This window comes from Anopheles ziemanni, chromosome 2, assembly GCF_943734765.1.
Source record: "Anopheles ziemanni chromosome 2, idAnoZiCoDA_A2_x.2, whole genome shotgun sequence".
Taxonomy (NCBI): Eukaryota; Metazoa; Arthropoda; class Insecta; order Diptera; family Culicidae; genus Anopheles; species Anopheles ziemanni.
This window is the reverse complement of record NC_080705.1, coordinates 86,818,351-87,106,708: the sequence shown is the minus strand read 5'-3', so window position 1 is coordinate 87,106,708 and position 288,358 is coordinate 86,818,351. Positions and strand designations below refer to the sequence as shown.

General features: G+C 43.5%; 16 protein-coding genes across 16 annotated transcripts; 12 read left to right on the top strand and 4 right to left on the bottom strand.

The window, feature by feature from the left end:
• Positions 1-2,650: 2,650 nt before the first annotated feature.
• LOC131294640 (thiamine transporter 1-like) lies at positions 2,651-13,750 on the bottom strand. The gene is made up of 6 exons (XM_058322684.1): positions 13,542-13,750; positions 8,760-8,847; positions 7,868-8,081; positions 5,540-5,725; positions 4,983-5,490; positions 2,651-2,924 (listed from the first exon to the last, which is right to left on the bottom strand). Exons 1-6 carry the CDS (start codon positions 13,748-13,750, stop codon positions 2,651-2,653), a joined length of 1,479 nt encoding a protein of 492 aa, XP_058178667.1.
• A 13,051-nt stretch (positions 13,751-26,801) lies between these two features.
• On the bottom strand, positions 26,802-38,703 carry LOC131294639 (uncharacterized). The gene is made up of 2 exons (XM_058322683.1): positions 37,642-38,703; positions 26,802-26,861 (listed from the first exon to the last, which is right to left on the bottom strand). Exons 1-2 carry the CDS (start codon positions 38,701-38,703, stop codon positions 26,802-26,804), a joined length of 1,122 nt encoding a protein of 373 aa, XP_058178666.1.
• A 34,498-nt stretch (positions 38,704-73,201) lies between these two features.
• Positions 73,202-157,713, top strand: LOC131283053 (uncharacterized). Its single transcript, XM_058312612.1, has 20 exons — positions 73,202-73,400; positions 76,521-76,655; positions 79,861-79,943; positions 80,024-80,199; positions 87,330-87,458; positions 88,111-88,221; positions 91,050-91,237; positions 103,746-103,793; positions 108,844-109,022; positions 111,138-111,224; positions 113,573-113,859; positions 113,986-114,175; positions 122,709-122,779; positions 123,553-123,680; positions 142,710-142,806; positions 142,926-143,120; positions 143,202-143,353; positions 143,435-143,625; positions 156,658-156,869; positions 157,489-157,713. The coding sequence occupies exons 1-20, from the start codon at positions 73,264-73,266 to the stop codon at positions 157,711-157,713; spliced, it is 3,021 nt and encodes a 1,006-aa protein (XP_058168595.1). The 5' UTR covers positions 73,202-73,263.
• An 8,600-nt stretch (positions 157,714-166,313) lies between these two features.
• On the top strand, positions 166,314-167,674 carry LOC131294636 (dnaJ homolog subfamily C member 22). Its single transcript, XM_058322681.1, has 3 exons — positions 166,314-166,848; positions 166,917-167,121; positions 167,197-167,674. Exons 1-3 carry the CDS (start codon positions 166,314-166,316, stop codon positions 167,672-167,674), a joined length of 1,218 nt encoding a protein of 405 aa, XP_058178664.1.
• A 1,249-nt stretch (positions 167,675-168,923) lies between these two features.
• Positions 168,924-170,735, top strand: LOC131294635 (apyrase-like). The gene is made up of 3 exons (XM_058322680.1): positions 168,924-169,298; positions 169,368-170,220; positions 170,281-170,735. Exons 1-3 carry the CDS (start codon positions 168,924-168,926, stop codon positions 170,733-170,735), a joined length of 1,683 nt encoding a protein of 560 aa, XP_058178663.1.
• Positions 170,736-174,592: 3,857 nt separating this feature from the next.
• Positions 174,593-176,419, top strand: LOC131294634 (apyrase-like). The gene is made up of 3 exons (XM_058322679.1): positions 174,593-174,964; positions 175,048-175,903; positions 175,968-176,419. The coding sequence occupies exons 1-3, from the start codon at positions 174,593-174,595 to the stop codon at positions 176,417-176,419; spliced, it is 1,680 nt and encodes a 559-aa protein (XP_058178662.1).
• A 1,109-nt stretch (positions 176,420-177,528) lies between these two features.
• LOC131294633 (chymotrypsin-2-like) lies at positions 177,529-178,436 on the top strand. Its single transcript, XM_058322678.1, has 3 exons — positions 177,529-177,580; positions 177,643-178,214; positions 178,287-178,436. Exons 1-3 carry the CDS (start codon positions 177,529-177,531, stop codon positions 178,434-178,436), a joined length of 774 nt encoding a protein of 257 aa, XP_058178661.1.
• Positions 178,437-179,953: 1,517 nt separating this feature from the next.
• On the top strand, positions 179,954-180,852 carry LOC131292194 (chymotrypsin-2-like). Its single transcript, XM_058320789.1, has 3 exons — positions 179,954-180,011; positions 180,066-180,628; positions 180,703-180,852. Exons 1-3 carry the CDS (start codon positions 179,954-179,956, stop codon positions 180,850-180,852), a joined length of 771 nt encoding a protein of 256 aa, XP_058176772.1.
• A 2,733-nt stretch (positions 180,853-183,585) lies between these two features.
• On the top strand, positions 183,586-184,477 carry LOC131285749 (chymotrypsin-2-like). The gene is made up of 3 exons (XM_058314609.1): positions 183,586-183,643; positions 183,698-184,260; positions 184,328-184,477. The coding sequence occupies exons 1-3, from the start codon at positions 183,586-183,588 to the stop codon at positions 184,475-184,477; spliced, it is 771 nt and encodes a 256-aa protein (XP_058170592.1).
• Positions 184,478-187,084: 2,607 nt separating this feature from the next.
• Positions 187,085-187,999, top strand: LOC131294632 (chymotrypsin-1-like). The gene is made up of 3 exons (XM_058322677.1): positions 187,085-187,142; positions 187,207-187,775; positions 187,850-187,999. The coding sequence occupies exons 1-3, from the start codon at positions 187,085-187,087 to the stop codon at positions 187,997-187,999; spliced, it is 777 nt and encodes a 258-aa protein (XP_058178660.1).
• A 2,735-nt stretch (positions 188,000-190,734) lies between these two features.
• On the top strand, positions 190,735-191,633 carry LOC131281832 (chymotrypsin-2-like). Its single transcript, XM_058311191.1, has 3 exons — positions 190,735-190,792; positions 190,847-191,409; positions 191,484-191,633. The coding sequence occupies exons 1-3, from the start codon at positions 190,735-190,737 to the stop codon at positions 191,631-191,633; spliced, it is 771 nt and encodes a 256-aa protein (XP_058167174.1).
• A 1,056-nt stretch (positions 191,634-192,689) lies between these two features.
• Positions 192,690-193,587, top strand: LOC131287066 (chymotrypsin-2-like). The gene is made up of 3 exons (XM_058316086.1): positions 192,690-192,747; positions 192,802-193,364; positions 193,438-193,587. The coding sequence occupies exons 1-3, from the start codon at positions 192,690-192,692 to the stop codon at positions 193,585-193,587; spliced, it is 771 nt and encodes a 256-aa protein (XP_058172069.1).
• A 139-nt stretch (positions 193,588-193,726) lies between these two features.
• On the bottom strand, positions 193,727-202,782 carry LOC131282573 (E3 ubiquitin-protein ligase listerin). Its single transcript, XM_058312077.1, has 13 exons — positions 202,750-202,782; positions 201,988-202,586; positions 200,548-201,904; positions 198,056-199,174; positions 197,713-197,988; positions 197,397-197,623; positions 197,112-197,295; positions 196,846-197,029; positions 196,693-196,775; positions 196,127-196,603; positions 195,937-196,051; positions 194,085-194,488; positions 193,727-194,020 (listed from the first exon to the last, which is right to left on the bottom strand). Exons 1-13 carry the CDS (start codon positions 202,780-202,782, stop codon positions 193,793-193,795), a joined length of 5,286 nt encoding a protein of 1,761 aa, XP_058168060.1. The 3' UTR covers positions 193,727-193,792.
• An 851-nt stretch (positions 202,783-203,633) lies between these two features.
• On the top strand, positions 203,634-206,077 carry LOC131283021 (uncharacterized). The gene is made up of 3 exons (XM_058312579.1): positions 203,634-203,826; positions 203,914-204,481; positions 204,557-206,077. Exons 1-3 carry the CDS (start codon positions 203,695-203,697, stop codon positions 206,008-206,010), a joined length of 2,154 nt encoding a protein of 717 aa, XP_058168562.1. The 5' UTR covers positions 203,634-203,694; the 3' UTR covers positions 206,011-206,077.
• LOC131283022 (UPF0389 protein CG9231) lies at positions 206,014-207,146 on the bottom strand. The gene is made up of 3 exons (XM_058312580.1): positions 207,024-207,146; positions 206,523-206,810; positions 206,014-206,453 (listed from the first exon to the last, which is right to left on the bottom strand). Exons 2-3 carry the CDS (start codon positions 206,807-206,809, stop codon positions 206,231-206,233), a joined length of 510 nt encoding a protein of 169 aa, XP_058168563.1. The 5' UTR covers position 206,810; positions 207,024-207,146; the 3' UTR covers positions 206,014-206,230.
• Positions 207,147-208,991: 1,845 nt separating this feature from the next.
• On the top strand, positions 208,992-222,891 carry LOC131294631 (uncharacterized). Its single transcript, XM_058322676.1, has 4 exons — positions 208,992-208,997; positions 222,356-222,463; positions 222,527-222,601; positions 222,694-222,891. The coding sequence occupies exons 1-4, from the start codon at positions 208,992-208,994 to the stop codon at positions 222,889-222,891; spliced, it is 387 nt and encodes a 128-aa protein (XP_058178659.1).
• The last annotated feature ends 65,467 nt before the right edge of the window (positions 222,892-288,358 follow it).

Here is a 288,358-nt window from a genome sequence, read left to right as displayed (position 1 = left end):
AATAAATCACTGGCAAAATTTGAGTGTTATACTAGCCTTGGCTTCAATAGATATTTATACTGAAATATTAAATTAAATAAATTATTTTTACTACATGTTTCTTTTCACTTTTTCAACATATTTTGAAATGATATTTACATTTACATTTTTTTGTGAAAGATTTTGTTGCTTTCTTTTAACTACGGACTGGCAAATGTTCTTAACGCTATCACGGAATAGAACTGTAAAAATTGTGATAAGTTTATCTTGATTGAAAAAGCATTCAGATTCTTCCCATCAGTGGAACTCTGTAAATAGTCTCATACATTCAAAACTGATCGCTATTTGAGACACGAAATAATCTATTTGATCTGTTCGTTTGCTCGCAACGACACGTCCCAAAACATTTCAAGTAGGAATCGGGTTGATAAGCTTTTAGCCTATCTCATGTATCCGCTTAAGGGAATCGCAAAGCTGTCTTTTATTTATCGAACTTGGCGCACCGAAGCTTGACGGGTGTTTTATTGATGGGGGTTTTCACCTTCGGTGTCCGTGGATCACTTTGCAGCGGTCGTCTTACCAACCTGGGACTACGGTGGAACATTGGTTTTTCAAGTGCAAGATCAAAGCCATTTCATAATTGCCCTCTTTGCGGGACGTTTGAGAGCAAGTTCATATTGTTTGTTTGTCGGCTCGAGGTTCGGGTGGAAGTAAGTGTATAGCGCGCGCTGCCACAGACAGGTGAAGAATCATCGCAAACTCGTGCATTATTTACAACCCCTTGCAAATGCTTACCCTTTCACGAGGAAGCTAGGGTTTTTGTTTGCTTGCAGGCGAAAGGGTTGGGAAAAACTTTGTTTCATCAACATCCTGCTGAGTAATGCCAGGCGCTGCGTAACATCGTCGGACTCGATTTGCGCTCGAGATAATAAATGATCCGCTCCGATGTCGATGTGCCGTTACGAATTTCCATCGCACAAAATGCGCTCCCGCTTCTCGGTGCTGGTTTTCCCATCGCAGCACTCCCAGCGGTGTGTTATTGTTTTCCTATGCAGGCGATAGCTAACGATGATTCATTGCACTAATCATTATCCTGCGCAACGTTGAAATGTAATGTTTTAAGAAACAGTTTGATGCTTTTACCAGGGGAGAAAACGTTTCCTTCCGTTGGTACCGGATCTGTTGGGCTTCCAATGGAGGGAGGTGTATTATGTGGTTTGGGAGGAAAAAGCTTTTAGAAGTGAATGCAATATCATTAATATTGCTGACATTTATTTAACCTAATTTCTTATGCTATGGCTGCATCTGTCTCCCTTTGTCCAACTCTTTCACCCGTCCTTGCTGACTCCTTTCTGTACCGATGTCTTTTCTTCGCCCAGCTTAAATGTATGCTACACCCCCCAAAAACCGTGCCGATACACGCCCGCGACCAAGTGTATGTGTGTTTGTGTGTGAGACTCCGGGTGGGAACAGGAAGCCCAACACGACACGCCCGGAAGATGGAGAAAAATGGATGGGTAAGCTTAGTGGAACCACTGGGTGTGTGGGTGTATGTGTTTTTCCGATTCCCGATCGCCTGTTTCCCACGGTTTCCCACCGGAAGCCCCGGACACGACGTGGTGCATTGGGTGATGCAGCGAAAAGTTCCGGTACGGGAAATACTTCTGCTTCGTGCCCCGAACGAAGATTCGCTGGGTTTCGTCTCGTCGCTGCCATTGATCGATGCCGCATGGTTCCTTGGTGGAGGGATGTGCAAGTGTCTACTCTTTCCCTCTCCTTCCGCCCCGAGATGGTGTGAGGATCGGATGAAAAATAATGTTGTGTATATGATGGTTTAGCAGCGTCCAAAATGTGGACCCCAATGAAGGGGCGTGTGATGGGGGAAAGAGAGGAGGTGGGCAATACAATGGCAAAGAGATGGCAGGGAAATGCCACCGGGAGGGCAATGGCGGCGGAAGCACGACCGGAAGGTCGATGATAAATGCGACCCAAAAGCTATCCATTGCCGTTTCATTTTATTTTCCGCTTCCTACCGGACGACGAACGAGGGAAAGAGAGGGAGGGAGGGGGGGGGGACTGGTGTGGTCGGTGCGGGACACTTCCGTGGCGTCAGCTTTCATCCCGTTGGCTGTAGCTAGATGCAGCATCCTTCCCTGCCCAAGTCCTGTCCGGGAGAAGCTGCACCAGTTCTGAAAGCTTCCCTCAAGTCCGCTTGCGTTGTGGATGACTTTCTCGGTGGTGGTATTGTTTTTCTTCTTCCTCGCCGTCTCCTATTCTGCACCCTTGAATGCTTTTTCGTCAATTTGACCCGTTTCGGAAAGCCGGATGCCCGGAGACCGCATCGTAGGGCGCCGTTTTTTGTCGCGACGTTTGGAGTTTGTGTTTTTGCGCTGGACACTTGAGGTATCTTCTTCATCTTTTTCCTTGAGTCGCTTTCCCTCGCTCTCGATCACTCGGCATGCATCGTTGACGTACGTCAGTCCGTCGAAAATGATGGAGCTTTCCGCCATAGTCTAGCTGCAGGAAGATGAACCGGTGTGAGAGAGAGAAAAGTGAGGTTAGTCGGATCCTTTTTCCACTAAATGGCGAAGTTATGTTTCGAGTGTTTTTGGCTTTTGCTTTTTTTTCTCCGTCGAATCAAACCCAATACCAACCTATGTCCCGACCTCGGTCACGCCGTCGTCATGTCTCCCGCTTGACCCTCACTCGCCGCCCCTGATAGCAACCTCCGGACGCCGGTGACGATGGCGGCAATTAGGTAGATTACCGATAGCACCAGAAAGTAGCCACCGTACACTTTGAACTGCTCCCGGGGATCCAGCATCAGGCCGCGCTCGGAGATCGTGGCCAGGGTGAGGAGTGCCTGCACGCCGATCGCCACGAACGTGTTGATGCCGAAAATCAACCCAAAGCTGTCCTCCTCCAGGTACTTCGCTACGATGGCGCTGCGAGAAACGGAACGAGATGTCGAGAAGGATTACGCCGGGGGAAAACGTGTATCGGACTCGATATGCCAAGCTGTTCATGTGAGCCGTCGAAACGGACACGACTTTTCCCCGATGCTCACCCCACCCGCGGGTGGTGGACGGTTGTCGTTTATGTTTCCGGGACGATTTTAATTGATTTCTGAGCCAGAGGTTCTACCGATTGGCCAACAGAAAGTCGACTCGAGCTACTGGTGTTTATTTGTTCGATCTGGTGACGGTGACGGATAGTTGATCATTTGACTGCTGTTATAGCAGTTCCCTTCTTGTACAAGGGAAGCGGTACGTGTTCGTGCTCGAGCCAATTTGTACACGATTGATTGATGCCATTAGGCAAAAGTTTATCGATGACTGCTTGTTGTCATATGTAGAGGAGAGAAGGATAAAGCTAGGAAAGCAGACGAAGTTCTAATTCAGCGTTTGAATAGAAATGTCAGTAGATAATTGATTTACTAACTTTACTTTTGTTAAGTGTGCTTAGCCGGAAAAATCGGTGTTTACGCATGAAAAAAGTTGGTTCGGTTCAGCAGAGATAAAAAAGGCTAATATGAATATTACCAACAATTAAAACTGCTGTATACCTCATTATCAACACTATTGATTAAAAGTGTTCATGCTCTTGTTTTTTATTCAATAGTTTTCCGGAGAAATGATGGTGCAAAACAATTCAATTAATTTACAATTTAAATGAGTTTCTTTTGGATTTCAATGGTTTGTTTTAAAACGTTCTCATTCAATAATGAGTAAAATAAATTGGACATTGTTGTACAGCCAACAAATATCCTTTGAAGTATAACAGTGAGGTATAAAATAATCTAGAACTTTTTAACTGTAACCAAATAGCAAAGACTTTTTTAAGTAACTTTGTATCGTTGAAATATAATAATCTGGGAGAAATAATACTTGATATTTTATTGCAAATATTTTCCCAAACAAAAAGAAGATAAAGTAGCACTTTTGATCTCTATTATTGCTCTTAAGATCAATTTATGCTACCGGTAAAATACTACATACAAGACAAAGTTATTTTTATTATTTTTGCTAAACTGGTGATAATATTGAAAACTTTTTTAAATAATAAGAGTGAATAATTCACTTGAAATAGAAACATGAATAATTTTACCCAAAATTGCTTTTTTTTGTAATTTGCTATGTACCCAAGGAATTCCATATCTAATTCTTTTGTCTTAATACTGGGAACTCTTATTGAAGTTTCCACTTTGTTGAATCAAACCATGTGTTTTCAATCTTTGGCCAGCATTTAGTACCCGCTCCTAAGCCTCTTCTTTGTCTGTCGAGAGTCTTAAGCGTACTTACTACCGCTTTCAATTATGCCAGTCCTGTTGGCATTCGGTGATGAACGAGAATTGCTTTCCTTTTTCCCACCCAACTTAGAATCGCCTCGAGTTGAGCGAGAGGAGGAAATGCTCGTGGGTCAGGGGACCGCAAACGCATTAATTTATGACAACCATTGCCCATGGTAGGAAACTTGTTCATTTGTTTCCATATTTCTCATTTTCCCTCACTTGAACCGACGATGAATTGACTTTTGGACTAAGGACGTATGGTTATTTTTTTGTTTTGGGAGGTGAAGCTGAAGGCGAAGCAATTTGCATGTGACTTGTGCCGTGAATTAAAGCGTCCTGAAAGCTCGTGAATCATCGCAGCCGGCTGGCCGGTGGTGGAGTAACTTTTACGTTTTGACGCTCACAAGCGAAAGGAAGCAGTTTGGCCGATGGTTTGTAAGAGAGCGAGATTCCTGAAACTAGGGAAGAGGACTTTGGGTTGTTTTTCTCGTTTCACCTTTCAGGCAAGTGGTTTTGCATCGATCCAGAAGGCAATGGTAGTTTTTTAGCTTTCGGGACGGCTGGAAAGTGTAAGTTTTATGACGCCCGAAATGGGTTCACCCATGGCACGTTTGACCTAGAGGTTGATGCAGGAAAAAGGTTCCCCCTTTTTTGTTTTCCAAATCGGGCCGGTATAATCGAAGACCTGTCGAGCGGCATTTTTCCCACCTACCTGGCCATGGTGATCATGAACAGATACAGCGCGCCAAACAGTATGTAAAGCACGTACGCCACCCAGATGTTGGTGGCGAAGCCGGAGTACAGCACGAGCCCACCCTGCAGCCCGGAGCAGACCGTCAGTATCCAGAGGGCCCACTGCTCGAAGATGCGGTTCGCGACATACCCGGCCACCATCGCGCTGCCCGCTCCGAGCAGCGTGAGCAGCGCCTCCGCCCCACCGTTGAACAGCGTGCCCTGGTCCTGGTCGATCTCGTGCCACAGCAGCTGCACGTACACCTGCACCTGGATGAAACCGGCCATCGCCAGCGCCCACCAGAGGCTCCACTGGACGACCGGTATCTGGCGGTAGGCGGCGATCAGATGGTGCCACAGCAGGCGTACCGCACGCTTCGCGGAAAAGCTCACCACCACCGGTTTGACCACGTCACCGCCTTTGTCCGCATCCGTCTGCTCTCGCGTTGCTTCGGGGGAGGTTTCGGCTGGAAGTGGAAAATCGCTGGCTGCGGTCAACAAGAGCATAAAGGCATGAGTCGCCCCTGTGGAAGTTACCTGGTCCGGGTGTGGAAGATCCAGACTCGCCGTTTCCAACCGTGGACCCATCGGACTGACGGTTTTCCAGCTGCTGCTGATGTTGCTGCTGCCCTGCTTTCTGCTCGTCATCGCTGCTGGCGTAGAAGTAAACACTCGTCCTCACCGGTGGCAACACAAATGACCACAGCAAGGAAAATGTTTGCGCTGCAGAATGAAAGAAAAACCGAAGGAAAGTCGTGAAAATGGGCGCATTCCGTCGGATGCATTCAGCGCAGCAGTAGAAGCAGCGATTCAAAACACTGACCAAAAAAGGGAGGAATAATGGAAAACCCCATGCGAACCGAACACTTTTCCCACCGTGCATTCCCGGGGCGCGTGGTGTGGACAATGAAATGGAAATGAAATACTTGGCAAACGAAGTGTAGCGCGCTGGCATCAGGAGTGCAACAAGCGATTGCAGGATTGCTGCTCGGATGCACGCGCCGGAAACACACTTTATCACGTTCATCACCGGCAGGCCTTTGGTGGTCGTTGTTGGTCGGACAGGCCTGTTGCCTTGCCTTCCGTAGGTGGAGCTTTGTTTTCCAGTGTTTGCAGGCACTTTTCCGAGCGCCCTTGTTTGATGCTCTCGCTCCTTTTTGGCATTCTACGTGAGGGCTCTTGGTTTCCTTCATACACCCCGATCATAATGTCTGGTTCATTGGATGGGGGATTGGTACGTGTTTGTAGGATGAGTGGGAATTACAATCGAACAACCTCGGATGGTGCTGCTTGCCTCTTTCCTTTTTTAACGAACAACAATGCTTGACCTTTTTAATTATTTTTGCACTTAAACCTCTTCCGGCATTTCCCTTGTAGTTTGTAACCGTTGGAGAAAGCTTGAATTAAAGGTATTTTCAAGGTTCCTTTTTGAAACATAACACAACCATAGACATTAAAGTACATATAATTTACTTAAAGAATTGAAAAAGTTAAAATTAAACAATCGTTCAACGACCGTAAAGGATTCATTGTGACCTAACGCTCATTTGCACAGCCCCGAAGGGATGATGGTCTTGATTTTCATCCTCCCCCCAATATGTGGCAAATCAATCGTTCACCAGACCGGAACCGGATGCGAACCGGCGCTGCTGGCCGGACCCTCTACTGCGCCCTAGGCGGCAGTAGGTTAATCTTTGATGAGGACATCAAAGTGACAGCGGCGGATGTCGGACCATCTTAGAGTTGATTGATGGGCCATCGGTTAGCTAACCGAGGAGCATGGGTTCGTGACATTGAAGCAAAGGGGATCTGCAAGGGTGTCGCGGGGTTCAATCGATCAATCAAGTAAAGAATTGTAGTAATTGTGATGTGATCACACTTGGAATGCTGCGCTAGTAACAGTGAGGTGGTTGGTAGGTATTCTTGACCGCGAGTAGGATAAGGTAGGAGTAAAAGGTAGAAATGAAAATTGGAAGGTGGTTGAAGGTGCATATTTTTCTGGCTGCCTCAATTGCGAAGGGTTTGGTTCGAATATGCTTGCATGGGAAATTTGATTTACATCCTCTATGAATATAGCAGTTTTGTTTACTATTCAGACCATTTGTGGCTTAATATCTGTTACCGTTTCATATAGTTGAGTTGTACGCTAAGCATTTTCAGTTTGCTCGCTTATTCAATAGTTATAATTTAATTTTTATCAGACATCTGGCTTATCATGTTCTTTTGTACAACTATTAGCTTAATGAAATTGTGTTTTGATTGTTTTATATCAAAGTATTGAAATAATAATATTGAAATGAAACGAAGATAATGAAAATGCTTGAGTAGCTTACATGTTTTTTCAGATAGATTTATCCGTAGCTTCGACATTTCCAAAAGCTCGTTCCAAACGTAGAAATTTTTGCTATGTTCTACAGCGTTGCTAATGCACCTGATTTGCATAAGTTGTAGTAAACTTAACTTGTTAAAAATTAAGTAATTTTCAGACACAAAATTTGTATGAACCAGGCTCGTGATTTTACAGATTGGAAAAAGGCACCCTACTAGTTTCAATTTGATATTTGATTTGAATTTCTCGACATGTTTTGTGGAGCTTTTGCAACATTTAAGGTCTGTAACAACAAGAAGCTTCTGCTTCTAATTATTTTCATGTAAGCAGGCGCAAATAGATACAATATGGGTGTTGTTATGATAATTGAAAAGAAAACATACGCTAACACATTTTAATGGGGACGACAAAAACATTCCTAACAGTACTTGTTTCTGGTGTGTCGCATTCTGTATGCTTCACATTCCAGCATAGCGTTCATTTGGTTACACTGGGGAATAGACACCGCTGTACGGCCCGCTTTTTTTGTTACCTACCGCCAAACGTAATGTAATTCAGGTCGCGCACGTTCATCGCACCGGTGGAGACCAGCACCTGGGAGATAACGCCGGACAGAAAGCGGCCGAGCTGGGTGGCGGCCCGGGTGTTGCCCGTCACCTGTTGATACTTTTCCCGGCTGATCTTGGCGTAGATGTACGTATAGTACGCGACTTCCGAGGCCATGTACGTACCGTACAGCACTTGCACGACCTGTTGCGACCGGGGAACGGAGAACGGAAAAAGAAAAATCGTGTGCATCAGATGAAATCGACAAAGCGAGGAGAAGAAGCCGAAGAAAGCGCGGGGATAGGGGATGCAATTCATCGTGAGTGTGGTTGGTGGGGTTGGGTTGGGCGAGGGGGTTGCCGACGCTGTGGTTTTATGTGCACGCGCTACAAGGGGTTAATGTAGCGAAACGAATCGTTCAATGGATCGGTCGTTGAGCGCGGAAAGCAAAGGAAGGAACGCTGGGTGAAAGCCATGGGAGAGACTTGTACGCTGGCACAAATATCCTTTTTGATAAGAAACGGTGGCCGGAGAGGGAGTGCGAAAGCAGTGTTCACTTTCTTCAATGGCGCCGAAGGGCGATGGTGGAGATAAAACAGTTTATGGCACAATTTATGTCCGCTTGTTTACGCTGCGTGCAGTCGAAGAGGAGTCGTACCGTGTGGAGCCTTGGTTCTAGGGGTCTCTTCGACGTTACTTATCGGCGGTCGGTAATGAAGCGGTTGCTAACGGCGGTCTGTGGGGTCCGTAACAGTGCATCATCAATGTCACTCTGTCGGCTGATGTCGGTCGGTAAGTAGGTTGATGAAGGCTGACAGACACGCAACGAACGAAAGCACACACAAAAAAAGGAAGCAGTGTGGAAATGCTTGGGAAACCAACCTGCAGTGCAGCGAGCGACTCCGTCCATAGCAGCAGTGACCAGATGACAATACCGACGCAGGCGGAAAATATAATTATCGATTTGTATCTGATGGGGCCCGGGTCCGACAGCCGCGTGCGTGGTCATTAGTTTGAGGCAGCAAAGCCATCCGCACAATCGAGTACATCGTTTGTCGAGTGCCCGGAAACATGGATCCAAAGGAAAAGCGAACCGGAAAGTACGTTAGCAGAGGCGAAAGTACACGCGAGACCCGTAAGTCCGGAATTCAGTCATGGAGGTTCAGTGTGCAACAAAAAAACCAACGCGTCGACGAGCGAACGGTAATGAAACGTTAATGTGATAAAATGGACGCCCCGTTTCGGTCCGGCACAGTCAGTTCTGACACGGTTTTGCCGCAGAAAGTGGTAGGGAACGAGAATAAATTGTGGCGCGAAAGCTGAAGCGAATATTGTTCACCGACAAGGCAAGGTCGGCCAGCTGTCCATGACTGGGTGTTAATGGACTGGTTGCCAGTTTATTTCGGCCGCGCTTTATCTCTCTAGGTCCGGGCAGCATCTCAAAGAAGGAGCAGAATAAACAGAGGCGAAGAAAATGTGACCAGTTTTGAGCTGGTTCTGGAGTAGTACGTGAAGTAATTGGTTCGTAAGGAACTGAGGGAGGTTCTCTGCTAATTAGTGTTACCATTAATAACGTTTAAATGTTCCTAGGTAAATAAGCATTGGCTAACTTTTTATACGGTTGAATGTATTGCCAAGTTATTTGAATTTGATTCATAGGCGTTGTTATCTCGGAAAATAACTGAATAGTCGTTTTTAGTAGATGCTTTCATTGGTTTCGAATTTCCATCTATATTTCACCAAATTCTATCATGGATTTCATCAATTTTCTATCTAACCTCCATCAAGCCTCCATCAACTAAAAAAAGTACTATTTCTACAACCTCTTCTCACAAAGTCTTGACTGCAACTGCCCTATTTCTTTGCTAACCTTTTCCATGTCGGTTTACGAAGCCTTCTTTGATTATATTTTCTATTCTTTTCTGGCAGCGCTAACAGGCGTGATTATGGGTTTTGATCACGAAAAATTTAGTAGATCACAAGAGATCGTATCGTACTACTTAACAACTACTATGGAATTTATTCTTCGTGTTAAAAAATTTGGATTAAATATCTGTACATTAAATATGTTTTGCTACACCAAACCCATCGGAAGTTTTACACCACCAAATGAAGGAAATTAATTTTAGATGCGCCACCATGCATCGCCTAGGACATTAAGGGAGTTTAACTCTCCACGTGCGGCATTGTTGCACCAATTTTAAGCAGACTACAGCATTCCTGGTGGATAAATTTTTAATTTACCGCCAGTGGGGATTTTGCAAACATTTTGCAGCAGTCGGTGGCTAGAGGGACAAACATGGTTGGGATGTTGGTTTTTTGAATAATAATCCTGCTGTGTACACTTTGGAGTTTACTAGTTCTTGCGAAACATTTGTTATGAACTAGTTGAACAGATACCTCTCTCTCTCTTGGAAGTCACGCTTGATTTTTCGTGTGAAAAACGGAGAGAAAGATCCTCCAAACGGTGAAAAGAAATATTCGGATCAACTGTTCCGGAATGCAATTTTCACGCTGTTTCGAAATCGGGGTTTTGCTTTTGCTGAATGGTTCAAATTACATTAAAATTCCTCGCTCGAAGGGTAAACACACACACACACATCAACCCATTGAAAATGTCAACAGAAATAATGGAGATGCGTTTTTGTGGAAAAAAGTCCTGCACACACGAAGGATGTGGCGGTCGGCGCAATGTTAGAGCGTTTCTCAGGGTGGTCACGTCTTTCGGATAAAATGCTGTCCCTTTTCCCGTTCCAAGTTTAAGAAATGTCCGGTAACACTCCAGAGTGTCGGGGGGGGGGGGGGGGGGGGGGGGGAGCAAATAGTATGCCCCCTAACCTGTCAGCCGATGAATTACTCTTTCCAAGACCCATTTCAGACCCATTCAGGACGCGCGCGCGTGGACGTTCTGACGGGTCACAAAACGATGGAGGTCGGGGCTTTCGCATTTAATTCAAGCTGTCACCCAGTAATTGCCGTTGTCGGTAGCCGGTTCTCACGGAAGAGCAAGGTCGTACTCTCGGATGATGAGCGGTTGTATCGAGGATTCGGTGCCAAAAAAAACCAAACGCTTCCTTCTGCTTCGTTGGGCGGGCGAAGGTTTGGGGAACGCTCATCTTAAATATCATAGCTAATCATTATCAAAAGCACTCAGTGAATGTGTTTCCACTTAAGTTCTGGATGGAGTCCCCAGAAACCCCGCGACCGTTTTTTTTGTTCCCCTGACTGTCTGGTGGTAAGTGCTCTCGAAAGCTGTAGCCCATCGAGCCTGGAGCGCGAGTTGAGCGGAAAGTTCTGAGTGTATAATTAAATAACCTAAATAAGTTCCCCTACATTATACACTCTTCGTGAGGTTCGCAACAAAGGCTGCAAGGGGTTTTCGTACGGGGGCCGGGAACCGTCGGCGCGCATCCTTAACTGATTTCGCTCGGACAAAATTGGGATGTCGCTTGAACGGAATTTCTTATTCGGCGCGTGTTTGCATTGCACTTTTCCTCGCTGTGGACGCGCCGGACGAGTGGATTGGACAGAAATAAACGATACTCCTGTCACTCGGAGGGAAAATCAATTTATACTAGCTTCTGAAGAGCTATAGACTCTTCGGTGGTGCCTGGTTTGGGGAGGTCCTGAAGGGCCGGGGAGGAATTCTTCTGCACTATTATTTCCTTAACAACCGAAAAACCCTACCATGGGAAGGACTGGCTTGTTGATGCCACCATGCCTCACAAAGATGGAATCGGACACGAACGGGAAATTTCACCGAGCGACGCGATGACTTTGGCAGAGATAAGTGTTGAAAACGATTTACGCCAAATCTCGTTCGCTCGGGCGTCTTTTTTTCACAATTTATTTCACCCGAACTGTTTTCTTAGGATCCTTGCAACCCGAACTTTGTTTACGTTGAGGTTCGCAGGAATTATTTAAAGAGTTTATGACTTGAAGTGTGTACCGTCGCTGACGGAATGGTTTTCATCCGCCCTTTCGTTTTTAGCGAAGAACTTGAGTTTTTCCTCCATCAACCGGAGAATGTTTTCCCCCTTTTTCTGTCTTATGTTTTGATTTTTCCTCGACTTTCTTTAGGAATTTTCCGTACCGGGGGGGTGTAGGATGTTAAGATTTCGCTCGCTCCACTTTCTCCGCTTCTGGTTTATGACGGTCACCGTCCGGGTAGCCGGCATCGGATTGCACAAGGGTACGCCGTGGGTGAAAAGTTGTCAGTTTAATTTGGCAGTTTAAGTGCTGTTTTGAAAACTGCTCGCAACTATAACGTCGAACGCCAGGCAAGGGTAGGTGTGGTAGGGAATTGTTTGGCACCGCTCTACTCGGATCATAGCAGGAAAAACGTCTTGCATTGGTGGTGGCTGTGCCGTTTTCACTCACAAATTATTGTGAATGTATGTGTGTTTGTGTGTGTGTGTGTGGGGTGGAATAGGGGGGAAATTTAACTATTTAAACTTCTGACGCGCATCCGTTTGATGGTTTGGATACATTTCGATCGCATCTGGAGCAAGGGGAGGGGGAACTGCAATTTGCATGGATGGAAAGTTGCATCCGTGTTTGGGCAATAAACAAGTTGGCAAAATTGTTTTCATGTGTAATCCAAACGTATTTTGTTTTAAATCCAACTGGAAATAATTATTTCAAAGTCAGGAACTCTTTCTCGTTGTTTTTCTTGCCAGTTTTGGTACCAGATTCGCTGGAGTATACTTCAAGCTATTGCAATTCGCAAGTCAAAGTTTTTAGAGACATAGTAAATGCTCACTTCAAATCAACAGAATTGACTGGTCTCCAATACAACATGAAATATTGTAGCTGTTTGATTTTAAACTTTGAACTTTGAAAAACTACCATAATCCTAATTGACACTCAGATATTGTTTTTCAAAACCACTCCTAGTGATGGTCAACTGACAATTGTTGGCGCACAATGCGTAAACGTATTTGATAACTAAACAACAATACAAAATAATCTCTAGCTGTCACTCTATCCCTATCTCTTTCTCTCAGCAAATGTTAATGTTTACTTCGACTATAATTTATTTGAAACACTTCGTAGTTTAGAAAGCGCTTTCCTTTATTTTATCCGTAAATTAAAATAATAGCGTCGCAAAAGCCAAATGAACTTCTGCTGGTGAATCGTTTTTGTTTTTCAAGAAACCTTTCTTTTCAGTTTTCTCCTGCGGTGGCTTTATGGCATTCACTTTCGTTCTGCTAACTTTGGAAGCTTCAATGAATGATGTGATTTTATACACAGCCTCGTGCAACAGTTCAACGAAGATTGCAAAATACCATCTGAACCCGACAAGGCAATGGGTTAATCTTCACGTGTGAAAAACTTCTGGTTGCGGAACTTCTAGGCGTAACAAAAGGGTTGATTTTAAAGATCTCCAACACACTCGTGGGTTTTTAGTCTAGTCCTTTTTTTGATTCGGAAACAAAACGAACAATGCACAAGAAACGACTTCGCAAAACCAGGTCACGGCCGTAAAACGAGGCTTGGAGCACTTTTCCCAATCACTTCCGCAGAGGGTCATAATTTCTCGCGCCCCAGATGGGACCACATTTCATTCGGTGTGTCGTATGTTTTTTTTGCTATTTCGTGTTTTCCCGGGCACCCTCTGCCGAGGGACTTCCCCAAAACCCCCCTCCCCGTCGAGAGTGCTACCTCAGGATGTCCGTGAGCAGAAACATAAACACCAGCAGCGCTAGGTGACTGTACGTGCCGATCGGGTAGACGTCCCGGTTCAGCTGCTCCGGCTCGATGTCGCGCCACTCGCCGGAAAGAAACTCCGTCACGAACGGCTCCGATGGGCGCAGCTCGCGGAAGAACCCGAAGACGCACAGCAGCAAGGACACCCTCAACCACTGCTGCATCGTGCCGGCCCCGCGTTAGTGTTTGTCTTCACTGGAAGTGCACCAACGGAGTGCAACGAATGTGCAACACGCCGGTGATAAATTTCAAACTTGGTTTAACCACTCTTTACTCCTAATTCTTGCCATTGGCTGCAGTTTGTTTCACTATCCTTGAACGACTTTTTATGTGGTTTGCAGCACTCAAACACTATCAGAAACAGTTTAGTGTGGCAGGAAATATTTTAAACGACGATAGTTGGTTAAAACGACTCGCGAAACGTTTCTTTCATTGTCAGATTGGCCGCACCATTTTGGAAGGTTCTGTTCCTTCCCCGATGCCAGTTGATTTTCGACTGACCTGGGTTGTCAAGCGTTGCATCTAATCTACCATCATTTTTCTTATCTATCTAATGAACGATTGCAAGAAGAATCCGCCATGTAGGCGCTAGACTAATGTCTACCGTGTGATACCCCAGGAGGAACGAGGAGGGGGGCAAAACGTTTAAATAATATTTGACGGGGGTATTTAATTCCAGCTGAGCGAAACCGTTCCCCCCAAAACCCTGGCCGCGATGGGAAACCCAATTGCTTCACGAGCTAATTGTAGCTCAAGGTGGTGATATCATGTGAAGCGCGCTTACCTTCCCACCATTACCGTGATTACTTTATACGCTGTTTTCTTTAGCTAGAGAAACGTGTCGTTCGCCTGTCTGTTCGCAACGACTGATGTTCGCCGGTAAGTGGCACGGTCTCCAGCCAGATTTTTCTTGGTGTTTTACCTACGCTGATGATTAATTGATGGCAGAAGATAAAAGATAACGGAGATATACTTCTATAAATCTTCTATTGTTTCAAACAATTAAATTTGCAACATATTCCGTGACGAAGCTCATTTTGCTTTTTTTTTTTAATGCTATGTTTGGCGACAGGAAAAGATTTGACAGCTGAGTATTGATTACACAATGATTAAAGTAATTTGCAATTTAATCTTATCAAGCTTATCTGGATTTAATTTTGATTTAAAAACTGCTCTGATTGAATCCTTTTTTATGCATGATAAGCTTGCCTTAATGATTGCAACAGTTCGATACACTGGTAAAGGTTTAATGAAAAAAAGATGGGCGCATTGTTGGGGGTGTGTCATGGACCGTGTGGTCGATATATCGTTCGGCTGTTGTATCACAATAGTCAAATTTGAACTTTTCATAAGAATTGGTGATACAATTCAGTCAGAAACAAAAACAATGACTAAACAAGTAAAATCAACATATTTTATTTTTATCTTAATAATTGGATTTTTTGCGTTAATTATTTACAAGTTTTTCATTTAAATTATTGTTGATAAATTATATCGTCTGGTACATTAATTTCTTTTCTGGTTGAAAGTTCCGTTGCTTCTTTCAAATGTTGTATGCAACCGCGAAAGCTCCCTTGCGTGAAAGAGCTTTCGGTACATACCGCTTGCACGCAAGTCAATGCTTTAGTAACCGTCATCTGTTTCGGAGTTTGAATTGTGAAAGTACGCTTTATCGGCAAACTATGACTTTTTTAGGTGTTTAAAAAAATGATCATGTTTAAGCTATAAAATATTATAGCCTCTTATATAGCGTAATAGTGATTACTGCTTAAATAAATTCAACAATACAGAAAACAAAAATCATAAACAAAAGGAACAACGCAAACAGATCAAAACAAATACCAATAATGTATGTTTCTTTCATCATGTGAATTGCATCAAAAACACTATTTGCGTCATAAACTTTAAAGCAATTAAAAGGTCATTACCCAATTGGTAATAAAGCTACGACATTTTATTGCTGTGCGTTTTGCAAGCATATTTTGCGACTCGTGCGAATTGTTATCCATCTTCCAATAATCCGGTCCATCTCAATTCCCGCTCCGGCTAAGCTTGGGGACAGACGAGTCTCAGCATGGGGCCGATTAAGCGCAGTGTGTATGTTTATGTTGTTTCTTCCTTCTTAAACCTGTGTGTATCCGCTGATCAGGTTGGTTGGTTGCGCATTTACGGCCTAAGTCGACTAATGACTCGCCAAGAAGCTTTAATCGGTGGGCGTCCATCAACCCGGAGTTCGTATGCGAAAGATCATGTGCTCGGACGATTTAATGAACCGAAGGCGGACGGCGTGCAGGACCCACGAAACGGTGCCAATTTTCGATTTATGAATTTTAATTAATCACCCGCCTTGGCTCACACGAATAGCATGTCTTGGCCCTGCGGACACCAAACAAGCGTGAGACTTAATTTATCGCGCTGGGAGGCAGGTGGCTGGCCGGTGGTCGGAGCAGGAGGAAGGAATTAAAAAGTTAACAGACAAAACGATGCAAAACCTTTCGCCACATGCAGCACGACGGTGCGATCGGTACGCAAAAAGACGACGGGCGAGTGAAACGGGTTCCAGCCAGTTTGATCCGCCAGAATTCACCGACCCACCAGCGTCTTGGAGAAAGGCCAACAGTGATGATGGAGTTGACGGGGGGAGGGGGCGAAGAACCAGATAAGAACGGGACGGGGGCACGGGGACGGATGTGGTTTGATAAATTGGTGATCGGCGATTCGCGTTGCCGATCGCGTCGCCGAGGAGACCAGCGGAACGATGTTTTGCCCGCATTATGAATTTATTAGCGTCCCTCGCCTTTCTGGAGCGAAAACCAACCGGCATGTTTGATGGATAGGTGACGACTTTAACATCGGCTGCGTGGACCAGTCCCCAGGCCTGACGACGACGGCGAAACCTGATGATTGGCGCAACGACATTAGATGACAGCTGGGGGCGCAAAGAAGCGGAGGCTTTTCAATTGATTTCAATTTACGACATCGGTTAACTCGATTGCATGCAAATTGATGCCGGGCGAGTTTAGTCGCCTTTGCCGAGAGGTTGTTTTTATACGTCTCGCACTTCTAGTCCTAATTATTGTATTGGTTTTTTCTATTATCTCAGCTGGCCCACCACCCCACCCCCGAGACGATAACGAGCGGGCGGAACCGACTGAGCTCGTTTCGCTGCGGGATTATGAATATTTAAATGTTTAACTAGCTCTAAGGCGACCCGCGCCGAGCATGATCGTTGGTCATAAATTACTATTTAAATGACAAAACCGTTTAAGAGCTACCCTTGATCGGGTGGCAAGAATTAGACAGAAGAATAGGATAATTACTCTTATCGCCGCACCCGCATTTGTTTAGAATATGGCTGTGACCTTGCTGCTTGTGGAGTCTTATGTAAGAGTATTGTTTTAGATTATTTCCTTTTTTTAAACAACCGAAGATCAAGTCTTCAGCAAGGAATGTATAAAACATCGTTAATCTAATCATTATCAGATACAGTTGTTAAGTTTAAACTAATAAACAATTTTGCTTCATTTTCTTTATGACCACATCCACGTAAGAATAATCCTTGAAACCTTGTAATAAATTGGGGTTGGATAAGATTCATATTCATATTTTATACAAATACAGAGTATCCAAAATATTGAGCAACAGCTAACTTGGTCGTTTTGATCAGAAAGTGGCTACATAAAAAGTTTCAAGTGCTGATCAATAATAATTAATGTTTCGAAGATGATACCAAGATAATTCACTACACACTAAATTGTTATTTCACTACACACTAATTCTGGCTTAATAAAAACGACTGTACTTTAATAAGTTTGAAGCATTTCTCATTGATGGCTAACAATACAAAAAGATGGCAAATTCAGGGAGCTCTTGTTTGAATCGTATTTTGTTTAGCAAGATTATTTGCATTCACTAATTTACTTTTGTTTTCTTTTTCGTTACAGAGATAAGAACTTTAAAAGGTTCGGACAAGCACGCAGATGTTCAGGTGTCTTAGAACTGATATCGCTCGACACTCCACTATGATACGTTTAAGCTTCATGCTTGTGGTAACATGTTTCCGTCGCGGGTAAATATACTTCGAAACAAGTGATAGCGAGTTGCAACTCCGTGTTCGGTACGGTGTCCTTCTGAGCTGTGACTGCGACTGTGCGTGCACTGGTCCCGGGTCTTTGCGTCGGCCAAAACCCGAAGGGTACAATTAAGGTGCAATTTTGCAACCAACGAACGACATAGTTTTGACAGCTTTGAGGTCATACAGTCGACGGGGTAAACCCCGTCCGGGGGCAAGGATCAAATGAGGAGCTCGACGATGGAGGACCTGTACGAAGATGAAGCCCTCGGGGGACCACCTTCGCCCGAACCGGACGGTGGCCAACCGCCGCGCCACTTCAACGGCGGCAGCGGAAAGAGCGTTTCCTTGCGCATCCTGTCCATGCCCTCGTCGCCTCTACCGGCCGCCTCCTCACCCGGCCGAACACTGCACTCTCCGGGCCACACCATGCCATCCTCGCCGGTATCGGCCGTCTCCCTGTCCGTGGCCACCGGGTCGGATACGCGCCGGCGTTCCGCTCGGGAGCGGGCGAGCCGGAAATGTCCTCCCAAGCTTAACAACGTTCCGGCCAGCGGAACCACCGACGCTATCAACAGTGCATCCTCGGTTGGGGTCAACGCAGGTGGGGACTGCCTTGAGGTAGGCACACCAAGCGCCTCCGCTACCCCCGTCGTCGTCCCGAAGAAGTCTCGGGTAGACTTTGTCCGGTTCGACTCGACCGAAATCCACTACACCGAGAACGAGGAGGTGCGGAAGAAAATTTCCGACGAAATCAAGAGGTAAGTAGCGTGGGAGGAGGGTGCCTTTTAAAAAGGTATCATCATTTCTTGCAAAATATTTACTCTTCACATTGGACAAACATTAGCGAACGTCAACGCCATTCCGGCGTATGGGAAAGGTTCGGGTTTTGCCCACAAAAATGGATCACCCCTCGTACGCCGTGTGTTGTCTTAAGCACGATCATCGCGACACCGAGCAAACTTTGCTTCACACTCGGCCACTCGTGCTGGCCGTGTGGGCAGACACTTCAAACGCATGATGCTAATTATCAACATAATGGTAATGAGCGTGTAATGTTCGCTCGTTGAGCGATAACAAAAAAAGAGCGAGGTGGGTGGTTTTCTGCGTTGAAAACCTGACTCGCCAATACCCAAGTAACGCAAGATAAATGCAATTGAATTTTAACAAGCCAAAGTAGTTTGTTTTGTGTACTTCAAATTACGCCGAAAGAAATCGCGAAAGTTTTGGATTGCGTCAGACTGGGAGAAAAATTAACGATTGCTAATGAGATTTTGTAAATTATATTTGCTCAAGAATAATGGACCACCCGATTTAATATCGTTGACACATACTTTGCTCAAAATCCGTTGTTTGATTTGATAAAATATGCTCAACATTAAGATCAACTCATTTTAGTTGGTCTTATGATTATTTTTTTAAGACGACCAACAGTTTTGGTTTTGCTTTAATGCAGGGGGAGCCTAGAGAAATGCATCGTATTTAACGAATAAAATAGAGAATTAAGATTGTTTAAAAATGTCTCCTATAAACAACTCATTCGATCGTAAACTTCCCACTTCACCAACGGCCAACACTAGTCATCAACTGCAGCTACGAAGTGCGAGAACAACCGACGAATGTCGGTATACAAAATATGCGTGTGACAGAAATATCATTCCAAATTTAGCATTTTTAACAGGCCAGTGTATATTTTTGTGCCCCCTCCTTGCGGTGCATGTACGGTTTGCATTCCGCGTACGCCGGCTGCTCGGGAGCTTGACTCCCAGGCTCGACGTGACCGTTTGAACCATGAACTTCCCATGGCGACCTGCAGTTGAAAAAGGTGCTGCCTTAAAGAACAAAGCGTAACTCCAACGTAACGGCCGGGACTGTAAAACGGGTTGATTTTACATTCACGTGACCTTTCGGGGCCAAAATCGATGTACACCTCGTGCTCACCCCCCCGGGAGGCGATGGCACCCAAAGGCGTACCATCCATGTGGTGGACTATTTTGTTTTCAACCTGAAAGCAACCAGCATGTGCCGCAAAACCGTTTCGGAGAACTTTATGTTGAGAAAATTCGTCCGAAAAGACGGGCTATCTTTGGAAGTAAATATTTAAAACGTTCTAACCCTAAACACACCAACCCCCCGCTATAAACACGCCTACATGGATGCAGTAAGATCGTGTACAACTTTGCTATTCACGGTTCAGGTGGTTTGAACGGTTCGTTCCGTACGTTTGTAACTCGCCCCCGTGAGCAGCGAATGACGTCACTTGGCAAAACATTCGCCGTCTCGGAGGGAAGCGGGGGATCGGTGGACGTTGGATCTGGTGCAATCCGGAATGGTGCGGGAGAGCCCGAGCACATGGCGATGGTTTTAAAAATAGCTCCAGAGGAGAAACGAACCGCCGGTTACCATAAAGAGCGCAAAAAGGAAAGCAAACAACGGAAAAGAGTACAGCTGAGCGATGGAACGTGTCGGCCGAAAGGGAATAGGGAACGCATTTGGAAAGAAAACAAGCGAGATACAATGGGAGAAAAAACAAGACTAATGCAACACGTGAAGAAGAAACGCACGTGGAATGAGAATCACATACGGTGTAGGGAAACCGTTGGCAAAGATGCACCCGAAAAGGGAAAACACGCGCACAAAAACGCGATCGACCAACGGGTGGAGTGGAAAATCACGTCGTGCTGTGGAGTGTACGGAAGAAAAATCCCCCCGGTCGGGTTCGGAAATGAGGGCGCCCGGTGTTTCTCAGTTCGAGTTTCGCTCGAAGATATATTTTCGCTCTCGGAGTTCGCGTTGGGGAAATTGACTTCGAACAGTGAGTTATCACAAACGTTGCTCGCCAAGCCAGCATCCAGCTTGGTGAGGATATTTTTGAATACTTCTCACTGCGTGAGCCACATCGGGCAGAAGGAAAATATTCGTAGAAGGGAAAACTACAAAGTTGGAGCCAAAAGCAGAATGGATTTGGTGTCCTGTGACATTCACCCCAACCGCAGGTGAGCTGCATACTGGATGAGCCGTGAGAAAAGTGGTGGGAAATTTAAGATACCTCGGAGACGACGACAAGCCATCGAGAGAGATATTGTGAGAGAATTTTATCATTCTTCCCCTTTTGGGGAATGTTCGAAAATGTCGGCGTTCGTGTTTTCGAATCGCTCCGCTCGGCTCTCACTTTCTTTCAGTGAGCGCGATTTTATATATCGCGCAAGGTGCAGAACCGCCGTGTGTGAGGGCGATCGCTTGAACCCGCCGTCGTGTGGCCGCGTTTCGCACACTGTGCACGGTGGGCTCCGACCGGCCGAAGTCCTGCGTCGCGCGCGAGGCCTCGACCGGCCGTATATCGGATGGAGGCTCCCAGTTGCGACCAGAAGCTCGCCAGTGTCGGACCGGCTGCCAGAGCAGACTGTGTGTGTGTCGTAGTTGTTGTTGTTGTTGTTGTTGGCGTAAGGCGAGCGTGCGTGCGTGCGTGCGTGCGTGCATGTGTACGTGTGTTTATCGGTGCGTACGTGCACAATAGAATGCACTGCAAGCTCGAACTGGACGGTAACAGCAGGCCCATCTAGCTCCTAACCCTCGTCGGGTTCCTACTTTCCCTTTCTAGTACCTTTACCAGCTTCCCCCACTTTCCTTGCCCGACCATCGTTTAATTCTTGCACTCCTTTTTAAACCCCGCCGTTCCGCTCAAACACTCACATACTGTCGCTTCCCGCTCGATACGATCGGCACGATCGTCACCGCAGCGTCACTAGAGTCAGCAGAGGTCAGTGTTTTGTTTGTTAGCTCCCCCAGATCAGTATCCACATCCGCTGCAATGCCGGATCGCACCGCTCCAGATCGCGTCCAGATGTTTATCGTATGCGAACAAAGCGCGCGTCCCCGATGATGCCATCGCTGCAGCTGCGGTTCGCTTAGTGTAACGGGGAACTGTCAGTGCTGCGTCAGTGACAAGCGATACCGAGCGATCGGACGCCCGTTGTTTTGCGATTGTTTTCGCGTCGCCGTCTCCGGTGGAATCTTACCAACCGCATCCCTTCCCCTGCCCCTTTCACCGTTCCCCATAGAACCCCTCCCTAGCCGTCGCGGCAAACGTGTTATTTTGCGAGTTCCGCTACTAAACCGCCGATTTATCCAAACGTCAGTGGTGTCGTGCTGCTCCTGTCGCGCCGGGCCGCATGCACTGTCCGAGTGCATCTTAGTGCACCGCCGAGCCGCAGGGTGCGTGTGTGTGTGATTTGCAAAATCGCCCAGTTTTGGATGCGTTCGCGTTAAAAAAAATATATTTAGAAGGAAGAGAAGTAGTGCGCCGTTTCGATCACTGTTTGTTTATTTTGTGCCTTTCGTTGCGAGTTTTTACCCCCCCGCTGCGGAGGTTGTGTGCGTGTGTGGTTTTTGTTTGGCTGGGCGAAATTTAAATAAAAAAAAATGAAAAAATAAAAAAAAAGTAGAAGGAAGCACTACTAGCGCCGAAGAAAAAGAAGCAAGCTTAACGAAACAAGTTTGCGGCGTTACGTAGCGCACCCTGCAAAAGGGTTGACCGTTAAGTAGAAGAGGAGGAATAAGAGAAGATAGTGTCGAAGGGCAAAAAAAAAAATAGCGAAAAGTCGTCCACCCGCCCGCCAGTGGAATGCAAATTTCCCTCGTCTCACGGTCGTCCATGCCCAAGCGTACCTTTCTATCCACTGTGCACGGTTTCTTCACGATCACGGCGTGCTATCCGTCGGTGGGGGGTGCTTCTTGTAGCAGGGGCAGGTGTGCGTACGCGGTGCGTGAGCCGGCGTTTCGTACGTGCGTGCGTGGGGCCGCGTATGTGTGTTCAACATCTTCGTCATCATCACCTCCACCACCACCGCCACGACCGTCACCATCGTCGCCGGTGCACTGGAAGAAAGCAAACCCGGTCTAGGGAGCTGAGAACGACATTTTCAACGCGACGCGAGAAAGAAAGCACAAGTCAAACAAACCGTCAACGTAAGTGGAAAAAGTGGTTTCTTCAATGTCAACTCGTGTGCATTTAGGTGTGTTTGTACCTTTGGTACGGCTGTGGGCGATCGAGCGTGAAATATCTACGCCGACCGGTAATGGTTTTGTCAACCGGTAATTCCCACCCATCGATCGGGGGCATGTAATTACGGACAAACATACACACAAGCAGGGGGGAACCTTCAGCGTCAGCAGAAGTAAAAATAAAACAAAAACCCCTGGCGATGAATTTGCACAATGAGCAATCGACGCGATCGCGATCGGATAGGCAAGAATGTCTTATAAGACCGAAACACTGTCGAAGGAGGGTGGGGGATCACATCATTCGCGTCACTCGACGCCCCCTTTTTTCTTTTCTTCACAACCAACATGGCAGACAACAATGGCTGAAGGAGGGGTTTGGGTTGTTTTGGAATGCATGCCTGCAAAAAAAAAAAAAACAACTCACCAACGGAAGACGGCCTGTCTGGCCAGTTCCCGAGGCTTCGGTTTCATCCGGTTTGGGCGAACCTACACGGTACCCAAACGGGTGCATCGTCGAGGAAAGAAACACTACTGAAACAGATGTACGAAAGAAACGCAACAACATCTCCTGCTTGGACAACAAGCAGTGCGGTTTCGCACGGAGAAGTTGGCGCGTGAAGAAACTCGATCACTCCGCGTCTGCGGTTGGCCGGAGGAGTAGTGGTTGGTTGGCGTTGAGGTGGAACGTGCAGAGGGCGTGAGACTGACCTTCAACTTCAACAGGCACTTCGTCCATGGTTGGCACGATTACTCATGCCCTTCCAGCTGCTCCAACAGCATGTGGAAGGGCCTACTGATCTTCGAAGACATTTTCGTACTTCGCTCCCGATCGTAGAGTGCCATCTTCCGATGTGAACGCGACGTTCGTGTGACTCCAGGGGTGTCAAATTCAAAATCAATGGCCTTTTAAATTACCAAATAATAAGATGTAAAACATTGAACATTTTTTGTTTTTTAAATTTTTGATATTTTGAAGAATGAAATGTAAAGAAATCGAGTTTGGGAACCGCTGGTCTAGGTTAAGTATAGCCAGTTGTCGATTTTTTTCAAAGATTTGCTTGAAAGCGGAATGCAAAGACAAGCAGTTTTGATAACCCTCGTTCACACCGACGTGGACGAACGGTCCAGGGGTTTTGGTTTGAACGTTATCATGTCGATGCTTAATATGTTAGTCGATTACAAAAACCACACACTTATGGAAGACGGTGTGGAGTCTAAGATGTTGTTTTGTATAAAGGTTATGGTTGATGAATTGCAATGTTACTGTTTTACATTTTCCCCATAATATGCAGTGGTGAACCCGTCTATACAATTGATCATTGGTTTCCGTTGTGTACTGAATACTCGTCATGCATTTGCAATGTACTAAAGTACACCGAGGCAATGCTTGTGCTTGCGAATTACGAAAAGGCTACCGTCTCAAGCACGCGCTTTAGCATTTTGTGATCATCATCATTGCGATTTCATGCTGGGTGTACTTTGCTGACCTGGTTTTCGCGTATTATTTTTATCATCTTGTTTACCGAGTGTCGCGAAGAGCATAAAGTGTGCACTTTTGGCCGATAGGATGATGCTGCAGAGAATGTGATGACGTGGGTCAAAGATGTGCCCTGGGGGGTGATGTTCTTTAAGCACTTCGTATGACCAGTTTGAGATTTACCAGTTTGCACTGAACAATCATCAACTTAGAAACCACATGTCAACCAAAAAAGCACCTTAAAAATACTCGTAGTATGCCTGAATATTGTTAAATATAAATAAAACATGAGAAGCAAATCTATGTTGCGCGTAGATTTGTGTTGAAACGTGGAAATGTTAGTCATGGTACGATCTAGGAGGAAACGAGTGTTGATCCATGCATTTGATCTTTATTGTAAGAATGGCATACATGAATGAAAAACATAATAAGGAATAAAACTAACCAGTGTCCATCCGATAACGGGATTGTATTTTAAAATGCTTATTATCAACTTGCAGAGTGTGACTTGACGTGATTTTTCTATAATCAGAAACAAACATGCCAATTATGGTATCGTCAACCCTCATTGGCACGGGTATTTCTATGTCTCAAAAATACTCTTGGGAGCACCTCTTGGGAGCTCCTCTTGGGAGGATTCATCTTCAATGTCAATAAAACATAACCTTTTGTACGGCGGTTATCATCCGGAATTCCCCGGGATGATAAGCCGATCGGTTGGACGATGCACGCGAGTAGCAATTTAGCACAACCAAGAACGATCAGTTGAAAGCGAAACACGAATCGAGAAAGACGTTTCAGCGAAAATGGTGCCCAGGCAAGCCTATGGAGTTTTATTTTTTCTCATATGGTAAGAAAAAGTGTGAAATGAAACTGCTTCTATAAACATGGTTCGAATTGCTTTCTTAGTAATGCAGAAATTTCTCTGTTTTATTTAGCATCACAACGGTAGTTCAGAGCCAGGTGTATCAGGTATATGAGACATCTAGGAATTCTGGAAACTTCAAGATCGAAAATGTTGTCGATGGAGATTTGAGGAATGCCCTTGCGAGCTTCAGAAATCCCTGGACTGTCAAATCACTGGACTTGAGCGGCAATGTGCTGAGTATAATAGATGCTCGTGAATTCACGCGTTTTACCAATCTGCAAGAGTTGAAGCTGGCTTCGAATGTCATAACCGGAGAAGTGGATGTGAGCAGCCTAACTCGACTAGTAACGCTCGATGTGAGCAATAACTATATCAGTCGTGTGGCAGTGGGCTCTTCATTAAAGGATTTATACGCCGACAGCAATAACATTACAAGTGTATCCTGTGCAGGTTCGCAGCAAGGGAAGAAATTCTTCTTGGCTAGCAACAAATTCAACAATTTATTTGATCTTTCGGATGGCTGCCGGCGAGGGTTAGAAGTGTTAAATTTGGAGTTGAACGACATCGACGCAATCGATTTTGATCATCTGCAAGAATCGAGAGATACATTGGTAACCTTGAACCTAGGTTTAAATTTTATCTACGATGTGAAGGGCTCCAATATTGCCATGTTTCCACAACTGAGAAAGTTGGATTTGCAAAACAACAAGATCGCATTCATGAGTCTCGCTCTAAGTGTAGCAAAAAATGCGGAAATCAATCTGAGCAACAATAAGCTGGTGTTGATCGACGAAAAGTTCAATGTTCCCGCAAATAAAATTGATTTGAGGAATAACGAATTCCAGTGTCAAACGTTGCACAAGTATCTAACCCGAACCAAATCGGTTCTATCGCTTGTGGATGCGAAATGTGATAATAAACAAGAAAAAGGTATCTGCTGTGAGAACCTCAGCGCCCCCTTTGCAGATCGCTTAATCGCTCTGAAACGCCAAGAAAACTCATTGTTTACCCCATCAAACGGCGCCGAGGACCAGAAGCGGTGTGAAAAAGAGAATGCGGTAAGATCGCAAAGACTTGCGGCCATCCTAAAGAAGTACAATACGCAAGTTGATTTGGCTGCCCAACAAAGGCGTGAACAAGCAAGGTTGAATGTGACCAAACAGGAGCTCGAGAATAAATTGAAAGATAAAATGCATATTATCCGTGGGCTTGAGAACCTGTTGAAAAGGGAAGCCCAAACTTTGGAGCTCAAGTACAACGAAAATACTCTGCAGATGACCGATGAGATTGTGGAATTTTTTGAAAATAGGAACACCGAAGAGCAAAATAAGCAGAGGCAGGCAATTAAAGATCTAGAGAGCTACCAGAAAATGATCGAACAACAGCTTGAGGAAAAGGAACGATTAGATAAACTGAACGAAGATGCAGATATTGCCCTGCAAAAAGTCAACAGCACTTTGGCGGAATTGAAGACCAAACAGGAAACGTTAACCAAAACTCTAACAACAATGAATGCGGGAAAGTAGCATGAAACGTGCAGCAAAGAAATGTTGAAATCTGAGTAAATAAAACAGAACTCATAGGAGCAAAAACCAAGTTGAATTTACTGTATTATAAAACGTTCTCTCGTTTTTCAATTTCATTTGACTGATGATTGCATACGATTGTGTCTATATAAATCAGCACACTCGCTGATAATACAACAACAAGAACTGTGGAGAACAAATGGGAAGAAGATTTCTAAGTTGGAAGCAATGATTGCATTGGAAGCAAAACACACACTGACCCATGGCATTAAGATTCGTTCAGCTCCTTATCTGGTGGGATTCCCCTCGTTGTGGCAGTTGTCGGTAGCTTGGGTAGCACGAATAAGTTGGGAAGGACGGGAAATTTCGGACTGAGTCGTGAGCGTTACGCCTCGAAGTGTCTGATTATGATAATAGGCGGACATGATACATCCTGCATAGAGCGTATTTTGCCGGATGGAATAAGAACTAATTCGGTAAGAAGATAGTAGACAGATCATTTAGATTGAGGGGAAATCCGAAAATATAATGAAATTAGTTGTTAAAAAAAACGTGTGAACGAATTAAGGTGATAAATAACGTAACGAAACTATTACAACCTATTGAAGTTGACAAACCAATTCACCAATTCACCAAACTGTTATGAACAGTACTGTTTTCACCTGCCCCGTGTCTTTTTAACCGATTGTTTCACAAATACACACGCTCCGTTATTTCGCAGCAAAACGGAACATAAGGTAACTGTTTGCTCTGGAACGGATTACCCGGCACCCGTAACGGCAGCAACATGCAGCTGCATTATTAATGTAACAAGCAGTCCCAATCGATACTGGATGGGTTCACGGTTACAGACATACAGCTAGCTGCAGTTGTTGTTATTGAAGCAGCAGCAAATAATGCAAACCGATATGCACGTACAGTGGGTATGCTGACGAGAAACGAGTCCTTTTTCTTCAACTCCTAAAATGGATACGGCTTCTTTGGCTTGTTTCTTACCGTACTTTAATTTGTGGTTAAGTCGAGTTTCAAAAATCGTTTGTTAAGGAAAGATGGTTTTTGGATTACGCGATAAATCGGTTTAATTTACGTATGGATATTTATTTATTGCAATTAGTTGGTCAAATCAGATGTTGTTGTTATTCTGCGCAGAAATTGACAATTATTTAACTAAAAGGAGAGAAACTGTCTTGATTGAAGTTATTTACTCTTCAACTCTTTACTCTTCAACAATTAACAATATGTCAATAACAATATGTCATAAAACAATATGTCAATAATATATCGATTGCCCGTAACACTAGTTTAAGCACTTAATGCTAGTTTAGACATGTGGAAAGTCCTGAACATGTTATGTTTTAATTAGTAATTCTAGTAAGGTCTAAATTTACGTGTGCTAATATTGGTTGGGAAAAAGTCCTGGGTCTTTTCATTAAAAATGGATAACAAATATCTGTATAATGCTGGTCATAAATTAATTTACATAATATAAGTATTCATAAAATTTTCATAACCATTTTAGCTTTCGCAAAATATATCGAGTGAAGTTTTCATTGCTGCAAAATATCTAATCCTTACCAATAAGCAAGGATCAACAAAATGATACCAATTCAAGATGAACGTTGTTTATCAAGTAATGGAAGTAAGAACATAAGGTTATAGCGTATATGGATAAGGCATGTTGGTTGCGGTACAGACCGCATTGGTCTGCTTTTAATCCCAAAACAAATGGTTCCAAAAGACAATTCAACCGGTGGGGTTAACACGGTAGGCAAAAGGAAACTGTCAAGTGAAAACTGATTGAATAAAACGAGGCTTAACATAAAATTTTAAACAGAACGCCCCCTAAATCCAAGCATTCAACAAGTAGGGCTTTTCGGCTGATTTAATATGCAAGAAGCGACGCCAGCGTACAAACCATCCTGACGCCGATATGGTTATTTTTCAGCCTTTCTTTTCCCCGCCATGGCATTCGCGTTGATATCGGTCATTCCCGGGTAGAATAAAAAAAAAGAATAAATAAAACTCTCACAAGGTCAAGTGATGTCGAAGTCGTGCTCGGTGTATTAAGAACAGAGAAGCGCCTGTGTTCGGCATCGAATAATTTTTACTTAAGATTCCGAGCATGAGGTACGCCCGATGAAAGCATTCGGTGCGCGCGTGTTGCCCATATGGATATGCGCCCTGTAAAGTGGAGGCTCACGAAGAAAGATGTTGTTTTCATTCAGAGCATATCCTACGGAGTCAGCATATTCCAGCCCGTCGGTATGTTTGTTCGGAAAGCGAGAGTACGGAATGGGAATGTGTCGCATTTCGGTGCCGTCTGTTACGGCAGCAGAGCTAAGGAGCGGGACAGGGCAGGGCAGATGAGATCGAGCGTCCAGCGTCACCAGTCGCCAGAATTGAACGTTTGCCAGAACATGCAAATCGAGCCGCCTTTAGCATCCATCATAACCGCATCCGGTACCGCGTTCGCCAACCGGGGGCCAACGGGTGGCCTTTGGAGTACGCACATATTTATGCCACCCCCGGAGGAGATGACAGCGGACAAATACATCTGTATGCCGCAGCACGACGAATCAACAAGCCAATCCATCCTGGTCGAGTTCGGAGGGAACGATGTGTGTGCTGGTTCAGTCCATTTGCGACATTGTGGACTGCATCCAGCCGCGTGCCCGGCACTGTGCGCTATTCAGAGGACATTCGCCGTCGTGTGTTATTTTGCAGAAGTCCGTTGAGAAGGTGGAAGTGGGACGGCAATAGGAGGCGCCATTAATCGCGTGGCGCTTGTCCAAAAAATTGAAAGTGAAAAATAGAGGATGGACGTTTTGCATCGTTCGTCCGGTGTCCCGGTCGTGGGACTCTGCTCTGCCCGGTGGCCAAGTCAGCTGACGGTGAAAGTGCGGTACATTTACCGGTCAACCGGTGCTACCGCCGAGCGAAATACGTTTCCGGAACCGGTTGATTGATCGTCGAGTCGTTGGATAACTGATTGCCCGTTCCGAAGCGACGATCTGTTTGACAGGTGATACTCGATCGATCGGGCGAAGTGATGAAGTGTCATCGAAGCCTGGGAAGAAAAGGGACTCAGCTGATTTGAGCTAGTCCCTGTCCAGAAGCCATTGGCATCCTATCGATTAGCTGTTAGGATTTGGAAGGCTCGATGGGTCATCGAATGATTTATTGGGTCTCATTCGTCTGTCAGAAGGTCGGAATCACGATGAGAGGAGTTCAGGAGACAGATTCGTTTGGTATTAATGGCGTTTTATTAAATGTAGGTAATATTCTACGTATAATAAATTTTCTTTCATTAAACTATATAGAATTTTTATTTATCTGTAGAATCTCATAAAAATTTGACATTTTAGATAAATTATGTTGATAGGGTTTTGATGTTCCTGCTCTCTCAAGAAAGTGTATTATTTTGAAGAAAAGTATCCTTGGATTAATAACATAAACCATCATCATCGATGTCATTGTCATGGTTACCGTATTTAATATTTTTGTGATCAGCAAATCCTAGCTTCTATTCTGGTTGGCAAGTCGAATGGTTACAAACAATCGTTTAGATTTTCGCAACACATTTAACAATTTTCAAATAGCTTCTTTGACCTCCAGTGCATGGCCTTTTGCCTGAAGACCTTTGCCAACCAGAATGCTGCACTATGTCTCACGATAGTCGCCGTTAGATATTCTTATTTGCAGAGATTCGCACGGAGACGCACTGCTCGGTAGGAATAAAATATGCAAATCGATTTCGCTTTCCAAAAGCGTACCACTGGCTACGATCCGGCCCTCTCCTTTTGCCGCCTCATTACACCTTCCACCGACGGTGGTGGTGACCTCCGCCAAGGACCGCCGCATTTCGCACTGGCGCTAACGAAATGTGGATTTATGGTAATGCATTCATTAATCCTGCGTAATAATGCGCACCATCGTTACGTTATAAATTCCCTTATCCACTGCCCCGAGATATGGGTCCGTGGAGAGGCATTCTTCTTCGGCATCGCGTCGTCTCGCCGGTCGGTGGCGGGGTGAGAACTGAGCCAGCAATTCACTGGGTCACTGGCTTCGGTTAAGTCCGCCCGCAGAAACGACACAAAGAAGTCGCCGTTTAGACAACTTGGGCCCCAGCCCGAGACGGGTGTCGGGTCCCTTCAGAACGCAACTTGCAGATAGGGTATTCGGTGCGATAGGTAGAGTGTTATGTTGCTTAAAACCTCAATCGTAGATTAGCACTAAGCGCGAGTGGCGGCACAACACTTACCCACCGAAAACCAATCGTTAGGGGATAAATGACACATAAATTAGTACGCCCGTGTCGTATCTCGGGGGCACTTAGTTGAAAGCAAAAATCCGATCGAGATCTGGTGTCGAAAACTTAAACGGTTGCATGCGACACTGGAGGGACAACGTTTCAGGGAAATGCTGTCGCACAATGTTCTCCAAAGCCATGAACCATGGCTCGTTTGCTCTTCTGTCATCCGCACGGTGGGGATTTAAATTTATTTACGCAACATATTGAACATAGACACTGCTTCCAACTCTACGGTCTCTGGGACCAAAAGAATGCTGTTGGATAAGGGAAAATATGTTCTTGATTTTTCGGGCCCATACTAACCCCTCGTTAGCAAATGATTCGTGTAAATTCGTTCCCTCCGTTCAGCATGGACCACAGCAGCCATCTTTGTAAGGCCGCTCCATAATGGATTGACGAAGAAAATCGAATGTTAATGGCACCACCGGTTCTTTCTCGGTGAAGACAAGGCTCAGTGTTTCCGTTTGACATGCGGGAGCTGCAATTATCTCTAAAATACGACGTTGTCTATGTCCCAGATGTCGAAATTCAGACTCGAACACTCGGTGTGATAGATAAATCTGTACTTGGCAGCAATGTGGCGTTGCTTGAAATGAATGTCAGTAATTCGAATTCCAAAACGTGCCATGGGAAGGCGATACGATTTTCCGGTCGAATCAGAATTGTATCTATTGTAAAGCATGCGATTAAATATTCATTTCCGATCGAAACGACGAAACGGGGTTTATTCTTTATGGCAAATCTTTGAATTACCATTTCATTCCTTGAAAGTATGTCAAAAGTTCGTGTTTAATGTCAAGTTAAAAGATTTGCAAATTAAATTTTCGGAACCTAATAATGGCAAGAAGAAATAAGACGAAAAAATCATTTTTGTTGCTTTAGAGTTATTGTTTGAATTTTATCTCTCACTCAATGTTAAACTCAACAATATTTTCAAATATCAGCACTAAAAAATGACGATGGGAATAATAGTAGTTAATAATCCTTTTTTTACTCTCTTTCCAGGTATGTCATCATTTTTTTCTTAAAGCATCAGGTGAGCTTCTCGTTTCACAAATACTATAAGGGGATAAATTTACCTGCATTTTAGTGAACAAATATTTAATAAATGACACAAAGTTAAGAACTTCTTACTCTTGCACTGAGAGCAAAAAATTGGGCCCCGTTAATTTGCTTGAAGCAATCGAATAAATACGAGCTGGATTAATTTATTCGTATCGAATTTTCATATAAAAATCACGCTACAAACACAGAGCAGGCAAATCTGCATAAACACTGTAAGGCCGGAATCGTTTGGAAGCGTTATGGGAATGCTTCGGTGAACATTTTTATTTTCAATTTATCAAAAAATCAATCGTTCAGCATCGCTGATTTTAATGCTTCTTCCCGATACCACCCCGATGCGATGGATCGGCCATTCCGCGGTGGGAAGTGGAGCGTTGAATCGATCTGGTTTTCCGTTCACTTGAGCTTCTAATTTGCGTTTAATTTAATATTCCATTCGTAGAAATTTCTCGCAAAATTTCCGCTCGCCGCGGCGCATAACTTATTCGTTCGACCCGGTTTTGCGTTTCCGGGGTTCCGGGAGGGTCCTGGAGGCAGTCTATTTCCTGAAGCCATCGAGCCGTATCCGTCAGCAGCAAAGGAAACATCCTTTTTATGTTTTTCGTCTTTGGCAGAGAAGTATGCGCCCGCACCCCCACCAGCCTACGGCTCGTTTTGATGAGTTTTGTCCGTGTTCGTACTTTCCATTAATGCGGTGCAAGTTTAATGAGGAATGGTCAATTGATTGGTTCGTTTCGGGGGGGATTCTTTGGAGTTGGAGTTCGCGAGCTTTGAAGGCATTTTATCTTTAAAAGCGAAGTTTTGATGATTTCTTTGCAGGATAGGCATCGAGTTTTAACTGAAGACTTTCTTGAATAATATAATGCTTTCATAGCATTAGATGAATAAATAAGCATCTTTTAAAATATTTATGTTCCAGGAGTGATTTAGATAGCCGACTGCTTTGTATAAGAATGAAACAAGAAAGAAGAATTATTTCACGAAAATAAAATGTCTTCGTAGGTGCTTAATGAAACAGCGAAAGCGTACCACAATAAAAGCCTGCAAATCCTCGGCCAAACACTCACGATATCACGAGCAACATTGTGGTCAGCTTTGTCAGTACCAACCGCGGACCTATAGCGCGGCATAAATATAGACTGCCCCATTGCTCGAGCCCCACACACATTGCCCAAGAGAGCTGGCTTTTCCAGTTGGTAGGATGAAAAAGTGAGCCGGTTTTTTTCTTCATTACCCGTAAAATCGGACAGGAAGGCACGTGTACCGTACCTTAACGAACGTTGCATCGAAAGTATCTGCACGGCTTTTCCAGCTGGGGGGGGCTTAGCCGGACTCCAGATATAAGGGATTAAGTGGTGGTGCGGCTACGTGCTTGCGGTCGCAGCGTGTAAGTAACTTTAGAACAAAGATGAAGAAATAGTATCGCACTACCCCAAGGGAAGGGCCAACCCAATGTGGTTGGGTTTATCAGCAGAGCACGGTTCAGGTTGCGGGTTTGTTGCCACTGTCCGGGATTTAATGTCCATCTGCTCTCGCCACGGGGAAACCTGCGGTAAGGATGACGATAATCCGCTTCTCGAGATATATGATCGTCCAATGTTCGGGTTAAAGGACTAGTGTGAGGCTTGAAATTGGAGCAACGGTAACCGGTCCTATACCACATGCACATTGTATGTATCCGACGGTTGATGCTGAAGGGTAGAAAACAGAAGAAAAACAAAGCAAGGATTAATTATTTTTTAGCTTTAGAACTTTTTATGCTGCATTATGGTGCACAAAACAGCACGTAAAATACATCAAGCTTGTAAACAAAAAAATATGTGAAGCAAACTGTTGAATTAGTGAGGTAAGAAAATTCCGGATGATTACCACAATTTTGTGTTTTTTGCTGCAAGATCTACAGCAACTGTTAGTTCCACTTGAAATGGCAACCATTCCTTGGAAAGCGAGCCAAAGTGGAAAGGATTCCGCAATTCAAGAAAAAGAGCTTCCGCAGACTGCAACGCTTGACTTGTTGCATCTTCGCAGAGTACTCTGCGCCATTCTTTCCAGCTTCTGCTGTCGAGTGTGTTGTTCAAGGAGGCGGAGGAAGCGAAGGAAGGGGTAGACAACAACCGGTTACGAGCGAGCAAAGCGGAAAATAAAAACAGAACTTTTCCCTCGATTGCCATCCGGTGCACACGTTCACACAACACCTCGTTTTTTGCTCGTTCGCATTGCTCACTTTATGGCTCCCTAATCGAGCCCGGAGCTTCCTAGGCCGGCCAAGGGCGTTTTTGAAGGAGTTAAAGCAACGTTTCCGGAAAACGAACTCACGCGGTTTAAGATCTTGTGAAGCGTGTTTATGTTTGATTTTAAGCACTTTTGATTTACCTATCTGTGTACAATATTGTACGATCACGAAGCATTATTATTCGTTAGACAAAGATGCTTGGTTGCCGGGTGATCCATGGTTCGCTCACAATATTTACTCCATACGTCATCCTGGGTCGACTGTTTGGCGCCGAGTGGGCAAAGAAAAGCTCGGGGCACTTTAGATGGTCATTACAGATAGCCGTCCCGTTATCCTGCCTCGGGAGTCTATCGGGCCGATCAATAAAACCTGTAAATCACACCCACACGCCATTCCGCCATCCGGTGCTGGGCATTGGCCGGGCTGGGCTTAATTCAAACATGTCCGGAACATGGCTCGCTTTAACCTTCAGACCCGTTTGGAAAAACGTTTGCTTTCACACGTCCTCGCCCTCGCGCGGATGGCAGGAGTCGATCAATAATTCAATGGAAAAATCCAAAGAGTAAACAGAAGCTCAGTCATCGACCGGTTCCCGAATGTCCGCCCGGGCTGAAGCCACTTGAGCCTTGGGCAGGTACTCGAACGGTTCGGTTTGGTGGGGTCAATCGTGTGGCCACACGATACCCTATACGGAGGTTTATGCCAGCATATAGTCCTGCAAGTTCGAAACGCTCTATGTCCCGTTGTCTTTGGTATCGAGTGTTCACTCCCGCTCCAAGGAGTGTCTCAGGTTCGAGTAGAAACATTGATCGCTATCTTTTATTCATGATCCTCTAGCTTCATTCAATTTCCGTCAACAGCGAGGATGAATGTTTCGGTGGCGAGGAGTGTCTTCCGTGGATAGCTACTCCCGGTCATAACACGCAACTTTCGGACTCTTCGGAAGGAAGTCTGAACAATGGAGGCGCCCAATATGGTCGTTAGCAATCGAAAGTGGCGCTGCGGACTGGACGTCGTTCGGCGATGGAATGGACACTAGCGGAATATCGCTATGATGAATCACAACACTTTATTAGGCACGCCGTAAGCGTTGGCTTAGGTGCAGAAGCCACATGCCTGCGGACACTAGAACGAGGGCGTTTTGTTTGGTGGAAGGAAATGTCCTTGTGAGGAAAATAAACGAAAATTAACGTAGTTGGGATGTATGCTTACCAAGTGTAAGTTAATGGGCTTATACAAATTTTCACTCGAAAATATTCATTGAGAGATATTGTTTGTTGGGAAATCTGTATTTGAAGATTGTTTTACTAATTATTCTATCGATATTACATGTTAGTATTTTTTATTATTTTAACATTAATAACATTAAGTAAACAAGGTTTTTGTTATTAGTTTATTTTAGTATAATCGTTATGGCTGTGATTTTTTTGTTTTTTAAATAATCTGCGCATTGTACCGCAGCATGATAACGGCTCGCGTGTCGTCAACCTCATCGATTATGGTCCATTCGTAGACGTTTTCGTGTTTCCGGAGGCCACTTTCGACGTTTGCACGATGCACGATGGTCCATAACGTTAAGCGGACGTGAATTAAGCAAATGGTATAAATTAGCCACCGAGGATATGCCAGGAGCCTGGGGTGACAATGGTCATGTCACCGTTAATTATCCCAGTTTTTGGCAACAAAAAAGGGATGAATCGCCCAAGATTAATTGCTACTAGCTGCGGGGGACATTGGTTCGAAAAAAAAACTATTGTGCTTTAAGTAGGGAGTAAATAGTAAACGGAGGGTGAATGCAGGAAAATTGTCCGTTTTTCTGAGATTAGGAGTAATTTAGATGAATACTGACACTAACACGAGTGTTGCATAATTTATTTCATTCGATAGTCAGTTCCTGCTGAAACTTTGATTTGCTTTATATTTTGGTGATTGTTATTTCCACATACTAGTTAAACGTTCATGCTTCCAAGCTGCCTTAATAACTATTGATTTGAAGAAGATATCAATACTACATTTTGGTTTCGTTCTCGTTATAATAACATGGCTGCCGAAAATAGATTTCATTTCAGGAATTCTAAATTCAGGAATTTTTTGTTGATCTGAAACTGCAATCTGGTTCTTAAATCAGTCTTTTGAACCCTTGAATACATGCTGGGACTATCAATGCATATTTTAATTATTTTGATGGTGTATATTCATATATTCAGCGTAACAGGTACGCTTCTTGTGCGATTTAATATGCAAGACGAGGCGTTGTCTTGCCTAACCGCTGTGTTCGTGCAATGCGTTTTCGTTGTTTTCTTTCTTTCATGCATCTAAACTTGTTGATATCCATCCTCCGTTCGCTAAAGATGTCCCACACAAGGTCAGAAGGACACGCCCAGTGTTGGATGTATGTTCAATGTTCAAAATTATAAAAGTACAGTGTACGTACTCAATCGTTTAGAAATTATCTTTCGTTGAACATGAATGATACGGTAAGAATGTGACGTTTCTCAAGAATTGTGTGAGACTTTTGAAGTGGGCATTCAATTTTCAGAGAGGATCAGACAAATTTTCCTTTGTGTTTTTTTCTTCCCATCGCTTGCCACAGTCGGAAGCCAACTGGTTCTTTCAAAAAGCATGAGACCGGACTTATACATGTCCATGCCACAATTACAACAAACTAACCGAATCCAACCGATCCCCTACCGACTTTGGTTCAGTCCATTTGCCATATTTTGGATCGCGCCCAAAACACATGTTGGAATCTTGTATTCACACTAGACGGCACATGGAGCACACCTGTTGTGAAGTTGTTCGGAAGAAGCAAAAGTGGGGAAAGGATATTGGTTGGAAGTGTGGCGTGTACAAAAGAAACAAATAAGTGAGTGACACTTTGTAGAACAGATTTTTGGCATCTTCGGCTATTAGGCTGGCAGACAAATTGATGCCAATAGAGGGGATATTTCCGGAAAGGGGACCGATGACACTTGTTGAAAGACACTTGCTACGTTGAACATGTTACGGACTACGATTAATTTGCGGTAATTTAAGAAGCAGTGAGGTGATTTTTATAGTCATATTTTAATTTTGGTAAATATTTTACATGATGGCTTTCTCTTCGTTGGATGACATTGTAACATCGTTAGTTTTGCGTAAATATTTAGATAAAGTTACTTTTTTAATCAACATCGCTTGCAACGCTACGATTTCCCTCTCTAACTCTTTAATTTGGATTCTCTTGTTTTCGAGTTCAGTTAAACGGTCCCTTGCCTGATCATTTTTCGATTTGTTTCTTTCCTTTAGAAACGAGATTGAGTGTGACCAATATTCTGCAAGCTTCATGGAAGTGTTGTTGAATTTAGTTACGTTTGTTGTTTCGAACTTATTCACAATATTTCTATGCAATGCGTTTATCTCCGATACTGTTGCGTGCAACAACAAAACATCATTGCACTGTTCTTGATAACTTGCACTTGATGTGCCTTTAGTTTCGTTTTGAAACAAACTTACATCCACCTCGCATTTACGGGATTCTTTGTTTATTTCTAGAAGTCTTTCCAAATACGGAGTTCCCGCGTTTTGTCGGCAGCAAATGCCTCCGATCTCTTCGTACGGTGTAGCGCAATTTTCATCTCGATCTTTGATGGCAGTTTTAGACAGGGCCGATGTAAGTGTCCGCAAATTTTCACAATCCCAATCATTAGAAGCGAGTGAAATGCGTATCTGGTTGTTCTTGACCCTTGGTGTAATCATCACCAACGAATTATGATCGAGTGAAAGCGATTCAAGCTTATTCAGGTGGTATGCCGTATTGTCAAGATTTACCAAATTGTTGTGCGATAGATCGAACACTCTCAGCATCGGCAGGTCCATCGAAGTATCGACGGTGAACAGTTGGTTGTTGTTCAGTAGTAAGATTTGCAGACGTTCTAGCTGCAAAAATGGCTCGGACTCTATTTCTTGCAATTGGTTGTGCGAAAGGTAAAGCTCGACCAGCCCTGGAAACTGTTGGACCCAACGAGTTTGTTGAATGTTGTTGGACGTCAGATCGAGTACCCTCAACATTCGGCTGAATCCGGTCACGATTCCGATTAGATTGTGTGATGCATTCAGATATTGGACTCTCTGTGACAAGGCCACCTCCTCAAGCTTGTTGTAACTCACGTCGATGTCAAGAAGGCTTGGAATCAGAGCCAATCTGAAGAAGTTAACTTTATTGTTGGAAATGTTAACGTACTTGAGTTCGGTTGTCAACTGAAAAGTCCCATCTTCGATTCGTTCCAAATTGTTACCAGCAACTGTGAGTGTCTTCAGTTTGCGCGTTTGCTGGAATAAGGTTGGCGGTAGGGCAGCAAGTCGATTTTCGGCAAGAGATATATGCTCCACCGAATGAAGACCATCGAACACATCATCATCCAGAGCTTCGATATTATTTTTGCCGAGGTACAACCGTTTGATCCTGGTACCGTTACGCAAAGCTTCCGACTTAACGGTTTTAGTTTGTAGATTTTCCAGATGCAGTATTTCTACGTTTGGAAACGAGTGTAACAGTTGCTTTGGAATCCATTTCATTGTTGATGACGAAAAAGCGATCCTTTTCTTGCCAGTAAGCTGCGTCTTATTGCTTCCAAAATAGTATTCAAAATCTCTCGAGATAATGAACGCATGGCTAAACACACAATCCTCGATTTTTGTACCTCTATCGCAAGGTATTGGCATTTGAGAAAGAGAAGACTTATGCTCAATTGATGCTGGAGTCACTTTATCATCCTCATTGCTTTGACTCGCGATTGATTCACACCGGAGGAGAATGCTGTTTAAATAAATAAACATTTTTATGTTGTTCAAATTCGAACTTAATTGCGAATTCTTACCAGCTTATCACAGCCCAACAAACGAAGGTGACAGAGCACATCGTTGCCATATTTATTTTGTTGATTCAACTATTGACACTTTTTCCGTTTGGGTTGTGCGTTATTGGGACCATGTCTGGTTCCAGTGGAAGTCCCGGAAACAATGATAACGTGGGTTTTTCAAATTGCCAGTCCACAGAGATTGTGGTGTGTAAGGTGAGGTTAAGGTTTCAAACCGGCTAGGGATTGATAGATTAGGAGCAAAGCGTGTAAGTCGAACATAGAATCAATGGAGATAATTTGACGCAAAACCCCCAGAACGAACCGTTTCTTATCAGTGTGTTTGAACATAGTTGTTCGAAGCGGCAATATATGTTTACCATTTTTTTTAGCCCCAAATCAACGTTCTGCCCTTTCCGGATGACCTAAAGTTTTGTAATCGAACCTCTTCAGTGACTTGTTCCTGTTATGGCACACAATCACGGTTTAAAATTAGTTCCAAATGCGACGTGATCACTGAAAGACGAAACACCATGTCGCGGTTAAACACATCGCTTATTTGTGCTTTTCTGGTTTAGTAAGAGCATGCTTAAAATCATGGTACATTACGAATAACAAACAATTCTTTTCAGCACCGTTGCCGCTGTGCGAGGTACGATGCCACAAGTGATACAACTAGCCAACCAGTTCAAGCTGCAAGATGTGACGGATGACAATTTAAAGCATGTTCTCGACAGCATCGGACCGTTGCGGGCAGTTGTACAGGAGCTAGACTTGAGTGGTAATGCATTGAACAATTTCAATGCCGATGATCTGGCAGGCTTCGAGAGTCTACAAATTTTAGATCTATCGAGCAACTTTATCACGGGGATCGTTAACTTGAGCTCCCTATCCACGGTTCAGCATCTGGACTTGAGCAACAATTTTGTGTCGGAGCTTTTCGTAGGACCGTCCATCGAGAGCCTTCTGGCCCCAAACAATCGTATTTCGAAACTAATCTGTATCGGTGGAGCTCCAAAGAAAATCATTCTAGCCAACAATAGAATATCCGCGTTGTCAGATCTGACTTCCAAGTGTCGAAATGGGGTCTCTAACTTGGATCTTTCACTGAACGAAATCACCATGGTAGACTTCAGCGAACTGTTGCAAAGTCATAGTACTTTATCTACGTTAAATTTAGAGTATAATTTCATCGTGGACGTTATCAACAGTGAGAATTACACGTTTCCAAACCTGGAACTATTGGATGTTTCCTCGAACAAGCTCGTTTACCTTGGGGTAGCCTTCCAGGTTGCAGAAAATGTTCGGAAGTTCGATGCCAGCTTCAACGAGATAGTGCTTATAAGCCACAAGCTGCTATTCGACAGAAACCTTTTGCAGTTAGATTTACGAGGCAACCGCTTCGATTGTGAAACGTTACGAAAGTTTTTCAGAACGAACGAGTTTTTGTACCAGCTTAGTGCTTCAGGTCTCACCAGTGAAAGCTGTGCAAATGGTCTGGAGTCTGTTGGGCTGTACTGCTGCGAACTGATGCCCGTACCTTTCGCTGGCCAGCTGATAGAGGCAAAGCGGAAAAAAGTTTCGTGGGATAGCCATAGCGATTGTGAAAAAGAAGCACTAGCTAGGCACACAAAGAAGGAGTCCGTCCTGGAAAAATATCGAAAAGGTATGGACGAGGAAAGCCAGCTTGCCCGAGAAGGGCTGCTCCTTGCGAGACAAAAGGCTGAACTTCAGCAAACCGTCATGGAAAAACAGAAAATAACCTTAGAGCTGGAAACTCTGCTACGGAACGCTGTTGAGGAGCAGAGTGTTCCAGTTGAATCCTCTGACACATTGGAGATAGTGAATGATGTCGTGCATGTGTTTGAAAAATCTTACGAGGAGAACAGTGAGCGGCTTCATGACGCAGAGAAAGAACTGGAAAAATATGAGCAATACATTCGAAAATTAAAGCAGCAAAAACTACGATTGCAATCCAAATTAGCGTATTTTTCAGAGACCTACGGCATATGGATGTAATGGAGGAGATTTATTCACTGTAAGACTCTGCTAAGATGCGTTGGTGGTTATAATAAGTACATCTAAGACCTAGAAAAACTAAAGCAAACATAAAAATATATTACTACTTCCGTTTTCTAAACAACATACATTCAACAATCAGTTTTCCATCCGCTCACCCTTTACTCGACAAGAACACGATGCGGCAACGAGATGAGGATAATGAGCTTTCCGAAGCGTACAATCCTGCATGCTTCACGCTTAACTCCACGGGAAAAACTCTCATTGAGGGGAAAAACTCTCAGACTCATCCTCAGTGAATTGCGGTTTGCGATCGCAAGAATGTGGAATAATTTTTAGCTTTGTGTGTTAGAAAATTGCACGGACCGTTTGAATCCGTCGATTTTAAGCCCTGATAGATGCGCACAATGAAAACATCATTTGGCGTATTGGATCAGCTCTTTTCTATAGTATACAGTTCTTCAAAAGTTTCCTTGTCACATGTAGGGTTTTTTCCCGCTCCGCTGCACGGCAAACTATACAATATCCCGGTGCAGCTGTTATTCCTCGAATCGTCTGCTCCCGTGAGTTGCAATGTTTTTCTCGTGATCGCATGCAACAAGCGCCCGTCGCAAGCTGGAAAATGGCATAAAAAGGTCGACGCGGAACCGGGAACAGTTTTCCGCAAATCCGAGGATAGAATAGACGCTATCGCATGACTTGTTGCATCGTGCAGATGATTCAGCATCGTGATTCGTTCGGCACTAAAAGAGAGAGCGCTCTGCGTTGAGGGAAGAGCTAAGGCTTCCAGTTTTCTATAATGATGTTGTGAAATCTGCAAGCTCATTCTGGTCTAGGGGTTTTATCTTCTTTTAAGACTTTTGCTTGGGATTTGCGGAAAATATTCGCCTGTACCCATCGGTGTGTCGAGAAACGTATAAATAAATTATGAAACTTTGAATTGACTTTTATAACATAAGAGAGGAAATAAAAATACGATCAAATATCCGCAGAACACATGGCGATGCAGTATGACAGTGTGAAAATAAACGAAAAAAACAAGTTAACTCGCTAACCAATAAAGTATTTTGCCCACTGCCAAACAACGTTTAGTCTAACATACATTGGTTTATCCCATTCTTTAGTCTTCAAGCTTGATATCATCAGATTTCACACACCTTCGTCCTCGCGCGGTAGAAGAAAACGATCAATAATTCAATAGAAAAATAGAAGAGCAAAGAGTAAACAGAAGCTCAGTCATCGACCGGTTCCCGAATGTCCGCCCGAGCCGAAGCCACTTGAGCCTTGGGCAGGTACTCGAACGGTTCGGTTTGCTGGGGTCAATCGTGTGGCCACTAAAGTGAGGCGATACCCTATACGGAGGTTTATGCCAGCATATAGTCCTGCAAGTTCGAAACGCGCTGTTTACCGTTGTCTTTGGTATCGAGAGTTCACTCCCGCTCCAAGGAGTGTCTCTAGTTCGAGTAGAAACATTGATCGCTATCTTTTATTCATGATCCTCTAGCTTCATTCAATTTCCGTCAACGGTGAGGATGAATGTTTGGTGGCGAGGAGTGTCTTCCGTGGATAGCTACTCCCGGTTATAACACGCAACTTTCGGACTCTTCGGAAGGAAGTCTGAACAATGGAGGCGCCCAATATGGTCGTTAGCAATCGAAAGTGGCGCTGCGGACTGGACGTCGTTCGGCGATGGAATGGACACTAGCGGATATCGCTATGATGAATCACAACACTTTATTAGGCACGCCGTAAGCGTTGGCTTAGGTGCAGAAGCCACATGCCTGCGGACACTAGAATGAGGGCGTTTTGTTTGGTTCAGACTACCGCCTGAAGTCAAATGTCCTTGTGAGGAAAATAAATCATACCTTGGGGGCTCGCCAGACAAATGTTCATTATTAATCGTTAAATGTAAGTTATAAAACAGTCGCACAAGAAGATGGTTGAAAGCTTTGCTTTGCTTTTACTGAGCTTTTTATTGGTAATGGCTTAGATTTATTTCAGTACAGTTTTCTACAATGCATGCGTTTTCAGTCCCGTTCCGTTTTGAATACATTACCGAACCATTTTGTCACGACCTGTTTTCTATTACACGAGCAAAATTAGTTGAAAACACTTTGATTATTTACCTTGCATTTACATAACAAAACTGGTTTGTTGTCACGGTTATAATTATCTTACACCGCAATTTTGTTTCACAATTACCTGGGTCTAATTGCTGACATAGTTCGAACACCGGTCTTGTGGAACAGGGTGAGCGGGGTTAACTCGTTCGGTCCGGTGGTGTAAAACTGTAGTAATTAACTGCTGCTTATTATTTTCTTACCATATGGCATTGGCCTCCTTGCCTCGCTGAAGCTCTAAACAGAACCGTTTAAAGTTGGCGATTGAACAAAACACATGATTGTGTTGTTGTGAGGTACGATTGATAATGGTTTTGTATTTTAATTTCATGGAGTGTCGTATTTTATCAATTTTCCTTTCGTATCGTAATGATTTCCCAACCATCGTTAGATGGTTTTTTTTCCTCTGGACCAGAATAGATTCTTTTTATGCGAGTCAGCACAACCGCCATTTCTTTGTCATCTACGCTGAGTTATTATTCCCAACCATCCTCGAGTGGGAAATGGGGACGGATTTGACCCGAACCACCGCATTGTACCGCAGCATGATAACGGCTCGCGTGCCGCTCCCCATCACTTATGGTCCATTCGTAGACGTTTTTGGTCACTTTCGACGTTTGCACGATGCACGATGGTCCATAACGTTAAGCGGACGTGAATTAAGCAAATGGTATAAATTAGCCACCGAGCCTCTCGGGGGATATGGCAGGAGAGCCTGGGGTGACAATGGTCATGTCACCGTTAATTATCCCAGTTTTTGGCAACAAAAAAGGGATGAATCGCCCAAGATTAATTGCTACTAGCTGCGGGGGACATTGCAGTGTCGTGAAGGGCAAAGCCGTGTTGTGGTTTTAGTAGGGAGTCAATAGTAAACGAAGCGTGAGAACCGAAATACTTTGCCGTACTTCTTAGGCTGGGTGGTATTTGGATGGAAATTGATAGTAAACCGAGTGTTGCATAATTTATGTCGTTAAATAGTCAGTTCCCGTTCCCGAGATGAAGCGAGCTTACCAACATTTGGGGTGCCCATTTTTGTGAAAATTTACCCTTGTTTGTGTTCAAGGCTTACTTTGATGAAAAGATTCTAAAATAAATATGTTGACCTACTTGAAATGTATTCTATTATTTCCATGAAAAATACACTACTCCGTTGCAATGTGTGTCGATTAATTTCAACCTTAACTTTCGATGAAAATGTTTCCCACCCTGATCGGGCATCGATCGACACGCGCACACACAATAAAGCGACCGAACGGCGCAAAGTTAAGGCGTTTCCGCGCCCTTCACGAGCGCTTATCAGACGAGGGTGGAAGAGAATAAATCTTTCACGCCTCCAACATCGCCGGGATCCCGGGAAAAACTTCCTCCCAAACCGCTGGCACCAACCCATAACAATGCCAAAAAGTTAAACGGGTTGTCCCGGCAAAAGCCGAAACCAGAGACCCGAATTTTCCGATGGATGTGGTGTTGCGTTTCGAGTAGCAATAAATACACACTTTATGGGCATCGCTGTGAGCTTTGTGAGCTCTGGATTTCGGTGCCGTTCTGACCCTGGTGAACGGAGGGTGGAAGATTTTCGTACTTCTGTAGTTCGCTCACGGACTCGGGCCCCCCGGCTTCAGGTGCAATTAATCGACGGAAAATCCTTTCATCCGCCATGACTTTCCGGGCGGTGCGACGTGCCGTGCCTTCGTAAAGCGGGACACAGCGCGTGTCGATGGAAGAGTAGCTTTGATTCGTAAGCAATACGGAGCGGAAGGTATAAATGTAAGAAACTGTATTGCTTTCCAATGTGGAGGAAACTTTGCCGAGACGAATCGCTGAATAATTGCAGAAATATTGGAAATCTGTTCAATGGTTGTTTGCTTAACGTTGCGAACTATGCTCGATCAATTATTTCCGCTTCGTTGACAATAATTAATGGAAGTAGTCCTAAAGTTGTAGGACTTTATAACGTTTCTATTACATTTAGTCCAAAATCAAATTGAAACTTTATGAAAGATATATTTTCATTATTGCTGGAAATAAAATCTCTTGTACACTCGAGATATATATTTTGTATCTTTATTAAAAATTTAAATATTTCTGATCTATAAGCTCCTCTGTTCAAACTCGAGAAATATTGATTGGTCCATGTCAACTTCAACTTCATGTTCGCGAGTTCATTTGCAAGAGTGACATAATTCGCTAGTCCCAGTTCCCTTTCGTTGATTTCTTTTTCATCCGTTACGATTTAGCCTCATGTTGGTATGTCGATGATTGAGACATAAATATTGCTGCCAACTTTATTTTTCATTTTCCTATCCACTTTTCAAACTGAGCGGTCCTTTTTTTTGTCGAAACGAACTCGAGGTGGTTGATATAGGTAGAATTTATTAGACAACCGGTTACCGTTTCTTTCCACGCGACAGCGTACGGCGGTTCGGTTTCACTTTCGATTGATGCCACATCGAAGCGATTTTCCGGGGAAAAAAGGCGGGGGAAAGTGGTGGGTGTGGTGTGGTGTGGCACGTTTTACGCACGGGAAAATTTTCGCTCGAAAATACGTGCGCGAAACTCTGTGGGTTTCCAATCGACCTTGCAAGCGCCAGGTGGGCTGGAAAATGGAACCGAGAGACGAAGAATAGATCTGGGAGGTAGATTTTGCTGGAAAAATGGCAATAAACGATGGCAGAGAAAATTTATGTTGTCAACAGTGTTGTTGAAGTCAGGTGGCGGCGTGCCGCACGAAGTTGGCCAATTTACTGCGGAAAGCACGATCCATCAGCGATGTTCAAAGGGGGTTTTTCGTGTCCCAAGCGGTTCGGGAAGCGTTCGAAAAGTCATACTTCGGCGGGGGATGTAAAGCTTTGGCATATGGGTTGCATGTGAACGAGAGGGAGAGCGTTTTTGGGTTTTGAGATGAGTGCAAAAAAGTGGTTGCCAAATTCACCCTTCGCTCTAGCGGGCGTTGATGGAAAAGCAGCGACGAAGACATTCGTTTGATGAGGTTTTCCAAATGGGTTTTCTTTTTGCTGGGGGGCGTCCCCAGAACCGCGAAACTGTGACGAATGTGGTGTCGAGCTAGAGTGGTTTTCCTGTAAAAGCATTAAAATCCTGCAAGTTGCCTACAGCACCGTGAAGCTTATGGGAGTGGGGTTGAAAAGTTACCAAGACTTCCCGGTTGCACTGGGCTGGGGTTTTCCCAGCTGCCAGCCGAGGCGTTACGAGGGTTTGACTGTTTTTGATGGAATTGTATGTAGGCAAAGTTATTCTATTAAAATGGGAATTTCCTTGAATTGCGCGACGAAAGAAAGGGCGTCGCTGTTGACAGGCGCTATGAAAACAACGTTGTCGCCATTTTTAATGGGAGTTTGATGTAATGCCTCTCAACAATTGGTGCTCGTGGAATTAGTTTTAATAAAAAGTTGTACGAAATTCCCCTCAAAGCTATCGTGTGGATGTATGATTTATTTCTCTGGCCTTGGATTTCGGATAGTTAAAAACAATATCAAAAGACCTTGCGAATCCATGTGAACCGGCATCGGTTCGCTTTCCCGATGGTCGCCCCGAAACATCGGGTCAAGGCACTTGGCCCATTGAAGCGCTGTAAATTCTATTTACCCTCCAGCGTCATCCCGCCGCCGACCAGTCTAATATGCATAAATACGTAATTAATCAACCTTCCTTCGCGTTTTTGCATTTAAATAATTTATTACACCATTATCAGCCGGTCCATTTGCATTTTGGGGGTAGCGAGAGTTTTTCCGGCCTCAGACTCTGTCTGTGGAAAAGTGTCGCCCGTGGACCCGTGGATGATGTCTACAGTTTTCATAGCGATACATACATACACACACACATATTCACTGACGTAGGTCCAAAACGGAGGCTCCCGAGCTCGGCTCTGGTATCAACAGTTTCGCGTCTCCGGATGTGCCTTCGATTACTGCTATTGGTTTACTATTTTCCCCGAGCCCCGCTTTTCCGGCCCATGGTGGAAGGCGCTGAACCCGAACGTTCCTTTTTGTCAATTAGAGGAAAGATTTATTATCATCCGCGTGCTCGAGCGGCGGCGCGGGTGGTCGGAACAGTTTTACGGTGTAATGTCCTGGGACGTATTTGCGTAACCATACCAATAAATCATAACCTGTTAACCTTTCGTAGCTGTTGTTGTTGTTGTGCTTTGGGGGGGTTGTGGGAGAATCTTTTGGGTTTGTTTTTTGTCCTTTTTGTAGTTTTATGTGAGGAAAATGCAACTTTTCTGGAGTTTAAGCGAGAAGGTTTAACAGTTTTCCCGAACAGTCTAGCATAAGGCCAGCGATATTTTATGTTTTGCAAAATAATCAATGATCCTTCGCAAGGTTTTAAAAAAGTAAACAAAACGTAGATAAATCTTGTTGCAAAAATCTCAAGCTTGGTATAAAATACGGCACAAATAGTTTCCGGAAGCATCCCGTTGAGGGGTTTCCACGGATTCCACGCCATGTGCGCCACTCCACGCATCGAACACGGGCTCATGCTCATCGTCCTCGTCATAGCTCTGATTGGAAACAATTTATCAAGAGCTTCCCCAAAAAAAAAAAGCGTGCCATCATCCAGTGCCACTCGAGCCCCTCCAGAGGTTCGCATCGATATCCGCTTCCGGTGATTCGTACCACTCATCCCGTATCATTTCCCTCGTTCGTCACGCTACGGCAGGTCTATAAATACTCCCATTTAGACGTGACACGGCACACGGCCAAGCGCGCCGCAGTGGCCCACAGTGTTGATGAATGTTCCCGGCCCAACCTGGGCGTGAGTCATGGAAAACCCGTCCCAGCACGAATCAACAATCGTCACAATGGCGACGAGCGCACACAACGAGCGAGGATGGCAGCAAAAATGCGCAGCCATTCGACAACGGACGGACCTGTTTCATATGGTGCTTGTTGAAGCACCTACTTTTGCAGTATCCTTTTCCCCGGTCCACACACGTGTCCCAAGGTGGGTGTGTGTGTGTGTGTTCGAAAAAAAGTGGGTAGAGAAAGGGCAAAAAATAGAACAACTCCCGGGGTCATCCATCATTTTTCCGGCATTTCGGTTCCCTTTTTTTTTTTTCGTTGCTTCCCTTTTTTCGGGTACGTCGCTATCATTATCGGTGCGGCCTTAATCATCGACGTCATCGTTCTCATCAGCGTCGTCATAATCTTTTTTAGCGGGCCCGAATTATCAGCCTGGTCATATCCGTCGTCGCGTGGTCGTAAACCGACGTTATTGTGGCGCACATATGCTCGGCACGTGCTCGACACCCGTGTAACCCGTCGTGGCGATCGAGCGCATCTTCAAGATTGATGAGCCACTGTTGCGGAACGGTGAACCGATAAGTTAGTGGGTTAACGCGTGCGCCTTTATTTGTGAGGAGATAACATGAACATACGTTTCGTACATTTCAATCCACATTAATTAGTTTTTCACAATGCAGCAGAATGTGTTTCTTTTTAAATGCTAAACTCTCAAACTGAAGAACTTTTTTAATTTGAGAACCTGTCATAAATTAAATCTTTTATATCATGTGCAGCTATCATTTGGTATTACTTGATCAAGTTATTTAAAAGTACACTATCAATCAATAAAAGTTTATTATACCGACATAAAGCTTAAAAATTTTAGCATTTCTGTTCTTGGTCTACAATATTAAGCCATGTCTTAGCTATATTTTGAAGAACAAATTCGATGGTGAGTGTTTGTTGTTATCATTCAAGTCAAAAATACCTTCTTTTGTATGGTGAAACTAGTTTTTAAAACTTTGTTTATAAAAAAAGGTCTTGTGTTGAAAAATGTTTGAAAATAATGTCTACACTATAGTTTATGCGAGCAACTGCATATTCATTGTAATTTTGTAAAAAATTAACGAATTGGTGCCCATCGTGACTTCTATATTTGCACTATATCGTTTAAACTTGGCATATTTTACCGACCTGGATAATTTTGACGAATTTTCATTGCGTTTTAAACACATTAAATTCGTCATTCGTCAACAAAATTTCGATTATGAGTTGTTCAACTGCACTTAGATATTTTCTTAGCTAATAGATAATTCCTCATTCTGCAATGGATATTTTCTTCTAGGAACTTTTCCACCCCGCAATAAGCGAGCGAATATAAAATCCTGCAACGAGCGCATGTAATATGTTGATCGTAAAAAAAAAATGGTGACGTAGCAAAGGTCGCACAGCAATCGCAACACTAAAATTACGGCACGAAGGATGGTTATTCACGATTTTCCCGTTTCCCGCACCCCCAGTCAACTCGTTCTCGCGCCCTACTTCCGGGATGTGGATTTTTCTTTTCTCCGAAAATTCCTCACTTACGGGCAACCACGTGGGTTAGAATGGGAAAACATTCTCACGTGCGTTTGTGTGTGTACGGAAGGTTTAGGTGTTCCACTATTCCAACCCCGGCTATGCGCGAAGCACTAGAACGTGCCCCAAATAGCGCCCGGGAAGAGATAAGTGTGCTCGTGTCGATAATGATGTATGGATTTTGTGGTTTATTTTCTTCCGCGGTTCAACAACGACGCCCCCCCGAAAACATCCGCCAGCCAGAGAGCCTTTTGGCCGCGCGCCCCGTTGCCGTTGGCGTGGAGTTTCCTGGGTGGAAAGATAGGATGGAAACGAAGAAAGCAAAACGCCATCCAGTGCAGGCTGAGGTGAGCAAATGCTTTCGTGAACTTTCTTTTCAACCGTCAGACCCCACGGATCGATAACGTGGCGGAAACCCTGGGTTCGCGTGGGTGCTACACTGCTGTTGTTGATGTTGTTGTTGACGCTTTCGTCGTCGAGGGTTAGCCGAAAGATTAGATCCCCATCGGGGGTGGGATGGTGAGGGTGGTCGGTAAAACAAAAAACGGAGCGTTCTAAATTTATCCAACCGACCCCGGCGTACCATGCCGGCGAAGAGTTAAAAATAAAACAACTAGCACATTACTACAACCTACTTGCGCTAATGTTTTCCGGTATGTGTCTCGGCCCAGATGGCCCGCGCACCGGCCGAACTTACCTCGACGGTGGTGAAAAATGTTCGAAAATCGTGGAAAACTTTCTGCTGCGTCCCTTCTTTGTTGGAAAGGCGCCCAAAAACTGTCCGCTTTTCCAGGAACAGCGAGTTCTCAAGCCTACGGCTAAAGGGGCTGTGGAAATGGAGCAACGCCATTGGCTCCCGGGGAAAAATGGAGCCACACCACCCGTTGACCAAACGGACGATATGGCAGGATTAATTAGGTTAACCGGTTTTGTTTTTTCGGACCGTACATTCCGTGGGGTTCCTGCCGAGTGCGGCGTTCCCTTTTTTTCGAGCACGGTTTTCCTGCTCGCTACTTTAATCTGTATCGTCATGAAACCCGGGTGCAGTTCAACAGCCTCGCGAGCGGCCCCCGTTTTCGGATGTTGTGAATTTCCCTTTTTTAAAGCTCGCGACATCAACAGCCACACGGGTCGGAACGTCACCCACAAACCGCAGCCATTTTCCGTTGGTTGATGGGAAAATTTAATTTTAATTCGCTGCTTCAACCTTTCATCGTGTTTGATTTACGGTTGGCACGAGTGTTGGTTTTATTAACCGCTTCGTTTTTAGAGAAAAATGTAAACACGTATTTGTTTGCAATCGTTTTTGCAAATCCATCATCAATCGAGAATGTGCCACAACAAATCGACCGCAAAGTGTTCAAGTGTGATTTCAAAAGTCGCGGTACTGGCGGGTTTGGTTTTTTGCTGACATAGAAATCGACTCTTTGGTTGAAACAATTATCCATTATTATCATTCTTATTTTACCTTAGTCTAATGCATAATTATCTCTAATGTTTATTTATAGAGGTAATGTATTAATTTACAGAGGTTTTTGTTAAATCATGGCATTTTTCAATTATTTTTATTCGCAAAGTTAAGTTGTTTATACAGTTTACAATGTTTATTATTCATAACGAATAATTCGAAAATTAATTCTCAGCCAGGCATTTCTGTTAAACTAAATCCAGTTATTCTTCTTTCTAGTGATTACTGATCATAGCCGTTGTTCGTAGTCTTGCAGTTTAATAATTTTTCAATTAGAACATCTTTGTATTGGAAAATTAGAATTAAATTTGGTTCGGTACTTTTAATGCATTGCAGGTAAATTTATATTGGTACTTGGTGTTATTATTTCTTTCTTTACCACATTCGCTAAAATGTTGCTCATGTTAAGAAAAGTCGTAAGGCGGGATAACTTGCTTCTCGGTGCCGTAACAAATGTTGTCAAACTTTTCCTAACATTCCGCTCGTTCGAGGGAGTAATTAGAATTGGGGTGCGTTCGGTTCTGCTGGAACGGCCGGTGTTCAACTCGACTCCGGAGTCGATCGGTGTTTTCGCTGACATAGCATATTAACTTTGTGGTTTGCCGAAAAGTTACCGAAAAGTAACGGCAGAAAACAGCTCCATTCGCACTTTTACGCACATTTCGTATCGTTGGTGATTTCTGCTGCGTTCTGAGGGCAAGTGTAAAGTAATGTGGCGTTGTTGGAAGTGTGCCGCGTGTCTATTTCTGTTTTCATTACACTACTTTAGCCAAAGTCTTTATTTTCGCAAAGATCGTCATCTTTTCCGTACGAAATCCGACCCCCGCTTGAGGAGGTATAATGCTGGATGCCCTTGTTTTTGTGAACTTTCCTTTATTGCCCGACTTCTGTTTGGTCTCGCCCGATCTCGGGGCCACTTTGATTACATCGCAGCGCCATGGTAGCCGAACGCCATGACGACGTTGCGGTTCGCGAAAAAAGGACTTTCCCGATTTAACCAATTTGTTTACTGTACGTGTGTACGTCGTTGTCTACATCTGAAACATCTTAACCCGCTCCTGATGGGCACGTGTGTGTTGGCGCTGGTCGGTGTTCAAGTTCAGCACGAGCATTTGTTTCTCGGCCCGTCCCGTCCGTATGTGTGTTTTTATTTGCCCACATGTTGTGTAACCATTTTTCTTCCAAAACTCACCACTTTCCCTCCGCTTCTTTGGCACAAAGCCGGTGCCTTTTCGTGTGTTCGTACCCGTGCATGTGCGATAATGTGAATTTCAATATGGGAATTAATCTTTTATTTCATCACTCGCTCGCGCCGGAGGAGAGAGTTTACATCTCGTTGCGTTGCGAAATCGTTGCTATTAGCTACTAAGAGTTTACTGAGAGTACTTTAGCTGACTTTTGCGGTGCGCAGAAAAGTATTGCGTTTTGGAAATTTCGTTTTCTTATGGTTTTTAAGCGTTTGAAGTGGAATGCTCAATTATGTTTTGTGTTAACAAAGTAAAACCTTGCAAATGAAAGGCATTCGTGAATGTGCTTATAAAAGTAAATTTTGTATATCTAAAAATATAAAGCCCGGTTGGTAGCATTCGGATGCATTCGAATAAATTTTAGAAGAGCCCAAACTAGACATATCTCCACCACACCGTTTGATGATTCTGAATTCGTCAGCATCTCGTCAATAATGTAAAAAAAAAAAGATTGTGCCCAATTTGGTAGTCGGTGCAAAATAAAAAAAAGAAAGCATCAAACAAGGAAGGCTCCGATCAATGTGACGAAAATCATCGGGCTTTTATCCGGCTCGGGTAAATAATTCATCCATTTCACATCAAAACATTCCCCAACGGTACCCGCTTTCCGTTGTGCCTGCAAAAGCACACTATCCGGAACGCACTTTCCCACCCGGATGGAAGGGGAGGAGCGAGGGGGGTTCTTGAGGTAGTGGTGGTGGTGATCGCAACGTATTTTTCCCCCGCGGGACGGGCCGGCATCCGGACGGAGTTTGTGGTGTGCACGAGGTCCCTGGAGGTGCTCGACAGAAAGTCGTTAGGTGTTCGGTTTAATTTTTAAAGAAATCCAACGTGACAATCTCGCATGTGATTTTCCCTGCTTTTCCCCACCCATTTCCCTTCCTGGGCTACCGGTGGGGTCGGCTGCTTTCGCTTGCTGGAAACTCTCTGGACGATTTCGCAACGCTCCCCCGGCTCGCCAACGAAGCGTATAGGCGGCGGAGGCGACTCTCGTAAATGTTTTAGTCGGAAAAAGGTTTTCGTTTTGGGCATTGGTCGTAAGGCCGAGGAATTCGTACCCCGTTTCGAAATAACAGAAGTAACAGATCCTATCGGAAGGGAAAGAACGTGTTTTTTTCTTCTCTCTCGAATGAATTGTATCAACTCCATCAACCGAACGACCCCGGGGGAAAAGAAAAGGGGTCGGGGAAAAACGTATGCGGTAGGATGGAAAACGGAAAGGGAAGGACTCAAAACCATCCACCCACGATAATGTTCACCATTCATTCACGACCAAACCGGAGGAAAGCTGTCTTTTGCCAATGTGAAATTAGTGCCATTTGGTGTGGCACGTTATTTTCCCGGCAACTCCGGTTTTGCCGCTTTCCTTGTGTGCGCGTGTGTGCGTGTGTCCTTGTTGTGACAGCCGAAGGAAGCTACCGGTCCCGGGGGGAAAATCGTGGTACGACGTCAGTTTGACGCCGAAGGAACAACCCTCCAAGGAATCGTTTCCAACCCTCCCCCTCCCCCACGGTGCGTTATAGTTTTCCATGGTGACGATCGTTGCCGGCGATCGAATGCGCAGCTGAGGGTGGGATTGCTTCCGCACAGTACACATATCGCCCAGTTTTATTGGGCAAAGTTTCGCCTTGATTACCGCTGTCGCACAACTTTACCGATGTTTTGTGTCGCCGGTGGTGATTTCATGCGTACACTTTATTTATCATGCACATTTACATGCGTTATATTTAACTCCAACCAAAACGACGAGAAAACGGTTGTGGTTAAACTTCTGCCAATGGTTATTTGATAGTTTGGGTGGTTGTAAACGTAATTATTGGCTGTAAAAATAAAATTAGATATTCAGTAGTTTATTTAGTGAACTTAAGCTCGTATAAATTTCGTGAAATTGGAAAAGCAGATGAGTTTAGTTAGTCATATTGGGTTTTATCGAGGTAAATCTAATGCATTTTGTAGAAGTTGCGTTTGTTTTAGGTAAATCTTAGTATATCTAATGAATCATGCGGAACTAATTTGATGCAGCTTAGTGTACCATATCTTTTAGTGTGTGGAATAAATGCCCTACAGAGATTGACATTTAACATTTGATTTCAACACCTCGAAACACACGTTGTAAAGCAAGAATATTCAAATTGGGTTTTGTATTGATTGAAAAAATACACGGATTACTAAACCCGTTACCTACTACATAAATAACCCAAGTGGCTTTTCATTACTGATGATTAATCCTTAAACGATTTAAAGTAGTGTTTCTTCCTACAGACTTTAAGGCCTTTTAGTGAATTTTAGAAGCTGCAGGGATGATGTTTAAAATTACCAATCTTTTAAATTATTAAAGCACTCCTCCAAGCAACTTTCATATCCAACAAAGTTTGTGTGAGATATTAAAATTTTCCCAAACCCATCGTTAGCCACATTGCACCCTTCATGGCCTATCACATTGTGATTAATTTAAACTGACTTGAACTTCGCCAAACTTTCATCCCCATCGCTCATGCGGCCCAACTTTCTCGCGGGGAGTTTGAAGTTTGTTCGTTCGGATACAATAAAAAAAACTTTGTATATTCCTCGGGCGTGCGGTGTTTGTTTTCCTCTCGAACTGGCCATGGCGTGGTGTACACTTCGGTCGTTCCAATCGATCGTACTCCGATCTGCGGCGCCATTGCGCGTTACGCCATTGAACTCACGGACTCTTTCGCCGGTAGAAGTTGGCTTTGTTTTTTTTTATATTCACCACACAAACCCCACCTCATCCCCTGTTTCGTGGCGGGGGGAAGGACGGATCGGAAGCATCCCCCGTGCTTATCGAAATCTGCCTCAAGTGATTTTTGCCACGCTCCAACGGCCACTCCCTCGAGATGACGTCCGGGGCGAGAGGCGAACTCGCAACAACCGAAAAAGTCGGTTAAAAAAAGCAACATTCCACCACGAACAGCTGGTGGGTGATTCGGTGGACAGATGAGGAAGAACGGCGGTCGGAACGGTGGCCACGTCCGGGTGCGAGAATCTGCCGAATCTCGAGTAGTTGCCGTCTGGCCTCAAACTGTTGCCCCCTCACCAGTACCCCCCAGCTCCCATTCACCCGGTCAAGGTTCGGGCGAAGAAATGAACCCAAATGAAACAAACCATTCTCGGTGACCGGGATCGCCGGGAAATGGTCTATAATGAATCAGTTGTGGCGCGAATCTCCGTCGGAACGTTTCTCCGTCCGTGTGGACCGCACCCGTTGGCCGCTGTGGATGATGGAGAATGTAACGATTTAACGCGTTTGTGCTAATTGGTTAGTGTGCACCACCCGATACATGATTTTAGTCTCGGTCGGGGCGGAGATGTTAGTGCGATGCCGAGAACGATGGCGTCCAGTTGCGTCTCAGGGGGCTTTCGGAAACTGTTGAACGCAACCAATGTGGCCGTCCTTAATTAATAGTGTTCCTGGGAGCGTACGTCAGTAAAGTTTTGCGTCGAAGTGTCCATCATGGGCGATGTATTAATTTTCAACGATGTCCAAATTGAGTGATTTCGGTGTAACGAACATGTGTTTGCGTGTGTCCATGTGGAGGGCTAAATTACTCCGACTTCCCAGCACTCTTCATGTGTCAGTGTTTGTGTATGTGCGACTGTGTGTGTTTGGGTGGTTGGTTGTTAGTTTTTCGTTCTGTAAATCTGTTAGCTATTGAAGCCGTAAAAAACGAGCGTTTTCGATCATTCCGTTTGGGGTTTTCGCAAAGAACGGAAGAAACATGGGAACCAAGGGGAGGGGGGGGGGGGGGACATTTTCCCTCCGGGATCCTAAACACAACAGGCAATCATGTCGGGCGGCGAATCAAAACCACCAGTCGCTACACCAAACCCTCCTCCCGTTTTCCGGATCCGAAGCCGACGAACGTTGAAATGAAACCATTAGCATTCGACAGTAAAATTAGTTAGTCGTAATCTTCCCGCCCGGCTCGGGGAGGGAGGGTTTTCCATCCAACTCGGGCAAAGGGAAAATGTTTGGACTATTGTAGACGATCGCAGCGAGAGCGAAACGAATTGATACCGATGACTAGAGGGCAGGAAAAGGCGAGACAGCGTGCGCGAACGTTAAAGGGTCTTAAAGGCAAGGGAATAGCGAAAGGCACAGTGTTCATTTCTATTTTGTCTTGGATGGAAAACGAATAAAAGTGTCATGCATCGCTTCAAAAATGTGTATCAAAAGATTTATGCTTCTTGGATGGATGGATGAAATTACCGATTTCAATGCTTCTTATGATTTCGTGAAAATAATTGAATTTACCTCGTACATACATGACTTTTATAGTACGATTACGTACATACATGATTTTTATAGTACGATTCTAGACTTTTTATAAGAATGTCCAGGGTTGGAAATGAGTTGTAAATTTATATATTGCTGCATGAAAAATTCAAAAGCGAAACTGTTGTCGAGAGTAAAGCGCTCTTCAAAAATAAGGAGAAAATTGTGGTTTCTTAAGGGAAAATTTAATTTCGGAATAATTGACATCACCCCTTTTTTTGTACATTATTAGAGATGCACGCATATCAATACGAGTGAAACAAATTAATTGATGATGTTTAACTATTCTTGAATATTGATTTAACTGCGCTAGAAATGCACCATGCCAGTTTTTACTCGTCCCAAAAATGTTATTTCACGGTTGACAGTTCTTTTGGCCAACGCCCTTCCCATAGTGTACAACTGTTCGGGGCCGGAGCAGAGTTCATCCCATCTCTATCGATCGTGCGTTCTTCTGGCCCCCAGGGCACCACCCCTTCTTCCCACCCACCCACCAGAGCACTTGTTGTTGCGATCGAAATTACGCAAATGGAAGCAAACCGGGAGCGAGTTTTAATAATGAACCTTATGAAATTCCAAATATCTTCTCAACGCAGCCAACCCCGGTTTGCGGGGCCTGTTGGCCCGTTGGGTGGTGCAAACCATTTTTCGCACATTTGTGGTTCATGGCACGAGGGCCTATCGGAAGAAATCGGCCACCGTGAAGCTGCGTTGTTTGTACGTGAGTTTTCCGAAGCGGGGGGCGATAAATGGGCGAAGATAACAAGTGGTGGTGTGCATGTGAGTGTGCCAGAAAAGACGCAGACGCGTGGTATTAGAAAGCAATGTGCGCTCGGAACGATTTTCCACCCAAACCCTCCCGACGTTCCATCGATCGGATCGTTGGCTCTTGACGCATCTGCAGCCGTCGGAGTTGAAGACATTCCAAGTTCAAGAGGGCAAACGGTTTCGGTGCGGGCGAACAAAGACATTTCGAGCAGTTTTCTCTCGGCACCACCGACAATGCATCATGCATCGCGTCTGCTTCCGGAGTGCATTTGCATCTTGCATCGGAAAATAGGGCGCCACAGAAACAGAAACCTAGCCTGTGAAGTGTTAATGTCATTATTTCTACAACTGTTTGGTGCTCTCTCGCTTCCCGTCTTCCTACTCGAGCGCATACAAATACTGCAATGGGTAAGGGTTTTCCGGGTCATACGTACGATGCTATTGTCAGCACGTTAAAGTACATGCCATGCTCCGTCCTACTAAGCACAACCGGCTTCTTTCATATCGCAGACGCAGATGCTGCCGCCTGGTTTGTTGCTTTTGGCTTCGTCGTTGTATCCATTCAGTTATTATTTCCCAGCCCATGTATGTGTGTATATTTTATTTACAACTCGAGCTGCACGTGTTTTGTAAAACTATCGGAAAGTGGCCACTTCCGGCTATCGGAACCCAAGACCTTAGCCTTTTGCGTGTCGCCGGTTGTTTGTTGATAGGGTTCATCGGTTTTGCTTTTGTTGCCCGGGGTTTTGAATTGTATGTTTGTGAATTAGAAGTACATGAACAAATATTAACCGGGCCATGGCAAGCAACGGTCGGGTGGGTGTAAATCATCACAAATGTGGCATCACGAATGGCAGGCGGAACAGTGTGCCGGTTTATGGTTCTTCCGCTCGTAAAGAAATTGGTTCGTTTGGACAGAAAGTGTTCGTGATTTATTTTAGTTCGGTTGGCTCGGAGAGTTTTTTTTCAACTTCGCATAAAACGAGTTTGATGTGATGGTTAGTGAAAATAATATTGTTGTTTTTTCTTCAAAATTGATCACATCCTATCATTTTATAAACATATTCCATTTAACAATCTACAATCCATTTTTGATTTTTTGATACTCCACTCTAAGTGGAAAATGACATCTAAGTTGATTATGACAATGTTCATATATAAAAAATCAACAAAATTCCTAAAATGGCAACAGGTTATAGGAATTTTTTTGAGTTTCAATCTCTTGACTTCTGTTTTTAAAATTAATTAAGTGTTAAATTGTGAGTCTTGCTATCACTTTTAGCTAAATACATTTAGCCACACTCACTAAATACATTTAGCAACTCATAAAATAATCCAGATGCTGATAAAGTGCTTTTGTGGGTGGTTTCCTGCTGTCGAAGATGGTGAAACACATTTATCCAATCACTCGTAATCATAAGCACCGGCTGAAAGCTGGCTTGGTGCTCTGTACGGTGCTCATAAAATATGTCGGCTTGCTTCTCTACACATCCTTGTTTTGCAAGACTCTTCCAAAAAATATGTAAATGACTTCAATTGTCAATATGGCAGCGCTGTGCGTGTGCCGCGATATAACGTCGTAATTTTTATGCGTTATGAGAAAATATGTTCCAGAGCACGTCCTTATGCCGCCAATACAGGCGCACCACGCGCAGAAAATTGCGTAAACTCAGTTTACAATGGTTCGGTAAACGATCGTAAAGCGGGGGGGTCGGAGTGAAACTGTCCGCCACGCATGCCAAAACGGTGACCATGATACTAGCTGTTCCAGTATCTTGTACACTCGAGGTCTCGCGATGGCCAATTTGTCTGATACACTATCCCGGGGCAAGCTGTGCAAAACTGCTTCTTCACATATTAGCATAGTTTCGACAAAAGGGACAGTTTTTTTTCTCTCCTCGTTTTATCGTCGTTGCCTTGCGATTGCTGAATTAATTCCACACGCGACCCCGATTCTGGGCACGTTTTCAGAGCGAGATGGCTTTCGAATCAGACGCACGTTCACCTTGACTTGATTTCGCTGTGTGGCCGTTTTTCGGGGGTGCTTAATGAATTTTTATGGCAACAGTTGTTTGTTTTTGCCGAGAACCTCGAGAAGGTGACGACTCGCGATTCCATCGAGAACATAGGCATTCATTTATGCACTTTGCCTGATTTTATGATGAGGTGTTATGTTGTTCCGAGATATGATGAAGTTTGAAGTGTATTATGTTTGATAGTTTATTTTTTTTTTACCATTGCCTGATTTCATTTGATGTATGCAATGTGTTGAGTCAATTATGGAAATGTTTCATTTATGGAATAAATTAAGTAAAGACTAATTCTTGAAGTATTACACTTTAAACGTCACTGAGATGTTTCGGGAAAGTGGAACGATGGCGTCCTTAAACATCGCTTCCATTTACCGCCACATGCAACTCGAAACCCGTCCCACAATTAGCCCGACAATGTCGATCAGCAGCGGCTCCAAACCGGCAGAAACGGCCAATTCAATTAGTGTCATGTAGCGTTCGGCCAAATATATCTCCCACGACGACCGGAGAGAGTATTTAAAATTTCATGACAGCTTCCCGCGGTTGTTTATCGACGGCCGTCGTCGCATTAGCCACGTTCGGTGGTCGGTGTTGCTGCCTGATCGAGTCACCATCTTTTCCCCCCCCCTGGGGGAGCAATAATTGCGTCCATCAAATCAACAATTTTCCCCACAGACAGCTGGACAGCTGACAAATGTCTGGCTGGAGGAGGAAATGCGCATAATTAGCCAGGATGTGCAGAGAAAGAGCGAGAGAGAGTGTGCAAAAAAGAAAGATATTCCTCCCCAACGAGGCACCTTTTCCTGGGTCGATGGTTCACGTCCTGCCAGTGCTGGGGCGAGGCCGGCTCCTCTAAGTGTGCACACGTGCGACAGATTCACCCCACGGGAGCTTCTGACGATTATGTTAACACGGCTCCGAGGCGTCGTCGGCTGAAGCGTTAAGAGCTTCCGGCCTGCTAAGATTTCTTGTTAGTGCCGACTAATGGGCGCTTTTGACAGTTGGAGGAGGCGAAATGTTGTAATAATTATTATTTATGATATTGAGGGCAGGCCGTCTGCCAGTTGTACCAGTTTAGTTGAGTTTAATTTTTATGTGAGTATATTGTATCGTTCTTATCGCTATTACAAAATACAATATATTGGGTGTTATTTTTATTTATTTTCATCATTCTCTGTTCTTGAAGAAAATAGAAAGTTCTTTGTAGTTTAAATTAAATGCTAAAATTTACTTTAGGAAGTTAAGGATAGAAGACTTCAGTTAATAATGATAACTTCTCTGTTTTCTTCTTCAGTTTTCTCGTTTAAATTTGAGTTAAACATTTAAAAACTACGATGTATACAAGTAATTTACTTTCTGAAGTGTTTATTGAGCTTATTTGAAGCGATTATTGATGCAGAAAAATCCTTGTGCAATATATTATTTTCAAAACAACGCGAAGTGTGGTTTTGTGGGACATCAATGAAATGTTGTTCCACTTTTCCGAACGAAAATCAAAACACTCTCCACTGGGACGGGAAGTAATCCTGTTTCTTGAAAATAAAACCGCACTTTACATCCATCGTTCAATCGCGTCGCATTCGTCTCGATACTTGAGAAGGATGACGCGTTTACAAAACAGTAAAGAAAACAAGCTACACCTTAAGGCATTGAGTTGACGGCAATCGGCAATCATCTCTAGCGCATCGGTATCTTGTGTTGATGCAAACGGAAGTCACTTTCCTTCCCCCCTGGAGCCCGCCATCATCCACAGCAAGGCGGCGTTGTTGGCCGTCGTCTTGTTGTTCGCGGAGTGCACAAACGATCCGATTCACTACATCAGCCGAAAATAAATCTTTTCTCGCTTCAAGTAAGACGAAAAGCAAACGCCTAGTGGTGGTGAGGGGGGTCGTGAAACAAAAAACGGATGCCTTTTAAAGGCGGAAACGGAAGAGTGAGTGAGTTCTGTGCTAAAAAGCTGTACGATGAGTCACGAGAATCCAATTTCACTGGAAGATAGAAATAGACGCTGAACCGAAACCGAACGTTTCGCGACAGATATCCGTCCGTTCTCGCGTTCTGTGTCATTTTGGAAGCGATCATTCGCGAACCCGTCGCAAAACAAACGAACATTCGATGGGTTTTATTCCCTTACGTTACGGCCCACCGAGGGGGAAAGGCACGTTCCCGAACGAGCAATTAACGAGCAAATCTTTCCGCAGGACTGGCACTCGCAATGATGGGTGTTCCCTTTTTTTTCTCGCTCGTTTTCCGTGGTGTGTGTAAAGTGGGAAGCAGAAAACCCCCCCCCCCCCCCCCCCCCAGCTGAGCTAACAGCAGCGAAGCGTGATGATTTTCGTGGTCTGTTGTTGTGCGTGCCCGTCTCATGTTTCGCGTTTTGTTTTCCTCCGGATGCGAGACCGTGTGATGGTTGTGTTTGCTGCTTGATGATCCTGCGTCTCAAAACGACCATCCGGGCCGGGCGCCGACGTTGACGAGCATCATATTTCTGCGCGGAGGACCTCGCCTGGGATGGCCGACTTGAAGCAATCCACATCGCGGGGGGGTTTATGGAAGTCGTCTCGGCGTAGTTAATGAAAGGAACATTTGTTCCCCGGCCGAAAATTGGGGAATCGGTGTCCGAATGATAGATTTATTTTTAACGATTTGCTACGCGCCGCCCGATGTTTGGCCTTGTCCGAGGGGGATGGGGTGGTAGGGGCGGGCGAGGCGTACCGGACAAAGAAGTAGCAACCTGTGCGATGGACTCGGCACTCGGGGCTCTCGGAAACTGTGCGTGAAACCGTGCGTCTCTGTTTATCTATTTGTTTTGTCCGTTGGCCAGTGGTTTCCCGGCCGCCTTTCTTCTTTTTTTTTCTTTTCTTTCCCCTCTCAGCGCGCGTGTGGCCAACGGCGTGCAACGCCTTCAAGTGGGTGCCCAGGGCTTGATGGAAACCATTTGCCAATTGCGCCGGCAATCTGGCAACGGCCCGAGACCTGGGGCCTGGGTATTCGAGGCCGTCAGGAAGATATCGTCGGAATCGGGTACCGGGGTACTCGCGAGGTTGTTTATCTTGGCAAGTAGACGCACCGGGTGCATGTGTGGTGCGCTGGTAAGATTAATGAGTTGCTACTACTTAGGCCGGTTAGGTGGTTGCTTGGTTGCTTGCTTTCGTACCCGCTTTGTTCGGGACTATTGGAACAGGTGTTAGTGGCCTTTTGCGGGAGTGATTTAAGCCGCTGAGGCGCTTGCGGTTGGAAGCTCCGGGAGAAGTGGAGCCAACCTTCGGAGTGTGTTTCCGTGTAGTCCCTAGGGAATCGGGGGTTCATCAATTATGGGTAGCTAATTTATTCTGAAGTGCTGAACTTTTTAGCTTCTTATGTAGCGTTGATACGGAACCAGTCCACTACAGTTGAATCTCGAACATTTTTGGTATTATTTAATTACTGCCATTTTCGGTCAAAAACGTTGTGTTAAATTATTTTAACACTCTAATCTCGTCCCACTCTAATTACAGATGTGAAACCAGTTTAAGATAATTGCACACCAAGTGTCTTAGCTCGAATTATTGGCAAATCTTCTGTGTTGGAGGGGTCAAGCCAAAAAAAATAAGTAAAAAATGATTAATTAATCAAATTCAAAAATTGATTTCAAGCAAATCATACCAAGATGTGTAGGGTAACTGTACCAATAGTGGTGCACTTAGTAATGTAACTAACAATTTATGAGTGTTAAGAACACAATATTTTACATATTCGTACCAATTATGGTCAAAACACAACTTTGCTTCTGGAAAACATCTATCATCACCGTAAACCATTAAAAAGACACGAAAAAAGCGTAAATGTCATCAGAGTTGGTTGCTCCTATAATGGTGATATGGTTCCTATAGTTGTGGTATTGTGTTCCTATAGTGGTGGTAGCACTTGGAAATGACTGAATATATTTTAACCGGGACTTATTTTTGAAGCAAATTTATAACAGAATGGCCAAAATACTCATAGGCCAATGCATTGTCTTGGCCGTAGACCAACCCATTGGCCTCTAAAACCTCACATAAACCAATGCATTTTGCAGTGATTTATTGCCTTAAGAAAATTATGGCATACCTGATAAATTCTAAAGAAATCCAGCATATTAGTACAACCTTTTCGGAAAATACTAATTTTGGAAAGTAAATTTATTACGGAATGAGAAGTTTTATCGTTTAAACACTCCGCAGAAGAACAAAAGAACATTTCATAGAAGAACAAATAGCTTCATTGTATTTATTTCGTCGTAGAGCTAGAATTTTATTCCACTACATCCTCTATTGGTACTAGCACCACTATAGAAATCCTTACCCCAGTTCTCTAAAGTTGATGCGACGATGTCGGGAACGATAAAGTGTTGTGAGTGTTAGAATTGATTTGTAATAGATATTTATGTACACGTTATTTTTATGCAAGTGTATTCTGTTTTTCATTTTGAATCTTATGCTAAAAGCTTTGTATTATTTTGATTGCCGTAAATGTGCTTTGTACGATTGGTTAACCCGCGATAGAAAACAAAATGAAGCAAAGAGAATAAACTCACTAGATCAAGATACTTATCTCAAACGCCATTTCCTTACTTTTTACACCAAAGCGCATTTTTATTGACTTATTCTGTTACGTTATCTTGGTAGAAAATATTCCACCTAATGTGTCACATCGTGACCGTTATCGGGCGGGGCCCCGTTTTTTTTACAGCGACCATCCGTGGAAATGATTCCATTGAACCCTACGTTCGTGCGCTTGATTTTACTTCCTGCTAAATGGGCGAGGAAAGTGGCATCAGATTCGCCCTGTACCTCCCCACCGTCTGCCGCACCCGTGTTGGAAGGGGTGTTAAAGTCACGTAAAGAATTTTCTATTACCTTCGGGGGTGGTAAAAATAATCTAAAGTATCTCGCTCGCTGCTCAATTTTCGCGATGTTAATCGCACCACTCGCCGTAATGAACTGGCGGGCGAAAACGTGCGTGGGCGAACCATTTTCCGCGGGGTCTGCGATGCTTCCGCTCGGTGGATTCGCTTTTCCGTTTTGCTTTCGTTTTGTTCCTTTTTTCCCTTTCTTTGCCCTCCTTCGCGGGTGGATTAAAGGGGGCGCGGGAACAGTAGGAACTCACAGACGCTCGTAAGGTGCATGCATTTTCTTGAATGGCATTTAAACGCTAATGGGCAGGGTAAATGGGTCCGCTCGTTCGTGCGCAGCGTCAGCGTCGCGTTGCAGCTTCACGTCTTAGTCTTGCATCTTGATAAATGGGCCCACATTTAATAGTGTCGTTTAAAGTCCGCCCGAACCCCGGGAGACCGCTCGGATCTTCCGGCTCGAAAGTGTAAAGTGTAACCGAGGAAAGGAGGAAGTGAAAAAAGTTGCAAAGTGAAGTGGCAGTAAAAAGGAAAGAAAATACCCAAAGAAGTGGGTACGAGTTGAGTAAACGAAGAAAGTTCGCGTAAACGATAGAACCATTTCGGAGGCAACAATGGCATCACGTAAAATATCGACCGTTAGTGACAGTGTGACCATCGTCGGCAGTGGTGTCGGCATTGTTGGAATTAACCATACGTACCGGGCGGAAAGTGGCATTTGCAGTAATGAACCTAATCAAAACAATAATTACCAACGTAGGCAGGAGCCCCATTTTCCGCAAATTAAAATTGTCATAGACGAGCCGGAGCGGAACGAGCCGGAGGTGCCGGCGCACGGTGCAATGGCACTGCAGCCGTTACGCCGTCATACGACGGTGCACCGGGGCACTAAGCCGTCGACCGGAATGGGCAAGTCCCCGAACAGCTCGCCTTTTTTAACGATTTACGATAGCCAGGCTGGGGCTCGCCGGAGAACGAACGGTGGTAGGACGACCTCGCACGTTGAACACTACTATTCCCCGGCCGAGGAACTTCATCTGTACCGGGGAGATTACGTGGACGACGATGAGGAGGACTATGGGATCGATACGGATGGCTGCCGACATACGAGGCTGCATCGGGGTCGCGGTACGCGTGAGCACGAGGACGATGAGGAGGAAGATGAGGAGGAGCACGACGACGACGGGGAAGAACACGACGACGAGGATGACGACGAGGACGACGAGGATACCGATGGAGGAGACTACCCGTACGTTTGCCCGTTTGCGAGTCTAAGTGGTTCAACGTCCGTCCGTCCCCCCTGAGCGGGGCGGTTGTTTTGGCTTGTAAAAACGTTAACCTGCTCCCCGGACAAAACCTCTCTGGCAACCCTCGAACTCGAACACGCCCACTAACAAGCTAACAACAGCCCTTTGACTATGCAAAACCACCTCCGAAGCGTGGATGAGTCCGCTTAACTTCCAGCGTCTAATCTCGCCGTGTTCCATGTCGTTGCTCTGTAAACTAACCCACTAGCCTGGCCCATGAGAGGGTGGTGGCCGAGGGGTGGGAGAGGGGGTGACGGTGGACACTACTCCAAGCATATATACACACACCAATTATACGGCTTGAGCAGCTCGCCGCGAGCGATTAACTTTCTCACTCATCGCTGCCTAATCCTTTTCGGAACATTTGCCAAACTACAAGCAAACTACAACAACCCACACTACGGCCTGGGATATAATCCTGCTGCACGAACGGAATGGGACCCCGCACACGCCGTGCGGTTTGCAATGAATATGTTAATCAGGTATTTCTCGCTTCATGAAGTTGTTGAGATTCTCAGTCCGTTGGCGAGGTGATTTCTATAGCATAAACTAAACGCCACTAAAGGAAACTCTACTGTAATGAAACGTTTAAATTGTATATTTGTTTATTATCTGTACTATATCAATGTTTTGTTATTTGCGACTAAGAGATACTAAATGGAACGTCTAAATTATATACTTGTTATTGTCGGTTCTATATCAATGTTTTGTTATTTGCGACTCATTTTTGGGTAAAAACTATAAAGTTATATGTTTTTGTTCATAGTTTCGTGATACATAGTTTCGTGAAACTGATATTATTACAAGTTATAGTCAAACGTTTGTAAAAGAAAATAATATTTACAACAAATGTGTCCATAGATCCTTGCAATCACTATCAATGTTTTGTTGTTTGCGACTCATATTTGGATAAAATCTATGAAGTTATAAACTTTTGTTCATAGTCTCGGGAAATTAATATTGTTATAAGTTATAGTCAAATGTTTGTAAAAAGTAATATTATTTTCTACAAATGTATCCATAGATCCTAGCAAACCTTCCTACACATAAATGTTTTTCATCCCAAAACTAACCATCAGTTATTTTGGTAACAGTTTTGGTAAAAGATAAAAATCTATTTTTTCAGCTTTTTGATACTCGTTTGTTGAGAAACGGCAGCGCATAGTGAATTATGTTTGTGCGTAAATCTTTAAATTTTATGATACTTCAACAGTTTTAGTAAATAATAAAAATCCATCTTTTCAACTTTTTGATACTCGTTTGTTGAGAAACGGCAGCGCATAGTGAATTATGTTTGTGCGTAAATCTTTAAATTTTATGATACTTCAACAGTTTTAGTAAATAATAAAAATCCATCTTTTCAACTTTTTGACACTCGTTTGTTGAGAAACTGCAGAGCATAGTGAATTATGTTTGTGCGGAAATCCTTTAACTTTATCATATTGCAATTTTGAGTTTCATCTTCTCTTTTTATTTTGCTAATTGAAAAAAAAAATCAAGTAATATGCCTGGCCTTATTTGGTACCATTAATAGATGTAAATATTGCCTATAAATCTTCTTTTCTTTTCTATAAATTGCATGCATACAATGTTTTGTGTTGTTCGCTACGGAAAACAATGCTTGCAGCTACAATGTTCGAACTCACTTTACAAATATTTCCACCATCTGCCATGTAACAATGTATTTCTCACAATCAACCACTTGTTTGAGCATGGAATTGATTTATACTCCACCGTATGCTGTATGTGCCAGCTAAAGTGATTGAATTTATCCGTTGCTTGCCGGCGACACTTATTATCCTTCCGCTGCGAACGGGATGGTTCGTGTGTGTTTTGATCCTTGTTGCTTCACAAATGTTTCCTTGGTTGCCCTTTTAGTCGTTTCGGCCTGTGTTCCGGACAAACCGAACGCAAAGGAGTTCAAAGGGGGGGGGGGGGGGGGGGGGGGGGGGGGGGGGGGGGTTATTGAGAACGATAAATTTCCATTTGCAGCCCACCCGGCCACGCAGAATCGAACCCGGTCCCTCAAGCCAAACACTGTCGCCTCAAGCGTTCTCTGCTGATTGGCACAATCGGATAGTGTTTATTCTCATTGTTTCGTCATTGGAGTTTGGAAGTCGACGGATCGTGTGAAGGAAAGCCGGTACATGCAGTACATTCCCATAAACTAAACGGACCGCCGGTCCCGGTCGTATGTCCTACGTATTCGGAGAGCCTTCGGAATTGAATCCATTCTGTTCGACTTTTTATGATACTTGAGTCCTTGGAACACACGCACACACTTCTGCCTCCCGATCCGGAACAAATGGCGGTAAAGGATAAGTTTGCACGAGAATTCAATTTGCTAACAGTCAAGGCCTCCAGCTCCTTCGGAGCCAGCATCCGTGACGGCTGTCCTGTTGCATCGCTTGCCCGGCATCACAGTTGGCTGTGTGGCGTCTTTAAAGGGATTCTGCGGTAGGGATGGCAGGGCGCGTGAATGCCTCGGCGGTGACACGGTTCGGTTGTCTGCTCCGCAGCCAGCTGATTCGATTTTGGCCAAGTTCAATTTGCACTCGTAATGCCATTCGATATCCTGTAGAGATTGGAAAACGTCATACCTTTGGCCCTTCGGGCGGCTTTGCCTTCGGTTGATGAAAAGCGTGAGGTTTTTCGTGGTTTTCTCTTTTGGTATCCCTGTTGCCTAGCCAGAAGAAACCGTCCGTTTGGTTGAAAGGGTGGGAAAACGGGATACAGAGGTTGAGGGTTTTTTTCGCTTCCCTTTTCGGCCTCCATCGTCTTTGGCTGTCCCATTCGGGCTTCGGGCTCGCATCTCATTTCTTCTTTTAATGATTTTCCATTTCCGATACTCCCCGAGAGAGATCGGATGATGATCCATTCCAAGTCTAACCCAATCAACAAGTGTGTGTGTGGGTTTGCGTGTGTCGAAGAGAGTAACAGGGGAAGGGTAATGCTTCGAACCGATCCGAAATAATGTGATTGGTTTCCGGAAAACCGATATTCGATCCGGAACGCGCTGGATACGCCTAGGTACGCCAGCGTATTCGCCAGTAATGGGATTGATTTATCGTCGTTAGATCAAATGGTATTGAGTTTTGCGATAAATCATAGCGCAATGCTTCACTCGAAAGTAACTCGATTGTCTTGCTGATAATGCTTTCGGATCGAGAGTGAAACGGGAAGGCATTGGACGGATCTCGATTACGCCATTTCTCGTCGTGTGGCGTAGGCCTCATTTTGACATCATTGATTAAAGCAGCTCATATTTTCGTCAATATGTTCCGGCTTTTGGCTTGTTTATAAGAAGGTGCGCTTAAAACAAAGCAAACTGACAAGAGTGGAAAATTTAATTTATTTCTTCGTTTCCATATTTTTCATTATCTAATGGCATTTAAGAACTCGAAAAAACATTCGAAATATTCGCATTGACCTTTGCTACACGAAGTTTTGTTTAGATATCTTTACATACGTTTACTCAAAATGTTAACAATCGTGTTCTCGGTGTTAAAATGTAAACTTATGATCAGTCTTACGCGTGTGAAACTTAAAAAAAGACGCGCCTCTTTAAGAAGAAATCCAAACACAAAAAAATAAGTTCTCAAAAGTCTTCCCTCCGGAAGGCGGTTGAAAATAAACACATTAATCCTTGCTTTTAATCTTGCTCCACGTCAACATTGACATCGCCGCGGTGAACAGGAGATCAAACGATAGGATTCTCCTACACTTGATGAACTTTTCCGGGACCATGTTGAACGGATTTCGACGTTTTTTCCTTCCTCCCTCTCTCTCTTTCTTCATCAAAAAAATCGCCAAGCAGCTTAGACGAAACGCTCAGGTTGGGTTCTTTCTGACTTTGTGTTTGAATGTGTGTATGTGTGTTTGTCCTAATTTTTTGTGTGCCCCATCCGTGGACACGCTACAGCTTCCGGATCTATAAGCATGCCGAACACATTGGCGGGCGGATAAACACGTGGCACAAGGACGAGGAGTTCCGCCATTCCTGGCTGGGTAACCTTCAAATGGCTCCGTCTCGTACGAAACCCTGGCCGGGGTTTCGTTTGTTGAATCTCGAGCAAAGCCAAGAGTGGGTCTCAGAAGATCGTTGAAACAATCAAAGCGTTGCTTCCGGGATGTGGCAGCTCAGGCGAGTGCGCCATCTCTTCCACCAGCCTTCCTCTCGGTCGGGGCTTCTAAAGAAATCAGAAACTCCCGGAACAACTTTAGCGAAACCGGCACAACGAACATCCGGTACGCCCCGGAGCCCTCGGATTTGTTGTTTTCAGTTAGTTAGCAACAAGATAACCTTCGCACCGCCCCGAGCATCACTGAGTGTGTGTGGGTATGTGTGTGTATGGCGAAAACTAGCCCCGATGACATTCTGCCCAGGAAAGGGGGAGTTGCTCGCTTTTATTTTTATTTTTTCCAACGGGACGCTTTTCCAGCACGAGCTCGTGATTTTCCTGATGGTCTGGGTGGAGATCACGAGAATTAGGAAAGTAAATATAAAAGCCTCTTCGTTTGTTACCCCCTCGCCCCACCCGCGCGGCTCCAACCTTTTACCATCTCGTGGCTTGTTTGCCGTTGTCATTTGGTTGTAACCCTCCGGTGCTACGTGCTTTCGTGACTCGTCGGGCTAAATGTGGAGGTATGAGGTGTACCGGCAGAAAACATAAAAAAAAGAACAAAACATGACACACACACAAAAAAACGCCCTCCATCGTACCATCCAAGGGGCCAAAAGAGGGCCCATTCTCTCACTTTCAATTCCATGTTCGTTGGATTGTGCGTCGCGTAGTGGAAGCTAAATATCTGGGGCGACAAGCACGTCTACAATGGAAAACCCCCTTAATGGGTGGGCGAAGGTGGTGGAGGCGAAGGTCAGCGCCGGTGCGAGAGGCATGTTTACTTAGCAGCGAGGCGGGAACGAAAGCTCCATTTTATGAATTCCTTTCGTTAAGTAGTCCTGTTTTATTATATCTTTTCCATTCTCTTGGTCACCGCCATTCCCGACGTCATTTGTGCAGTGGAAAAGATTAGAGTCCTAACATTGGCCGGGGCTTATTGTTAATCATGTATACAAAGACACAGCAAAGCAGGCTACATTTCGATGCTCATTAGCTTTCTTACGAGAACTCCCGAACGCAGTAGTCATTGAAAATCCAACATTATTTACGTTATGTCAAAATATAATTTGCGAAGTTGGGTCATTTTACGTTGAGTCGTTTGTTAATTTGAAAATAATTCCAGGAACCTGTCAAGAAAGTAAAAGAGCAAATCCTCAATGAATTTGTTTTTCAAATCATTCCATCGTGCACACCATGGTCCAACCGGCTGAACACTGCTGACCCGGCACGGCGCTCTCAAAACAAAGGTACCTTATTACCCACCTCATCAAAAAGTTTCCCGTTCGGTAATATGAATATCATATTGCACGTCGAGCGGTGCCATTCGATGGAAATGGATGGAAAAATAATGGTCTTCCCTTCGGCGCGACTGCAAACCAGACGCAAACAAAACGAAAAAGCAAACCTGCTTCTCGCTTCGCTCCAGACTGCAAGTGTCTCTGATTTCTCCACTGTTCATCCACCCCCCTAAGGGAGGGGTGTGTGTGTGTGTGTGATGAAAACTGTTTTGCCAAAAGTAAACAGACACTCCGGCACACATACGGATTTGAAAATTTCAGTACCATGTTACTCCAGCTCCAGCGGAAAGATCGTTCTCTGTTGCGCTCCGCAGGAAATCCTATAAACGTCAGACTATGAAGTTTATGTACTTGCCAACACATGTTGCTTTCCGGCGGTGTCTGGATATGCTCTCCTGAAGAGAAATAACTTGCGTGTGTGTGTGTGTGTGTGTGTATCTATGTGTGTAGCTTGTTTTTTTTTTGTATTCTACCTAATGCACTCGACTACAGATGTTCCGAGCCAGTGGTCCTGCACAAAGTTTTGCGTGAGCAGAATAATATGCCTTTTTTAAGGCTTCTGGTGAATTATGGGCAAATGTTTAAAAAAAGAGTGTGCTCGTTTTACTCATAACACACTATCACACACAGCTGGACGAAGAAACTTATCGGAGTGCTGAAAAACGTGGCAAGTTATAAAATATAACATTCGCTTCCCTTCTCTTCCGGCAAGTGTTTGATGTGCCTCCATTTATCGCTCACTTAAATGCTCATGTTTTTGCAAGTGCCTTCAAATTGACAGCGCATGATCATCCCACAAAGCCTCCCAGCGTTTCTCCGGGGTCACCGTTGACAGGCGAATAAAAACAGGTCGCCCCTCCCTATCTTATGGTGCTTGTTTTCACTTTCACACATCGATAAAGACATCTTCACCGAGAGGCCGACGAGCGCTTATCAGGCCTTTATCCGCCCGAGATCAGCGAGCCCGTCACATTTCTATTCAAATTTCCTTCGCCCTACATAATCTTTTATCGACTAGCTACATAAAAAAAAGAAAACCAGATATGCCCAGATGTGGCTGCACGCCTGGGTAGCAAAGCAAAAAAGGAAGTAGAAAAAGGGGTAGCAAAAAATAAGGGGATCCCAACCCAAAACTCTTCATTTTATTAACCCACGAACCGCTCTGCGCGTTGACGGCTCACAGTCTCGCTTGGAGACGTCTGGCTGCCCCCATCTTGGGATAATCTTTCTGATGAGCAAATCTACTTTTCACACCCCGTTTTTTTTTCTTCTTTTTCGTAATCCTCCATAACGCGCCAGTTGGCATCCCGGAGTGCCATAAATTCCTCCTTCCACCGAGCGTTTGCCGTTGGTGTGGTATTTTCATTTTGCGACCGCTTGCTCGATGGCCCGGTTTTATGACTTCCAGTGCGCGCTCGTCCTTACCATTCGTGCGCACACATAAACGAAACCACACAAACACACACACAAACACACACGCAGGTTCCTGGCCCGAGGAGGTGACATAATGCCATATTTGCATAATTAGTCCGAAGGCATTCTGGGCCTCGCTGGATGTGCTGGATCACTTCGAGTGCTTTCCAGCTGAGTTGTGCTTTTCTTTGCGTCCTCAAGTTGATCCGCTCGCTTGACAAAACAGAGTGACACCTGCAAAAGGATCTAACGGGGCATTTTGCTGGGACAAGAAACAACGCTTGTGTGTGTGTGTGTGTGGAGTCAAAAATCCCCGTTTGCCGGTTGGATGCATTCCTCTCGAAGCGCGTCGACGTTCGGGATGATGGTGGAAAAGTTTTCCACCCGACAAGTTGATGAAACGGATCTCGGCACTTCTCGCAGTCGAGTCCTTGGCGGAGTCCTTTTTGCAAAAACAAAATTACGGCCGTTTCGGGGCTTCTGCGGAATTTGCTGGACGCCAGCGGAGTGAAAACATTTCACACTTTGTGCGAGTTGATGATAGTCTGCTACGGCGGTGCCTTCGTTAGTTTTGGGTTATGATGGGTATTATTTTCTAATTGTTTTATGAACGACGTGGGTATACTTTGGGGGATTTTCAACAACATGGCGTACCTTTTTCATTAGTGTCATAAGTATCGCAAAGTTTCGCGGGATGGATCAGAGAAGGCTAGGATTGTGTTCTCTACGTTAACCACGAAGTTTTTCTTCATCGCTTTCTCTCTCTCTCTGCTTTCATTGTTGCGATAAATAATCCCTAGCAATTAAAATTCCCTACAGTTATTTTTTGCATCAATTCTGTTTCATTAAAACATGTTGAAAAAAAAATCTTTGAATCTCCCGAATTTATTCATACAATGTTTAGAACTAATCATTTTTTTTTCATTCTCATTCTCTTTCGCAGCGCGTGCAAACTATCCGACAAAAATAGGGCCGACCGGCTTGCACGACCACGAATGTCACTGTTGGGGAAGCCGCTCAACTATAATCGCGGCTCACGACGTGATGCCCGTTATAGGCGGCTGCAGAGCAGGGTCTACAATTTTCTCGAGCGACCTCGAGGCTTCAAAGCGATTTTCTACCATGTCTGTGTGTAAGTATAATGATGATACCGGGGGGAACTATTTGATCTTGCGTATTTATTTTGTTACTAAAAAACTGGTATTTAAATTTTACAGCGTTAGATACTGGTTGCTTATTTATTTGTTGAAACTGTATGAACTTAGAGCAATTGATTTTGCACAACTTTATCCCGGCGTTGAGATCGCGATCCATTTCTTTAGTAACTTCAAGCTAAGGTCCAGTAATTAAAAGACGCGTTCGCTGTTGACAACTTCTCAGCGAACCGACATCAAAATGCACCTCGAGGCCATCTCCAAGCGAAGCAACGCATAAAATGGACAGAACAGCAATTAAAGGCAAGAAGTTTGTAAGAAATCATTTGTCGACATCCACTTTCCGTTTACATTGTTCCCGGTATCGGCCGTACCCTCCGGATAGTAGCGCGAAGGGTAAGATAAAAAAACAAGAGCGGAGCGCCTGCCGTTCATGGGAAAATAGAAAAGTTGTCCCCGAAACTTAGCCGACGCCACCTGCGGCGACGTGCGCCGCGTAGTAAATCAATTACGGGAAAGCGCGTCGGGAAGCGCGCACCATAAAGTCCTAATTAAATTTTCATAACGTTGAGCGCACGGCGGACGAGTGTCCAATCGTTGCAATGGTCCTTTTTTGCCCGGGGGTTGCAGTGGCAGCGGAAAGGAGCGGGATCTAGTCTTCCGGTGCTTGAGTGCTTTGCTCATTATTAGCGCCAGCAGTTTTCGCGCACATTCCAGCGAGCCGGCAATGAGTCAATTTGGCTGTGCCGGCTGGATTGATCTGCTATGCCACATGCTGGACCTTTTTCCGCGTTATTAAATAGCAAACTAGGCCCATCGGGGCACTTGAATCATGTTGTTAGCGTGCGGCCATTTCGGTGGACCGGGTGCAAGAGGCTGATCGACATCCAACGAGTCGGAAAATGGTTAACGAGCCGTCTGGGAACGTGACCATCAAGATATGTCCTTTTATATTTAAAAGCGTATGAATTCAAGGGTGGATGTTTGATTCATTATTAGATCAAAAGCCCTTCAACTTTGCGTTTACAAAAGTCATTCAAAACATCATGTCATGTTCTTTCATTCCAGGTTCAGTTAATAAATCTTTTGATGTTTGCAATCGATATTCTTTTCACTCTATGCCTTTTCAACAGTCCTTAGCCAGTTCATATTTTGCACAAATGTAATCGGGATTATATGATCATTAGAAATAAAAAACAAATCAAATTAATGTAGAACCTGCAGAGAAAGAGATTAAAGAAAGAACTGGGAAATGATAAAATAATTTCTTCTTCTGCAACCCCTGAGGACTGTTGGCTGGCTCTCATTTTTATCGCTAAATGGGCTCGGCCGGCTCGAAAAGTTATTACCAAAGAGATACGCGAAAAACATCTGTACGAGTTTTTATTACCGTTTACGACCCAAAACCCTGGTATGATTCAGTTGTTAATCACACACACAAAAGAAGAAAAAAAAAAGTGGAAAAGGGCGGATTCTCCCTTTATCGCCACTAACAAGTGGTTGCTGGCACGGATCCAAAAGTTTCTTCTTTCATAAGTCATAAAACCCAAACCGAGTGACAAAATTGTATCCCCGCCCCATGCTGGCACAAATTGTCGGCCTGGCAATATTTCCTCCTCATCCCACCCCGCCCCGGTACTGGCCGTTAAAGTACCGACAGACTACTTCCGACACAGCGACGACATCGAATGAAATGGCTGGCTTGGGTGGCGAGGGGGGAAAGTATGCACGGAAGAAACGGGAACACGGGAGGAAGGCTTATCCGCGGGAGGGCGAGTTCATCTCTTTTATAGTGTGTCTGAGTGTGTCTTATCGATTTTTGAGAAACTTTTAATGTACTAGAGGTTTGTTAGGGCTTTCAAGGGTTTAAACATTGATTGCTATGCCTTTAGTCCTTCGAAGTGTGTTTTATAACTTATTTGGTATTACTTGAAAATACTGGGTTGGGATTTTTTCTTACTTTTGGAGTAAAATAAATGAAATACTCTTATCAGATGTGTTGAAGTGATATTCCCAACCACAAAGACTTTTTCTCTTTATCTTTATCTTTGAAATTAAAATGAAATTTACTTTTTCGGTGTGCTGTATTGCTGACAATATCATCTGGAAGGGTTATATATCTTTTACTGAAAATATTAGTTCCTTGTTTTCAACTGCTCAAAAGTTTTTTCTATGAGATATTTTCGAAAGTTTGCATTAGGGCAAATAAAAGATTTTAATAAATTAAATGTTTCTTCATATATCAGAACCATTCATCGTTTAAAACGACTCTATTTTCATAACCTTTCTCATGTCTGTTATTTGCTGTTAGACATTACGGCTGAAAGAACGCTGTCTACTCTCGACCTTGGCTTTAAAATACCATGCCACAAAGCACACATTTGGGTGATATAATTATGACATATTTCCTACCGGCAAAACCGAAAGATGCAAAGTCTCGAAACACGCCACACGCCGTGGCAAATATATATTTGATTACTTTTCCTCACCACGGCTTTGCCGGATGTTTGTCACAGGAACACATGAACACAGCGCTCATCCGCCTGGGTTTGGGTTCGTCCGGGCGTGAAATCTCCCGGTGGCCGTTTGGTGGGAGAAATCGATCGACGCCGACAAATTGACACGTCCTCCTGAAGGACCCTTCACGGGGCCGCTTTCCGGGGCCTGGCCGTCGTGTTTGCCGATGTGGTGGATGTGCTGTGGACACATCCAGCTCGGTGAGAATTTGCTGATTGGCACCTCGGCTCACTCGCGGGACACTTTACGAGCGACGCGTTGAGCCATTTGATGGAAGTAATGATCTGTCGGTGAGCTGTCCTGGCTGGCCGGCGGAATGTGCTGCTTCCGGTTGAATGGTTCGGTTGCGGGTGACGTAGGAGAATTCAATCATAGTTAAGGCAATCCATTAGACGCTCGTCAACCGATGGTATGGGGAGGAAAACCCCCGAGGAGGGTGTGTTAATTCCCCGTACAATTAAATTTAGATGTTTTACAGTACGTCGTCCGTGTTTCTCTTAATATTTAAAGTGTTTTTTAGGTATCCGTTTGATGCTCGTTTCTAATCCTCTCGATGTTTTCTCTTTCCCCTTTACTTTCAGATTTTTAATGGTGTTCACATGTTTGGCCTTAAGTGTCTTCTCAACTATTCAGGAATACGAGGAAGTCGCAATCTCCATCCTATTCGTCATGGAGATTATAGTAGTTATATGGTTCTCCATCGAGTTCTTCCTAAGGTACGTTACCGGTGCTGGGCTTTTTTTCCCCCCTTTCTCCTTCGGTCAAGCTCCCGAGCGGACAAATTATGACGAATGGAAGCGCTCTTGTCCGTCGCTTCGTCGAAAAACATAACGACCGGTCACGAAACCGGCAACTTATTTCTCCGGACTGGCATAGGACAGTTTATTAGTTCGTCCCCAGCGTGGGAGCTCGGGATCGTCCGCTTCGTGCCACTGTGGCATCAATTTTCACGTAAACCCCCGGCCCGTGTCCGTCACAGGTATTCAGTGGAGTCCCGGAACGAATTTTTTTTGCTCCGTCCACGACCACGGACGGAAACCGCTGATGCCATGTCGTCCGTTCATTTGTCCGCACCATTGATCATACGAGACGTGCACCGGAAATTATACGCATTGCCGTTATGCGACGGTTATGCGAATGTGGATGTATCGGACGAAGAAGTTTTTCCGACCCCTTTATCTGTGGAAATTGCTGTCCCGCCGTGAGGGAGGGGCCATGTATGTTTGAGAGGATTGTGTTTTTCCTTCTATTTATTCGTACGGAGCTCGTGCGTTCGGCGTACGAGCGCAATGCTAAGCAGCCGCGAGGCAAAAGGTAAACATACACTTTTATTTGCCAAAGGCCTGGAGCGCATCATAATTATGCGTGACGTTGACATTCGGGTAGCACGATCTCGGCATAGCTGTTTGCCGACACGAGTCAACACACGGGACACAGGATTAAACATTCGACAGTTTCAACACTTCACGCAAGCTTGAATTTATTTGCGTGATGAATGATATCCGTCATAGGTCGGCAATGTTAAGCCGACCCGGAAGGATCGGAAACTAATTTAAAGTCATGTTTTGACTTACTTACCGATGTTAGTTATTGCTGGCTGAGCTAGCTTGGGAGGATATTCTCTCACCACCATATTGTGTTCCTGTCACGGTGCATTTCCGCTGATCGCATTCTATCAATCAACCGTTCCGTAATCCATCAGGAAGTCCATTAAATCATGCCGTGGCTGAGTTTCGTGCCAGCCGGATGCATCGCCATCGGGTTGCACCGTTGTCGAAGCGATGCACTAAGCTTCAGCCCGTCGTCACGTTCATTGAATTTTCTCACGCCATCCGCCGAGGCTGGGAACAACGGCGCGCTGAGGGAAAGCGATAGAGGAAATATTTGTGTCAGCTTTAGCATTCAAAATTAACACCTAGAAGCGAAGACCTAGACGTGTGAATTGAGGTTATATATCTTAATCGATTTCGTTTACCGCACCTCGCCCAGGGTTTACCACTACCAATTCGCACCTCGCGCCCCGGAACTCGGTCGCAAACATCGGTGACCTCTCGCCCCGGGGAGGCAGGTCAGACGGTCAACACGCAAGGCACGGTAGCTTGATTTATATTTAGGACGAAGGAAATGCCGTTGGAATGCTACTTCTGAGCCGGGTGTAGGTCATCGAGAGCGTCGCAAGTCGTGACTGGTTTGTTCGATCTGAGAAATCCCCACCCCGAATGGTCGTGGTAGACATTCTTTATCTCCTCGTCATCTCCTCAGTTGTCGCCGATTCGCATGATATCGCATGCTGCTGGAAACTCTGACCGCACTCGGTGCGTTTGTGTGTATGGCTCGCCCCGGGGCAAACATGAGCAGGTTGATGGTTTGATGGAATTCCAGTCGGCGGAGTGCCCTTTTCCCGACAGGCCGGTTTGATTGATTGATGATTGATTCGTTCAATTACCCTTCGGAGCGTGTGTGGCGTGTTTGGTTTCGCTCAATTTCGGGCCGCCACGGGCCGGTGAGTTTTCGCGAGGCCATCCACGCCAGTTCCGACGCGATTGACAAGTAGTTCCACATTCCCACAACAGCAGAACCGAAGCGGGAAGCATTTGCCCGAGTATGTTACACAACATCGTCCATGCGCCAGTTTTTCGCGTCCTATTTCCTTGTGACTAAGTATTGGAAGTGCCTAGAAAATGTGTTGCTGTAGTATTTAGTACCGGATGTATATAATAATCATCTTCAAATTTGAAACCTAAGGCTTTAAGAGTCCTTAAGGGTATTCCAGAGCTTAGACATGTCTTTGTAGACTTTGATTAAATTTACTTAATTAAATAGCAATGTTTTTAAATTGCAATTTAAACGATACTAAAGATCCTCAGGTAGTTTAAATCTATTAATAAGTATTAGACAAATTATTACATACTATTGTACTTCTACGATTTTTAATTTTGGTAAACAACGTTTTAACCTGCTTTAAAGGATCATTTAGAAATTGGAACCCTGTTTCGCTGGAGTTAAGTTGTTTTTTCCGGAAATAATGTATAATTTTTGCAAACACTAACATTCAGAAAAATAGATACGTTGCAACAGCTAAAACTATCAACATCAAGGAACTTTAAATATATTCAAATTAAATCTGTAGGACTGTTTTCAACTTTCTTAGAATTTTATTATCTGGAAGCTGTTAGTCAAGGCAGCGTTTTCCTAACCCTAACAATATTGGAGATAATGTTGTTCCGGTTGATCAACCACCGAAGTAAACCCTGAAAACGAAGCAGCATTCTAAAATAGGGTGGAAAAACTCGAGTTATTGTTCCCGAAATTAAATCGAGTTTCTCACAGCAACAATGTTACGCTTGAAGCAAAACATTATTGCGTGCCTTAGGTGGGCAAATTTTCCGCACACGATTCATTGGCCACTAAATTACAACACGCGATCACTAGCGCTTGATAACGCATACATTATTTGATTTCCCCGTTTGCCCAAAACAGGTCCCGGCGCGCACCAATGGATTGCCAGTAATTAACATCGCAAACGGGAAAGTTCCATCCCAGCGCCACTGCTACTAGAGCCCTCCTGGCAGGGAAAGTGGAACACAAACCCGGTTGGTCGTACCAATTAGCGGCGTGTGTAATTACACCCATTACTCTTTTGCCTGTCTACCGTTTGCTGCATGCTATCGTGTCAATGAGCAAGTGGCATTTGATTTTTTGGGTGTTAGACAAACACACATAAACACGGCGTGGGGGGGTGTTGACAAACGCTAAATTTTAAATGAATTGCCTGCGGGGTTAAATTAGCCGGCATTATTTTGTTGCGGCATTTTGGACGAAGCGCTAAATGCTGCACAACTCAATTGCGGAATAGAGGGTTCTTTTATCTTCCACTTTTGTCACTATTTGATATCTATTTTCTCTTGTTTTTTTTTGCAGGCTTTGGTCATCAGGATGCCGTTCGCGATATCAAGGAGCTGTGGGGAGGTTGAAGTTTTTAAAAAGGCCTTTTTGTATCATAGGTACGACCGGGAAGAAAAGGAAAAACCAAGAGGTGATGTTCGACTTTCTAAAACTGCAACTTTTCTTTCCACGCTCACAGATATAGTAACGATAGCCGCCTCCATCGTGGTGCTCGTAATGGGAACATCCGGGCAGGTGTTTGCCACCAGTGCGCTTCGAGGGCTCCGCTTTTTCCAAATCCTGCGCATGGTGCGCATGGATCGGCGCGGTGGCACGTGGAAACTGCTGGGCAGTGTCGTCTACGCCCACAGACAGGTAAGGATTCGCCCTCCCATCCTCGAATCCCCAGTACACACGCCATGTTGTTGTTTGATCTTTCCTTGTCCTTCGTTGCTTCATCTTCCTTTGTAAAAATGTGCAAAAGAAAAGCCCATCGCATACTTGCGTCCCTGGAGTCCATCGTATTTTTTTCCCCTTTCACTTAAACTGACCTGGAACTAAAGTGGCCCAGCTGCGATGGGACCGTTCTTCAGACTGTTTTGTTGGCCGTCTTCCTCTTCCTTCGGGATGGCGGAGATGGAATCGGTGAAGGTTGCATTTTCCGACGACGGCTTCAAATGGAGGATATCGATTTCTTTTCGAGCGAAAATAGTCGCCTCATTTTTAACCCTGTTGCACGGACCAGGCCGGAGAAACGAGACTTTTCTTGTGCGGTGGTGATGATGAGAAAGGTTGTGTGTGTGTGAGAACGGGTTTTCCGTTCCGCTCTGCTGCAGGAATCCGGTCCCCTTTTTCCGTTAGTGGGGCGCATTTATCGGTATTTATTGGTGGGAAGTAAAGCGGGCAAATGGACCGGATTTTTCTGCCAGATCATTCGCTCACCCTGTGGCTGTGGCGAACGATGGCTAGCAATGCAAGATTGCCCGATATTCACACTCGCACACACCCACACAGACACGCATGTTCGTAAACATATTCTCCCAGATTGCTACGATGCCATTTTCCGTCCAACTATGGAGTCGTTTCCGTTGACATCCTCTCGGTGCCTCCTTCCTGCTGCTGATTCCGGGCGAATGCTCGATGCCTTTTGCTCCATTGCCTAAGGACCGAAAGGTCCTGAAACCGTCACGCTTCACTGGGATCGGTTGAGCGGGATTGACGTGGATTCGATTTTTCCGTTCCGTCCCCCGTCAGCCGGTGCCTTTTTCACTTGAAAATCAAACGACTCGTCGTCGCATGAAGGAAAAAGAGCTGGCACAAAATAAAAAAGAAATATCGGCAAAAAAGAAGGCATAGAACGGTAAAGACCGGACGGACGCTGATAAATCGTAATGGGCGGTATCGGTTTTGGCCATTGTTCCCGGGAATCGGGAAGTCCGCACGCCGTGCTTGATCGGCTTCGGGTGATGCTGTTCGGTCGGTTTTCTTCTTCTTCTTTTCGGGCGCAACAATCACACCCGCACGTCACGTGCACGTGGTTCGAGTTAATGGTGGGCCGCTGAAACGATAGTGGAGCTTTTCCTGCCTACTCGGCTTGGAAAATGGCTGCTAGCAATTTGCCCCCCCCCCCCCCCCCCCCCCCGACTCGACGGTTCGTAGCGGAGCTGTGGCGGGGGTTGAAATTGAAGAAGATGTTGACATTTCAACCATTCGCTTCAGCCAACGTTAAAAGGATCCGGTGCTTGCACAAGCATGTCAAAGTAGTCTGAAACTGACCGAAATGGTGTGCACATAATCTTCTTCCCAAACCCAGGGCTTGGGAGGGTTTAAATGTAAGAAGTAATATCTCATCTCGTTCACAGAACGGTGCACGTGCCATCGGCAAACCATGGCGGTTGGAAAATGGGTGAACCACGGGAAATAGATAGACGAAACATTTTCGCACCACCACCGTGTGTTGCTCAGGTTGTAATTTCAACCCAGGCAGCTGCCGTTCCGTTTCACCACATCACACATGTCCGGAACGATTACGCAACACAGCCGAGCACCAAAAGTGCCACAACAATTTGCCCATAATAACAATAATCATGCATAATTTAGCGAACGGCGACGCAGTAAAGAACGTTGGGGGAGTGTGCCGGCCTGAGCGCTTCCGCTCGGGTGAAAATTATTAATGATCGTGTTAGCGCAAACCCCGGGCCCCGAAGAGCACGAGCGAGACACCAGGCGCCTCCATCGGCCTGCTACGTTGCGCACTCGTTGGTGCTTTCGTGAGATGCTCCCAAGTCAGCTGATGTGGAACATTTGTACCGATGATGGAAGCTAAAAATTTACCGACAGAAAAAATAGAATAACAGAGAAGGAAAGATAAAGTAGAACTACTCGTACGATAGCAGTGTGGTGGCGTTAAAATACCATTCATCATTTTTCACCGGAGGCAAATTGCATGCGATGGTCGGCGGGAGAGGTTTGTGGGCGCACGTGTCTCGGACCTGGGTAGAACTTTAAGTTAAAACCCTTGTCAAACTTTTCATCAACCGTTGGCGAGTACAGCCCATCGGGATTTGCTTGTGATAATGTTGGGAGTTCTTTTCACTTCTGCGAAGGCAACCTAACGCCAGCAATTAGTGCCCTGTGTTGCGTCCGGCAACATTTTCCGGATGCTGAAAAAGCACAAAAATTATGCAGAACGCCGCATCTGGTGTAAGTGATGAACCATCAGCGTTCATTTTCGCTCGAAGCTATGCGATTTTTACGAAACAAAAGAAATCCTAACCACCCTACGGGGAGCTTTGTTAGTTTTATATTGCATCCTTAAGTGGCTTTCACTGGCCATGAAGCGGAGAGTATAAAAATGATGTTGTTTTCTTTGGTATTCTTTTTGGGAAGAGAATCCACCTTCGTCGTTGGCTAACAAAAATCTGTAAACACAAAACGTTCCCGTAACACTCTTGTTACAAAAAAGAAGAAAAAAACAAAACCCCATTACGACCGTGCGATGCAACTTGATGGTTCTGTTTAGTGTTACCGCCCCCCCCCCCCCCCCCCCCCGTGCCGACCAGCGAGGCGAAAGCAAAAGAAATCGTTTAATTTCATAACCCTTCTGATTTATGCGACCATTAAATCCGGGGGCTCGATGCTATCGGGCCGAATTATGGACGTCATTGGTATGGAAAATATCACCGCACGTTCGACCATGAGCGAAGAGGTTTCGAAATGGCCAATCCGGTGTGTGGTTGTGGTCCATCTGCGAGACGGATCTTTGCGGGATCCTTGCGTTTGTTTGCTTTTGTCTTTTTAAATGTTTGCCTTAACCCCCGTTCGAACCTAATGCCTTATTTAACGGCGGCCGAACCTCGAACGCTCGAAGGCGTTTAGATATGACGCGCGGCAGGAGAAAGTAGCGTTCCTGAAAATGTAAAATGTCTGTTTGGTGCATATAAATTATCGTAAAATATTTTATTAGTCCTTTCAGCTTCCTCCCGGTGCGATTCTAAAATGTTTAATTGTGGCATTTTCTCTGCCCCATCACCGCAACTGCGAAGTAAAAGAATGGAAAGTCGTAAAATATTTACTACGAAACAGGATTCCCCCGACTTGTGCCAATATTTGGAGAAAAGTGTCTGCCAGATTAGAGGAGAGTAATCTACCGGAGCTTGTGCATACTTAATCTGGTTATCAATTTAAATAAATTTAAATATTTCCGTTTCGTTAATTATCCTTACCTATTGCAGAAAATTATATGCAAAGCTAGTTGTTTCTACTACCTCCCAACCCCTCCATCGCAAGTCGCACCAGTCACGAAATATATTCAATTATACCCGACTAAACACCGGGCCGGATGGTAAATGTGCTGCACAATCTCCTTTGCGCCAATGCTAGTTCATTACGGTAATGGCACGTGCGTTAGAGAATTTTCGAAACTCGATGCAATGGTGCAGGATTTTATGCTCCTGGCTCCAGGATTCAGGATGCACGGCACGAGTTTTCACCTGTTTCTTTTTTCGCCATCGGTACCGTTTCCATTCGAATCCAGCCGGTGTTGAGTTTCTGTTCGCAACATGCGCTTCTATGTGCAAACATTTATCTTCTTATGCTATTTGCTGCTGGCGATACTTACAGAGTTTTTCGCGCTATTTTAGAATACAGCATTTTTAACGAGAGTTTTACATAAATAAATAAACCGACAAGACGGGGTTTATGCTTGTTAAATGACATCATATTAAACTGAAGATTTTTTTTACGTCTTTTATGACTTAACTTTTATAACTTCTCGTAACTTAGAGTTGAATTAAAATTGTAACATTGTTTTTCAGTGATTCAAAATATTTGTACCACTTCTTTGACATTGGTTGTTATTTTATAAAGTTAATAACTGAAGATTTATAGCTTCGTATGTTTCTTGTTTCTTATAACTTCTTTTAAATTCATTATATTATTTTCCGATATCTTAACTCACAGAAATTGTTGTTTTATCGATGGTTAATTATTTCACTTGGTTACGAAGACATATGGAAACTGTTATAAAATTATAAATTAATTTAGTTCAATTTGAGAACAGGAAACCATTGAAATTAGCACTCACCATTACAGATTTCAGTGGGAATCGGTCTACAACAAACTGATATAAAGGTTCCGAATGTACTCGCTGCCAAACCAAATGCAGATGCTTTTCCGCTGCTCTGAGCTTTCTACTTCCTTCCGCTTTCTCACTCTCTCTCTCACAGTCGCTCGACGCCACTTAATTGCAAATACGCTCGCTTGTTTTCCGTGCCACTGATAATCCGGTTTGTTGCTTGCCGTTCCCGGGGACGCTCGCAAGGGAGGGCACGGAACAGCGACGAGCCAGTGTAACAATATTTCATTTAACTTTCATAATTGTTTCCATTGCCGAGCCGGCAATCCTTGCCAGCAACTGCACACGGAAGCCATGATGTGTACGCGTGCGTTCCATCGCACCGACCGTTTTGCGTTTGGGAGGTAATCATGTTTGTGGTGTTCATATTGCAATACCCGCACTCAATCCATGTCCCCATTTTCCGTGAGGTTGCCTTACCTCCATTGCCAGCTGGCCAATATAGTGTCGCTCGATCCTGTGCTAAACAAAGTGAAATTAATGAAGAATGATTGTGAGCGTACGGGAAATTGCCAACGGTTTGTGGCCGGGACGGATGTTTATATGTTTTCACTTCTCCACCTGGTTCCGGGTGGAAAGAATGAACGCACGCGACGGAATATGGGACATAGGATAGTGGACTTATAGCTTCACCTAGGTACCGTCGCTGGGTTACGGTTCGCACACCGGGTGTGGAAACATCCTGGTCGACAGTGGAATGTGGAACATGCCAGCGGCATCGGATTAGTGGCCGGTCCAGTATCTGTTTTTCTTTCCTCCTCCCGTCAACCCTACCGATTCTCGTTGCGAATGGTAGACACGGGGTAGAACGCAACGCCACAAAGCCTCTACGGAACGACCGAAAGGATTAAATTCCAATTAATAATCCCGAAAACATGGCCAACTACTTTCACTATCAGCAGCGTACATGCGCTCACCGACCGGCCAGCCTTGTGGGTGAAACCGACCCGCCCGAGAGCGAATCCGTTAAATCCCTTTGAGCAAGAGCGACGACTCGTGCGAATTCCTGGCCGGATTGGGACAAGTAATAAGGATAGTTAATAACAAGCAAGAATGGCACAAAAAAAGCCTTTTCCGCATCTGTGTTTGCTCGACTTAACGATATTGTCGATTCCGATGCTTGCCGATGAAAGAGGGAAAACCTGGTTAAGCCTCTGCTGCTTGTTCAACCGGAACCGGTGGGAAAGGGATAAAATAATAATGCGCACTTTTCAGCCTGCAATGATTATAAATGATTTCGAGATTTAGCTTACTTCATTACGTTATGGGATCGGTTTTTGAACAATCATTTTTTTTCGCCAACTTCCAATACCCTCCAGCTTTTTCCTTCGCTGGAACCGGTTAATTAACCAATCAATTTGAATTAAATTATTTTATCTTTTGCACTGCAGAAAATATGGCGCCAAGCAAAAGAACCTATGTTTCCATTGCTCTCTGTGCCGTGGGAAAATAATTTTTATTAAACTAAACGGCCATTGGCAATTAAGGCGGATAAAGAGAGAGAGAGGGAGAGAAAAGTGTTGTTCATGCAGGAATTCCTTTGCCCTTCCAATGCCCTTCCTTCTGCCACACCGTCGGCTCGTTCAAAGGAACATATTCAATTGCATTTATGCCCTCTAGCGGCCCGACGCTGTCATTGTGACATAAGTGACATTCGCATAAATTCGCTGTCAAACATGGCGATGCGATTGGGGACGATAAAAATCGCTCACTCAATCCCTTCGACCCCGGTCGGGGTCGGCGGGTCGTCCGAATGTGTCGGCGATTATTTCGTTCATTCATTAAGATAAAAGCCGCGTGTCGCGTGGCGTTTCGGAGAGAGAGAGAGAGGCAGTTTAAATCGCATATTTATTACCCGTCGACGTACAATTACAGCACAGCTTCCGTGGTGATGTACGCCGGTTTAATTGGCACTGAATTGATTGAGGGAGCAATTATTTAATTGAACTAAGCTGCCGCACGGAAAGTAAGGCTCCGGGGAACTGTTGCTTGCGAACTGTGCCTCGAACGTTGTTTGCTTGGGCGGTGTGTAGTTCTTCTATATGTAGTTCAAAACTATAAAACCGGTTAATGTATCTCAACATAGGTATTCTGTATTCTGAATCCAAGGAATATCGCCAACGTTGATGCAACAAATTTTGAATTAATGATTGCATTCGATCCAGGAGAAAAAATAGTTCTCACGAAGTTGTTAAGGAAAATTACAGCAAATTAATACACCTCAAAATTAAATACTCCTGGACCTGAAAATTAAATAGTTTTAGTCTGGATTGTCGTTCACCTTGTTCTGAGGACGAGAAAAACGAACTCCTTGGAATCTACGACGAGCTTTCGTATGGGAAACATTCATTTTAGACGCTTCGTTTCATATTCTTCCACCGTAAGGCTTTTTCCATTCGCATGAGATTAATTTTCCCAATGTGTATGTTTGTCTGTGTGTGGTGAGTTCAAATATGGCGAGTCGGTCCAAACGCTCACGGTCCATTTATGTTCCACATGTGCCGGTGCTGCTGCTGCTCCTGGTGACGTCGAATTTCAGATCCCGGTCACCGTGGATGTAGCTAATACCGAAGCTAATTCCAATTTTACGATACCTTCCTGTCCCTGTGCCGCACAACGAAACACCCCCCTTCCTCAAACGAACGACGTCCGGTCCACCTCCATCCGAAACCAATGTCGACTCAAAGTCGTCGTATTCTAAGCCCTTTTGCCCTCCCCCGCACACATTTGCAAACCGCATTATCCTTGGACTCATTCAATTTCCTGCGCTCCTTCGAAGCTCCTTCACACATAATCGTTTTATATATCAACCACCACCTCCCCCCCACTAACCCCCTTTTATGCCCTCTTTTTCACCTCTCGTTCGCAGGAATTAATTACAACCTTGTACATAGGGTTTCTGGGCCTTATTTTTGCCTCGTTTTTAGTGTATTTAATGGAGAAGGATGTGAAGGAAACTAAGTTCAGTAACTTTGCTCAAGCTTTATGGTGGGGTGTGGTAAGTAGCCGCTTTTCTTTATTCTTTTTCTGTTTCTTCCCAAGCCCCTCCTCCCCAGGGGGTGCTTTTCTCCACAGGTCGACCGCTCGTGTACCCCCGGGGGGGTAGGATTCTTCCAGCGCAACCTCTTTAAGCTTGCCGAGCGGGTTGTTTTTTACTTCGCCACCCTCAGTGGAGTTGTTTAGGGGTTTCCACCAAAAAAAACCCGGGAAGCCATGAAACGCAAAACCGTTTTCAATATTTAGCGGTAGAAAATTAAATTCTAAATTATTGGCACAGTAGGTGTACGGCTGTGTGTGTGTGTGTCTGATACAGCCGGTCCCTACTTTTAAATATAGATCCGCGGCTCGAACGTTACGTCGTTCATGCGAATATTGAATACATATATTTATCCCCCGTTGGTTTCTTGTGGTTCATTTACTAATATAAAAAAATGTTTTCTCTTTGCTTTTTTCCCGTACGACGTTACCTTTCCCTCCTCGATATCCTTCGGAATGTGTTGTTGCGAAATGTTCGCACGGTCGTCGCCGTCCGACAACTCCGGAACCAACTCCATGCGTACACGCACACGCTGCCCAAAACATACCTACAACGCGTACGTACGGTTCTCATATGGGATGGCCACACCTCCGGACACGCTGCCAAACCGCAGATAACGCTGTGTACGGTCGGCTACGGCGATATGGTGCCGGAGACGTGGCAAGGCAAAATTATAGCCTCATTCTGTGCGCTGCTCGGCATTTCCTTCTTCGCGCTGCCCGCGGTAAGTGTTTATTTATTAATTTCTCTTATTAGTTTACAAAGAAACGCACCGGTTGCTGGCCGGCCGGAGGGGGGGGCGGGGGGGGGGGGGGTTAAGATGGAGTAAGCGAACGTGAAAATATCGCGAGAGTAAATCGGTAGGAAGAAAAATGACCACCGACCTTCTGAATCGGACAGGCATTAGTTTCTTTGCATCGGTACGCAGGCCGAACGGTGCTATTAATTTTCCTCGGCAATTGGGTTTGTTTTCTGCCGGATGCTGTTGGCTTTCTGCTTCGGGCTAATAGATCACACTTTCTTCACTTACTTACCTTACCGGTGAGGCCTTCCTGTGGAATATGAGCGAATGAGCTGATTTATGTTTGCCTCGTTGGAAGAGTTTATCACGAAGCTAGTTGCTTAAGGAGTGGTTCAACAAATTATGATTAACAAAATTAAGAAATAGTAAAAGTATTTGGTAAGATAAAATAACATCGCGCTTCATAAAAACAATTCATAGAATATTTGATTACAACACAAGGCTACAAATTACTTGATTTTTAAACTTGGCATTATCCTTAAATCAACATGATGGCCAAATCACGCCGTCCCAGAATTTCATAATTCGTCCCAACACCAGCATATTTTTCCAGCCGAACCGACCCATTGCTCATTTCTGCGAGGACGAAAAGCCGGAAAAGATAACGAATATTTCTCCCCTCCCGAAAAGCGTCTTGAAAATGGTGTGAAAATGAAATATTGTTACGACGCGCCTCGACTTCCGGGTGGACGTAAATTCAATTAGAAGCAATCTGAAAAATGAGTGATTTCTGCTCCGCCGGGAAAATACCGGGCAAAACTTTTTGTACCGGGATTTTCGATGGGAGGTGGAAAAAAACCATCCCCAGCCTGACGTCTCGTCTGCGTCTTCTTTTAGTGCTGTTTGTGTTTTTGCTCCACTTTGTTGTTATGTTAGATGGAGAACATTTCGTTTCAACTATTCTCCACAGTCGTTCGGCTGCGTTTGGTGCGTAAAGGAAGGACTGAGTGGCAAATACAGATGGAGAAAACAAATAAATATCTTACCCGAAAAAAAAAACACAAAATAGAAACCTTCATCATAAAGCGAACGAAACTTTCCAAGCACGTGGCCAAGCGAAGCCATGGGATGCCCGAAGCGAAAGGCACGTTCAAACTTGGTATACGCTTTGCTAAAAGTGCCGGCAGGCCACCGAAGCTTGCCTAGGAATTCATGATGCTGGCGGTCCCGGTTCGCCCCCCCCTCCCCCCCACCCTTCGGGCTCTGAATGCAACGGGAACGAGACTCCACTTTTCACCCGCCGGCGGGCTGGAACGACATCCTCCCAAGTGTATAATATTTTTAAAGCACGTCATTCTTGACCCTCACTATTTGAAACACTTCTCTCAAGTTGTGCTTCTTTCAACAACTCCCTGTTTCGGAGCAACTCGAAGCACCACACCTAGCATCACAGCTCCGGCTCGGGTCCCCATCAACCGGCACCACTAAAGTCTGCGCTAAGGAGCTGAGAGGTTAAATCTTTGCACACATTGTACCACTTTCCGGGCCACTTGTCGCGCCACTCCCCACTATCCCCGGCTCGCCGTGTCGTGTCGCAATCGTGTTCACACTGCCGGAGTGCAACCTTTTTCGGAGCGCAATTTATGTCAATTATTGTACGGGAAAAGTTTTCGAACCATGAGAGCAGCACCGAAGGTGCCTAGTACTACACCTAGACGGTACCCTGAAGACCGCAAAGTGTAACCGGTTCTCGAGCAGCGAGAAAGGTAGAAAGGTAGATAAGAGTCGGCAACTTTATGTACCTGGCCAGGATCTTCGGTGTTGGTGAACGATATTGATTTAAAGCCACGAAGATTCAAAATTGAAAATCGATCGATAAGTTGCGTTACAAAGATGAAAAGGAGGTAAGATAAAAGTTTAATGCCGTTTATTGCCAATTGATAAGGAGAGGACAAACTGTGTTCAACATTTTGTGGAAAATGAAAGTAATTTTAATTGTTTCTGTTGTCTAAAACAAGTTCAACTCTAAATTTCTTTCATTGGATTACACATTTTTCAACGCGAAACTTATTTCTAGTCATAAGGTTAAGTATTTTAAATAGTCAACTGTTTGGGTTTAAAAAAATAGCCCGCGCTTACACTTTTGTAGATTTGATTAGCTACTTTGCATTCAAATATTTCTGATTTCATAAATTAAAGTATTGGAAAAGGCGTCAAAATTCACAATTTTATTTGTGAATCAACTTTAATAAATGATCGATAATTTTGTAATCAAAACTTACTTTTCGTTAATTAGTTATAATATCCATAAGCGATGTTTAAAACATCCGGGGAACGTAAAGACCTTATCCTCTAGTAATATTCAAAGAATAACACTTAACATGCAATCATATGGATGAATTGTTAGGGAAATCTTAGTTTCTTTTAACTTCGTGTACCATCAAAAGTGTTCCAATGTAAATCTGCTCTTTTGGTTAGTGGTTGTTAAAGAGCTTTTGTTTCGACTGTTCTAACGGGGTTTAGAGCACATGAACGACAGGTTAACAGACTCTACCTGAAGCACGAAGCACAGAATCCCGGTTTTACATCCATCGACAATGTGATGAAATAGTAATCAGTTTTCCGCTAGACTTATGTAGAACGCGAGCAACCTTTAAAAGGCGTATGTGTGAGCGTATGTAATGGAAATTACTGGTGCTTATGTATGTTACTCCAGGTTCAAAATGTACCAACAGGGAACTCTTATCGCTGAGCAGTTTTTTTATTCAATGCATTCTTTTCTTTTCTCTCCCTCTTCTCACCCGAAACAGGGCATCCTTGGCAGCGGGTTCGCCCTGAAGGTCCAGCAGCAGCAGCGACAGAAGCACATGATCCGACGCCGGCAACCGGCGGCGACGCTGATACAGTCGCTCTGGCGCTGCTACGCCGCCGACGAGCACTCGATGTCCGAGGCGACGTGGAAAATTCATCAAGTACCTCTTCCATCGCCCCCGCCATCGTAAGTACTTCCCGTTTCCGATACTGCATGTGTACACCCAACAACCTGCCTGCCTGTGTGTCCGTCCGTCCGTCCGTCCGCCCGTTCGTCCCTACCGCCCGTCTTTTCTGTTTGACTGTCTGTCTGTCTGTATTTCTGTCTATGCCGCCCTCCCCCCCTTTCTTCACTCACTTCACTTCTTTCACGCCTTCTATGTCATTCACTTTCCTTCATCTTCCTCTTTCGCTTTCTAAATCCTCCACCCTGTTTTCCGCGCTGTTTCTCCGTTGGATCCATTCGGTGCCACTGCACCGGAAAATTCCCGTGCGGAATCCTTCTCTCTACCATGAGCACACAACACACAAACACACACACACACATAAACTGACACCCTTGGCCATGTGCATCGTCATTTTTCCCGTGCGCCAGCGACACTGATACCATGCCCCTCGAAGAATGCAATGTGTGGTTTCCACACATCCATGGTTAGGATGTGAAGCTGTCAAACTTTCGTTCGGTTTTCGTTTTTTTTTTTCGTTCGCGGTTGATCCATTCTGTCAGCAGCCCACGGAGGATCATGTTTTGCTGCATCCTTTCATCACTTGCGCGATTTGTGTTGTTCCGTTTCGTTCGTCTTTTTGGTCCGATGGTCCTTTGGTTTTGTTTTTCCTTCACACAAACCATTATCTACCGTCCTCCCTTTTCGTTTCTTCCATCCACTCAAACGTTGCTCATTACCAACCCCCTGTTTGGCCACTTTCGACCAAGGTTTTGTTCGTTATCATCCCCGCCCGATCGGTGCAGGGCTCTTTGCCCATCATGTAAGGGCGGCCATTTGACATTTTTGTGAGCTGCCTCTTCGAAAGAACTAATGGCTCCCGCTTCATTTTATGGAGAACCACCACCAACCGCATTTGAAATATGTATTTGTTCCCCTTACTTCACTCTCAACTCTTCTGAACGTACTTGCCCGTTCGCTGTACATTTTTATCGACAGTTTGTACCTGTTTTACAGATTCTTTGTACATCCCCCTTGTTGCCCTTTATGTACATATAAATATGTGTCTCGACGTCTTTTCGATTGATGTTTTCCATCGTCAGGCGCCCGCCATTTTTCGTAAATGTTGTGATCTCTCGACGTGCCTTCTTCTCGCTGCTCGATTGGTTATCTTCTTTCTTACTCTCTCAATGTTTCTTTTTATGTTTGATCGTTCTTTGTCTTTTCTTTTTATTCTCCCTCCCTTTGATGGGCCAAACCGGCAGCAATGTTTTCTGGTGAACGATTTCTGTTCCATTTGTTTTTGCCATTCCCGTTGTGCACACAAACTTTCACCTTCGTTGTAACATTTTTTTATCAATCACCGTCACCTTTTATGAAAATATGCTTTGAAAAGTCCACGCAAGGCGAGACACGATCGATTGCTAATGCACAGAGGAACGTGGCTAAAGGAAAGCGATAAAACACTACAAAACTCCTCCATGGACAGGAAAGTTCTGAGCATTCACCTTAAACGCCATCACGCTGGCCGCGTTACATTAGCTAGAACAGTCAACCGACGCAAAAACTAATCTCACTATAAACTTTTCCTCCGAGCCAACATATTTTTGTCACCATCACGTCACACCGGCCAACTTTAAGCCACTACTCACCCTTCGAGCCCTCGTTTGTCACCTCTGTTTCCATTCCATTTGCAAACTTTTGATCATTTGAAAACGAAAAAAAATCGAAAGCGAAGGGCTATAACCACACAGTTCCCCAAAAACATTGCATACAGCTTACGATATGCCGTCCCCATGCTAAGTGTACGCCTTCGTTGCCCCCCGCTGCGAAACCTACTCGTCTGAACTGATTATGATTTATACAACTTGTATTCTTTTCTATGTATTCGTTTATACATCATATAGAACCGATTACTGGGATATGCTCCTTGAAAGCTTGAATATCCATAGGTAATTTCGTTTTGCGATCGTTTTCGCAACTTCTCTTTTTACTCTTCTACTTTTCCTACTCTTGGGTTCCGATGTTTGCTCTTGACTCTGGTTTCGTTTTGTTAAAGTTCCCTGTGTTTCCTCCTACCACCCTACCCCCCTCTCACTGCTTTCACCCACTGTTTTCTTCTCTTTCTACCTCCTTCTCTGTCTCTTTCTCTTCTTCTCTTTCATACTCATATGCTCCTATTGTTTCTTCGTTTTTGTGTAACAGTCGTTCGAGAGCTCGACCTGAGTGTAGTAACGCAAAAATCGATTTAAACCACCCCGGCTCCGCGACATTAAAAGTACGCGCAGACTTCATTGCGAGATCGTCTACCGCGGGTGTAGGGGATAGTGTTCCAATGTGCACCGAATGAGCGAAAAATCAATCAAATTTGTTTCCGAACCAAGGACACAATGTTCTGTTAAGTTCCAACAACCTGAAAGAATTCCCCAATATTTTATTTTACTCCAAAATCTTGGTCTCTATGGTCCAAAGTCTTAGTCTCTATGTGCTATATGTACAAATTTCAAAGGATACACTATTTTCACAATTATAGTTTAACGCAGATGGTTGCTTTTTCGCCCCACCGGTACATATTGGAACCTTATGCCGTATTTTTTTCCAAAAGGAAAATTTTCGCGCTAGGTAAACATCCGAGATCCATCGATTTTTCCCACTCGCTTCCGTTTTTCCATATTCCACCCACTAGCCGCCTCACAATGTGGACGTGTGTGCAGACTTTTCCATCACCACCGTTTGTGGCTGTTTTTGGTGTAGGTGACGGCCAATGTCGGTGGGGTAGCTATAGCTTTTTGCTCCTTGACCTACTCCTCCCGGTTCGCACTCCCTCAACGAAGGAAGGCCGTGGGTGGTTTGGCGTTACACAAGCCGTTTCCCCAAAAACTGCTTGAACCCGAACGCGCTTTCACATATCAACACACTGCCTTTGGCCTCTTCTCCATTATCCTCCGCCATCGCCACCATTGCCATACAAGGGGAACTTTCCGTTCACTTTGGAGAGTGTCCTTTTGTTTTTCCACCGCTTCGTCGTGGGTTGCTATCAATTAAAGTGTTGCCTTGCAGTGTTGGGTTAGCATTTGTGTCCTTTCAACCGCCAGCATCAGCAGCGGTATCGATCGATCGATCGATCGGGTCAGCCCTGTCAGCCCTTGTCAGGCGGTGCTCAGGCTGCGCCATTTGAAGTAAGCTACTACTATGGCGGCGCCACATCAAGCCGTCATTAGTAGTACCGCTTGCTTGACTTTTAACGCCTTTCCCTCCCACACTCTCGGACCGTGGGTCGTGAAGGGCGATTGAGTTACCACATTCAGGAGGTCGGGTCGCCTCATTCGCCCGTCTGCGTAAGGCTCTGTGTCAGCGAAATGGTACACACGGGCTCCCAGAAGTAACCGATAGCCGAACGGATGCTATTAATTAAGGATATTATTGCTTTCCTGTTATCCTAACTTGGCAAAGCGTGGGGCTTATCGATGGACAGGGAGCAATTTGTGGATGAGCGATGGTTCCGGGAGAGAATATTGCTTCGTCGTGGCGAGACTTCGGGTACGGTTTCTCCTCCGTAAGCTTTTTGGCAAGCTGTGGCGGCAACTTTAACCCACAAGACATCTTAAACAGCATTAACTTGTGCATTCACTTAATCGCTAAGTGAATTAAACCCAACTAATAAACTTGTTCTCAAACTTGCAAATCTGCTTGGAGTTGCCCTAAATTTATCCCTAATGTTTCCACAAAACCAAGTTTCGTTAGATAGCAATTGGTTCTCTTCTTACCAACAACACACACACTCACTCCCGCTTATGTAAACACTAATCTGTAACCAAATTACGACAACTCCGATTATTCTCTGTATATTAAAAAGCTTTCGTGGTCAAAAAATTTATCTTCTGGCTAGAAGGTGCCCTAGTGCCACGGAAAGGTTGGTCCCGCTGCTCAGTGTTTCATTGTCTTGGTTTTTTGTGCGTGTGTCTGTTTATTACTCCGTGTTGTGTCCTCTGATGGTTGGATGAATGTGTTTAGCCAAGCATACACGTATCTGCAACGTTTGACTGCCTGAGTAAAATTTGTCGTGTTATTCTATCATCATCTTCTCTCCTCCTGCGAGCTGTACGATTTTTCTATATTTATTATTTCTTATTTGATTTGCCACTGCACATTCTTGGAGTAGAAAATTGTGTTGATCTTTACGGAAGTGTCTATATTCGTTTTGTCGTCTCTTTTGTGCACCTCGTATGATTACTCTCTGTTATTCTACCTCCATGCTCGGCCGGTTGTTTTCCTCTTCATACTTGATGTTTCTTCCAACAATCTTTTGGCTATGTTTCGTATTCCTTTTCGTATATCTTGTACTTTGTTGGTTTTTTTTATTTTCTTTATCGCCTTATCGGTGGAATGATGTATTAATTTACTATCATATTTTTGTTTGGAAAATTGTAGGTTTATCTATCTTTTTTGAGGGAAGTGATTCGATAAAATTTATATTCTAATGCTACTATCGCACTCCTTGAAATGTATAAAAACTGTTTTAAAACGATTGCTCTACCATACTATTGTAATGAACGAAGTAAGATTGCTCTTCGTTCGCAAGACGAGCATCTGTCACGTCAATCAATCGCATCGGGACTCGAACGTAGTTTCGGAATGGTCAGGTTCCCGGATAGATACATCACCAGTCAGCACCAGAAGATGTGCTGGGGCCGATATGGATCGAATCACTCGCGCTGACGTTCAAAGAAGGAAGCGTTTTACATTGGCGATATTCCTTATTTACCGTTCTGCTCTATGCGCTGCCGGAATTTGGCAAACATTCGGGACGACGGTGGCAGTGTAAAATATGTCATGTCTACCAGGGACCGATGTTGACCCGTGCAGATGGTCAACACCGGTTTGCGATGCGAGAGGAAATCCCGGTGGAAAAGTCTAAAGCCCTCAAAGTTGACGCCGGCATGCCGTCCATTGCCGACCTCAGCAGAAACATCAGCACCATGATTCAACATGTCAATCACTTCTCGGATTGAATTATGAATGCGTCTAGCAGCTGATGCTTGAGTGAAGTCGACAGTTTGCTGCCGGCCTTGCGGGTGCTGGGTCGCAAGGGTTTCCCTTTGGAAACTTTTCCTCCCCCCCAGCCAGGGTTCGGCCGCCCATTTTACGACCAGAAAATCGCACACTTGCCTGCCCATAGCCGAAGACTAATATTGGTTCAGTGAGGCGTTTTGCCTTCGCATCGGAAAGAGTTTCTACATCGACGGGTACGATAAAACAGATCCTGATTTTTTTTTGTTGGCCTCAGTTTTTCCGCTTACGGTGTCGAAAGTTTTTGCATACCCTTCGGTGCCCCGATGGAGGGGCGGTTGGTTTTTCGAGGCAAAGCGTACTGATCGATTGCGGTGGGTAATCTGCTGAAAGTAGTCCCAAATTTGTCGAGGATGTGCAAAGTGTGTAAGTGGTAGTAAGAGCAAAGTTTGCTTACTTGATAATGACGTGCGCGGAAGACGCCACGTGTCAGCAAACTTTATGTGGCCACCGTAGGGTTGGCGAAAAGGGAAGATACTTTGACAGTCTGGTGTCTAGATTTGATTTGAATATTCAACTATTGCTGTGCTCAGCAACTGAGCCTTAGTTGAATTTCGTTATGCCATTTGTTTCCACCGAATGGTATTGAAAAATGTCAACGGTGCTAAGTGTCATCCTAAGCGATTTTCGTTAGTTAGAAGTCTGTTAAGATAATTGAAAACTATTATATTTACTTTAAAATCCAAGACATCCTAAAAATTATACATTTTTCGTATATTATCATAGTTTTACAACATAAAATTAAGTGGGTTGATTTTCATTTCCATCTCTGATATCTTGGAAGGATTAGAGATAAAAGCTTTTCAATAAGATCTACAGAACTAATCTCATGCAGATATGTCGGAAGGCGCAATGCTTTTGCGAGGAGCAAGAGGTTTTCCCCTGATAAGGATTGCTGATCCATAATGTGTTTGTTTTGATTTCTTTCCCATTAGTGCAGCGCAAAGGGAAGAACCAACACGGAAATCTACCGCCTCTCACCATATTAAGCACATAATCGTTGGCTTGTGTACACAAACTGCGCACAAGCACATGGCTCGTTGCCCCCAAAATGGCCGTCCGATAGAGGATCCCTGCTTGGCAAACAATCACAGAAAGGCAACTCCAATCCTCCGATTTCCGTTCGGTGCGAGCTTTCGTTTGTTTCGGTGTGTGAACATATCTCCTAGAAGGTAAAAATTATACAAATACACGCTCACATCGAACGGGGGAGCACACACCTCCTTCAACCGGGAAATAGTGGCAGGGTGAGCGCGAGTAAGCGCTTTTTGAATCCCTCGCAAGGCAGCAAAAATATTTACTTATTCATTTGTTTTCCTCCAATAAACCGGCGCTGCCACGAAGTATTGGGGCGATGCTCTCCACCATCATCATCCTTCCAGCGGAAGAAGAATTTCAATCAATTTTTCATTGAAGATTTTCAACGGCATAACTCCTGTCGAGACGGTCGGGGCCGGCGTCCAGCGGCGGTGGAAGCGAATTGGTGGAAAATATCAAAAATGCTTTACAAAATCCACCGAAAACCGTCCCCCTTTCGCCCTCCTGAAGTCCCGTGCGCGCCCCCAAGGTCCTTCCGGTCCAGTGATGCAGATACTTTCTTTTTTTTTTCTCGTCCTGTCTCGATCCAATCATCGTTTGGCCGCCACCTGCGCAGCCGGGCATAACAACATAGCGGCAATAGCGGCGGGCGTAAAATATGTTCATCATAACACAAACAAGCGGACCGAAACGGGCCATGGCGCCGCGGATGTTTCGCCGATAATGTACTGATTGCTTCCGACAGCGAGCCGGCGATCGGGTTCCGTTGAATAATTGAAGCTGTTATGAAAGTGCGAAGCTGCGATGGAACTTTTCGGGCACACGGGCGCAAAGGGGGGTAGCAAAGCCATCGGAAAAGTTGTGCCATATAATGCGATGCGAGCCGGCATTATTGCGAGCCACTTTCCATTACCCCTTTATTCAAGCGATTTAAAAAAAAAAAGGCTTCACATAGAAGCTCGCATTAATTATTGTAACGGGTTGAAATACAATTCCGAGTGTTAACCGGAAGTGTGAATGACACTAACTTCCGACCGTACCGCGTATCATGTTCAGGGCTCCGATTCCGATGGACATCGGTTTGTTCGCTGTCAAAGTGCGGAACACGACCGTCAGGAGCAAAACCATCCAACAACCGACACTCCATTAGAACAGCTGTCTATCTCCGGTGCGTGCTCGTAACGCACGAAGCAACAACGCTTATCTCCGGGGTCATATCATGGATCGGGCACACACACAAACGCACAGATCCGAGGCATACACGCGTGCCTCCCAGTGACAGCATGGAAAACGCACCGGAAGACGAGCATTAGGTGGCCGCCGGCGGCGCACCCAATCTAATTGGGAAATGTGTAATTAGTGGGAAATTATTTTCTATCCCCATCAGGCCGGATTCCGGTACAGCCGGGCGGTCTTTCGGATCCTTTGTGTACGAGGGCACGGGTATAGCTGAGAAGTGGATCGTCACGAAACCGGGACCTACCCGACCGACGTGAATCTATCTTTCGCACAGCTTCCGGGGACGCACAGCTGCCGGTTGCGGAATGTGTTGTCTTGCCTTGCTTCATCTTCTGCCCCGTCTGGGCGACGTCTGATGAATAAGCGAATTGAATTTCCTTCCCGGTGCCGGGCGGGAAGCGGCCCAGACGCGGCTTCGTGAAAAGCCTACATTTCCGGGCGCACCGCGGGAAGAACGACGATGTCGGGACCGCCTGTGTGTGGAGCAACTTTTCCGTCTTGGAATGATCACAATTGTGCTGCTCGGGAAACCATTTTATATCGTTTTCAGCAAAATACCGCTCACCGGCTTCGGCTGGGATGCGTTGGAGCGGTATATTGAGTTCCATTTGCAGGGTAATAATCCCAAATGTACACCGCGGGGTGGCATGTGCAGGGAATTTTTGAAATTGTAACTTTGTTTTCAACGCAACAACATACAAAGTGGAATATTATAGCGTTAAACCAACCATACTATCCCTCTTCATGAATTTAAATGAACTGTTTGAGTTGCAACTTGGTTTTTATCAAAATCATTTTGAATATAGGCATTTTCTCATCATTGTTCATCATCAAAAGCAGTCAAGTTATTTTAATTCCGTTTCGTTACCTTCATGCAACTGTATTTACTTTGTGCATAATACTTTGTTTGTGGTTAACACTGTAACGGAAAGTTAAAGTTGAAAGTTTGAAATCTTTTTCTTCTGATACGGATCTTTAAGTATCCAGCCAACACGGGATTTTTCCCGTGAAGACAATAATTCATATCTTCAATCTAGTTTTCAACATATGCTTTATTTTTTCTTTTCAAGTTTGAATTTGTCGTTTTGAAGGGATTGATTGTCCAGGACGAAACAATATGCGAATGTTGGATTCAGGACAGATAATGACAATTATGCTAATGAACCCGGCAAGTTCGTGACAATGTTTGCAATGGTGCCACATCCGAGACGGGGTGGGAATGTAAAAGCCTCCGATGGAATGAGGAAAATGCCGTGTAGCAAAAAAAAAAACACCAAGCAAACAAAAAAGCGAGAAAAAAACACTCCCACCGGATGGTTTTAATTGAATTTGTTGAAGTAAGTTTTTCCACCCGATGGGCGCCTGTGTAAAGTCGCTACCGGGTGGACGACGATCGCCTCGGGACGGCGCAAACAAAGCGGTACCCGCTCCGGCAATAAACTTGCCACCCGGAACGTGCTTGCGAGTCATGTGTGAAAAACTTGGATTGAGTTTTCCAGCTTGGCTGCCATCCTTCAGCGAAAACTATTTCGTCCCATGCCAGTCCGTGACGCGTGATGAATTTTCCCGTTTTTCCCGGGATGTCCCGATCGCCCCACGCCAAGGCATGTCCTCGGATGTTTTTGTGTTCGGTGTGTTGTAGGTAAAAGGGGTTTTCCGGATGGTGGTTTTATAAATTGTGCCAGCTGCTTTTTATGGCTTCAGCGATCGATTGTGGGTTGTTTCGGCGCTTGGCCAGCTGTGCGACTTTCCGAATCCAGCCCTCGCCACCCCGATTGATGCAGTTAATGCAGCGGAGCGAAGTTGTGACGTGAAAATTCCTTCCCTTAATGTGCTACTGGCCTCGGGGCTGGCGAAGAATTAATGGGCCCCTATTTAGCAATGCACCGCCAGCGAGTCTTCGGCGTGGAAGTGGAATTTATTATCCCGACCAAGCGCGTGCGTTCCATTTACTTTCAAATTCCAAAAGCGAAATGGAACGAACCGAGGAAGGGCCTTTAATAATGTCCACCATGGCAGAAGAAAATTCCCCTTTCTACAATTTGCTGCGGAGACAGCACATACAAGCACACACCAAAAAAAGAGTGGAAACCCATTTCTTAAGCGTCACTCGCAGCTTGACGAATGAAGCAAGGAAAAGGTGGTGGACAGCATGAACGGCTGCAGAAAGCTTTTCTCTAAGCCAAAACCGCGCCACCACTTTACCGCAGAAGCTGTCAACAGCATTATTTGATCGTTTCAACTTCAATTTGCTAAAGTGGTTCGTTAGCCGAGCGCCAAATCTTCTGCGAGGGTCGGTTGGGGTTGGTGGATCCGCGAGTTGAAGGGTACAAAACCAAGACACAAATGCCACTGTAATTGCATCATAATGAGATGGGCTCGAACGGCGAGCGGCGATGATGACTATTTTGGCGAACGATGGCGCATTTTGTGTCACAACGGAGGCGAGGAAGGTTTTCTGATGATGAGCGCCACCGTAAGGCAAATTCCTAAATCATTTCGTGCTGACCACCGTGTCGGTTTGGGTGACACTAAAAACCGTCGTTTCTTACGCCAAGCGTAATTTTATAGCATGACTTCGTTCGAGACAGCGTTACACAAAATTATTCAAACAACTGCAACTTAATTGTTCCAACAAACCACGTTTTGATTGATTTTCCCACAAAAAGGCAAAGGGTGGATGTTAGTTAGGTCGCTTTAGAAATGTTGTTGTTGTTTATACGATTTTAGAAACTTTGAGCCTTGTCGCTTTAGAAATTAGGTTTATTTTTACGAAGCAGATTCTTTTATACCTTTGCCTGAGGAAGAATCAGTTTTAGTTGAAACTGTGTATTAGACATAGCATTCCGTTTGTCGTATTTTCAACAGGTTTCAACATGTAGTTTACTTTACTATTCACAAATCTATACAGAGGGTGAGATGTAAGACGTTTCATCAATCAAAGAGTAGTTTCAAGCTAAATTACAAAAGTTTATAGTAAGAAAAATAGTTAAACAATTGATTTGTTTTGTTTGGTTTTTTAACAGAAGTTAAATCTCAAATTCTTAGATTTAAACATGATAAGATAATTGGAAATTACCGTTGAGCGTTGCAAATACATGTACTTGATGGGATTGGAAGTTTTGTACAACTTTGCCTAAGGTAAATAAACAGTTTGTAAACGCCGGTATATAAAGTGTTTAGGTTGGGAAAACTTACATTTACTATAGTACATGTTAGTTTATTGGAACTCCCTTGCGTACCTTTGACATAGTTTCGACACAGAAGGCCATGTGAAAATTACCACCATTTAATCTACGGAAAATTTCTCTCGTCAGAGTCGCCCGAGACTGGGTATTTGTTTTTATTTACGTATCAAGGCACGAGACCTTTATCCTATTGCAACACTCTCGTTCCCAGAACAACTCTATCCGGTGAAATAATAATAGTACCTAGCACCGTATTAACGTTTCTCGCATTCTCGCATTCGAGGAAGAAAATGTTTCATTACACCAAAGTGCCCTCCGCAGGTTTCGCAAGGACAGCACGATGAATTGTGCTTTAATTATAGAGCAACGAAATGGTACCATTTCTCCAACCGAGTCATCGTGAAAGACGAATGAAACAAGCGGGAAATGAAAGGGAACGTAGGAGAGTGTGCATCTATTGTGTGCAGTTCGTTGCAGTATGCTGCATGCATTTTCCCCTGCGAACCCATTAGGTGTTAAGCGAAGCGAATGAGCATAAAATTGTTTCATCTTTCTTGATTGTCGTGCACCAGTTTGTTTGGCTTATGACAATAAGAAAGTAAGTTTAAAAGAATATCATGCACTCATTTGACTTTGAACCTCGAGCGTAAGTTCATATAAAAACGTTCCATTTGAGAGATAGTTTTCTCAGCGCAGATTCGGTCATGTCACATTTTTCCAACATTTTGGTGAAAATTAATTTAAATTCTCTTGGACATTGTTTTTTCCGACATTGTGCCTTTTTGTCGTCCCTCTCTACGTTTTTTCCCTCCTCGCATCGTATCTCTCTCTCTATCTTTCACTTTCATTCTCTCTTTCTCTGTCCCTCTTTCTCTTCCATTCTTCTATCCCCCATTTGACACGTTCTGTTTTACCATCTTTTCGATCTACTTTTCATCTTGACTATTTGCATGGCACCATAGAATTTCTTGAAGTTGACACTCACTACGACTCTTGTTTGACCCAACTGGTCGAGGTACAGTTTCTTTCCTATCTTAAAGTATGTCGTTGTCTCCCCGGTGTTGTGATAGTTGGTAGCTGTCCCGGTCTGGGCATGGTATCTTTTCCACCTTCAGCGAGATTCCCGTTTTTAAAAAGTTTGTTTAATCATTCATCTCTCGTCGTTCGCTACTGAAAAGCAATCAATTATAATTAAAACAGCGTTGGGTTTACGTCTTCCTTGCCCACTTTCTTAAGCTCTTTCGGTTTTTTGTATCTGTTCTACTTCCACTGTCTCGCTCTTTTGGTAATGTTTGCATCTTGTTCGAGTCTTGTGTCGTTGCTTGAAGTTTGTTTTTCTTCTTCACTCCCATTGTTTGTCTGCATTCTATGTAACTGGGCACTTTCCAGCCACAAGCCTCGGAAGTTGTCCAAAGGTGCTAATAGAGCCATCACGTTTGAAGAGAAAGCACTGAAATAACAAAAAAAGAAAAGTGTTTCCATTCGTGGAAGTACTTTCTAATGGAAGTAGCACTACGCACTTGAACAATTTGGGTTCAACGAATCAAAATCATAAAAATGTGTGTTTGTTAAAGGTACCAAATGACACCACGCCATGTTAGTCGTCTTTCAAATGTAGTAGATCGAACTGTTTTGATGAATGATCGCTTGTTTTCACTATCAAATCTATTTACCAGTATATGATCTCTAGAACTAGTGCCAAGGAATAGGTTTGAATCGAATGATTTTACTCTATTTTGTTAAATTTCTCATTTTTCCAAACTTATTTCTTTCATTTAAAATCTTCTTTCTTCTGGGAATGCAATCAAACTGTGTGTTTCGAAACGAAACAATACCCATTTCAAACAACTAACGGATGCATTTCGTTGCAAATTTGCGACGGTTTTCTACCTTTTCAACTCGGTCCGTTTTATGACTACGTTCGACCATACCTGCGGCTCGCCATTTGATTCCTTTTCCCTACGAACGCTCCCTTCGGAACCACTCGGCGCACAAGATCGAAGCTGGAGGCCGCAGAAAAACTGGCCGCCTCGACCAGCGCAGCGTAAGTGTTTTCCACCGTCACCCAGCCGTCTCTTCCGGTCGGTTACAATTTGTAGAGACGTAATAGCTAGAAACACAAGACACCACAATAGACAGTAAAGTAAAAACTCCTTAAAACTCTTTCCGATGCCTTGCTATTGGATATTTAATTCCAAACTTACAGCCAGTACAGAGTTTGTCTAGAGTTTTTTTTTCTTGTAAGCTTTACCGCGTTTGGTTTTCTATGGCCATAGAACGTACTCTGTGCTCTACAGTTCACTCTTTTCAGAGGATAGCAACTTCGCACTGTCCTTGCCATGGCTGCTGTTCATAGCGTTCCTGTTACCTAGCCTAGTGTTTGTGTTTCTCGTGCAAACTGCACCTTACAGTTCGGTTTCACTTCTCCTCGTTTCAACGATCATTCTTAACCTATCTATACAACTGCATCCCGTTGGTTTGAAACAGTTGAATTAAGGCAAAAAGGCTGCTCTCTTATCTACTCGCTTGCTAGAAGTATGTATTTCAAAATCAGTTTCCTGGCGAGCTGGGTTCTTCGCGGTTCTGTGACGTTTCGCAATTTGTCGTTCTTGAATGTTTTTCTCTTAATATGCTTATACTTAAACTGTTCATAGATGCAGATATTTATTTGAGCTTTTAGTAATTATTCAGCCAACTTTCTACTTACTAGAAAACTGTACACACTTTAACATTCGATTAGTCAACTTGGTTATCTAAAATGAACTTCTAATTTGTCTTTTCTTAGTATTAAATATTTGTAGATCACTCGAGAGAGCGATTTACTTTTACTATCTGTATGGCTTTCAATTTGTAAAAATGTAAAGTTAGATTTTCGTAGGTTTTTTCTGTAAAACTTTAATCTAAAACTCATAATCAGTTGTAATGTTTCAGAAGGAAAATTCATAATATCGAAAAGTACGCACGATCTGCTCAACGAACTTAATCTGAGTTTGTTTTTCAAACACTTTCGAATATACAGTGACCGGCAGGGAAAAGTGCCCACTTCGAATTTTGTTGATTTTCGCTCAATATTTTTTTCTCAACCCAACTAAATATACTGCAAGTATTTTTCGTAAATTGTTTAACATATTTCATATAAGATCCACTAATGAGTAAGCGAAAACAAACATATTTTGATTTCGAGAAAAAAATAATAAAAAAAAGTGTCTAAAAAAACAGTGACATGGAAAAGTGCCCACTAAGGCTATTTATTAATATACATAAAAACAAATAATAATAAATACATCTTAATATTTAATGTGCCCTCCTTTAGCTTTTAGCACTTGTGCAAGGCGCTTTGGCATGCTCTGCACTAGGTTTTTAAGGTGTACGGGATTTAATTCATCCCAAGCGCGCAAAAGAGCCTCAAAATATTGATTTTTGTTTGAAACACCAGTCTTGTTCACCCTGGAATCAAGAATTGCCCACAAATTCTCAATCGGGTTAAGATCCGGGCTCTGAGGAGGCCATTCCAAAAGTTTTATACGGCAAGACCGGAAGAAAGCCTTCGTCTTCTTGGCAGTATGTTTTGGGTCGTTGTCCTGGTCGTTGTGTGCTCTCTTCAAGGCCCGCGTCAGGATCAGTGAAATCTCCAGATTTTGTTGCAGGATGTTTATGTTGTAATCTGCAGTTTTAACACCGTTAATGTTCCCAAGGCTCCTCCCCCCCCCCCCCCCCACCCCACCGGACGAAAAACACCCCCAGAACACCATATTGCCTCCTTCATGGCATACTGTGCCCTGGATGTGGCGAACCTGCAGCATTGCCTCCTTCGATCTGCGCTGTATACGTTCATGCCATCTTCGATTAAAAAGTTCAAATTTTGATTGGTTACATCACAGAACCGTTTTCCAGTACTCTAGAGGCATAGCAGCATGTTCCTCAGCGAGCTTAAGACGCTTGGCCTTATTGGTCATGCTCATATAAAGAAGCCTCCTAGCAAGTCTGCTCTGTAACCCGTATGCAACAAGCCGACGACGGATAGTTCTTTCGAAAACTGATGAGTGAAGTGTTTCCATGACCTCTCTGACAGTTACTTTTGGATTTTTTTGATCTCACGAATGATCTTAGTGTCCATGCGTGCATCTGTTTTGCACATGTCTCCCCTACCAGGGCGATCCGCCTACGTTTAAAATTTCATTGTGATTTTTCCTACCGCTGCCTTGTGGATTTCGTGCTTTGAGTGAATTACTTTAATGTAAATGAGTGTCATAAAACATATTTTATGCAATATAATTTCTTGAAACACTTAAATTAATTAGATACCAAAACCTGATATTAACAAATTGTATATCAACAACCAAACATGAATTAAACACGTGATCATACATGTATAAACATCAGAAATGGTGCTAACAAACCTAAAAAATATTAAAACACAATAAATTGGTTGGCCCTCAATGGAAAAAATTATGCAAAACTCGAAATTTCAAAGTGGGCACTTTTCCATGTCACTGTTTTTTTTAGATACTTTTTTTTATTATTTTTTTCACGAAATCAAAATATGTTTGTTTTCGCTTACTCATTAGTGGATCTTATATGAAATATGTTAGACAATTTACGAAAAATACTTGCAGTATATTTAGTTGGGTTGAGAAAAAAATATTGAGCGAAAATCAACAAAATTCGAAGTGGGCACTTTTCCCTGCCGGTCACTGTAGTTCTAAAAAATGGAACTATGTCTAGTTATTTAATAGAAATATTTTAAAAACTCGTCGGAATGGTTAAACCCAATTCCTGGTTTCTCATGCTCGATGTCATACCCGTTTACGTAAATGGGCATGGTATTAAGTAAGCGAAGTGGAAACATTTGCATCTACATGTGTTCGTTTGCCATTAGTCACGACATTGTAACTTGTGTTTTCCGTATTAAATTTAATTCATGCTGATCGGGTGCTTGCGCTTTCGAACTAAAGCGACCGAACGGGCAGAGTGCACTTCCTGTACAGAGTGTAGGACATAATAAATGGAAAGTAATAGTGTTTGTACAACGGAAAATAGAATGCAAAAATATCACCTGCTCGGGTCACAGCTTCCGCTCGGAGGAAGCCCTTTAATTGTCACCGTATGCAAATGTGATGAAGTTATAGTGAAGGAAAGCCATCACTCTTGACGATTCCTTCCGGTTCGTGGAGCTGGGAAGTGCAAGATCAACCGACGGTCTTGGGCTGCCAGATGTCTCGGCCCTTCCGCCGATTTTTTCCGTGTCACGTAATTCCACTTCAGTCCTTGCTGACGCTGATGATGTTCGTTGCCAGCTTGGCCAAAGGGTCCGTGATTGTTCCGTTTTCTATGGTTATTTTTACTGCACTGAAAAGTGTTCCGCATTGACAAGAAATGTAAAGAAGACTGCATGCATTTGTTTATTTTATACATTCTCTTTTGATACGGTTTAAAAAATGTAATTTATTTAATATATTCATCGAACAGACTCTACCATAAGTTAAAGTGTCAAAATCATGTTTGTATAGTTAGTTTTTTCGTCTCGCTTTCCTTATTTTAATCCAATACATCACCCAATCAATAAGTATTGGCTTCGATTTTCAGCAATTTAAGGAACTTCTCTTGGTATTTGCCAAAGTACGTGTATGTTTGGAGCAACATATATATTTTCCGATATATTTTCCCTATCATATAAGATCCTTATTCATTCAGTTCATCAGCTCGCAGCTCATTTTCAATTAATTTCCTTTTCTTTATTTTCTTCAACTTTTATTTTCCGTTCCCTATGTGTACGCTTTACTGTTGTTTGCGCCGCGCGATCATACGCTTCCATCACGTCATCAATCAATCGGCGGCGTTTTGTTCCGTTTTCCCGTTTGCGCACTCTATGTGTTTCACCAAATATCCTGCCTATGTGGACACCGTCGCAATGCATGTTTTCATCGTTCACTCGCCGTCGACGGCGGTTCGGTGTTACACACACACACAACTCGCGGCATGTAAATATGCGGCATTTACGTGCTCCCATTAAAAACGCATCGTGACCCGCACACGTTGGTGTCGAATGGAAATCAATTGCATTTGTGGACGGTATGGCCCCGAACTTCCGTCCATCACGATAACACGTGTGCTTCCGGCTGCGTACACAACCGACGGCGATTTGCTGACGGGACGGGACGTCGTCGGTGGAACTCATCACGATCGGGAAATGGACAACACCTATCGCCTCATCATGATCCTTGGAACGTGTGACGAAAATGTGAAAACACCCTCCGGATAACGTTGCATCGGTTTTCTGTTTTTATTTCGTCGTCCTGGAAAATATGACATTCATCATCACCATCATCATCATCATCATCAACGCCGCCATTGTTGGCATTGTAACTCATGTTGGAAATTTGCACAACATTTTATTTATGTCATGTTTTTTTTCTTTCTTGTTTTCTGTTTTGCACCACGCTTTCTATATTAACATAATCGTGTTGCTTTTGCGCTTGGCTTCACTGTCGTAATATGCGTAACCTTTTGAAAATGCTATTTTTTAAAACCATTTTTCTATCGCCGCTTGATGCAACAACGTGCCTCGTTGCTGTGCTGTAAACAAAATTCGTTTTCCTAACGTCATTTTTATTCTGGAAATGTATTGTGTGGCGGGTATTGCACTGGTTTGTTGTTTATGTTTCATTCGATTTAAATCCTGCCACGTGTTCTGGTGATGTGTGCGTGTGGCTTCGGTGCTTTCGCTAACCTCTGTCTCACGGTCTTCTTTTGTCCGTTTGCCTCTGCCTGCCCTTACCTGTTTGATGTAATGTATTTGGAATTTGGTTTTCGATATTTAAATATTTCGTTTGATCTCGATACTCGATCACACCGCTCGTAATGTTTGCTGACAACCGGAAACTCATTACGAATGGTTCGTGGATCGACGGTTTCTATTTATTGTTACACCTTGTTTTACCTCACGATTCAACACGCACACTTTTCGATAACTCTGACACACAATGGAAATGTTACGTACACAACAAATAAACGCACACCCATATACGCACACATCAAAAATAATCCCTCAAAAGTGCTGATACCAATGGACTGAATCATAAATCACTTATTAGGCGGGCGTCTTCGAGCTTCAAGCACAACGCGTCGTTCGTGGCCCGGCTGCCTACGATCCGGCGCCACAAGTCGCAGTCGCTGCATTCCCCGGGAAATCCGAAGCCGCCGAGCGGTGGCAGTGGCCGGACGGGTCGGTGTCCTCGCGTGACCGACATCAATGCCTCATCGGAGAATCTGGGTAAGTGCCGAGCCGACCGGTTCCCCATACCGTGCCGTTTTCTTACCCCCCCTATCGAACCCTTACACTTATCCTCGTCCGACATGCCTTTCCCTCCACCGGTGAAAGTTTATGTTTATGTTTTTCCACTAACCGGTGCCCAGCCTTTGTTTTATTTTATGCTTTCATTTGGTCCCCGAGCCGTCCCTCTTTTGCTACAAGCGGGGAAGAATGGGGGTTTTTCCGTTCGCAACATATTTTTGGGACATTTTATTCATTTGGTTTTTGCTTCATTCGATATTTCCCCCCCATTGCTTGGTGACAAGCAAGCTTTCTTTCTTATACCTAGTTTTATTTCTTGTTTATGTTATTTTTATTACTAAGCCATCTCTAACCAATTAACAGAATTAAAGTAAATAGTAAAATCAACACCAAGGCTGAAGAAGTGTTGAACCCAACATTCAATTAGTTTGAAAACACTGAACATTTGGGAGAAAAATCACATTTTGTAAGCCCATTGCACTGAATTCTTTTTCTTACTATATCTTTGCCTACTGAACTAGGAGTTTATCTGCAAACTATAGTATAAAACTTCATATTTTCCACAATGCTGAATATATTTTTATCTAAATCACTGATCTATAGTCCGACACGCATATAGCTTCGGGTATTATTAGGTTTTGGTATGCTTACAAAGCTCTCTTTTTTGCTGCCGCATTTAATTCTTCACAAAGTGGCACTTTTAAGATACAAGTTTTAAAATGTGCTTTTATCCTTTTCTAAAAACATACTATATTTAGATTAAGACAGCTTTTTACCGTAAATAGAAATTATTCGGTTCCATTTTAGCTCTTTTGAAATTCAGCATTGTTGGTTTGCCATACAGTAACTTCTTGGTCGATATTGTTCCGAGCCCGTAAAGCAACTGTTGCCCAATGTTAAACATGATTAAGAGTTTAAAAACGTGTTGGGATTTTGTTCTAATTTTGAATTAAAGTAAATTTTAGTTTTCCAACCACCTCCAACACCTAAAACTGCATGACACTGCAGCATTACAATGCACCGAAGTGCAACCGTCCCCACCACACCGTCGATGCATAACTTTTATTTCATTTTATTTGTTATCAAATCACCTCCTTGTGTTTGTGTGTCTGTCACGTGTAATCAGTAGTAAATGCCGTACTGAAGCATAAATTCCCTTGCCGTGCGGATGATAAAAGCACCCAGTATAGAACAAATACTTCACCAACCGATGTAAACATTCTTGCAGAACGAAAGTTGAGCGGACAAAAGGGAATTTTAACTTTCACTTTCATATGTACTATCTCGTTTCCCGTTCGTGCTCTCTATTTCTTTCTCGTTCTTTTCTCTCTCTCTCTCTCTTTCTCTTTTATCTCCTTTTTGGCGTCTATTCTGCTCTGCTCTGCGCCGGGTTTCTTTCTGATTTTCTTCCATGCTCCATGCGACACACCGACACAAATTAAAAAATAAAACAATATGAAACACTTGTCCAAATTGCTAAATCAACCACTGCATACAACCATCATGAAAAACCGAAACAAAACAAACCCGGCCAAAATGTCAACACTGTTTGGGGCTCGGGATGGCAAAAACACTGGCTTTGGAATGAATACCGTCAAACGACCCAACACCATCGGCCGCATGCGGTACTTCTGCTAATAAAATTCTGCTTCCACACCCACCACCCCTCTGCCAAACACCCGCATCACGGCCCACCGTGGGGGAGCGTGGGGTACCGATCGGAAAATCAAACATCAACCCAATCGTGCTACCACTAAACAAACAAACAACCAAATCAAACGTTCGTTCGAACCGAACAAACAACACCCATGCGAAATTATCACCCCCAAACAACAACTTCGGTGCGCCGGGTGGCCATTTTCCCGACCACGCCTGGCCACAAAACGCCATACCGCGAAATGGACGCGTGGAAAACGAACAAAAAAAAAAAATCCTGACGCCAACCAACCACACCAACCCGGCTCGCTCGACGTTTGTTTTGCATACCCGGAAAAACCAAACAAAACAAACAAAAAAAAACAACAACCCGCAACCAAACCAATCCCACACGCACACCCGAACCCCCGCTTCGCTATACGCCTACTTCACACGCAGAAGTGACCAACAATGGTAGACCCATGAACCCAAGTCTCAGCGAAGACTCGGTGGCGGAAACGGCACTATCGAAGAAAAATTCCGACGGTGAGTTCAAGTGTTAAAAAGTCACTGAATGGAATGACAGCAGCAGACAACGAAATTAAGCTCATAAACCACTAGTCAGAAGGATCCATCCTCATCAGTAATCATTTGTCCCAACCCAAAAACCGACTCATCCTAGGTCCAACCAGGTGTAATGTTAGACCACCCATAAACCCGCTTCTCCTTCATTAACCTCCACCGCATAGGTACACTTTTCCCTCTCCCTCTCCATCGCTGTTCGTTTCATGTCCTTTCGCCAGTGTTTTCATAGTTTTTGGTCTCTACTCGTCCATTCGCTTAACTTGTTGAAAGCTGTTTACACGATCGCTCCGAGTTGTGTTGCTCCTGTTTGGATGGTTTTTCTTTGTACTTTGTCGCTTTTTATATTTTACACAAGTTTTCCTCGTTAAGATTCTCATTCGGTATGTTTTTCAAATAGTGGTATGAAAATATTTACATGTTCTTTGTTTATTCGTTTGGTATGTATATGTATTTAAGAGTTGCTTTCTGTTTTCTTTCATGTTTCGTTTCAACCTGAGGTTATCGACTCAATGTTTCAACAATTTCTTGTTTTCATCAAACCAGTAAACAGTTTTATCGCGTTGATGGTTTTATGTTGGCAATGTTTTTGCTCTCTCAAACTGGTTCATTTATTGATCTTGTTTTGTTGTTTTGTTACATGTTTTCTTTCTTATCTCTTGTCGCTTGATGTCGCACGTTGATTGTAATCGTTAAATTTTGAAAGAAGAAACAATTTAAATTTTGCTTTAAATGAATAAACAAATGGTTGAATGTACCGGTAAAAAACATTAAAAGAAATAAATCAAAATTACAAATGTGTGCCTTGTGTGAAAAGCACCAAATAAAAAGTTATATTTAATAAAAATACACGTACACATATAATAACTGAAATGAAAACTGAATCGATAGACAATTCATACCATAATTCAATGACTTTATAGACTCTCCGCTCCAAGTTTTACCTGATGCAACGAAACACATGACACGTTACTTTTTCTAACTATAAATGCAGAGTTGGTCATAAATTTTCCTTGAACATTTCGTGCTTTAAGATTGATGTGAAAAACATCTTATATATATCGACGAAACCACCCGTCTTGGAAACTTCAAGGTATACAGCATTGCACGCTTCTCTAGGACTAATTATTTTCGCTTCCAGTTTTTCAGTTTCGCTTTTACGGTTTTTCGTTTCGTTCGTCTTTAATGGAAATAATGCTCTTAGCTATAAGCTCGTAAGTCACAGGAGATTTAATGCAGGAGCATTTTCCACTGTTTTTTTTTTGTCTCGATGTTTTCTGTTCTCGCTTACCAACAGTAGGGGAACAACAGCATTTATGAATGAACCCCAATTACCTTGATCATTGTTCTACAGCCGCCCCACCGAACCATTGTTCGCTGCCGCTATTTTCCTGGCACAGAGGCATAGACCATAACACCGCCAGTTCCGTTGGCGTGCCATCATGATGGTGCCCCGAGGTCCATCCACGGAACCGGTTTTAGAATTTCCAGGAGGCATCTTGCTTTATAACTCTGTCTAGCCTCTGTTGTTTCCTGTGCCTTGTGGACAGTTCCTATTAACTCTGCTCTCAAGCTGAGCAATAGGTTTCGATGCCACTGCCTCGTCCTTTCTTCCACACAACCCACCGGGGGCATCTGGCCTCGGCATCCCTTGTGGCCATCTTGAACCATTCGCCCGTTTTGCTAGCAGGATCTTTAGGAGGACCGCCCCACCTCCCATTCACTAGCCTTCCACCACCGATCATCCGCTCATTTGCCCCCTTCAGCCTTCTTCCAGCACAATCTCATCTGCTCCCTTCCCCCCAACCAGCCTAGTCACATACCAAGTGCACCCACCCGAACAGTCATCTAGGACACCCGGCGTAGCCGTGCCACCCGCCGCAACAAATACTGCTGCGCAGCCATTCTGATTTATTTCGTATGTTCTTTTATTTTTCTTCTTTGCCCTGTCGCCACCTGTGCTGTACAATGGTAAATTGAACATTGCATAATTAATAATAACCGCCCCGACAAAAACAATGCCCGGCCCCTGTTCGGAACCGGTTGGGAACCGACACGGTTTTTTACCGCTCGTAAAACTACTCGCCTACTGTTAAACGAACACAAAATGTCATAAACGCACCCAACCCCGATCACTGTACAAACGCTTTCCACATCCGTGCTATCGTAAATCCCTTCCTTTTCGACAAACGTCACACTGTTGGGAACTATGGTGGATTTGGGGATCAAAACATGCACCGAAAATACTCGAACTAAATAAATCAAACAAAACCAAACACCCAAAACATAAAAACGTACACACACACACACAGCCGGACTGGAGCTCGCCTCCGTATCCTCGATCCCGGGGCCATTGGTGGCCGCCGGAAACGATCTGGTGACCGGTCGCAGCTTCCTCTCCACCGGCGGCGGTGGCGGCGGCGGCGGCCATTTCGGTGGCGGCAGCGGCGGCCCGTCCTCCTCGCGGCGCAGCAGCTTCGTCAGTGGCATTTTCTCCTCCGCCGTCCAGCGTCGGGGCAGCGGCAACGAGAGCCACCACCCGCACGTCACTAACGTCGTCGCCCTTAACAGTAATATGTTTCTCAATGACAATAATAGTATTAATGATAAACATGCTACCAATACTACTGCTGAGGCTGCTGTGGTTGCTGCTGCTGCATCTAGTACTACTACCACTACTACTACTACTACCGCTACTACTTCCGCTGTCGCTGCCGCTGTTGACGCTAGCGAGACCGCTGCCCAAAATGTTCCTACTATGCTAAGGTTCGGCGGTGCATCCGCCCTGCCGATACTACTCTGCGGGCAGCTGCAGAAAGAACTGCTCGTGCAGCAGCATACTAACAGACAATTATCATTTTTCACACAACCAACAACTATTGACTCTATGAGCTACCATCTAATAAGCACTCGCAGTGCGTAACTATCATTCAAATTAACAAACTATACTAATAAATACTCTCCCTACTCTCGCTCTTACTCTCTCTCACTATCACTGCCCACCTTGTATAACAATTTTGTTTCTATCTCACTCGAGACCTCTTACTATCACTCTCGCTTTCTCTCTCTCTATCTCCCTCTCTCTCTATCTCTATCTTCTTTTGCCATCGCTATCGTTTTTGCTCGCGCTTAGTTTTCCACAGACTACTTAAATCAATATAAAATATTTGTACATGCTTTTCTTCTTTCCACTGCAAACATTTTGTACAAAATGCGAGCCCTTTAGGTCGGGGAGAAAATATCCTGTCAATCCTCGAGTATCGCTTTAGAGACTTCCGATTCGTGCATTTCTCTTCCCACATGGTTTTGCTTTGCACAGTTGCATTCAATCCGCAATCCGAAACCCCCCACCTCTCCGTAGGGATACCACCACGATTTGCAACCACAAACACACTGGCCTTATGTCGTCCAACCAAGCGTCCTTGGGTTGCCGCCGTTATGTGACCCAACTAAGCTACCGATGGGCAAGATAGTTAGCTAATTAGGTGCTTTGTCCGCACGTCTTAGAGCCTTCGGCACTGCACAAGTGTGCTTTCTTAGAACTGCGGTAGTGTACTCGTTGTAAAAGGTACTGATAATATGTAATAAATGGTGTCGAGTAAAGCTCTCGAAAATGCTTACCCTTTAAACAACAGGATTCCAAAATAGTTATCCCACACATTTTGCCGGAAAGTACGCATACCAGCACGCTTGCACCAGGTTTGCGCCATGGCTTGAAAACACACGTGGGTTTGCTTGTACTCCGCCATACGCACGTCATTAGCTTCGGGTATAAGTTATAGCCAACCCACGTTCGTAGCCTAGGTAGATCCGTTCCTCCTGTTGCACAAGCCACCACGCTCGTTGAGGCATCTGCGCCCTGCTAATTAGGAAAGTTCGCGATGGTCGGGACCTGTGTGTGTGTGTGTGTGTGTGTGTCTATGCCGCATATTGGGATTGGGATATCCTAAACCACCGCTTGAACACTTGCGGCATGTCGAATATGGTGCGGGACTCCGACCGGCTGCAAGATGCCTCTAATAAGGTCCACGGTTTAACGGTCCTCTTCAAACTTCCAGACGCTACCATTCATACACCAACAAGTGATATCCGGTTTCGTTTTCACGCCAACAATGTGGCTGCCTAGAAGCCGCGGTAGAAGTGAAGTGGGAGTCTTGTGGCCAACGTCGCTGTCGAAGCGACGTTCTTAGTAGCGGGATAGTTTGAACCCAACTTTCTCGCACTTCCACCACCAGTTCTTGATTCTTCCGGTCGCCTGTGTAGCCATTCCAGGGTGGGACACACTCTAGCTAATTTAGTGTAGACGACCGCATGCCACATTCCCCTAGCGTCGTCTGGTAGGGTACGGTCTTCGCTCTGACGGCCCCTAGGACAACATCTTTCGTCATCCTATCCTCTCCTGCGGACAAATAGTGTTGCTTCAGCTGAGCTCCCGAGAGCTCCCGTTTCATCCGGTTTTGCGGAAATCTTGCGAAATCCTTCTAGTCCTCACACGCCCACGACTTAGGGTGACTAATGAACAGCCGTCCGGGTGCGTTCCCCACCCCTATCCTGAACGGAGGAATTAAAATGATGCTGTCTAGCCGAAAGTTGGGAGACCATTGCCAGCACTAAGAGCACGCTCCGTGATGGAAACGTTTGTCGTCCGTCGCTGGTTTTCGACTGACTTTTGGCCGCTTCGAAAGCCACGTGGCTCGTGCTTTTACCCTAATTATCAAACGAAAAAGCTAACTTTGCCCCCGGAATTCCTGTTAATCCCTCGCAAGGGAAGGTCAACCCCGGTCTGCACCTCACTTCAAGATAAACAAACGTCCTAAAACTATTATATTCAGCTTAGTTGAGCTTTGCGAATGCTTTAACACTAATTCAATGTCTCGGTACCCTCAATCAGCTGATGTGGAAAGCCAAACGAACTTGGTTTTACAAATTGAAAGTAACAAAAGCAGATTTGAAGTGCGTTGGTCTTTGATCTTGAAGCAGCGAATGGATTCGCCAGAATGTTTGATCCGAACCTCTTTCCCGTGATGTTTAACTTTTCCTCTCCATCCAAGATTCTAGCAAACTCGGCAAGACTTTTACCATGTTTGGTTCGGTTCATTTTAAATTCAATGGGCAAGTTTTCCCGGGGACGAAAACTGCCTTGGAACCACCATCCCTCCCTTCCTTAACATACCTTTTTCCACGTGCGGCACGTGCCCAAGGGGCTTCTCGCAACATCCAGCCCGTATGAAACGGATCCCAAAAGCCTTGCAAGGACGGGTTTTCGATGCGTCCGAGCTGCCATTTAATAGCCCGGGACGTGTTTGTCGGGCACACGCTGTCGACGTCTGGCAAAAACTGGAAAAAGAAACATCCGAAACCCTTCCCCCTATCGGCTAGGGCTAGATCTTAATAGATTATTGGAAATCTGGCCGAGCGAAGCAACGCCTCCGGCTCAGCATGAAACTGGCCAGCATCAGCCCAGAGTGTACGTTTGGGTTTGGGATGAAACAATCACGGTTTCGTTTTTGTTTTTCGATGTTTTCCACCACCGTTACTTTTTCCCCTTTCGATTTTCCCTGCGACAACATCTCGATCGGTTGATGTCGATGTTTGAAGCTCGGTCCGTATTTGCTTCGCAATGGCATTTCGATGAAGCTGAAAGGGTTCTTTTTCGGACGCTGCTGAATAAGCAATATAATCCCTTGCCCAACCACCCACTTATTCGGGAGGGAAACACTGTTTGCCCTAAGGGGTGGAGATAGTATGGTTAGTAAACGAGATTTTCACCAAAAACGCAAAATGGTCCACCGCTTTATGCATACGATCGTGCGTGATCGGATTGTTTCTGTTTTACCAATGCGGTCGAAAAGCTGATTTATAACGAAGGGCAAGTATATTTTCCATAGACGGAGGGGTTGAACAAATAAATCGGGTTCCTCCTTGTTTTCTCTCGACGAACGAACAGAAGAAAGGCTCAAAGCAAACAGATCATCAATGACTTTAGAACTTCTCAGTTCTAGGAAAGGTTCAATAAAAAGGAACGTTATTTCTAGAGGAGCATTCCAGAGAAATGCTCCAGATAAAAATGGCGAACACTTTACAGCACTCATAGTCTCTCGTGTACTCTTCCTCGTTGTCCACTTCAACACACTCCTCATTCTCACATGCATGAAAGAAGGCTCCATCGAATCCATCGTACGCTGTGGAAGCAAGGGTTGCTCGTAGTCTGGTGAAGGTAGCATGTCATCCGATCCTTCCTGTAGAAGCTGTCACTCTTCCAGATGCGATTAAGCGCATCGGAGCAAAATAGAAAAAAAATGGTGTCCCGGATATGGTGGTATGGTAATTCCTCTTGCACGTACTTTCGGGGCCAGTCTGAGGGGGTGTCGTGTAGCAAAACAAGACTGGGGCCCCGCCAACATCACTGTAGTGACTAAAACCCGTGACCGGTTCCCGCCGCACACCTACGGTAAACGTAGCTTAGCCGACGCCAGATTTCGATAATTGATTGAATTTCCTCTTCATCCGTCACCGACACCTACCCACCTCTCCACCCACACACACACACCAAGGGTGGGAAAACCGACCGTCCGCAGCTTGCCGAATCGAATCGCTGCCATCGACCGCGGAGGACCACGGAGGGAGCGCGGGTGTATCGCCGCAGCCACACCGGTACCGTATCGTTCGCTTCCGGGCACCATTCGAGTCACTGTTCCGGGGCCGGTCGGCATCCGCCGTTGCCACTTCCGGCCATCTTGCAGGTAGGCGAAACCGTTCCGCCGAGCGGGCCGACGTGTCCTGAGTCGGTGGGCAGTTATTAACGGCACGGAGTACGTTCCCCCTTTTTCTCGAGGAGCTCACGCTCCAGTTGACTGTTGCAATCCCCCTGTTTTCACCTCCCACCACCACTGTGCTAATTGTGTACGTGTGTCTCTTCGGTTCACGCCACCAGCGATTGGCCGATGGGTATGACAGATCGTTCCTGAATGCAAGCACACATCAAACCAAGTTCGACCATCGCACACTACTATACGACATTCACTTCGTGGGCAGAGATTGCATTCCCCCCTGGCATTATCTTAATAGCGTCCTGACGAATCCCCGCCGGTTAAACATCTGGAAGAAGCCTCGAGTGGCAATTAAGGCAGCCTTATCTAGGGGGCCAACACTGTATATCTAAACGATCTACCCCTTGCATATGCTACATTTGACAATTTTGAGTGTAGAGTAAAAGCTGTTACCAACCGGTTCAAGTTTTCCTTAACGTGTTGCAAGTTACTAGGAAACTTGTTATCAAACTTGTTGATTTCTTGTTGACAAACTTCATAGAGATCTGTTACAGCGCTCAATGGAGAAAGCTTACCCGAACAAAGCACGTATTTTCGATCATCAAACCATAGAGTTCTAGATGAATCGTAACAGAGTTGCAAAACTGGACTTCAAAGATATTGCAATTTTATTAACATACATGTTTATGTTTTATGGCAAAACAACGGTATTTTTGAAATAGCTGAACAAACGAATTTTCGTAAAAGCAAAGAGAATGGAATACAGAAATCGTTAATGTCCATAGCTTACCCGTGTATGTGAACCCAGAAAGTTTTCTAAATAATAAGATGTGAACTTGCTGGTACTTCTGGAACCAAATTACTTAAACGCAAAAGTGCTGCAACCTTACCCGGGAGCGCAACCGTAAACATTAAGGTTCAGATAATGGTACTCGGTAAAACGAAGGGAGGCTACAAACCGAAGAAATAAAATCATTTCATAACTCTACATCTGTAACGACTACGCTCCCGTCCGCGTGTCCTTCCCATCCGCCAGGATCAACCGCAACCGCATCTTAAAAGCCGGAAATCGTGCTGCCAGAAGGTTGCGCAACCCAAGAAATGGCGGAGAAAAAAGCTTAAATCCCCAAGACCGGCCACAATCATTTTACCACCAACGGGGATTCAGCGCCGTTTCTCCATTCCCCGTCGGTTTTCTCCCCTCCCGCGACGGCATCGTGGGGGCAGAAAAAGAGTGGTGCATCGTCTTGTCGTTTTAATTCAATTTGCCACCGTATCCTGGGTTCACGAGCAAACAAAATCGTACTGCAGGTCGTGCTTGCCGCCGCCACACGCGCGAAGGATCCATTTCGTTTCTGGTCACGGTTCTCATCGGGTGTTTATTTTTGCCAGCGGAAACAGTTCTCCCGGCTTCTCCGTCCTTCCTCTTAAGGACGGGCTCGTCGTCACTTGTGGAGCCAGGCGGAATGCGTTCTGCTTGTTGTGCTGGTCTCTTTTATTTCCCTTCTTTATTTTCGGTCTCACCGGACGGCTTCCACCTCGAGCCGGGGATTTAAACCAGCTGACCTAAAATGAAATCTCAAAAATAACATTACCTTCGGACGAGCTTCATAGAGTCCTGTTTTTTTTTATTGTCGAGAAGAAACGTTATCCTCGTGTAAGCTAGCGTTTCGTGTCCGGGTAGCTGTTGTGTTTGTGTTTGCATCGTTGTGTGTCGTCGATTTGTCCACGTGTATTGTGTAGGCGCGTGTCCGTCTGCCTGTGCCTATGTGTTGCGTGTTTGTGTGCCATGTCGTGAACATTCTTCCTGTGGGTGGCTTTTCGCCAAGCGATCGTTACTGCTCTTTCCATGTTGCATGTGAATGGTTTTTTTTTCAAGCTATGCTCCAGACATTAGCGCTGTAAATAAAAATTTCTTTCGAAACACCTCTCGAGATGTACAATGTTACCAACCTTTTTTTTGCGTCCCTCAAATGCTTCTTTAATTATAAATAAATTGAATTATGTTAAACTTTCGCAAACTTGTTCTTGGCATTTGGCCGAAAATAAAAAGGAAAGATTAAAAGAAACACAAATAAGATTTCTACCCGTGTAACGATTTACTAGAACACGCTAACCCAAGCAATCTTCTGTCCTAAAAACTTGATCTCACTTCTTTCCATTTTTTCGATATTCGCTACACTTGGTTTTCGCAGCGTTTTTGTTTAAATGTATATATTTTTGTATGTGTGTTTGTGTTCTCTTCTTTATTCTCTGAACGGCTCTATTCTCCAAACGCTAAGTGTACATAACTTAATACAAACGCTACTCGTTTCGTAGCTAGCCACTTGTTTACATCAGTACCCTCGAAATCACTCACCCACAAAATTTACTTCCACAGAGTGTGCTATCACCTCACATCCTCTACTTCTTGCTTAAATTCTGACACTTATTGTTGTAGCTACAAGAAACAAAAAAAAACGAAAACAAAAAATTAAACAAACCACACCGTTTGTTTGTGTACATTATGAACATAATGTTTCCATAACCCCCACTCACTAGTGATAGTGTAAGATAACTATGAGCTACTTTGGAAAACCAATATAAACTAGTAAACAAATTGGTCGATGTTGTTTTAAAGAAACCTAGAATCACATATAACACCATATTGAAAACTAAAGAAAACGAGCAAACTTATCCCTAGCGAATGATAATATTAACGTGCTTAAAGTCAATGAGCAGCGACTTCAATTTCAACACCGTTTTTGCATCAATACTCACTGTGTGAATATATACTGAACTGTAATGAAACCGAAAACCACTCCGATACTCACCACTTTAAACCGATGTACCTCATACCAAATAATGATGCTCCAGTAAACCGAACCCTTAGCAGTATTTAAAAACAACAAAAAAATGTGTATCTTTAAAAAATTAAAAACAGTGCAAAAAGAATACGATTGAAGATGAGAACATTTTTCCAGCTCCGGGGAAAGGCGGGAAAAAGCGAACGCTCACCTGAGCGTGACCGTGTGGAAAAAAAGTAAGCGTGGATTTTATTTTGCCTGATTTAGTTAATGCTTGCGAACCTGCAGGCATATTTTCACGCCCTCATGAAAACTGTATCGTATTAGAACCCCATTTGCTGGGGGTCCCCTTTTGGGAAATTTTTCACTCGTGCAGATGGTCGTTGCTGTTTGTTCGGTAGTGTTGCCGTGCTGCAAATCGGTGAAAGCTAAGTGAACCGTACTGGATTTTCCATTTCCCGTACGTACGAACTCTCCCGCTTCGAGGCGCTCCCCCGTTTCGTTGTGTTATCGCGCGAGGATACAAATTAGCCCTGGCTTTCGTGCCCCCCCACCCCTCCCACCGTTCGACCCACACCAAGAACGGTTAGTGTGACAAAAGTTATTGCTCCGGCAGGTCGGTGCTTCGGCCATGTTCGGTAGTTGGAAAACAAGCATCCTGTTTTTGTTGCCACATGCATTTTCCCCCCATTTCGATGCGGTTTGGAATGCGATCAAGAATTCAATTAAAAGACACATCGAGTTGATTCTATTGCAACCGGTAGCAGCGCCTCGACAGCACCGCGGGGACATTAGGCATATAGCAGCAATCAATGGACGAGTCTGTGTGTGCATCGAGTCGTTCCGATTTTCCACCGGCGCTCCGACCGAGAGGTACATGAAAATGGCAATTCAATTTCGTTTTCATAGCGCCCCGGCAACAGTTTTGCTGGGGAGGGGCGGGGTGGAGAAGAAAGTGAACAAAGAAAGCTGCTTTCAATTATGTCTATTGTTTACGTTTAACTGTCCCTGGATGGTTTTAAAAGTTGATAAAAAATTAAAACGTTCGAGCGTTGAAGCGAAGTCAAGCAAACTTGGTAGTTTCAGCACGGAGTAAATTCTTAAAAAACGCGCAACAAAATGCTAAGAAATATTTCATTGTTCAAAAACAAAAAACAAAATTGAAATGTTCACAAGTATATCCTTCTTTAAAGCACACGACGGAACATCCTTCAAGAAGACATTATACGATAGAGGCGAGACGGTTCACTGCCTTTTCTTTTGATTTTTGAAACTGACAAAACATGCTGATCAAAGGAGATGTCCTGTTTTTCCACCACATAGATCCACGCTCGTCCCGACACACGTGCCCTCCTCCCCGTCGGCAACTGTCACGGGCGGGAAAAGCGTTCGTGGAGAGTGAAAAATGTTCTCATCGTCAAATTTATCTTCCCTTTCTTGTAAAGCAATAAATTAGTCTAGCGTTAGAACGTATTTTATAAGAACCCGTAGATCATTTCCATAACTCAATTTCTAATTACGATTTTTCTCTCTTCTTCTTCTCTCGTACCCACACACCGTATCGCTGGTTGCGGTTGTTTTGTGCACACACAAAACACGAAAAAAAACCCAAACTCGACAAAAATATGTAAAAAATAAAACCACCCAAAACACCCCACCCCTCTCCCGACCGTCTCATACCGCCTGCTCGACGCGGGGACCGAACGGTGAAATTCGGTGGACGACTCTGTTTGTTCAAAATTAATTTTAATCTGCCTGCCAATCGAAAAAAATAATAAAATCCCTCCGGCGACATCCCGTGCGCACCGCGCACACCCATTCATTGGTGGAAAATGAAAAAAAAAAACAAAAAATGAAATCACTCCGGAACATCCGCCGATGGGATGTTGCAGACGAAGACGAGGAACCGAGATGCGTGCAGCTAACGAATCAGCACAAAGGGGCCATCCGATTCATCCGAAAGGTAAGTGCCACGCGGGGGGTTTTTCACCGTTCACGCTGCGCGCGTGTGTACTGCGTTCAATTTTTCAGCAAATGGCCGACGGGCCGCGGGGCCGAGCCATGGAAACCTGTTACACCGCGTGTCGTCATAGCAACTCGATTTGATCCGACGATACGCGTTCAAGCTTACACTGAAACGAAACTCAACGCGCAGCCATGTTGATGAGGGCGATTTTTCCCGCCTCTCCCCTAGAGGAGGGCTACGGGAGTGTGGGGTTCGTTAGGCCACACTCGGCACTACCAATGACGGACATGCTGGACATCCTTATTATGCAACGGCATTATTTGATTTTCGCGCGAAAGCGCTAGCGGAAAATGCGGGCTGAGTTGGCCCTGCGTGCAATTTGCACATTCAATTCAAAGGCTCGTATTTGTATGCAATTTCGTTTCTTTTCATCAATTTCCTGCGTACGTGGACGCCTAGGGGCACACGTGAAGAGAGTAAAGAGAATATTCAACGCGCCGACAAATCGTTACCGTCCGATCAAAAGCATTATCATAATTCAATATTTTAAATTAAATAAGAGGATTTTCGCACCTTCAGCAAGCATATCGGGGGAAAATCCCGTTTGTCTCAAAATGGCAGGTGCAATGGCGTAAAGGGTGTACGGGCCAGCGATGCCTGGCAGCGCAACGATCGGACGTTCAGCAGAGTTTTACATAATAATACATTTTCACTTCCGCCTTCTTCCCTCCTTTTAAAAACCAACACCCCCCCAAAACTCCCCCCGGCAGATGAAGTATTTTGTAGCGCGCCGAAAGTTTAAAGAGGCCTTAAAACCGTACGATGTGAAAGACGTCATGGAGCAATACGCCGCCGGACATGTCGACCTGCTTGGCCGTGTGAAAAACGTTCAAACTAGGTACAGCTATCACATAAGGCTACACAGCAATTAATCCCGAATAGCAAACATTTAACAAAAAAAAAAACCGAACCCCAATCTAACCCGCTCTTCTGTAACCGTGCGCAGTAGTTTGTTATCATTTACCGTCAAGTAATCTGAGTTTGGTTGATGAAAAACGCAACTAAACCAAACCCTAACAAACCACTCGGGTGGTATATATTTATTTACTCGTCACTTTACCCACTCACCACTAACTCTATTCCGTAACAAACTTGTCTATAAGTTTTGTCACCATTAAAACTGTTGATGCTTTCGACACACTTTCTGTTTAAACACGGTTTCCGCCATTACCTGTATGTCCGTAACCGTTTAAAGATATCTGTTTCCTTTCACATTGTTATTAACTACTTTCTTGCTACAACTACTGATGTTTTGGGTTTCATAATGCAATCTTATACTAAGGGACCTTTGTTAACACCTTTGTTTGTATTACGTTAATTATTTTTACCTTCCACTCTACACCAACCGTGCCCCAATGTGCGCTGCACAGTACTTTTTTGTTTTGTTTGTAACAATCGAATGATGCTACACCAAAAATGGAATGATTATTTGTCACTACACGATCTGTTTTTCCTACGCTAGAATGTGTCTCTATGTGTGTTGGTTTATATGTGTATGTGTGTGTGTGTGTTTCCAGTAGAGAGTGCGAATGATCTGTCGATAGTGGCCCATCTAGAGTGTCCCCGGCTCATCCGACGGCTAGAATCACTATAGATCCCACTCCTTTACTTCCTTTGGTGTGTGTGTTTTTGTTTTTTCCAAGCAAATGTTTCAATGTGTTTTGGTTTCATTTTCAAACTCATCGTCCTCGGGACGCTTGTTTTGCCGTTCATGGGTGTTCAGCTTTAGTTTGTAGATTTTTGTTGTCCTTTTTGGTGTCAATTTTGAAGCTTTTGTGACCATATCAGTGTTGTTTGATTTTGCAAGTTTACACAATTTAACGAGTTTTGTTTGAAATTGACTAACAGTTTTACGATTTTTCACCAGTTTTTGTATAGCCATTGCAAAGGAAAGTAATTTTACATTATTATCAAAAAATATCCTACAGTTTTGATTTTGTTTTTCGATTTTCAAACTATTGCAACGTGATGAAAAGTATGGCTGCAAACTGGCTTAGATCTTTAAATTTGTTTACCGCACCTTTAAGCAAATGTGTCTCGACGTGCGACGTTGGCAATAATCAGGCGAAAAACGATCGCTCAGTTAACGGCCCAACTAAATGCGTCCGTAATTTGGTGAAATGGCAAAGTTTTACGAGTGCAAATTTGCTCCCTTTTTTACGAGCTCGCGGCTCTGCGGTGTCGTCACCGGGGCATCCGGGGTGTGCAAGCAACTACTCAATCTAACAGCTGATAAAGTTCCCTGCCCGGAGAAGAACCTGGAAGGCTTCCAAGACCTTCCTTGCTTCAATGTGTGCTTAAGAGAGAGTCTACGTGCGAAGAAAGTCTAACGTCAGCGTCAGCGAGCTCCTAGCAAGACACACTAGGGTCGTGTAGTTCAAAGAAGAGCAACTTAACGATCAACCGATACAGCCGGGTTCGGCGATGCAACCCAGCAACATGCGTTCCAGCGCCGGGAGTAACGAGCGGCATCAAATGTCGGGACGTTGTTTAAGAAAACACCTTCACGACAGGTTAGCGCTACCTTACCGAACCGTTGACTCAGACCATTAGGCTCGGCTGGGACGTAGGATGGTGTTGAGCAAGTTGGGAGAGACTGATTTGCGAAACATAAACTAGCCACGAGCAACTTATTGAAATCCCGCTAGTAATAGCGACGCTTCGTTGGGGAATTTTGTTTTCCATTTTATTCCCCTGTGGCTGAAACGCTGGCGTGGACTTCTATGGACTTATAGCTGACAAAATATGTTGTAGTAACAGACCCAATATTGGTGACTAATAACTAACATCAGACCTTCGGGTCGATTGAATTTGATTATGAATTTACGCCTGAGGCTTCGGCTTCTAGGATGGCATGAATTAATATCTTCCACCTTTATTTTCAGAAGTAAAAAATTGATTTTTATTCATTTCAATGCTCTACCCACTATCAACCGGCGGATTTTCTCTTTTGTATCGATGTCTTTGACTCATGCCTAGTGGCAGAATATCGAACAATGGACGCATGTCCGTATGTAAATGGCACAAACTCGAGTTTTCGCCCTCCGCGTCCGACAACGCTGAAGGTCAAAGCTGGCACACCATTTGCGGCGTCCGAAGATGTATGCTTGACACCGTGTCACCGAAAGGGGCCCGTGGGCCATCATCAAACCCAAACAAAACCGCAACGACCGAATGATGACGTTGGTGATGCCGAGGGGTATGCAATAATCGCGCCACGCCACTCCCGAGGGCGTCCCGTTACATGGCACCCCGAAATGAGGCGCAATAAATTTCACAAAAGGCAGGAATCCATCTATAAAGTTGAAAAACGATCCGATCCGAGATTTGTCGAGCGTTTGGTGGGTGTGTTTGTGTGTGTGTATGTGCGGATTATTTTTCACAACAGGGAGAGAGCGGTTGGAGGGTGGATTTGGCAATGGTTTTGATTGGGCGTTTGGACGGATTTGTCACATTTGTCACGCCGGAAATCCGACACCAGCAAACCGATTCCGATCGGTTGGCATCATAAAAGCGGACACTAGCGGACGGAGATTTGTAAAATTTATGACATCCTTTACGGTTGAAAAACGTTCCGTGAGGTGGGGGGGAGGCAGGAGAAGCGACAGAAAAACCGGTCCGAAGTTTGCTATCGTTCGCGGATGATTCATAAACACAATCCTCCCCCGAAAGTTGGGCTTATCTTGAGGGGCAATTTAGTGGGAGGCGCGCCCATGTACCTGCCGGAGGCAAAGCAGCCGAAACATGCCTAATTTACAGTCCACGCTCGAACGCAACGACAATGACCCCTGCCTTCTACCGGAGAAGATTCGAAAAGGTCGATCAGAGGCCGAAACAAAGCGTCGTACTGATGGCTGTCGCTGAACGACTCGACTCGACCCGATAAATGGCGGCTCTCGGTGCAGGGGACAGTTCGCTCGGTGAATAACAACAAGGAGCCTTTCTGCTTCGCAAGATGATTTAGATACTATTGTTACTCTTTTCACTGCTTTAATGAAATTTGTGACTATCTGTGAGCCCCCGTTTTATGTTAAATTAAAGCTGAGCTTGCGCTTCATTTTCAAGGGTGATTAAATCCTTTAACTTTCAATTGAACATATTGTGCTCGAAAATCAAACCATTTTGCCGTGACTTTTTTTAATCAAAAATAAATTGAAGAAACTGGTACTCTTTTCACTCCTTTAAAGACATTTGTGACAATCTGCGAGCTGCCGTTTTATGTTAAGTTAAAGCTGAGCTTTCGCTTCATTCCCAGGGAGGATTAATCCTTTAACTTTCAATTGAACATATTTTGCTCGAACATCATACCATTTTGTCCAAACTTTTTTAAATAAAAATAAATTAATCACCCTGGTTTGTATATTGTTCTCAAAAAGAACACGATTTCGTTTGGAAACATAGTGGTACTTGTTAATAATTTAAACCGATAAACCAATGAACATCAAAACCGTATCATACAATCATGCTGTATGCACATTCAACTCCTTCACTTTAACCTGTTGAAAACTGCTTTCAAGTGCAAGCAGATTTAAAAGAACTCCCTTTCTTTTAATATGTATTGCAATCAGCTGAAACCTTTACTAATATGGTTGAATATTTCATTAGCTTTTTATTTCGATTCAGTTTGCACAATTGTTTTGCTCTCGGAAAGAAAAAATCGTATCACTAAAAAGTAATTTGAAGATTATATTATATTTACACATTTTTTCAACATGTTTTAAACATGGCAAGCCTCTAACGGATAAATAAGTTGCTTGTTGCTGCTATTAAAAAAAGATATACTGGTTAGTTATGCGACCATAGTCAGATGGGATGCGATTAGTGAGTTCTGAACTAATGTTGGCCCGCTTTGCACATGTTTGTCGCAGACGTTAACAATGAATTAATCCACCACCTCACCACATGCGCAAAGTTTCAGGAACAAATGTTTGCAGCAGGAATGTTAATGAACTACAAACGGTTCCAGACGGCAGGACACTTGAATGCTTTAACGTGCTAAATGAGCCTCGTTGAAACGTGCCCCAGCCAAGGTGCTGGTGTTCGTTAAAGCAAACGGTATAACCGTTGTCCGCTCGTTTTGGTGAACGTGTTTTAACTTGGAAAAAGGAGCGCTTAATCTAAACAAATCCACCTACGTGCATAAAAAGATTGCCTCGGTGCCGGAGTGCCGTCCCCTTGGGGCTACCACGAGCTTGAGCCGCTCTCGTCGTCAAGATTGAGGCTCGTTAAATGGCTTTTATTCATATCGGACCGTTTTTTTTCGTGCAAGTTGTTTTGTCCCGTCAAGGGCGCTACTCACGCACAAATAATGAAGTAGCGCCGGGGGATGTAAATCTTCGCAGAAATTCGCATCCCCCCCGGAGTGTCGGGGAGTCATATAAATCACACGAAAATTGGGTCTCATCCCTGCAAGTGTTGCATTCCAAGCCCCCTCCCCTCCCCTCGCCCGAGCCGAGGTAAGGTATGCGAGGTTTTGGTTCTGATTTTCCCGCTTGCCGTTGTTCAACCCCGAAAACGGAAGGGATGACCCAGTGCTTGAGGAACCCTTTTCCAGCTACACCCTCGAGGGCATAAACAAAGCGAGAAAGCCCAAGCTGCGTTGGTACACGTGACCGTAAAAAAGCACTGTAAAGGTAGAAGGGATCCCGTTGAAAAGCCCCCGTCGCCGGAGAGCAATAATGGAAACAAACAGTCGCCTCAGCTGTGTCCTCGTTTGCGTTCGTGCGTGCCTGTGTGTGTGTGGATGAGTTTTGTGTTTGTTAGTCCACTCCCTTGGGTAATCCTTGCCGCGACCTTCGCACCATTTTGTGTCCCACCCAGGTCCCCCCTCTTTCATTACGTTTCGCAGCTGAGCGAAAGCGGTTCAAAGTAGAACCTCCGAAACAAAACGGCAGGAGAAAAATAAAACTTTCACCATTACGTCGACAATAATCAACTGGCAACCGTATAACAGAGTTGCGCCATCCATTCCAACCATCCACAGCTCGGGTGGTAAAATCCGGACAACAAATCCGCAACCACCGAAATTGGATTCATTTTCCGGCAGGATGGGTTTCGAAGCTGCCGAGCGAAAATGGTTTCTTTTTTATTGTTACCCGCCACTTTCCGCTTCCCGGTGCGGCTTTGGCCACCATAATGAAATTCATTACCCTTTTCAGCATATCGGGCAGGTGGCGAATGTTCACGGAAACACAAGGCAGGTGAACAGGAACCCGGTTGGAAACCAATTACAACCAATCCAACGATGCCACTTCGACAGAGAGAGAATTAACCGGCGCTAGCTTTTTGCCGATTCAACGATTAAGGCGATCCGTGCTGCAACCTCGGCGCACCGGGAGCACGGTTCAGGGGGGGGTGGATTTTATGCCGGAGAGCATCAACTGCAGTACCCTCGTTAGCAGCCACCGCTTAAACGATGATGCGGTGCCCATCAAAGTGAAGACATAATGGGAGATTTGTAGCCATTAAATCTCACAACCGACGCCACTTTTCGCTGCCCCGTTTGGTGAGCCGGGTGCATTGGGGCGGCGGTTGGCGGTTTTTGGAAAACCCATGCTCCCATGTTATCTACCAGCAATCTCATTTATGTAGAACGATTTAACGATCACTAGCGAACATTAACCGGGGGGCAGAACACAACGTAACGTTGTAAAAGCCGGGTCTCTATTGCAACCCGCGTAACGGCCCGTCATTAATTCATTTGATCTGCACTTTGCGCAACAGATAAGGGGTTAAAAGGGTTAATGGGAGGCCATATGATTTTTTCTCTCACTCTTTTTCTCTCCTTCTCGCTTACTAATAAAATGCTCCCCGCACTAATTAGTCCGGTGGAAAGTTTGTATTTCGATTTCAACTTGCTTAACCTATTGAGGTGAAGGTGAAAACGTGCGAACGGGATTGTTTTTTGCCAAAACCTAATAAACTACCATTGTTTTGGGTTTCCCGTGGCCCTGAATGCGGCGATCACTGCTGGCACTGATTTGTCCCGAAATCAGTGCAGTGTTCTTGAATTTTATTGGCTCGATAATTAAATAAATCCAAATCAATCGGAATGGCACAACTTTCGCACACACAAATAAAACACGGGAGTTCGAATAATTCGAACGGCAACAAAACCAGATTTCCACTTTGGTGTGGCCCCTTTTTTGTCCTGTCCCGCAGCACTTACGTTATTTTCGGTTTTAACGTTCCCGGCGCTTGCTCACATGCGCGCTGGACTTGCCGTCCTTCATGAAACCTGTAAAATGGTTCCGAAAGAAAGCCAAAATCGGGTGGGAAAAACGACGGAGGAAACCATTCCGAAGCCATAAACCAAAGCCGCCCGTGCTGGGAATACTTTCTTTTTCTGCATTTTTATTGAAAAATGCGTCGAAATGACTGCTCTCCGGAGAATGTAATTCAATCAACCAATTTTATGGCTGTCTGCCAAACTGTGCGCAAAAAGAGAGAGAAAAAACAGCAGTACCGACCACCAAAATCCGATCCTGCAGGAAAAGTGCTTCACAGTGCTGGGTGTTTTCGTTTTTACTTTCACCGTTTTTCGCTTCACCGGGTGGAAGGAAAAAAAAATAATACCCACCATTTGGGTGTTCCTCTTCTTTTGCTGTTTTGTTGTTTTTTTGTTTCACTCTTGCTTCCCTACTTTTTTTTGCCACATTCACTTTCGGCTGTCGTTTTGCCGCTTTTAGCGCACGCCGATGGCCGTTCCCAAAGTCATCATCCACGTAACGCCCGAGTACCTGACTCCTTTAAACAGCCTAACAGCGGCCCCGGCTTAAGGCACTCGGATGTGCGGATGGAGTGTGTTTTTGCGTCCGTGCTACGTTCGGGCCTGATTTGCGAGCGCACGGCCATTACATTACATTTGCCCGCCACCCGCAAACGGGGAGGCGGGAAGAAAGTGAGTGAAAATAAGTGAAAAGTGTTCCCCCAGCTTGGGAGGAAAAAAAAGCCTAACACACACCCTCGACCAGGGAAACACGCCAACCATTTTTGGGGGTGGCAAAATATCCACGTACACGTGTCCCTCCTTTCGTACGCATTATTAAGCTCGATTATTTAGAGCCGCTCGAAATGGCGCCCAACGCGTAATGGAGACGCCTGGTGTTTCATCCGTTGCGTAGGGCTTAGGATGCGCTCAGCGAATATCCTCTCGTGGGGTGCGAAAAAAAAGGCACCCCTTAAAAACCACATCACAAAACACGAAACCTCATCACAAATCGTGGTGGGGGGGGAAGAAAAAAAATCAACTTAAAAAAAGATTAACACCAAACACCCGCTTTTCACTGAAATTGCGAGAAAAGGGTATATTTATGGTGTAAATTTATTCATAACACTTGCCCGAACACCAACCGTACGCGGCGGTCGCTATGGATATATTTTCTTTTTATTTGCAAACAGCAAGTAAACATCATTCGCCTTCCTGCCGGCTAAAGACAAACGGGAAAACAACCGTGGTTGCGGTCGGCCTGGAAACGAGAAAAACGGATTACCATGGATTGATGTGGGCGGAAGAAAGTGCGCTCGAAAATATCGGAACCACCCAAAGTTGGTTAAGTTTATTAAATTGGAGATATCGTCACATGTGGGAAGCGCCGGAACGCTCGGCTTCGAAGGATCATCAAACTTTTAACATCTTTCTCGTTGGGGAAGGTTGATTTCTTTTTCACGTTCCAATATAATATATTGGCTGCTTAACTCATTTACGCTGGCACCAAAAAAGACATTTCCAAGGTAAAGCCACAATTCGATTGTTGTTGGTTTGTTTTCGTTTTGCGAATCGGAAAATGAACCTTTTTTTAACGGGCTAATTTATTTTACTTTTTCCCTTCCGATGAGGATTGGGAAAAGCGACGTAAGCTTTTGGCGAAACAAAGCAGGAAATAAAACTAAAAATCCAACTCACCGAAAACAGCCGCGTCGCTGCGAACCTGAAACCTGATTTACTGCGGTCAGGGATTCGTCGTTTCGATCGCTATAAAGCTATAAAACGAATCCATTCCGAATCGCTCGCGCATAACAGCGCACTCTCTGATGGGTTTTTTAGTGTGTTTAATCTTTGCTTGCCGTCGCAGTAGTGGTTAAGTGTTCGATTGGCGAATAATTTTATTTACACTTGAAGTATTGTGAAAATGTGGGGGATTTACAGTTTCTTATCGGGATGCACGGGTGTCCGTGAAACAAAGGACATTTAACAAAGAGGGATCCCTCGATCATAAAACGAAGAGAGTGGATCATTCTGCACTTTTCTGTTGTGATAACTTTTTTATTTCCTGTTCGAAATCAATCTCTTTTCGAAATGTGTGTTGTGTTACTAAAGTGTTAACCACAGTACACCGAATTATATTTTAGTAGCTTTTCGTAGTTAAAGAAGTATCTCATCATTTATACAGAACAAGTCTAAATGAGGAAAATTAACCCCAAGTTTCTACCATCTTGCATGCTAAAAAAAGGAAAAATCTGAATATAGTTTTCAAAAAAAATGATAAAGTGGCAACAGCAACATGCTTTTCGAACAAAAATCATTCGTTATCGATGTCGTTATCGTAAACGCGTTATCGATAAGCTGGTAGATATTTTTGATGTTCATTTTGATTTCATACTATTTTTTCCTCTTAATGTGGTATGATGAAATCGAATAGAAAATATATGCTCTATTTTTTGTTTGTGTTTGTAAAAAACGTGCATCCAAATGTTTGTTTGTTTTGGTTCAGACAATTGTTTTCGTTCCATAATTTTCTTTCAACACACTTTTCAACCCCATTCTACGAACTCCTGCCCCCGAATGGTCGTTGTCGTTATGTTATGCTGTCTAAATGTCGTACCCGTTTTGGTCATGCTTGCAATGAACTCTTCTCTGTGTATGTGTGTATTTGTGTGTATGTGTGTGTGTTTTTGTGTGCCTCATTGTATATTCGTTTCTGTTTAAGTATACCATCACATATTTCTATCTCTTCGCAGTAGCATCAAACTCCGATTCCGTCCCAGCTCAACACACACGCCATGCCAACCCCCCAGTTCCACTTGCCAAAAACCTCGTAATGCGCGGTAGGAAATGCGTACCCCACCCCCACCGTCCGATGTTTGGTTTTTCCGTCACTCCGTCTTCTCAGTCTCCGGCGTAACATAAATCCTTTTTCCAGTTCGTTGCTTGTGTCGCAGTTGTGACATACATTGTTGTGACAGCTACAGCTTTTTCACGAAGCAAAATGTTCGCGAACTATATACAGGCGCTTGTGGATGTTGTTGTTCAAAAACAAGAAAAAAAACATACAATACTGAAATTAAAAACTAATTAATTAGTAGCATAAACGTTATTATTGATTAATTGGCAATAGCGCCCAACTATGACAGGTTTTTTTTTTACCGGAAGGAAGAAAGATTATATTTAAAGAAACCGATTTTCGTTTCGTTAATTTTTTTTCGATATCTCATAGCATTAAATCTAAAGTTGATTTAATTAAATTTTCCCTCCGTGCTTTATTTTTGTTAATGCCGGGAGTTATTTCTTGTAGCATATTTCTACCATTGTGACAAGGTTTCACTGGTGCTGTCTTGTACACCAATTGTGCTACGATATTTTCGCTCCCAAAAAAATAAACTACCACGTTAACGTACGTAAGAGGGATTTATTCCGGTGGGTTTGTAAATTACACTTTGAGCACCCACTGTATCGTTCTCCCAACCGCCAACAACCCCGGAGAGCGATGGAACGAATTAAACGAATTAAACAAACGGCGCACCCAACCGACCAACCACCTCTGGCCTATGTTCTCTGTAGTGTTTGTATGTGTGTGTGTGAGTGGGTTGGGGAGCATTAACGGGCAGGGATTTTCGCTCGGGTGTGCAACCGTAAACTGTCCGATTTGGGAACATACAATTGAATTAATTTCACCCGGCTGCTCAGAGATGAACTGCCAAAGTGGGTGGAAAGTTGAAATTCATCCCCGGTCGGGCGGGGTTGGGGTCGGAGGTTTTCACCAGCCCAAACTATCTCCCCTTTCTCTCCCCCCCGTTGGTGATTTCTCTCTCTCCCCGGGTTGGAATGAAAGAACAGGAATAATCCCTTGGCTAACATGTTCCGGGAAACGCCGTTCGCAGACGAACTTCGAGCTTGAAAACGGAACGTTCCGACGGGCAGGAGTCTCGTTCGACAAAATGCCCTTTTCCCCCCTTGGGTCCGACTCAATCTTTTCCACCGGGCTTTCTCCTTGCCTAGCGTCGCATTCTTGGCGAACTAGGCTTCGTCCTCCTGTGGCGCTCCGTGTTAAACTTTCCAAACCTTTCCCCCGAAACATTCAACCGAAGCTCGCCTACTTCCCCAAACACTTCCGGTACGGAAGTAAATTATTCATAGCCTCCCGACCGGTGTACTTTGATGCGCATAACAAATAAGCACTAGCCGTTTTGGGGCGGGCACTATTGCGCGGTTTTTTTTGTCTCTACTTCCGGGGGAAAAAGCGAACAGTTGGCGCCCGCTGATTCGTAGTTGTACTCCAGGATTGACCGGTTGGAGAGCTGCGAGAAATCTGGAAACGAATAAGCAAACAGCAGCAGGGAAGATAAAAGCGATGTTCCAGGTTGGCCAAGGTGGTTTTAAATTATTGACCATGCCAGGAAAATGTTGAAGCACGAAGAAAGTGAGGCGAATTAACAAAAAAAAAACTAAACGAATCCGGTAGTGCCAACATAATTCCGCCCAACTTGGTGAGCCTTTTTTGCATAGTAAAGTTTTGATCGGAGTGCGAACCTTGCCCGTTTTGGAATGTGGCGCGAAATTTGGAACAGAAGAGACGGTAGGGGAGAAGATCTAGAAGCGTTAAAAAATCTTTACGAGCATAAAGCCCACGTCCGTTGACTTCTTGACATAACGAATAGTTATGCTTTTATTCCGCTGTGCTCTCGACGCCAGCACTACAGACGGAAGTAATTGCAGAACACCTTAAGCATAACAACCAAGACGGCCCAAACCGGCAACCGACTGCCGTAGGATCGTCTTACGCCCACACAGAAGCAACACAAACAAATCGTTGCAGAGCCGCATTACAAAAAAAAAAAAAACGGGAAAAGTTCCTCTAAGAAGAGAGAATATGCCGTACAAATATTTGTGTTGGCGAATAAATCATCACAAAGTTGCTCGACTGCTTCCGTTCCGTTGTGTTGGGCGGGCGTTCGTGACCGTAAAGGTCCTTCTCCGACGGCAAACTTCTCCCGCTTCCTGTTGGCAGGCCGGTCGGTACTGTGTTTGCCAGCTGTGTGTTGCCCTTGTGCCGGCTTCCCGGTACGATTCCAGGGTACTTATTACTTTCATTACCGTGGCGGTTGGCCCGGCAGGGCGAACTGACAACTTGCCATAAACTTACGCCCACACTGTAAATACATTTCAACTGCGACGGATGCAAAGTAAACGTTGGCCGTTGGCCTAACGTCATCAAGGATGGGTAAATGACAAATTGAAAGCAATGCGCCAGCCCGTGTCCCCATGTGTCCAGGGGGGTCTCTTTGTTGTTGAACTGTTGTTGGGCTGCAGACAAATCCATCCAATGGCCACGTAGTGAGGTATTGTCGTAACGAAGCTAGCAAATTCAAATCAACTGAAGAACATTGGCTCACGGAACGTAATCACTGCTCTTTCGGATTAACTCTACCATAAGAGCTTGTGTTGGGAAAGGTACAATAGAACGAGGGTCAATAATTGGGTATTCTATGAACATGCCGTTGTAGGAAGCAATCGAGATAAAGTCCAATTTTGAAATGCACATTTCCGAAGTGGATGGAATTGGATAAAATTGATAAAATTAGAACGTCATCAAAGTTTCATTGATAATTATTGGCACTGACAAGATAAACCTAACTTGAATCATCAACCCAATGGCATCAACATTTGGTGCGATTTCAAAAGAGGCCAAATGAAATAAACACAAAATTAATGTAGATTGCCGTATTTTAAATTATATGCGTCAAATGTCGTTACAAGTGAAATATTCTTGGAAAGTTTAACCAACTCGTGAATAATGTCCGATCCGAGTAGGCATCTTCGTCACCTTATGCGTTTATCCAGCAAGAAGTCCGAGTTTCATAAATTTGTCCAAATTTGTCTATGTGTTACCAAACAGCAAAATGTGCAAATTTTGTAAAGAAAACATTTACTTTCATAAATTTTATACTGTTCAGCGAAATATCTACCAGGAGTTGGTGCAATGGCGCCCATGTCTAATGCACCTGTTTGCAGCACTGTACAATAACAATGAACCCGTAACCATACCAACGCATCCAACGGCATACTAGATAACACTGTTTCTTCTTCTCGTTTTCTATTCTTTCTCTCTTCCCTTCACACTGTATTTTTCTCTTTCTCTTTCTCTCTTTCACTGTTCTTCACTGTCTGGTATCGCAATCTCGTATCGAATGAAACGTTATTCGTTTGCTCACTGTACTAAATATTGTGTACAAACACGTGTCATGTGTACCTTGAACATAAAAAAAAAACAATATTAAAACATACGTGCGAATATCCCGATTTCAACACAAACAATCCAATCCAAATCACATAATTTACCGAACACTCATAAAATACGAAACAACATCTTTTCGAACACTGTTTTCTGACACCGACACACACACACACACACACAATGTATACGAAATATACACACATATATCCACACACACACACATACATAAATTGGCCCATGGAAAACACCCTTCCCCAACCACCACCGAAACTTTCCTCCGGGTTCCCGCTCGGCATCCTTTAGCTAAAGTATTTCGTGGCACGTAAAAAATTCCGCGAGGCACAGAAACCGTACGATGTGAAAGATGTTATGGAACAGTACACTTCGGGACACGCGGATCTGCTGACCCGCGTCAGGAACCTACAGTTTAGGTGAGAGCACTCCTACTCTTTTCTATTCCAGTTTGCTACATTCCCTTCAGTTTGACTCTTTTTTTTAGACGTTCCTCTTTTTTTTTTTCTTATTCTAAATTTTGTCTTCCGTTAACTTGTTTCACCTCCTTTCTGTTTCGGTATTGATCTTTTTTCAAACAGTGTCTCTTTTTCTTTCACTGCTCCCATTTTCTACTTACCTCTTTTCTCTGCTGTCTTTCCTATAATCTTTCTCTCACTTCTCGTTGAGAGCCCATGGCTGCCAGTTTTCTTTGCCTTTTCTTCCGTTCCGGTTCCGTGCCGGGTTTGAAGTTATTTTCTTTACTCTGGCCCTCTAGCTATCCGATTGCCGCCTAGAGCAGCATCCGGCTGTGGCTCTGCGCTTCGTTATGCATTCGGTTGCAATGTTGCATCAACGTTTATCCATATGTTTTTAGGAGCAGGCAATGGCTTGTTAGTTACTCTGGAAATGTAATCTTTGAGTTTAGATTTGTTTTCCTCTTTCGCATCCGTTGTTTTGTGTGTCTTTATATGAGTTTCTGCATAGCAATGGACTTTTTCCGACCTGTTGCGGCACATTGCTGCAAGTTTTCTACACTTCATTTCAAACCGCTAAATTTTTGCATAGCGTTCCGCCTTGCCTTCGAATGTTTCGTCAATTACGACTACACTTTTACCCGAAAACTGCAGCAGCTCCCATTCAATACATGATATGCTCCCTTGAAACAAACCAACTCTTTGCTTTTCTTTTAATTTCCTGCCAAAGGACAGCCGCGTTGGTTTACAAACGTGTACCCGATTTCTTTGATTTTCTTACTTTAATCGTACAATTTTATTTGTTAAACGTTCATACAATGTATTTTTTTAATTTCATGAAACATATTTACCTCGTACTGGCAGGCAGCGTTGAATGTGTATGCTCATTTGCTTTATTTTTTGCAATTGCAGTACGGTATTTGCTGCTCAGCCATACCTCTAGAATAGTTTTCTTTCCGATTGCGTGATGTTCGTCTCATTGGTTTCATGACAACTTTCAGTTTTTGACTTCTTGTTTTCTCTACAGCTGTAGAAACAGAATTTTTATTATGAAAATACTCATTTTGAATGTCATTGATGTGTTTTCTGTTATCGTTTACCAGTTGGTTGTCTTGTCTTGTCATTCCAATTGAAATTGGTGCGGTGTGTAGTTAAGGCTGTCGTTTTATCTTTTGACCCACTTGTCTACGTGTATTCCGTTTCATTTTTCAATGATTAAAAAACAAATAAACTAACCTCGAATATTGAAAAAGCAACTTTCCCCCCCTCAAGATAAACAAAAATATATATTAAAAGAAATATGTGTGTTTCATGTCGATATATCTGTGTGTCTGTAATCAATACCATATAAGATATTCAAAATTATATGATTGCGTTTGCCAGTATTTAATATAACTACCATTTTCGTTACAGTTGAGATAACTAGAGTAGAGATGAAACGAGTTCTAGTATGATTTACAAAACAAGAATAAACTTAACATAAAATCCATCAATGACGATTCAGAATCAACAAAGCTAAATTGAAAATGGACGTGTTCAAATTTGTTTGTAATTTTTCATCAGCAATTTCGTCGATTGAACTAAAATGTTAAGTTCTGAAACAAAAAACAACGACGATCTTAACAATCGTAGAAAATCGTGTAGACGTTCTTTAATGATTCGCTAGTTCCACGATACACGCACCGCTATAAAGTATTTCACTCGTTGGGAACGGAAGACGGTACAGATTTCCGTTTTCCTACATGATTTGTAAATACAAACATAGCTCCCACTTCCCCTCCACCATTGGGGGAGGAACGCTGCGCCATAGTTGAAGTCGTGCCTAAGTAGAATATCAAACATCAGCTGGTAGTTCATGATGAGACAATAACAGAATAAATAAGCAGAGTTCAAGATCAATCCCCCATCACACGGCGTAACGCCTTACCCAAGCCCAACAGCCCAAGCTCCACTCCACTCCGGCGGAGGTGAAAGTCGGCGGCAGGAAGGAAGAATAAGGCTCCTGTTTTTCTTTTCACACCGAGAACACTTTCCTCCAGCCTTTCCCCCGCCCCACAATGGACACATTGTAAATAAACACTCCGAAACCCACACCGATACACACTCAACACCAACCCCCGCGGCCTCGTAGGTGTTGATCCGTAGTGTTGAAACGTTCTTAGCGGCTTCCGATTTCGAGGCTAGATTGTTGTTTGGTTCAACATTCGCTATAACGAATGACGCGCCACACTTCACGTTCGCAGCAATAATAGACGTAAATCAACAGTAATGGTTTGTTGTTCCTTTATAGTTTGTTTGTATGACTCACTTGCGCCTCGCCGAGCTCGTTCGTTTCCGTGCCGTGTTGGTTTGTGCTACACATTTCGTTTGATTTTTCTTTTTTGGTTTTGCATTGTGCCAAGGATGGCCGGCTGGGATCCACTGATTACTTACCGTGACACAAACAAGCAATCGTGTCGTTTGGCATTTGTTTGATTTTTTTTTTACAATCGGAAAAATAAGAGCCAAATAAAACAATCGCAGTAAACCATGGCGAGCGGGTGCGATCGTAAAAAAACTTTTTCCCCCTCAAGAATGAAATGAAATCGCATCCTTCACGCACGATTGTTTTGGCGTCCAAAAGCCTCTTCGGGTCCTTATCCCCATTCACTCCCATCGTGCGCCTCGGTTTTCCCGGTGGAAAATGTTTTCTTTTTTTTGTTTCACTAGGCAAACATCCACCATTGAACACAAAGTCCCCTGGTTTCAATGCGAGCCTCGATACAGCAGAAGGAGAGAATTTTCCCTGAGAACCACTCAGCGCCTTTAGTTTTTCCACTGCTATAGTTTCCCAACTGCGTTTCCCAGCTGCCTGGTTGCTTTCCCCCTCTGCTTTCACTCCAAAACGCTGGTAGGCAAACGTACCGATGGCTTCGTCACCTGTTGTGTCACGTAGGAAAGCAAATAAAAGTCATATTCCTTGCACTGTACGCTAAGCTTACTATGATCTCCCGCATGCCTCAGTCTGTGCGTACGCGTGTGTTTTTGTGTATGTGGTTTTGTGTAGTTGCCAGTAGTTTGTCGTTAATATTTATGTTGCCGGCACCGCAAACGTGCCGAGACTAGGTCGGTTGGCATTTGCTAGCTTCCGAGGCCGAAGTCGAAGGAAGCGCATCTGCCAATGTCAAGGCAAACGTCGGACGAGGTAGTGGGAGGTTGCAAGTGGTAGAAACTACCTCCCCACCCAACCGTGAAGTGCAACAAGCAAACCTGTCATTTCACGAACGATTACCCTCGAATGACGGTGTTAATGGGTTGCAGACGAGCGTCGGTACGGGTAAAGTAAGGCACTAAGCCGACGTGATGCCACTCCAGCTGCCTCATGCGGTATCCTTTCAACTCGCACTAAACATGAAATAAACGACTGAATGCACGTAAAATTAATCCTTTTGAAGAAACTTGTTGTTTTCCTCGAAAAGATGTGTTTTAGAGCTGTGTTTTTGCACAAACGGACGTAAAAACGACCTAATCGGATTACGTCCACGTCCATGTTCGACCACTAGTATCGACAACTAAACATCTAAGGGGGTTTTGACCCACGGTGACTTCTTTTGATGTGGTTAGTTAAAACCTGTTCCGAGTTTCCAATCGCCTGAAGAAGGATTTCTTCTTCAGCTAGCAACGCAACGATCCTGGATCGTTTCTGCGCAACCACGAAGAAACTGAAATGTTTCGTACCCTCGAGCTCATCCGCTTGCTTGGATTGTTTGACCTACTTTGCTGTTCCGGAATGTTGGCCTCAAAAAGAGCGTGATGAAATCTTTCAATTTCTTTTTCTTTTCGCCGGAGCTATTATCTATCTAGCTCGTTCCGCCATGGACCATCACGTGCCGCTGATATACCACATTAGTGGAAAAATATGAATTCTTCCGCATTACGATTTAATTAAACTCGGTTAAATCGGTGGTCTTCGTGCTGCCGTGTCCGATAAACTTATGCCGACACCGGGCCGCACCGAGCACGAAACAGCAATCTTTCATCGCTTTGAAAGTATTCGAACCTGGAATCAAAACCGCTCCCGGAGCATCCTTCCTTTCGTGTTTTAACGTCGCGCGGGTTCGATGGAATGGAATAAGTTTAAGGAATGAATCAGCCTTTCTTTCTGCTACTAGCTAAACTATTATTATCCCCTTAGCGTGCGCTTCTTCGTCACTGCAGTATTTTCTATATGCGTGTGCACGTGCCTATGTGTGTTCGTGGCTGTTTATTATACTCACAAACCTACATTCCAGTGCTAGTTCGCTTGCGGTTATGACAGCTTTCGCTAAAGTAGTTTAGCATTTCCGCTTGGGAAAAAACTTTCCACAACCCAACGCCGATGCTTGAATGCAGCTAGTTTTCCGGGACGTTTCGTGTGGTAGAGTGAAACTTTTCCGATTTTCCAACGCATGCCTCGGAGGTAGCCCATGCCATGGGTAGTAACACAAAGCTCCTTTCGATACACACTGTAAATATAACGCTCGGTAGATGCTCATTTCCAAACCGTTTCATTTAGTGTCCCGTATGCCGGCAATCATCGGCCTTTTCATTGCTTTCCCAAACACACGCCATAGCCAACTTTAACCGGTGCATGTCGGCGCGAAATTATGCTTCCTCTGTAGTTTACCATTGTTTGCCCCTATTTAGGACGGTTCGTAATAAAGCATCGTGTCAAACGTTTTACGCGACGTACAACTAACTGATCGTCGTAGCTTTTACTTTTCCCCTTTTGCTTGCTGGTTTTCCTTTGCTAACCATAACGATTAGTTTTGATGGAGTTTACAAAACAAAAAAAAATCCATATAGTATAGAACTTACTTTAATTTCGGAAGTAGAGCGCCCTCACGAAAAGCTTCAAACATGCAAAAAAAACCCCGAGTTGTGACTTATTTATTTTACTTCGCTCTCGACGAACTGCAAAACAGCACGAAATTGCTCCAAACTGGTAATAATAGAAATAACAATAATAGTAGAAACGAGTAAAGTGAAACAAACAACAGTTATTTGTTCCTCGAAAACAAAATGAACCATTTCAGAAGGAAGAGCTTTTCGTGAGAAAGGCAAATTTATACCGAATCAATCAACTGCTCGCCATCGGTGCAATACGGAGTGTATAGCGAAACGTGAAAGTTCAACTTTTTTAACCTGAACAAAGGGATCCTTTTTTTGTTTGTCCAATATTGTGACATCAATGGGGATTTTTTGTGTTAAAATGCTCCTGCAAACATTTGAAGTTTTCTATCTGCATTCGATTATGTTTCATTATTCCTGAGCGAATAATGCGATGGACTTTTGTGAGGGCCCTTTCGGTGCCCTCAACTGACGCTTTTTTTTTGATCAAGTGTTGTATTCAGTTTTTCGGCAAATCATTTATTCACTTCACCATCCCCTCCGAATGTCACCTTGGAGCGTGAGTTACTTCACAGCACTCGATTGCAGCTGCACCACGGTGCAGCGGAGAACGGGGAATGCAAATTGCATTTGAACCAGCGAGTTTTATCTGGTTCACTGTTTCCACCCCGGTCCTCCATACACCCACCGTTCAATGGGGAACGGCGAGGTTTGAACCGATCGGTTGAGTATCGGTGCCCTTACGAAACTCGTTGTTCGCTCCAGCAGTGCATGGAAATTGTTTGAAGCTTTTCGTGTGATACGTAGTTCTAGCATGTTGTTTTCCCTTTTTTTGTCGATTACTTCTTTCATCCTTTCGTTCCATTCGCTGGATTGCATGTGCTGATTGTTGACTAACCATTTTTGTTTGCTTTTTTTGTTTCGTGTAACGATTTGCACCGAAAATCATCTACTGCAGCTCGAAGGGTAGAGGCAGTACGAAGGACTCGCCATTTCACGTGCAGTGCGCCAGCCGTTCTGATATGTATTCTTTTTCTTACTCCCCTCCCCCCCAACCCTTGGTGCCCACCCCTGCAGGTTAGACCAAATTCTTGGCAAGCAAGGATCGAAATCAAAAGATGTGTATGCATCGAAAATTAGTTTAGCTTCGCGGGTAGTGAAAATTGAAAGACAAGTAAGTGGCCCGTTTTCCCAACCCATCGGCATACAAATTTGATTCTTTGTTGCCATCTTCACTGGCCAATACCAAATTTTCCCTCTAATGGCTGCCTCTTTCGCCCATCCTACGTGCAGGTTGACGACATAGAGACAAAGGTAGATTCGTTTATAGATTTATACATGCAGGATCGGATGCGTCTTTTATCACTTCCACTACATCCTGACTCATCACATTCCAACAATCCAAACCTTCCATCATTGCCACCGAAAGGCGGTGGAGCAGCGGCTGTAATCACATCTGTGACAACTAGTTCTAGTGGTTCGTTGAAAGTGAGTATAACTTTATGTTTTAACATTGCCAGTTGGTAAAACTGAAACTCTCTTTTTCTATTGCCGTTTTTTCCTCACCAGCCAAAGCCTATTTTAATAGAGAAACAATTTTCGGAGCCGAATTCACCGATCGCGAAATCGTTCGAAGACCAACCGATGCAGCAGAAACGTCCGCCCATGCAGCGCGGCTTCTCCGATCTGGGCCATAGGATCAAGAAACGAGTTACGTTGAGGTAAGCGATCTTTTTCTGTCCTAGCCCACTTCTTGGCGGGTTGAGTTGGTTTGTATTAATGTAGCCTTTCGTTCCACTCAGCTCGATACCTCCTCAGTACGTCGGCAACAGTACCGCTCAGACGTCGGACCGCGGGGACGTGGTGATTGTCGTGCCCAACATGGACGCCGAACACCTGGAGCCGGTCGGCATCGAAGATCTCACCTCCGTCTGCATAGGCACCGAGATCGAGATCGAACCGGGCAGCCCGAAGACCATCACGGAGAGTTCAAGTAAGTGCAGCACCATATAAAGCGCAAAAAAGTGTTTCCTGGCACTCGCCGTAAAGCGGGCCATTTTTTTGTAAGGAAAGCTGTTCTTTCCTGTAGTGTCCACTTTGGTGGCTGTTGTTCGCAGCTTGTGCGTTAAGAACCAAAACGAATGTTGCTATTGTTGCCTTATAAAGACACATTTAAACGTCACTGTAAATAAAGCTTAACTTACAAAATCTAAAACGTTAAAAAAATACTTATCATAATTTTAAACAACATATTTTCATTTATTGGTCGCCCTTGTGTCTCAAGGTGACCTCGTATTCAACTCGAATGTTTTGTTTTAATACGTTCACAACATACTTTGCACACTAAATGCTTCATCGCTATGATGCCTTTCGACTTTTTAATGATACGTGAAAGGTACACAATTTTATATTTAGGTTTTTCTTACCTTACTCTAATCTTTCATTTCTCGTTAATTCAACAAAGTACTAAACAGAACAAGTTCATTTTGGGCTTAAAAACATGTTTCGGTTTTTTAAATTTCTTTATACACCCTAACCCTGATAAATAGTAACAACAATGAGCTCCTTTCTTATTCAGTTGGTAAGAAGTTAAAGAATAACTGCCCGAAGTGGAACACGTCAGTTATACTCAACCACACCATTTTGACACATTTATCAGCGGCACCACTTCAACAAACTTCACAACCATCCCCAGGCACGGGCGGATGGAAACTCATCGAAACGTTGGTCCCCCGTTGCACGATAACATTAGCATTCGCATTGCCCCACCGTCTCGCTCTAAGTAGCTCAACTTACTCTAACTTACATTCTTTTCTTTTCCAACGCTCCAACCCATTGTTTGCCAATTCGACTTGCGATTGTGTCAGTATCTGATTCCGAAAACTTTTGCTTTGCTGAGTACTCCACTCGACGAGGATCTCGCATACAGACTTGTGTGTAGGCTTATGCGTCGCCCCCATTTTTTTGGCGGATGGCCACCATTACTGCATTGCCGGTGAGAAAGAAACATCATTACACACTATACTTCATTATTTAAAATTAAAAAAAAAAAACTACCACTTCTGCAATGTGATCTAGTGTGAACCTACCAAGAAAGCGCTGTAGTCGTTAGGAACCGATCTAGTAGAGCAACGTTCCCAGCCACTGAGAACGGACGCGTGCGCTCTTCTTCATCCTTTTGTGGACTATACATATTTCCAACTCTCCCCACACACACACACACACACTCGCTCCACGCCACATTGGACGCCAGCTGTACAGAACATCGGTGTACGCAAGGGAAAAGGGCCACACACAAGAGCAACACGGCTCAGGCAACTGCACATCTAAGGCGTGCAATGGACGGTTTTGTTTACTACCAACCGATTTCCTTCTGTATTTTCTTTTCCTTTTGTTTCGCACCAACACTTTTGTAAATACGATTTAAAACGATCCTTGTCACTATTTTAAACGTTGGAAAAGAATCGCTACTTAGTTGTCGGTGTTGACCGCAAACATTCCGCAGCTTAATTTTTTCCTTTGTTTGTGTGTTTCTTTTGTATAAAATAAACAAACCTATTTAATTCTGAACGTATTCCTTAAAATAATCCGTTTCCAACAGTTTGGGTTTGATTATTCGACCTCAAACTTGACATGGAACAGATATAAAAAGCTTTAAAATTCTGTGACACATAATTAAATTGAAAACATATCGTAAAAGAAACGCTGAGATGCTAGGTCCTTGGACGAGCTAGTATCATTCATCCAGACTCGGATTATGGCGCAACATTTTTCGTTTTCCTTTCCTCTAATTAAAAACCCTCGAAAGCTCAGAACACTTCATGTTTTCGTCTATCGCTCTGTTGTTCTTTGATATTTTTTTCCTGTCCAGCTTTCTCCTTCTCGGTTTAAATTTCCCACCGTATCTCTTATGAGTTGATGGCAATCAAGGAAATGCTTCGACTCTGTGTGATGAATCTATTCGTGGTCCTATGTGTCCATCTGTCATCTGTCTTTGTCTTTACATTTCTATCATTTTCCTCCCAAGCCTCTTTGTCGTCGTTTTTCCGTTGGTAGAAGATGATCGTGTGACGGACGTCACATCCACTACCAGCAACATTGTGGCTTAGTGGAGCTCTCCCGCTGTACGTTACATGTTTCTGTTTTCCTTCACCTTCTCTCACTCACTTTCTCTCTATCTTGATCCTTTCTTGCTTCGTTTGTTGGCCGCGCTCCAACTCGGATGGTTTTGTTTTGCGGTACCGGGGGGAGGGGAGAGGGATGAATTTAATAAACAACATATCCTAACCATCATTTAAAAAAAAAACTACCCTCCAACGGTTCGGCATTGCCCATGCAACAATGGTTTATTTGTAACCGAACGCTTCTGCACCGCAGCTCCATCGTACGACGACTACAGTTCCTCGACGTCGCTCTAACAGTGCCGGAAACGACAGCGACAATGACGCCGACAAGCAGAATGGCCAACGCGATCCCGTCGCCGAGGCTGAAACCGATCGTCCGGTGTGGGCCTCTCTTGTAGCTTTCGTCATTTCGAAAATGAAAATGAACTCCAACAGCACGGAAAACCGGTCACCTACCATGGGCCATCGTTACGGCCCGGTCCCCGATTTTACGATGACACCCAACCGCACATGCTCTGGACATGTGACAAAAACACACGAAAAAATGACACAAGCGATAGCCAAATGCTGTGGAGTGGAAACAAAAAAAACCAATGGCGGATGCAGGAAGCAAAGCGAACGCACACTGCACCGAACCCAATCGTGCCAATCGAATCGTTCCGGTGGCAATATTTGAATAATCGGATAACTGTCGACCCTAGCAGAAAAAAAAGGTAAAAAGTAAGCCACCCCTCAAATGAATCCGGTCCCTGACACATCTACGTTTTGATAGCGGATACGCTTCCGCTTCACAACAGCCATATTTCGATAAGCCATACGCAGAGGGTCATTCTGGAGTACTACAGGTGAACTATTGGAGCAAGAAATACGGATAAAAAAATCTCCACACTACGACACGATTACAGTTTTCAACCTGCCAAACGTTGACAAAGGAAGGATGAAAAATCCCCGCGGGAAACCTTCCGCCACACGTGGCAAACGATCGATCGTGTCAGGAAGAGTGGAAAAGGTTCAAATAAACCAATAAGTTTCCAATGGCTCCAAACAAAGCAAGCGTAAAAAATCGTGGCAAATCGAATAGAGAAAAAAGGTAACAAAAAAGGGTAGCACACACACACACAAAACGAGCTAAACTACGGATGGGAAATAAAAATGTTTAAGCTTTTACAAAATTTTCACACACCGTCGGGGGGTGGGCGGAAAGCTTATCACGATGGAGGCGCCTGGTGGCCCGAATAATCATTTAAGCTTTCGCACACAAAACGCACCCCCGACCCGGAAACCCAGGCGTCCCGAATACTACAACAACCAACCAGCAATCATCACTTCCGCACCACCGGCACCGACCACCCCGTTAACAAAAAAAACAAGGGCTCGCCATTTGCCTTCCAGCAGAAACAAAATCATCAAAACCATTCGATAGTGAGTCTGTGAAATTGTTGTTTGTTTCTCGCGCTGCTTCCTCTTGCCAGCCCGTTGTTGGTAGCTTTGTTTCCTACTGTATCTCTTCATGTGTCTGCCTGTCCTGTGATATCTTTCGCTGTTTTATCTCTCCTCCACTGTGTCGCTCTTCATCAGTGATTCTCAACCTGCGGTGCAGGGCTGGTTTATTATTAACGCTTGGAAAGTAAAATATTTTACGTACTTTATTGAGGTTGTTATAGTTCTTTTGTCAAAATTGCAAAGAATAAAAATCGGAATCACTTTTTTTTAAATAAAATTTAAACAGTCATATCTTCAGCATAAATTCACTAAAATGTCATTGGACAATATCAATACGAAAAGATAATTTGCATTGTGTAGTTTATTCTGATCTTTAATTCGAAGCTACTGTTTACCCTGAGTACTGATTTCTTTTTCACATTAAAATAAAACCGACATTCCTTCAACAATGGTTGAGAATCTCTGCTCTACACATACCACTTACTCCTTCAACGTTCCTTTCTAAACCCCCTTTCAAGTTCTCTTTCTCTGTCCGTTCTTCTAGTATCTGTGTCAATGTTGTTCCTGTTGTTGTTTCCGGTTTGCTGTTGTGTTTACCATTGCTTGCCGTATGTGGGCGGGAGGGGGAGGGGCTTTGGGGGCTCCCCGTGGGCCGGTGAAAGTTTTGCTACCGCAGAACGGCGTTCAGCAACGGCGTTTTATGGAGCAGTAGATAGTCATCGGAATTGGATTAGAATTTAGGCGAAAGCGACATGATGGGCAAAAAATAGTTGGCGGAAAGCAAGGTTGAAAAACAAAGGTGGGCTCAAAACACCCCCACAGCCCGGCAAATAAGATCGAATCGTTAAAAATTGAACAAAAAACAGCCATCGACGACCTTTTGCGGGTGGTATATCTTTCTCGGAAGATCTTCGCCCCTTTTGTTCTGGCGCGGTGGTGCTAGTGTTTTTCTAATTTGAGCTGATAACTTCCGGCTATTTTGTTTGCAATTTTGTTCGTCCAAGCAGCATCTGCCCGCACATTCCCCTCAACCGCTTTTATTGAATGTGAGTTGATTTGGATTCGGGTCGGTTTTGATGACATTTTAGTACAAAACAACCCCATCGTACGGTAGCTAGCTGTAGCTTAATGTCTTCATGGTGCTTTGCGGACGACGGGGAGGACCAAGTTTATACGTATAAAAGCCGATCGAGTGACGCTCTCTTGTTTGTTTTTGGGAACTGGTTTGTTTTCTTCAATTTAAATTTATAATTCCCCTCATCCGACCTTTTTCCCATTAGCTCAAAATTGTATCGTATATGAACAGTTTCTTTGTGTTTTTCAAAGGTCTGCTTTAGTTTGTTTTTTAATTAGAATATTTCATAATACATAAGTGTTGCGAGTTGATGTTTAAAGTTGAGTTCACATTTAGAATAGCTACAAATAGTCATTACCGGACATGAATGGAAACTGTTCAATCAGATGGAAGTAAACAGACACTGTTGAGAGTAAACAACACTTTTCAAAAGGCATTAGCTAGTAAAAGTAATATATTAACGATTTTAAATGTAAACAGGTATACAAAACTGTACGTTTTGCCTTTTGTCGAGCAGATGCTTCACTTAAAATACCTGTTTCGTATAATTATTTCGCTTTATGATTTTTTGCTGTTCTGGCGTAACAAACTTGTTTGTCTACTTCTACACAATTAGAAAATGAATCCTCTTCGAGAATGTTCACGTCTTCAGCAGATTTTAATGCTTATTTACTCGAATATTTTAAATTTATTTGATCTATAATTGTGCCTAACGACACGTCGAAAAACATGCTTCCAAAATTGAAAAGAAAACAATTGTAAGATTTAAGGTATGCAAATATTACAAACAGACTCCACTTTTGAGACAACTAACCATGAAGAAATTCAAAAGGGATATAAAAAAAACCTTATCCGTCCCGGTAAGTTTATGATACCTTTTCACAGTAAACGTTGCCACCTTCTTCGCTTTACTCCCACGCAAGGTGCGATTGGGGCGCTGCAAAAGCTACCGAAACATCACTTCACTGAACCATTACCGGATCAGCGAGGTGTTGAAATTTAATCCTTTTCAATCCCTAAACCCTTGACAAAAAAAAAAAAAAAAAACGAAAAAAGTGAAAGAAATGCGATCGATCGTGACGTTTGCAACGGATCGCCCGAAACATCCCCGACCGGGCGGCGGCGGCGTCGGCGTGCTGATGGCCTTTTTCCATTCCATTTCACATTTCGATCGCACCCACATGGCCCATTTCGGCTCACGGTGCAAGCGTGCAGAGCCATCGCCGTAGTCGTCGTCGTCGTCATCGGTGTATGAAGAGTCGGTTCGTGTTCATATTTGAGCATGCACCACGTGCAGACATTGCGATAAGTGTGTAAAACCCCGAGCCAAAAAGGTATTATCCTGAGCCGACACTACACGGACGTACTCAAGGCGCGCGTCCCTAACCGACCCCGGTTTTGGGAGGCAACCATATTCCAAGAAATGGAGATCCGCCGAGTCAACCAGCAAAGGAGGAAAGGCAGTCTTTTATATAAAAGCAAAAGGCGAATATCTAATGGAATGCCAGCAAAAGCTAAAGGGGGGGGGATAAAAAAGTAACACTATCTTCGGGGGAATTTTCCACCTAAACGGATTGATTACCGATCGGCGGTGGGATCCAATTCAATGCAAATAGGATCCGGTGGGCTAAGCCTTTGTGCTAAAGATGCTCTACATTGTAGCCGAAAATAAAACGATCCCGTTTCGAGGGGAATATTTTTATTCGAGGAGAAAAAAAAGCTGAACATTGCTTCATATTACTTACCGAGGAAGGGACCAAAGGAATATTGTGTTTCATGACGAGGGTGTAAAGTTTAGTTTTCATGGAGGCCGTTTTAAAATGTGGTAACCATTTTCCTTCCTTCAATGCTCAAACGTCAGTTGAGATTGTGTAATATTTTTGATAGAATAATTCATGATTTTTCCACTTACTTATGTCGATTTCAAAACGTGAGTTGTTTGAATTTGCTGCAGATATTCTCATGGAATGGCCACGTCAAGCGAGCTCTAAAGTTACGTGCAACAATGAAGCAAAATATGTTTCCCTTGACGAGGCGTAGGTTCAGGGCCGATGGTGCATGTAAAACATCCACATGATGGCCCCGATCGTCATTGACTTCTAAATTGATTGAATGTACACTGCACCTGTGTGTGCACACATTTTCCCGTCTCCTGGACAAATACTAGTGCCCCGCTCCCCTCTACAGTGTCAACCCCTTGAGTTGATATCGTGCGGTGGCGGAAGTTTAAACACAGAACCCCAGAACGAACGAAAGCACTCCGAAATAACACACCGACCGAGTGGGTCGATCCGGCATCGGTTTGTTTGATTGGATCAATTGGCAGAGTGGCGCGTCCGTTTTCCTCCTGAGACAGACATTCTCGGGCAACACCTGACGTCTATGCTTGCCACGTGCGTTGCCGTTCGCCTCCTGTTCGAGCACGCTGCGGTAAGCGATAGTTTGTTGGCTCCGGGGTCGCATTGCAGTGGCCTAGTTTTTCTTTCGCCGAGCACGGGATCAATCGACCACCACGACCGTTTTCGAGGGAAAGATACGGCAAAGCAAACCACTAGCCGGAAGTCGGTATGGATGGACCGTTACTGACTTTATTTCCCATTGATAACGCTTCCTTCGGGAACTCTCCCCTTGATCCTGGGTGGCATGCGATATTTGATTAGCATTTTCATTTGAAACCTCCTACCCATTTCCCAACCAGCCGAGTAGCAGCTGGACGATGCTGGGTTTCGTGGATTGCTTCCATCAGCCGAAAGTGGCTCAGTTTTTATTTTTATGATACCACAGAAAAGCGTCAATTGAGATCCATATTTAAAAGCACATGTGTTTGCTTGACGATTCAATCTTGTTGTCATCTTTTTGTTACAACTTTGCATGTTTGTTTTCCATATTTTTGCATTTGGAGAAGAAAGTTCACTTCAGTTCAAAATTGTATTAAAGTGGAATTTATTTACAAAACGTGACTAAATTTTAAGATTGATTTAAAGAATGTTAAAAAAAAACATTAAAGAACATTGACAATATAGTATTTTTCTATCCTTAAAACATTGAACTATTTATATTGCCGAAATTTTTATCTCACCTAAAAATATGAACAACTTAAACAAAATTAAAATATGAGTTGTTTTTCATTCAACAACGTATAACCAGCATTCAACCCCTCTTACTGATGAGTCCATCGAAATAAAGACTCGTTAATCGAACTCAAACGAAATATTTTTGCTGAAGCAGCAACATTTTGCTCAAATCATTGGTTATTGAAGCCTACCAAAGATTTTTTGGATTAAGTAAATTGCAGAATCCACGAGAGCGTTTTGAGTTTGACAACACTTAATTATTTTATCTTTCTGAATAAATTATCTATAATTTTATTTGGCTCCCAACTTTTTTTTCCTCAGCCATTTTCTTCTGTAAACTATTTTTGATGCAATCGATCCTTGAAACATTTTTCGTTTAAAGGTCCTCCAAAATCTTGACGTCATATTTTAAATTTTTGTAGTATATTTATACTGCGAAAGAATCATCTAGAATTTTTAGGTGTTTTTTGCAGCAGTATGGGTTCACCATAAAACTATCCAATTTGAAGAACACATTCAACCAATAAGAGTTGGTGTACTTTCTAAGTAACCAGCTTATCCAGCAAACATGGTCCAATCTGTTTCACTTCGTACCAATAATTTAGAACAATATTTTACCTCCCCTCGCGTTCGTAAATTAACCCTTTTCATATTGGCAACCGTTGATCACAATAATAATTCAATCGTGTTTATCCCTCCGCCACTCGGCTCACCCCGGGCACCGGTGTGCTCGTTGAAAGGCAAATATTTATGCTACAATCACAACACTCGCCACCGTATGGTGCAACTTCCCGGCGACATGTCGTCGGGCTCTCTATCGCTTGCTCGTTTTTAACCATTTGCGGTAAACCGTACCGGACGTAATGCTTCAAACCGTTTGGGAATACCGGAAGTCGACAGTCGATAAAATCTAGAATATTGTACCCCCCCGCCCACCGACCGACCGAGGTATCTCCGCTTTCACCACGGAATAGCTCTCTTCACTGAAGACGAACACGGCGGTCTACGGTACGATGGTACGTTCTCGCAAACTACGCGAGGCTAAGATGAGGACGCTGTGGTGTGCTCCAAGCACCAGAGGAGCCTAAGTAGAACCGCTCGAGAAGAAGCCAGTCCTGATAAGCTCCCTCTTGTAGCCGCACTTGAGTTCGGTGAGTCGGTGAGTTTCGGTTGACCTGGCGTACGAACCCACCCACAGATTCGAGCTCGAGAAACAGTCCCTCGGGCAGGTTGGTGAAGTTCCCACCCAGTTTGGGGAACACCAACGGTGGCCGGGTTTGCGGTTTGTGCGGCAAAGCAGCTCGGCACGGGATTTGTTGCGGGCCCATGTCAGCATCATTAGGCTACAGTACTACCGGAAGAAGGATAACAACGTGGACATTGTTGCTCCACGCTGCGCACGTCCCTTCGGTCGTTCCTACCATCCAGGGCACGGCATGCCTTCTGGCATGCCCGATCTGTCCTACCGGATGCAGCCCTCACAGCAAAGATGAAACACACACCGGACGATAGTAAATAGCGGCACCGTAGCAGGTTGATCAAACAAACCGAGTAATAATTATTTTCATGTAACGAACAATTTTCAGAGAGTTTCGTAATTTTGCACCGAGTGCCAGTTGATTGATGTAAGAGCGTAGGAAAACTCCATTTCTCGGGAAAACGAATGGTTGTTTGGTAGCAATACAGCTTTCGGAATGGTACCGTACTCATGTTATGAAACAGAAACCTCCACTCCAAAAGTGAATTATATGCAAATGAATATGTAATGCCAAAAACAACCTTTAACGTTGGATTTATAAAATTTGGGGAAATTCGTTGTAATGAAATCAGTCATATAGAAACCACCATCACAAATTCATCAGGACAACAGGATACGAAACACTCGAAAAACGAATCATATAACATTTTTCAGATATGTACCTTTTAAGTTAGAGTTTTACATACGTAAAACATTTGTTTAAATATTAAATTTGAACTGGTCAGAGGTGTTCAGTAGTATAATAATTATCAAAATAAATCATAAACTATGATCGCAACAAGCGAACATAAAGGATTAATTAAATTCGCCTTGGATTCAATATATTTTACAGTGTTGAAGATAAATATATTATTATTTATCACATTGCGGTATCGTTATTAAACTGAAACAAATCAGGTTCGTCAGTATATCTAAATATCTAAATCTAAAATTTGTAAAATTAAAATCTTTAAAAATTAAAATAAAGAGAAAGCTTTCCGTTTGGTTTCTTTTGATCTAGTAAATATTCAAATCATTGTTCAATTTGTAGAATAAATGAAATTGTGTATTTGTTTTATACAGCTGAAGTTGAAAAGTTCAAAAAACATTTACAAAACGGTAGTTACCACTCAAATCAACCTAATTTCTCCACCGGAAAAATTAACAAATAAATTCAGACCGACTTGGTCGTTTGTCGAGCACCAGATCATCCGGAAAACATAACGTCTCACGCGGCAGGTTGAGGTTACCGCTGGTGTCAAGCCAAATTACACTTTACGAAAACACAACGAGCAAAATTGGACGAAAGTTGATAAACTTACCGACGATTTTCGCTCGCTTGGCATTTGCGAAAGGTTTAAAGTTTTCCTTGCCGCGCTCTAATATGCTCGCCACCTCGCGGTGTATGTGTTTCGTCTGGTTCCGATGAAGACGTCTCCGTCGTAATCGTAGCCGCTTCTCCACCATTTTGGCGGCACTAATTAATTGGTTAAACTCACAAGTGTAACGATAAACGCTGCCATCTCTGCCGTTCCGGGGGTGGAAGGAGGAAAATCTCCCCGGGGAAAGTTACTCGACACACAGCCAAATACACATACACATACGCAGACTCCGACACACTCTGACGCACACAATGGAATTACGTCATACGTTGGAGTTTGGTGTGGCGAAAAAAAATATAAAACTAACAACGTTCTCCCGTGAAAAGAACGCGCCTGCTAGGATTTCGATGTTCCAAAACGCTCGTACGAGGATGCATAAAATTTAATGAAGATAAATATTTCCTCCGAGTTCGTGTCCATCCCATTCCCCCTACCCCTTCCCACATACACACACCCTTTTTTTCCATCCCATTCCGGGTGGCTGCAAGGGTGAATTTCGGATGAGAATAAATTGTACCACCACACCGACCGACCGATCAACCCTCTCCGTCTTTGTTTGCTCCCCCCAAAACAGGAGGAAAAAAGAAATCATTCGAAATTCGAAAACTTTCCATCCCTTCCAACCGATCGCTTCCGGCACCACAAACGGGCTACAATGCTAAATGATGTTTTATTTGCCGGTACACGTGGAACGGCTACGGTCGATCGAAGTTGGTTTGCACATAAAAATCGAACCTTCCCCAAGCATCGTCCAATAAATCTTCCGCACCTGTGTATCGGTGTATGTGTGCGTTGTTGATTTTTAGAAGACGGCGTAATGATGGGAGTTTTGAAAGAATGAAGAAAAAAAGACGGTTCTGAACCATTCTGAACCCTCCGGTTGACTATTTTGTCCCACTTAATGGACGTCCGAAATTTATCCAATCACTCAACAAAACCCTTATAATCGCCCGGCCAACCGGAGCGTCCTTCACGTTTCGCGATCCTTTCCGCACGCTGGATATTAATTATTATCGACGGTCACTTCGATGGTGCTAACGAGCGATACTTTATTAGTCCCGTCGAACTCACTGTCGGAATGATGAAGGTCACGTCCGTTCGATGAAGGGTCGTATCCTTCGCCTTTCGTAACGAAATCATCCTTGCCCGTTGAACCGATTATCGAATCGTGTGTGTGTTTGCGCTGGTTTTATTTTTCCATGGAAACCGCGGAAAAATGGAAACCCATTCGCTGTGAGTGTGGGTGATTCGCATGAAAATTATGAACTTACGAAGGGGTTTTCCACACCTCTTCGAGCCAAGCTCTTTCGGTTTTGCAATTTGTTAAAATAGCTTACAAACTGAAACCTCCTGCACGAACTTTTTCAAAGGCACGTTTTTCTGTTCGAGGAAGCCAACGAGTCAAGTCACAACATCCCATCTGGCATCTTTCCCAACTCCAGGTCCGACACACAAACGGTTACTCCCATCGGGTGCATGTGCGTGTTAATCGTCCTCCGTCGGAGACGGTACTGCGCGTGGTAATGCCTTCCGTTACATGTCTCATGCGTTATTCAGTACATATTTTAAATTCGCGTGCGTTTTTAGTGAGCTTCTTCTTATCTCCGCTCTACCGGCGTTGTTCGTAAAATCTGTTTCATTTTCGACGCCTTCCCTTTTATCCAAATGATTTCGGCGGAATTGCTTCCGGTTGAATGGGTTCGAAATGGAAAACGTGTTATGAAGGTGGTTCGGCAAAAGCTCGCGTGACGGAAAGGAAATTGTTCATCCCGTAGTTCAAGATTCAAACTCGTTTCAATTCGCTACAACACCTCAGCAGGTGTATGAAATTGTTGTATGATGTTATAAAAGTCCAATAGTTTTTGTTTAACAAACAGTATGCAATTTATTCTCGTTAACCCCCCGTTTCCGATGTAACAGCATAGCTAAAAACCCCAGCACAAAAACACATCTTAGTTGGCTGTCACACGTTTCCATAGACACATATTAACCCTCACTCATCTGCTGCTTAGTACAATCATTTGTCACATAAACACAACAATATTTTTAATTTATTTTTAAGTGTGCTCCTCCAGTCAACCAGTTTATTTCCGACAATAAAACATTCAGCGAACCACTTCTGTGTCCCTCTTGTATTGTGTGTGCTTATTTGTTTCAACTTTTGTGTCTCACAATGCAATGCCGCTGCAAAATTGGAGTTCCAGATCTGTTTTCCACACCCCCATTGATTGTTTATCCACACCACACCAGTACACCAATACCTGCACACATTTACACGGATTTTTGTATCGACTGTTTACAGTGTTTGTTTCGATGTGTCGTTGTGGTTGTTTTATTGTTTATGTGTGTGTGATTGTGATGTGTTTTTTATGTGCAAGCAACACTGTAAAGAAGCAATGAAAAAAAACTCCACAACACAAGATGTTATCCCAATTGTTTGATTGGTGTCTCGATTGTTGCAACTGTAAATGGTTTTCAATGTTTTAATGAAAACATATTTCGTTTTCTTGTTTATTTTTCATTCTTTCCACACCATTCCGTTCTTCCATTCTATATTGGTCAACCTTCTTCTTTCTCTCTCTCTATTTCCTGCTCTCCTTGCCTGTCCCGGGTGGGTGCGCTCTGCTTTTTCTCCCTTACCTTTCCCTTCGCCACACCACCAACGGAAACGTCCGCTCTGTCCGGTTCAGTTATCATGATGGACGAAGAGGACGACGAGGACGACGAGGAGGAGGACATCGAGGAGGAAGATCTGGACATTGCGGAGGAAATCGATCCCGATTCGCCCCCGTGGGACATGTACGGCGACATGGACATCGAGGATCAGGACGACACGACGGAGAACACGGCCCTGCTGCGCACCGCCGCCAAGACGGAGATTATCGTCACCCCAATCAGTCCGGTAAGGTGGAAGCATTTAAAAAAAATGTTTTTATTCGCTGGGGAACTGTATGCCTAAATTATTAGAAACTTATCTTGAAGGGTAAAATTAGCTAAAACACCAGGCGCCTCCATAAGCACTTTATAAAAATTCCGTTTTCAGAATATTTCTACTAATTTATCAGACCAATGATACGAACACTTTCTGTAGTTATAAAATTGTGCTTAGTTCTTTTGAAGTTTACTTATTATAAAAAGATGATCGTGAAATATATTTTAACAGCAATATGTAACTTCAATATTTTCTATTTCAATTTTTTCAAATGTTAATTCAATTTATTTCAGTCATTTATGAATTTCTAACTCAAAATGAAATTAAAAACAGGGAAAAGAATCTCAAAACTATCCGGAATTGAATTCAGCTATTGTATTAACGAAACAGAAAATTCGTATAATATGTAAATTTCCCTAAGCACCGATTTCAGACTCACTTTTGCTAAACCAATCAACAACATCAAATGGTTAAATGGATCAAACAAAAGACAATATCTTTATTCTATCAGATGTTCAAATTTCAAAGCATTGTAAAGCTCAAGATAGTCGATAACAATTCTCATCCGTTTCGTCTGCCTTCAACACAGGTTAGCTCAGCCTTCGAGCTGAATCGGATGGACAGCGAAGAGTACCGGCGCTCGAAGCAGACGGTGGCCAACAACAACGAGGGTGAACAGCTGCAGCAGCTACAGCATCAGCAACAGCAGCAGCAGCAGCAACAGCAGCAACAATTGCTCGCTCTCACCGGCCCAAGCGGTGCGATGGATTCGCTCAAACCCGAGGCGAGGAACAACGGGTCGGACGATACATGAGAATGGCTGAAACTATCCCCAGTGGCCAGCATGCGCCGCCGCCACCTCCTCACGCCGCACCACTGCTTCCGGCCGGCGTCGCCCGTATCGCCCGTCTTTATCGTCGTCTGCAAAGCATCCGATCCGTGCGTCATCATCCTGTCGCAGCTGCTTCGTCCACTGCTGAGTCTCACGATGGGTCTGCTCGTTATCGGCCGATCTCACCGGGCTCGGCGGTGCCATCCGTCTTACCATGAACCATCATCGGAACCAATGAACCAACAAAGAAACACACCTCCTAGCGACCTGATTTCGTTTGCCTCCCAGCTATCCTGGCCGGAAGATAGCACCGTGGTCCGGTACACCCTACTGTTTCATAAGTATCTGTAGTACCTAAACGTAACGCGGTAGAGGATCGCAATCCGACCGGCAAAAGTAAATTGAACCATTAACACATTGTAATCATTCGACGACCATTCGAACGTGGTTTCCAACGGCAACTAAACCTAGTAGCTTAGTAGTTATATTTTCTCAAACACTTTGGATAATGTTAACAAAAAGGATCGCCGCATCCCGGCAGATCGTAGCCCAATGGGCGCTGCTCTATATGTCCCATCCGGTCCTGTTGGAATTTACCCAGAGTCTATGCCGAGAAAGATTAACATCCTGGTAGTAGAGTTTATCTTTATCCATCAAATATGGTGCTATCTCATCCTCATGCCACATCGTTGCGTAGCTGTACTCCTTCCGTGAGTAACACAACACAAGTTCAAGTAGGAAACCTTTAGCACAAATATAAAGTACGTTGCAGGCCTTTGCTTATGCTTCTAGTACGCATTGTTAGTAACCGAGCACAGTGGATTCTATTTGTGTCTTCTTATGTTTAAAAAAAAATACGTTAGCGCACAAAGACATCCTCTCGACGACGATCTATGTGATTTAATTTTTAAACCGACCTCTGGATGAACTGGATCAAAACGTAACGCTTCAAAGATGTACCAATTTAGCAACGATTGAAAAGTGGTTATTTTAATCGTGTTAGGGAATTTTAAGCCCATTTTTATTTCAATACAAACAGAAACCGTCACTTAAGTTAAGTAATAAAGAATCTATTAATTTTATTGCAAAGCTAAATAATACTCCAAGCACCGACACTCATTTTATACGCTTTGTTTAGATCACCATCGTGGTGCGAATCGATATTTCGATTAAATTACTCTCAAGATTAAAAAATCAACTCTGGCTCAAAAATAAAGCAACAAAGGCAAGCTTAAGTGTAGCAGCTAGCAGGTAGTAAGGACCAGCAGAGGTACAATTTTAACGTTCGATCGTCTTTTCATAGCCTTATCCGAGGTCCCGCTAGTGTCCTAGTGAATTAAGTTGTTAAACAGTAGTGGTACAATTAGGTTAGATTCCCGCCTAACCCGAAAAGGCGCAGAGTAGCATCACGCGATTACAAACCAAGACCAACGAAAGTCTCGCCCGAGTACGAGAGAATCCAAAAAGGATACATTCAATGTTGGCCAAAAAAAGGATTTCATAAGAATAGGGTGTATCGAGCAGTACATCAAACACAAGTTGGACGACAAATCCTACGAGTGTATGTTGCCTCATGCAGTCTATCTCCCCGCGCTTTCCTCACGATACACACGCTGACACATTCGCTCGTCAAGTAGTAGGAAAGAGTGGTAAATTCCTTACATCCATTAAAACTGGATCGGTCGGCTAGCGTTATTGATATTGAAACAAGAAATGTCAATTATTAATATTAGAAATGCAAAATCTAAATAACACGAGGTATGAGATGTAACAAATCACCAACATTTCGAAGATTGTTCGATAAAGGGGCGACATTGGTTTCGAGGATTAAAACAAAATCGCATAACAGAGCACTGCTAAAGATGGCACGCCTGAAAAGACAACCATTAACTTAGCAAACCTAAAAAAACAAACGTAATGAAAATTCTATCCTGGTTTGAAAACAAAATCTATTCGTTGAAAATCGACCAAACGAACGAGAAAGATAGTATAAAGAAAGGCATGGAAACACACACACAAACAGAACACACAATATCACTCCAAACGAGTTAAGACAATAATAAACGAATAGCGAATGATATTGCAATAGAAATCGATACTCTCTGCAAAAACGGAAAGACGAAAGAGAAACGCAACGCTGTAGTATAAACTTTTGGCAACATATAAAAAAAAATGCAATTGTGAACAAGCGACAAGGAAGGGTTAAAAGGACAAACCACTGAACACATACTCTGTACGAGGCAGATAAATAGCTCACGGTACCTCTTACCGGAAGTATTACAGAACATACGACTCTAGAAAAAATGCCATCAAAATACTTTAGTGATATTGAGCAGCACGTTATGAAAGGGATAAAGGTTATCTTACAACCTTAAAAACCGTGGTTGCGTGTGCAAAAACAGGAAATGTCGAGGCGACATTGGAGTACATAGTAGCACAACCAAGAGGACAAGAATACATGAACAACAAAGTATATAAATACACCGAAATCAGTAGCAAAGTAGTTAGTACGTCTACGTTATAGTTCAGTAAGGATAGGCTGTAAGTCGTTTAGGGTAGTTTTTATTATTGAATTTCATTTGGTTTTCCACAAATGTTGATATTTTTCATGTTATATTTTTTAGAATGTTTTGTTCTGTTCTTACCGAATTACAGTATCGGTTTAATGGTTAATGAACTTTTATTATGATTTTTTCAATAAAATTTTATCTTCTTCATTTGGCGTGGTTTGTTTTTTTTTCTGTTTCATTTGACACACTTTGCTAACGGTCTTCGATTCGCTGCTTTCATTACCATATAGTTTTTGTTTACTTGTAGCGATGTAAGACTGTTACACCTGTACATAATGAGAGCAACAAAACTCAACCAAGAGACGGACAAAACGTTGTAAATTTCAGTAATCAAAAAAGAAAACACAGTTTTAACGGAAAGTTTCAGCAACTCTGTACATAGTGACACGTGCCAGTTGTCTCTAAAATATGCGCAAACTTTTCGAAACCCCCGTTTGTACAGCGCGATTGGGTTGGGCAAATCAAAATTTAGTCATAGGGAAATTACTCAACACACAAACATAGTGTAAAAACAATGCAGTAGTTATTATGTACCGAAAAATAAGCTTATTCAATTAGAAGGTAAGACAAATTCGTATAGGTAATTTATGCTACCTTTGAACCACTTTAAAACCACAACAGTAATGGTAACATTTAGTCAAAAACTTGTTTAAATCCTTTGCGCTTTTCTTTTGAATTACCTGCTGCCAGAAACATAGGCTGTTAGAAAGTTTACTGTATTAGAATTTCGGTACCTAGAAGAAGTATTTTGTTTTACCATTCCGTTATTTAAATGGTTTTAGTTTGAGCGTAGTTCATTAGCGAATTTTGTACGTTTTTTAACCAGCCAAACCAACCGACAAAACAAACGCGAAGGTGAATCAATGCAAAACCTAACCGAGCCGTCCTTTACGTTTCCGGCATCAAATGTGTCTATTCTGTTTGAAAAGTTCCTACACATTACGGTACTATTGCAGTGCACCTGCAAGTCGCCAAGTTTTACGTGCATGAACCAGCTTTACGAATGCCCCAATCATCGGATGCGTGTAACTCGAATGGAGCGAATGGTAGACCGCTGAAAGTATTCAACTATTAATCTACTAGCTAATCTACAGCTACACAAAATGAATAGTAATATACATACATACATTTAATCCGACAACTAGCCAGACCGGGGACAGTTATACAGATATATATATGTTCCTGGGGAACGCATTAGTCGTAGTTGAGACAAGTTTTACTTGGAAAACATGTTTGGTTGAAAAAAAAAGTTATTATATGTGTCCCATAATAAGAACATTGTGAACCATTTTTGAGACGTATGCTTTTAAGTTGTTTCAAACAAATCTTTCGATAGATTTGTTTTTTATTAATTTATTTGTTTCGTTTCTCCTGAATGCTTCCTTTCCATTTACAATTACCATAATTAATGTGAATTTTAACGATTTTTTATTTATGTTATTACGCAGTTTATTACATGGTAATCAATGCCCTTCAGTGTTGTTCTTCTACATCGTATTCCGAAGACTTTCCGTTGCCTTCAGTTTTCCTTTCTTTTAAAGACAATTTGAATATAAATGATAACTTTACATAAAAAATAAAGGGATCACAGAAAATGGTACAAGAGCTTTACATAAAATTTAAAAGTAAGAGATGAAATAAATAACTATTAAAGAAGTAGTTGAAATTTGCCACAACATTTAACAACAATGAACTTTAAATCCAAACCGATGTAAAACACTATCAACCTCCCATTCAGGATGCACACTGTTATGGTGGAAACAAAATGGAGGCACATATTTTCAGACTCGAAAGATTAGCCGGAGAACCGCCAAATGCTTCGTAGCGTGCTCTTCGACACTACCTTCCATACAGAAATGGAATCCTTACAGTCCAAGTAACCCCTGACAGAGAGCCTCTGAAAGTACGCATCCAATGTGGAATCATCGTTACGACACGTCGCATTGAATAGGAAACATATGCATAAGGGCAACACATTTAAACTGCCGGCTACACGCAAAGGCTGGCTCATAACCTTGAAATCCTACTATTAAGCATTCATTGATGACATAAAGCATTGTGCAGTGGGGACAGTATCCTACGCTCGAAGCGCCCTTAGTCCAATTTTTCGTAGAGATCCAATTCGCTTCTATTTTTGCCACGATATGTTACTACCATATTGAACTCTGCTAAAGTAGTGCACGACGTAGTCGAGAAAAGTGCTCAGCCAAGCGTTTGTTTAACAATTATTGAATTTTCATTCGAAAAGGTTTATTGTTAGCAGTAGCAATAAGTACTATGTAGTTTAGGAAATACTTAAAAAATAAAAGAGCGTTGTAAACAAACTTCATTCGATCGATGCGTGAGATAGAGAATAATATAACCGATTGTAAAAATTCATATAACAAAAAATCGTTAGTATATAATCGAAGGATGTACATAGATGGTAATCGCTAGGTATGCGCATACTGGTTGAGCAGGACGAATAATAAGCGAAAGTATTACATTTTTAACACTGCGTGCGTTCGAAAGTTATGACTTGCTTCCAGTAGAAACGCTACTTTTTTGCAACTTTTAAATTTGAAAACATACAGCAGCAAAACTTTACCGAAATTGAATTAGAAAGGCTCGTTCGTTCGGAAAACCATTGGCAAATCAGGCTGATGGGGCAATTGATAGCAGATGCGTAGCATTACAGAACAAAGAAAAAAACTAACAAAACAAAATATAAGAAAACACAAGTTTGCCAACACTATTTCATTACCGACGTAAGGAACAGAAGAAAAAAAACAAATGTAACGTATGCTACCGACGGTGTAACAACAAGCTAACGTGGAGCTATATTTATACTGCAACCTGCGCCTAAAACCATTATTAAATATTAAAACATAGCATATAGGATGAAAAAGACAGCGGTGGAAAATCGAGTAACAGCAGCCATGTAAACTTTTGAAGCATAGAAAAAAACAGAACAATGTAGCGGTTATTATAAAACAAAAAATCAAACTACAAAACGCACCGCGGCGGGATTGGTGTGCGTCGTTCTTGTTTGCATTCTTTTCGTCATTATCAAAATGTGATACATTATTACGATTAATCGGGCCGGTGGGTGTGGGGGGAGGAGGTGGTACAACATGTAAACCGCAGGCTCCGTGACATACAAACGCGGCATACATAACCAACACACTCTAGACAATTTCCTGAAGACGATGAAGAAGGAATGTTTCCGTTGCGATCGAAAGGGAGAAACATACACTCGCACACATATGTAATGACAACAAACGAGAGGTCGGAAACAAAACTGCAAACCAAATCCAACATTTATCAAAACTTTATTATAATAAACAGAGATATCGTAGTGTACAATTATGCTATGCTGATGTGTTTTCAGTTCGAAGCAGAAGAATGATGACAATACAAATTGATTTGAATTTCTTGCAACCCTTGAGGGTGTAATGTTTTCAATGAAAAACTTTTGTAATTGAATGATCTGTTAAAATATTGAGAAATTGCTGAAACCCAATGACATGCACAACAAAAATTGAAAAATTGACAAAAACGGTCAAACGTGTCCCTTTGGCAATAACAGAACGTAACGTTTATAACACCTGGCGTTTTGAAAACATTTCTCTGCTTCAGTACTTTCCAGCGATGCTGAAAAATCTGGCGTAGGATATAATTTAAAGATTTGCTTAATTTTGTTCAGGCTACATTATTATTTCAGAGAAATCAATCTTATTTAATCCGAGAATTTGTGATACCGTCAATGCAAAACTATGTTCTCCATTCAACGTAACGCTTTAGCAAAGACAAACACCCATCTTATGCTCAAACATAAAACCGGTTAAACCGGTACGCATAAGATAACGGTATTATTCCAAAGCTGCCTTGCAAGACGTTTTTGGAGAAAAGAGATAAAAACAGGTCTTTTTGGTACACACAGACAATATTATTTTTTTCGTCCAGTACGGTTCAAACGTTGATGAACGAGTTTTCTCATATTTTTCAATGTTCTTCAACGTCTCTTTTTGTATCTTCCGTAAAAATTATTCCATCGACTTGGTTTCGTGTGCGTGTGCACCCCCTTAAAGCTGCACGTACTTGACCAACCGTAACATTCCACGAAACCGCGAATGAACATCACACGGATGAACCTTCTTACGCGCGTCGACGATCGTACGCGGCGATCTCTTGAGCTGCTGGCAAGAAGTCGCGACGATCAGTTCAGTTTGGTGTAAGCGTAAGTGCAGACAACCAACATTCGTGTCCGCTCCAGTCGATCTTCTCGCTGAAGATCAAGTGACGCATGACTGATCGTGGTTGAAGTTGTGTTGAAAGCAAGTCCCTATCGTCCACAAATGCATTAAATGCAGTTCGAAGAATCGTTAATTCTAAGTTGAAGAAGTTACCACCACAAAAGCCGTATAAGTGCTCGCGATCAAAAAGAGGTGAGCCCAATTCGCCGTGTCTTGCAAGACAGCGTACGCTTTGGCGTTGAACTTGAACCCGCTAACGGTACTTTCTTCGAGTCTGCGGTAGAATGGAGTGAGAAGACGAAAACTCAAGAAAGCTCGCAGTCTCGAGCGCACAGCATTGGCCGCATCATCTTCGGGTAGAAAAGAAACGTTGGAATGTGTGCTGCCCGGATGCGCTGCGGGACGCAGCGGAAGAGAAAGAAAGGCAAAAATGAAACAATTTCTCGGCACTTGCCTCTCGTTGCTCGGTGTAATGGTTAAGAGTTTTCTAGAAATTTAAAACATAAAGATAAGCTGCAAGTGTGTTATGATTTAAATATATTTAAATATGTGTTCCGCTTCCACTTTACAAGGGCAAAGAATTCGTCATGCCTGTTCGCGAAATATAGCATTGAACAAGGTTTAAAAACGACCCGTATTTCGAAGTCACAATAACAAAGCTGCAAATTCATACCCGATGAGAAAGCAGTGCGGAGGCGCACGACATTCGGTGACACACTTTGGCGCGACTTTTTTGTAGTACAGTGAAAGTTGTGAATCTAACCACGCTGCTGCAGCAAAGTGCTCGGTCTACAAACGATTTGAAAATCATACTCCGTGTTAATTTATATTTTAAACTGCGATCTTCAATATAAAACTCATAAGAAAGATATTCAATTTTTCGTATTATGAAAAAGCCGATAGTAATCCAACCAATCCATTTGATCATGAATTATATTCACCAAAATAAATGGCAACAGTCAGAACATTACCTCACAGATTTTCCTAAACAATTTACGTTGCTGATGCGAGCTTCAAGTTGAGTAATTTCCGTCGAACGGTATCGCATGATTATCCATCGGACGCAACGTGTGTTCGCGAAGCAAAAGGAGAAAATTATTTACTGGCCAGCTGCTGTTTACGCACGTGCATTATTCGCAAACTAGCCACAACCAACCGGCAACGTGTACTCAGCTGAGGCTTTTTGCTCTCCTCTGGCTGGTTTCTTACCGTACGTGCAATGCGTTTGTGTGTAAGACCATGCCAGCAGTGAGCCACCGTAGATCAAGCAATGAGAGTTTTCCTTTTCAAACGCACGTTTCGTCTGCGCCCGAAACTGGAAGAAAGTGTGCAAAGACAACATTGAACTTGATAAGAAATTTACACCGCTGAGGATCTTGTTTGATTAACTCATGGTTAGACAAGAAGGTTTATTTTCAAGAGAACAACATCTGTACTGATTCGTGCACAAAAGTTTTCTTTAACTCCAAACAGTTTAGGAGCAGCGTTATGTTGAGGAAATTATTTTCAAATTAAAATAAAGAGGTTCTTGCTCCATATGGTTCAGTTGTTCTCATATTCTGCGATTGTTTCAAAGTTATATGTCATAAATATTTTCACCTTAAAAATTGCCAGTTGCAAACCAGTTTACATACAACGCTTTTTGAAAAAGCGAATTCAGTTGTAAACACAACAGTTGCTGAAAAGAGGCATCTAGAATGCTTTGCTTTGTAGAAATTTAATTTTAATTACATGTTCCTTTTTTCTATTTTTCCTCGCTACAGAACCACCAACCATCATGGGTGAAAAACTGTCCCCCTCACTGGCCGCGCCCTCCGATGTGCCGAAGGAGCAGAAGGTGAAACAGCGGCGCAATAGCAAGGAAGAGAAGCAATCCAAGTCGGCCTCATCGAAAAAGTCCACCCTGACGTTGCACGCGTCGGAAGATCGTGGCCGGAAAACCGTCCTAACCGCGTACGTCCTCTGGCTGTTCGGGGGCATCTTCGGGGTGCACCATTTCTACCTGCGCCAGGATCGCCGGGCGTTCGTTTGGTGGAGCACCCTCGGGTACTTCGGCATCGGTTGGATCGCCGAGGTGCTGCAGATACCGGCGATGGTCCGGGACGCGAACGACGATCCGCAGTTCGTGCAGGAGTTCAACAAGCAGCTGCGCACGAACCGGAAGCCACCGTTCTCGACCGGCCGCTTCCTGCTCGCGATCATGATCGGCTACTGGTGGGGCCAGATGGTGATGATCGCCATCCCGCAGGCCGTGTTCTTCGGCGTTGACTGGGGCTTCCTGCACTGGCTCATTCCGTTCGGCGTGGCGTTGGGTAAGGATTCGTTAGACCATTGTCAACGTTCGTGACGAGTAACGTTCATCCCATTTCCCTTAAAATAGGCGTCTGGACGGTGGGCAATATGGGTCGAGAGAAGGGAGTGTTCTGGCACTGCCTGGTGGTTTCCTACCTGTCCTACCTGTCGCGGTACTTCGTCATGGACGAAGCGTACTGGTTCACGGGTATGGCCTTCTGCAGTGCGTTCGCGTTCGATCACTTTTCGAAGGAATGGAACCTGGAGGTGCCGAAGAAAAAGCGACTGTCGAAGTGAGTCCACAACATGCCTTTGAGCTCTCTCTCGAAAGTCCTCTAACGTGGTTTTCTCTTTCCCTCCCCATCCAGACGTCTGGTTACGCTGACGGCGGCCGCAGTCATCTACCTTTCGCTGTGGGGTTGCTTCATCTACTTCAACGGCACGATCACCGACAGCGAGGGCGACGAGGTGCCGGTCCACGAAGCCCTGTACAACTTCCTCAAGTCGCCCTGGTGGACCGACCTGAAGCAAACGCTCTACGATACGCTGCAGTTCGCGAAGCACCACGGCTGGGCGGAGGTTTGGAAGCAAATCATCGACTCGATGGACGCCGACGGGGAGCAGAACGCGTACAAGGTGCTCGGTATCAGTGCGACCGCCTCGCAGAACGAGATCAACACGCTGTGCCGCAACCTCTCGAAGGAGTCGCACCCGGACAAGGTGAAGGACGAAACCAAGCGCCGGGCGGCGGAGGAACGCTTCATGGAGATCCAGCAGGCGTGCGAGGTGCTGAGCAAGACGCGAAGGAAGCGCCGCCAGCGAAACAAGAAGTCCGACGAACTGTAAAATCCAAAGGCGCATTCACTGGAAACGGAGCGCACGGTTCCAGATGTAAATAGTTTCGAATTCCGCCCTTCCAGGAGGGCTCGTTAGAATACAACAATAAATTGTATCACTTAACCTATACTTAGCCTAATCCAAAATATTGTGATTTTGATTTCTTATATAATAATTGCAAGACTAGTTAGCACGATTTTAAAATTCCATATCCGTGAACAAACTTTGGCACAATCTTTTATACAAATCATTGTGGAAGTTTTTTAATTTGATAAATGCAATACATTCAAAAACGATATAAATTAGGCCGTTACAAAAGTAAGCCAGAGAATTCAAGGTAAGTTAGAGAATTTAACCAACAACATTTGCAATTTTAATCTTGTACGAGAAATCAATTTCAATACAACACGACTACAAATAAACTTCACTTAAAAGTTTCGAGCTCGTTTCTAAATCTAAAAGTTGCTTAAAAAAGTCATCTATCAACAATGTTAAGTATATTTTAACGAAATTGCAAATTGTGGACATATACAAAAGGAACACAATAAAGAGAAGTTTTAGTTTATGGCGATCGTTCTGTATTCGAGCGTATATGGCTCGACAGACGTTTTCATCACACTCGACAAGTATAATGCAAAGGTTCTGAAATGTAAGTGACTATCCCTCAATACTAACTCGTGTGTAATACAATTTAAATTGCCATTTCTAGTTTAACATATTCTTTGGCAAACGATCGTTTGAAGGCTCGCACATTGAAAATCACAAGAGAAAAATATTTGCACATTGATTCGACTATAAGTTCCATTTCATGTTACATTTAAAACATAATACTCGGACTTGTAGACTGAATTGTTGTTAGACATGTTCCAACGATCGTCAATGTTGAATCTCGACGAATATGCCGTGCTGGTCCATACGTCTTTAGTTCGATAAAGTAATTTCTGTTTCAATCTACGATTCCGTTTGCTTTGCATATCCAGCCCATTTCAGCTCAAGCTTACGTGACCAAACAATACACATCTCTCTTATCGGTTGATGAAACCCACAAATTGATTCTGGTCCCGAACGAATGGTGAGCGAGGGGATAGGAAGAACCGGTACATAAGAAGATGAATGAGGGGACACTCGTTCCGACAGCTGGTTGTCATTTGCAGATTGCGTATGTTGACCGTTAAATTGGTCGAGAGCACTTGCGAGGTAGTGACGGTCCATCGTTCGAGATTGTAGCCAGTTCTTCTCGGTCTCTCGTGGTAGCATGATGGCACGGTTCATGGGCTCCGTTGGGCTTTTGCTGCTAGTGATCGGATTCTGCATCGTTGGTGCCGGAAAGGTGCCACCGAAGGCAACCGACCAGCTGTTCCCTCTCTCGCTGATCCACATCAACGACATTCATGCCCACTGGGAGGAGATCGATACGGCCAGCGTCACCTGCGATCTGAAACGACCCGGAGCGGCGGAACTCTGCATCGGAGGGTACGCCCGAACGGTCGCCGTTGTGAAGAGCCTGCTGAAGGAGCGGGTCAATCCGGTTTACCTGAACATCGGCGACAACTTCCAGGGTACGCTCTGGTACAACATCCATCGGTGGAATGCGACGGCGCACTTTTTGAACCTGCTACCCGCGGATGCCGTGGTAAGTACGAGGGACCTCTAGCTCCCTGGGTGGGTGAATGTCTTCTCACCGACGATGGTTCATTCGCAGACCGTTGGTAATCATGAGTTCGATGATGGGATCGCTGGTGTGGTGCCGTTCCTGGAGGCACTGCGCTCTCCCGTACTGCTGGTGAACGTGGACAACTCCAAGGAGCCGACGTTCAACCAATTCCAACGCTCGATGGTGCTCGAGCGGGCCGGTCGTAAGATCGGTCTGATCGGGGTACTCCTCCAGAGTACCAGCAATATGGCCGACACCGGTGCCCTCGTGTTCCAGGACGAGGTGGAAACCGTCCGAGAGGAAGCGGATCGGCTCGCGGCGCAAGGTGTGGACATTGTGATCGTCCTGTCGCACTGTGGACTCGACTTGGATCACATCATAGCGGCCAACGCAGGTCCGAACGTGGACATTATCGTCGGTGGGCACTCGCACAGCTTCCTGTACACGGGCGAAAACCCCAAGATTCCGATGACACCGGCGTCGGAGTACCCCACGGTGGTTACGCAGCAGGAAACGGGCCACCGGGTGTTGATCGTGCAGGCGTCGGCGTACACCAAGCTCGTGGGTGACATCGTACTGTACTTCGACGAGCAGGGCGTCGTGCAGCACTGGGAGGGCGCTCCGATTTATCTCGCCAACGAGATCCAGCCCGACGAGGACATCATGCAAGCGATCGTCCCGTGGAAGGTAGCCGTGGACGAGATCGGGGAGCGTACGATCGGTTCGACGGCGATCGAGCTGCCCAAACCACCGTGCAACTTCGGGGAGTGCATCCTCGGGAACCTGATCGCCGACTCGATGGTGGACGCGTTTGTACCGTTGGCGGAACCGGGCCACTGGACGTACGCTGCCATTGCGGCGATCGCCGTCGGTCGCATCCGGCAAACGTTGGCACCAGGAGGTAGGAACCACTTTAAGATATCCTACCGGGAATAACATTAATTCTCTTTGTCGCACGCAGATATCTCCTTCAAGCACCTCGTCGAGCTGATGCCGTTCGAGAACAAGCTCATCTGCTACGATCTGCGCGGGGATCAGCTGATCGGACTGCTCGAACACGGTGCCGAGCTGTCGTGGGATGTCGATCGGTTCAACGCCAAAAATCTCATGCACGTGTCCGGGCTCCGGGTCGTGTACAACGTCACCAATCCGATCGGGTACCGGGTGCTTTCGGTTGAGGCGCGCTGCCAGGATTGTAGCGAGCCACGGTACGATCCGGTGGATCCGTTCCGTACGTACCGCGTTGTAACCGTGTCCTATCTGGCCGAGGGAGGCGATGGGTTCGAGATTTTCCCACTCTACGGTACGAACAAAGTGGTGGCCCCGGTCGATGATGTGCAGGCGTTCGAAGGGTACGTCAAGCCGCGCTCTCCTGTTGCGCCGGAACTGGAAGAGCGCATGCGGATCTTGACATAAGCAGGGTGACGAGCAATTGGGAACAATCAATAAAGCCATTTTTTCTTCTTTAATTAAGATGCAAATTCCAATCAAAGTTGGCTTCTTCTTTACTGTTATACTTCACTGTTATACGAACGAATCTTTCCTGATAAACAGGTTTTCGGTGACGCGAAGGTAGATTCATTATCTGTGCCAAACACTGTCTGAAAGATACAGCTGAATCTGTATCTGTTCCTTCACGTGGACCTTCCGTTTGTCCGTTCTCCGCGTGCTAAAATGGTTCGTTAAGGCGTGATCATAATAAAAATAAGGGAAAGAACATCGATGGAGCGTCGATGGAGCGCCGTTTATCTCCACCATAGACAGGCCATTATAGAGCCCTTTTTGTATCTTATCACCTCAACTGTCTAATAATAAGACGGTCTTGCAGACTATCTGCTGTCATACCTCTTATCATCAAGATTGGCGTATAAAAAGCCACCAGCGCAAACCTGTCTCATCATTGAACTGATGCGCGTAATCCCCGAGAACTATTCAACGGTTTCCGTCCACTCGCGAATCACTCGCATCCATCTGCTCCACCGTGCACATTATCTGGCTGATGAGGAAGCAGCTTCTGGTGTAGTCGTAACATAAAAAAAAGTGGATCCCCCGGTATGCCATTGAACCATTAAACCCGAAAACATGTTTCGTGCCAATAAAGGATGGCGGAGAAGGGAGGACACCAACACAGAGAAGTCTGGAACGGAGCCACGCAAAAAAATCTTCCCAGCATGGCGCAATGCATAATGGCGGGGGTTCCGGTTACCTTTCATTTAGACACTCGTCTTCAGCTACCTTGGAGGGAATGTTAGGCACCTTTAGATCATGTTGACCCTTAACTGTGGCCTTTTCTTTTTCTGGACAGCTGGATTTATTAAAAACAGGATGAACAAAAACAACCTTGGAATTTTACATGAAATACTTAAGAGTAAGTCTCTTCAGAAAAAGTATGTTTCTGTAAAACTTTGCTGTATTAACAATCGAATTTAAAACTGGCATAGGTCTTAATGACTCGCGACAGTCCCATTAGTGTTGCGCTTTACTTATTACCGGTAAATTATCTGGCATTTATATCTGCTTCTCCCGTTGCACGATGGAGCGAAGCCGGGATAAAAATCAAAAATTCATTTTTGGATTTCAGAAAAATGACATATGTTTTCTTAAACTACAAGATGAAACTAAGAAATGACCCAAAAACTAGAGCCCCCGTTCTTCCAGGTTCTGAGAAACAGCCCGTCAAAGTCAAGATTTGTGAAAATATTGCGTGAAAAATTGAAAAAAATCCATCAACTTTGAAGGTCTGTAACTCCTATAGTAATGGTCGGAATCGAATTTCAAGTAGAGTTTTGGAAAGCTATATTATCATGCTTTAAAATTGTTGACAGTTTAAGTAAATTGAAATTGAAAGTCACAAAATATTAAGCATTGTTTCGCATAACTCTATGAATTTTTTTCAATTTTCTGTCTTTAACCTTACGCCATCGCTAAGGATTGTGAAAGATTGTAATATGATGCATACCCACTTATAGTCTAGAATGTTTTGTAACAATAAATGATAGGTTTTTTTGCGCATACGCGCGCATCTGTACGTCATTCTGTACTTTATATGTGAAGCTTATAGTTTATCACCTACTAGGCGTCTCCATCATGCCATATGCAGCATCATGTGTGGTAAGAAATATATGAAATTGTCATTCAATCAAATATAGGTAGATGATCGTATCGTTAAAATGTGAAGCAGGGTAGTGGTTGAACATCACGTGAAAGGGAAAAGACAAGCCAAGTCAATGGCAAAGAATGAAATTTGGTTTGGCTTGCTTTGAATGTATTAGGTCGCTTTTTCTTGTTCTTCAGCTCACAAACTCATCTGTTTATACCCAGAATTCCTCGGAATAATGTACCCTACACTAACATTTTGTTCTGTTTGTACCCTTACCTGTAAAAGTTGAAGTTAATCTTCAAGAGTTGGTGAATCACACTGCATGTAGAATAATTGAAATGCAAAAAGCAGAAATCTTGCGGCACCTTTCATCTTCTTTGTGTGATTCACTAAGCGTCGTATTATTGCGCTCGTGGGGCATCGACGGATCTAGTAGACACAGCATATACAATCAACCGGTTCATGGTTCCGGAGAAAATACTGCATCAGACAGTGATTTACTAGTATCGGCGTTAACGCCTATCCGTCTTTCGTTCATTAGTGACGATTCAGGTATCATCTGGATTAACTTGATGCCACAAAGTGTAAGGTTTTGCAGGCCAATTGTTATCGAGATTGCGAAAGAGTCAAAAGATAAAGTTATACAAACAGTAGACGAAATCAAAAGCCAAATAGCCAGGTTAGTTCCTTATACAATTAAGCTAAATGAAACAAGTTATGTGGCAGTAAACTATTCATATTACATGAGTTTAATTGATGGAAAAATATTGGCATATTTAACCGACACTCTGTCTATGCAAACATGTTGTATATGTGGTGCAAAACCAATAGAAATGAACAGTGTAGAGCACTTAGAATAGAATCCTGAGAATTTATATTATGGAATATCTCCACTGCACTGTTAGATGGATTTTTCGAATGCTTGCTCCACATTTCGTACAGAATTGGATTTAAAAAATGGAAGGTTACTAAAAAATATAAAAGCAAGTATAATGATCGAAAAACAATGTATTGGAGAAAAAAATTTAAAGTAGATGAACCAAGGCAAATGGGTGGAAATAGTACGACGGGAAATGTTTGTCGTCGGGCTTTTTCAAACATAGAAAAATTGAGCGATATTTTGGAAATAGAAACAGAACTTATAGAAAGGTTTAGAAATATTTTAATAGCCATTAACTGTTCACAGCCTTTAAATCCAAAAACAATTAGTATATGTTGCAAAGACACATACATGTTTTACATCCATCATTACAATTGGTACAAAATGCCTTCTACTGTCCACAAAGTTCTTGCGCATGTAATTGTCCCAGCACCATTGGGATCCTTAGGAGAGGAAGCAGCAGAAGGTAGAAATAAAATATAAAGAAGGGATAGAAGAGAACACGTCCGTCAAATGTAACGAGAATTCAATATTAAAGACATTTTTATGAGAGCATTAAAATCATCCGATCCATACATTTCAACAATATCTCTGGCTAAATTGTTTAAAAATATAGATAGATTACAGCTCCTCAAATAGTAATAGTCCCTTGCCAATTCAAAACCAAGAAGATAATGGTACAAGTTCAGAATATTCAGATAGTAGCTCTTCGTTAGGAGACGTTATGTCCGCGTTAGATGCTTTGAATATCAATTATATTCCAGATGACAATATTTTGAATGAAAGTTTGTAGTAAATTTAGTTTGTTTTGTATCAAACTTAAAAAAATCTTTAAGTTAATATAAAAAAGAAAATTGAAAAAATAATGCACCCATAGAAAATTCCTAAAATTTGTGGATTTTGTAGCGCCACCTGGCGGGAATGTCCTGAAACATCATAATTGCATGTAATATAATAGTATTACACGATATTACAATGAAAAAATTGCAAAACATTTGATTCCGAATTTTATCCCGGCAATTTGCTCTTTTTGCTCCATAGTGCGTTGGGGGGGTTGGTAGGGTTTTCAATCTCCTATTGGGGGGGGTTGCTTTTTGTTTCCCCACGCTCTCGATAATGATGGTGGTGGTGGTGGAGATGATGAAGGGCATTCAGTCAGCTGGTCAGTGTGGTGGCCAGCAGCGTTTTGGTGCGCTGGGAATTTACTCCCCACTCAGTCGGCCGGCGAGTTTCGCACAAGGTGCACAACACAAATTCGCGCGCGAGCGTCGTCAACGTCATCGGTCAGTGGTTATGGCACGTAGCGGAAAAAGTGGGACAAGGGGAGCCCCCCCTGCTGCGGTGGTGGTGTTTGCGGTGCTGAGCTGTGCGCTTTCGGTGGCCCACGGGCAAGAACTGTTTCCGCTGTCGATTGTGCACATTAACGATTTTCACGCGCGCTTCGAGGAGGTCAATTCGGCCAGCGTGACGTGCGATGCGGGCGGGGCGGAAGAGTGTGTCGGGGGGTACGCCCGGACGGTGACGGTGGTGAAGCAGCTGCTGGCCGAGCGACCGAACGCGATCTATCTGAACGCGGGCGACAACTTCCAGGGTACGCTCTGGTACAACATCCACCGGTGGAATGCAACGTCCGAGTTCCTCAACATGCTGCCGGCGGACGCGATGGTAAGTCGACGCGGGTCTCAAGTGGTGCGATGTCTAGACCAGGAATCTAAAGTGTTCGTTATCAACGGTACACCTCTCCACAGACCATCGGGAATCATGAGTTCGACAATGGTGTGGAAGGAGTGGTCCCGTTTCTCGATACGATCGCGTCCCCCGTGCTGCTGGTGAACGTGGACAACAGCGAGGAACCAACGTTCAACCGGTTCAACAGGAGCATGGTGCTCGAGCGCGGTGGCCGACGGATCGGTCTGATCGGGGTCATCCTCAGTACGACCGATACCATCGCCAACACGGGTCGGCTGATGTTTGAGGACGAGGTCGAGACGGTACGTGCTGAGGCCGAAAAGCTTACCGATGAGGATGGATGTGACATTATCGTGGTGATATCACACTGCGGGCTCGATGTTGACAGGGATATAGCGGCGCGCGTTGGTCCGCTGGTGGACATTATCGTCGGTGGACATTCGCACAGCTTCCTGTACACCGGCGATCATCCCACGATTCCGATGACGCCGGTCTCGGAGTACCCAACGGTGGTTACGCAGTCGGACACGGGCCACCGGGTGCTTATTGTGCAGGCTTCCGCGTACACGAAGCTGGTGGGCGATATCATACTGTACTTTGACGAGCTGGGTGTCATACAGCGCTGGGAAGGGAACCCGGTGTACCTTGGGAACGAGGTAGTCCCGGATGCGGCCGTCGCTGCCGCCCTCTTGCCGTGGAAGGTGGCGGTGGATGAGATCGGAAACCGGAAGATCGGCTCAACCGGGGTGGACCTACAGAAGGCGAACTGCGGGTACGGAGAGTGCAACCTGGGTAGCCTGATCGCGGACTCCATGGTGGCTGCCTTTGTGCCCCGTGCGGAACCTGGTCGGTGGACATACGCGGCCGTCGCTGTGCTGGCTGTCGGCGGTATCCGTGTAGGGCTCTTCCGTGGAGGTGAGTTGCGAAAAAGACTAACTCTCTCATACCCAACTCACCCGACCACCTGTGGCCGTTCTAGATCTTGCCTTCAAGAACCTCATCGAGGTGCTGCCGTTCGAGAACGCGCTCGTGTGCTTCGACATGCGCGGTGACCATCTTATCGAGCTGCTGGAGTACAGCGTTGAGAAGTCGTGGGACGAGGATCGGTTCAACGGCGCCAACATGTTGCAGGTATCTGGCCTCCGCGTACTGTACAACGTCACCAATCCGATCGGTGAACGGGTGCTGGCCCTCGACGTCCTCTGCAACGAGTGTATGGTCCCGAGGTACGAACCGGTGCAGCCATTCCGGAAGTATCGTGTCATCACGAACTCGTTCCTGGCGGGCGGAGGCGACGGGTTTACGGTGTTCGAACGGTACGGCCAGAAGAAGGTGCTCGGACCGGTCGATATCGAAGCGTTCGAAAACTACGTACGGGATCGGTCACCCGTGTTCCAAGGGTTGGACGGAAGGATTCAGGTTCTGACGTAGTTGAAAACACCATCAACACCAGTGTAGAATAACAACTAGAACCTATCCCTTATTTAAAACCCGTACAAATAAACCTTTACATCATACTGTCCAAAAGCGGATACCTGGACCCCAGACAACAATTAGCCTACGGCTTTTTAAAGCATCATAGCTGAATACCTCAATATTAGATTACCTACGGCGCACATGACTAGCCCACCAAGGTGCTAATAAATAACCTCATTCATCACCAGGTTGACTTCTACCAATGATTACGTGCGAGCATGATTTATGGCGCCCAGTTTTGCCACGCGAACGCCCGGGGTATTGTTAAGCTCAATCGGTTATCTTTTACCAGGCTTAACGAAACTGTTTACGGCAGCGAGGTTCGGTCGGGTATAACACACTTACGCTTAGGCTCAGGTACGCAGGCATTTGCTTATCAAACACAATTGGTTCCACCAAAGTCAACGTCTAAGTCCAGCGCGTTTGTGTAGGATGAAATCGACGGGGGGTCGATCAATGGTTTGCAATCGATGGATTTTAAATTGAACAATAAAAGGATTTCGTAGTGTAATCCTCTGGTGCCCACATCTGTCCGAATGCAAGACAATGCACTTGCGGCAATCACTTTGTTTGTCTTTATCTTTAACTGATCATAATCTGCTTTCGGTCTATCAGCAATGGGGAGATCTATGTTCAAGTGTAGTATTTCTGTCTGTTATTATACTAATCTTTTCGATCCACTTATAGCCACTGAAACTGGCGATCGGTTTCGTTACATGCCCCAAACTTCAGCCACTGCGACGCTACACCACTACAATTAGTCAATAGTCTGCCTTTTACCTCTTCAAAGCTGATAATGATGTAGTATCTTCAGTCGCTTGATCCGACTGCAGATAACCAAGCTTTAAAATTATCTATCATCGTTTTCTGAGCCCCTTTGCGTACAGGAGTTTGTCTAGACAGTTGTTGAGACAAGCAGTGAACTATCTTCTGCACAGCAAGAGAGAAGAACATGAGCTTTACATTGATCTTGGTATTGAGAGGCATATATATAAAAACCGATTTGTTGGTAACTGAATTATAAAATCTTAAAGCGTTGACAAGAGAACAACAATCAAACGGCTATGAAGTCCTTTCGGGCGATCGTCTTAAGCGTGGTGCTGGGTGTCGCCATCGGTAAGGATAGCTTTCTGTAGGTTTGAAAAGCAGCAACACACCTATGAAATGTTTTAACACAGCTCAGCCCAGGTTAAGTGAAAGCGAGGCACTGGCTCACTGGCGCATCATTGGCGGGTCGGATGCCAAACCAGGTTCAGCACCATTCCAGGTATCGCTGCAAACAGCCAAAGGTCACTTGTGTGGTGGGGCCGTTGTTGCCCGGCAATGGGTGGCCACCGCGGCACACTGTGTGGTGGGAAAAGAACCGGATGAATTGGAGATCCTAGCCGGAACGAATCAACTCAACGCCGGTGGTCAACGGTACGCGGTGAGCCAGTTCTTCGTGCACAGTCGCCATGGCAGACCGAGGTTCCACAACGATGTGGCCCTGGTGAAGCTGGACTCTGCTTTCGAGTTTAGCGATCGGTTAAAACCGGTCGAGTATTCGGAGCACGAGTTGCCGGACAATGTAACGGTCACGCTGACCGGATGGGGTCGTCTGGAGGCTAACGGAGAGGTGCCAAATACGTTGCAAACGATCGATCTGCTGAACGTGAGCTACGAACGGTGCAAACCGATGCATGGAAACAGTGGCGATTTGGACGTTGGCCACGTGTGCACCTACACGAAAAGTGGAGAGGGCACTTGCAGCGTGAGTAATCGACGTAAGGACTAATTTGGGGTAAATCCTCTAACCAAAAATTTCCCCTTTCACGAAATACAGGGTGACTCGGGAAGTCCGCTGGTGTACGAGGGCAAGCTGGTTGGACTCGTCAACTTTGGAGTGCCTTGTGGTAGGGGATTCCCCGATATGTACGCCCGAGTATCTTATTACCACGACTGGCTGCGCACCACAATGGCGAATAATTCGTAAACATTAACGCAGCAAAATATTGTGAGCAAGTCAATGTAGGCAGAAACATGAATAAGTGATTGATAAATAAATTTTTATATGAAAGACTCTCAAAACAATTTTAATCATTTAAATTTGGTAAGTTATTGAAACAAGGTATTCTGCCTCTCAGTTCGTCCTATTTTGCTCCATTGCATCTTTGGAAGGTAAAAGTTTCTATCATTTATATTGTCCAGGATATGATCTACATGCTTCATACACTATAATATTCTTTTTGAAAATGCGAGTTGGTAATAACTGAAGGTCCAAAGCTGCTTTCTCGGACTCTGCATGATCGTCATTGATCTTTGGCGCACGTTGCCAGTCCCGAGTACGAATGCACTTATGCGGTAATAGCCGAGTGGTGGATCTAAATTTAGTATGCTCTCTTGAGTGGTTGAAAAACCATTAAACCCACTTCAGAAGTTGTTTACTGGAGCATATGGACCCTCCCCTACCCAGTAAAAGCAGTCGAGCACCGAGCTGTTGCATAGATAAGCAGTGATCTTCCTGTACTATCGCGGTGAAAAGCAGCTGCTTTGTTTTGTTATTCTAAAGCACACTCGAATGAGACAACAAACCGGATGTTAAAAAAGTATTAATCAGCTCGTCCAAACCACATCTAATTGGTAACCAAATTTGAGACCAAGTTTAGTTTTCCTTCTAAGTATCCTTGTAGACACTTTTCGGTTACATGTGTTGCGGAGTAATTGTTGCCAGAGGATGGTTGATCGATCTCGGAACTATTATAAATTTACTAAATAAAAACATTGAAACACTGAAGGAAATAATCAGTGCTGAAGGAAATTAACATTCCCATGAAACCCAATAAAGTGTATCTCTTTAGGACATAACTTGTGTAAATTATATTTTATTATTTCGATAGATCGCCGTAGTCGTATTAATGAACTACAACAACTGTTGAGTCATTTCAGTTCAAATTTCTCCAGTTTTTGATAACGGAACAACAAAGTATGAAATCCAATGACTTAGGTGATTTGGAGGGATTTTAAGTAAGACAGTATCAACTTTACCCAAGAGGCACAGGGGACTTTCACAGATTGAAGTGTACCCCAAGAAAAGTGTATGTCTGAGGCCAAGCTCGAAGCATTTGGTCAAAGCTACATCCTCACTCTCTTCATGCTGCGAATTGTCGTTGATCTTCGGCGCACGTTGCTTTCGTAGTGCACAAGTACTTTAGAGGCAATTATGTATGAGCTTTGGATTTCCGTTTTGATACGCGTACTTGAAAGAACCGATGGAACGCTAATGTTTGCGAGGACTTCTGAACCCTGTCACAAAGGAAATCCACAGAGGCAGCGAGTTGCATAGATTACCTGTGACCTATCTTCATTATCGCGTTTCAGAAGAGCTTATTATTGATTATTCTGAAGCACCCTCATGAGTAATGATACAGTTTTCAAATTTAAAATAAGTATAAATACTGACCGATCGGCGGACAGCAAGTACAGAAATCGGCACAACGTCGTAAAACAACTATGAAGTCCTTTGTGGTTCTCGTACTTAGTGTGGCTTTAAGCCTCGGCAGCAGTTCGGGTAAGGTGATATTAAAACTGCAAGAGAGCTTGCTTACAAATCCATTCTTTACAGGTCAGCCTGCGGATGAGGCCATGGCGCGTTGGCGCGTCGTTGGCGGTGCTGATGCCGAGCCTGGCGCAGCTCCCTTCCAGGTGTCGCTGCAGACTCTTTTCGGCCACTCGTGCGGTGGTGCGATCGTTGCCAGCAAATGGGTGGCCACGGCTGCTCACTGCGTGTACGGATCAAAACCCAGTCAAATGACCGTGCTAGCTGGAACCAATCTGCTCAATAGTGGTGGTCAAAAGCACGAGGTGGAGGCGTTTTTCTACCACAGCCGCTATAACAAACCGACTTTCCACAACGACGTGGCGCTGGTGAAGGTGAAGAAGGCCTTCGAGTTTAACGAGTTCGTGCAACCGGTCGAATACTCCGAGCACGAGCTTCCGGATGACGCTACCGTCACTCTGACCGGATGGGGTCTGCTTTCCGCTTGGGGTCCACTTCCGAACAAACTTCAAACGATCGACCTGAAGTATGTGAACTACAAAGAGTGCAAGCGTCTCCACGGTAACAGTGACGATGTGGATGTTGGCCATGTGTGCACATTTACGAAGGAGGGAGAAGGTGCATGCAATGTAAGTAAATGTGCCGAGGACAAGTTTTTGGCATGAAATCCAATATTCTAAACTACCTCTTTTGTGCATTACAGGGAGACTCCGGTGGTCCGCTTGTGTACAAGGGCAAGTTGGTTGGGCTCGTCAACTTTGGAGTACCGTGTGCCAAAGGCTACCCCGATGCCTACGCCCGAGTGTCGTACTACCACGACTGGCTGCGTACCACGATGGCAAACAATGCTTAAACTACAACATTATTCACAACATGGTCATCCAACCTATTCCCTTCCTCTGATACGACATTATACGCGTTAGATGTTTCTTTTGATGGCAATGTGAAATCTTTTCTGGTTCTTTGTGGTCCTGTGAGAAATTCGTAAATTAAATAGTTGATCACCGATAGATCGCAGAAAATTTTAATAAAAAGATTTTAAAAAAACATATACCATGAGCTGACTACTAAGAATGATCATCGAGCGATATATCCCAAAGAAGATTTACTGTTCCATGGGGTGAATCAATAGAGAAGGTCACTAAAACGTCGAGATTCGTTACGGCCTGCAAATTACTCTTACCAGGCTACGGTGGGATAGTCATATCACGCGAATCGACCCAGACTGCCCTTGAAGATCACCTGGGCAGAATCAACAAACAGATGAGCCAAAACCGTCCTCGAGCTAGCAATAGAAATTACGAATGGGGCATTGTCAAGCAAGAAAAAAACTTGCTTGAAAATAATCGACACCATATCATATCAATTTTAGGAAGCCTTGAAACTATGTCTTGCTAAAAACTGTCTATCAAACATCTGCTTTAGTTTGTGCGTGTTTGTTGATCGGAGTTAGCTCATGATTGTGTTCTGGTTGATTTGTGCATCTTCACGATATTTTCCTTTTGTTTGTGACTGTGTTTTATATGAATTTGTGTTTTGTATACGTTTCGAAGCACTTGTAGATTCATGTATCCCGGTATTCGAGAAAACAGTGTAAAAGAACTTCGCCATCACTTGTTTGTGGTGCATTTTGTTTTGCTTTTTTTTGTTAAATTATACGACGACCCTTGCTAGTTAAACGGTGTTGAGCATTTTATTCACTTAAAACTATTGAAAGTATTTTATGAGGTCCGGGCCCGGTGCCACGTTTAATTTTGAAATTGCTACAAAACACAATTTCAACTTGAAAAGTATTTTGGTAATCCAAGTATCCTTACACTTTCCCAAATCAAGCTGGTTGCTATAGCAATCAATGCTATGTAATGGAAACATCTGTTCGGTACTTTATGTTAAAAGTAAATACGGTTAGCTATTTTTGTTCATGTTCCATATTTGTGGACAAACTGAAAATCCTAAACATCCGTGACAAGTTAGTGACCTCAAATCGAGAACAAGGCGCATCAGGATCGATAATGAAGACGCTAATTCCGTTCTTCTATTGTGGGACTGTTGGTTGGGATTTTTTTCCTAATTCAGCAGCAGACTGCCGATTGCATAGAAAACTTGCATGCAAATTGAACTTGATACGACCTTACGCCTTACAAGTTGCTAAATTTTATATATTATAGACAGATAGATTGATAGATATAGATAAAGATAGAAGATAGAATAGATAGATAGAAGAAAATATTCAACCTTCTGATGAGTAAGACATTACTCGTTCTAAGTACTTGAAGGCAAAAATTTCGACGGGTTTTGGTAAGCGTTCTTGAGAGGTGTCTGAGAGCTACATAACGGATAACCCTCTTTAAAAATAATTTCCATTATCGCGGTACGGATGTAATTTTTGATAACTATTTTGAAGCACTCTTGAAATCAGTGATATGACAAATGTGTTCTTACAGACACTGTTCGGATACATATGTTGCGGAGCAATTGTTGCCAGAGAATGGGTGGCTACCCCTTCTCACACGATCAACTAAACTAATACGTGGAGCCGGTGCTGGTACGAATATGCTCAATTTTGAAGACAAACGATACCAAGTGATTTTCCAACATAACAAGATACCACACGACTGGTGGCGCTCGAGGATGGTTAACAATTCTTAAACAATTCTTTGAATAATATTTTTCATAAACCGAGAAAGTAATAGTGATTTAATTCAGCACAAAACACAGTATAATTATTAAAAAAGAAAACGTGGTACAATACCATCTAAATATTGTAACTAATAAATAAAATAAAACTGTTGATGCAACATTATATTTCATTCTTATTCGGTTTCCTCAAATTATGCTATATTTACTACAAAAGTGGCTTATAAATGTACTCAATAAAAACATTTAAACATTGAAGGAAATAATTAGTACTGAAGGAAATTTACATACCCATGACATTCCAATAAAATTAATCTTTTTATGAATTGTAAATGTGTAAATTATATTTTGTTATTTCGATATTCTATAAAACTGTTATACATTGCGTATTACAGTACTAATCAGACGGTTCTTCTAATCAACAACAACAACTGTTGAGTCATTTCAGTTCAAATTTCTCCATTTTTTGATATTGGAAAAAGTATGAAATCCAATGAGTTAGGTGATTTGGAGGGATTGATCCAAGAGGACTTGACAGGGGACTTTCACAGATTGAAGTGTACCCCAAGAAAAGTGTATGTCTGAGGCCAAGCACGAAGCATTTGATCAACGCTTCATCATCACTCTCTTCATGCTGCGGATTGTCGTTGATCTTTGGCGCACGTTACTTTCGCAGTGCACAAGTAGTTTGGCGACAATTATGTATGAGCTTTGGATTTCAGTACTTGAAAGAATTAATGGAACGGCAACGTTTAGCCAGACTTATGAACCCTCTCGCAAAGGAAATCCACCGAGGTAGCGAGTTGCATTGGATCAGAAGAGCTTATTATTGATTATTCTGAAGCACCCTTATGAGTAATGATACAATTTCCAAATGTAAAATAAGTATAAATACTGACCGATCGGTGGACATCAAGTACAGAAATCGGCACAACGTTGTAAAACAACTATGAAGTCCTTTGTGGTTCTCGTACTTAGTGTGGCTTTAAGCCTCGGCAGCAGTTCGGGTAAGGTGATATTAAAACTGCAAGAGAGCTTGCTTACAAATCCATTCTTTACAGGTCTGCCTGCGGATGAGGCCATGGCGCGTTGGCGCGTCGTTGGCGGTGCTGATGCCGAGCCTGGTGCAGCTCCCTTCCAGGTGTCCCTGCAGACTCTTTTCGGCCACTCGTGCGGTGGAGCGATCGTTGCCAGCAAATGGGTGGCCACGGCTGCTCACTGCGTGTACGGATCAAAACCCAGTCAAATGACCGTGCTAGCTGGAACCAATCTGCTCAATAGTGGTGGTCAAAAGCACGAGGTGGAGGCGTTTTTCTACCACAGCCGCTATAACAAACCGACTTTCCACAACGACGTGGCGCTGGTGAAGGTGACGAAGGCCTTCGAGTTTAACGAGTTCGTGCAACCGATCGAATACTCCGAGCACGAGCTTCCGGATGACGCTACCGTCACTCTGACCGGATGGGGTCGACTTTCCGCTTGGGGTCCACTTCCGAACAAACTTCAAACGATCGACCTGAAGTATGTGAACTACAAAGAGTGCAAGCGTCTCCACGGTAACAGTGACGATGTGGATGTTGGCCATGTGTGCACATTCACTAAGGCGGGAGAAGGTGCATGCAATGTAAGTAAATGTGCCGAGGACATGGTTTTGCCATCAAATCCAATATCCTAAAATACGTGCATTGCAGGGAGACTCCGGTGGTCCGCTCGTTTACAAGGGCAAGTTGGTTGGACTCGTCAACTTTGCAGTACCGTGTGCCAAGGGCTACCCCGATGGATACGCCCGAGTGTCGTACTACCACGACTGGCTGCGTACCACGATGGCAAACAATGCCTAAACTACAACATTATTCACAACATGATCATCCAACCTATTCCCTTCCACTGATACGACATTATAGTCGTTAGATGTTTCTTTTGATGGCAATGTGAAATCTTTTCTGGTTCTTTGTGGTGATATCCTGTGGGAAATTCGTAAATAGGACAGCAGATTACCGGTAGATCGCAGAAGATTTTAATAAAAAGATAAAAAAAAAACGAATAGTCCCATTTGCTGAAGAGATAGTTCGTAAACTTTAAAAGACTTCATACCAAAAGAATGCCTACTAATCAAGCTATAATTTTACTAATTCGTAATCCCAACTTGAGTAACAGATACTACAAGTTGACTTCTAAGAATGATCATTGTCAAAGAAACTCCCAAGTCCCGTTGTAACTACGAACGGAATGGTCCAGAATGTAATCGGTTGTTTTTGATACGGTCCGGTCTCGGTTGGGACTCGAACTCACGCCGTCGAGCATGGACCGGCGTAACCATTGGACACCCACCCAAATCAGATCCACGTCTATGCTCAACCAAACTCAACCATGAAAACAATAGGAAAAGAGTTGATCAAACACTAAATAATCTCAAGCGAATAACCAAGACGATGGTATCAATGCCTCGATGGGAGTCACAGGAAAATATTCAGCAATGACAAACACATGGAAGATCGAACATTTGACGGCGTCCAAAACATCACCAACAACAACATCCAAGCGGAAAATACCAGCCAAGGTTGTCGAATCCGGAAACATATAGGAAATAAATCGTACGAGTGCTCGCATAAGCTGCTATGACAAGGACTTTGTATATGACAGAAGTAACCTGCTTAGCGTTGTTCGAGAGAAATATCCCAAAGAAGATTTACTGTTCCATGGGGTGAAACAATAGAGAGGACGTCAACTTGTCTACCCTTTTGCTTATAACATTTCCTTTGCGCTATTGAACCATATTCACCTTTTCCTGGTTCAAACGATACACCTGTTTCCAAATTCTTGCGCAAAATTACCTTACTTCTATCTTGGCTTAGTTGCCCAAGACGACGATGACATACATCAATTTCTGGTTTGTTGCATATTTTTGCAGTATGGCTATCCACTTTGAGTATCAATTCAAACATATTTCCTTCTACTGGTGCTGTAGCGATAATTTCACCATTCATCTTGATCACAGCATGCTTTTTGAGGAACAAAACCTCTGCTCCAGCATCTGTCAACTTGTGTACCGATATTAAATTCTCTCGAAGTTCTTTCACATACATCACACCTCGCATGTTCAGTGATGTACCTTTGTTACTGATTCCGTTGATTTCGCCTACTTCATTTGCTATTATTTCTGTAATATTTTTAGCTACACTCAGAAATACTGGTGACGACACTTCTTTATCACTTCGAGAAATATCTTTCTATTCATCAAATGGTCACTCGCTCCGGAGTCCAATTTGAATCTGATAAAGTTCTTTCCTTTCGACTTAGTAGGCAAATCTTTTTCAATCATAAAGCTGTAACCATTATGCCAAGAAGAAGTATGACTTTCCTTCTTTCGGCAATCCTTTTTCATGTGTCCTACTTGACCACAATTGTAACATTTTCCGCTACATTTTCCAGCACGTTTGCTTCTAAACCATTTTTTTTACAACCGCCGTTGGTTTAACTTCGTCCACATCTATCTGAACGTTTATTTTCTTCCGCTAGCAGGCGTTGCTTCACTATATCCAAATTGAGATCCTCTTCTTTTAAATTTTCGAGGGCCGTAACTAGGGGGTCGTATGAGTCTGGCGGACTCAAAAATAGCTGAGACACTAGATCGCATTGTTCTGAATTAGCACCGGTCGTTTTAAGTTGCCTGACTAGGTCATCAAAGGTCAATAAATGAGACCGCATCGACGTTTCCTCCTTCATGCGCAGACGTCCAAGCTGGTTTCGCAAGAGCGTTTGACTAGCCACAGATTTTCTAGCAAATGTATCACTCAATCTTGACCACATCTCCTTTGCGGTGCTCTGGTCCTGGACCACTTCCAGTACTTCATCCGCGAGGAAACCGACGATGTATTTTTTGGCTTTACGATCCGCTTCGGTGAACGATTTCGCACAAGCCTCCTCTGATGGGACATCTTCGGTGAGTGTTCGTAGTACACCAGCCGCATCCAAAAACATTTTCACTCGGAAACTCCAGTTTCCAAACCCAGGTTCACCGGAATACTGTGGAATCCTGTGCGCAGCTTCCTTTGGGGTGCCCATAACCTATTGTAATTAAGGAATCAGGTTTATTACAAATGCTTCGGGTTGACTGGTTGCTCAACGACTAACTAACATATTTGAGGCGCTATCTAGACTACTTCGATACTTTATATGCGCTATCTAGACTACTTCGATACTTTACATGCGCTATCTAGCCTACTTCGATATCAGTTTTGGTAAGCGTTCTTGAGAAGTGTCTGAGAGCTGCATAGCGGATAACCCTTTTTGAAAAAAGTTTCCATTATCACGGTACGGATGTGATTTTTTATAACTATTTTGAAGCACTCTTGAAATCAGTGATAAGGCAAATGTAAAATAAGTATAAATACTGCCAGAATGGTGGACAGAAGCAGTATAAAATAGCCCAACGTTGACGATACAGTATGAGGTCCTTTATGGTTGTGGTATTAAGTGTGGCTTTAAGCCTCGGCACCAGTTCGGGTAAGACGATATTAAAATAGCAAGAGAAATATTGATCACTTCCATCCGTTTCGGATCCTTGTAGCTCAGCCAAGGTTGACTGAGGATGAGGCCATGGCGCGTTGGCGCGTCGTTGGCGGTGCTGATGCCGAACCAGGTGCAGCTCCCTTCCAGGTGTCCCTGCAGACTGGTTCCGGTCACTCGTGTGGTGGTGCGATCGTTGCCAGCAAATGGGTGGCCACGGCTGCTCACTGCGTGTACGGGTCAAAACCCAGTCAAGTGACCGTGCTAGCTGGAACCAATTTGCTCGATTCTGGCGGTCAACGGTACGAGGTGGAGGCGTTTTTCTATCACAGTCGCTATAACAAACCGACTTTCCACAACGACGTGGCGCTGGTGAAGCTGAAGAAGGCTTTCGAGTTTAACGAATTCGTGCAACCGATCGAATACTCCGAGCACGAGCTTCCGGATGACGCTACCGTCACTCTGACCGGATGGGGTCTGCTTACTGCGTGGGGACAACAACCGAACAAACTACAAACGATCGACCTGAAGTATGTGAACTACGAAGAGTGCAAGCTCTACAATAACAGCGGCGATGTGGATATTGGCCATGTGTGCACATTCACGAAGCTGGGAGAAGGTACATGCAGTGTAAGTAAACGTTGCGAAGACATGGTTTTGCCATCAAATCCAATATCCTAAAATATCTCTTTCGTGCAATGTAGGGAGACTCCGGTGGTCCGCTCGTGTACAAGGGCAAGTTGGTTGGACTCGTCAATTTTGGAGTACCGTGTGCCATGGGCTACCCCGATGCCTACGCCCGAGTGTCGTACTACCACGACTGGCTGCGTACCACGATGGCAAACAATGCTTAAACTACAACATTATTCACAACATGGTCATTCAACCTATTCCCTTCCACTGATACGACATTATACGCGTTAGATGTTTCTTTTGATGGCAATGTGAAATCTTTTCTGGTTCTTTGTGGTGATATCCTGTGGGAAATTCGTAAATAGAATAGTTGATCACCGATAGAGTGATTTCGCAGGAAAAAATTCGAAATTCGCAGAGAATTTTAATAAAAAGATAAACGTTTGGATAAAAAAAGGATCCAAAATGTTATTATTCACATAGGAGAATAAACTATTAACGATCAACAATTATAAGATTAAAAAGAACGGTTTGTTCTTTGCTGGGCTGTGAAATGTTACATACTTTAGTATAACAACTATGTTTGGACACAAGCCATCAACTAAAATTAGCTCGTTCTTTAGAAACGAATGCCTACGAGTCCGGCTATAATTTTACTAAGTCATAAGCCCATCTTGAGTAACAGATACTACAAGTTGACTTCTAAGAATGATCAGGATCAAAGTTAGGTAATGTTGGATGAAAAACTCCCTAGTCCCGGTGCTACTACCAGCGGACTACGTCAACAGAATGGACCAACATGTAGTTGGATACTTTAAAAAAATCCGGTCCAGTATCGGTTGGGACTCGAACTCACACCGTCGAGTATGGATCGGTTGCCTGACCGGCATCATCGTTCAGCTGTCCTGCCTTATCAGATCCATGTCCTTGATCGACCAGATCCTACCATGTCAAATTTGGAAAGGAGTTGATCAAACACCAAATAATCCCGATCTACAAATATACGAACCAATAACCAAGACGCTAGAGGCATTGCCTCGATAGGAGCCACAGGAAAATACACAGCAATGAATCACTTGTTCCAAGTACTTAAAGGCAAAATTTTCAACGGGTTGTTTTGGTAAGCGTTCTTGAGAGGTGTCTGAGAGCTGCATAACGACTAAACCTCTTTAAAAATAGTTTCTATTATCGCGGTACGGATGTGATTTTTGTCAACTTGTTTGAAGCACTCTTCAAATCAGTGATAAGGCAAATGTATCCTTGCAGACACTTGTCGGTTACATGTGTTGCGGAGCAATTGTTGATTCAATCATATAATTAATTTTTGTTCGGTTACCTGAAATTATGTTATATTTACTCCAAAAGTGGTTAATAAATTTACTCAATAAAAACAATTAAACATTGAAGGAAATAATTAGTACTGAAGGAAATTAACATACCCATGACATCCAATAAAATTAATCTTTTTATGAAATGTAAATGTGTAAATTATATTTTGTTAATTTGATATTCTATAAAACAGTTAAACATTACATATTACAGTACTAATTAGACGGTTCTTCTAATCAACAACAACAACCGTTGACTCATTTCAGCTCAAATTTCTCCACTTTTTGATAACGGAACAACAAAGTATGAAATCCAATGAGTTAGGTGATTTGGAGGGATTGATCCAAGAGTACTTGACAGGGGACTTTCACAGATTGAAGTGTACCCCAAGAAAAGTGTATGTCTGAGGCCATGCTCGAAGCATTTGATCAAAGCTACACCCTCACTCTCTTCATGCTGCGGATTGTCGTTGATCTTTGGCGCACGTTACTTTCGCAGTGCACAAGTACTTTGGAGGCAATTATGTATGAGCTTTGGATTTCAGTACTTGAAAGAATCAATGGAACGGCAATGTTTACGCGGTCTTATGAACCCTCCCACAAAGGAAATCCACCGAGGCAGCGAGTTGCATGGGAACTGTGACTGTACCTGTGACTAGTGTTGGGTAAAGTAACACTTTTCGATGAGCCGCTGTGTGGTACCACACACAATTTACTGTGCTGTGCATTTGTGCTAGTGTCATACAGTCATACAGTGTCTCTACTTAGTAAGCAACACCTTTTCGATTCAAAATGTTCAGTGTGGTCAAAATATTCGGTTCAAAAATGGTGTGCAGAGTGTGGTAACTATGCGCGTACAAATAATCACAAAAGGATGCAAAAGTATCCCAGAATTGAACAATACAAAATAAGTATACATTTTCTAAGGAATAACACGGATAAGGTGCATAATTTTGCTTGATATTATGCATGCTCGATAAGGGCTGTAGCTTAACCTTAATATATAATCGATAAGCAATTAGAGCCAGCGTTTAAAACAAGAACACTGAACCTTATAAGAAATCATTAGTTGTTAAAAGTTGATCTATTCGAAAATCCTGCTTTTGGAATTTTAGATTTTTTTCGTTTTTATTTCAAGTATATTTGTGCCTATTGGGCTTCAATTGTAGCCTTTTTTTCGTATGGTGGCAGTTTTTTTTTATACAAATAATAATGTTTCGATTATGTGATAACGATGTTCAAAATTCTAAAGACTGGACGATTTATTCCAATCCTATGGTAGTTATGGAATTGGTACACCAAGGAACCAAAGAACGGTTCATACAAATCATTGGTATAACGTTATGGCTGTATTATTTAGTAAAACTTTACTGTGGTACCACAATTTTTTTCTGTGTCATGTGTAGTGCCACACTTTACTGTGCAGTGTGTGTTGGCTAGCACAGTAGCGCACGACCCAACACTACCTGTGACCTATCTTCACTATCGCGGTTCAGAAGAGCTTATAATTGATTATTCTGAAGCACCCTCATGAGTAATGATACAGTTTTCAAATTTAAAATAAGTATAAATACTGACCGATCGGTGGACATCAAGTACAGAAATCGGCACAACGTTGTAAAACAACTATGAAGTCCTTTGAGGTTCTCGTACTTGGTGTGGCTTTAAGCCTCGGCAGCAGTTCGGGTAAGGAGATATTAAAATTGCAAAAGAGCTTGCGTACAAATTCATTCTTTACAGGTCAGCCTGCTGATGAGGCCATGGCGCGTTGGCGCGTCGTTGGCGGTGCTGATGCCGAACCTGGTGCAGCTCCCTTCCAAGTGTCGCTGCAGACTCTTTTCGGCCACTCGTGCGGTGGTGCGATCGTTGCCAGCAAATGGGTGGCCACGGCTGCTCACTGCGTGTACGGGTCAAAACCCAGTCAAATGACCGTGCTTGCTGGAACCAATCTGCTCAATAGTGGTGGTCAAAAGCACGAGGTGGAGGCGTTTTTCTACCACAGCCGCTATAACAAACCGACTTTCCACAACGACGTGGCGCTGGTGAAGGTGAAGAAGGCCTTCGAGTTTAACGAGTTCGTGCAACCGGTCGAATACTCCGAGCACGAGCTTCCGGACAACGCTACCGTCACTCTGACCGGATGGGGTCGACTTTCCGCTTGGGGTTCACTTCCGAACAAGCTTCAAACGATCGACCTGAAGTATGTGAACTACGAAGAGTGCAAGCGCCTCCACGGCAACAGCGGAGATGTGGATGTTGGACATGTGTGCACATTCACTAAGGCGGGAGAAGGTGCATGCAATGTAAGTAATCGTGCTGAGGACATGGTTTTGCCTTCAAATCCAATATCCTAAAATATCTCTTTCGTGCATTGCAGGGAGACTCCGGTGGTCCGCTCGTTTACAAGGGCAAGTTGGTTGGACTGGTTAACTTTGGAGTACCGTGTGCCATGGGCTACCCCGATGCCTACGCCCGAGTGTCGTACTACCACGACTGGCTGCGTACCACGATGGCAAACAATGCTTAAACTACAACATTATTCACAACATGGTCATCCAACCTATTCCCTTCCACTGATACGACATTATACGCGTTAGATGTTTCTTTTGCTGGCAATGTGAAATCTTTTCTGGTTCTTTGTGGTGAAATCCTGTGGCAAATTCGTAAATAGGACAGTTGATCACCGGTAGATCGCAGAGGATTTTAATAAAAAGATAAAAAAAACAAAATGCAAAATGTAATTATTCACGAAACAGAACGAACTATTAATCGATCAACAATTTTAAGAATAAAACTAACGGCTAGTCCTTTGCTGGGCTGTGAAATGTTACATGCTTTAGTATAACAACTATGTTTGGACACAAGCCATCAACTAACATTAGCTCGTTCTTTAGAAACGAATAGTCCCATTTGCTGAAGAGATAGTTCGTAAACTTTAAGAGACTTCATACCAAAATAATGCATACCAATCCATCTATAATTTTACTAATTCGTATACCCATGAGTACCAGATACCATGAGCTGACTTCTAGGAATGATCATCGAATGAAATATCCCAAAGAAGATTTACACTGTTCCATGGGGTGAAACAATAGAGAGGGTCCCTAAAACGTCGAGATTTGTTACGGCCTGCAAATTACCCTCACTCTCAAATCGACCCTGACTGCCTTTGAAGTTCACCTGGGCTGAACCGATAAACAGGTGAGCCAAAACCGTCCGCGAGCTAGCAATAGAAAATATGAATGGGGCATTGTGAAGCAAGAAAAAAACTTATCTGAAAATAACATCATCATCAAATAAAACTCATTCAACCTTCTGATGAGTAAGACATCACTCGTTCTAAGTACTTGTAGGCAAAATTTTCAACAGGTTTTGGTATGCTTTCTTGAGAGGTGTCTGAGAGCTGCATAACGGATAACCCTCTTCAAAACTAGTTTCCGTTATCGCGGTACGGATGTGATTTTTTGATAACTATTTTGAAGCACTCTTGAAATCAGCGATAAGGCAAATGTAAAATAAGTATAAATACTGCCAGAATGGTGGACAGAAGCAGTATAAAGTAGCACAACGTTGACGACACAGCATGAGATCCTTTGTGGTTGTGGTATTAAGTGTGGCTTTAAGCCTCGGCAGCAGTTCGGGTAAGGTGATATTAAAACTGCAAGATAGCTTGCGTACAAATCCATTCTTTACAGGTCAGCCTGCGGATGAGGCCATGGCGCGATGGCGCGTCGTTGGCGGTGCTGATGCCAAACCAGGTGCAGCTCCCTTCCAGGTGTCCCTTCAGACTGGTTCCGGTCACTCGTGTGGTGGTGCGATCGTTGCCAGCAAATGGGTGGCCACAGCTGCTCACTGTGTTTTTGTATTAGAACCTCGTCAAATGATCGTTCTAGCTGGAACGAATCTGCTCGATTATGGTGGCCAACGGTACGAGGTGGAGGCGTTTTTCTATCACAGTCGATTCAACAAACCAGTTTATCACAACGACGTGGCGCTGGTAAAGCTGAAGAAGGCCTTCGAGTTTAACGAGTTCGTGCAACCGATCGAATACTCCGAGCACGAGCTTCCGGACAACGCTACCGTCACTCTGACCGGATGGGGTCTTCTCTCCTCGTGGGGACCACTTCCAAACAAGCTTCAAACGATCGACCTAAACTATGTGAACTACGAAGAGTGTAAGCGTCTGCATAACAACAGTCCCGATGTAGATGTTGGCCATGTGTGCACATTCACTAAGGCGGGACAAGGTGCATGCAATGTAAGTAATCAAGCGGATGACAGGAAAGAATTGTAACAAAGCAGTCAATATCCTTTTGTTATTCTTATTTCAGGGAGACTCCGGTGGTCCGCTCGTGTACAAGGGCAAGTTAGTTGGCCTCGTCAACTGGGGTGTGCCATGTGGCGAAGGCTACCCTGATGCCCATGCCCGAGTGTCGTACTACCACGACTGGCTGCGTACCACGATGGCTAATAACTCTTAGAAAGCCCCTCTGTTTGTGTCGCGAAGTAATCTGATTTTGCTTTTTTTTTTTTATTTAGTTTCGCTGCATACATTTTCAGTTCAATAAAGGCAACGTACAATTCCTGTATTCTACTGTACCTAAACTATACATGTTTTTTTGTTTCATTTTCTGAGAATATGTCTTGATCTCGGTAAGATACTTGAATCGTTGACGAGCTCTTTAATTAAAATATATTCCTGCAAATTGGACACGTTGATTTGTTACTCGTACTAAACCAGCGGTAAAGACAGGGACCGTGGAACTTTTTCTTGCACGTTTTGCAGGAAAGCTTCGGCAGCTGGCACGTGTCCTGGTGGATCACACTGTAGCACACGTAACATTCCTCCACACCTTCAAACTTGCGATCAAGATTGCGCTTCCACAACGACAATCCGTCTCCGATGGATCCGTTCTGAGGAGTGGAAATAAAGTTAGTCACCCTAAAAGGCTATGCATTTCGATGCCGACGAACCTACCTGATGGGTGAGGAAAATGGAGAGTTGCATGACAACCTGGCGGGACTGTAAACGGCCACCGATTTGCTTGCCTCCTTCCACCGTGACGGCGCCGAGCGGGAAATTGTTCGGTAGCGTTATGTGCAGCTCCATCTTGGCCTCGTCGATCGAATAGACAGCCGTCACCTGGCGCATGGCCGAGTGTACCTTGATCTGCATATTGTCCTGCCGATCTTTGCGCTCTACTAAGGCCTGGAATTCTTCCTGGCATAGCAGTCCGGACACACAGTTAGCCGTTATCTTGCTCACAATCGTCGAGTGTCGATGGTTCAGACCGTTAAACCATCGACGCACGATCACCGGTAGATGGCGCAACGTTTGCGTGTATAGATGACAGGCGTAGCGATCCAGCTTCACATTTGGATCTAAGTAGCCATAGCGAATGGAGTTTAATAAAATTAAAGAAAATCGTAGTTAACATTGACTTGTGCCATTTGAAACAAGGTATGTTGTGGGAGATCATGGAAAATTCTTGTCAACAAACTAATTCTGTCGATGTCGACGAGCGGTTTTCTCAAAATTTACCGGTGACATCTTTGGAGGATGAAGTAAAAACAGGTACGAAGGAAAGAATTGCTAAACGAAAGCGCGAAACACATAAAAAACGACAAGAAGCCCATCGTCAGGGGCCGACCGTACAAAAGTTGATTCTACCAAGCCCTCCACGGTACAAGCAATGCCAACACAGCGGAAATTTCATTCTGGATCGCGAGATGCTCCAACCATCCGATCATATAAATATTTTAGCAAAACGAACCGAGAGGGTAAGACAAAACTGATCATTTGATGTTTCAATAAGTCTCTCATGCCTGGACAACTTATACAGATGGAACCGAAGCGAGCGCACTACATCGTCCGGAAGCTACCAGGGGTAACGAACCGTGTTAAGGTACTTGCGAAGCCTAGTCCTACCCATGTCAAGGCAACACTGGAACGTTATTCATCCCAACTATCCACGAAACAAAAGCATCAGTTGGAACATCTTTTGGAGCCTCAACTTTTCGTGACCATCTCGGAGTCAATCGCGTACGCCAGGCAGCAACGTCAGGATGACGCCTTATGGCGGCGGCATCGGGCAAAGCAGGAAAAAACCTTGCTTAGGAAACTGTACCGTATGGAAAGGTTGCTTCTGAGAGATACAATGCAACGGCTAGCTGCGGCTACAAGGGATTATTACCTTAACGGCCCTACGGTGGCCCTCGAGGAGGATGCACAACGCATTGCCCAAGCGCTTTATGGTTGTTTGTGCCGATTTGTAGATTTCTCAAACAATGATTGCAGCCAAGACGGAAACATAACAGAGCAGTTTTATATGGAATTGGCTGAAAAAATAGGTCATTGGATTTGGCGTCTAATGGCAGCCACGGGAATGTCACTGGAAACCGCGGGCGCTTCGACCGCAAGTGTTGTTTCAGTTAATTCCAGTGCCTTCGAATTGTCACCGAACAGTACAACCACTACTGCCACTGTTGCAGATGAATATGAGAAATTTTCACAAGAACTTGTCAATGATACACTACAAGGAGCGGTGGAATGGGTGGAAAATGGAAGCGACAACCAAGAATCATCACTCAACGAAGACGAAGAAGACACAACACACCAGGACACTGTTTGGGATACGAAATCAGAAACAGTAATAAAACTTCGCGTATCATCGCGCACTATTTCGGAGGATACAACACAACCGTTTGAGGAAGGCATGGACACAGCCATAGAACGTATGCCTGAGGCAGATTCAGAATTAGATGAAATTGAGCAAGAAGATGAACATCCCGAACCGGATCCGAAAGCAATGGTTTGATGTGTGACTTACTTTTAATTTGATTCCACTCCAAGCTGGAAAACATCGTCTGACCGTAAACGGCGCACGAATCGGGATTGCGTAGAATTTCCTGTGGCATTAGCTTAAACAGTACAGGTAATAGAAGCTGGAATAAAAATTTTATGTAATCAATACCAAAACTTGCTGAATAAGAACGTCGGTTCCCCATCACAATACTCACTTGTTCAAATTTGTTACGCGATATCCAGGAAGCATAGATGGACCGCAACTCGGACGGGGCTTTGGCACAGATACCGAGAATACAGTCCCACAGTAGCAGAAACGACATGCAACGGGATCTCGCTTCTTGCAGTCGATCATCGTCAACCGTTTTAACGACCGCTCCATCTACCTCCGTCGCTTTGTAGCTGAAATCGGCCACGAATTCACCCAGAACGTTCTCAAACTGATCGAGCTCCGGCTTGAACCGCTGCAGCAGATGCCAACTGTCTTCCGGTTCTTCGCCGCTCTTTTGGTGCTGCTCGGACGACTCGTTACGCTTCTGCAACTGATCAAGATCGCGCTGGATCAAACCGATCGCTAGGGACCGAAGTATTGTAGTGGCGGCAAAACGGACGCGCTTGTTCCAGTGCTGAATATTTACGAGAGCAAACGCTAGCAGATCATCGAGCGACGTTTTTCCGTCTATTTTATTGGCCTGAAAAAACAAAACCGTAAAGATTGCGAATAAGGCAAAGCCAGGCGAGACTATTCTCTTCAAATTGTTGTTTTTGACCACATGCTTACCTTTAAAACAAAACTTAAGTCCACAGATTCAACGTAGGGACTGATGGTATCGATGAAGTATTGGTCTATTTTTCTTTTACAATCTGAAAAAAACCAATTCGGAATGATTAAAGTTACCCCATTTAGAGTCCACATAACGCGACGAACACATACCTATTTCATTAACAATGCCGACATATGCCCTCAGTAGCACCAGGTTCACATCCTTCGCAAATACATTGTCCCACTCTTCGATAACGTTGCTCAACAGTTCCGAAGAGCTTCGCTTTCGCTCTTCACCGAAATACAGCGTCAATCCGTTGAACAACCGGAATATCGAGGCGATGAAGAGAGAAATCTACGGTAACAAATAACAATACCCAAATCCAACAATTGTAATGCGATTACTTTCATCACGTTAACTTATTGCTCGTGCTTACATTGTGCGAACGGAAGTTGTTAAAGCTCTTCGAAACGGTAAGTGTCCACGAACTGAGCGCAATACGAATAAAATCCCATTTGCTGATATCCAACTCGGAGGGGAAATAACGCAGCACAATCGTAAGAACATTTGCCACCTCGGCGTCAAGGAAGATTTTGTTTTCGTCCGCATTATTAAGATCGCTAAAAAAGTATAGGATTCAAACACGTGTTAAGACCTTAAATGTTCTTAAGATGTTTTAAAGTTAAATTATACAAGTGGGTTTAACAAGGCAAAGGCTTACCAATTGTAGAGCAACATTTTGTTGGTCGTCTGGCGCGAGATCAGCTCGTGCAGCACGATCAAACAGTTGCCGATAATTTTACGATCGTTCAGTTCGTTGTAGTTCGACGAGAAATGATTTTCTATTAGGCAGCGCGCCGAACAAAGCTTCACCAGTATGTCGAAATAGTTTTCGAACAGATTCGGTCCGATCGGGAGACACTTTTGATCCATTTTGGCCGCCAAACTCTACAAAAACCCACATGAAAAAGAACATCAGTTTTTTTTTTTAAAGTACCATTAGGGCGATTGATCGCACTTCATAGATAAATACTAACCTGCAGAATGTTTATGTACGCCATAAGATCCTCACTGTTATTGCTTGCGGTAGTTGATGCATCCTCGTACAATAGCACCGGTCCACTATCTTTCTCCGCGTACTGATCAACCACGAGCAGCGTGCCAAGACTCTTCGCCCAAAGCATACCGTGTTCGTTCGAAAGGGCAAACAACCTTCGTTTTATTTCCCCCAGTACACCCGGGGGAGCATTCGTTAGCAAAAGGGACAGCTTTTCCTGCACAGCAATTATCAAGCATTCCACCATTGGTTCCAACTACGGAAGAGAAACGGTTAAATTAAAGTGGTATTGATAAATTTTGGAAATCGCGTCCAATTCTCACCTGCTCCGTATTGTATAGAATAGTTTCCCCCACGGTGGCCAGGTATATCACAGACAGTACTTTTTCGTAAACGAATTCGGACCAACTGCGTAAGATAAGCATCTCATCACTTGCGTCTTCGTCGTCGTCGTCGCACACATCCATTTCCTCACAATCGTTCGATTTGTCTTGTTCCATCTTATCTTTCACTGCCAACACTGGCTTTGCTTTCACCTTACAGGACAGTTTAACCACGACACTCAGCGTATGGACTGCTCGAACCAGCGAGCTTTTCATTTTGCTGCTAAACTCTTCGTTCGTCATCGTTAGAGTGGGAGATTTCGTTCGATTGGTGGTGAGTTTTCCAAGCAGCAGTTCGATGTACTCCGCCAGTTGTGCCGTCGCTTCCGCTTGGGCCATCTCTTCGGTCGCACTTTTGGCAGATAGTTCCTTCCACATCCCGATGAGCTGCTTGCATCGTTCCTGTTCATTGCGTTTATTCGCCTCCGTCGAACAGGCGAGCAGTTTCGCTGTAACTTCGGCAAGCTTTTCCACCAGCTCTAGAGTGTTCGCACCGTCCCCGCCCGTGGTGGCCAGCTCGCGCAAACGTTTGTCCATCTCGCTGACGCACCGTTCGATTAACGGGCCATCCAACTCAATATCTTCCCCGCCGAGCGCATCCTGCCAGGCTGTCGTCGCTTCCCACAGTGTATCATCCGAAAGGTGATCGGATACCACATTTTGCACAGTGAATTCAAACAGCGTACAGAACAGCATCCGATGTAGCTCGGTCAATCGAGCATCAGAGCAGATGACGGGCATTATCTGAGCCAGAAAGCTGATGCATCCATCGTGCAGCTCTTCCTTGGATGGGTCGCCCAGAGGGGCTGCCACGGTATCGAGTATCTTTCGGCACGTTTGCTCGTCGATCAGTATTTCGCCGCTGCTGGTCACGAAGAAACACTTTTGAAGTAGAATCATATTGTCCTTCGTGTCCCCGGTGGCCACACTGTGCGCACAGTTGACGATGTTGTTGGTCACTTCCGGCTGCGAAAGGAACTGCTTTATGTTGGGCTCCTGACACAGCGGATGGCTGAGGGCACGCATAATGATCCAGCTTTGCACTGTCTTATTTGCCATCTGAAAGAGATTTAATTCCAAAATTTTAAAACATACCTACACAAATTTGGTTTTAATAAAGATTACGTAACATGCCGTCAAACTAGTCAAAATCAGTCATAAAAATTTGAGTTGTTGCTTAATTAATTAAAATTTAAATTTCCATACATCTCAAACCCAATCGTAATTGTTATATGAACGTTTATAAGTATGATATATCGTAAAAAAAAATATGTTAGCACAAATTTCATAAACATCGTGTACGCATTTCCCAAACCCTTTATCGGTATACCGAAGTGACCCCAGGCGTATTTGGAAAGTCTGGCTTACGAAGGTAAGAAAAGAAACAGTCCTGAACATAAACCATGCTCTTCGACCTATATTCAAAGTTCTCGCCATGACATTTAATTATTTTTCCCCCAACGGCCTTAGAGGTCACTGCACGGCTGGCGGAACGCCAATCACATTGAAGTTTTATTTTTCACCTGTTAGATCAACTTTAACATTTTGATGCCAGGATTCCCGTGCGTCGCGTGCGGCTCTGCAAAGTTTTTGCAAATAAACAAACCAAGCAAATTGCCTACACAAACGGTGGAACCAATGAAGGGGGGGCAAAACAAACGAAACGGGACAAAAGGGCATTGATTTATGTTCGTGCCATTTCAACGATGGAAATGGTTATACTATTGACTATAAGGTGAATGCATGTCATTGCTCGCAACCCACAATATGAGTACGCTAAAAGTTGTAGAAGTGTTTGGAGATTAGTTACAGTTTGACTAAACTTGAAACTTGTTATCTTATCTAACACAACTTTTTCAGAGTATGAAGTGACTGTAAGTACGACAAACCAAAGTATTTCTAATCTTTCAACCAAGTTGAATAAAATGTTTAACCTCAAGTGTAAGTATGAGAAACATAGCAAAACATATCCAATGCAATGTAATGATAATTTCACATTTTTTCACGAATAAGCTTGCCGACCCCTGAAACAATTGAACGGACAACTGAATGCGTATCAAAAGACACGGTTGTCTCGCGTCGTCACGCGATCGTAAATATCCTCAAACAAACGCCAAAAAAATGCGCAGACACGATTCTTTTGGACTTTTGTTTTTTCCATTAGTGATTGGTTTTGAAAAAAGGCAAGAATGCGCATTTCGATTAAGTGTTGAAGAAAATTGTGTCAGAAAGAAGCGACTGGATAGCCGCAGCATGCCATGATTAGATGTATATGTACATATGGTGAGTGTAAACTTAAATAAAGAGACGGAAGAAGTCAAACGGCTTAAACCCCATTTTAAATTATCCTACTACTATTCCAATGTCAGTTAAAAAGAAATTAAAATATAAGAAGATATAATCAAATGAATGAACAACTTGAAACCACATACCTTTATCCATTTGTTCAGCAAAGCGATGCGCTCCGATGCGTCAAGATATTTGTACAGAATCATAATCAGCTCAACGATGTATTCCGACTGTAGTTTCCCGTCCTGCAACCACCGGGCGAAGGTTTCGAAGAGCGTTTTGATGTTTTCGCTTCCGTCCGCCAGAAAGACGAACAGCTCGTGGCACTGGAACGCTCGGATCAAAAACTCCAGCTGCAAAATATATCCTTCGTCGCGCTCGACGCTAATTTTGGCAATGTACAACTGACAGATGCGGTAAACGAGCAGTTGCAGTTGGTTTTCGAAGCGGCTCGCGTGGTCACCGGTCGTAAGTGGACAGCTGCCGGCACCGTCGACCGCATCGTGGCTTTCCACCACCGGCGCCGCAAATTTGACACGCTTGTGGGAGGTTCGCTTAAGGTTTTGCACCAGATCCACGTGCGAATCGGTGATGGTGGATGCGTTTTCTTTGTTGTTGACACTCTCCTTCACCACGCCGTACAGCCGTTCCCAGAAGGTCACCAGTAGCCGTTCGTAAAGTTTGTGCGTCCCACTGTGCTGACACCAGTGGTCCAGTAGGTTGGCCATGTTTTGAAACACGTACTTGCCGCAGGCCGCTTCACTCGTTATGCACCAAGCAATCACCCCTATCAGGTGGTGCTCGAGCAGATTGAGACAAAATTCCGTCCGCTCGTTCTCCGCCATCGCTTCGTCCCGCTGCACCTGCAGGACCACGTACTGGAATGCCTCATAGTATGCCTGTGAGACGGCCGAGACATCCGCACGGCTCGACTGTACCACCTTTAGGCCTTCGTTCATGCTCTCGAAGAACAACCCGTAAAACTTTGCCAACCGGTCCGCACCGAGCACTTCGCGCGTAAATCCCGACACCAGTGGGAGCATGTGCGGGTAAACGCAGGCAGCGTTACCATCTCCGCCACTCTTCAGTAGCTTCCATAGTTTTGGAAACACCGCCTTGTCGAAGTTCAGGTGCGTATGCCAGCCGGGCAAGTTCGCCTGTATCATCACGATCGAGCTCCAAACGTGCGAAACGACGGTTGGGTCGCTTTCGTCCAAGAACTGGAACACACTGGTCGTTACCTGGGCCTGATGTTGTTCCACCAGAAAGACCGCGTGTTGAAGCAAGGCCGAGATGACCTCGAACCAGGCGGACCGAATGGCGGCCGTTTTGTGCTTGTGGTACGTCCAGAATTTGGGACTCTCGAGCAGTTTAGTATTTTTTTCCGCTGATTTTTTCAGGTTTTCAGCTGGAATTTTGCCAAGGTAAAGGGCGTACCCTCGAAGGCTCGAAATGAGCACACGCTGGTATTTGTTTTCACATTCTTCCGGCGTATGAGACCTGTCGGTGGGCAGACAAAACCAAGAACAAACGATAGAAGGACACTGTTCGATTCAACGCCCGTTGCGCGTCAGGATACTCACTTGGGATTGCTCAAGGTGATGGCCGTATGGACGGTAAGGTTCTTCGTGTAGTAATCGAGTATTTCATTTTCACAATACACAAACACCTCGTTTACCTTCCCCGGCGGGAAGGCACTGTTGAACGACTGCGATGCAACACTGGCCGCCGGGGCATACGTATCGTACTGCGACGAAATCCAGGCCGGTGCCAGCTGACGCAGGAACGGGGCAATGTTCTTCCCGGCACGTGCCACTATTGCTGCCTGCGCCTGCTGGGCCGTCTCGCGAACGCGATGTTCCGCATCCGTCGAAAGGTTGACGAACAGACGGGGCCAAAACGGTAGCACCGCTTTCACCACTTCCAGCTCGGCACTATTGATCAGCTCGGTGAACTCGAGCAGGGCTTTCGTTTTCGTGACCGGATCCTTTTTCAGCATCTTACGCAGCACTATCTGGAGCGTGTCGTCCAGGTTGGGATCCATCGTTTCGTCGCCAGCGCCGGCATCGATCTGCACAAATCCTGGCACGACCGGCATGCTGGTGCTGTCCAGTGCGGAAAACCCGAACAGGGTCGGCACGGAGGTACCGAGCAGTTCCGCACTGCGTCCGCTGCTCGATGGCTGATTGGTGGGGAGCGAAAGCAAGGGGAGGAAGGTTATATCGATGCATCATCACAGCAGTGGCAGGCCGTCGAGATGGCGTGGATTGTGAAATTGATATGTTGTATCACCGAGATACTACGACCACGTCGGCAAGGGTAGCTGATGTGGAAAAATCACTTACCTTTGTGTTATTTTTCGTTCGCTTCCCACCCATGATGTTAGTAGTTGATTATGTGAAGTATCAAGTCTATCACGACAAAACGTTTCACTAGAATATCCGTAATTCCGTTTCGAAAACAACACGTCTGAAGAAGCGCGACTAGAAACCTCAACAGACTCGTAGCTAGTGTTGTCAGAATCGCACCTGGACTACTTGAGCTCTTGACAGATGCTATCGGATTGGATCCCATTTGACAGAATCGGATCAGATTTGATTCGGCTGGGGACTTGTTCAAACTGCTCTGGATCCGAAATTTTTCTAAATTTTGTAACAAAGTCCAAATACATAGAATAATATTTGTATTGAAAAAACTTGCTTGCTTCAAAATGTCATCTTCTTCTTCTTCTTCTTGGCGTAACGACCTCTTGGTCATGCCTGCCCCGTTAAGGGCTTACGAGACTTGTTTCCCTGTTGTACGTGGATAGTCAGTCCTCTCGTACAGGGGAGGGTCCGGTCTCGGTTGGGATTCGAACCCACGCCTTCGAGGTGGTGAGCCCCGGCGCTCATGGGCCGATTTTCTAACCGGCGCTACCGCTCGGCTGTCGCGGACCCTCAAAATGTCATAAAAATTTCATAAACTACTTGACATATTTACTTACCTCAAAGATTATGAGATTTGGAGAACAGTTAAAATATGAAAAATGCAGTTCAAGTGTCTTGCATTCTTGTTCATGCACACCAAAATTTGCAAATAAGCAAACTGCAAATAGAAAGACTTATTGCATTGATCCCTTGGGCAAGAGATTGAGTCATACATTCCGATCCAGAGCTCCATTTTCCATCACCAAACGCACGTCAAAAAAATAGCTGTCAAACGTACTATACACCGAAAGGTTCGCGATCAAACGAAAAGCACGTTGTTCCGTTGTTTGTAAACCGCCGGTGGTACTCGTTGTCGATAAAGAAATGGCAAAATTACTTGCATTTTACAACCTTTGTCCGATTAACAACATAGAAGACTTTCTCGGTTTGTCGCGGGATGTAGACCCCGGTTGTGTTATCAATACGCTCGGTCGTAATATTATTCTGGTGGTAAAGGTACGGGTTTACTCGAACGTAAACAACGGCTTCTAATGTGTTCTAATTGCCTCGTTTCGGATAATTCTTTTCTTCCCCTACTTGCAGTTAAGCAACCAACGGCAAATCCGCAGCTGGACGGTGTTGGACCGGCTTAGCAGCAAGGTGGTGTATGATTTCAAATCCGAGCGCTATGTGGCCGTGTTCGGTGGTCGCTCCTTGCGCTGCTGGGATCGTGATCGACCCGATCTGAACACGGTGAAGAAAATCAAACTCTACCGTACGGTGCAGGATTTGTTCACGCTGCCTAGCGGTGAAACGCTAGTGCTGTACAACGATGGCACGTGTGAGTCTCTTGAGAGTGCTCTGGTAACAAGAAAACAGGATAAAACAAACCCGGATGCCATCGCTCGGAAGGGAAACGTTAATCCGCAAACGCACTCCATACGTGATGTTCAGCTGCTTACGCTCGAGGATGGCACATCGTTGATAACTTATTTTGTCAGGCGGGAGGAAGACGGATTCACAGAGTTAAACTATGCGCTACTGAACAAGAGTGACTTGAAAGTCCATAAAACATTTGAAAAGGTTAATCTTGTACGGAGTGGCAGTGAGACGAAGCTTGTCGGATGCTGCATCGTTGACGGAAGCGGTGGTCCATCGTTGTTGAGTGTTTGTAAGTGTTGTTGAATTACAACTTGTCCACTGTGATGCATGAATTACAACCTTTTTCCTATTCCCACTGCCACAGGGTCCGATAGCCGCATCTTCTACCTTCAGCTCAGCCTTGGACAATCGCCCAAGCGACAGGAGGGGGTGGGAAACTTCATCGAGATGGTACACTCCATCGATGTCACGCAACCTCTCTCGGTGGCAAGCATCGGTAAGGATTACATTGCCATGTATGCCGGAAACACGAGCAAGGACGGGGCCACACTGGCGTTGTTCAACGTGCAGGTCAAGGTGTTCCAGGCGAAGCAGTACTTCAAGGTTTATTTCCGTTCGTCCCGCTTCTGGGTGATTGAGAGCAACATCCTGCTAGCGTTCGGCCAAACGTTGGCTGTTGTGCCGTATAAAATCAGCAACCAGCAGCTGGCGGACATGATCGGCAGCCAGTGCACATCGTTCGATCCCACTTACACGATCGATGACGAAAGTTTGAACGAGGAGGGCGAGTTTTTGGACGTGTATAGCTACGGTGGAACGTTGCCATCGATTGCGGAACAAAGCTCCGGGGAACAGGCGGTCGAAGATGAGGATGAAGCAGAGGAAAAACCGCCGCTCTACAAACAGTTCCGCAGTGAGCGAGAATTTGAAGAAACACTACGAAAAGCGTATCAAATTTCAACGCTTCCGATTGATATCATTACCGATAATACGCTACCGGATGATATGGTGCAGTTGAAGTTATTCAACAACGCTGACCCTACCCTCGGTCCGCTGGTGTTTAACCGAACGTTTGAAATAATCGCCGAAGAGCTGGAATGCAGCGGATGCTCGGAGCAGGAAATATGCAACCGGTTGGTTCCGTGGTTGGTACAGGCAAATTTGCCCAACGATCTAGCCAAATGTCTCAAACGGTACTCGGTCGTTTCGGAGAAAACGATCGTACAGGCACTGAATTACGCTATGAGTTTGCCGGACGAATTGCTGGAGGAATCGCAGAACGGAGATTCTACGGATGATTCATCCCCTGTGAACGGAGAGAATACGAAGGAGGATCCCTTGCCCAACCAGAACGTGTTTGTCGATGCACAGTTTGCGCATCCATCGCACCGGGACTTGCTGAATATCGTACTCTCGTGTAGCTTCAACCGAACGGCAATGGTTCCGTTTGTGCGCACCGAACTGGACTTTCCCCAAGTGATGCGATTGCTGCAACATCTCGAGCACCTGCTGGTGGATCCGATGGCAACGCTCAGTGAAACTCTGCACACTGCCGACACATTCGATAGCGATGAGAAAACGGTCGAGTGGATAATAGTACTGTTGGATGCACACTACCAGCAGTTTGTGCTGGCCAAAGAATCAGAAACCCAGGAACAACTCAAGCGGATGTTGCGTATCGTTGACGAGCATATCGACGGGTTAAAGCAGTTGAAATCCCTCGCCCCGTCGCTGGAGCGGTTCATCGTGAGTAAAGGGCAGGGTAAGAGCAGTGGCCTTAATCAGTTCTACAGTATCGAAACGATACAGTTGTACTGAAAGAAAGCGGAATGTTTATTTTAGGTCGCATAATAAAAAGAGCATAATTATATGCGCGTGTAAGTCCCCAAAACAGCAGTTGGGTCTTTACTAGTGTATTTACATGATGATACATTTAAAAAACAACTCCGCTATGAGACATCAACACTTAATAGGAAAACCTCACAATCCTTTTCGGATCCACTCGACGGTGGCATTTTACAGGGAAGGAGAAATACTTCTACTTCTTCGCCCCAGCCGCCACAGATGCCTCGTAGTCAGCGCGAGCCTTCTCGTTGTATTCCTTGTGCCAGTCGAGGTTCATCTGCGAAACCGATTCTCCGCGCTCCTGCGCCTTCTTGCCACTGATCACCATTATGATGCAGCCGATGGCGGTAGCAATCATCATGTAGTTGGCCACTTTGATTCGCACCTGATTTCGAACGCGTTCCATCTTTTCCTGGCTGGACAGCAAAACGTGCAAAATGATGAAAATTTCTATTTTTCGCTTCCCTTATCATCGTCCATCTTACCTGATGAAGTTCGGCACCTCTTCGATCGATTTGTATCGTTTCGTGAATACTAGCATCCGCTTTTCCAGCGCATTTGGTGAGTGAGTGTGGGAACTGATGTGCGTTCCATTGCCACTTCCGGAAGATGCGGCCGAGGGGGCCTTTGGTGGTTCAGGCTTCGGTTCCAGCTTGTTCGAGCAGTAGGTCCGGGCGCTACGTGATCGCAGCAGCGTCAGCATACGCGAGTGATGCTGCACGCCCGTTGTGCTACGTGCAATTTCGCATGCTGCTGTACGCAAGAAATTCATCCTATCGTCACAAGAGAAAGGGAGAATGGAAGAGAAGGGAAATCATAAACCGGTTAATGTCGGAGGAAACGCACGAGCAAACGATTGGAAGTCGAAGAAAGTGCAAACATCGTACATGCCGGTGCATAAGAAACGGTCTACGTTTCAAGATCAAATAGATGTGCCTGTGCCAAGAAATTATCACTAACAAGATTACACAATACAAACCACTTACGCGCAAGAATTTACGAAAATATTTATTTCTCCAAAGACACACTTTACTGCTAGCACTTCACAGACGGATCCTTTTCTCTCGAAATCGTGTTCGATTCTGCGGTGATACCTTTCGGTGCGATCCTGTTTTTATACGAAAATTGCAAATTAAAGCTCCTTGAGAACGCAGAGAAAAGTAGTTCCCCGCAGTTCAATACACAAAACAGCCGCAAAGTGTTGGGTAGTGGGTGGTGGGAGGTGTTGAAAGTGATAGATCAAAACAAAAACAAGCCTTGCAATGGAGTGAAGGTAGACTAAAATGCGAAAATGACGTTTGGATCGTTGAAGTCAAGGTGTATAAATATAGATCTAATTTATACACCTTGGTTGAAGTTTGATATGACCACCAGAGACAAATTCAATTTGGCAGTTACAGTTGTTCAATTCATAATATGTGTGCACAACTAATAACCATTACTTATTATACCAGGAGAGTTTACCTATTATCTCACAAACAGATTTTCAAATTTTTCTTTTCGGGAATGCAGTGAATCTGCTAAATTATTTCGTTCAACTCTTAAAAACAGTGCTCCTCACGTTGGTGGTGGTATTACGGTTTATCTCGAACACATTGTTTTTCAGACGATAGGGAACTAATCGGTCGAAAATTTTTTTATGCCGAATCCCAAAATATCATATATCGCGCATATTAATCAACGTACCAGCTGAGTTTTGAGGTAGAATCCGATAAGTTCAGTTTGCAACAAGGAGATTAAACAATATTTCCTTTATACCACCGAAGTCGCTTAACCGAAATATCACGAGCTTTCGTGGTCCACCATAAACTCTGACCAAGGCACGCTCAAACGTATGTTGTACAAGTGTGCAAGTAATAATTCTCTCTATTCCCAGGGTGTGGAGCGCAGAAAAATATCGTACAGGAATAAATTCTTGTTTTGAAAGGAAACCGGACCATACCTACAGGAACCTGCTTCGCGCGCGTTACAAAAGCGTCCCCGATTGTTTTTGGTACTCTGTTTTGTTTTTCACTTTAAGAATGTGAGCGGCAATAAAACGCCTGCAGACGCGGTTCGGTTTCATGTGTGCTCGGATCGTATCGGATTAGAGGACCAGGCGACCGTTGGGCCGGTCTGGCCGGTATCAAAAACGTTGTCTAATGGGGACGCTTGCGAAATACGGCACGATCCTGCCGACGACAGGAGGAAAAAAGGAAACAATATCCCAAAAACGACGGTACGGTACCAATAAAAGCACGCCACTATCAGCGGATGCGTTTGTGCCAGCAAGGACAGCAACGCCGGATTAGATCCACGGGCTTCCGAAAAAGCGAAACCAAATGGACCGTGCCGTGCCAGTTGCCGATAGAGTGTAACAATGTCCTCCGGGAAAACTATGGAAACATGGTGAGCGAGAACGATACTGTTGTTGCAGTGAAATTAAACAACTGATTTCTAGCTTTGTTTGTTGCCAACACACTCTTCCAAACATGGTTGAGATTATACTGCTTTGAAAAATTCAAAACTTAAAAAGTAAAAATATCTTTGTTGTTTAATTCACTGCGTTCTGTACACTACAGTTGTACTAGATGTTCATGCTTATATTGCATGACATATTTGAATATGAGTTCTTAAATATTTTGACCATGCTTTCCCTTGGACCATGGTCCAAGTGAATCCTCTTTTCTTCACACATTGTGTGGCGTTTCGATCCTTACTGAAAACCTTCCAGCTGCATGTATAATGCAAGGCTTTGCCACAGTTTCGTGTATAAGGGTTCCCTAGTTTGGCTTCCCGAAATGGTTTAGGGTCGTTCTGGTTTCGCACGAGCATTTTCCGAGCTTTTTGCGGGAGCATGGTTTATGGCTGTGCTTTTCAAGCTTGCCATTTTCCATCGCCGAAGAACTAGGATCCTCACGGTTGCATGCGTGTGTTTATGTGTCTCCGAGTAATAGACTTACGAAATTTCCACCATGACGGTGAGTTGCCAGCCTGCAAATTGTGTCACGAATGTGTTTGACTCGGGCAGTTGCAAATGAAAAACACTTCCGCCCTCTCGACGTTGTACGGTGCAGGGTAAAACCATTTTAGAATGCATAATAGGCATTTAGACCGTTAATAGATTTCGCTGGCACTTGCAGCCTCCACAGATCACATATTGTATGCATGTGCTGCTCGTTTTCACGTGTATGATTCTTTGCCAAGAATCCTTTTCTTTTTTATCTTTCTTCTTTACCCTTACCTTTTCTTTTTGTATGTATCTTCAACATATCACTGACGCCTGCCCTCAATAATGCAAGGTTATCACGGTGATTATGAGCCTTCATTTGTGTTAAACATTAATTAATTGATGCTTAAAGTTAATGCACTTGCGGTCCTTTAATTAACATGTTCCGGAGAAAACTCCCCTTCGTGAACTGCATCGAAGTTTTCCTGCAGATTGTGCTCATTACTTCTCCCATTACAACGCGGTGTCTCCACTCAATGGTTATTTCGAGTCATCAATTTCAATCTTCAGCACAACGTTATACCTTCGGGAGACATTGGCTTCAACCTTCCCACACCGGTAGACTTGCAGTCATTCAACAGAAAGTTCTTGATTCTAATTAATTTTCTCCCTTTCCCGTTGGGTATTTCTTTTTTTTTAATTTTATGTTGTGAAGCTTCGTATGGTACGAGCAATGTGCTCGTGGTTTCGATAGATACGGTTCAAACCCATTCTCATTTCAGGGCAATGAATGTTGTTCGATGGTGATGTGATCCATGTCACCGAACCGAAGGACTGGAGAACTGTGTCCTTCTTTTTCTGTCTTTGTTTTAATTTACTCGCTCCTCGGTAAGGAGAATATGACGAAAGTTTTCGAGATGGTTTAAAATTAAATTCATTACTCAAAAAGTCATTTCGTTGTTGAGTGGCTTTTTAAAATGTTCGTCGTCTCATAAAAATTGATCCCGAACAGGAGCGTTGGTGTGTCTGATCCTACACCCAGTCGACCCACGTGTCCTCTCTGTCGGAGTAATCGAAGAGTGTTCGCATTTGCCACATTATTACTGTGCAAACCGACGTACGACTTGGGTTTGGCAAAATCCACTTGATTTAAGCGAGGGATCGATCGAAATATTAAACGAGAAGTAACATGCTCTCGAGCCGTAACCTTTTTTTTACATCATTATTTTCTGCTGGTTTCCTTCCCTGCTTCATACGAGGGGGTTGGTGGGTGGAGGATATGATTGGGGAAACCGTTTTATATTAAAAAAGTTGCTCAACTTCTTTGCTATGCTACCCAAACCCATGCTACATATTAGCGAGCTGAATTACTTAACATATTGGATATTGTTGAAAAGTCGAGGCGAAAAAAGGACTTCACCAGAACCTTAAACTTTTTGCATTAAAAACCAAAATAAAACTTCCAGAGAAACACCAAATTTGGCAAATGAAATTTTGCCGCACGGCTCAGAAAAAGTTAATCATCAAATCTTGGGACTTTTTTTCCGTGGCAGTGGTGGTTGCGATGGGGGTTATTGATAACCGAGCATAACGCTGCGTCAATCACCCCCTACCGTTTCCACATTTTTATCCTCAAACCTAACGGTGCCACCAAACATCGATCATCTTCGTGCAATCAGTGCGTCGTTTCTTGTTGGCAGTTTTTCGTGGAATTTTTCATCAACCCTCCCACCAGCGATCCACGACCACTTTCATTAGCCCTTGAAGCCCTTGAATTGCTGGAATACGTGCGTAACTGGCGTGGATCGTGCGCTTTTAATACCGTGACCAGCCCTTTCCAATGCCGTAAGATCGAATGTAGTTCAGCTTTTCCCCGTAGAGTGATAAATCGATTATTGACGGTTTAATACATTTTTCGCTACATTAGCGATGCTGAATACCGGTGGAGTGATAAGTTCTTAAATTCTCTTCTTTTTTATGTGTTCTACTAATTTAAGGGGTGTAAGTAAACTTTAGTGAATTATTATTTAATCAACATAAATAACTAGGGGCTAATAAAGAAGAATATCCGACAAACCACCTTCTGCGTCCCTGTTAAGAACCGTTTGAATTTTAATTAACAGTTCCGGTGTTTTGAATATTAAATTGACAAGCTGAAATTGACCAAAAAAGGTACTAACAAAGTAGTTTTGAAATGACAACTCACACATTCACACACCTTCACAGACATTCACTTGGCACATGTCACCACATTTGAATGAAGAATTAAACCCTCATCAACTTCCATACCTCCCTTTGTATGTAGGTCAGTATCCTTCGGGTTTAGTTTTGTGTCAGGTCGAAAAATCTGTCTAAGGGCTTTCGAATTGCAATCAGCTTCACTCGCAAAAAGGGATCCACAACCCGTGCCGGAGGTCAAAAACCGACCCGGCCGTTTTGTGCTAGTAGTAAAGCTAGTAGACCTCTCATCATCCTATTCGAAGCGCCCCCGGGTGGGAATTACAATCTTGGTTAACGTTTACCGGTTCACTGTTCTCATAGTGACCGTTTCGTACGGGATCCATTCGTAGATCTGATAAAAAAGGACGATTTCACACACATACAACTGTATACGAGTAGTAGGGCACTGTGCTTTGCCACAAAAAAAAGGATAAAGCGGATGGGAGGGAGTCAGATTTGACATCGCTTCCAAATTGCAGCCATAAATAAATCATAAAAGCGGGATTACCATGCTATCGTTCATTAAAATTTACCTACCGCAAAGATAACGAAGCGAGCGCAAAACCAACTCCGGAGTTCCGTTCCTAGCCTTTCGACTGATGAAAAAATATACAAAGGCGAAAATTTCAGGGGAGCAAAGTATATATTTATATGACAAACTAAAACAAAATAACCTGGTCTGTTTATGTGTGCATATGTGTGTGTGTGTGTGTGTGTGAAAAACGTTCACGAATAAAATATGTCATAAACCCTTGTCCGTATGCGAATGTCCTTTCCCTACCCGGCGCTTCAAGGCGGCCGCCATGGCGATACCGACCCTGGAAACCAACATCCACTCCTCAGGCTGTCTGTTATCGCGTCCCACCGGCCGGTTAATGGACATGGTAACTGGCACCGACCATCAAAAACCATCCCACAAACTCTATCTGTCGGGTGACCGAGGACCAGAAGAAGAACATTCCTGTCGGCGGGGCGTGGAACACGAACCGGATCAAAACTGAATCGTATCCTACGGTCATCTTTGTCGGAACCGGTGCAGGTAGGTCGTCCGGCAGAATTAATTTCATTCTACCTATGGAAATACCACATGCAGTAATAATGCCGGGCGCACAATGGAGCACACTAATCCGCTAACTTAGTTCTTCGTGGTGCGTAGTGAGGCAAGCCCTGGAGAAGGGATAAATAATGCCGGACGGGATTACGATATTGATAACGCCATTGTGGTAAGGAAAGTGCAAACGAGCATCGAGGATTTTTTAAATAGGTGCTTGGTTTGGTATGAAAACTATTCGGGAAGGATGAATGAATTGAAAAATAAAACAATACATGGCAATAAATTCCAACGCATAGCGCATCAGTTTTGCTGGATCAGAAATAATAATTTTGAACTTTGAATTCTCGTGACTGTTATCTTAAATTAAACCAACTATTACTTTAACTTCTTTACCAACTATTTACTTCAAACAAGACAGGATGTAGAAACCTGGATGAAAAATCCAAAAAATGATACTGAACATAGGGGAATGTGGAGCATCGACGAGGCTAGATACTGGATTGTTTTTCAGTGGTATTCTGCAATGAAGCAGGTATAGGACTAAATAAAAAATAGGTATGATTATTTGATTGATGAAACATTGTGACACAATGATCGGTTAGAATAACTATTCAGACATTTCCTAAACACCATATTGTAAAAACCAGAAATTTTAGGACATTCTATTTAAATAATCTTGTTTTAATAAAATACCCACTGGACAATTTAAAAGGATCCATCAAGGATCTCTGTAATCGATAGAAACTGTATTTGTTTCCCACCACTCGAGTGCATGAAAGAATAAATCTTATGCTCAATGCCGTGGTTAAACTCCATTTTACTCCCAATTAAGTTGCCAAATAGAACATATCCGACTGTGGCAGAGGTACGGTCTGCTACAAGTCGGTACTTAACAACTGTTTCAATGGTGATTGTAGCTCTAACTTAACCCTCTCGAAACGTTCGACGTGAGTTCTGGGAAGAACTATCCATGCCGAGTGAGAAACGGACGAATTTCCAACACCGATTGTATGCAACATTAATAACCCTATTACCGCGTTGCTTGATGGAATTGCAAGGCGGTGTGAAGAGAGAAGGTTAGGTAAGTATTTGTTTGCCTTCTCACTGTGTGGTAGTTTTCAGAAGGTATAGTGTTGCGAAGAAGAAGACTTAAACCGGTTTCCGGTAGTGTATTTTCTAGTTAGATTTAGCTGAAATCCCAAAGATAACACCTACCCATCGGGCGCACATTCACACATGCGTCGTTTTCTATTGTGTGCTGTTTTATTACGTGCTCCATTGTAAGAAAAATAAAATACAAAGCTTCTATTCTACACAACAATTGCTCCCAAAGGGCTGCGGTAAGGTTAGTGCTTCGACCGGTACGCTTTCCTAGAACGAAAACCAAGTCCTAGAAACTCTCGGTTACGCTCAAATTATTCAAAAACCAACCATGACCAACGTGGACGATCCTTTCATCCTCCTGCATCGTACTACCTTCCACGCACTCGAGTCTAGTTTTGATTGTAAATATTGAAAATTTATTACAATTCCACCCTCTCGGAGCGGCTGAGCCCTGGGAAAAGCGGAAGCGCCCGAGAGCCCAAACCCTCGCACAGGCTTCCGGCTCCGGTTAGGTGGAAGCTCGTTTGGACTGGCTTAGATATGCCGGAGAGTTATAAATTATATTTGCCTGCGTGCCGCTCGATGTTGCGAAAACGGGACATCGTTCTGGCTTTTCTCTCTGACTTTTCCGAGATGTTACTGAATGTTGAAGTTCAAATTTTAATAAATCCATTGCAGAAGCCATTCGTATGCGAGCTGTGCCGCATTCAGTAGAACTCTGGGCAAAATTATGGATCATTTACTGCTACAAAATTAGATCATTTCGCATCCAAACGGCTCGGGTATGTATGAATTCCCGGATTCTCTGTGGGATCTCGCATGTGTCCATTTATCGAGCATATCGAGGTGGATGCTGTTCACGGCAGCACATTAATTTGTGATATTCAAATGCTAGTGCACGATTTCAGGATGTTTTTGACGAGCAATTGTGAAACAGATTGCTAAAATGACTAGCTAATGCTGCAAGCGTTGTTTGAATTTAAAAGCGGCATTTTACAGCGTTTCGTTCCTTGCTTTTGTTTCTGATAAGTAGGCCTTGTGTCATAACTTTTGGCCCGATGATCGTACTGTTACTGATGTGTTTTATGATCCGGCGAGCAAGTGATACCAATCCCATTGAAAATTCGGTTAATACCAAAAGTCCTAAAGGTATGTTGGAACAGAATGTCTGAATCAAGTTTTTTGAAATTGTACAAGTTGTTGGCAGATTTTAAAGCAGATTTTTTACTGTGATGCTATATTATTTAAATGATTTTTACCTTTGTCAAGCATATCACCTTTTTAAATAAATTTTGTTTGTATCCAGTAATTGAACTCCGATAATCTAAGAATTTTACATTTAGTCTGATTCTTCACAATCACAGTTCCTGGAGTAGGTAATACCATACAGTTGTACGATTTTCCAAAGAAAAACAGAAACATTTTTACTGGTTAAGGTCAATTAAAAATAGTGTAATTAAACTGTCAATACGTTTGAAATCCCGCAGTTAACTCCTCCACTTCAGCGGGATACGCTATAAAGCTCATACGATTTATTTTATTGTCGTCATTTGCCCTACGTTTCGTCCGCATGAGACGCCGAACGTACGCCATCCGATGGGCAAAAAGAAGATAAATAGCTGGAAACTTTCCTTCTGTTCCTACATTCCCATCCCCATGCGCAATCACAAATACAATGTATCATCATTTCAATAAAAAGCAGCTTGAGCCGACCATTTTTAACCCATTGTGTTGTGATTCACATTTTTATGTGTTTTATATTGTTTTATTGTCACCACTTTGCGTAAAGAGCCCGGTAATTCATGGCGCGCTGTGTGTTTTTCGTTTCGCTTTGCGCCATTTTCATAGCCGGCACCCGCACCAGGGGTTAAGGAAATGTGGCAATCAATGGCAATCGAAAAACGGAGGGCATGTTCCGGGAAATGAAACATCGTGAGAACGGGAACCGTTTTGGTGGTGTTTATTTTACGAAGAGATCGTTCAGGAAAAGCCTCCTGCGGATGTTTATCCTTTTTCATATTTTTTGGTGGTCATATTCTTTCCCGGGCGGTCCGTCGGGCACCCAATTCCAGCTAGTTTGGTGTGGTTCCGCCTGGATCGACCAAACATGGTGCTGCCTCCGGGTGTTATCGAATTCCGAGAGACAAATCATTTTTATTGCACCGAAAAGCCATCGCGGTCGACCATTTACGCCACTCGGTGTTAAGCGTGGATCCCGGTGTGCCGGGATTTGTGGATTGGGCGACTTTAGGCCACGGATGGCTGTAGGCAAACGGGAAAACCGAAATTCAGATATATTGCCAACGCGGGTGCGGTAGTTATCAAATTATGTCGCCGCGAGAAGCTCAGTTTTCAATCAGTTTCACCCGGAACGCAAACCGGCTCGAATATAAATGCTAGGGCCGTTGTTGGCACAACTTGTCATGTTGTGCTTTTGCGCATCCTTTCGGGGCCGTGAAAAACCCACGGACACGTCGAAGCTCTTAAAAATCCTCCAAATCTACGGTGTTTGCGAACGCACAGCGTGGTTTTATTTGCGGCACATCCGCGAACGCTTCGATAAGACCGTCCTAGCGGAGAAAAGTGTCCACGAGGGCTCGACCACATCGCGGTTGTGATCCTGATTTTATTGGCCTATTTGCGTATGCAAAGCAGCGCACCAGTGGGTGGATGGAGTTATGGATAGAATTTTTCCCGATAACTCCGATCGCGTGACGGATGACTTATGCCGTTTTGTCGCTTTGCTCTTTCACCAATGCTGTTGAAAAAGTGTGTTTCACATAAATCGAACATAACGGGGTACGCGTGGAGGGATCCAGTTTATTACTTTGTATATTTAATAACAGATTCAAGAATGATACATGACTCTACATGTTCATTTCACCAACCAACATTCAAAATTCAGTTAGTATTGAATTGGTCGGTTTGAACTTGATTCGTTTTTGTGGAAATCCTTCAATTTATGAAAACAGTATGATTTGCATTGATATATGAATATGAACTTAACTGGCCTTAAGTGAATATATTGAAACATCATATGATTATCATGGAAAAGGTTAATTGGTGGATACTGTAAGCTTTGTGATAAGTAAATTTCAATATCGTTTTGACGTTTGTGTTTTGTGTTCTTCTGGTTTTTTGGCCTTGGGAGCTTAGTTAATTGGTTGAGCATTTTAAGGCACCGAATAATGAATATCACCTCAGGCGTAAAAACCATCGCTTATCTATTCGTGCCTTTAAAGAGATGGCTGATCTTAGGCACAAACTGGAATAAAAGAAACCGTACAATACATAATTCTGCCCCTTCTTCAGCATCAGATGTACGCTTGAGTTGAGGCGCCTCTTTCCGGTCGCTCTGATTGATGGGGCAGCTGAGGCTAAAAATAAACGTTCAACGCCATAAAAATTTTGCTAATGGGTTGTGGGTTGTTCTTACTTCACTTCGTTCTTCCTTTCATCGCCAGACACGGACACAGGAGTTGCGAGCTTTCGTTCGGTTGATTTGCGTTCGATTTGCCCCCACAACATTATTGGGAAAAATAGACTGCTAATTGGTTGCGCGTTCCTTATGGTGTTTTTGGGTTTATTTTCCAAAGGCACGTACCGGCAGCAAATTGCCTACCACTCTTACGGAATGATGGCGTAGGCGGTTTGTTTTAGCATAGGAATTGGTTCAAACGGAATGTTTGTTTGCAAATAGGAGAATCAAATATACGCATTACATTTGTCTTAATATGTTCGGTAGCATTTCTGTTGAATTTTTTAATATGAATAATTTATTGATTCACGCATTTCAATGTTCAAATAATCTTTCAAAATATTTATTTTCGTACGCACTGTCCTTAGCTAAGGTTAATGAATAAATTGAAGAAGAGAGTAATATACCAAAAAGTTTCCTGAATTCTTCAACAATTCCGAAAGGGCATTATAATTTAGTAACCTACCGCGACTTAGGGTCAATCAACAGCCTCTGGAGAGTCTTGTGCTTTGTGGTTGAGAGATTATGTGCAGTCTGTTTCTCTATAGTCAGATTGTTTCTAGTTCCCAAATTAGCTTCTTCCGGAGGCGAATACTAAATCTCTCCAGAATCCTGTTTCATTTCAATGGCTTACGCTAGGGACATGCGAGAGACGTGCTTCGCTTGCAGTCATTGTCAACTGCCTGTCACCACCCGAAATCCGCCACTAACCACGCTGAAGGCGGCATTCGGGAGCCATTTAATCGAGATAATCTGATAACACCCGTCCTGAACTGGCCAGTCGACAAGATACCGTCGGTTCGTTGTTGTTCCGGCAAATTAGTAGTCCAAAGGTGAGCTCACCCGCTAATTAGGTTCCACCATTGTGGGGCACGTCAACCGTTCCGCGGAGGTGTGTGTATTCGAGTGCAATGGTTTGGGGAGTTGCTTATCGTGCCCTTTGCTACGAAGTGCGTGCTGGCCAGGAAAGCAGGAAGTAAACAAACCGGACGACTGGTCAAACCACTGTTTGACCGTTGCAAAACTAACCTACACCACAGACGACCGGTTTTCCGTTGGTCAGCGTTGATGCTCGTGACTCAGGCTAATCGTGGTGATTGTGTACCATTTGCTCGGTTGGTGGGTCGATAATAGGAGACAAACTCACCGCATATGAGAAGAGCTCGTGTTTCTAACAATATACTCGCAATATTTGTCAATACAGGTCCTTTTGACCTACTGGAAGTTTGAGGGATGGTTTGAATTGTCACCAACGTTATATAGTTAACATTATTGTTTGTTGACTGGATGTCAATAAATATAATATTGGATCTTTTATGTGCTATATAAAGTTACTTTACTTTGCGTTAGCTGAATCATAACGTTTAAAATACCCTCAGTTCCAGTCAATGTCGATGAAATAATTTCAATTACCGTGCTGAAATTGTACGTTTGATCACAGCATGAACCGCACGACGGTTACCATACTGCACGATAATTACCAATTAGTTACCTTTTGCTTCAAACTATACTTGCAGCGCGTGACGAGTCTTCTTTTTTTCAATGTTTTATGTTCAATTTATGGTTAGTTAGCCCGAACGGTTGATGTGCTGCTTGTAGCGTAGAATGGCATCAAAGAGTTTTCGGCAGCAACAGTTATAGCTTACATGTTGAAGGGTGTGGTAAATAATGAACTCTAAACGGTGATGGAATAGGTTTTTAATTGGTATTTTTGTTATCGCGTGTCAGCTAAGCAAGATGGCAGCTTGAGTAACTTATGTTTTGAAGCGAAGTCAACCTGCTATAATCACATTGACTTTTGCGTTGCAGAAAGTTGTTTTCACTTCTATTTTGTTCAGGTATAATTTTTTTAGAAAAAAAAAGAATTCAGTTCGTTCCTTCAAGACGCATTTTTTAAGGAATTTGTACATTTTCAGTTTCAAGTATTTTGTAATCGGTTGTTTGAGAGGTATTATAATTGAAATGTGTGTCTGTTGATTTTAATTACAGCACTTAAGCCTGTTACCTTTGTAGGCCCAAGGGCAAACGCATCAAACCCATGCGAAGTAAATAGTTTAATTTTCTTTTCTCATCAAGCTGATGATACATTACGCGACCTTTTGCAGCCGGTTTACTACGCTAAAAACATACATCTCACCTAAGAGCCAATCTTGCTGGCTACATCGTGAGAATCGTGTCATGGGGTTGTGTTTGTTTTACTGGAACGATACTCATGCTACAGGTGGAGGCATGATTAAAGCTGGTAAGGTTACCCTAGGAAAGTTGGCTAGGCAAGTAATGATCTAAAAAATCATTAAAGAGATAAATTTTATCAATTTCTTTTGAAACTTTTTAAAAATTTGAATTACCACGAATCATGGGTTTCCCCACGAACGCCCTTCAGTGTACTAAACCATTCGGAATTGGTAAAGCATTCTAGGAATATAGGGGTCGCCATCAAGCAGTGAACCAACGTAGCTTGGAGCCCTTTCTTGCTTCAGGTGCTAGGCCATTGGAGACTTCGTCTCGACTCTTTCTCTACCAACGGTCCTAGTTACCTTTTGGTAGCTTGTTTTATGTGTTTGTTTGTGTAAGTGTTTTGCTCGATATAAGGCAAGTTTTGCCGGCGGTAGCATTGCAGCAACAGTTCATACTTTTTTTTTGTTTCTACCCTAGTCTCAAGGCCCTTTGTGCTCTTACTTTCCTGGATGCTGGGTCGAAGAGCTCGAATCAGGCTGAACTAATGAACCATTCGGAGGACAACTCGGCCAGCCATTGACTTAACCTGGAATAAAGAACAACTTAAATCAAGCAGATATTAGATTCATGTTTCCCTCATGTGTTGAGTTCTATTTTTTTTATTTGCTTCATTTAATACTATAGCTAGACAAATATAAAATGTAATAAAAATGTCAGTTGATGGTTTACTAACATTCTTTGAATTTAGGAACACATGCACTGCACAACATACACATGCCCTGCTTAAGTGATTCACTATCATAAGATCAACCATAGAAAACCATCGGACCATCGAATGCTGCGCAAGACGTTTACAGCACGATGAAGCATTGGCACTAAGAGAGGGGGCAAAAAGATCAAGTTGGCTAAAGTTTAACATTCACCCAACTTCGCTGCACGCCACAGTCTGCCAGTCGTCGTTGAGCCAACCGCACGTTACGGTCGTATCGAGAGCCGGCAACCTTCCTCAGACCGGTACGCAAGCGAACGGGCGCAAACAAACCAGATTCCGGTTCGGCTTCGTTGAGCTACTTTCGCTTTTCCATTCCACCTATCGCGAAGTTCGTCGCTTGACCGTGCGTTCAAGTCGCGTTCTCTTGAAAGCAGTGTTTTTGTGTGTGAATCGATCATCAAAACTACCACAATGGTCCATCAAGTTAAAGTGAGTGAAATGTAACAGTGTATTATACAGTTTTCTATTCTATTAAATATATCTAAAAGAGATATTGTGATAAGTTGTGGTTCTTAATATCGTATGCGTTTGTGTAACGTGTTTGCCCATGGTTATGAAAAGTCAACAGAAAATCATTCCATGCTCGATTTGGGGCCGCGACCACGTTACCCATATTTATCTGTGGTCTCATTTGTTTGTTACGTTTTAGGTGAATGCAGTAAACAGCTGGTAAAATGTCAAAAGGCAGTATAGCGCCTATGGGGTTGTGTAGACCCGGTGAATGACCGCCTCAAACCAAGCAAAGTCTACATCTCGGTTCGCTGTTGGCGAAGGTGTTGTGCAAACCTGCCCCCAAGGGGCATGTTCATTCGGAGCGAGCAAGTTTGCCGTAATTTATGGGAACGTATTGGTGTGGCAGAAAAAAGTTGAACCGTTGAACGCCAAAAACCTAAGGTCTGATCCGTTTTTGGGTAGTGCAACCGGTGATCTAACGGGTGTATAAGGTTGATGACTGTTTAAATTTGTAATACTTTTGATAACGGCTCTTTGCTTAATTGTATCATCCTCACAACTATGTTTTATGTAAAAGAAAACACGCGTGACAAAACAATCCAGCTAAATTTTCAATCTGTATCGTAAATCAAACCGAAATATGTAAAAAATTAAAACTTTGGCTATTTTATCGCGTGCATACTCTTATTATGTGGTGTAATAATTGAAATATCAATGAGTTAATCTTGTTTTGATATCTTCTAAAAGGGTTTTTGCTTAATTTATTTTTGCTGGTAGCTTGTGGAAGTTCAAAGAACAGTAAATTGATTGAATTCTTAAATTGAATGGTTGGAATTTCGTCCTGTTCTCAACAGCAAATGAACAACTGCTATTGGATTCTTTGATTTTCACAATTACAATACAATTCCATCGTTTCACAGCAATGGGTCCAAACATTCTTTACCGCCTTTGATGCAACAATCCATCAATAATAAGGTCCGTTGGGTCGCTGTTGGAGTTCCCTATTGAGTCAAGCATTTTGTCAGTGCTTTTGTCTTGCGGCATTCGTATGAAATTCCAATTGCTTGCATGTATGTTTTGACCGGGACGAGCCCAGGCACAAAGGCATATTTCATTCATCCGGTTTGATGTCACTCTCTTCTTTGAGGATATCAATTAAACAACAGCCACATAATTTGCTGGTGGCAAGAATGGAAAGTCTCTTGCCCTGCAGCTCCATTTCCAGTGGTGATGTATTCCTAGGCAAACCGAAGTGTGGTTACGAACTGTTGCAAAAAGAAAATAAAGCATAAACCAGCAAAGCACAGAATGTTTCATCGGAACAAATCGGAAGTCCGGGCTTATCCCGTGGCTCGGTGGCTATAGCAGCCCATTTGTTTGCGGTTGAACTGTAGCGTGAAAATGAACGCCAGTCGAGTTCCGGCAATCCGCCCGAAACGTCAAAACCGAGCGAATAAAATCTCGGTCAGTGTGGCGGAACAGGGTAGGAACTTTTTACGATTTCACTGTCCTTTTTTTCCAGCATCCGTAGCGTTGCCTTTACGCCAACGTTGTCGCAAAAAAGTAAAACTACTCGAGGGGAGAAATTAATTTTCCAAAATGACACGAAATGCTGCGTGTGGTTTGAGGGAAAGTTAATTGTGCGGAAAAAATTACCACTATCGTGTCCCAGCTAGCTGTCCTCGGGCAACCATATTGGGAGGTAAATGGTGCTTGAGAATGGGTTTCAGCACTGTTGGTTTTTGTTGTTGTAACTTGATTGAAAGGAAAACCAAAAACTAAAACTTTCGAACGCAGAATTACAGAACGTTTCACAACACGCAGGAGATTTGTTGCCGAGCCATTTCGTTTTCACCCGACAAAAACAAAAAAAACTTTTCTCATCTAAAATTTTTTGTCACGTATTTATGAAATTTACACCGAATTACCTTCTGGCGGATGAAGTTAATTTTCGTACCTCACCAAATAATTGCAGTTAATTCATAACAACATTTTCCACCGTAACGGATACCTTTTTCCATTTCAGTGTACAATGTTTCGAATTTATCGTTCTTTGAAAAACCAAAATTACTGATGAACTATTTATGGTACCACTGCCGACGCATTTTACGCATCGTTTCTATTTTCCAGATAACACTCAGCAAATGTCTCCGATTCGGTGTCATGGCGATGGTTTTGGTAGCGCTGCTGTCCATCACACCGTGTAGCGCTCGTCCGGCTATCGAGGCGGACGATTTGGTAAGCTTAACTGCGTCCAAGCTCACCCGAACTCGTAGATCTAACTTAAACCGCATTTTCCAGGCTGACGGTAAAATTGTAAACCAAAGTGCAAACATCAACCAGCCGCGGTCGAGCATATTGGACAACATTTTCAACGTATGTACCTCTAGTGCGCTTCAGAATGTGTCAACAGTTACCTTTGTCCACTCCGGTTCCCTCGTCTGATTCTCTTCTTTTCCTTCCAACAGATCCCAATCCAGACGCTGAAGGCCGTCAACGATCTGGTGCAGAGTATTGCCGGAAATTTGCAGCAGGCCGGTTCCGGCAGCTACTTCCGGGCTCGCTCGGGCAACAACGTGCGCAACATCAACGTCCACGTGGATGGCGAAGAGGAGGAAGCGGTCGCCGAGCAGGCGAAGGCGAAGAAAAATGAAATCAAGAACTAACCTAATCTTTCTCATTCCGGCTTCCGAGTCGTACGCTGATGGCGAGCGCGATACGAAATTGCCCATAATTGTAATTATTATATGTAAATTTTCTCATTTAACAACACACTGTAAATAAGGTTTTGATCTGTGATCGAAGTGGCAAGATTTTTAATGACGCAAACGAGACCTCTTCCACCTTGATTAACCTGGTCCGAAAGCAAGGTGATTTGTGAATAAAATAAAAAAATGGAATATTTTTCTCAGTAGAACGTAAAAAACTGCGTTATACGATGTTCGTTACTGTTTCAACCTTCACGCAAATTGCCGAAAAGTTAATTGAAACAATTTGAGCGCCCAAACATGACTATCAAAAGTAATTAATCTGAAGGTAAGCATCGAGAGCACATCACCGCCGGCATGGTTGAAGAACACCAGTATTGGGTATCATCTCTGTTCGAGCACAAAGGAACGATCTGGGGGCTTAAAGCTTTTACTCGAATATGCACAGTACAAAAGCAAAAAAAAAAAAACGATAGCTGACGAGAAACTGCAGTCGGCGGTGCGGTTCCGTTGGTTATTTGAGGAAAAAATGATTAAAACAAAAACAAAACTGGTGATTTTAGATGATTCAGCAATCAGTAGACCGAGGTTTTCATTAGCGGTTGGTTGGTTGTTCATCCTTGAAAATGTTACCCTAATGGGGCATGGTTTGCATTTCTTGAGCTGGTTGAGGTTGCCTTATTTGAAATTTAAAGTTTGTGGACTATCCATTAGAGTAACGTAAACTTTACTTTACTAATCATAGTATATTGAGATTGTGCATTATAAATTTTGTGTTATTCATATTAAAATTACTTTAAACTCCTTAATGAATGCTCGAAAGATCTACAACATAATTGAAAGTGAATCGGAAACATTTCTCATCAATTTATTTTTGCTCAGAAATTGTAGAGTGCTGCAACACGTTGCCATTCTGTACGGAACAGTGTGTGTGTATGTGGTTGTGTGAAAATGCATCGTCACGCATCGCAACAGAAACATAAATTGCATCCAGCGCTATGAACCATTAACCCCCGTCAACAGACACAAGACCCCCAAACATCGCTGACGAGTTGCATGCAGTGATGGTCGAAGGTCGTGCGGAACATTTTCTCTCCTTTCTCCCCGTTCACCTCCCCCAAAGGCGGTGCAGTTAAACCGCTGGGCTTGTGGTCTGGCTTACGGCTTTAATATGAGCGTGTGTGCAACAAAATGCACCGGCTTCCGACCACAAACAAATCGGAAACCAAGCGCAACACCCCAAGTTGCACTCGTCGGTGAGGTCGCGGCCAATTGAAATAGTTCAACGACCCATGCGACCCCACCCAGATGCGTCTACCACATGGAGGGGTAGCAAACCTGTGAAAAAAATAACTACAAAATAAACGATGCATGAACAAAATTGCACAACTCAGCAACTGCAACGAGTTCAATTGAAGAGAATGAGTACGATAGCAAAGTTCTTTCACTCGTTATAGCTTTGCAGTGGGAATAGAGAGTTGGTTGGACACTTGAAAGGGATGAAAAAAACACTAGCAGTGAGTTTTTAACAACTGCACCTTTTATTTCCCTTCATCCGATTGTTTGTTTCTACTGTTACATCTGTCTGTTTGTACAAGAATATGGATGTATAAATGTTTTGGTTTTACATTTCTCACGATTGTTTAATACCTTTTGTTTGAACGATATTGTTCACACAATCCATAACGTTTAACGATCAACAAAAAACAAACCGAAAAATATGTAGAATTGAGCAGTTGTACTTCATAATACAGTACATGTTTTAAAATACTAATATAAAAGATACTTCTAAATAAGTCCACCTTTTTCAAAGCTCATAACACATTAGAACAATTGTAGTACTTTTTGAAATAAATGGTGTGAAAATCCTTCACCCATCGTGATGAAGCCAACAAGCTGAACTCCCACAGGAGGTTCCGATTGGTTTCACAATTAAACTTTCGTTTTCCAGTTTGGCAGGAAGGCACTAGAGCATGGTAGTGGTTTATTTAGTGCCGTCCCATTGCATCTACTGATTAAACCTACACCATGCGGTCGATTGGATAATCCTACCTGGCTGATGGTGTGCGCAAACTGTTGCGTAAAATAGGATATTCGAGTGCTGAGGTGTGAAGGGAACGGTCAAAAACAAGGGGAAAGTTTAAACAAAAAACACCACATGAACAACCTACTAGATTGGGGTTTTTAGGGCTCGGACCACAGAGTACATTTGGTGGATTAAATGCAACGGCTGTAGAACGATTGAAAGGAAAAAAGGAATGAAAGCACACGCTCAAACTTCCTTAATAGAAATTTCAACAATCGGCATTGAGAGTGCACTTCAATTCGTAAAGTTAGCGGGATAAAGCGAACTGTAACATTCCGCAAAATTTTCACCACCCGCCACAGATGGATAAAATATGATGCAATTTAATTAAATAACGAAAGTTTTGAAGCGGTTTTGAGGTCAGAGTGAAGGTAGTTTTTGTGCTGTTAAAATAAATTCTCGGTTCTTGCTGAAAGGTTTGTTTCAGGTAAGCAAACAAATTGGGGAACATCAATGTTTGTTTCTTCGAATTGATTAGCTTAGTAGTTTACTAGACTTCAATTAATTATGATGATATGTTTTAGGTGGAACCAAATAAAAAAGCAATATTGATCAGTTTCAGGGAACGACATTTTGCACGAACCTTAATCAAACTATCACTTGCTAGTGACAGGGACACGGAATAATTAGTGCAGCTCGTAAACTCGAGTCCAAGTGGTATTATGCACGCGCCACTTCCAAGCAGAACCTAGAACGGGGTGGCACAAGGGCGACGAGGGACGAAGGACAAAATATAAAGATTACAACATTATCGATCGGTAACAATCGAGTGGCGAGCGGACCATTAGTGGTGGTACGTGATTCCGGTGAATAGATTTTCCGGCCATGCTTATGCTCATGAAGGTTCGTGGTGTAATATCGTTTACTTTATTCCTTTTCAACCATCTCGTTCGGCCAGCCTGCCCTGGTCTAGAATTTCTTTCATTTTCTTACATTCATTGTTTGGCAGAGCTATAGTAAGCTATTTTTAGGATGGAATCAGCTCGTTGTTTATGGGCTGGCCTTCCACTACTAGTGGCCGAACCGGTTTATGATAATGCCGATGATGATAACGATGATAATGAGAGACTGCTCGGAATAGAGTTAGGATGGAGGAAATGGAAAAAGGATGAACTGCAGTTAATTTTATTTCACAAACATGTACTGGCAAACTTGTGGCTGTACGTAGATGTACGTATTTGCATAAAATGAAATAGATTTTGGAGCCACAAGATTCGCTTTTATATAGTCTGTGCATACTATATGCATGAAAGACAAAACGAACTATTCACGGATAATATATTTACTTTTTTTTTCAACGAATCTTACTCTTATATTCTGTTGTAGTGAAGAGCATCATTAACCATTACCAGATGTTAATTCTATACTTACGTTGTAACAAATACGTTTGTTCCAAATTAAGGCCTATAACGGCACAATGAAGAGAGCAAATTCCCATTCGGTTGGCAAATGAATTATTGCGCCATGTTTAATATGCAAAGAAACCTGTTTAGTGCCGCATTAGAATGGTTGCCCTTTGCGCAAAGCACGCATCGATAATTTACCATTCAAATATAGGGACAATGCAGATGGGACAAAACAGTTTGAATAAATTTTGATTCCACTCTAAATTGCATGTTGTGCTTCATTTTGACTATTCGTGTTAAATTGGGTTTAAACTAAATGCTACAGCCTGACGATAATTTAGTTTTCGCAATGTTTTCCTATACGAACACTTATTCATGAGTGCGTAAAAGAAAACGTATGTAGATCTTCAGGCACACTTACTCAGTTGGGGTTATTTTTAATTGTGTCTGGAGGAGTGATAGAAATTTTGTCTGGATAAGACTAATTAAATAAAATGATTTAATTGAATAAAAACAATCAAACAATAAATCTGATTTGTGCTGACGGATGTACTTTCGGCCCCGAGTGTTCCACGCGAGCAATTCATTAAAATGTTCCGGTGGCCACTTCCGGCAACCTAATTAGGAATGCAGACATTTCAAGCAAACTGGCGATTTAACGACTGCGCCAACAAATCGGCAGCATCCCCCGGGACTGTGCTTTATTGATCAGCGGTTGTAAATCGTACCATTAAAACCAAACGCTGGTCCCGGGAATGATTCCCGGAACTCCGTTTAAGGATGGATCTGGGATTGCTCTTGTTGGTTCCGCTGGAGCACAGCATAAAGCTTAATGAAGCAAATTAACGATGGGGTTCGTCTATAAGGGGCAGAATTAATGACAAATGTAGTACAAGCCTGATGGTTATAATGTTTCTGTTACCGGATGAGACTGATTTCGTAGAGCGAAAATGGATGGAAACGTTAATAGACGACGCAAACTTAACCGTTCACAAGAGATAGAGAGCTCAGTTTCTTTTATTACTCGTTGTTTGCTATTTATTTGCCAAGTTGATGGTTTGAAATGCTATTGCACCAAAACCAACTGGGTCTAAGATTATGAGTGACGTTGAATACAGTTACACCCGAGCTGCTCAGTAGGGATGTATTTAAAAAAAAAATTCTGAAGCGTCTCGCTCGAAACCCCGAAAGCTCCAGTGACCCTGGAGGTACTCAAAATATGCTTTGAGATTGAACAAAAATAGAAACAATCGCAAGGTTCGTTCTTGCAACGGGCCACTGAACAATTACCAACAACAGCTGTTCCACTTACACTTTATTTTGGGCCATTTGTTCCGATATCCACTAGGAGAAATATGTCGACTGGAAGTTTTCCGACATACGACGTTCCGAAATTCAGTGAACTTCTTTTATCAGGTCTTCAGGGACTGGGACTGATGTTTAGTTCACGCTGGAAAGCCGAATACGAGCACTCACTGAACATCCTCTTTCTTCCAATGGCAACAGTTCTCACTGGAAATTATGCGATAATCCGTTTTCTTCCATTCACATCGGTTGTCACTGGAAAAAGGACCCCACGTGTTGTGCGTTCTTACGAAGCGTTACAATGCGTTACGGTAGTAGCTCACCAAGAGCGTATTTGTCCTTCATGTCGTAGAGAGCGGGTACCGGCGAGTCCAGTAGCTCGAGCAATCTCGTGGCGTTTGGTCACGGTCCGGAAGATGCGATTCCGGTCCGGTATTAAAGCTTTCCACAACATCGTATCTTCTCGTCCGTTCGGTGATGTGTTTGTACTGCCTGCACAGTGACGTGTGTAAATCGTAATTGAAACAGGATTTAGTAGTGCTGGGTTTTACCAGTTTGTTTTTAAACGTTAAAGGAGAGACCAGAATTAATTAATTTTAATGTCGGTGACATTAAGTCGATGATGCGATGGCTTCCCCTAGTTGGATGAAACAAATAAACTGTTACCATCACATGTACGAACAGATGGAGGAAAGTACACCGGAGCAAGCGGTGTGTAGAAAAAGAGATTGTTTTTTCCGCCTACAATCTTTCAACATCATGGCAAGGTAGTGAAAAGCTGGAGAGCAGAAATCACTTTCTCACGCTCTTAAGTGCAGTTTCCGGTGAGTGGATTTGATGAGTTTATTTAGGTTTTAAATTGATTTAATTCCCTTGACATTCTATCTATGAGTAGCTACCAAAAACGAAGCATTGATATTCGTGTGATTCTAAGTACGTATGTGTGGTCGTTGATGTGTCCAGTGATAGCCAGAGTTTTTTTTTCCATATATCAACAGTGTTACGTCGCAGTGGTGATTGAAAAGCGCAGACTTTTACGATCGGATTGTTTTGCTAGATCAAATTTGTTTCCCTTTACCTGAAGGGATTTTCTTGCTTCGTACCCTTTTTTTTTGTTTCGTATCCCAAAATGGGACCAAAATCGAATAAAAGTGACAAACCCGTGCGCCCCGACACGAAAAACTCGGATTTTCTTGAAATGTTTCACTCTGTCTAACTAGGTAATGGAGGCGCCTGGTGTCTACAAAACTAAATTATCTGTCAGCCCATTGTGCTCGCAGGATACGGCCTTTTGTCATCAGCTTTAAACGAATAAAATTTCAAGTTTTTCTTGAAATGAACTGAAATCAAATCTTGTGTTAATGAATTTGCAAACATCAATAATTAAAACAATCATATTCATCAAACAATGAGTTTATCAAACTGGATAAATTAACTAAAAGCTCGCGTGCTAATGTTTTATTACAGTGGGGAAGGTAAAGAGGAAAGAGCATTTGCAGGTCACGTATTATTCACTCGCTTTCATTACAAAAAGTAAGGTGGAAAACCCAAACCTGAACGATTTACGTGCCGATGCATAAGAGAAAAGTGAAAACGAAAAGAGAAACAGAAGTAAAAATAAAAGATGAAGAAAGGTACTCAGCAAACAACAACATCCCATGCTCCGTGAGTGGCACATCCGAGAGTGGTGCATGGTTTTCGATACGACGTGCCGTTTGGCGATGGCGGTGAATGTTAATCAAACAAGCGACATGCAAAAGCTGTTAACGCATCCGTTTCAGAGCAGAGTTGGCGAGCGAGCTCAGGACTCGGAATGATTTCATCCCGATGTAAGTTTTGCAAGCATGACAACATTTTGAAGGATGGTCCAAGGAGAGGAACAACCAGCGCCGCTTGGAAATGGTACTTGATGGATTTGTTTTTTCCATCTATTTTAAGAACATGTTTCCATTTTAGCGGATCTGCATGGGATCCTGCTGATGGTTCTCGTCCTTAATTTCACACCTCTGCAACTTTATTGAATTTAGGTATGCTTTTTACTTCGACCTTCTCCTCGCTGCGCTTACTTCAATGTTCCTCGGTTTCTAAACCATGCGCGGCGTAACGTTATGTCGTAAAATATTTACTAGCAGCCGCATCAGTGCTGGGTGCTACAACGTTGCTGGTCGGAAACTTCGGCAGCAAACACACCTGAGAGCCATAAATCCGGCCAGCAAAATACCACCCCAGTCTCGGTGGAACCAGCTGACAACCCACAGCCGCAAGTGACCGTAAATTTTCGATCACGGGTTTTGCCAAACCAGCCATCCTTCGTAGAGGGCAGGGAAAAATGGGCCAATTGTAGACTGAGCCCTGCGAGGATTCTATGGACTTTTTGTTTTGGTTACAATCAGAAGGATAATTGTTGAGCATTCAAATGGAGATGGTTTAGTCTTCTATAAAAGCGTTTCTGGACAAAACAACCTTCCTGGTAGGACAGCAGCCTGGTGTCTTTAAATTTGTATGTTTTAAGCAGCAGGTTTTCAAGCTATGCTTTCATCTGACGCCCCTAGCAAGAAGCGATTCATTTGGATATTTGTCCAAACGGTTACTCCACATTTAAAAGGAGTGTTTTTTTCTGTCTTGTGCCTCAGAAAAGGCTCATTACCGTGGCGTGTTGTTTGCTTTGAATAGCTTCTTTCTTTAGAATCACGTAAACAATCGTTTTATTGCCGTTCTTCGCCGAAACGATCCTCTTCTGGAGGCTGCAATAAACCGTGTGTTTGATTTCTTTTCTGAAGTGTATTTTTATCTGTGCCATAAATGGTGGTTTTTATCCTCCGGCAAGCAATTCTTTCACACTTGCACCACACCTGACTTGAGCCTGGCTTATCTACCGAGACTTTGTGCAACGATGTTTTATATGTTTTTGTTTTACGATTATTAGCAGGACGATATCACGCAGTTTGAAAGTTTTCCTTGATCTGTTGAATGTTTTTTCGCTGGTTAATCAGTATGCATAATAGAAATGCAATTTGAGAGTGTATATATATTTTAAATGCTCGATTTTAATTGCAGGTATTAAGGATGAGGCATTTCTTTGGCCATACAGGCTAAGTTAACATTTTCAACGATTTCAATACAAAATGAAAGATATCTCCTATCAACGCATACGTGCGCACGCAAACAAAAGCCATCCGTTTTAAGACACGTACTTTATATTTTACAATCGACCTGGGACGTGCCACATCGTAAAACTGAAACTTGATAAGCCCTTGTTGGTTTCTTTCGCCTCTTCCCTGAATGTCCATTCAAAAACCAGCAATGAAGAAGTTGAGACCTTTTGAAACATTTGTTTCTATTCGAAACTTGAAAAAATAAAGTTGGACCTTCTTAGAAAGGGATCAGAACAAGCAACAATGGCAAGGTCTAGTCATCTGCTGCAACTACCAAAGTTTCGTCATCGAGCGGCGCAATCGTTCGGCTGTCGTTTGGACTGGTTCTCGGGTAACATTCCTTATCCGTAGCTGGCAGAACAAGATGCATTGTCCAGGAAATAGAAACTTCATGCGCTTGAATGTTTGGATCGGTATGCTTTGTAGAGCTACAAACCTCAGTCGTACTGATATTTTATGAGGTACGTTCTAAAGCAAAAATATCAAGGTACGTTCAGGCTCTCGGGGAGCCAAAACAAGACGGAAAAGTTTGCGATAGGTTGCTCTTGTTTGTTCAAAAGCCTAGCATACACTTTTGGAGGAAGCGAATTCAGAAACGAGGGGAGAACAGATTTTACAGAGAATTCTTCATGAAGGCAAGATTGTTTTTGATAACTGCCGGCTTTAGAAGCTACCTTTGCAGCTTCCTCCTTTATACTGCTTGGAATGAAAAGCACTGAAACACAGCTAGACTTCAACTTTGCTCTGACCCAGTAACTGCACAGTTTGAAGTCTATGTTACCTAGTTGTACTGAGAATGGATAGCAACGGAATCGATCGTATCATGGAATGGTCTATAATTGGAAACCGTTTGGTTACAGACGGTCTACGATGCAACATGCCAAACAGGATTGAAACTCGAGCACGCAATGTGAAACAAAACAACAGTTGTGCTTCTCTGGCGGTAGTTGAAGCTGTTTCAATAAGTGCTGCATATTTGGTTAAGCTGATGGAGCATCATTGTCCCTAGGAACTTGATTGCATTCTGAATTGTACAGGATCAAGCATAGGAAGCAGCTGCCGTTGGTCAGGTTATGCTAAGCTCGAGTTTTTTTTTTTAGTTTTTTGGGAGATTTCGGCTTCAACGGGTGAGATTATTTTTATGTAATCAGTCAGAAACATTTGGAGAAATGATTTGATCATGATTGAATCAATGTAATTTCCTTTCGATTGTCTGAACATTGCTTTAAAACTCAATAAGTTTTTGCTGAGCTATGTTTGACCTATATTTTCCACCATATTACACGCACTTAGCAAATGCAGCTCACATTCATGTCTACAATCAATTTTCTTCACATTGCATTAGTCAGCTATTGCGTTTTTATGCCTGCTATCACATTAACAGCTCAGCACCTTCATTAATGCCAAGTTAATGACACATTTTGTACGGCTTATAGTTTGTGTCACCCGGTTCGGCGCCTCTGTTTGACATTCCATTAGAAAGATTTTCCTACGGGAAAACTTCGTTGACCTACACGCAACGACCACGAGGAATCTGGTGCCCAATCAGAAAACCGTGACCGTTTCGGTAAAGTGCCAGAACCTACATTGTTGAAAGTCACGCAAAATTCGAATTTACCTTTCAGCAGAACGCTTGCGAGCAAAACAAACACGAAACGGGAGAGGAGGTAAAAGGTTTTGAAGTGTGCCAGAAGATTTGCACGGAAGGTTACTTTTCAGAAGTAGTTTTTTACAAAGAAATAGAAAGCTTAATTAATCAAGTTTATTGATGATTGTTGAACACGAATGTTAAGGTTTGAAAATTATGACTCGAATTTAGTTATTTAAAAGATTTTATAATCATTCTTACTTCAATTTGGTCCATACAAAGTTTGGTAATGTTAATTCTTGGTTGCTAGTATGGGTATTATCTTGTATTTTTTAATGAAAAAGTTCTGAAAAAATTAGATTAATCCCGAAAGAGGTTTCATTTAATCTGTTGGACAAATATAAAATCCTTAGATATCCCGTTTCAGTGGCGAGGTAGTTTCATAGAGAAGATGTAATTTGTTCCATCCCTCTTTATTACTTCTGCCGTAAAAAAGGTGCAGCATTCACATTCCAGCAAAAGCAGAGCTCTCTTACTATGTTTAACGACTCTCCTTCCCGCCAGAAGATTATGGCGATGACATCGTATAGCTTCGTCGTGAAAATTAAGTCCACCCTCCATACATTCATAAGATAAGCCATTAACCGCTTCGACGGTTTCCACTGGCTGGATCAGTCCACTACTCCATGGTGTTTCGGTAGCAGACATCTATCAACCTCCACACTCAGATTATCCTGCGGGTTGCAAGGCGTGTGGAGGAGTACCACACCATTTACGACACACCTGAGACCGCCATGACGTTAAGCTTTTCACGTGGCGTGCTGTGAAACCCGAAAAGCCGTTCGAATTAACGAGCGTGGGGTAGCTTCCAGTCGTATTGTTTTGCTTTCGCGTTTCTCTGTCGCAAGTTGGAGGACTTTCTTTGGACAAAATTGAAGCTGCCAGTTTTTAAGTTGCCACTTGATGACGAGTAGTCGACTTTGGCTTATTTTGATGATTCGGTAACCATTACACTTCCTTGGTGTCTTAAGCCATTCCGAGCAGTTGCAATATTCTTCAACTTTTTTTAAAGCCTCTGAGCGGCTACCGGGAAAATGTTGTCCTGCTGTTCCACCCAGTCGTAAGTATGCAATTTATTAGATTCTTGTATGGGAGGTCAGGGCTTGAGTCGTGATTTCTGGGATTTCCTTTCAATGACGTCCACACCGAACCCCTTCCGGTTCTATCGGACCGGTTGAAAAAGACTCAAGAGTTTTACCCCGGAGACTTCAGGTTGGATGCCCACCATTATCATCCAACCTGAAGTCTCCGGGGTAAAAGCAGGGTGGCCTACGCGACCAGAAAAATCCAAGATCCTGCTACCACTGGACGGAATTTCTCGCAGTTTGAGTGGCCGAGAGTACTAGGAGTTTGTCTTTCTTCGAAGCTCGGTGCTTACCGCAAAGCTCAACGGACGTGTGGGGAGAAGCGAAGCGGTAAGTGGAGCATTGGTATGGGCTTTATCGCACGACTTGGTACAAGCCCATTCTGCGGTCGAAGAAAAGTGTCTCAACTGCTCGGAGGGCTCAAGTCTTCGATGGTAAAGTGTGTACCATCATTGGGTTTTGGTGTCTTGGAACGTTGTCGGGTTACCCGCATATGAGGGGAACTACACGAGCTCTTCCGCAAATTTCCCTCAGGCTTTCCTGGAGTTCCAACCGCAACCACTAGAAGTTTGCCCTCATGTATGGCAGCGCTTTTCATATACGTCCTGTTTCTAGGTACTAAGTTATCATTCCTTATCTGATCACTTCGACAAAACTTTGCGCGACACAGTTTCTGGAAAGTTGTCCCACAGCAAAATATATGGCTTGACAGTGTTGCGTAGAGGATATGTGTGTGTGTCGTACGTTAATGATTTTTTCTCTCATCCTCTAGTCTTTGGAAAATGTCACGAGCCTTGTAGTTTGGACCTGCCGGCATCGATTTTGCCCATTTTCACGACTATGGCGATGTGTGTTGAAGTGTTGAAAATGTCTGGCGATACGTCCACACACATTCCGCAGCCGTTGCACGCGCCAACCGTAATAGAATGTTTGCCATGTGAGTCACGTCGCTGCCGGGGGCATTTCCGTCGTTGTTGTTGCCGGGTGGTTCAGGCTCCCACATGCCGGTAGGCTCGACCGAGTGTTTTTCCGGTTGTCAACATTCAGTCGGCACATCCTTCGGCCGTGTTTAGCGAACGTGGCGACGCGTTCCGCCCGATCACTTTTGGAGCCTGTAATCTGTTTGAATTTTAATGAAATGGTACTGTTGCATGTGGGTTTGATGGTGCACGCTTCAGTGGGTGATGTGAAAAGATTGTTTGCGTGCTGATTGAAGCCGATAGTTTGGGGTGGAAATCGGATTCGTTGGATGAAGCGGGATTGGTTTTCCGCGAAGTGTGTAGTGTGTCAATGCCAAAAGGGCGTTGGTCCGTGTAATACATTTATTGGATTAACAGCCTCAAGGCAAATTTGATTTACTATTTCCAATATCTACTCAATCTTCCAGGATGCTTCTCGTTTCTAAGCTTTCCATGGCGATCCTGATAATTTTTGTTTAGCGAAGTGGATATGCATCAACAAAGAGGGCCGTGATAGGCGCTTGAGGTCATGTTCTGATGAAAAGAGTTGATTCGTAAGAATTTGAACTTCCTTTATAATGTTTGGTAACTAGAACAGAAAGGATAATAGTCAACATGAATGTGCTGGTGTGCTTTCTATTCCTGTTTCGATACACATAAGTCATTTATTTATCAGCCTGTTACTTTTTATTATATTTCATTTAATATTTAATCTTTTTTATAATGAGATGAAATCGGCATCTAAATATTTTATGCGATGTAGACAAATAACGATTGATGTTACATAAATAGTAACAATGTAGAAGAAAGGATAATTTGATACAAATACAAATACGCTAGATATGTTATCCAACAGTTGGAAACAAGAGGTTCATAGAGTTTTCTTCTAATTAGATGTTTTCTAAACATTCCCTGAAATCAAAAAGTCAAGGGGACAACAAAGAGGCTACGGGCTTTCTTTAACAGTTGCTTTTTCTGGCATTCCATAACATGGATGTACAACACTTATTCTAACAGAAATAATCCCGGGTACTCGGCTCTAAGACTGAAATAGCGCTTCCATTTGTACTGGGTCCACCTTCAGCGGTATCCTGATGTGTTTGGTGATAGTTCCTAGAAGGAAAGGTTTGCAAAGTCCTTTAAACAATCTATGTTTATGGCTTACGATGCAGACCTCTTCTGTGGGGTCAGTCTGTACGCACCGTGTGGAGCCCTGTCTGCTCAAGTAAATTGGAGTCTTACTGGTACCGTGGGAAATCATATCCTGTGCCGTGCTGACATCACCAGAAGCAGGTAATAATAAAGGTTTGAAATAAATAAATAAAGATTAGTCTTCTGTATCCGGCAACCGGCGGTACTCAGCGGAATTACCTACATAAGTAATGAGCTACATTCGTTGCAAAACGTCTGGGCAAACAATAAGGCGGTGGTTCTCAGCTCAAGATACTGATTCTTGTAGTATTCCTAACGTGGAGATCTCGGTGTATAGAAACGAAGGAAGAAACCTCATGAAAGAAGATCCTCATCTCTTTCCGTGGGAGCGTGGTTTATCCCATGCTGGGGGTCGAAAAGTTTAAAAGGATTTTTTTTACCGTTCCTTGGTCCGGTGCTAGGAGTTTCGAGTCCGTTTGTTTCCTATTTCAAATCTGACAGAGGAGATGAAGCTACGTAGGATATTGTATGTAAAGAGCTTTTCAAGATTCTGTCAAAATTTTGAAGAGGGTCTGAACGTTCGGCTAAGTGTCAGTTTGAGGCTGTTCGACAGTTTGAACATGACAATCGGTTTTCGGCTTCCCATAGTGGAGGATCCTTACTTTGGATGGCATTAATGTGGGTTCTATGAAATAAATTCTCTCAAGCAGTTCACAGTAGCTTGCATTATATTGTGGTTTATTATGACCCACTAGATACAGCATATCTTCCTGAACATTGCTTCATATGTGGCTTTTCTACTTTCTTCATCGTTACTAGGGACAGAAATATGACACGAAATGTTTTTGTTCCTTTATATTTACACTGCACTTCATTTCGGAGTCTCATTTCTTTAATAAGAATTTGCAGTATCTCGAGCATGATACAAAGTGTGCGTGAATAATTAAACAGTTTGCGGTATGAAGAGGAGGTTTAAAAGTTACAGCTTTAGTGATTACAGTTTTGGTTAAAAGTCCTCCAAAATTGTGTTCGAATTATGGTGAGTTTTTGAATGAAAATTTTCAAAAAGGCTTATTAGTTTTTTTTATTAAAATTGTATCTACTGTAGAATATCCCATCCGATAACTGCTGCAGTGAAAGGTCAAAAGTAAATGAACATATTGCAAAGCAAAATGGTGTAACAGAATAGAAAACTATTTAAGAACACCTGTTGCAAAAGTTCACCTTCATCAAATCGAAGCCTTTGTTCCAGGAAGGGTAACAGATCTATTTGAACCTTCATCCTACGACCTCTCAGCAGAGCAAAACAAAGGTAACATTCTACGGAATGGATTTCCCTAATTTTACGGAATGCATTCTTTCGCGTGAATTAAGATTTCCTCGACAACATGAGACACGAAAATGCTCTGCAAGACGTACCGGCACAGCCTGCTTCTGCTTTTACCGAGATGAAATAAGCTTGCTTGCTTTTCTAGCTAAGACAACAAAAGAAGGAGAGAGGAAGAGAACTATATTTTAAGAAATTGAGGTAAGTCTCAGGGACCGTAAGGAAGATTGCAAATAGAAAACGGTATCATTCTCGTTCTAGTATGCTCGAGTGGGCGGAGAAATATGTTGAATAATTTTCTTCCCTTCACAACATGTCTATTTCATGACGCGAAACGGAACGCAATGTTCCACAAGAACTATTGGGTCACACTTCTTCTCTGTCTCGATGTGAAATTGTATGAAAGAGAGCGGGTAAAAAAATCTGCAAATGATAATCAAGTCAATTTTTTTTTCCATGTATTTTTGTCCTCGGTGACAAGTGCGCTTCTGCTTCGGAAGTAACGATGCAGCTGCACAATAACATTCGATCTGTCAGCGGCACGTCCCCATGGGCCATGTGCGAGTGTCTACAAGAGAAGCAAACAGTGTGGCACTGTCTCATTCTGGCGCTTGCCCAAAGCTTCGTTGCACTTGCAAAAGGCCGGAGGCAAAAGCAAGTCAACGTGCAATCTGATGCTCGTTTGTTTTGTGCAATGTGAAGATCGGAATGGAATTCTTTTTTCCCCGGCTCAGTTCCATTCGGTTCGAATCAAATCAGCGTTTGAATATCAGATGAAGCTCGTCCACCGATGCCTTCCGTAGCGGCAGGAATCCATTGTTGGCGCGTGTGTTTTCCCCGCCAACGGCCACGGATGGAGACGCCCAGTAGTTCATCCCGTGTCTCCCCTTTAGGCTGCATTCGTACTTTTATTTTCGCTTGCTTTTTTCCACTCATTTCAATCCACCATGCATTCAGTACCGCCATTTTGTGTCACTGGTAAAGCATGTGTCGGTTGAAAGTGCGAGTCACGAAGAAAAGATACGTTTTCACGTTAGTACAGACACATTCACTCGACAAATGGCAAAGACACTCACACAGAACACTCTTGTTTCATCGCTGATAAGCGAACACAATGGAGACATTTTCTATTTTTCATGGTTTATTTGATTTGCATGCTGCGAAAGTAGCTTCACGTCCTGGCACGCTATTTAACGTCCGTTTCGTTCCAAATGACAGAGCGTCTGCCATTCGCCGTCAGAGCTTTTTTCCTCAATTGGCCTTTGCGTGTCGTTACCGTTTAGTGTCGTCTTGTTTTGAAAATGGTTGGTTGTTCTGGGTATTTTTTCATGGATTGTTTTATCCTTCCTTTCTGCCTATTTTCCGGAACAAATGAGCATTGTCTGTGAATGAGCTTTTTTCGTAATGAGTTTTCCGTGGGTAAAATCTAAACTCAGCTTTCCGGCAGTCCAGCGGGGAAAAGTGAAATGAAAGTAGCAAAAAAATCATGATGTGTTTTTTTCTGAATTTCCATTCACCTATTGAAACTTTGAGTCTTTTCAATGTGAGCTGTAACACAGCACTGGGTTTTTCCTGACCCGTGGGAAACAACCGATGTTTGGATGTCGCAAGATCTCTTGTATCGCACTGGAATGAAAATACAATAGCTTGTCTATCGTCGTAAATCCGACACACATGGGAAGATTTTGTAAAGTGTTTAAGCATGGCTGTTTGTTTGCAATCTGTCCTTTATGCTTATTTATTCCGAGCATTTAAGCTCGAGTGAATTCGTTACAAAAGCATCCTGCAAATTGTGATAAACACAACATAAAACTTCTACGTATCCCCAGGAAGATTCATGTTTTTCATACATGTTCCTTATCTCCTCGAACAATCAATCAAATCAGGCAAGCACCCATAGACGATTTCGTAAACAAGGTTGTCCGGTCTTTTTTTTAAATCGTATGTGGTATTTTTAAGAGTTCGAAGGTTGCTGTTGTGGCATTTAATAACAGCAACCGTCCAACTTCAACAACTGATAAACATCCCTCCGCATACATGCCCCCGGTCGGGGTCGGAGTGTTTGGTTGGCATGATTACTTTTCAATCCCACAATTCCCCTTACGCCCACGGTAATTGAATTTTCGTAACCACTCAGATGCAACCAGCATTCCTACTACTGCTATTATCTGGTAACGGTTATCGTTTGCACCGAAGCAAAATATCGAAGGTAATTAAAAGTTCGAACAAAGGATTTGGTAGCTAATGTCTGCGGTGCTACCGAGAAGAACCCATTGGAAACTTTATTGCAAAACCGGTAGAAGCCCTTCGGGCGTAAGCTCTTCTGGTTTGATTCTCATTTTACCTTTTATTTTCCTTTATATCGTTTGAGCCATGAACAAAGTGAGTGGAATAAAATGAACCTATTCATTCTGCACTGTATTGTTTGCCCTCGATCCGAGCCCAAGCCGTATGCAATCATAACCATGGATAATTGTGGTTCAAAATGGAATTTCAATATGTTTGTTTGGGCTGAAAGATCCTGGCAACTCAAAAAATATTGAGCTAATCGTTTTTATATTGCTTTGTTCGATTCGTTCACGAGTGACATATTAATATATGTTTTAGTAGTGTTTAGTTTAAATTAGTTAGTAAAATTGACAAATTTTGTACAATTTTCTATATTGATTTGTTGAATTGAATAGAAATATGATCTGTTGATCTATGAAAAACTGTTTAGTATTTTCTCAGACATTACAAAATTTTCCTTTGAACGTACTATTCGAGATGATCGGTGACCGGTTTGTGCAACAAATGGAGTGATGTCCATCCATTATGGATTGACACAAACTATTCCACATAATCGATCCCGATTTGTGGGGAAATGTTCTGTGGCAGAGAGATAAAACCGCTTGAAACATTACGGTACCAATCATCGCTAAGGATTCGGAATAAAGTATATTGCTTTAATCAATAAACGGCAATAGAACAAGCGGCTTGCGAGGTGCTGCGGGTGGAAAGGCTGCTGACGGAAAGTAATCCGTAAGCGTCACCACAAGTCGATTGATCAATTTATAGCCACGAGCCGTTCGTCAATACGGTGGAGACGGTAATTAATTTTTCATTGTGCCAGCACCTAATTGGAGCCGGTATTAAAATTGATGAAATATCCAGCCCAAAGGGATCGAGTTGAGATGCGACGAGATGCGGGGGAGACCCACAGTGTGCATTATTTATTTCGCTGCGTTATCCAATTTAAAGCATTGGCAACACGCGTCCATTTTGTTGGTATGAGGCAGAACGATAGCGACGTGATTGCGGTACGAGTGTTAACTATTTCAATAATTGCTCCAATCTATTTCGTGACTGACGTTCTGATGACCGATTTGCTCGCAGTAGTTCGAAATTGATTAAATTATGATGAGATCCAATGGGAGCAATTTTTATATCGTCCGATCAGAAGATGAGCGTTGTTTGATGTTTGTGATTTGAATAATAATTTCAAAGTTAAATTTTGGAATAATACGTTCAATTCTTTTTTTGTTTGCAGGATTCGAAAAAAAAGTCTTAATAACTATTAGCCTAGGTGACCCCGCTAAATCAAAGGTTTTTTAACTTGTTTCAATTTGATTTCCCAAGTCAGTTCAGTATTTTTATAGTTCAATCACATGCCTTACAAACCGTCGTAGTATGCAAAAGATTTGGAAATGAGTAATAGTTCTTTCTTTCGAGCATTGCATTCACAAAATAATTGGTTAAATATTGACGATATCTATTTCATAGTGTACTCTAAGATGTTTTATGAAAAAAGTAAACATTGAAAGAAGATGCTGAAACTGCACAACTAAAAATACAATTTCACTCTCGTGAGTGCTTGGTAAACACTCATCAAGTTCGGGTGGGTGAACTGCCTTGGGATGTTTATTTTGGTTCGGCCAACAGTATACCGTAGCAACTTGGAAAATAAGTTTGTTGCAAAATCATGGGAAAAAATGAAAATATTCCCCAAGAATTCTTAAACGGGGGATCATAAAACTGGTCGTAAGGTTCATGTCCGTTGTGAAGACCGCGTTCAAACATATTCAAGATTTATGAACCAGCCCTGCTGACGCCTACCAACAGCTCCTCCGGGTCAGTTGTTCAAGCAGGCATCCGGTAAGGGTTTCCGGAGGTGTCAGTGATGGTCTGGCCTTCTCGAACTCTTTGACGACGGTCTATCATGCCCGGTCCTAACTCGGCTGACCATCGTAGGCTTAGGTTTCTTCTCAGCACGTGCGAGGCCCACGTTCGGAGCTTCTGATAGTTCAACACTTGGCCACCAACACTATCCTCAGCGTCCTATTCAAAGTGTAAACCAAACTGTGGGGTATTGTAGTTCTTGTTTTTCATTTATGACTTTTCTTGGTATTCCGCCTCAACCACATTTCTTGGGGACCGGTTTACGAGCGGTCGTCATAAAGCAATTACGGTGACAGCCCGTACCAAGGCCAAGGAAGCATCGGTCCCATTCACGGGTTGAAATTGTTCGAAGAGTAATTTCTTAACCCTGGTTTCAACCGCTCGCATGTTTGACAAGGGTACTTTGGTTCCTCTTCGAGGAAATTGTGCTCGATGTCTCAAGATTTCCGCACATTAATTGGTTCAGTGCAGAATGAATGAAGGGAAAGAAAAACAAGGGTGTCTTGTTAAAAAAGGGTTGACAGATTGGGGGAACGATCTGTATCCTTTACATACCCGTATTATCCCAACCCTAGTCGGTGACTGATTAAAGTTTGCGGTTCAAAGTAGAGTTGAAGATTAAATTTTCGCTTGAATAAAATGTTCCCACGGTCACTCAGAAACTCCCACAATCATCAATACACAGACACACAACCATACAGATGGCCGGATACATCGCCTCCGTGCTTTCCATCTTGAACGCTGCTCAACCCTTGCTTGCCTATGGCTTCAAGTTAAAGTAGCTGGAAACATATTCGCAGGTTGCCGATACAGTCTTGTTTCTTGGAACAGGGAAAACATACGGGTGCTGAATCACATGCAAAGTTTTCCACTTCTCCTACGGCCAAAGTGTTGTATAACTTTTGTCACGTTTCCGAGAAACGTCTAGTGTTAAGGCCACCCTTGACTGTGTCAATGTCAGCCATATCCAAAAGACGATGATTCTTCAGTCAGCGTTTTTGAACAGATAATATTGAATGGTGCAATTTTGTATATGTTAAAATATGTCCTTTTTTAAAACATGTGAATAAGAACAAAGAGGTTTAAATGATCATTCATTTAGTTGGGCATCCATTTCATTAAAATTTCAACTTCCACCTGGCAATCGACGTGTTGAATTATTTCTTGTGGAAGAATATTAAATGGTGCTCCATAATATATTTAACTTTCAACGATTCCATCCAATGATTCCCTTACCCCAAGTCAATGTAAATTCATCTTTCAATGATACTCCGCTCGCCTATTTCTACCAGTTGATTCCAATTGGCATGTGACATAAGATTAAAAGAAATGAAATCTTTGAAAAACCTTCGCATTCGAATATGCGACCTACCCACAGAGAGTTGGTATGGCTAACCGGAAGCAAACTCGACCCGTCCACCGAATGCGATGAAAGTAAATCGACTTTCGAAAGCTTTTAAGTGAATTAAAAATCGTTTTCCTTTCGACGGGTAAGCCACGATGAATGGTTGAGTTGAGTTTTTCACCATTTTCTTTGGGCTTTTTAGACTTCCGTCTTCTCACTACAACCCATAAAAGACCGTCGGAGGTCATTCAATTTTATTTTCCCTCCCTCCATCAATCCTTTGCAATTTTTATGTTTCATTTAATCCTCAACATGAAAGTGGAGGTTTTGTGCCTATTTATTTTCGCGTTAGTTCCGGTTCGCAGCTTAAACTCCGGCCTGTTGGCGTATGATATGAGGTGGGTTGTACGAAAAGGGTGGAATCACTTCCGGATATCTGCTATTTCAATATTTTACCTGCCAGCAGAATTCCATTTTTCACAAAACTGTCCGTTCATGGAGGTAAACGTGACTTGCACTGAAGATTCGTGCAGTTCTCAGGAAAACGAAAAGCAACGAAGCGAATATCTCGAAAAGTTATTAAACTTTTCTTGACAAAACTATGCATGGAAGCCATGTGAATTGCCTTGCGGCGATGCACCTGATTTTTTGTTTTAATGCGGTGTGCCCGTATGAAGTAACAAACATTAAAAACCCTTCCAACAATGTGCAATCCATTTTTTCCAAGTCCTACCGCTTTAAGCGTCATGTCTCATGTTGGAAGGAAACAGTTTTCTTTCCTTACCGATCCACCAGTTTCTTGCTGTTCACGCGGGAAATGATTTGGTCCGAGTTGTTGGAACTTGGAAGGAAGTGAGAGCTGAAAAAAGAACATTCGAAATGTTGTTCCCCGCAGCGGTAGCCCTCAGGGAAAAAGCTGGAAATTGAAAGTGATTGCTTTTTGGCACGTTTCCTACGGAATGCTACTTTGGAGAATTTTTCCACAATCCACCATGCTACGTTGTGTGTGCCGGGGAAATCGATAGATGGTTGGCAACACGTATTTGTGTTCGTGACACTTTCGTGTTAAAAGTTAACCTTTCAAAAGCGTCGCGTTCAATGTCAGCGGCTTGATATATGCGACATCTGCACAACATTGGCTTGGCGGAAATTTGTTCCATTTCATCATCATGCACTGACGTGTGAGGTGCACACAAAGGATTATAAACCTTTTATAAGTTATGTTGTTGAAGTAAGAACAATCAAATATGCAATAGAGAGAAACACAAACTATAAAACGACGCTCGTTGATGACTAAAATGCCCGAAAATTAGTTGCATCAAAAATAGATCTGGTAAAAATATCGCCAAATACAAATATTTAAACACTGTTCAAAATTTAACAAGTTTATACAAAAAAAAAAAAACGGTTGGTGTAAAGGGCATCACTGAACTGAACAAATATGTTCGCTACCTGTTGCTTGTTATATTATAATGTTCAGTTCAGATGTAGAGCAGTACAGATGTCACAGTCAAAAAATGAATGTGCTCGTTGAAATACAAAATAGATCCGATGCCATTTTGCTGGTAAAATTCATCACACCTTCACAGCATTACCATCATAAACTCACATTGTTGCAATTGTTTTATGTGTGACGCTTTTTTGCTCCGAGGCAAGTGCCGTCATGTATTTGGCGTTCATAAAAATGTGGCGGACGACAGTTTGCTTTCTTCCAGCACAAAAGCAGCTGCCAGACAAAAACTTCCCTCAAGTCGCAAAAACGCGATTGACGTTTTCCAGAGTGCACCTGACATCATTCTGTGCACTACCAAAACACTTTTTCACGTAGAGCTACCGCTTCCGTCGAAGTAAACCGTTTGACGTTGCCATCGCCAAGCGCTTCCGGCGATCCGAAACCGTTTGATACATCTTCCAGAAACTCGGGAACGAAGTTCCCATGAACGGTATAGTAGTTGACATCGGGAAAATGTTGCTTAAAAGCAACTTTGCTAGTTTCATAGAAACGTCACAACCTGCACCACAGCGGGAGCCCGATGAAAGGCTTCGGGAAGCTGAAGGCGATGTTCCATTCATTCAACGCGTTCAAACATATCCGAAAGCAGCAAAAGAAAAGTACTTGACATCCATGCTCCTACGGTGAAAGATGAACTAATCGATTGAGTTTTCAAGACCTCGCTTCAAGACGTGCCGACATCTTCGATTTCCGGGGTTTTTTTAAACGTTTAAAAGTCACAGTGGTAATTAATGGCAATTGCATTTATGACGCTTGATAAAACATACGCTTTTCATACGCAAGAATACCCTATGGAGATGCTGCAGGATAATGTGCTTTATTACATTGTATTGAGTGTTTCAGTTTAAGTCCAATTCCTTATTCCTCATTTTCTGTTAATTAAATCAACCGCATTTGAAAACTTTTAAAATGATTAACATTTTAAAGTATCTGGCCTGAACCTCTCTTTCACACAGAAAGTTTACCATCGGCTTGGGAAAATATTAAAATCTTCCAACCCCGCCCATCGCCTGCCTCTAGGGAAACAGCTTGAAATCTTGTCACTTATTAGCCTTCTGTTCCAGCACCTCGAGAATATAATTATCTTTGCACTTCGGCCCGCTTGATGGGAGTTTGTTAATGACGCAATTCACCCATCTAATTAGAAGCTCGCCGAGTGGACACTGCCTGAAAATATTTTCTTTCTCGGATTCCCAATCTCAGCGCTTTCCTTTGTTCCTTCTGCTGACGGTAGTTTAAAAGTCAAAGTTAGTGCACCATCATGCGCTTTTCGAGCAAGCAGCAACGCTTATCTTGAATCCTGCAGTGTTGGAAAAACACAACCTGTTCAAACATTGCGCGCTGCACGTGATCCAGTTGAACAGTCCGTTGGGGCAGATTTGGAAAAAAATGTACAGCACACCTTTGGTGTAGAATGTAACAAAGCAGAGGAATATTTTGGGAAGAAGAGGAAATGTTCCGGTCAGAAGGCAACCCGCTTTGGGCTCCCGACATGATACACAATCCAACACTTACCGTGGTGAGGTATAGAACAGCTGCATAATTGCAGAATCATTACGCCGATTCCCTGACCCCGACATTTGTGAGCTCCAGTTTGCCCATTTTCTTGTCTTCTTATTACTCGGAGGCTATGGCATTTCCAGGGAGACCTTGCACATGCACTGAAAAACGTATAACGCCAGGAGAGCGTGCATAAATTTAACCTTTATCCACTCTAGTACCAAATTTGGCTGAATCCAGATCGTACCCGGATCTTTGAAAGGTTTAATAAAACCATCTTCATACGTTTTAACAAGCAACCTATAATTCAATTGGATGGCCAGTATTGGATGGGGATTGGGGAGCCTCTTTACTCCTGGATCAGATCGTTCCTTAGCGGACGGTCTTACTCTGTGCGAGTGGAGGGTACCTTCTCTGATCCGTACATCGGGGTGTCCGGTGTTCCGCAGGGCAGCATCCTCAGCCCTCTCCTGTTCTCTCTCTTCCTTAATGACTGTGTCAGTGTGCTGCCTCCTAATGGGCACTTGATGTATGCTGACGATGTCAAATTATTCCTTCCCATATCCTCTCCTTCCGACTCCTTACTCCTGCAAGAATCCCTCCTCCGCTTCTCTGAATGGTGCTCCGCGAATGGATTGACTCTCTGCACATCCAAGTGCTGTGTCATATCCTTCAGTCGCTCCGCTGGGGTGACCCACTTCGACTACTGCATTAGTAGCGTTGCGTTGTCGCGAGTGTCGGTTGTCAGGGACCTCGGGGTGTGGCTTGACGCTGCCTTGTCCTTCTATGTACAGATTGACCAGGTGGTGTGCAAGGCCAACCGTTTGTTAGGGATTATTTCTCGCCTGGCATCGGAAGTGCGGGACCCGCGCTGCTTGATGGCGCTTTACTGCTGCTGGGTCAGACCGATCCTCGAGTATGCTTCCGTGGTATGGACCCCAACAGGTGTCACCGCCTTGGGAAGGTTGGAGGGGGTGCAGAGACGCTTCACGCGCCTGGCGGTGAGGCGTCTTCTCGGCTACAATGCCTCCTCCCTCCCGCCTTACGAGTCGCGGTGTCAATTGTTGGGGCTATCCACGATTCAGACTCGCCACCGGAACGCTCAGGCTATTTTCATCGCCCAACTTCTCCTACACTCCACTGACGCTCCGGAACTCCTCTCTCATATCCCTCTATATGTCCCTTCCCATAACCTTCGGGAAAGGCCTCCTCTCCTTATTCCCACGCGCCGTACGCGTTTCTCCCAAAATGATCCTTTTATCCGCGCCATGTCTTCCTTCAATAGCTTTAGCCACCTGTTTGACTACAACGTCTCCATCCCTTCCTTTCGTTCACGACTTAACAACTCCCTCATGTAATCTATTCCTCTCCTCCTCTTGTGCTTGGTCTTCTTGTTTTAAGTGTATCTATAGTTTTAAGAAATACTTTGTATAGCCCGCGTGGCAAACAATGTAAAATAAATTGAAATTGAAATTGAAATTGAAATTGTAAGTTTTGCAAAAGTAGGCAGATAGGTCATGCAAATATCTTTCACAGCAATAGAATGTGTTTTTACTAAATTGTTTCCATCATCAATCTTTAGTTTATGCATGTTTTTAAAATGAATAATCGAAATATGTCAGATGGATGAAATTCTAAGGATTTTTCTTTTCAAGTTGTCTGTCCTTTCGTTCACTTCCAATTCCGGAAAGATTCAAGTTGTGTGGTTTGGGATGTATCAAATGGCATGTTTGTATTTTTAGATGCAGTACTAAAAGAAATATAAACCTAGTGAAAAAGAATTATAGCAACCAGTCAGGACCAGACAAAGATTGATTTATACAAACCAAACTTTGAAACTCTACCAACATTTGAGAATGGCTAGAGGAACGAAATAATGAATGGAAAAATTTAGCATCATCCCTAAAACCGTCCATCATTGAAGGTACGTTTCCCAATAAAAATGTAAATTGCCTCAAAATGTTTCTACTTTGCATTGATGGTCCTTTACTTGTGTTCGTCGTGGTTCACCCTCGGCAATCGGTGGAGTGGAATCAACGGTAGCCATCAAAGTAGCCAACTGGTGAGTGCCGGGGGTGATTTGCGCAGACTGATGTAAAAACGGCACCTCGGTAGGTGAGGAAAGTGATTGTGACTTTCTTCCTTTGATCATGGTTTTGTATTAAAAGCTGCTGTTGGTCCACATCGTTTTCGACGCCGTTTTCTTGTTCACTTTGGATTCTAACGAAATTTTCCCTCGGCTGTTTTATCTTTTAACACGCAGGTAATCTTGGCCGCTTTCTTCTGGCTGTCCGAAGTCGTTTCCAATGAAACCAACTGCCGTCGGTCATAGCAAATGGTGAGTTCAAAGACATAATGGAGAGTGGTTGTTGGTCGGTCGATCCTTGCGGCCAAATTACATTTAGATACACCTCCGACCGAGCTTCTGTTAAAGCGATCTCCTTTACAGTGGACCGTTACTTACACCCTTGAAGAATAAAGGGCCTCGATATTTTAGAGAGTGCGATAATTTTTTGTTCATAGTCTTTTTCCCGTGCTAGGTTGAATAAAAATATTTGTTTTGCATTTCAAACATTTTTTGTTTTGTTGACAATCATTTGATTTTTCATTCCGTAAGCACTTCAAACTACCATGAAAATGGAAATTCGTTTATTTAAATATGTGTTTTTCTTGAAGTTTTGCGGCAGAAGGAATACATTTTTCCCATTCTTTATCGAATGTTTGCGTGGGAATGTTTTGAATTATTTTGGTATGTGGAATTGGTTTGCATAAAAACCATATAAATCTGTATGCAAATCGCAAAATCCTCTGTATGCGATAAGCGTCGGTTCCCATTTCAAAGCCAGTTTTACGGCGGTTACGTTCGTGGAAACAGATAAAATATTAGGAAATGCTTTGTCCTTCTGGACGATCCATTCTGCCCGATGGGTTGGGACAATAAAAACAATTCAATTCAATTGTAGGGACTTTGTTTGAGATCGGATTTTACGACTCACAGGATAACATTTCCTTCCGCATATCCGGGGGAGTGAGGCCATCCGGGATACATACAAATTCTTCTATAACGCTGTGACCTCTATTTACAAATCGATTTATCATGTCACTTCCGGATCGTCCTTTTTATTCAGTTAAAAATGTTAAAAGTTCGTTATGGGGCCACCATTTACACTGGTTGGCAGAAAATACAAAATCTTATTGTTTGAAGAAGGATAACTGGCATTTTTAGATCATATTTATTCACCTAGTTTCCATTCCTGTAGCAAAAATACGTGGCCATGATCAAACTTGTATTTTGCTAGTTTGGATTTTGTAAAAGTAAATGTCCCTACCTGTTAAAATGACTTCTGTTTTCTCATTTTATTGTACCAGTGTTGGACATTCGTGCCTTTTATTTGACAGCTTTTTATCTAAGGTGTCATGGAAAATCCAATGCTTATGTAATATTCAGGAAAAATAGTAGCCTCAAGCATGGCATTTTCTGCGGTTCCTCGAGGACTTTTGATGGCTGAAGAGAATGTAAGAATCAAAGCAAACAAGAAATCGTACTTTTTGGGGGAAAGATAGCGCTTACCATGACGGAAAATGTCTTTGATCTTTCCTCCTTCTTCGCCTGATTGATTGATGGGAACGGAAAGTGGAGTTGTTTAAGCGCTTCCGTTTGAATTTTGCTCCGATCACGCAAACCCGTTTGGACTCTCACTGTAAATATTGGTACAATCTTTACTTTTCTTGAATATATATTTAAATCAACATCACGGCATCAAAACACTCTATGATTGAATGCAAACTGGAACTTCCGCACGTTGGTCTAAACAATCAATATTTCCGTTATTGCGATCAAGCGAATCGGTTTTCTGTGGACTCTGTTGACACAACGTTTTGCAGCGTTTGATCAAATTTTTCCGTTTTCGTTTGGTTTTTTCTGCTTTTATATAGCTGAGCATGATGGGAAAATGTTCGGTTCGCAAGACTGCTTTAGATAATGTTTGCTGAACGCTACAGTTGCTGGTTTCAAGAGCACAGTTCTGTTGAAGCGTACAGAGGCGGACTTTTGTTTGGCGAACCCCTTTTTTATCACACAGTTGAGCTGAATTTGAATATGCTTCAAAAAATCAGCCACACACCAGACTGTTCCGAATCAAAGAACTTGGCTACAAATTTTAGTTGGACGGTTTGCTTCTACTTCGACTGATCTCAAATCCCTGCGATCCGAGAATCTGAAACCGGTGAAGCATGTCAGAATTTCACACCGAGTGGGAACCCAATGCCTACTCAATATCCACGGGGCGCTTTGCAATTTCCGACACGTGGTCGTAGTCTTGGAAATGATTTGCTGTCGATGATAAAGGATCACTGGAACGTGCAAAGGGTTTTCCATAGCCAGCTGCTGCTCGCCTTTAGCGCTATGGCCGCATATGATTTATTTCCGCACCCTTGCTCAACCGTGGAAAGCGCGTTTTGATTGGATTTGAAACTGAAAGCATCAGTTTTCCATCTCATGTAAAAATACGCGAAGAAAGTGAGAGGGATGAAAATGGTATAAAAGTTTCATAGAATAGAATGGGTAAGAGAAAAAAGTAGATATCGTTACGACAAATGGAAGACAGGACAAGGACCAGATATAATTACAGCTTAAAAATTCAGTTAAATTTTGTGTTGTCGTTGAAAATAGAGCTAACTCGGAGTAAATCTTTGTCAGTAAATATGCGAGAATAGTGTAACATAAAAGTCCTGAAAAAATAAAGTTTGAAACGAGCCAAATAAACTATATTTTGCTGTGTCCATCATCTAATACGTAGGTGATATAATATGATAATGATTATAAACATACATTACAAATCAAAAGACGATTGGTAAATCATTTTTGTATATTTTGTATAATTTTTTCCCCATTTCTGATTGTTAGCATCATGAGCGGTGCAGGAAAATAGTTGGCTTATGCATCGAATGTCAAAAAGGCTCTCAACAGAAAAAGAACACACCGTCCTGACGGTGAAGAGCAAAAGCGAAAGGTTAAAGACAGTCAGATAAATTGCAATCAATTCTCAATAACACTCCATCCTCTTTAACAGAAGCGCTTGGGTAAGAGGGCATCGGCCATTAGAGGTCTACTTACGATGGCATTTCCAAGTCGCCTGGCGTTATTTTGCTCGTTTGCGTTCTACGTTTCGGTCTTGCGAATCAGAAAAGGTGCTGCATTTGTGTTAAGGACAAGGATGCCAAGAAGCGAGTGCTAGTGTATGTGTGAATTGTATCTCGGATCTGAACCGCCAATTTCCCTGCTACTGAACAAGCTGAAAAATCGTGCATCCAGCATTTAGATGAGAGTTTAAAGAAGGTCAGGTTCAGCACTCTAGACGGCGGATGAAATGGCTTGACTAAAAGCGAAAGCGGAAATGTTCAGTACCGTCCATTGCCCCGAAGTTCGCTTTCCTTTTGAGCAACATGGAGAACATTCCCCGGTTATTCCATTTTTCTTCGGGAAGCCACAATGTTATCGAGATTCCGTATGGTGAAATGAGAGAAATTACGATATTTGCATCAAATGCGATATTCATTAGTTATGTCTTTGGTTTGGCAGGAAAATGGCAAGGCCAGAGAAACGCAAAAATTGAACAAGCGAACCGTAAGCCGCCATTAAAATAAATTGATTTGCCAGCGTTACTTCGTTTTACATTTCGCTTTCTTTCTCGAACCGGTGGGTATCCTTATTCAACTAAGGCCGGAAAAGCTCACAAAAGTACGCAACAACACTGTGAAACGCATTTACCGTTTGCCTGGAACAATTTTGTCCACAAGAATGGAGAAGAAGATTGAAAATTGCCGTCAGCCCACTGAGTATGTCGGATGCGTTGGAGGGAAAACAATATGCTTTCGGGGAAAATCCCTGGAATAAATTCTTGGCCACGAATGTCCACGTTGGTCCGTTGGAGTCCGGATTCCGGAAAAAAGGAATAGATCGTTCCGCTTCTGATTGGACCGGTGTTGTCCTTTTTTTGTGTCGTCTTCGTCAACCGTGGCGTCGCCAAGGCGTCATCAGAGATGATGAGCATTCCATTCGTTTTCGACCTTCCCATCATCCTCCAACCCAAGAGATTCAGCTTGACGACGTCCCCAAGGCTCGGTCCGGTTATTAGCATCGAAATAGTTCGGAATGCAAAGGAGTCCTGAAAACCCACGAAGGCAGAAGGATTCGGTGTTTTTCCTCCTGGGACGAAGCGGGTTGTTGCTCCGGGTTTCGGAACAATTGGCATTCTCGTCGTGCGGTTAGCAGAATCCAAATGGCGTAATTTCGCCGTCCCTCGAGCCTGTTCATCATTGGCCAGGCGGCTCGACGTTACGGCTTGCCAGACGAGCCCGCTACATTATGCTTCGAGTGATGCCAGAGGCCAAAGGTGGTTTTGGTATCGTGAAAGATTTCACTTTCTCGGCGAAATACGCAGCTCGAGCTCGCAAAACATTTCCAAGGACGTAAGGCTCCAGGGCTTTATCTTTGCCCAACGGTACGTACGACCAACCAATCATTCCGATGCCTCCAGCACTGGCAATCGATCCTCTTCCGGCGGACGGATGGTACTGAAAATAAACGAAAACGAAAGGAAAGGAATCCTCAATACCTATTCAACCATCCAGCAGCGGATCCAAACAACAACGACCCTTCAAGAGACGTAGGGCGAAGCAAGCACCAGGCAAAGACGCTTCATAACCGTTATCATTAATATTACGGTTATGTTCACGGGCCAAGCCAATCGCATCTCTCGTGACCCATATTGAGCCCTCGAGCTCCACTCGTAAACGGCGAGCGATCGGGGAAAATAAGCAAGAAAATATTCATTGGCTACCAGACTCCCCAGGGCTTTAATATTGGATCTTGAAGCGATGGATGGCGGGCTGTTTTTTGCGCCGTTTTCACCGGAAGTGGCTCCAGAGTGTTTGGAAGGCAGCTACAACAGCGGAAGGGAAGTAATATGATGCTATAGCTAATGGTCAACGGCTCGAAAGCTGGCAATGAGCCTCGTGCGATGTAAACGATGGATGTTTACGTTACGCATTGATGGTAAAATAATCTTACCCAATCTCGAGGGAAGTGTTAATACTGCATCCGGAAAACATTCCTTGGGTCTTTGGATTAAAATAAGTGAGGGTTTAATAGCAGCCTAAGTTGATCATCTAGCTCATTTTGATTGAAAAAGTGAGCTAATGGCTGCAATTGAGGATAATCCCTTTTTATGCCTAAATAATTACATTGTTAGTGTGGTATTCTAAACTTTATTATGAGCAAAACTTCATCGTAAATATGTGTTGGAAAGTTTCCATTCAGGGTCCTGCACACTCTCTCACAGCCCACACGTTTCGTAATCTGCTTAGAAAGGGATTCTTTTATGCAAACGGCTCCTTCAATAGTTCGGTGCAGCATGGTCCTCCACCGGGAACACAATGCCATCCCGCAGGCTAATCTTAGATAAGGGTGGTTCCGGGTTGGTTTAATCCTATGCACCAACATCTTTGGAAGCAGCACGCCTCGAAATAGTGGCAATCGTCGTCACTTAGCAAGTCAAATTGGCAATATTTGCCCCATCGTCGACAACGTCGCTCCCACGACGGTCCAAGTTACATCTCCACGCCGGAGCCACTCGGGGGCTGTTAAGTCGGCGTAATTAGCATTTTTGTGACCACATTTTCCACCGGCTGGGTGTTGTGGTGCTGCCTGGGTTGATGCAGCATCGTCGGGGGAAATTTGCGTTTAACAACTTGACGTGAATATGTGGCTTTGAATGGAGCTTACAATGCATGCAAATGTGGTGGGTGATGGGTTGGGCCGCGGGTGGCGATGACATCTTCTGAACGTTACCACCATTTAAAGCGATTCGTATCTTGCATGTTGCTTATCTCTACATCTCTTGCTAAAATGTGAAAACTGTTAAATATTGGATAAACCGAAAGAGGCTTTGTAACGATACATAGCTTTGACACAAAACTTACTTAAATACGTTTGAAAATTCTTTAGCGAGATTTCTCGTAATTATGGGAAAGAATATCATGGTTGGTTCATGATACATTGAGTCTTGGTCGGAATAAAATTAACATGCAAATGAAGCAGTGGAAATATATGATGATTGGGAGGGAATGAAAAGACATAGGAAATAAGTTCAATTTAATATACAAGCAAACACAAAGAAAAGGAAAATGAACAGCAAATTTCCAGCCCACCCGAACGCCTTCGGGTTCCCACGCATGAGAAGACTATAGGAACTGAAACGATTATAACTTGCTCCCATTTAAAGCCTTTCTCGGTGACCAACGGAAGTGTTGAACGTAGGATGGATGTGTTGATAGCCTCCTACTACCGTCCTGAAGTGGAGCCACCGTATTATGTTCCGCCTACGATGATGGTATGAACTGTAATCCTACTACTAAACCTAACGAAAACGAAACCCACCACCAATTTAACTGGGCATGCGTGTTTCGTTACCAATTAGTTTGCATCGTTAGATATTATCAATGTAAAGTGAGTCCGTTTGAGCATTAAAATTTAGTTGGTCGGCCACGAAATGCCACGTGAAACCGGAGACTTGTCTCTTTAACAGCACACCAACAGCGATGTTATACTGTGTAGTACAAATGTCTGTACTGCCTTAAAAACTTTGTGGTTATCTAGCGATGCTCAATTGATGGCGCGGATAAATATGAAACTCAAGCTGTTTCAAACTGTGTAGATGCAACTTGAAACACAGCTTGAAACAGCTTACATTGAGCTTTACAAACCACGATGAATCGATGGACGCCAAATTGATAGAAAACTTCAGTTCCTGAATTTATTTTCACATATACTAGATTATGCAAATATTTGCCATTTGTCAAAGATAATATGCATGTGATAAACAACAGTGGATATTCAGTCAAATATTGTTCTTTAGTTTATGCCTGAAAACAATCCAGTCATACGCCATGCAGTACCAAGTTGAGATAAACTTGTTCCCAATTCATGCTCAGTTTCCTGGTCCTCACTTTTTCCCGTCAAACGAGAATATACAATACATAATTGAATACGATTCGCAACCGGAAAGGCCGATCGGATTTCCTTCCTATACTACGGGGAATCATTGATTCGATTAGCATGGGTCTATGGGATAAGGGATGGAACGTTCGCCATCGGCGTTCAATCAGCTTTTGATTCGTGTAAATGATCAATCCAAAAATCCCTGGCTTCAAACCGTAACCTAACTAGTTGCGAAGCTGGCAGGAAGGAAGCGATTTTCATTTTTTTGCTTCGCTTTAGGCGTCTATCTAATTTTTTCATTCACAACACACAACATAGCATAACATCCTGTTTGACGTTCGCATGAGCACGAACTATATTCCGACAGGGACTTGGATAACAAAATCAATTTCACTTGGTAAACAGTTTCCGCTTCGTGTTATTGTTCTGATCCCGAATTGAAATGAACTAGAGCGAGGTTTTCCTAGTTGTTGAACCTAAAGCTTCAGTAATTCACTCAGGAAAGAATTTCTGGAGCAGTTTAACTGTTTATATATTGTTAAGATATTTATTTTACGGAAATCTAATGAAGCTTAGAAATATTGTTGTATTTTCAGCATACATCGTTCAGTATAGTCGCATCCCGTTTACTCATTTCCTCTATCGTAGAATACCACTCAGCTTTATACCCCACAAATCGTGACCATTCAATCAACGTTGAAAAACTGTAAATCTAAAAAAACACAAAACTAAAAGAAAAACTCAGTCATGGTGTCAATCATGGTCATGGCAACGATCTCACACTTCCTGTTTCGATTTGGTGACGTTTCACAGAGCTTTCCTCGAGCAAGGCTAAAACAGGAAAGAATCCAGGATAAGCGCCCGAATCGGATACAAAAAAGCAAAACTGCTGTCGATGATAAGAAATAGATGGATTCGTCGTAAAGTATGCGTAACGGAGGCTGTATGGAGCTGGAGCCTAGCGATCGGAGGATTAGGGATTTCGGGCCTACATTTGGGGAAGGAATTTTCCAGCAACACTGTTTAGCCCGGAAAGCTTTATTGCACGGGCTTAGCAGCCTTCATTCCATTTCACTACATCGTTGTGTTCAAATTCTGTGGATCGTTTTGGAAGTTGGGTTTGGGCATGGATACTGCCGAGCAAGCACGGGAAAGTATCACGGGAGAAAAATGTGGTATTTTATCCTCCTTTTTCTTTATTGCGGGTTTCATAAGCTTGACATTTATCATTCATGTGACGTTCGCTTTGTCAACGCGTATGATTCCTACCAACCAGATTCCGGTTCTCGATAGTATGAGTTGGTCGTGAAACCGTTGGTTAGAGCCAATCGATTTTGCCGCTTGCGGAAGCTGGTCGTTTCATTTGAACGTAGAAATTTCGGTACTTCTTGCTTTTCCTTTCATCTCGTCACCTTTTACTCCCGACTTTCCATGGAACGTTCGTTGTCTCGATAAAATTCCTTTCTCGGCTGACTTCAAGAGACAAAAGAGCCACGAACGAAAAAAAGGAAGGAATATTCTACCAAGGTTCCACTGTTATCGGTTTTTGGCTAAGGGTGCTGCGGTCCGCTCTTCTGAGCACCTTTTCCCGGCCTTGCTCCGGTCCCCCAAAAACACGTGTTGAAAATTATTCCTTGTTAGGGATTTGCGTTCCGTATCGAGGCCATCATCGTAGGCGCTTGTGACGAAAGGCGGGTCCAACAAAGCTTCCCCATATTCTCCTGGACCCGAACGCAACCCGGGGTTGTCATCCGGATCGATCGGTCCTTCGTGGTCCCGGGGCTTTTCCGCCCCTTGGTCATGGTTATGTATGGAGATATTTCAATTTTGCACCCATTTGTATGCATGTAGTCACTAATCCAAAGTGTTGTTTTTCCTTTTGCTTGTCGCACATGGCCGGATGGAACAGCATGTCCTTCTTGTACGCTGCTTGTCGATCACGGTCTGCCAGGCAACATTGGCACCTTGTGACACGTTGTTAGCGTTCTGGTAGCGAAGCGACAAGCGCGTCAAATATGTGTGTCGAAGCTTCACATTGGGTTTAGCCATTGCCACTTTAAGGCCGGTCTTCTGGTGGTTTGTGAACAGATCTTGCGGTTGCGGGAGTGTTTTGAAATTTAAATTTCCATTCTGCCACGCAAAAACTGGAATACTTGAGGTTTTCTAATCGGATTTTGTATTTTACATATTTTTTTCAAATCTCTTCTGTTACGTCAACCGATCGATAAATGATCCGAAAAACTACAGGCAATGTTTTCGAGAAGCTACTACTACTTCCTTTTAGCAACCGTTACTTCCTTTTAGCAACAGAATAAGCATTGCATGCGCTTCAATATCGAAACAAATTAGTGTTTTATTTTAGGGATGTTTTAAGCTATAGTATAAAATGTACAATTTCTTATTTCTAGTCTTTTTGTGTTCAGCCCTGAACATCCTTCTAGAATGAAATCAAATCTAATGAAACTGTATGCTCATTTTATCTCCTGAAACGACCCAGCGAAAGCGAAATTACATTAAACAGTGCCCATAAACAGCAGCGCCTGATGCATCTAACCGGATTAGGAAAGTTTCATTCTGAACAGTAGTTCGCTGTCAGCACCTTTACCGGGTGATTTGCTATGAATGTGCATCGTACTTCCCCCGTGCGGCAGCTGTGTTTGAGTTTCGTCCAACATTAACCTGTTTATTTATAAAAAGCTGCTTACCAGAGTGCTTCGTTAGTGCCTTCTTTAGGAAACAAGTTAACTCTCTCCTCGTAACTTGCGATGCGAGATGAGATTCTTCCAAATGAAGTGGAGCATGTCATTTTGGGTTGCCAACAGCCTAAACTCACATCACATTATCGCTGCGGAATGGAGATTTCCCTCGTCCCGCAAATGCTTCTTCTCAACTAACGCTCCCGGAATGGTGGCAATATGCTGTCAAACTGTGGCATCGCTTATCGCCAAACAACACCCTAATATGACGGATAAGTTTTGTAATTGGGCCAATTAGTGAACTTTCTGACAAGTTTGCTCGGTTCACCGGTTCACCGTTCCACATGGCGTGCGGAACATTCCCTGATCGCTGCTGTAATGCCACATTTTTATCTCACACACTTCTTAAAGAGTAGAAGACTCTTTAAATGTTGGCCAAATGAAACCACCTCAATGCGCACAGAATACGATTCGACACGAGAAGCAGCTTACCGACGCCAAAGTGTTCCTGGAAAACCCCCCTCCATGCTTGTGTGTTGCCATTTCATTTTTTCCAACCATCCGTCGACTCCTCCCGAGCTTTTGTGTGTGTTTTTTCTGTCTGCTTCCTTCAAGCATAATTTTATCACCAAGGTGTCAAGCAAATGTTCTCCGCCTTGTAATGGAAAAAAACTCGGCGGGAAAGCGTGGGTGCTAAGGATGGGAAAATATGTCATACAACCGTTTGTTTTTTAAAGCATAGACCTTCCAACTTTTTTCAATTCATTCCCAATAGCTTGCAGCTTTTCTTGGGCTTTATTTCATGCTGCTCTCGCGGGCCTTCGTTACCAACGCCACAACATCCTCTCTAGACGGAAACATTAAACTGAGAAGCAGTAAAGTGAAAAAGAAACGAATCATCCTAAATTGACATAATTTAATTAACAGCATCATTCAAAGTTGTTGCAAAGTGCCTAATGAGTTTAGTGGATTGAATCAAACTTCGGCGCGAAGGATGGCCTGGATGTGGCACGTGTAGGACATTTTCTCACCAGGCAATTGGCATGAGTTGGTGGTAGTGAGGGGGCAATTTGGGTAAAACATGACTTTGTTTCCAGTCCCACGATATCTGCAACGCATTGAATGGAAGATTTCGACTTTTCGTTCCTTCATGCGATACATGCCATATGTTTGCAACAAAAGAGGAATTTTCCTTTTCTTCCCTTGTCTCGAGCTCATGTGCAACCAGTCGATAAGCGTAATTTTGGGTGATGAATGAGGTGGAGATGAATCAAGGCGATGATGGTAAGGAGAAATACTGTTTAAGGATCGCACGTTATGTCGATGAAGCTCAGAGCTTCGTACTAGTGAACCTCTTGTGATTTTTATGCCCTCTTCTCCACACGAAACAACATGTCGATGTTGAATTGTGTCTTCTATAAAAGGCCAGAGCGAACATCGAAGGTTCCGGACAGCTCATAAAACATGTGTCATCGAGAAAACGATGACTCTCCGGAGAGTCATTTCAAACGAAGCGTAGCAGAGCAGAACATGTTGCAAGTTATGTTTTATTGCTTCAGCTGAGATGAGATCTATCTATAGTTTGGTAGGTATTAGATCTAACTATGGATTGATGAGGAGACAATTTTCTACTTTTCCTCGGCAATTTTTCGATAGCAAACAAAACTATTCTAAACAACTAATGATATTATTTTAAAGTTACAATTTTATTATTATTCTTGTGAAACGACCATGTTGGCTTTGCCCGCCTGTTAAGGGCTTACGAGACTTTTTCTGTTTGTGTTCGTGGATAGACAGTCCTCTCGTACAAGCGAGGGGTGGGTCCTGTCTCAAATGGGGAACCCACGCCGTCGAAGTGGTAAGCCCATGCTACCACCTACAAGGTTACAACTATAACCCAATATATTTAGGGAGTCAAATTAGAATATTATAAAACCGTAAGTATACATTAGATAGCGAAACTGTATTAGCAACGCATTTCAGTATCAAAGCCAAATGAGAATGTTTTCTGAACAAGCTAATAGTGTTAGACTGATTTGCAAAATGGCACAAACAACAAATTCCCTCGGGAAGTTTGACAAACGCTAGCGTTACACAAACATCCATAAACTAACGGAAATACGTGGGCACAAATATGCACCTACGGATTTTCCATCGACTAAATTCCATCTACGAAATTAGCGCTAATTCACTTTGCATTTTAGACACCGCACCGAAACTCGACGGGAGTGTCCCTAGGCGCATTGGCGTAATGACAAAATTTAATTTATCGAGTCTTCCATCCTCAAGCTCTCAAGGGACGATGTGTACATGATGAAACGACAGAGGAAGATTAAATCCGGATAGTTTATGGCATCTCGACGCATGGAGAATAATATCGTAAGATTATTAAATTAATTTTAGGATAGGAGCTAATCTCCCGGCAGTAGCAGTTCGTGGTGAGGGTCAACAACGCTTCCGTCCTGTCATGAAGGTGTTTGTTTTGATTGACGATACGGCGGGTTTGGGACAAAACTCGTGTTTTGGGAGGAACACCACCAATCAACGCCATTTCCGTGGTTGCTGCTGCCTTTAATGGGGGTTAAATTTCCCAACATGGATGCCTCGTGCGGTCGAGAATCGACGTGACTCTGACGGCGCTTCGGACGGACAACCTCCCGTTGGAAAGCCCGGCGGGCTACGCATCCAACCGCGGAAAGTTATGCTAGGCACGAAGCCACACCCCAAAGGGTTCATCGGCGCTCGACCACATTCCGCAAATGACAACGTGCCTACCTTAGACCCCCATGTTGCCTGCTTGGTTTTGACAGTAACGCCTCGCCGGAGGGTTCTACCGGGTTTACCTTGGGCAATGTTTCGCGGACGCGCTCGTATGTGGCGACAGCGCTACCGAACGATTGAACAAACTGACAGACATAGGCATCCGGTCGCGTCGTTGCACGTGCCCCAACCCTGGAGCGTTCCGGTCCGAAACCACATTCTCCATGCCTCCAAATGTTACGACCCGAGATGGTAAACCCTCAGCAGCGCATTTCAAATTCCAAGCAGTGACCTAACCTCTTAAGGTTTACGGGGAGTCTCGAAGTTACCGCTGTTTACTTGGTTTAGTCTATTTGCATGGCACTATATCCAACGAAACGGAGCTTTTCTTCAAGTGAACTGGGAAAACTGAGCTCATTGGAACTGTCGTTAACCAAACGGTTATAGACGATGTCATCGACAGCACTCAGGACAGCAATCTCTCTGCCTGGTGTGCTACAAAACCATTCCTTTGGAAAACAGGGTTCAAAGTCAAATACGCGTCGTCATCTCCACTGATGCCTTGCAGCGAATGATTGCCAGTTGTGAAGATTGTAAAAGCAGCAGTATCCTCATTATGAGAAGCAACCGTCAAACCTGTCGAGCTGTCGGTTGGATAGCCGGGTTCTTGGTAAAATATGGAAAGCTGGTTTGCTAAGAAAATAAGGATTAATTTCAGCACAGCATCCCGCAAGCCATAGAAGACGTACATTCTTCTGGAGTTTCAGGGTAGATGTAAAAAACCCCAAACACACCGAACCCGATTTGTGTAATGTTTACCTTCGTTTAAACGAAACGAAAAGAAATTTCCATAACGCTCAGAACCGGTGATGGCATCCAACTTCGAGCAAAGATTAATTTTCTCCCTCTTTCATAAACCTTAACTCGAAAGTCGGTCCTCCCTCAGGCGACGATGAAAAGAAAGACTAACTGATCGAGAGTTCTTCCATAAACGAAGAATCAATCCCGAATGGAAAAAGGAATGGGGGGGATTTCAGGCAAATCCGAGGAAAAATCGGAAAACTTCCTGCCCTGTTGGTAAGATTTAAAAGCATAAAGTTGAACGTTTTACCGCGTCTGCCTTGGATACTTCCTTCCCCTTTGGAATTTCATATTTCCCATAAGTCCACACCGCGGGCTTTTTGTTCAATACCACCCTCCAAATACCTTGAAGTTTCTCGCTGGCTGCAGTCGTCCAGAACAACGCAATGCTGTCCATTGCAAAGAAAATTACCGGTCTGCGAAAGGTGGATGGAAAAACTGGGATGGAAAAAGATAATTAAAAATTAATGAAACTAAACTTTCGTCCCAGTCGGTTATCAAACGGCCCCACCGAGAGGACGGTCCGAGAGGAGCCAAACCAAACGGAGCTCATTATGAGTTCATCATCAGGGCATCGGGGATCATGCCGGAGACAGTTGCCACGGCAAATAACGGCGCACTCCGGGGCCGGTGATGGCGAAGTCCCACCGAGATTCAGGATCCTCTTTGCGTCCTTTCACTAGGAGAGATGGAAAGCCAAGCCACAAACGACGAAGCAGACGTCACCGGCAGCGACGCGGTTCGATATCATTTCCGTCCGACGACCAGCCATCCCTGGTGGAAAGTGGATTCAACCTCATTACCATAAAACTTCATCATTCGTGCTGGCAAGCCAAACCGTATCCGAACGGACGAAGAAATTAATTTCATAACTGCGTGAAATTCGGGACGACCATCAGGTCGTTCGTTGATTCGCTTCTCTCGATCACCATGGATTCAGCCCGGAAACATGTGAACAGCACCGTAAACACGTGCTTACAGTGTCGGTGATGATGTTTTTGTTCAAAGAATCAAACTGTAATTTTATGCCCACGCGATCCGTCGCGTTCGGTGAGTTGTTGTAAAATTAACTCGTTCACGCGCATTATTAGAAGCGAGGTTACGGTGAGTTTCCACGCATTTTACGAAATTGGTAGACGGGTCGCCATACCGGTACGACCTTTAAGCCCTGGTGGTGTAATTTGAATATAAGATTGAACTTTACGTGAAGGTTAACAAACTCAATTCCTTCTCAGGATGACCCAGTACGTAACATAACATTGTAATTGAATTGAAAAACTAGGGTTTGTTCATGAATACTATAATGTTTTTTGCCAACATAATTTGGGATCGGGATGAATATAAGTGATTTATTATTTTGTTTGTAAACATTTCAGGAAAAAATTGATTGATGTACCAGTAAAAAGTAGGAAAGCATTTGATAAAAAAACGACACAGTGCGTTTAAGAAGTAAGAAGTGTAAACATTTTTAATCAAGACGAAAACTATCGACAACATGGTGCTAAAAAATTGGAATCAATCGATTGAACCGCTTGACAAATTCATACGACTTTTCTGGGAATACTAACCGAAAGTACTTTAAAAGTATACTTTAATTTCATTCCCTGTGTCTGAACTGCAATTTCTATGAATGTGTAAGATTACTATTGTAACTATTCCATATCTATCGATAAAATGTCGTTTAGGCTATCCTACCGATTTTGTACGGTTTTCAATCGAAGAAAATGGTTCACGCTTTTGTTTGGGAAACACTTCACATCGGACGGGCTCATCGGACAAGCTTGAATGGGAAAGGGAAATCGATTTTCTATTATTACTTTCACCACCTTCCAACTATCTTCCACGGTGCGAATTTGTTGGGGATTACCTTCCATTATGTTTTCGTTTCTTCTTTATTTTCCTCTCCGGCTTTGAAAGATGCACTTGCAGACAATCCCAAAGTGGTGGGTTTTCCTTTTCTTCCCAGCTTCATCTATTTCTGAGGTATTACGGTTTGGATCGATTTATTCGATACTTACACATGTGATTGGAGTTTGGAAGACTATCGGGAAGGACAGAACAAAGCATATAGGAATCGTCCTTTTTCCCTCAGAGTGTTTAGTGTGAGTCTGGCGTTTTCCTGTTTCGTTTCCATAATCCTTTTTTATTTACCCTTCAAGCGATGAAATTTGAACGAACATTCCAACGTATGACGGAGAGTCGGTTGTTTCCATGGCTTGTTTGCACGGGCCAGAAGCTTTGCCATTGCTTCAAAGTCAACAACAAATAAACGCATCTGCTGAATGTTTCGTTTTGGAGGCAAAGGAGTTTAAAGGAACCAAAGAAAGTACTGACAACAGTTTATAGAAGATTAAAATTATGCGAGGAGTTAATATACATGGATCCCAATATCCTTAATACTCTGAAAGGTCGTGGCAAGTTCAAATTCATAGTAATCAATAATAATTTGAATCCAAAATAATTTATTCGATCATCAATATTTTTATGAAAGTGTTTCTTCACAAACTTCTAGTAAGCGCCTGGACATCCAGAATGCATCTCGTTTTGATTTCTTATTTTCCCAATCAATCATAATAGTCCAATGAGGAAATTTGTTTTCCCTTACTTTTGTATTCAAATTCAGTGAAAAAGAAATCTTACGTTCCAGCGCTACACAGCTGGCAAATTGATTGGTTTTTCTTCCGCCAAGATGGTTGCCGGTCATGAAAATTGAGAACTGCGAACGTGAAGTGAGGCCAAGTACTGTACAGTAAAGTTGTGCTTCTGGTTTCATATTTTCCTATTTCGAGCGATATAATTTGCCGCCCTCTGTCGATGACAGCAAATTCAAGCGGGTTTTGGTAGGAAAGAAAACCCAAACTCGTTCTAGACATTCGGCAACGAAAAACTTCTCAAACGAATCGTATTGGTTTGCACGATATTTGCGTTAAATAAATCATCTAACATTTCCACGTAGAAGTATGGTACGGTGGCATTTACTTATGGCATTCGTTTTCTCTCTCTTTCTTTCGTTTTTTTCAGATTTTTCCAAACATCAGTTGTTGCAGTGACAGTTTCAATGACGCTCCAAAAAGTAAACGAAAGTCGTGACCGGCGCAAGAAGGCTTCAGTCAACATCAGGCATCCAGATGTTGTAGACCGAATTCCTAAGGATAGTTTGCAGATTGTTAAAGCAATCTCTGCAGCGTAACGAGTTCAAAAGATGAAATATCAATCAATGGAAAATCAATGCTGCCTCAATTGTACTTCATGGAAGATCACTGATTTTTGAGGTGGTTTCGAGTGTGTTCCTTACCGAGTCCGAGCGTTGATGGATTGGTGAAGCAGATACGAGTCCAAGTAGGATACGACATGCAGTATCACAGATATTGCCTCTATGGACCGTACCAGACACCCGGATGTAGTTGAACTACTGATTTGCATGAGCTAGACTAGACAAACGAGAAGCGGAAACGGATACCCATCACAGGAGGCATCCTGCCGATGGCTACTACGTGATAAAACAATTTGCTTGAATCAACAGGAAATTGCTAGAATTGCTCCCACCGGATGTTGTGTGCAGTACCACACGGTGATTGGCAAGTGGAAGCAAAGGCTCGTGTTGGGAAAGCGGTTCGAAGTTCGGGCGAGAATTATATACGGCACGGTTTCAGGAGGGTGTTTCTTTTTGTATTTGTTTCAGGCCATGTTGTAGGTTGTGCCAACCGGTGAGAAGAGCAGTCATGCGGTAGATGTCCGTGAACCTGACCGAGTGTAGTGTTTGCTCAATGGACAGTGTGAAGGTTGTGCTCCGTGGAAAAATCTGTTGAGGTGCTTAAAACAATACATGGTCGTGTGGAAATAATTGTTCATTCTCGTCGAGAGCTTTTGCGAGGTGTTTGTATGTGCATGTGTGTGCTTTGTATGTACGTGTAGTTGAGGCTACCCTCAGTGTGGGTGGCTGTATCCCTCCCGGAGGGACGTATTTTGTGGCACAGCCCCGCCGTGTTCCGTGATGAGTGCCAACGAGCTCAATGTTCTACACCGCCTGTAAGAAGCCTCCCGCGAACCGTCCGAGGAGGGCCAGAGCGAAGCAGGAAGAGGGGTGCGGCAGGTGGCCAGCATCCCAAGCGTTTAACAATGTTATGTCAGTGTCAGTTCGTGCTCTTCACCGTCCTGTCGTTGGTGTGCTTCGCGGCGGACTTCTGCCGGTGTTCGAGCTCGGAGTACTTAATCATTCGCCATGGCCGATCGCGCGTCCGGCACTCGAGCGAGAAGGACCACATCCGGTGGGGCCTGCAAGTGTTCGACAACTTTACGCTGCTGGACTACGACGCCAGTGGCGGCAGTGGGAGCGGTGCGGTTGTCAACGATGAGCAAACGATTGTTTCATCATCATCGCCATCGCCATCCTCCAGCTCATCCGCACAGTCGGTTCCGTGGCGTGGATCCGGTGCGGCCACCGACGGTGGAGGGAATGCCGGGAGTGCCGGCGGTACCCTCACGATTAAGTTTAATGAATCGGAGGAGCTGGAGCGCATGATAGAGCTGAGTGATTTCGACAACCTGCGCTTCGGTGCCGCCAGTCCCGGGCGTAATGGCGCCTCGGAACCCGCAGACCCGTCGACAACGCGGCCAGCCGGTTCCGCACCGACCACCGTCCACCCTCCGCCGAAGGAGGGCAAGCTCATCAAGAAGGAAATAATGGAGAACATTCGTCGCACGGTCGACAAGGGTTTGGAGTACTTAAAGTCGCACCGGAATCTCGATGAGGTGAAAATTGAGCTCGTCCCGTTTCGCTCCGCTTGCAAACGATCCCATTCGCGCCGCAAGGCATCCCACGATCCGGAAGCCACGACCAGCAGCTTCCATCGAAGTAATCGTCCGGAAGAGGAACCGTTTTGGTCGACGAGCTCTTCGAGTGCGCGGCCTACTCCAACGCAAAGTTCAAGTAATGCGAGGATTTCACTGTCAGAGCGTCAGCGAAACGCGATTGACGGGCCGCAATCGAACGTTGGGAGAGAATCGGAGGTCGACGTCGACCCGTGGGATGATGCCCAGAGGAACCCGCGACCACCACCAAAGGTTTCCGAGGGTCAAGTGTTTGCATCCAATCAACGACTAATCTCGTTAGGCGTAATTCCAGGAAGGGACGGGGATGAAAGAGCGGCACTCGCTGGAGATACAGGAATAACACAGCATAGAAAAACTTCTCCCGGTGCTTCGGAACAACTCACAATCACAAATCCAATCGTGATCGATTCGGAATCCCGGCTCCAAGTGGAATGGTACGGACAGCAAGTTGTATCCTCCACCGTTCAGCCGTGGCCAACGGGCGGGGAAGACTATTCGAATGATGTTGTGGAGGATGACGACGCTCCTGATAGTGACCGTGCGTCGGCCTACGTAGAATCGCCGGAGGGTGAGGAAGGAGAGACCGGCCATGGGGCCCAGGATGACGACCCGCTGCTGCAGGACGCGGAAGAGATCGAGGCTAACGGAGGCTTAGGTGATGGTTCCGAGCCGGGTGTGGTCGAGGTGGACGTGACAAACATTTTCCTTATGGAGGAGGCCGAGCTCAACAAGCTGGACGAGACGAGCCGCAACAACCGGCGCAACCTGATGAAGGGCCGGGACGTGGTGACGCAGTTCCTGCAGATCGTCGAGAGCCAGCATCTGCTCGGGGCGAACTGCACCGCCGGGACGGCCCTCAATCTCGGCGAGGGCGTGGTCGACCGGTACGCACAGGATCGGTTTCGCGTCGAGGCGGAAATTGCCGTCAACCGTGCCAACATGCTGACCAGGTGAGTCGTCGCCGTGGGCGACCTTAGTTATTTAAAAAGCACGTTGTATGATTTGTTTTTCCACCAGTGATGTTGAGTCCTTCAGCACGGACTTCGTTCATTTAAAACGGATTATACCCGGCACCGAGGTTTATTTTGCAGACTGAGAAAATTGCCTCCAGGTGTTTGTATAATTGAGTTCCTCAGAGAAACAAACATACTTTCTCTGGAAAAATATAGCAATCGACCAACGGGAAAAGTTATGCCGCATAATTGCTTTTCCATGCCGGAACCAAACTGAACCTCTTTTGCCTTTCCTTCTGGACTACATTCACAAGTACTTCGATCTCCAATTTGGCGATTCGTTTGCGTTGGTGCAATATGCTGTAGATGAACCTTTCAGATGATGCGTAATGCTATTGCTGGCGGTTAGGCGCAAAATAAGTGCATTTATTCATTCATTTTTCATTCTTCAAATTGCAAATCGTTGGAATACATAAAAATATAACAAAATTTACTGTTTGATGCGACGAGCTGCAAGTTAATTATAATTGATTTCATTATGGTAAGTTCATTGCAGAGAAAAAGGAAAGAGAGAAATATAATGTCTTCAAGGCTTGATTCAGCAATTGACAAATAAATGAATTACAAAGAATATAAATATAGCATGAAGTGCTTTGCCATTACATCCATTACTCACTTCTTGCCAAAAAACCTTGACTTCCTCCCCATTCCCATATCGCTTCTGTTGCTTGTACAAAATCTCAGATACTCACACGCAACAGCATCCATCGATATTGTTCATTCTTTTCTCTCTCTTGCAAGACGGGTCGTGAAATTTAATTTCACCAATAATTGAAGTACGTCAGATTCGATCACTTTCACACCGAGGGACTCGGAGCAAAAAAGCTTGCTGAGGGTGAACAAAACAGATGCTTCCTACCGACACCATCGATTGTGTATTGAATGTTTTGAAGCCCTCTGACGCCAGCGTGGAAGTCTTGCGATTCCTAAATGTTCTGGTGTGTACTGAGTTAAAGAACTGTTGGAGCACACACACAAAAATACGTTGCTTTCACAAGCGCTTCCTGTGCAAGTGAAGTCAAGCGCCGTTTAATCTCGTCCAAGACGACGAAGGTAGGTGGAAGGAACTGAGCAAGAATCGTGCCAAAGCTGCGTCGTTCGCTCGACCCGACAGGTTGGTTTCATGCACTATTGAACCACAACAGTAGAAACCATCAACGACGTTCAGAGAGTTGGTGCTGAAGACGTATCACTTCTCATGCTTTGGAACATCATCGGTGCTTTTTGAGAAAGTTTTCCGACGTACAGGTGTTTCATACCAAGCAAATGGAGTCGTTTTAAGACCTTTTCCCTGGAAAGACACGCAATGATTGCTAATTGTCCCGGTAGGAAACACAACGACTGAGGCATCTGGAACGACTGAGAAGCTGATTTCAATTGCTATCGACATTCCTTGTTATTCCCGAGAAGTGCTGGAAATTCTAGAACAGCTCTGAAAACTCTGTGTGGGAAAAGTTTTACCTCTGTTGAAGCACCAATCCCGCCAAACTAGAAGAAACAACAAGAATACTTGAATACTTCTAGAGCATTCGTGTAAGGATCGGCAAATTGCTATCCCACCTGACGTTAATTGGTTATGAGTGCCTCCATTAATTAATTTCCGAATGTCGTCGTAGCGGGCAGGATTCCATCCCATATCAAGGATCGGCATACAGGACGCAGGCTGCTTGTCAGTATCACAGATTGGATTTCATGTTCAATTTTGGTAATAGCAAAGGAGGGTCTGTGCTTCTTCGGTTTGTTTGACTAAGAATCAAGTGAATAGAAACTGTGCCTCATCCTCCACCGTACACCGGCCTCAACCATCCCAAATCGGTAGTGTGGCTTACAATGAAGGATGGTACGGCCATCCGCATATTGGTTACATCCACATCTTGTACCTGACGGGCCACTTCCGTTTGCTGAACCCCCACGCCGAGACCAAAAAGGAATAGGTGACGCTCCTTGAACCGTGGCCCATACTCTTTAGAACCTAGGAGGGAGCTTTATTTCATCGTCAACCAACCAACCTTGGGGCTTCGTTGGGGCGATACAAGACGGTTATTATTGAGGGAATATGCGCGAGCGTGCCTGTAATTCCTTTGCGAACGATGTGGCAGCATAACCGCAACGAAGAAAGCATAGGAAACTCCTCAAGAGGTTCCTTTCTCACGCAAGGTGTGCAGCATTCGAATGCCAGAAGGATACAGGAGTACTTTGCTGAAGAATCTAAATGGAATAACTGTTGTGTTGCAAGGGTACAGGTCGCATACATACCTAAACCATACTGATTGTACAGCTCATAGGGCCATGAAGTGCTTATGGCTCGAGGAAATCATTTAAAATTGCTCAAACCAATGTTGTGCAAGACCTCTCGGAAAAATACCGTAAACCTCGGTTGCAATAGAATCTGGCAATAGAGCCGCAGAGATGGTAATAAGAAGATTGTGCTCCTGATGTCTATTTTCCTCTGGAATGCATCAAGTCTTACCTTCGAAGTTAATTGATTCCACAATCCATCGAAATTATTTGCCCAAAAAAGTAATCTCCTAGCATCTTGTTTGTACCCATAAAAAGATCATTTGTTTGTTCAACTAATGGAACAATGTTACTTTTGTCCAGTTTTTATTCCACAGAAAAGGTTGGCTGATGGCTTCCGGTAGACTTTGTTGAATATGTAATATGAGTAATAATTTATGGCGTCGTTAACCTAGTCCACTCCGCTTGAGTAACTCAAACGGGAACGCTCTGCAAAAAGTGCAGTCGAGTAGTTAGTCCCTTGTTGAGCATCTTGTTTTGTTGAACTTATCTGGCTCAACCGCAATACTCTCCGGTGGCATACAGGATTAACTAAACACATCAAAACCGACCATATCCAGAGAGTCTCCATTGTGCAAGCCTAACTTTTGTGTCAACCAACGCGACCCGGTTGTGGCCTCGTTTGGTACGTCCTCGACATCCGGCAGCGTTACAATGATGTTCGGCCATGTTTTACTCGGCAAGTGACTTATGCAAAATAAACGATGCCTGCACAAAGCGAGATTTCAACAAATGGGAGTAAAGACTACCACAAGGGAGGAGATTCATTTCGCACAGAGAAAGAGCATAGAATGCATCCCCACGGAAGGTAAACTGTTGAGCCTTTTGTTTGCTCAATCAAAAGGTACTTCAAGTTGTGTTTTCACATTCCTCCTTACGCTAAAATAAAGCAGTTGTCTACGAACGTTGTGGTAGCTTTTGTTTGTAGACCAAAGGCCTACTAGATCAAGATCAGCAAAGATGTTTTATTTAATTGCAGCATTATCGTTCGTATCATGAAAAGAAACGATGGTTTGTTTTTGTAAAATTATGCCTTTTCTCAACATCTTCGGAATATCCGATCCGTTTAACTCCGGAAGTTGAATACCATTGAAGTCATTGTTAAGAAAGGCACAAGTAGTATATAATACTAAATGTTTTGTATAATCTATTCCTGACTGCGTTGCTAGGAATGCATGGGAACAACATCCTTCCAGATGCTTTCTCTCTGTGCAGAAAATGAAGCACTTTTGCATAAATGAAACAGTCATCAAGCCACAACCGATCTAGTTTGTTCCGGAAACACAAATCGTTCTTGTCGTGTGTGTTTGTACTTTGTTGACGTTCACCGTTCTACCACACAGCCCGTCCTGCTCACCACTTCTTTCCCTTTGACCGGATCCTTCGAGCGGGTTTGATTGTGTGCATGATAAACTAGTAATTTATCGTCCCAACCCTCTGGTGCAGCGGACCAACACTTTTTCAACCTTCTTTGCCCCGAAAGCTTCCCTCTGCCATGAGGTGATATTTACTCAAAAACTTTATTAGAATTAAAACATAATGAGTTTGCGTTTGCATTCCGTGGAATGGCCCGATGCAGCCCATTTTCTGACCCATTCATCAACAAAAGCGCAACGCAATTCGCTGCTGTTTGGATTGTTGGAAACTCAAATACTCTGTTGTTTAGCCGCACAACCACAATACATACAACGGGGATACAGAGTAGACGGATGGTAAATAAAGTTTGGGCAAGCTTAAAAAGTTATACTACCATCGTGCACAGTTTGTTGGAGTTAAAATTGTGAGAGGCAGGTCGGTTTGTAAATCAAACCTATGTGTGTTTGATAATTTACCGAGCAAAAAGTAGAAGCTGTTTGTATGCTTGCCACCATAAATTTGATTTATTGCTTCAAGCGATATTTTAAGCGTTCTATTTACTCTTCTTATTTAAATATGAATTCGAACTGTCTCCGAATCCATACTCGCTGTGAACAAAATCGAATTTTCTATCAATCTAATTCATACATATAATATGACATTCTAAATTTGACCAAAACAAGGACGACGTTAGGTGGAAAACTGTGATTGGATGGATGACATTATAAAAAAAATCAAAATAGTACGTCAGAAATATGACGCGATTGTGAAAGCTTCGTCTGGCAACGGTTGTGAATTGTTTTCAACTGACATCCGATTAAATTTGGTGTTCCGAATTGATTGTTTGCTACGCGGAAAGCTTCACACAATTTCCCACTCGAAAGTGAAACTAATAGGAATCCTAATGAAGAATTCGGAAGCCAAGTTGTCTCCGGGCCCGATGATAACCGTTCGTGACCCGGCTCTGCTCACGGGCCGAAACACGCTGGTCGTTTCCCAAAACTGTCACTGTTGCGACAGCTGGTTCCGGGCGAAGAAAATAATATCTTTAAGGCAGCCGAACGAACCACAATCACGAAACGGTGTTTTGGCAAGCACTTGGGCCGACCTCGATCAGAGTTAGTGTTGGTGCCGCTCTGACCGCTGTCACGTGCTGACTGAGGAGCAAAAAGGTTCGTCGGAAAATGAAAACGGCACCCGTCCGTACTTCTTCATCCCTCCCGGGTAGATCCACTGTTATCTCGGCGTCGTCCAAAATGAAATCACTTCCTACCACCACAGGCAACCCTCTAATGACGGGGCTAATTTTGGATGGCCCAAAACTGGCGAAGGATGGTCCGCTAAAAACAACGGTGACTAAACACGTTGGTGGCGCGTCCTTTAGCTTTGCTCGACCCATCGAGATTCCACCGGCGTTAGAAGATGGCGCCGAGAGGCTGAAAGCGTGGGATCGGAATGATTAAACACCCCGAGTGTTGCAAATTGATTCACTAAGTATACGGTGATCAATCATCGACGATAGCTATCGGAGCGAGCCGGGCTTTCTTTTCAAATAGGCCGACCGGGGCGTCCTTTGGACGAGGAATTGAGGCATGAATCTTCCGGAATATCCACTCCAACCCAGTTATTTCTTCATCCATCCCTGCACTACGAGCTGTTTGGTCAGCAAAGATGCCCATTCTTACGGTGTAATAAATAGATTTGCTCTGACTCGAAAATGGCGTGCGGATTGATGGTGGGAGCAGCAGGAAGACATTGGCTTAAATCTCCTCATCCATGCGTGCGTTGGAAGTCACCACGGGGGAACAAAGTTTCTAAGATGGTACATTATTCTTCGTCCAGTTGAGTCGACGAAACTTTGGTTGGAGGTTTTAATGGCCTCAGCGATGACAAATTTAGGAGGAATCTCTGGGGAACAATTGACATTAATTTGGAATTACGCTTATTAATGTAGGCTTAAGCCATTTTATGAAAAGTACTTATAATAATTGAGAATAAAAACTGATGAAAACATTTTTGTATTGCATTAAGAGCATGCAAGATATACTGCAAGATACGCTTAAAAACAATCAAGTAAAAACTTCTCGCACTCCTGTCCCGACTCCTCCAGTAGATCAATTCGGAGTAGATTTGATTTTGAGTCACGTTGAAGTAGTAACAAAGCTTCGTATTGTTGTTTATATAAACATCAACTGGTGTTTAAACAACTGATGGTAACAAAAACATTCTCGTGGATCGTTAACGAGTTGCCATACAACTTAATTAGTCCGATATACCTCGTTTCATCGTTTACTTCAATAAACATTGGCTCCAAGCGAGAGTGTCAAGGATCATCATCGCACTCGAGCGGGCACCAAAACCGAATGAAAGTAATTTTAAAGAATCAAACCTTCACCAGCACAATCGCCCTTTGGCAACTGACGCAAAAGTTAATTAGATTTCCCGCAAACCCTTCATCCCGTCTTTCTTTCGTTTCTCCTATTTCTCTCGACGCAGAATTTTCAAGTTCTCCTCGGCGGACGTCCAGGCGTCGGAGCACCTGTTGCACGCGTCCGTCTTGTCGATGGTCGAGTTCGACGACGACATTTTCGCCGGCGGAAACTGCTTCGACTGGAACCAGCATCCGGCCAAGCGGGGCCTGTTCTGCCCGTTCGCCTACCGCCTGCCACCGCCGGACCAGGGCGCCTCGCTCGTGAAGGACCTCGCGCTGGAGTACCACTACTTGGGCAACACCTCGGAATGGTTCTTTCTCGCGCGCAAGAACGCCGAGAAGGTCATCGCGAGGAACGAACAGTATATAAAATGTGAGTATATTTTCGATCTTACGGTTTACTGTGTATGTATACACTTCCGTTATTCTCTTTACATTCTACAGGACTATTTGAAGACTTTTTTCTTGATCGCAACATCGTTCTTTTATTTTTTAATATTTCCATTTCGGAAAGCTGTTGTGTTTTCTTTATTTTTTCCTTCACTCTATTCAAACACATCCGACCCGTCCTTTATAAACAGTGTTGCGTTCCTTTAGCAACAACTTTTCTGCCACCGTTGCCATTACTTGCATCTCGGTTGGAAAAGTTCTTTGTCTGAGGCATTTCCTTTGAGCGGGAAAATTCTTACCCTAGCTTCGGTTTTTCTCCACACCTACATCCCGTAGGGCGCGCATTTTGTTGGGTTACTTCACTTAATGTTTGCAGTTCTCATCCTTTCGTAAGGTGTTTATTTTATTCTTTTTCGTGTTTTATCTGACATTTTCTCGTCAGGTTTTGTTTCGGATAGAATTACGAAAGCTTTGCGGAATGTTTCATGTTGCCACCATTCAACCTCTGAATACTTTCATTTGTTTCCTTTCGCTTACAAGCAAAATTAAGGCTTGTGGGATCTCCGTTACTGCAGGAAAGGAAAGGAAGGAAAACAAATCCTGTGCATCGTGCACGAAAAAAGAAGATTTATGTATAACCACAGCTTTAAGAAACATTTTGTTCATACACATTTTACAGTAGCAAACCAGACTCGGAGGAGAGCAGTCGATTTTTTCTCAGATATCAGCACGCAGTGTAAAGTAAAAAAGTCGAACAAGTTCAGTGGCATTGCCAGTTAGTGTACCCACAATGGGTGTCACACACAAGCCAATTAAGAGACCCTTGATAACGCAGTCCAAGAAGGACAGCAAGCGCAAAACGGCGAATGTTCAGCCAGCATCATCGTCGAACCCATTTGCCCTCCTGCAAGATGAGGGAGACAACGAGATGGAGTCCCCGTTTTGTGCACAGAAGCACAAAGACCAAAGCACCACACAGCCTACTCAGCTACCACCACCACCACCAATAACTATTGCTAGTAGCAACATGCACGACGTGCATAAAAAAGTCATCGAGGCGGGTGTAGTACGATACACCACATCAGCAACTTTCAAAGGTATCGTAGTGAGGACTACTAATACGAAGGACTTCAAGGCCGTGTGTCGTCACCTGCAGGCGGTGGGCACGGAATTTCACACATACCAACTAATCGAGGAAAAGACAACAAAAATCGTCCTCAGCGGCCTCATGGACATGCCCACGGAGGAAGTTATGGAAATTCTTAAAACGGAACTGCTTAACCCAGTGGCAGTGAAAAAACTTAACATAAAAAACAAGAGATATGACGAACAAGCGGTCTATCTTATACACTTCGCGAAAGGGACGGTAGACATAAAACTACTAAGGAAAATCGTTGCCCTGGAGCACCAAGTCGTCCGATGGACATATTTCTCTGGCAAATCAGGCCCAATGCAGTGCAAAAACTGCCAACGCATTGGTCACGGTGCGGCAAATTGCTTTAGAACCTCTGTATGTGTTAAATGCTCCGGCAACCATAACTCAGCCTCGTGTCCCCTCACAAAAGAAGCTGGCGATGAAAAAATTCCGCAACACAAACTAAAGTGCGCGAACTGTGAAGGGAACCACACGGCGAACTATAGTGGCTGCCCAAAAAAAAAAAGTGCCCATCAGAACAGTCCCAAACCTAAAAAGATGAACAAATATCCAGATCAAAGCAAGGTAATGTTCACGACCAGTGACTTCCCCGCTCTTCCTCGTCAGACAAAACCTCCTTCCATCCCTAGCAAAAATCCTTCCACAAATACTAACCCATCCAGCGATGACCTTTTTTCCTCAGAAGAGCTGATCTCTGTAATCACAGAAACCTTCAGCAGCCTTCGTGCGTGCAAAACAAAAGAAGACCAAATAAAGGTCATCTTCACTATTGTTCAAAAACACTGTTTCCGATGAAATGGAGCAAGTAAGTAACTTAAAAATTGCATACTGGAACGCTAATAGCTTATCCAATAAAAAAATTGATTTGTATAGATTCTTAAAAAATCACTCTATAGATGTAATGGCCGTTGTCGAAACGTTCTTAAAATCAAATATTAGATTTCACCTTCCAGAGTACCGAACCTACAGATTAGACAGAGCCTCAGCCCCTAAGGGCGGCATTCTTATTCTGGTAAAAAGCAATATCAAACACTCATTACTACCTTCTCTGAATTTAAAAATAATTGAAGCAATCGGTATAAAAATCTACTGCACCAACACAGAAATCTCACTTATTGCTGCATACCATCCAGGTGGTAACTCAAACATAAATAGCTTCAAACAAGACATCAAGGCGCTGACCAGATTTAGGAACAAATTTGTTATCTGTGGAGATTTTAACGCTCGCCATCGAATGTGGAACTGTGTCACAAACAATCAGGCTGGAAAATCCCTATTTGATGAACTGCAAATAGGACAATTTTCAATCTTATACCCGGATTCCCCTACTTATATACCGTCAAACCCGAGTAGAAATCCATCTACCCTGGATCTAGTTTTGACAAATGAGCACCACTTTTCTAACCCTACGACCATTACCGACTTAAGTTCTGACCATCTTCCAGTCATTTTTACATTAAACAAAACCTGTACTAGCAACAACACACCTAATCAAATTCCCGATTACAACAACGCAAACTGGGACATATTCAAATCTTCTATCAGAAGTAATATTAACCCCGCCGAAATCAACCTCAGCAGTATGGTGCAAATCAGTCAAATAGATGAATTACTAAGCAAACTAACAGCATCGATTTTAGCTGCCCATGATTTAGCGGTTCCTCTAATCTCCCCAGGCAACTACACCATTACTGTTCCCCCGGAAATTATAAATTTGATCAAATTGAGAAACATGTATAGAAAAAAGTTACAAAGGCATAGACTAAACCCTAATTTCAAAAATATCTACAATGGCCTCAAACAAGAAATAGATCACAAATTAAGTAACCTAAGAAATACGGCTTGGTCAAAAAATCTGGAGTCCTTAAATCGCCAACAAAACAACAACAACAAGCTTTGGAAATTTGTTAGGATAATCAAAAATCAACCTAAAAGCATTCAAGCACTAAAAGTAAATGGTAAATTACTTCTGACCCCTATAGAAAAATGTGAGGCTATTAAATCCCACTTCCACAACGCTCACAATATCACCATCAATAACATCAGTACTGTTCAACATAAGGTTAACTCGACAATTTCAAACTATTTTCACTGCTCCCCCGTTCCCAGTCTTTGCCCTTCCGACCTAATCAAACCTAGCGAAATAAAAAAAATCTTGAAGAAACTCAAAAACAAAAAATCCTCGGGTTTAGACAATATCAATAACAGAACTATTAAACGCCTGCCAAACAACGCTATTACTTTTTTTACACAAATTTTGAATGGCTGCCTAAAATTGGGATACTATCCTAAAGACTGGAAAACAGCTAAAGTAATTCCAATTCCCAAACATGGAAAAGATTTAAGCCAGCCTTCCAACTATAGACCAATAAGTCTATTAAATTGCCTGGGGAAATTGTTTGAAAAAATTATCGCTCAAAGACTGAAAGTTCACACTGATAGTAGGAATCTGATTCCTGATGCTCAGTTTGGATTCCAACCAGGTCTCTCCACAACACATCAATTACACAGATTAAAGAATGATATTGTTAAAAATAGAGAGCTGAGGAAATCAACGGGTTTAGTAATGCTAGACTCAGAAAAAGCTTTTGACTCCATTTGGCATGATGCACTTATATTCAAACTAATAAAATATGAATTCCCAAATTACTTAATTCATATTATAACCAGTTTCCTAAGAAATAGAATCAACGCAGTACATATCTATAAAGCTAAGTCCACGAACTACTCTCCAACAGCCGGTGTTCCCCAGGGCAGCGTACTATCTCCGTTACTATTTAATATTTTCACTGCTGATATTCCCAAAATGCCAAACTGTTCCCAATATCTGTACGCAGATGATTTTGCAATAGCCTCTAGTAGCAAACAAGCCAAAACTATTGTAAACAACTTGAACAAAGCACTCCACACGTATGAAAAATATTGCAGTAAATGGAAACTCAAGATAAACCCAAATAAATCTGAAGCGATATTTTTCACTAGATACTACAGCAACAGGAAAATCCCGTCCAGAGAACTACAGTTATCTGATACTAACATACCGTGGAGCACAACAGTAAAATACTTAGGTATGACTTTCGACAAACGCCTAACATTTAGAGAGCAAATCGAAAACACAACTATAAATTGTGAAAAAATATTTAGAAGCCTATACAGTTTCTTAAACAGAAAATCTAAGCTTAATATGCAAAACAAACTTCTCTTGTATAAGTCTCTAATTAGACCAATAATAGCGTATGGCGCTCCAGTGTGGAATTCCTGTGCAAAAACACATAAACTAAAACTACAAAAAACCCAGAACAAATTTCTAAAAGCTTGCCTGAACGTAGTCCCGTGGTATCGAACATCTACCTTACACACAATATGCAACATAGATAAGATCGATACATTCCTTAATAAACTGAACTCTAAGTACATGGAAAAAACATCCTCACATCCTAACTCCCTACTAACAAATTCCCTCCACCCTCCCTAAATCTGGTTACATCCACAGTCACAAATCCATTACCATCCATATTCCTTAGTCACTGGTCTATTGCGAACATAGCTAAGGATAAACATCCAAAAACAGTCTATCTTAAGTTCAAAAGATGATTATCAATTAGTTAGATTAAGTTAGTTAGGAGTAAACTCATATTATTCAAATATTTTTTTTTTTTTCCCTTTGTCCTGTGGTGGGTTTTAGGTATAAAAAATTTTTCCCACTCCAATCTCTAGACTCCTAAGAAGGAATTCAATTTAAAGTTAGCAAAGCTATGAAACTTCATTAACAATGAGGAAAGATGTTTATTTCGAACCCAGTAACTATGTAATTATTATTCACATTTTATTGTATTTTTATGTCCTACCCAATAAACTATACTACTACTACTACTCATACACATTTTACGCGACATAGAATTCCGCCAACCTGACGGCAGACCTTGGGTGATGACTGCCTTTGTAGCGGGTGATTAAATGTAAGTCAACCGTTACTTCTGGCGTATTTGTTCAACCTGTAAGGTGGTTGTTTTCACTTCATCCGATCCGAATCGCACAAAAATGCTTTTAGACGTAGCGCTTGCTAAACAATCTTTTGCTCAATATTCCTCGAAAAATAACAAAATTGGAATTATTAGGCATCCAACCGGAATCACTCTTTGGCTGGAAAATAGAATCGCTATGTGAAGAAAAATCAGAACATTGAAACGGTGTAGCTGAAAATATTATGCTTTTCAAACATGTGCTTGTTTACTTCGAAAACTGGATTCTTCTGGGAAACGATGTCAACCGAAGAAAGTTAGCAAAATATTTAACATGCCCTCATACCTCCCCAACAGCTGAGCAAGCTTTGTTCGAACGACAACGTAACGTAAAGTCCCAGAACAATAAAAATATTGTTATTAAGGCAAACCGCAAATTATTGAATGAGATTGTGCTTCTTGAGAATGTATGTTTGTCCCAAAGGCATGTTTATGAATCGTACGTTTTCATTTATTGAACGGTTGAAACTACATACCATTGTGTCTACAAACGATCCTTATGATAAATCAGGTAGAACTGCTGAACCGATAGCAGCTGGTGAAAAGTACTTCCGAAGCATTTTACTGTCAGGTGATGATACTTTTTCCGGTTGACATATCACTTCATTGTACTCTTGAACCGACGTTGGTTTACCTTCTAGTCGCTGAAGTTCTACAAACCCACTTGCACCCTTCTTTGTACGTAGGTCTATTGGCGAGTAGAAATGTCTGTGACAGGTGTAAGAAAAATATGCTCTGCACTTCACTTCATGACATCTGTGCGATGCAGCACTCGACTAAACATAACCCGATGGATCCAATAAGATGTCCTAACATGATAAGAGACTACCCAATACTTGAAGCCGTCAATAAAACTAGATTTAGAACGAAGTCATTGTTCAGATGGCCTCCATCTTCATTTATCGAGGATACCATCCCGTCGAGTCGAATCTTGCTTCAAAATGCAGATTCATGGAGTTTGCTTTTCAACACCACTCCGTCCTCCTCCATTTGATCGCTTGATAAAGATACTTGTTCGTAAATCAACCAGCTCATTATATGCAAATCAATTTTTCAGCTCATCTCGCCTTGGGTTAAGCCGATTATGCCGGTAACGGCTAATTAGTTCAAACTTGTGTTCCGTGAAAAGAGGATCACCTTTGACCAACCACGAGGATGATTAGTGAATATCTCTTTTTCTTGCCATCGATTTACGCTCGATACTAAACAGTAATTGGTTTCTCATTCTATGAATCGTCCGTCAAAACGGACAAAAAAAAAAAACACTTTTCATCGCTCATAACGCTAAACGGTCAAACAATGGTTTTTATCATAATAAAAAAGAGACGTAAAGTTTTCGTCTAAACGTTTTTCTATCGTTCCATAATCGTTTGACTTACGGACCGGCTTTTTTACTCATTTAATTCGACTCAATGACTTCGAGTTTCATCCGGTACCGGTTTTTCTTTATCCTTAACGCTCTCAGCTTACTTCTATAAACGCTATAGCGCTGAAGAGGCACTTCTCGGTAGACCCCAAGGAGCACGGGCCTTCTCTTGGCCGGTTCCGGTGGGATGGGGAAAAACTTTCGAAGCACCCGCAGCATCCACGTGCCTATTCTCACCACGTGTTTGCGCTGGAAAGCGTCTTCGGAATTATTTTCTTTTGTAATTTTTCCGACACACAAGTGGAACCTCTTCCGGAAACTCTGCTCAAGTAGGGCAGGAAACTGCAAGTCAGCGAAAATTGATTACACCACGGGAATCAGCCAGCAAAACTGCCGGCTTTTTCTTTGGTTTCCCACAGAACCGATGCTCATCGTGTGATTCGGTCGAACCGGTTGAACAAACCTTCAACCTTCCCGTGTAAACCGTTGGTGTAACCTAAAAAACACGACTCGTCTCAGTTTCCCATTAACTCATTATTCTTCAAAAAGGCACTCGATGGGCTTGGGCTCACGAAAGCCTCCCGATGATGGTGATGATGATGATGTTGAGGAGGGTTTTTTGAATGAGGCGGTGCTGTGTTTCTTCGGAGGCAACAAGATGACTGTTTAGTTTTTTTATGCCTTCCAGTAAGTTGATGCCAATTTTGCCAACTACCTACTTTGAAGCTCCCGAGACAAGTGGGCCAGTAAATTGGATGATGGTTTTTCGTCCTTCCTGATTCTGTATCTTTTTTGATCTTCCCGCTCATTTTTTAGTCGCTTGTTTTTGTGTAGTATTCTGGCAAGACCTCGTTGAGTTTGTTTTTGTTTTCCATAAAACTTTTCCTTCCGTCAACGCAAACCGGGAACCAGTCCAAATGGCTACACAGATCAAGTTACCACCGGTTGTGTGAATGAATATTCAAAAGCGGCACACGCTTGGTTTCATCAATCATTCTGCAGTCATAGGCCGATTTCGGTTGTTGAGCATTGCCTTCCATCATCAATTCCGGACATGTTCGTATGATAAACAAATTCAACTCAGAGTTCTGGTAAAGGCAGACTCGTGAAGTTGTTGTGGAAATGACCGTGACTGAGGATCGGATGGTTTTGTTACGTCCGAGGAATCTGTAATGTGGTAGTAATGAAAACTACATTAAGTTTGTCATCCGACAGCAACTACTTAACATAAATATACATGTCTTGTCAAGATGAATAGCTTTTGAATGATAAATGACCTTGAAGAATTCGATGTAGATTGTTTTGTGAATTAGAAATGCTACTGTATGCTTATCGAACTCAGTAAAGAACTGCGAGATTGAATGACATATTTCTTGTTTCTTCATTATTTGAAAGTGTTTCATTATTGCTATCTTTTTTTTGCACACTGAGGTCTATTAAGTAGTACTGTTTCGTACTACCTCACACTTTATTGTGGAGTGAGATTTCTCCAGATTCCTTACCGTACGGTGTTGTTCACATGCCTTTGCTGCCCATTTGAATGTGTAACCAACAGGAGGAACCGAAAAACTTTGACACCAACTCCTGCCATCAGGAATGTGGCTCGCAAGCGGACAAAGTTTTGCCGCATTACCGAAATCGTCCATTACGCTGAACCAGGGGATAAAATATTCAATACAACGCGTCAGAAAATGACTTCCGGGCTTTTTCGGGCTATGTAATGTTCCCATCCATAGTCTTCCCGGACAACATCATCGTGCTGCAGAGGGCACAATAGAGATTTTCCCGCATTACCGAATCAGTATATTTTGTCTCACAGTGGCTCTTCAGGAAGTGAAATTCATGTCGTGCCTTTTGCTTCTGGGAAACATAATTTGGTTACACTTTGCTAGCTTCAGTCACGCGTGAACGGCAGAAGGCGAAAATAAGTCTCTTCAAGACTCCCAAATGAGCAAAGCCAAAGTTTGTAGGAATAATGTATTTTCACACGAGAATCTCACTTCCATTCTGCAGACACTGCCAGTTATCCATGCCGCTAATCTAACTAATTTCTCTTCCGGCACGTATGTTATAATGCTGCGTTTTCCGAATAAAAAAAAACCTCTACTCGATTGTGAGCAGCATACATGACATGACAATGGCATTAATGGAATAAACTTTTCAAGGAGACAAATTCGACACCAAGCTGCCTCCCACACAGAAATGGAAGGCTTACACCGAGCTAAGCGCCAAAAATTTAGAGATTATTTTCCGAATCTTTTTCACGGAAGAGTGAAGGCATTCCCGTTTTGGCAGCCTGTCTTTATTCGGCACACAATGAACAGTCTGTCGATGGCTGCAAATAATAGATAAGCCTTTGGAATTTACTGTCGGCTGACAGCATGCCTGGTAGGGAAAATTAATTATGTTAAGTCAAATAAATGTCGCATTGTCGTATGCTAAATATGGGTTCTATGAGAAAACAATTAGTTACACTAGAGCGTGATATGTTTGTGTCAGGGCTGTTGTTTGTCATTTTTTTTATACAAAGACTGTGGTATCATTGAGACCTTTTAACTGCTTGCATCTACCGAACTTTCCAACCATTATTGCGACCAAATAACGTTTGCTATATTGTTGATCCTTCAAAGAGCTTATCCATGTATTTCGTCAGAACTTTTGCTTGTCATAGGTTTTTTAACCAACTTCGCTTTCAAAGACCTTCAAATTTCTTTTGTTATAACAAAGCACTATGGTCATCATGTTTCTGGGAATAATCGTAGTTATGAAAAACCAGAAACAACTTGTCGAAAACACTAACGACCTTCGATGTGACTGGCCCAAAATTTGATCATTATCCTCAAAGTTTAAGCATTTGAACACGTTTTTCATTTCTCCGGTACGGTCTGGACATAATAAATTGGTTTCGTTTTTGCCTCGGCACACCTCGAAAATATGAAGTTGAAAGCTTCTATGATGTGCCCAAATGAATTTAATAAAAAAAAGTTGTGGACAATACGTTGAAAATGTGGTTTTGTTTCTTGGGTGTGTACGTGTCAATGATGTTAATGAATAATTTGATTGTTTGTCTTATGAAACTATACTCGATTTTCGAAAAAGGCGTAAGCAACGAGATGAAGATAAAATCAACTGGATTAAGTAAAACCACATTAAAAATAAGTGGCGAGCTAAGCGAAACTGCATATTGTGTTTAAGTTTTACCTTACAAATGTTAAATTAATAAGTGAAGGCAAAACCGAACTACTTTTGCGCAGCATCGTTTCGTTAAACTGAATAATAATAGTAATTTGCGAGTTAACAATTTCACGGAAGTGTCAGCAGAATCATCATTTTTGCTCTAGCGAAATATGACAAACTCCACCATTAGGCAAACGAGTACGGGAAATCCTAAACCGGTACACCAACTCCGACCTTTACCATCTGCTAATAGGATAAAATTCGAGTAAATGTTACCAGAAGAAACAAAAAACGATGCAAGTTAAACATGAAAAAAACACCCTAAACATGATCCTTTTTGTGTTTCCGCCAGAGCGGGTCGCTTGCTAGGAACGGAAGTTCAACGAACATGAGACGATGCTGGAGGCTTTTTTGATTCGCTCCTGCCCCCCCCCCCCCCCCCCCCCCCCCCCCCGCACCCATGCACGTCCTTCTCAAATGATTATTATAACTCACTTTAGCCGATTGTGAGACATAGTCGAGAAAATGACACGTTTCCCCGTCGCTGGAGAAACCTGCTCGTGTCGCAAGGGAGCCATTGATAACATGGTTCAGATTCGCCAACCTTTCGCAGGTCGCTACACACACACACACACTTGCACACACGCATGTACCCAGTTTGATCCTTGAACGTTCCTGGCAATAGTATAGTCAACAGACATATTTTTGTAGCCTTCAACATCATCAACGGCATCGTCAGCGTCGGCGTTGTCGCCTTCGATGTTGTCGGAGCCATCTGGATTTTGGGAAGGCTCATGGGTTCATGGGCCTCATATCAGGCCTCAGTAAGGCTTAGAGCGCGTCTCGGTTGCATATCATGTTCCGGAAAAGGAGGAGAGGGTGACATTCACCAAGGGAGCGTGGATTAGAAGCAACAGCAACATGAACATATTTTGTCCCGTCCTTTATCTTGCGGTAACCGAAAATATGGCTCAAAGTGTATGAAATGGGGATTTTCCTCCTAATCAAACGCTGCCAGACGATCCATACAAACTGCCAATATAACGAAACCAATCCCTTTGGAGGGATCCGTCAGCCTTCTCTGGTGTGATTCTTCAAAACAGCCGGGTTTTGGTTGCTCAAACAGACGAGCTTTTTGACGAGACGAGAAGCGCTATGTTTTGAAAAGAATAAACTGGAACAAACCATGCAATTGGACCAACGGATAACAAAACAAACAAACAAACAACTGTCACAAACAAGGGCTTCGTGAGGACGTGAAACAACCTTCTCCCACCATATACGAAACTGCTAGCCGCGTTGAAAGATGGTGCTCCATCGTTCAAAGCTCCGGGCGTGTGCCAACAGTTTGTTCATACAAATATTTCACTTAGATTAGAATGTCAAGCGTCGAGTAAGTGCGTGACGACGACGTTCTAAATGTTGCGGCGGCCTTGTCGATCTACTTGGTGAGATTTTCCACCTTTTCTTGTGGGTTTCCCGTTGTGAGCCCACTCGCAATACCTTGCAGCCGTCCTTCTAAACCGAAAAGTTAGACACGCAGTTCCAAGAACATGGATTAATCAGTGTGGAACAAGCTTTATTTCAAAGTTTGCACTCCTTAGCGAAAGGTGCAAAAGTTCGAAACCCCACGGAAGTTTAATTAGTTTCGGGCGGAAACAAGGATCAAAGTTTTTCGACGTTAGTTTGAGTGTGTTGTTGTGCATTATGAAATGATCATTAGGGGTTTTCAGAAGTCCTACAAGAGCTACTGAGTGGAAAAGATACACAATACATCTTGTAATATTTTACGAAAAGCGCAACTGACAAGATAAAGTCACTTAAATGATAATTATTAAATACAAAACCATTCATTTTTATAGTTGAACGATAACAATGATTTGGAATGTTTTCTTTGTAAATAAAACGGACAATTTCGTAGTTTTACATGCATCAGCACAATTCTATCGAAAAGATGCGGCCTCATCATCGAACCGCTTGTGGTTTGCCAACGATCGAGTACAATGGAATCAACAATTGGTTATTACGTGGAAGCCGATTATGTCGAAAGCACATCGGTGGAATCGGAGCGTGGCGCAATTTTTCCACCTGGCAAGCTCGCAAATGGTATTTTGTTGTTTTTGGTTTTTTGGAGATGGAGTCATGTATCCAAGCGGAACTGTGGCCTCTTACCATCAGGTAATTCCGGGGTAAACTCGTACCGTTCAATAGCAATCTTTTTAAGGACTTTCATCCTGAGCCGGGGGTGTTTTTTCTCGGCTCCAATAACTGGGAGGATGTACCTTGGGAGTTGGAAGGAAATTGAAACTTTACTCGAATCATCACGAGCATCGGTTGATTAGGTCACGAAAACGATGCCAAATTCGACGAAATTGGGTAAGTTGTTGCCGAAGGGATGATGTGGTTCCAGAAACGCTCAGCCTGATCGATAAAATGATTCGGTGTAAAAACGGAATTGTTTCCCTTTCGTTACCATCGCAACAGAAAAGAGATTTAAACAAATTCATTTTCGGGTTTTGTTTTTGACCCGAAAAAATACTGTGTTTGTAATATCAAGTAGTAAAAAGAGGGAAAAATTGAATATCTTTTTTAGAAGTGTTTATTCACGTTTTTCATGAATCTGCTTTCGATGTAAAGAATGCACCGAATACAGACGTGATATTCTTGGGCAACGCGGAACGACTTTGTTACTTTTTCCCAATGATTCTTGCAATAAATCTTCAAACTTTTCTCGGGCGCGAACCTGCCAGAAACTTTTGACCGTTACTTGCTCTTCGGTGGTTGATCGGTGAAGGCAGAAAGTAAGAGCACACAAACGTCTTACTTTGCAGCGACCTTTCACTGAGGACGGGTAATTAATCATTTGGTAAGAAAACAGTGCAACAGTCGCTGCAAATAGAAATCGTGCAAGATGTGGGCCCAACTATCGACCTCTGGTGAAAGTTTTGTGCATTCGAAGTTTTGTCTATTTGTCTACTATGGTTGTTTTTCTTTTGAAAAACATTGGAAGATGTTGGCGAAATTTTGAGATTAAAAGCATGGTAAAAATTACTAAGCATTTCAGTCTAGCATTAATTTATTTCTTAATGTTCTACCAATTGAAGTATCAATTGCAAAACTTATTAACAGTACGTGCGTTGTTGGATGATGTTGGAACATGAAAAATGCTTCCTTTAAATGGAATTGTTTAATTATTTCTGAGAAATAGAAAACCGTTCGTAGCATATTTCCTCCAAACGATGCGATCCGATCCAAGCTCAAATTTCTAGAGACGATAAAAAAGCTTTCAAGAAAATGGAATCCCTCTTCCGGTTCACCACCATTCGATCGATGATGGTTTCCTAAAACTCGAAACGATTCATTCCATCACAACATGCCGAATCAAAGGAAATGAGAAGAAACGGATGCCTTCCCTTTGGGCGTTTGTAGGATATTTCTCCACGAGTTTTATTATTAATTTTTCTTCTACGCTCGTCCGCGAGCGTGCGGTCAAATGTCGTTACAGCTTTCCACGTCTATACCAATGGTTCCGAGCGCCAGGCGGAGGAGGTCTTGTCGGTGAAATACGAGGACGGACGGTGGTCGAAGCCGTACTACGACTGCGGAGGCGGCAATATCTGGATGCTGACGTACACGGTGCCCTTCTTTGGCTACGAGAATGGAACGTACTTTTTCAAGTAAGTCGATGACAAATGATCATATATTTTTTCCTTTTATTTGTCACTTTCCCTAGAAGCACAAATACTGGTTTAATAAAAACAACGCGCGGTTAGAGACGAAAAACAAGCAATAGAGTAGGACCAAGCTATAGAGCCAAACAATAATATGATGGAAACAAAACTACTTTTACCTATATAATTCCTAAAGAAAGATAAAATAATACGATAGCCAAACCAATTAGCTCCCCAAATAACAAATTTGCACAATTATTTGCACTGGTAGCGATGTATGCTTCCGACGTACAGCAATTATAGCAACGCGGCCTGTTTCACAAGCTCACTGTCGTGGGCTAAATTCCCGGAAACGACAAGCCATTATTAATTGGGGCCGGATTGCACATAATTGTCGAGCTTTCAATTTCGACCACTCGTCGATTGGTGCGTTGCATCCAGTAGAAGCAAAATACTACGCCTCCAATGACTTTCCGCAAAATACCGGTTTGCCGGAATCAGCAGGACTCGTGTGTTTTGGCATTTATGGCAGAAATATTTGTACCGATAATGAGGCATCGATGGCAGGCCGTCGTGCTTGGCTATGTTCACCGATGGCTTGTGCTGCTTTCATCTCTTACCGACAGCAAGTTCTAGCTGTACGAGGGCACAAAAGCACACCTCGCAGCCCGGCTGGATCCAATTTGATGACGAATTGTTCGGAAAGGAAGAAAAATCGGTTCCATTTTGGGGAAAAGGTACAAATCGAGCTGAGCAACAATGCATTAAATGGAGAGAAATCGGAAGGGTCATCTGCGCGGGGTAGATCATGTTGCTGAAACGGAGCCAACTGGTGTCCGCGATGGTCCGTTATTTTCCGTTCCTATTGTTCGGGTTCAGCTTTCCCGAACAGCTTTTTCGGGAATCCCAACCGGGAAGCGCACACTCCACGCGTCACGAAACTCGAAATGAAGCGTGCTGATGCAGGATCACGGAAACACAATGCAACGAAACTTCCTGAAAAAACTCCATAGGTCGCTTGTTCTAGGAAAAAAACCGATCGGTTTTGTGTTCTCTGGAAACGCCTAAGAAGCATGACTATTCTCTTCCAGAGCCCTCAAATGACCAGGATCGGTGTGGTGTAGCTTACTTGTGGTCAGGCATCATCGACCGTACGATGTGCTGCTACCGTAATGGGATTTGATTGAACGAGCTTTTACTCTCCTCAATCTTCGCTGTCTACAAGCCCACCTTCAGGAAAAAAGTGGGACGGATAGACCTGAGGCACAATTGATGGTGAAAATTAGGAATAGAATTTGGCTTCCCAAGGTGGAGCATTGAAATGAAAAAGGCGGTATCGACTTTTCGAACACGAAGCTAATAAAAACGACCATGACTCCGTCACACTTTTGTGGTTTTGGTTTGAGGGATCTCCCAAATACATCAGTGCCCACCTACATCACCATCCCTTCCAGTGGCAAGGACGTGCCACGCAAGTGAAAATTGATTGCGGTAATTTCGGTTCGCCTATTCGGCGTCCGAAACAACGAGACTTCGTTTTTCTTTGCGCTCTTCACGACGGACGCCGGTAATCCTGGCTAATGGCCGACTTGTTGCGATTCTGGGGATGTCCTAGGCATGGAACCAACAGGCTTTACGATTGATGTTACAGTACTTTATCGTTCGGTCCGCCAGTTCGGCTCTCGAACGCCCTTGAGTTTTAGGCACAATCTGAAGCACAAACGAAAAATGTTCGTGGACTTCGTTAGTACGTCAAGTATCGTAAATCACTCATCGTTACATCATTGACCAATTAATTTGAGCTGTCTTTTTTGC

Coding starts and splice junctions, on each gene's coding strand:
- LOC131287066 (XM_058316086.1), top strand. CDS start 192,690: ATGAGATCCTTTGTGGTTGTGGTATTAAGTGTGGCTTTAAGCCTCGGC. Junction 192,748..192,801: donor AAGCCTCGGCAGCAGTTCGG/GTAAGGTGATAT, acceptor CATTCTTTACAG/GTCAGCCTGCGGATGAGGCC. Junction 193,365..193,437: donor CGGGACAAGGTGCATGCAAT/GTAAGTAATCAA, acceptor TTCTTATTTCAG/GGAGACTCCGGTGGTCCGCT.
- LOC131294633 (XM_058322678.1), top strand. CDS start 177,529: ATGAAGTCCTTTCGGGCGATCGTCTTAAGCGTGGTGCTGGGTGTCGCC. Junction 177,581..177,642: donor GGTGCTGGGTGTCGCCATCG/GTAAGGATAGCT, acceptor GTTTTAACACAG/CTCAGCCCAGGTTAAGTGAA. Junction 178,215..178,286: donor GTGGAGAGGGCACTTGCAGC/GTGAGTAATCGA, acceptor CACGAAATACAG/GGTGACTCGGGAAGTCCGCT.
- LOC131283021 (XM_058312579.1), top strand. CDS start 203,695: ATGGCAAAATTACTTGCATTTTACAACCTTTGTCCGATTAACAACATA. Junction 203,827..203,913: donor ATATTATTCTGGTGGTAAAG/GTACGGGTTTAC, acceptor CCCTACTTGCAG/TTAAGCAACCAACGGCAAAT. Junction 204,482..204,556: donor TCCATCGTTGTTGAGTGTTT/GTAAGTGTTGTT, acceptor CCACTGCCACAG/GGTCCGATAGCCGCATCTTC.
- LOC131285749 (XM_058314609.1), top strand. CDS start 183,586: ATGAAGTCCTTTGTGGTTCTCGTACTTAGTGTGGCTTTAAGCCTCGGC. Junction 183,644..183,697: donor AAGCCTCGGCAGCAGTTCGG/GTAAGGTGATAT, acceptor CATTCTTTACAG/GTCTGCCTGCGGATGAGGCC. Junction 184,261..184,327: donor CGGGAGAAGGTGCATGCAAT/GTAAGTAAATGT, acceptor CGTGCATTGCAG/GGAGACTCCGGTGGTCCGCT.
- LOC131294639 (XM_058322683.1), bottom strand. CDS start 38,703: ATGAAATGGATTCCAAAGCAACTGTTACACTCGTTTCCAAACGTAGAA. Junction 26,862..37,641: donor CCCGTAAATGCGAGGTGGAT/GTAAGTTTGTTT, acceptor GTGCTACCCAAG/CTACCGACAACTGCCACAAC.
- LOC131294632 (XM_058322677.1), top strand. CDS start 187,085: ATGAGGTCCTTTATGGTTGTGGTATTAAGTGTGGCTTTAAGCCTCGGC. Junction 187,143..187,206: donor AAGCCTCGGCACCAGTTCGG/GTAAGACGATAT, acceptor GGATCCTTGTAG/CTCAGCCAAGGTTGACTGAG. Junction 187,776..187,849: donor TGGGAGAAGGTACATGCAGT/GTAAGTAAACGT, acceptor CGTGCAATGTAG/GGAGACTCCGGTGGTCCGCT.
- LOC131283053 (XM_058312612.1), top strand. CDS start 73,264: ATGTCACTGTTGGGGAAGCCGCTCAACTATAATCGCGGCTCACGACGT. Junction 79,944..80,023: donor AAGGCCTTTTTGTATCATAG/GTACGACCGGGA, acceptor CCACGCTCACAG/ATATAGTAACGATAGCCGCC. Junction 122,780..123,552: donor CCATCCGATTCATCCGAAAG/GTAAGTGCCACG, acceptor TCCCCCCGGCAG/ATGAAGTATTTTGTAGCGCG.
- LOC131294635 (XM_058322680.1), top strand. CDS start 168,924: ATGGCACGGTTCATGGGCTCCGTTGGGCTTTTGCTGCTAGTGATCGGA. Junction 169,299..169,367: donor TGCTACCCGCGGATGCCGTG/GTAAGTACGAGG, acceptor GTTCATTCGCAG/ACCGTTGGTAATCATGAGTT. Junction 170,221..170,280: donor GCAAACGTTGGCACCAGGAG/GTAGGAACCACT, acceptor TGTCGCACGCAG/ATATCTCCTTCAAGCACCTC.
- LOC131294634 (XM_058322679.1), top strand. CDS start 174,593: ATGGCACGTAGCGGAAAAAGTGGGACAAGGGGAGCCCCCCCTGCTGCG. Junction 174,965..175,047: donor TGCTGCCGGCGGACGCGATG/GTAAGTCGACGC, acceptor ACCTCTCCACAG/ACCATCGGGAATCATGAGTT. Junction 175,904..175,967: donor TGTAGGGCTCTTCCGTGGAG/GTGAGTTGCGAA, acceptor TGGCCGTTCTAG/ATCTTGCCTTCAAGAACCTC.
- LOC131282573 (XM_058312077.1), bottom strand. CDS start 202,782: ATGGGTGGGAAGCGAACGAAAAATAACACAAAG. Junction 202,587..202,749: donor GAACGAAAAATAACACAAAG/GTAAGTGATTTT, acceptor CCCACCAATCAG/CCATCGAGCAGCGGACGCAG. Junction 199,175..200,547: donor TGCTGAACAAATGGATAAAG/GTATGTGGTTTC, acceptor AATCTCTTTCAG/ATGGCAAATAAGACAGTGCA.
- LOC131294640 (XM_058322684.1), bottom strand. CDS start 13,750: ATGCAGCAGTGGTTGAGGGTGTCCTTGCTGCTGTGCGTCTTCGGGTTC. Junction 8,848..13,541: donor CTGCTCACGGACATCCTGAG/GTAGCACTCTCG, acceptor GGGCCCCATCAG/ATACAAATCGATAATTATAT. Junction 5,491..5,539: donor ATCTTCCACACCCGGACCAG/GTAACTTCCACA, acceptor TGTTGACCGCAG/CCAGCGATTTTCCACTTCCA.
- LOC131283022 (XM_058312580.1), bottom strand. CDS start 206,809: ATGAATTTCTTGCGTACAGCAGCATGCGAAATTGCACGTAGCACAACG. Junction 206,454..206,522: donor GAGGTGCCGAACTTCATCAG/GTAAGATGGACG, acceptor TTTGCTGTCCAG/CCAGGAAAAGATGGAACGCG.
- LOC131281832 (XM_058311191.1), top strand. CDS start 190,735: ATGAAGTCCTTTGAGGTTCTCGTACTTGGTGTGGCTTTAAGCCTCGGC. Junction 190,793..190,846: donor AAGCCTCGGCAGCAGTTCGG/GTAAGGAGATAT, acceptor CATTCTTTACAG/GTCAGCCTGCTGATGAGGCC. Junction 191,410..191,483: donor CGGGAGAAGGTGCATGCAAT/GTAAGTAATCGT, acceptor CGTGCATTGCAG/GGAGACTCCGGTGGTCCGCT.
- LOC131292194 (XM_058320789.1), top strand. CDS start 179,954: ATGAAGTCCTTTGTGGTTCTCGTACTTAGTGTGGCTTTAAGCCTCGGC. Junction 180,012..180,065: donor AAGCCTCGGCAGCAGTTCGG/GTAAGGTGATAT, acceptor CATTCTTTACAG/GTCAGCCTGCGGATGAGGCC. Junction 180,629..180,702: donor AGGGAGAAGGTGCATGCAAT/GTAAGTAAATGT, acceptor TGTGCATTACAG/GGAGACTCCGGTGGTCCGCT.
- LOC131294631 (XM_058322676.1), top strand. Junction 222,464..222,526: donor CTATCGAGGCGGACGATTTG/GTAAGCTTAACT, acceptor CGCATTTTCCAG/GCTGACGGTAAAATTGTAAA. Junction 222,602..222,693: donor TATTGGACAACATTTTCAAC/GTATGTACCTCT, acceptor TCCTTCCAACAG/ATCCCAATCCAGACGCTGAA.
- LOC131294636 (XM_058322681.1), top strand. CDS start 166,314: ATGGGTGAAAAACTGTCCCCCTCACTGGCCGCGCCCTCCGATGTGCCG. Junction 166,849..166,916: donor TCCGTTCGGCGTGGCGTTGG/GTAAGGATTCGT, acceptor CCCTTAAAATAG/GCGTCTGGACGGTGGGCAAT. Junction 167,122..167,196: donor AAGAAAAAGCGACTGTCGAA/GTGAGTCCACAA, acceptor CTCCCCATCCAG/ACGTCTGGTTACGCTGACGG.